The following is a 288,358-nucleotide window of genomic DNA, read 5'->3' as shown; positions in this document are numbered from 1 at the left end:
TATATGTAATATAATATTACATGTATATATAATATATGTAAATATATATATATATTGTGTGTGTGTGTGTGTGTGTGTGTGTGTATACATAGGAGACTTGCTGGATTGGATGGTAAAATGCAATAGCCTGGTAGTGAAGATACCTGCATTCTATTCAAGAACTGATGCTAATAAATTGAGTCATAGTGACCCAATTATAGTCTTTCGAAGTTTCAGTTTCCTTATCTGTACAATTATCTTTAAAGATTTTAAAGAGCCTTACTATGATAATGTTATCAATGAATGTTATTTTGAATCATTCTTGTTTACAGGTTCCTTTCCTTTCTTGGAAAAAACTTACCTTTCCAGACATATGAGCATATACTTTTTTTAAAAAGATATTCAGAGAAGAAGCTATCATAGCCTCCTCTGATTGTTTGTAAACAACTCTAATAGCACAATATGGTTGAGTTCACTTTGTCCTGCTCCCTCTTATAAATGTCTAGTTGTAATTCACTATCTCCTTCAAGTCTTAGGTCAAATTTTACTTGTATTTCTAAGCCTCCTTTGACAGATAGGAACTCCGGTAACACTGAACCCTAATTCTCTCTTACCTAACATGATGCTCATTGTCTATATCACAATTTTAATAACTTGTTCATTTAGTTTTTCTAAGATTCAGTTTGACAAGCATTTTGAAGCTTTAGATATTTTTCAGGACACTGAACGTGTCATTCTTTTCTGTCAATATTTTCTAGTCATTTCATGTATTAAAGTTGATTATTCCCCAACAAGATTATTACTTTCTTAAGAGCAAGAGTCTGGTTTGTATGATTCTGGTGGACCTAATGCCAATACCCTGTTAGTCCATGTTCAGTGTTGGGGTAAAAATGAGTCATTTGAAAAATGTCATTGAACAGTTAACAAAAGGAGGCATCCTTTGCTGGAGCACAATGATGATATGCAAAATGGATAGAGTAGCCCATAGCTTCTCTAGATTCAGCCCCCCCCCCCCCATATCAATTTGAAAATCTGTGTGGTACAATACAGTATATGGTGGCATGATGTGTGTGGTCTTTAGAAATTCACTGGGTAGCAGGGGGCCCAAACTCCACATGGATGGTAATTTTTATGCTTATAGGTGACCAGGAATCTTTATTAATGGAGGCATGAGTCAATCAAGTTCTAGTGATAGCTTTATTTCTTTTGGGAAAAACCTTATCTTTGTTGTGGGAAGACAGGGGAAGCCTGATCCTATCACTCCTTCTAGATACCTACATAATCAATATTTATTACATTGAATTGAAAATGCCATTTATCTAGTGGGCTCTGATGTGTAGATCATGCCCCTTACAAAGAGAAAAGTAATAAATTTTATTTATCTTGTTAGACTTAGAAATATCAGCTAGTGATAATATTGATTTAGCAGTATGTGGGTTTGGAGGTGCTGAGTTTCACAGAATATTAGCTGTTCTCCCTTGTCTGGTCCCTATCTTTATGTGGAAGGAACTACTCTTTCCCAACTTCTTTCAACCATCTTCCAGTGGGAGTTTTGTTGCTCAGTCCTCCAAGACCAAACCTTTCTGGAGGCTATGATGGCATTTTAAATATCTGTCATAAAATGACAGCAACATGATGTCACTTGGGTTTTTCTGTCTAGGACAGCAGTGGAGTTCACACCTTTAGTCTTTACTGTGATCTCTGTATGAAGCCCTATGAGTACAGGGAGAAAAGAAACATAAAATATTTCTGCTCAAAGTCATGCTCAAATATGGAAATATGCCCAAAGAGCAGTAAAACTGTTCATACCCTTTGATTCAGCAATTCCAATTCTAGGTCCATATTCAGAAGAAATTATAAAATATGGGGAAAGTCTTACATGTTCCAAAATATTCATAGCAGCTCTTTTTGTAGTGGTGAAGAATTGGAAACTGAGGGGGATGCCCATTAATTGAGGAATGGCTAAACAAGTTATGATATATGAATACTACAGAATACTATTGTTCTATAAGAAACCATAAATGGTCAGACTCTAGAGAATCATGGAATGACTTACAGGATCTGATGCTGAGCTAAGGGAGTAGAACCAAGAAAACAATGTATACATCAACAACAATATTATGAGATGAACAACCTTGATGGAAGCAGCAACTCTTTGGCAGTCCAGAGAGCTAGGACAACTGTATTTGACTGGATACAGACTATATTATCTCCAACCAGAGGAAGAAAAAGAAAACAAAAACAAAACACAAAACCCCCCAATCCTTTCAAATTTGATGAACACTCTGTAAAAATTATCTCTTATGTATCTCTCTCCCTTAATCCTAAATCCTCATGCCCAAAATTACTAATTTGTAAGCATATTTAACAAAAATATGTATGTAAAATGCTAACCTGACTGTTCCCTGCTGAGGGGAGGGGGTGGGAAGGGAAGGTAGAGGGAAATTTTGTCACTTGGAAATACGCATGTACATATGGATGAAAATAAATAAATACATTTAAAAAAATAAAGTCATGCTCAACTAGGTGGTGAATTAGATTGAGCAACTGAAGTAAGACTCACCTTTTCTGAGTTCAAATCCATCTTCAGACACTTACTAGCTGTGTGATCCTGTGCAAGTCACTTAACCCTGTTTGTCTCATTTCCTATCTGTAAAATGAGTTACCTTCCCTGGTAACAGTTTCTTTTCTTGAAGATGATCCTATATCCCTCAGCTTTTGTACCAACAAAGATATATTATCTTCTCAAGTCTATATGGCATACAAACGACCATCTTCTCCACAGTTGCAATAAAGAATTTTGCCTTTCTGATGGTGGCATTCATATGGAAAGCTGATGTAGCTGCCATTCCCCCATCCTATTGCTTTTCCAGATGGAATACTTTTGTCCATGAATTTATAGAATTTCTGTGCATTTCTTCAGTTAATTCTTTCCTTGAAGGACAGTTCCCCTGTTAGATTTCTCTGGATCATATAAAATATGTCTTTTTGGTAACTGGGGCTGGATATGTACAATACAGAATATCTTGTGGACTCCCTTTCAATTGTTCAAATAATTTCAAATATTCTATCAATTTCTTAATGGTTCCATGACTATTTTAATTACTCTAACACTCTTTAAGGCTATTCCTAAGTCAAACCACTTCTCTAGATTCTTTACTTGAATCATTGTGGTTATATATCCATTGTCAGGGAAATTATGCTACCAAGCTGGATAAAAGTATATTTACTTGCAAGAGGAACTGGGATGACAATTCCCTTTTCTACTGAATGGTATAGTCAGCCTAAATTAAAATCTTCAAGTAATTAGACCAAGGTCATACTATATTTCTTATATGCATTTTTTCAGATGTGAGCTTCCTGTCCTCTTAGACTTGATAGGTGTTCAAATATAAGGTATAGTTCATCAAACAATTCATCGTGTCCCTTTGAGAAGGCCTGGAATTCTATTACATACTCAGCTCAGACCTCTGTAGAGTCTTCCTCAAGAAAGTAAAGACTTTCCTGAAAAGGTTCTTATTATTAACTTCTCTTTGCTATTTGAAATTAGATATTCTCTCTGGGATCTGTTCACAAGTGATTCTTCCCTGTGCAACCCACAGGGATTCAGGACATATACAAATGAGTTCTCTCTTTCCACTGTAGTGGACATAGTTTTGAACATTTTCATAGGTGACGTGCATCTCTGATGTAGGAGAATTAGGCCTCCATCTAGGTCAAGTTTAAGATAGGAATTATGGAATTAATTGATGAGGTGTTTAATTCTGAAGGCAATAATCTTGCCTGTTTCCTGTTTAGGTGAGAATCATAGTACATATCCAAGTTCATGTGTCGATTATTACCTAATGCCATCCTCTGCCTCTATATTCAGTATTGTTGCAATTTCTTTGTTGTACCAATTTCTTAATTGTACTTCTCTACTACCAAGGGTGTATTGTGAACCTTTTTGCATATAGCAAACCCCATCTGGATTTTGTCAGGAGAGCTGATAGTCATATGGGATGGAGTAAGTTTTGGAGGCCTCATGGTAGGTAGGAGTGAGATTTTGGATTTTAGAGTTTTCAAAGGTCAGATTATTGCCAATTATTTGACTTTTAATATCTCTTTCCATCTGCAATGCCTTGTGGTAGAATAAATAAAGCATAGTCTGTGCTTTCCTTAAAACTGAATAGGAATGACATATTTACACAATTTAAATATGAATTCAATAGGATAAGTGAGTGCATGCTGGTAAGAGAGAGTTCTAAAAGATCTTGCATAGAGAAGTGGCTTTTAATCCAGTGATTCTTTAATTTTAACCCATAGTGGCCTTTAGACTTAATGGAGGCCCTCAATTCAGGAATCCCTAGCAAAAATCCTCTTCTGGAAACTTTCAAGGAAAGGAAATTGAATTTGACTAAGAAGAATGGTCTGACCAAACCAGACTAAACCAAACATAAAAATGTACCCCAAATCCCACCATGCACCATAAATGAGTAGTGAAATAAAGCAACAGTTTAGCAAATGATTTGCTTCCTCCCTTCCTAAAATCTGAAATTGATAGATTCAGCTTATATACCTAAAAATATCTCCTTGGTCTCTTCTAAATATAAGCAGAAACTTAGCCTGTTAGGAGAACTGATCTGAAACAAGTTGACTGGTTTAAATTTTCACCTCTTATTATTAATTCATCAACAAATATCTCTCCTGCTGGCTACTCCTCCTCTGATTTTTGTAATTTAGGAGCTTAGTACCTTGAGTTTGGGCACACAAATTTAAACTTCATCTTCCTGGAGTATGAGTGGTCATATTGTATATAAATGTGTGTGTGTGTATGTGTGTGTGTGTGTGCGTGTGTGTGTGTGTGTGTGTGTGTATAAAATAGAGAATCAGGTCCAAAGTCAAGAAGATTTGAATTCAAATCTATCCTCAGACACTTACTCAGTGAGTTCCCTGGGCAAGGTATTAACCCTAATTTGCCTCAGTCTCTTATCTTTAAAATGGATGGAGGAGAATGATGGAGAAGGAAATGACAATCTGGTATCTTTGCCAAGAATGTCCATGGGGGTCACACAGAGTCGGACATGACTGAACATCAACAACAATTTATATATAAAGTAGATGCCTTTCTTTAATATCTTTCATTTTTATGATGTTTTTAAGTTTTGAAAGCACTTTTACATTCTTTAATCTTGATTCATCCTCACAAGACCAAGGAGAAGGATGGACAAGACAGGTGACCCTATTAACAGGTGGGAAAATTCACACTAAGAAAAGTTAAATGAGCTTTGATATAAGTGAATCAGTTAATCAATTATTTAACCAATAAACATATGTTGGCCAAATATCTGCTGTGTATTAAACTCAGTAGATTCAAAGACAAAATTTGTATTTATAAAAATCCCACAGCTACTAATCACCATAACTAACACTGGAGTTCAGGTCTTCAGTAATCTTTTTACTCAGTATTGTTAGCCCTTAAGAGTCTATCCTCTTAATATTACCAGTAAGGAAAACTTAGGCCATATCTCATACCACCCATGTCTGCATGAAGACTGAAAATGTTTTGCTTGATTCTCAGTCTATAAGCATGAAGCCAAATATCTGGATATTTGGAAATAGTTGGATAACTGACAAACTGTTAAATGGGGGGGGGTATGATAGAAGGGTTTCCCCTTCATTTTCATCAGATGTTTTTGTGACCACAATCACCCATCACTGAAGAACAGGTCTGGTACTCTGGTTATCATGGCACTGTGCTAAACCCTGGACAGAAAGCCCTTTAGGACCTTAGCAACCCATTCCACAGAGGGGATGTGGAGAAGCCATATGATCCCATGAAAAGTATACTGGACTTAGAATCAGAAAACATAGATTCAAATCTTGTCTTTGACACTTCCCACCTGCATGACTCCGGGCAAGGCATTTCTTCTTTCTTGGTCTCAGTTTTCACATTTATAAAATAAAAGACTGAGAAATAGTTAAGCAGAAGAGTTAAGGACCTGGAATGAGGAAAACTTGGTTTCAAATCCTGCTTCTAACAGAGTTATGTACCTGAAACAAGTCATTTAAAGTTTCTGTGAGGTTTACTTATCTGTAAACTGATAGGATTGGATTAGATGACTTTTAAGATCTCTTCTAGATTTAAGTCTATGATCCTACGACTTTTTTAAGACTAGCTAATCCCTAAGACCTCTTCCAGCTATGAACTTGTGATCCTTTAATTATATAATCCAGTAAAAGGACAGAGTGATACCACACAGAAGCAAGCCCAACCCCTAACAAGTTGCCAGTTCACAATACAGGTTTACATTAAGTCTGGACAATAGTTCAAGTATTTCTCTTGGGGGAGGAGATCAAAGGGTTGTGTCATTTGCAGAGTTGTGCTAGTAAATATTTAACTAGCTTTCTGGGGGGGAGAGGACTTGAAAAAGGATACCTACAACAGACCTTTGAGTGACATTTTCTCCCTTACTTTCTTCAATCTAGACAATTAGCAAAACACTAAATCAAACCATGATTTGTAGTTTCTTTTGGATTTCTGACATGTAAATGCTACACTGAAGATTTAACAATCAGTTCTACCTGTAGCAGAAAAAAACTGACTCCAGTACAAGGTGCAGTTCTGAAAGGGTAGTTAGGAGAAGAATGCTGTTAACCTTGCAGTGAACAATAGAACCACAATAAAAAGGCTTATATGGCATTTTAAGGTTTCTAAGCTCTTCTCTGACAATAGCCCTATGATATAGATATTATAATTATTCCCATTTTATTGAGTGAGATTCCACTGCTCAATCATCTAGTTGATGGCTGATTGATGGAAAAAATGTCAAGCTCTCACACTGTATCCAGAGCCATCTCCAGTCATCGTGAGCTATATTTTGCCATTGGACCCAGATGACTCCAGAGGAGAAAATAAGACTGGTTATTTTGCATAGCTCTCCCTCATTTAAATTCAATTCACTTTTGAGTCATGGAATCATCTTCCTGATGTCATGATCTTCTTCAAGAACGAAGGACAAACAACAGTTGCATGATGAATGTCAGAGTCAGATTCCAACTTAGATCTCCTAATTCTGTATCTATTACACCTTTCATCTCACCATATTGCAGTAGAATGTTAGATTTGGAAGGGAACTTAGAGGTTATCTCATCCAATTCCTACTAATGCATGAAATCATCTAAGTTAGAACTTCTTAACTTGTTTTATTTCAAAGTCCTTTGGGCAGTCTGGTCAAGTCTATGAATGCCTTCTCAGAATCATTTTTCTAAATGCATATAATAAATTACATGAAATTACAAAGGAAACCATACAGTTGTCAAGATTTTTTTTTCAGGGGTGGCTAAGGTGGTATAGTGGATAAAACACCAGCCTTGGAGTCAGGAGTACCTGGGTTCAAATCCAGTCTCAGACACTTAATAATTACCTAGCTGTGTGACCTTGGGCAAGCCACTTAACCCCATTTGCCTTGCAAAAACCTAAAAAAAATATTTTTTTCATAAAAAAAGATTAATAACCCCATTCCCCCCAGGTTAAGAACATCTCATTCTAGACCAGACGCTTGCTTTTTGAAATGAGAAAACTGAGTAGAGTGCACAACCAATTAGAGGCAGAGTCAAGATTCAAACCCAGATGATATATGTAGCAGTGATAACAATTGTGGACCAGAGTTGAAGAGGGCTCAAACCTTAGTGATTGATTCCCGCCTTCTTTTCCTAGGGTGCAAAGGATTGGTCAGTACTTTCTCTTGGATATTGATTAATGATCAAGTATGTTGAGAAATTGGCCCCTGTGTGCTTGCTGTGATATTAGGACAGTTAGTGGGTGGAAGCTAAAACAGGCTTTGGGGATGTGAAAGGATGCTTTAGGAACCTGTTGGCCCCAATGGGTGGAGCTCAGGAAATCTATAATTCAGAATGTCAAATAATCTCACCTAAACTTTACCAGGAGAAACAGGCCAAGTGAAGTATAGGAATAATCTCTGGTAACAGAAGAGGAAATACAAACAGTAGAAGATACCTTTGGTGTGGGAGACACTAAGGCTGAGAAAGGCCAGTAGTGAAAATGAATTGAGAAGGAACTGAGTGAGAAGAAAGGGGAGGGGAATAGTGGCTGGACATGAAATGGTTAACAATTTGGGCTCAGAAAAGGAGGGAGAAAATAGCTTCAAAACATGAAGCTCACTAGAGGAAGTAGAAATCTGCTACAGTTGAATGAGGGACAATTTTTACAGGAATAAGAAACTGAATGAACCTTATAAAATTCACTGGCATTGCATAGAAGGGAAGGATGCCTCTGGATTTTCTATTGCTTATCACCCTGGGAGTGGAGGGATCATGGTGGGGAAGGGACAAGGAAGGGCAGAAGGAAAGATGATATACACCAATAGACACCAGAGATGTGGCTCCTATTTGTTGAATAGATCTTAAAGCTTTTCATATTGTTTGACTACCCACTTTGGATATGAAAAAAAGACAAACCATTTTCCTGATAATGTTTTATTTATTTATTTATTTGTTTGTTTATCTAGCTAGAAAACTGATGGAGAAGTCATGTGCTTGGAGTAAGTGCAAGGAGAGTGGATAACACAATTTTGTAGAAATTGAGGGAGGGTGTAAATCAGTTTATGTTGTGAAGGAGAAGGGCAGGTTATGATTAAGTATGGCTCCATAAGCAGTTTAACAATGCCTTTGGACTACAAAATCCCTAGAAGTTCATGAGTTGCTCAGTCACAGATCCATGAGAGTCCGAGGGGACCCTTAAGGTGAATCTGGAATTAGACTGTGAAGGAAGGGATAATTAACATAATGCACAGAAGCTGATGCTACCAGCAGATGCTGCCAGCCTGTGTATTCAGTCAGTGATATTGAATACATACTTGTCCTAGTCAGAGTGATTCCAGCATCTGGGGGTAGTGATGACAAGGCCCGACAGATGCTATGTCTGACTGCAATAGTTCTGAACCCCCAGTTGTCTCCAAATGGGGAAAGGAACATTTGGTAAGTGGGGAAAGCAGGAGGAACACAGTTGTAGCTAGATCCAATGTTACATCAGGTCTTCAGATTCTCCATGCAATTTCCTTCTGCTATACTATATTCTGTAAAGTTGATGCAGGATTGTTATCAATACCAATCCCATTATCAGTGCCATCTATGAGAACCACCATCCTAGAAGGATCTTCCTTTCCAAACCAGCAATTCTGGAGTCATTTTAGTAAGAGGCTGATGGGTACTATTGGTTTGAATCTTGCTCAGTAAGACAGACACTAACCTCCACAAGTTTGTTAACAATGGTAATATTTAATATGAACTTGCTAGGACATAAAACTTCAGAAAAGATTCTAATTCAGTACAAATATATTTCTCAAAATACAATTTACAAATTGAGAATACAATAGACATACAAGCATTCTTGCAAATAGAATGGAATTAAAATAAAAATTAAGTGCCCTTATTTTTCTGAACACGACACAAAGTTGCACAGGTGGGAGACAGAGAGAGAGAGAGAGAGAGAGAGAGAGAGAGAGAGAGAGAGAGAGAGAGAGAGAGAGAGAGAGAGAGAGTCAAACTATCCTTTGTCATGAGACCAAAAAAAGGGCTAGGAAGCTGTTGATGCGGCTGTAAAGACAAGAGATTAAGAAAGAAAGAGATCAGAAATCAGAAATCTTATTTGCATTTTCCCATTCTTTCTGATTGCAAAAGTTTCCTTTTTCTCTCTTTGTAAAAGGCAAATTTATACCTCCAATTGATGGTCAATGTCATATTTGAGAGTCATTAGGGATTATTGCCCTTTTAAAGGAATTAGATGGTATTGAATTGAAGAACAATCTTTCTTAAGAACAGAATTATCAATTCAGTTAAATAAACAAATTTTGCCCACTTTTCTAGTTCATTGGTGAAAGTTACCTTGATGGAGTAATGGTAGTGGGAGATTCTATTCTTATGCTTCTATTCCAAATAGCTATAAGGTTATCATGAAGTAATAGGAACCTCTCTAAAGAAAGGTCATTTATCCTCTATTTGAACACTTTCAGTGGTAGGAAGCTAACATTTTGAAAAATGATATAAATTATATTGAGCCTGAAATTCCTCCTGCTATTAAAAAAAAAAACCATTAAAAAACCCAATACCTTCTTGAACTGTTCTCAGCAGAAATGGACAAAAGCTGCTATCTACTTACTAAACCAGACTGTTAATCTCAGTTTAGTTTTCAAGGAAGCATGGAAGATATAGACCTCAACACTTGTTTTGCCTAGTGGCTGGGCAAGATGGAACTAGATTTGTACCAATGTCTATTGAAAGACAGGCAATGAATTTGTGGGAGAAAAGAAAGGAGAACAAATGTTCTTGTCATATTTGTACTTTATTGGCACTCTAATGGAAAAGGCCATCTTTAAGGAAATGATAGCTTTCTTGCCTTATGTCATATTATTCTTCCATGTATACTTTGCTTTAGTCAAACAGGACTCCTTAACCCAGATGCCTCCTACACTTTCCTTCCTCCTTACATTTACTCACATTGTTTCCTATTGCTTGAATACTCCCTTTAAACAAAATCAAAAAGTTAGCTGAACACAAATTATTTACTGTCTTAAACTTTTAGGTGTTAATTGGAGGAACAACTGTTTGCAGACCAAGACTGGGGAGAGTTTAATTCTCAATAAGCCATGAAATCTAGTTTTTTTATTACTTTCTCTATTCAAGTCCTCTCTGTTTCCTTGGAATCAAAGACTTCCCCTGACTCCCTGATCCTGGGTTCAGATGTATTATAGTTTGCTCTTTCTAGTCCCAGGGAAGTCTTCAGGAGAGGATGAGAGGGTGAGAAACAAAAAAAAGTTTGGGGAAATCCACTGTGCCAGTTAGTCTACTTTATAAATCATCTTTGGAAAAGTTTGGGAAGGAGAAGTAGAAGGTTAACAGGAACCCACGGGATGGAGAGAAGTCAAGAAGGTCCACAGTGAATAGTCTTGATTCAGAAAAGATTTAGCATTAGAAGAACTGGATATTATGTGGGTAGATAGCCAGTAGCAGGTATTAGAAAAGAGCTGAAAGAGCTGAAGACAGTGTTTGCACTACCCAGGCTATATAGGAGAAGAAACAGCAACTTGACATTATTTTCATGTTAGTTATTGTGAATCCTAGGATTTTCAGGTTGATATATAGAGGATACAATTGTCTTCAATTTTGTGGACCTCTTTTAAGTGGTATTTAAAATTTTTTTTTATTTTTCCAAATGTAGAAAATACCAATAAACATTTCCAAATACAAAGAGAAAAGGGAGATTATATATATGAAACCTAGAATCATTGTAACATGCAGTTTAGATATATGTATATAATAAATCATATTCTAATAAATAATTATATATATTAACATATTTTATACTGTAATAATATATAATCATGATAATATAATGGATAACAAATGTAAATATGGATGAATAACTAACAATAAAAATGTTTATATATAATAAATTCTACAAGTTAATTTTGAGCTTTTCTATTGCTTGTTTTATTCTCTTCTGTATATTTTAAAAAAATGCTTCAATGGGGGCTGCTAGGTGAGCAGTGGCTAAAGCACCGGCCCTGGAGTCAGGAGTACCTGGGTTCAAATCCAGTCTCACACTTAATAATTACCTAGCTGTGTGGCCTTGGGCAAGCTACTTAACCCCATTGCCTAGCAAAACAAACAAACAAAAAAACACCCCCAAAATTAAATGCTTCAATGATTTAAAAATGCTTTAATTCCAAGATCTTTTTAAGAAAAATGAAGATATAATTTTCTAGACTTGTTAAGTAATGTAGAGAGACAAAATAGGGAGGGTTGGAAAGACTTTTGGAGGGTCTGGAAAGAACATTTTGTCTCTAAAATTGGAAGACCCACGTTCAAATTATGCCTCTGTTGCTTGTTCCCTGTGTGATGTTGGGGAAGAAACTTTTATTCATTGGGTATTAGTTTCCTCATCTATAAAAAGAGGTATCTGAACCAGATGATTTCTAAGGTCCCTTCTAGATTTAAATTTATGAACCTATGTGGATTCATCTAATTTGTGATGGGGTTTGGGGTAGCTAGAGAATTTGAATGAATTCAAGGGAAACAAAAGTGCATTCATGACTGTCATTGTGTGGAGAATATTTAAGGCCCAGGAGGTTTGACTGCACCTGTAGCATTTACTTTCCTCAGATGTGTGTGTGTGTGTGTGTGTGTGTGTGAATGTCAGAATAAATATATGGATGCTTCTAGCATATGGGTGTGGATGGGAGTTGTGGTTTTTTTCCCTAATTCCTTCTCCATTTCAACACTCTCCTCCCATAGCATGATCAAGGAGACACAATAAGAAGCCTGGTAAGATTCTGTCTTGCATTTAAAAGTTAAGCTTCTGAGTGACTTGTAGTTTATGAAAAGGAAGAGATCATGAGCCGGTGGGGTAAGGATGGCAACAAGGGGATCTATCAGAGATGAGTCTGTAGACTCAAGAATCTTAAGTTGACCTCTTCCTGTTGAAATCTCCCCTTTGATGATGGTGATGATGATGATGATGATGATAACTCATATTTCTATAGTCCTTCCAGTTTCCAAAAGACTCTCTACATAATAACACTGAACAGTTTTAAATCTCAAAGAGCCAAACCTCTATTTCTTTCAAAGGCTCCATAATTCTTTTATTTTCTCCCCCTCCCCATTTATCTTTCTCTTTCTCCTTTCACTCTATCTCTTCTCAAAAGTCTTGTTTTGCTTCTGACCACCACCTCTCCCAATTTGTCCTCACTTTATCAACACTGCCTTCTCTTGTCTCCCTCCCCTCCTACTTCCTTATAAAGAAAGATGTCTATACCCAACTGAGTATATACGTTATTCCCTCTTTGAGTCAATTCTGATGAGAATAATGTTCAAGCACTGCCTACCACTTCCATATCTCTTACACTGTAAAGGCTCTTCTTTCTGAGCCTCTTTTATATGAGATAATTTACCCCCATTCCACCACTCCCTTCTCTCTTTCTCACTGCTTAATTTTACATTTTTGAAATTATTCCATCATTGTCAATACCCATATCCTCTCTCTCTCTCTCTCTCTCTCTCTCTCTCTATATATATATATATATATATATATATATATATATATATATATATATATATATTACTTCTAACTTGAGGCCATAGAGACCAGACTCAAAATATTATTGGCATTATTAAGTAGGCATGGGCATGACCTCTTTCTGATTGTGATTTCCTGTTCTCCTTTTGCTCCTGTTGCCCTTCTCCCTGAATTCAGGAATCTATCAGATTGTTTGATAGATAACTATCCCTTAGGTCTAGGGTTCTTAATCATTTGTGTATCATGGATCCCTTTAGCAGACTACTAAGACCTGTGGATAACTCCTCAAAAGGATTTTTTAAATAATTGGAGGAAATTATATATACATACATGCTAATATATATGTATATGAACACACACACACACACACAAATATATTTCTCCATCCAAGTTCAAAGATTCTCTGAACTCTATCCATAGAATCCCAGATCCTGGATCCCAGGCTAAGAACCTCTGCCTTAAAGAGGAGGTTGAGCTTCCTTGGTTACAAGTGGATGTAGTCCTAATAAACAGAATTTATAACTTGCTCAATCCTTCTTTCAAGGAATAATTTATAACTACTCAGGCTTTTACACTTCTCTAAAGATTACAAATTGCTTTACTCACAACAATGGAATAAGGTAGGTAGTATCAGATTCACCATCATTATTTTACAGATGAAAACCATGAGGCCAAGAGATATTATTTCCCAGCCAACTAGGTGGCACAGTGAATAGAGTACAATCAGGAAGACCTGATTTCAAATCCTGTCTCAGATATTTACTATCTGTGTGATCTTCAACAAGTCTTTTAATCTCCATATGCCTGTTTTCTCATTTAAAAAAATAGAAATGATAATCAAATCCAACCCCATAGTTTGTTGTGAGAATAAAATGAGATAATATTTGCAAAGAGCTTTGCAAACCTTAAAGTACTATATGAATGCTAACTATTATTATTATTATTATTATATTATTATTCCCTAAGGTCACATAGCTAACAAATATTACAGCAGGGACTTGGAATTCTGTTCTTGAACTCTAAGTCCACTGTTTGAACCCACAGGCTTGCTATAGTATATTATCTGGACTGTAAATTTGAACTAATTAGATAGGATCAGTAAACTATAGATTATTTAAAAATCGAATGCAGGCTTCATGTAATTAGTTTTGTTTTTACTAGGAATTAAAGGTCAGAGAAGAGCATTTCAGCTAAAGAAATGTTCGAATCATTTAAAAAAATCTTATCTTTGAGTTCAAATGAAACTTTTTAATAATAATAACTGATCTGATTTAGCTGCTGAGCAAAACTTTCTTTTGGTTTGGGGTAGAAATAGGAAGGAACTAGTTTTTAAAAAGTAGAATTAGAAGTCAAACAGTAGGTATGGAGTGATAACATATTCAGCCATCACTGCTCTTGTGTTCTCAGTCCTTCCAACAAGCTTGGAACTTAATCTCAGATTTTTTTATGATGTGGGTTAAAAATGTTAGATTTTTGGTTCCACAATCTTACTCATAATATTCAACCCTATTGTTAAGCCATAGAGCTTCTTGGACTCTATGTGCAGAAAATTGTCACTTATCTGCCATGATAGATATAAGCTTCTTGAGAATAGAGTTGGCTCCATTCTTTGTATTTGGATCCTGCTGACACATAGCTATTACTTAAATGCTTGTGGATTCTTTGTAAGACATGGCCTTGAATTCAGTTCAATTCTGGAGATGTAAAGATAACTTTGACTAGAGTAGAAGGAGGGGAAGGACTGGTTGGGCTTTTCCCAGGGTGTGACACTCCCATGGAGCATATTACCTTCTTCCTTAGAATAGCTCCATCCCTGCACCTCTTGTCATTCATGGTGTTTCATCTCCTTTCCTATCTTTCTATTTGGTACCCTTAAAGTGTGGAAAGTTCTCCCTCCTCACCTCAGCCTCGTAGAGTACCTCTCAGACACCATCTTGTGCATGAAGCCTTTTCTGATCCCTTCCCCTAAATGCAAATGTCTACCCTTTCTGAGTTTTATTGAACTCCTTTGATTTTATTCCCTATATTTATTCTGCATATACTTCTATATGTGCTTGTTTATCTCCCATTAGGATATTAGCACTTTGAGTATAGGATTTATTTCATTCTTTGAATTTTTATTCTTAGTTCCTGGAATAGTAATATTTGTTTAATAAATGCTTGTTCATTGACTATATATATATATATATATATATATATATATATATATATATATGTATATATTAGCATTCCCATGGAAGAACAGATAAGAAAACTCAGGATTAGAAAATTTTTGTATCTTTCCTGGGGGAACACAGTAAATGGCAGAGTTGAAACTTGAACTTCAGCCTTTTGACTCCAAATTCAGTTTTCTGCCTACTAATTATGCTTCATATCGTAGCCTAAATCTTACCTCCTCTCTGAAGTTTTTGGTTGATCCTTAAGTTGGAAATGATTTCTCTGACATCCAAGCCCATGGTACTTTTTATATCCTTCATGAGAATTTATCACTTTTAAATTCATAGAATATTGTTGTATCTTTCTTATTGCCCCCTATGAAATGATAAACTTCTTGAAGTTAGACACTATATCAATTTTGCTTTTGAATCTCCTGCAATTTTCTTGTGAGCAGAGTAGATACTTAGACATTTGTTGAATATTAAATAAAATACACCAGGGATTCAGCCATACCAGCTTCTTATTGCTACCAGGGCAGCATCTTTGGCAGGAACTCAGAGGGCAGGGTGCCATGTCCTGAGTCACTAGGCCACTCCCTGTACCCACCTATTGTACATCGATGCCAGGGAGATTTCAGAGCCAAGCTATGACCCAACCTGATCCTGTTTGACTTGTGTGCTCTGCCAGGATTCCTGTAAGAGGTGGCATGGCCTTAGGCCACCTCTGCCCTTTTGACCAACCGTAGTGAAATTGGAAGCCAAATGTGGCCTCACAAGCACACGTGTATGGCTCCCATTGAAGTCAGCTGGGTCTTAAAGGGGGGGAATTTTATTGCCAGCTCAGTCCTGGCAAGTAGCTCTGGGCAGCTCCAGTTACAAAATGATGTGTGGCTTAGTTATTCCCAGTGAGTCATTTTTTTAGTGTACAGAGAAAGGAAGGAGATGTAGAAGAGAGGCAGCAGCTGGTGTTTCTAGAGAGCTGTGTCTCAGTGTGCTCATGGTCAAGCTTTAGTTCAAAACCAAAAAAGGACTGCATTTCCAAAATCTGGATCCTGGCACATTTCACACCAACAACTCAAGAGACATGAGAGATCCCAAGAGAACCAACTGGATACATGCTCTGCTAAATGTTAGTGATCTCTGACAGGATTCAGTTCTTGCTAGGGCAGCCTCCACCCTAAAGTTGTTATTCTTCACATGGTTGTAACTTTTTAAAAAAATAATTTAATCACTTCAAAGGCAAAAAAAAAAACCACACGTGAAGGCTATCTGCTTGATGGAAAGTATTCTGACACTCTGGTGAGTCTGTTATCTTATCCTTGTAATTTATTAAGAGTTTACCAGCATTGTAGTATATGCTAAGAAAACAAAGAAAAGTAGAAGAATGCAGTCCCTTCTGTTAAGGAGCTCAAAGTCTACCATGTGGGCATGTCCTCCAATGATGCAGCCCATCCACATCTCATCCTGTACCACTCTTCATGGCCCCCCATGGAGCCTCTATATGTATTAGGCTTCCTCTAGCAGTAAAGATATTGGGTGAGAAACAACTTCTCTGGTCCTTAATTGATTCATTTCTTAATTCTATGATGATAGTATGTTGTTATTATTGTTATTATTTTCCCCTTTGTGTCTGGAAGTCTTTGATTAAGACACCATGGAATTATTCTCAGTTTAAGTATTCTTAGTCTTGTGGTAGGATTGCAGTCTTTAGCTTCCCTCCTCTCTCTCATTCTAGATCATCTTTTAGCACTTTCAGCCAGTAATAACTCAGTCCATGAAAGAAGACTAAAATGAATTGAAGTCTTTCCTTGTTTTGCCCTCTGCATGGCCCTCTCTGGAATTGCTCAGAGTCCCTAGAAAAGCCATCTCCTTGCAGGTGGTCTAGTCAGGGAGCAATGCATCTTGGAGTTATCTGTCTCAATAGCCTCTCTGTGAAGACCTGTGGAGGGGCAAGGGGAAAACCAGTTTGTCTTTCTCCCTTTCAGATTTTAGTATACTAGGAGTAAAGGAATGCTGTTGATCATTAGGATAGAAGAAGGCATAAGTGGTACCTTACTCAATGCTACAGTATTTTTGGCAAAGTATCAAGGAAAATTAGCTATGAGGGATGGACCTGGTGTATCATTGATCACAATGGTCACATATGGTGAGAATATAAGCAAAGACTCCGGGGGAGCCTGGGAAGAAAGTCAGAGTGGTGATGTCTATGGGATTAGTTTCCTTTTGCTTTCATGTGATACATGATCAATAAGTAATAAATATTGATCAAGGTCTGGAGCTTAGGCTGTTCCAAAGACCAACTAGGAATGCCTTACACCTGAGGGAAGAAATGATGATTATAACTTAAGGCTGCTTATCTTAATTGTTTCAACTAATGCCTCTTCAATATTCTGAGGCATAACTGTACTGTGTTGTCTGTCAGATAGAGCTATACCATCCATCTTCTCTTTAATGAGAGCAGAGTTTGTTTGAAAAGTAGGAAGAAAAGTCAAGATTTTAACAATCTTTTATCAAGTCTACTGTATCTACTGTATTGCTGCTCAATATTCTAAATCCTGGAAATACATATAGAAGTCAAAGGAATCACAGTTTCTAGCCTCAAGAAACTTACATTATAATGGGAAAAAATAATACATATAAGGAAGTGGAAAGAGGTAGCAATGAGAAAAGTCCTTCTCTACTTACTCTCTTTTTTTAAGATTTTATTTATTTCAAGTTTTACAATTTTTCCTCTAATCTTACTTTCCTCCCCCCCACCCCCCACAGAAGTCAATTTGTCAGTCCTTACATTCTTTCCATGGTATACATTGATCCAAATTGAATGTGATGAGGAAGAAATCATATCCTTAAGGAAGAAGCATAAAGTCTTAGATAGCAAGATCAGACAATAAGATATCAGATCTTTTTTTCTAAATTAAAGGGAATAGTCCTTGGTCTTTGTTCAAACTCCACAGTTCTTTCTCTGTATACAGATGGTATTCTCCATTGCAGATAGCCCAAAATTGTCCCTGATTATTGCACTAATGGAATGAGAGAGTCCTTCAACGTTGATCATTACCCCCATGTTGCTGTTAGGGTGTACAGTGTTTTTCTGGTTCTGCTCATCTCACTCAGCATCAGTTCTTGCAATTCCCTCCAGGCTTCCCTGAATTCCCGTCCTTCCTGGTTTCTAATAGAACAATAGTGTTCCATAACATACATATACCACAATTTGCTAAGTCATTCCCTAATTGAAGGACATTTGCTTGATTTCCAATTCTTTGCCACCACAAACAGGGCTGCTATGAATATTTTTGTACAAATGATGTTTTTACCCTTTTCCATCATCTCTTCAGGTTATAGGCCCAGTAGTGATATTGCTGGATCAAAGGGTATGCACACTTTTGTTGCCCTTTGGGCATAGTTCCAGACTGCTCTCCAGAAAAGTTGGATGAGTTCACAGCTCCACCAACAATGTATTAGTGTCTCAGATTTCCCCTAACCCTTCCAACAATGATCATTGTCCTTTCTGGTCATATTGGCCAATCTGACATACTTACCCTCTTCTTACAGTGGAGAAAAAATCCATTGAGTCAAGCTTGAGAGAGAAGAATGAACAATTGACATATTGCCTGGGCCCTTCCTCAAAATAAGACCATTGGGAAGAACTGACCAATCAGAGGAAGGGACCACTCTGGTGGGGGATGGGGCAGGAATTCAGATGAGAAGGCTGCAGAAGTGAGGAAATCTCCCAGAATGAGAAAGCTCTGGACTCAAGTGGAGGGAACCTGGACTCAGTTTGAGGGAACCTGGCTTTTAAAGGACTTAGGCTTTTCTTCCTTGTTTCAGTCCATGCTCACTCCAATGGAAAACTTGGGAGAATCACTTAATGCTTTAGTTTGGTTTATATCTAAGTTTTCTCCAAAGGAGATTACAACAACTAATCTAGAAGGGTACTCAATATATAAAGATGGTCAGGTATAGATCAGCTATTTATTATCTCCACCACAAAAAAATGCTTAACATATAAAAAGACTCATGAGCTCACATTCACAAATACTTAGCAACACAATACACATAATTCATTATATATTGCTTCTGGAAAGTAATTGTTAACCTATTTTTTTATTTTATAAATATTTTATTTATTATCCAGTTACATACAATAGTAGTTTCTACCAATCATTTTTTTTTTTGCAAGGTTTTGAGTTTTACAATTTTTCTGCCTCCTTCCCTTCCTTCCCTGGCAACAGAAGGTAATCTGATATAGGTCTTACATTGCATCCAGGGTAAGTATAGATCGAAATTGAATGATCAACCTAATTTTTTTTAATAGCTTCACTCTCCTTATAATTTTGCAGAGAAAAACACTCTTGTCTAGTGACTGCTCTCCTTGTATTGTCACCTTTCCTACATGGTAAGCTCCTTAGGGCAAAAACTGCTTTTGCTTTCATTTTTGTAAACACCAACACAATTCTGGCACACAGAGTTTAATAAATGAGATATGTGTAAAAGGTTTAATTAAATGAGATAACAGTGCCTGGCACAGAGTGATGCTTGATAAATGATTGTTCCTTCCCTTTTTCATTCATTTGTTCATTCATTCATTCATTCATTCCTGGGATGCTGATACCTTGGAAAGTAACTCTTTGTGGGAAGCTGAATAGGAATTTCATTTCACCTTCACCTCAGTTCTGTGAGCAACTCCCTACAGAGCAAATCTTTTTTCAAGCTAGGGTATGGATATGCCTCATCCTTCTACCAGGGATTATGTCCTCCCGAGAAGTGTTATTGTAGCTGTAGAGAAAAAATCAGGAACACTTGAACCCCTGGGGTAGCCACCAGCCTTGAAAAGTTCATCTCTTAAGATGTTCCATCACTGGTGTTCAGAGAAAGACAGAGCAGAAAGGACCGCTCTGTCACTTAGACTAGTACATTCTCTCACTGTTTCTGTCATAGTTCTGTAAGGGAGGGGGAGAAGCAATCCTCTCCTTCCCTGCCCTAGGAAGTCCAAGGAAGAGTTGTTAGAATTCCAAGGTCTATATTCAGAAGAAAGGAAAAAGGCAGAGTAAAAGTTGAGCCTCCTTTAAAGTCTACCCACTGGTAAGTCATATTTGATTTTATCTTAGGAATAATATGAGGCAGCTGAAGATTCTTGAATAAGAAAATAATACACTTTATTTACTCTTGTGTAATAAATTTATGATTGTTCTCTGAAAACGAAATAGGAACCTTGGAGGTAGGGGGAGAGTGGAATAAGGAAAATGTGGAATTTAAAGAAGAAAATGAAAACTAAAAGTACTATAGAAATGTGAATGTTATTGCCTGTTTGGGAAGAGAAGATGGTATGTTAGAAGAGACTTGAGATGACATTGTGTAGTTGAAGAGGCCTGACTTGTGATGTCCCACCCACACCTTCAGCAATGTGTTGAACATATCTGGTTAGGAATTGCTAGTTTTGCCCAAGAAAGATTCTCTTTAATTATCTTGAGGTTCTTGTTTAAAAAGGAATTCTCATTAAAAATGTATTTTAATTAATCCATTTTAAACCAACTAAATAGTGTCTTCCAGGACCCTTAAACCATTCTGGTGCTGCTGGGAGAAAGGAGGAAGAAGGGGAAGGGAGAAAGGGCAAAGGAAAATGCTTTGTAGAATACCCCAACCCATAGCCATGGGGAGATTACAATTTCTACCTTAGTGGAAAGTAGGAGTATGTTTGGGACTGGGCAATCATTCTTTTCCTCTCTAATCTTCAAAAGAGTTATTGAACTAGAATTTTATTTGTCTTACACAGCAGACATTTTCATAGAAGTAGGGTTATGATGATCTTTATTGGTTCAGGATAAAAACCACTTTCCCTGGTTAGTGCATGGGGAAAGTTGATATGCCCAGATGAGTAGGGTAATAGTTTAATCTCAGTTGGTTTAGCTCTTCTCCCACCAAGCACTTATTGTATATAAAAAAAATCAATCATAGAAAGTGAGCAAAGGTTTATCAAAGCAAACAATAAAACAGAAAACAGGAAGTCATATAGATTAGTGTAGGTGATAGAATACACAAAAGTGAAGGGTGTGACGAGAATATAATGAAATTGCAATTTGAACAAAGAGAATAATTTTATCTCCAAGCTTTGCTCTTAGCCCTCTCTGGGGTACAAGCACTAATAATCAGGGGACACATTGACATGCTGCTTTTCTCCTAAAGCCTAAGCCACCTGGGGCTCCCATTAGCTACTCAAAATCCTTACCCTCTCTTTCTTCCCCCTCTCCCTTTTTTCTTCTTTTCTCTCCTCTCAGAAGTCTTTCTGCCAATCCAAAGTCCTCTTTTCCCATATGTATGTGGCATACAGCATAATAGGGCTGTCCTTCTGGGAACTGCCAGAGTCTACTGAAGCAGGCCCTATGGGACAACTCCTACATCATGAGTTTTCTATTTTCTTGAGAAGAAAAGACTGAAACATCATGTCCATGGGAAACAGGTTCTACTTCAAAATGTAATGAGGTAGAACAAGCTACTTTGCATTCATAATTGTATTTTCAAGGCATCATTTAATGGAAAGAGAGGTCAAACAATCCAAGTAGCAACTTCCACAAGGTTGAGATCCATCTTTTAGCCATCTAGAGTTACTGGGACCCTTAAACCTGACTAAGAGAGGGAGAGTTTGAGAAAAATAAATGAACCACATTTATGCGGGTAGCAGAGTGCTGCATTTCTAACTAGAATACCTGTAACTGAAACTTGACTTTATTTCTCATTCTCTATGTGGTCTTCAGTAAATACAATAACTTCTCTGGTCCTTCATTTGATTGTTTCTAAAATGAACGAGTTCATTTTCAAGTTTTAGATACTATTAACCTATGATCAGGCTATTTCAACCCTGCTTTGAAGAGTTCTGAGAGAAGGAAATATTTCCATTCCCCTCTCTGTGATTTCTGCAGTTGCCAGATTAAGCAAAGGGAAGTGCCATGGAATAGAAGGAGCTCTTTCTACTTAATCATAAAACTGAAACATAGAAAATAAGTTCTAGTTGGGTCACTTCACTGCCCAAAGCCACCCACTGCTGCTCCAAAGAAAGTTCTTCTGTCTGCCTCTTGAATTCTACAGATGCTGAATTTCTGTCTCCTTGCTTGCAACTAATTACCTTGAACACATTTATCCCCATTGTGGCCCCTATCTGGGTCTCAGAATAAAGTCTCAACAGTACCAAAATTCTCTAACTTCTGAATAAAATCAATTTTCTTCATAGTCCCCAAAAGAACCCTTAGTTTTCTTCTCAGCCATCCTATTAGAATTTCAAGGAGATCCAATTTATATACACCCAGAGAAAGAAAACATGGGTTTGACTAAGAAAACTTCCTCTCTCCAGACTCTCCTCTAATTTATTCTCTAAGATGTGGTAGCAGCAGCAGCAGCAGCAATTCTGCATCAGCCAATCTGATTTCTCCATTTAAGGGAGCAAGGAGACCATCCTTGGTACTTGATTGGTCTAAAGCAGAATTCTCAAACACTCTGCTCAAGGACAAGATTTGATCCAAAACACTTTCAAGGGCAGCCAGGACCAAATTAAAATGCGATTAGGAAACTCATAGCAAAATAAATAAAATACAATAAAATATAGTTAATAGAAAGATGCCAAATAAAAAAGGATTACTAAAAGGAGGGGAAAGAAAGACATCTTCAAAGGAAAATCAGCAGATAGATTAAAGTAATGAGCAAGTTAAAAAAAAGGTCTTAATATAATAAGGAAATACAATGGGGGGTAAGAGAGTGCTAAGAATGCTCCATTTCCTGATGAAGATTCTGCAATGGCTATAAAGGAACCAGAAAAGAACATGGAATACTCATGGGAGCATCAAGAATAGTTTGAGGTCCAAGTTAAAGAATTGAATGAGAGATAATGAGTGAAATTAGAACTCATCTCTGTCATAGAACAGAAACAGGAAAACCTTATCAAAGTAGTAGACATTGTAGGAGAAAAAAGAATGGAAAAAACAGAAATCAAAAATTTCAGTGATACAACATGCAATAGTAATGAGTAGCAAAATAAATTAGAAGTAAAACTCAACAATATGTTGTTGAAGAAAAATATAAATATTCTTAGAGTTAAAAGGAAACAGTAGTATAGAATTAATTATTATCTCAGGTGATTTCAAAATGCAGAAGAGGTCATCATGATTTGAAAGACAAAAGTAAAGGTAACAATTTTGAAACAAGGAAATCACATTGTACTTAAAATCCCCATAGATTAAAAAAATTAAAATTCAATAAATATGCAGTAAATATCATATAGAGGACAACCTAACTGAATTACAAAAAAGACCTAGGTAGTAAGAAAATAATTGTTTTGGACATTAGTGTGTCTCATTAAAACTTATACAAATATAAAAGAAAGATAAATAAAAAATAGATCGCCAAATGAAGTATTAGCATAAGTAGCTTAATGCTCTTTGAATGGGAATCTTAAGGAACAGAATCATTTTTCTGCATTGCAATGCACCTTGAAAAAAAATTGATCATATGGTAGAATATAAAGACTCTTAAATGAAGAAAAGTACAAATAGTAAGCATATCCTTTATGAATGTTATTTATAAAAATAGAGCCAAAATAGCACTCATATAACTAGACTAATATCCTAAATAATGAGTAATTAGGTCAAAGGACAAATAAGAGAAATAATAATATCAGAAAAAACTATAGGAAAACTTAATAAAATGAATAATATGTCCAGACTAACAGGCAAAAGAAATGCTAACCATCTTCTTTAAGTAAGAGAATAGATTCAGGGTGCAGAACAAGAGATACAATTTTAGACAAGGTCATTATCTGAATTTATTTTGCTTATTTGTGAATATTTATTATAAAAAATTTTGGTTTTCCTTTCAATTTTTGGGTGAGATAAGTATAAGAAAGGGAAAAATGCTTGTTAATTGAAAAAGATTATAATGTGATAAAAACAAGTCATGAGGGGGTGGCTAGGTGGTGCAGTGGATAAAGCACAGGCCCTGGAGTCAGGAGCACCTGGGTTCAAATCTGATCTCAGACACTTAATAATTACCTAGCTGTGTGGCCTGGGGCAAGCCACTTAACCCCATTTGCCTTGCAAAAACCTAAAAAATAAAAAGTCATGAGAAAAAGTAACTTTTTAAGAAATTTTATTTATTTAAGGCAATGAGGGTTAAATGTCTAAGGCTGGATTTGAACTCAGATCCTCCTGACTCCAGGGTCACTGCTCTATCCACTGTGCCACCTAGCTGCCCCTAAAGTAACTCTTTGAGAAAGATATATATCCCCGAACATGTATTAAGTGAAATAAAAATCAAACTGTTGATCTGAGTATTCAAGTAATGAAAAATGAATGTTTGTCCTCCATTTTTGGAAAAAGACCATGACACCAGGGAGGTAATGTGGTGACAAGCACATGAATTGGATTTGAGTAAGGGGATGCTGTGTTAAGTCATCAGCCTCACTTTCTCTTCCAGAGCCATCTGGATCCAGAGGCCAGATATGAATCAGGATGACTGGAGATGATCCTGGATATGAGGCAATCAGGGTTAAGTGACTTGCCTAAGGTCACACAGCCATGAAGAGTCATATGTCTGAGGTCAGATTCTAACTCCTGTCGTCCTGACTCTATGTCACTCTTGAAACAGTGCTCTATCCACTGTGCCACCCACCTGCCCTAGAAATGAAAAAAAAATAGGAAATCAATCAATGAATGAGCATGAAACAGAAACAAAAACTGAAATCCTAAAAACAAAATGGAAAACAAAGACTATTAAATAGATTTTTTAAAAAAAGCTAAAAATATATTTAAAAGATCAAAGAAACATATACTTAGCTAATTTTATGAGAGAACAATAAACAACCAAAATTAAAAAGGATAAGGGAGAATCTGCCATTCATGAAAGAGAAGTAAAGAAAATAATTAGAAACTTCTATATCCAATTATATTCCAACAAAACTGAAAACAAATTAAATGGATGAATATTTAGAAAAAATATGAAATACTCAGATTAACAGGATAGGAAAAGACAGTTCCAAATATTTCATTGTGAGAAAGAGAAATTAGAAATTAAATAAACCATAAACACCTTCTCAAATGAAAAAAGAAAGAGAAGACAGCTCAGTCTACATTGCTAAAATATTTTAAGTGTCAACAATGGCATTTTTCTCACACTATCATATCATTTTATCTTTAAATACAATATTCAGTCATTTTAATTTTTGAATCTTCTTTTCATAATTATTCTTTGTGATAAACTTCAATCAGAAGGTTTTTTATCTTTTGCTCTTATTTTGTATGAATGAATAGAAAAACCTTATTTTAAAATCTTTCAATGTATATTTCCACTAGGATAGAATCAATGACCATATTTTTATGTATTATTATGTTAAATATAACTTTTAATAGTGAAAATTCAAATAATGTGATATTTAATGGGATTCATTATTTTCACTAATCCGGATTTAGCTGTAATCTCAGAGTGAAGGCATTAACAACATTTCTTTCAAAAGATAGGATTTTAGCTGAAATTTGAAGGAAGTTAGGAAAGGCAGAAGATGGTGGGGAGGGAGATAGCCAGTGAAAATGAATGGTGTTGAAAGATGTAGTGTATTGTGTGAGGAACAGCAAAGAGACCTGTTTTGGAAACTGAAAAGATAAGAAGAATCAAATTATAAAAGGCTTTAAAAGCCAAATAGAAGATTTTTATATTTGACTCTGGAAATAATAGTGAGCCAATGGAGTTTATTGAAAAATGGGCTGATAAAATCAGATATGTACATTAGCATTGATAGCTGAGTAAACAATGGACTAGATTAGAGACTGAGGCAGGGAGACCAACCAGAAGGCTACTTCAGTAGTCCAAGTTCAAGGAACTGATGAGATCAAAGACAAGGGTAGTGGCAGTGTGTCAGAGGGGCTTTATATAAGAAATATTGCAAAAGCAACACTTCACCAGGACTTGGCAACAAATTGGATATGGAGGATGAGACAGAAGAACATGACTCAAGAATGACTCCTATATTAAGAGTTTAGGCAACTGAGAAAATGGTAGTATACTCAACAGTAATAGGGAAGTTAGGAGGAAGATTTTAGGCAAAACGTAATGTATTCCCTTTTGGACTCATAAAATTTAGATTTCTATAGCATATCTACTTTGAAACATACAATAGGAAGTTGGAACTTTAAACCTGAAAAATGAGGACTGGATAAAAAGATCTAAGAATCATCTACATAGAACTGATAATTGAATTCATAGGAGCTGATGAGAGAAGTGGATGATCAGTAGGGCCAAGGCTGTAGAATGGTTAAGAAGAATGAGGATTGAGGAAAGATCATTAGATTTGGTAAGTTATCAGAGATGACTAATAAATTTGGAGAGAGTTTTTTCAGCTGAAAAATGAAATCAGAAGTCAGACTATAGAGAGTTAAGAAGAGAATGAGAGGAAAGAAAGTAGTGACACTGATTGTAGAAAGCATTCTGATGCAGTTTATGAGAGGAGAGATAGAGGGTCATAAGCAATAGGAATGGAATATTTTTTTGAGTATAGGGGAATATAGACTATTGGTATGCAGCCTGGAAGTAGACAATAAATAGGGAGGGACTGAAAAATTAGTAAGTGAGCAGAGAAGATAGAGAATTCAAATAGCCATTAACATTTTGGATTAAAACAACATATTAGTCAGAAATTGGTATCCCTGCTCTAGATTCCCTGTGGCTGTTGTTTGCCTAGTGATTAGATTTTTTGTTTTTCTTTGTGGGATTTTTTTTTCTGTCAAAATGTAATCTGATCCATTACTGGGGGAGGGAGAAAAGGGGAAGTTAGCGAGATTGGACATCAAACTCAATAGAATAGCTCAGTTATGGTCTTCTCAGTGTAGTCCCTGCCTATCATTCCAGGCATATTCCATACTTCTTTCCCTATTCACATGTTAAGTCTTTTTTGCCAGAATGACCTTTTCTTTTGCTGCTTCCTAGATGGGACATTTCAGCTTCTATTTCTATATGTTTGCAAGACTGTCCTCCTAGTTTAGGGATGCATTCCTTCTTTACCTCTCTCTGCCTCTTAGAATGCCACCTCCTTCAGAAGGCCTATTCCAATCTCTTAGGTGCTTACACCTAATCCCTACTCCACCCACCCCACCAAATCCTTTTGTATTTACTTTATGCATATTTTGTATTGACTCATTTGGATAGAGTGTTTGCTATTTAGTTGCAAAAATGGTTTCATTGCACAGAGTAAACCACTTAAGGTTTCTTGAGTGAGAGGGTCAACAATGTAGTAGTTAGGAGTGCTAGACTTAGAGGCATTCAGGTATTTACTCTATGTTTGACTTTGAGTAAGTCATATAAGATATTATACTCTCTTAAATTCAAAATATTACTGCTATTTGAATCCTCTATCCTATCCTATTGTTGTTCTTCAGGCAAATCTATGACCCTATTGGGGGTTTTCTTGGCAAAGGTACTGGAGTGGTTTGTCATTTCATTCTCCAGTTCATTTTACATGAGGATATTGTAGCAAACAGGATTAAGTGACTTTCCTAGAGTCACACAGTAAGTGTCTGAAGCTGGATTTGAACTCATGAAGATGAGTCTTCTTGATTCCAAGGCTAGCTCTCTATCCACTGTGCGCTCTCTCACTAATCTTCCATCTCTCCCTATATACTGGCTATTTTCTGGCTCCCTACAAGCAGTCATATTTGCTCCAACTCAAAAAATGAATAGGCTAGAGTTTTTAGCCTCTAAGTTTTCTTTAAGTCTATGATTTTATGAATGAATGAATGAATAAATGAACTGAATGTTTAGAGAATTGTGTACAAAACCTACAAATGACGATTTTTCTTCTGCTTCTTTGAGGAATGGAAAGAGACCAATTTAACAAATCTAGCAACTGTAGAAACTAGAGAATACAAAAGGAAACAGAGTCATTGCCCTCAAATTGCTACCATATCATCGGAGGGGAAAAAAGGCTTGCATACATGAATTATTAGCAAGGAAGATGACATTTTATCAAGTGTTTAGAGGCAGGTAAGTATTATGGTGGATAAAGAACTGGATCTGGAATAAGAAAGAACTGAGTTAAAATCCAGCTTCAGAATCTTTATAGTTGTGTGATCCTGGACAACTCACTTAAACATCTTTTGCCTCAGTTTCCTCAACTATAAAATGGAGATAATAACAGCACCTATCTCTCAGTATTGTAAAGATCAAGTGAAATAATATTTATAACTGTTTAGCATAATGCTTGATACATAGTAGGTATTACATAAATCCTTATTCTCTCCTAATCTCCCTGTTATATTGCAGAGTTAACTAGTCAGGGGCATAGGAGTTCAGAAAAGATGGAAAACAGTGATAACTAAAGACTCCTTATGATTTCTCTTCCTTTTTTCCCACCTGAAGTAGAAAGTCCTGGATTTAGATTTCTTCTTTATGATCATTCTTTAAAAGAAAGGAGAAAGGAAAGAAAGAAAGAAAAAGAGAGAGAGGAGGAGGGAGAGGGAAAGGGAGGAGGGAGGGAGGTAGAAGGAAGGAAGAAGAAAGAGTAAAGAAGAAAAGAAAGAAAGAAAGAGAGAAAGGAATTTATTTATGCATTTTGAACTTTTTAAAGCCATAGAGCTTTCCTTATCACCACCACTACCATAGAATCTCCTTTTTCACAGAGAAAAACAGTAAAACCAATGATCAATAATTCTTTCTGAAAAATCAGTCAGCATAAATTTAAGGTTAATCTACCTGTCTATTTAAAATGCTCTTGATTTCATTCTATGAATGCTATTCATTGATATCCATTGACTCTTTTCCAAGTTCTAGGCAGATTGGTCTGCTCCCATCTCACCTTTATATTGAGGCAGATTTTAACTTAATCTATGCAAGAAGTACCAGACAATTAGAACTGTCTGAATATGGAATGGATTGCATAAGAAAGGAATGAGGTGCCTGTCATGTGAGGTGTCTGAGTAGAAACCAGATAATCACTCATTGATGATTTGTTGAGAGGCTTTATACATTGGATAAGAGTTAAACTGAATAACCTCTGAGGTCTTTTTCAACTCTTAGATTCTGATTCTGTGCCCATTCTTGTTAAACACACACCCTAATCTCTGGTGAACTTTATGTCTGAATTGTAAACCCAAAGGACCTGTGCTTCATCCTTTGCTCTTAATCAGCCCATCCTCAGTGATGCAGAAATGATGACAACATTCAACCTCTCCGCTTGTCTTCACTCTGCCAGCTGTCAATTATCCAGATCTGGATGACTACTTTGCAGTTTATTCAGGCTTCATTCTCTTTTTTTCCTTTCTGCTGCCTGGCTGGGCTTTCCTGCTGATGAATGTCTCTTTCGTGCAGGGAGGGAGAGTAGGGGAAAGGTGATGAAATCCAAGCCAGCTGATCTGGTTCCTTGGTAGTAGTTTGGGAGAGAGGTCTGGCAGGGGAGGAGGTTAAAGTTGTTGGCTAGAGTAAGGTTTGGGGTTATCGAGAGATTTCAATAATCCATCCTCTCCCTGTCTCCCACAGATAATCAAGAGAGTTGGCTGGAAGTGCTAATCTTCACAAAACACAGCCAAGGAACTATCACTGTGGCAGAATCCCAGACCTTTCCTGCATCTGCTCAAACCCTTTCTTCTGAAATAGTTCCCTGGGCCAGAAGATCATTTGGCAAACTATGAACATTATGGTTACCCATTGTTATTTCTGTTCATGGCAAACATTACAGAACATTATAGGATTAAGAATTAGAAGGACCTTTAGAGATCAGTCATCTAATCCAATGCCCTCATTTTACAGATGAGGAAACTGAGACCCACAGCGGGGAAGAGACTCCTCCCCCAACTCTAAACACTATGATCCTCTGGATCAAATTCATATATGTGTATACACAGCATAGAAAAGATCTGAACTCATCTCCTGACATCTTACTCTGATCCAAGGCTCCTTTCCACTATCCCATAATACCATGTCACAAATAATAATAGTTGCCATTAAGAGACTGCTTAAAATATTATTGTCATAATTGCCTTGTGAGGTAGATGGGACAGATGTCTTCACTCTCATTTTACAGATGAGGTAGTTGAGCTCCAGAGAAGTTAACTCACTTGTCCATAGTCCGAGAACTGGGACATCAACACAATTCTTCTCACTCTAAATCCAATGTTCTCACTGTATTACACTGCCTCTGAAGTATGCAGTTATCTGGGAGGACATTTCAAGAATAGGAAATGGAAGATACAACATAAGTAGAAGACACAGATCATGCTCTCTAGCTATCTAGCATCTTGCCAGGAAAAAAATGCTTGTTTATATGGAATTATTAGCAAAAGAAGATGGCATACCATCAAGTACTGATTGAATGGGGCAGATAGGGATATAGAAGTTCAGACAAGGGAAAAATCATTGAAACTCAGATATTCTTTTAATGAGTCCTTTTCATGAGTTGGGGGAGGAGGAGCAACTTCTTTAAACATTGATGCAATTTGGCAGCTAGGTAGCACAGTGGATAAAATACTGGCCCTGGAGTCAGGAGTACCTGGGTTCAAATCGGTCTCAGACACTTAATAATTACCTAGCTGTGTGGCCTTGGGCAAGCCACTTAACCCCGTTTGCCTTGCAAAAAAAAAAAAAAACCTAAAAAATATTGATGCAATTTGCTTTTTTGTAGCCTAGATTTTTCCTTGATATTCCTAGCTCAGAGGGATACCTATGTTAGCACTTCCTGACAACTCCACAATGCCTAAGGCTGATTTAATCCTACATCTCATGTTGAGGAAATAAGCTTTGAACCTGATTCCATAAGCATTTATTATGCACCTACTATGGTAAGTGCTAAGAATATCACAAGGAAAATAAGATGGGTTTCAATGCAACCCCCTCCCCCCCACCAAGGTGAGGTGTTTCACTGATTTGAATTCATGGGTGTCATATTCTTTCCTGATAGTAAGTTCTGATAGTGGTAGAAGAAGGCACTGCTGCTTATGGTAAGTTAGTCAATAAGCAATGATTAAATACTTACTATATGCCAGATTGCTAAATTCTGGGGGTACAGGAAAGGTAAAAACACTGTCCCTATTCTTAAGGAGCTCACATTTAAGTGGAGACCACAAATGAGTGATGAGGTGTATACAAAATAATTGTGTACATTTATCTGTAAGCAAGAATATGAGTGTATATATGTGTGTGTGTGTGTGTGTGTGTGTGTGTGTGCATGCCTCTGATGTAGACATACATGCATACATATAGAATAGTTGAAAGGTAGTTTCATAGGGGGAGGTACTAGCAACTGGTAGAGACATTTGAGCTGTCTTTAAGGAAGTTAGGAATTAATAGGTAGAAGAAATAAGGAAGGAAAACTTTCCAGGCCAGGATGGCCAACATAAAGGCATGGAAAAGGGAAATGTGGAATATGCAAGTGACATTAAGGGAGAGAACATGAACACTAGGCACTTCATATGAGAAGGTTAGACCAGGTAGAAAGGGCATGCTGAGAGGGGAAAATCCCAGAAGATGAAACTCCAGAATTAACATTTTTGATCCCCACTCAGTTCTATTGTCATCCCCTTTCATTTAAGTGAGAGTGGGCTGTGCAAAGTCACCATCCTCACTTTCTCTTCTGGAACCATCTGTGTCAAGTGTCAAAATATAAATCAGGATGACTGGAGAAGGCTGTGGATACAGTGGGAGACTTGTCCTTTTTTAGCTAAGGTCATTCCCAAGTCTCAACTTGTCAGAGACAATGACCATTCAATGATTAAGGCTAGGTAAGAAATAAAGTAAAGAATGTCTTTTTTTCAAAAACCAAAAACAAAATCAAGAAACAAAAATCAATCTGCAAGGAGAAGACCCTCAAAATTTCCAACCAAAATGAAATAATTGATTTTTATATTCATTCTGAGTATCATAGGCCAAATAAATCAAATGAGGCTTAGCCTGGGAACTATTGCTGGTCAAGCAATGAGAGTTAGAGTGATTTGGTTTAAGGCATGATCCTTATAAAAGAAATCTTTACCATAAACCCCAAGATATCTTGCTAGGTGTCAACTATCAAAATCCAATTCACTTACAAGTCTGGATATCACCTTCCTCTTCAAAAATGAAGGACAAAAAAGGAATGAATGAAAAACTTTTCATTTATTCCATTCTATCTCATATAAGCTCATATTGTATATGTTAGCATACCTATTATAAGAAAAAACTCGAGGGCAGGGTTGTTTTTTCTTTCCTCTTTTTTTTATATCCCCAGCACTATAACTGGAAAATAGAAAAAGATTTAATATTTATTGGGCCATTGTGTATTCCCTATATCAACCCTATCAATGTAATTAGGATTAGAGCTATATGGAAAACCAAAGAGAGATTTTTCTAACTTCTCTAGTGGGATAATAACATCTAGCATTTATAGCTGCTCAAAGAACACTTACATTTATGATCTTTTAAACTTCACAACAGTGCTTTGCAGCAGGTGCTATTATGATTGATATTTTATAGTTGAGGCAACTGAAGCTGAGAGAGGAGGCCAGGTAAATTTGCCAAGGTTACATAACATGTGAGTATCTAAAGCTAAATTTGAATGCAGACCTTCTATACTCCTTTCACTATCCCATCTAACTGCGTCTTTCTGATTCACTTGGAGATAAAAGTCTTAATGCAATCACTGATTTTTTTTTTAATCTGGAAGGAATCTCAACTATAATATAATACAGATCTCTTATTTTACAGTTTAAGAAACTGAGGACTAGAAAAGTCAAATGACTTGTTCAGAGTCAAACAGGGAGTTAGTAGCAGAGCAAAGATTCTATTACATGTCTTTTAATTCCAAATCTAACACCTATTCACCATGCCACATTGCACAATGAAAAGTATTTTTTCCACAATGCCATTTATTTAGAGCTGGAAGGGAATATAGAAGTCATTGAGTTCAACTGTCTCATTGAACAGATGAAAAACTGAGGAGGAAATGAGGAAGAAACCCACACATTTCTCACTTGTTAGCCAAATTTCCTTTCCCCTCCAACCTCTGTCATATCAAACTGTTCTGGGTTCACCTTGTTTCCCAGAAAAATCCAAAATCTGTTCAACTCAAGCTCTGCACACTTTCTAAAATGGCAGTGGGGGTGGGGGAATATTAGCCAATCAATCAGCAAGCATTTACTAAGCTTTATGTATCATAGTAAGTACCGAGGATACAAAGAATAGCAAAAACTTTGTTCCTGCTTAGTCTAATGGGGAGGGAGACCACACGCAAACAATTACTTACTTGTAATGTCAATAGAAAATAATTTTAGAGAGAAGGCACTAGCAGGAGAAGTATTTGGAAAGCCCTTTTGTAGAAGGGAGCATTTGATTTGAGCTTTGAAGGAATCCATGGGAGCTAGGAATCAGAGTATATTGGAAGAAAAGTCCATATGGGGGAAAATAGCCAGTGCTTCTCTATGAAGAGGAGCATCCAGTGAGTCTGTGAAAATAGATTATATAGTGTGTATGTAGAAGAAAGAAATTAAAGAAGATTGGAAAGTTTAGGAGGGTCAGATTGAATTTTTTTTTAGATTTTTTTTTCAAGGCAATGGGGTTAAGTGGCTTGCCCAAGGCCACACGGCTAGGTAATTATTAAGTGTCTGAGGCTGGATTTGAACTCAGGTACTCCTGACTCCAAGGCCAGTGCTCTATTCACTGTGCCACCTAGCCACCCCTAGGAGGGTCAGATTGGGAACAACTTTACATGATAGAGAATTTTATATTTGATCCTGGACTGAACAGCCAGCCATTGGAGTTTGTTGAGTAGGGGAAGATGATATGGTTAGACCTGCAATTTAGGACATTTCTGGCAGCTGACTGGAGGAAGGATTGAAGTAGGGAGTGACAAGAGTCAGGGAGCCCACTCAAGAGGGGTATTACAATAGTCCAGGCTAGAAGTAATGAGGACCTGTTCAAGGGTGGTGGCTAATATGAGAGAAAAAGGGAAGATGTGAAGATGTTATTTGTCTTTCATTTTCAAAGAAGACCAATGACAGACCAGTGGGTGATATCTTGACTCACTTCTGAGTAGGATTTAAACAAGGCAGAGTTACTAAATGTCATTTGCATCATACTCTCTTCCAGAATCATCGAAATCCCATAGCAAGACAAAAAATGTCAAGATGACTGGCAATGACCTGTGCAGTGAATGGCCTTGTCTTCGATGTCTTTAATGTCTCACCAAACTCTAAGCACTCCACAGCACCTGCTTTAGCTACCTTCATGGCCATTGTAACAAGTTGTTCTCATTCACGAGTTCTACTGGAAGATGTCTTCCCCCTATGTCATCAGCTGGTTTGAGGTCTGTTGTCTACCCTCAACCTGTTGTATAATAGTCTGTCTGTGGAGACAGTTTTACTGGGGTGTGGCTGCTGTGCATGCTTCAGCTTCTTGAAGTCATAGTGGGAGTTAGGTGAAAAGTGGACACCAAAGGTGGGTGAGGAACCCTAAAAAGGGATAAGCAGGTCTTCACAGAAGGGGTTCTAGTCCTCTCTGAACATCACAGGACAGGGTTTGACAAAAGATTAGATATCTGAGGTAAGTTTGAGTAAGGAATTAAAGATGTCACCAAAGTTATAAGACTATGTAACTGGTCAGATAGTAATAACTTCAACAAGAATAGAGAAGTTTAAAAGAAGGAGATGAGGGAGAGATAATGAATTTTTGTACATGTTAAACTTGAAATACCTTCATGTCATCAAATTCTATATGTCCAAGAAGTAAATGGTGAAATGAGACTGAAACTCAGGAAAGAGAAATTTATCTATAAAAATTGACCTAGGAATCTTCAATGAGAGAATAATTGAAATTATAAAAGTTTTTGAGAAATAAAGATAGTATAAAAGAACAAAAGAAGAAGTCCCAAGATAGCATCTTGAGGAATACCCATGGTGAAGATCCAGGAGAGGAGACTAGGAAAAATTGGTCAGATAGGAAAGAGCAGTGTCATGAAAACTTGGAGAAGAAAGAGTGTGCAGGAGCTGGAGGTAACCAACAGAGTCCAAAGCTGCTAAGAAGTCAAGAAGGAAGAGGATCCAGAAAAAAATCATTAACTTTGTTAATTAAGAGTTCACTGATAACTTTGGAAGGGGAAATTTTATGTGAATGATAAAATCAAAAGCCAGATTACAGATGGTTTAGAAGCCAGTGGAAGGAAAGGAAGTGGAAACACTTAATGTAGATGGTTTCCTCAGGGAATTTGACCAGGAAGGGAAAAAGAAATGGAAAATATAGAACAAAGACAGCTGGATGAAGGAAAGACATGGTTTTATTTGTAGAGAGTAGGGAAAGAGATAATAGGTAAGAAGAGCTAGAATATTAAAGACAGAGTGAATATTATCGTGGGGATGATCTGCTGCAGAAGACAGTAGGAATTGAATCAAAAGGACATGTGGGGGGGTTTATTTTTGAAAGGAGTAAGATTTCTTCAGGTGAAGCAGGGTGAAGGAGAAAATAGTGTGTAAAGATGTCTGAGGCATGCAAAAAAAGATAGAAGACCTTGGGAACTCTTGGTGAATAGTCTCACATTGTTCAATAAAGTAAAAACAAAGGTCCTCAGTTGAAGAAGTAGAAGAGGGTGCCATGAGGAGCTTGAGGAGTAATAAAAAGACTCAGGGAAAACTGGGATAGTGAGTAGAACAGTGAATCAATTAGGGAGGTAAATACAGATTGCCCTGCTACAGTGAAAACATTGAGAAGATGTGATATAAATTCAAAGTGGACTCGGTAAACATGATTTTGTGGTTTTCTCCAGCTTCTTTTAGTAGTATGAGGAGTGGGGGGGTGCAGTTATTAGGAGATGATAAAGATGAAGGAAAGTCAATTAAATCTAATAAGATGAAATAATACAGATAAATATAATGTTCAGAAAATCAGTTTCACAAGTAAATGGAGGAGGTGTGGTTAGATAATTCCTCTGAAAAAGATCTCAGGGTCTTAGTGGAATGGAAACTTATTAAGAGTTAAAAGAAGTATGTTTGATACAGCAACCAAAATAACCAATGTGAGCTTGGAATGGCACAACCCAAAGTTCTGGATTTACATAGATCATGTTTAATCTTAGGAATGAAGCTCAAAAAATAGCTATTTAGTTTGTGCCTCCATATGATGGTCCTCATTTGGTCATTGTTTGGGCTCTGATGGCTCAGAGTAAGTGTAAATAGCACATGCTTTTATTTAGACCAGATTGATTTTTTTCTGAACTATGTAAAAGAAGTCATTCTTCGTCTTATTTCTTACCTAACTTTAATCATTGAATGGTCAATAATCATCAATCAATCTGAGACCTGGTAAAGACCTTACCTTAAAAAGGTCAAGGTCTCCCACTACATCCAGGGTCATTTTCAGTTGTCTTGGTCTATATCTTGCCACTGGACCCAGATGGTTCTTGGAGAAGAAAGAAAGACTAGTGACTGCACAACCCTCCCTCACTTAAAATCAATTCTCTTGTAAATCATGAAAGCACCTTTCTTTTGTCATGATTCAACAACAAATCCTTTGGTGGCAACTAGTTAAGGGGAAGAAGAGATAAAAATTTTATTTCTATTTAGATCTCCACCACAAAAGGAAAGGATTCAGCTCCTATGCAAGTATCAAGTATTTAATTGATTATAGGGCAGATTTTATTTAATCAAATACTGTTCCCCATCATCAAAAAGTATACAGGATTCATAATAAATCCATATTAGATCTCTATCTTCCCCAGTTCTCCATATAGTACTAAATGACTTATCCACCGGATGTAAACTACTGTCTTAGGTGGAACCTTCTCAAATATATACAAGGGGATAGTAAGTCTTTCTTTGGTTGTGTCCCCAACCCTATCCCCTGAAGTTGGACACAATCCTTGTCATATAGATGGCCCTTGATGTTTATTGATTGATTATAAATTGAAAGGAAAAAACACTCAGAATTGCCTAAGTAAACCCTTCTGTTAAAGCCCATCTCCCTCAAGAACCTCTAATGTCCCCTAGTATCTTTAAAATTCAGGTAGGGGAGAATAAGTTACCTTTCTTCAAGTACTTGAAGTATGAGAGGGATTAGACTTCCCCTGGACCCCAGAGGGCAGAACCACAAGTTGTGTATAGAAGTTGCAGGAAGACAGATTTTCTGCCAATTATAAAGAAAATATTTCCTAATTATTAGAGCTATTACAAAATGGACTGGTTGCCTCAGGAGGCAGTGGGCTTTCCTTTAACTAGAGACCTTCAGGCAAAAACTAGTTCCCTGCTTATCACCTGAGCAGGTTTCAAACGGAGTTTTGTTCAGAATGACTTCTGATGGAACTGAGTTGAATTTTTAAAAAAAAACAAGCCATTCCCCATTTGACAAATGATCAAAGGATATGCAAAGGTAATTTACAGATGAGGAAATCAAAAATGATCCCTAGCCATATGAAAAATTGCTCTAAATCACTACTTATTAGAGAAATGCAAATAAAAGCATCTCTGAGGTACCACTTCACACCTCTCAAACTGGCCAACATGATCAGCTCATGTGGAGCTGTGAACTCATCCAAACTTTCTGGAGAACAATTTGGAATTAGGTCCAAGGGGCAACAAAAATGTGCATACCTTTTGATCCAGCAATACCACTACTGGGTCTATACCCTGAAGAGATTATGAAAAAGGGTAAAAACATCACTTGTGCAAAAATATTTATAGCAGCCCTGTTTGTAGTAGCAAAGAACTGGAAATAAGTGAATGTCCATCAACTGGGGAATGGCTGAATAAACTGTGGTATATGTATGTTATGGAACACTATTATTTTAATAGAAACCAGGAGGGATGGGAATTCACAGAAGCCTGGAAGGATTTGCATGAACTGATGCTGAATGAGATGACCAGAACCAGAAGAACATAGGGGTGATGATCAGCCTTAATGGACTTGCTCATTCCATCAGTGCAACAATCAGGCACAATTTTGGAATATCTGTGATGGAAAATACCATCTGTATCCAGAGAAATAATTGTGGAGTATGACCAAAGACCAAAGACCTTTAATTAAAAAAATTATCTTATTATGTAATTTTGCTATCTCTTATACTTTATATTTTTTCCTTTTTTCCCTTTTCCCTTTTTTCCCTTAAGGATATGATTTCTCTCTTATCACATTCAACTTAAATCAATGTATACCATGGAAACAATGTAAAGACTAAAAGACTGCCTTCTGTGGGGAGAGGAGGGAGGGAAGTGAGATTAGGGGAAAAATTGTAAAATTCAAAATAAATAAATAAATTTTAAAAAATGGCCTCTGATGGCCCCTCTAGTGCTGAGATTCTAGGACCCTGTAGTAATTGGAACTGAAGAAGAGCTTGTCTAAGGTCAAAATGGGTCATCTCTAGAAAGATCATCTCTTCAAGCCTAGGCCTTGTCTTTGACTCTAGGGTTGTGTTGCCAGAGGAAGAGGGCACTGAAGGGTGAAGGCACTTGAGAAGAACAAGGAATTGGAAGGAATAAAGACAAACCAGATCATTTTGCCTTGGGTCCTCCCTGACTTTGAAAGACTTTTTCCTCACTATGATCATGATCACAGAATGACCATGGAAAGATTTCATTTGCCTTCAGGTAAGAGAACTCTGGTGCTTAGTTCCAAGAATGATTGCATGTGGGATGGTTTATAAGTTAGTCAGAGGTTGCAGGCCTGATGGCAATGGAGAAGGAAGGAATCTTGAAGCCCTGTCCAAGTTCTTATTCTCTAATCACAAAAAACCATTTGTCTCCTCTGTCTTCTGGGTAAAAATAGGACCCTGCTATTTCTCCTAGACCCTGGGCTTCTGCTTAATGCATCAGAGAAAACAGACAAATAAGGACTGAAGCCTTACTGACCATTTGCATGGAGAGTGTTTATATAGACTAGAATATCTCTGTTGATTTGAAGTTTAGATTTTTAAGACTTTGAAGCTCATCAAAATTTAACGTTCTATTTCATGTTGTTCCTTGCAGTCTTGAAATGTCTCTGTCAGCAATTAGGAAGAGAGCATTCCCCTGCAGGCGGTATTTCCCTTGGCCTGAATAGGAGTGCTATGTTGCTGAGGAGACCTCCTCTACATTTGGGAAGGAAAAGGGCAGATGTTAACATTCACCGAGTCATGTCTTTTTGCTCTCCTCATCTGATGGCTCAGTTGGACTGATGGAGCAGCTGCAGCAAATGAATGATCTTCAGAGAAGGGGAAGGCAGGCAGGGATGCTGTGTCAGCCTTTGGGAGACTCTTGCAAACCACCAAAGCCAGATTTCTTTCCTGGGAAGCAAGCTTGGAGGAGTTGTTATCATGAGGTTTGTCATGTGGTGTTATTTCCGACCGGAGACAGGAAGTGTGGACCTAGTCCTTCTGACAGATTTGTCTACACATCTGCTTAGAAAGAGGCACCAAGGAGGGAGATTCTCCATGGGGCATTTTTTTTGAGAAAACAACATCAATGATCTTTTCTTTTTACATTTTTTTGATATCCCTCTTTCACCACAGTCACCATAAAATGGCTTGATAAACATTTCTTGAATTCAATTAAATAAGCACCTATTATGTTGGAGATACAGAGACAAGGACAAAATGACACATGCTTTCAAAGGCTTACATTCTATCATATTCACACTGAAATATCGCATTGCTCAAGTTAATACATCAAGTCAAGTCAATTATTCAACTCCTTCCTCTCATGTTATACTACCTCTTATAATCCCTAATTTCCCTCAAGTCTCAGCTTACTCATTGCCTTCTAAATGAAGACCTCATGATCTCTCCACTCTACCTTCCCCTTTAAAACACTTTGCATCTATTTTTTTTTACATTTTGTATGTGTCTGTACTTGCAAACATATCTCTCCTGCTCCTCAAGGGCAGGGAATAAATGTTTCACTTTTCTCTTTGTATCCCCAACATCTAGCACAGTGTCTATCTGACACAAAGCAAGTGATTTATAAACATTGGTAGGTTAAGCACCACAAAAACATGTATGCTATATAAAAGATGATAAATATTTGCTGATTGACAATTGGAAAATGAGTTAATGAAAGAAATAAGACCTTATGGTAGGTCATTTAAGGACACATAGAATTTGGATATGTGGTAATCCAGAGGGGAAGCTATTTAAGATATAGTAAAGATCTCATGAACAAAGGCATTGAAGTGGAAGTGAGGACCATCTATACGAGACCCAGTAAGGGACCCACTGAGACTAGAAGAAAGTAAAGCATTAGATAGGTAGGGGATATTTAATTGGTCTCATAGAGGGATTTTAAAAGAAAGATTGAGCCTAGAGTTATTTTAGTTCAATCCCATAATTTTACAGATAAGGAAATTAAAGTAAAATGAGATTAAGATAGTAAAATTAGGATTTCTTGCTGAAGGAACCACAAGTCTAAAACCAAACCTAGAGCCCAGCTTCCTTGCTTCCTAGGCTACCAGGATAGCTTTGGGTTTAATTCAGTATGTAATAAGGACCTTATTATGAATCTCTAGGGCAGAGGAATGAAGATATTTTAGAAAAATGAATTTGGTAACATTATATACAGGGGAAGATATCCAATGAGGTGGGGAGAGATGAGGTAGAGAGGCCAATTTTACAGTGATGTGCACTGTTACTAGGTAGGTGACAATGGAAGTGAAGGGGAAGTGAATGTATCCAAGAGATATTTTGAAAAATTGACTTGATTTGGTAATCAGCTACATATAAAAGTTGAAGAAGAAGGATTAATCATAGTTTCATAGACTTACAGAGTTGGGAAGGATGTTAGAAATCTTCTCATTCATTTTACAGATGAGGAGACTGAATCTTGGAAAGGTCAAATGATCTTCCCTAAGGTCCCAAGATTTCTTAAATCATGGCAAGAATACTGATCTGCTTTCTGGTCCAATATTTTCCTCATAAGTTGACATTTTTGAACCCAGGTATGGGGAGGATAAGTGGTACCTGTTACAAAACTGGAAAAGTTGAGAAGAACCACTTTTAGGGAAAAGATGAGATGAGTTAATGCTGTGGAAGTGGGAAAGATTGTTGATATAATCATTTGAATTAGAAATGGTAGGTCACTGGAAGGCAGGTGTTGAGTGCTTTATAATTGTTCTGATTCACTGAATTATCTAAAAGAATCTTCTATATAGAATTTTTATGGGTTATCTAATCTAATTTTCCACCAAATACAAAAATACTTTCTGCAGCATTTCTTGATTAATGGTTACCTTGCCTCTGTTTAAATACTTACAGTGATACAGAACTCAATTCTTCAAATGATCATTCAGTCAACTATCTTTTCTAATTAACGGAGGTCCTACTGCATACCGGTAGAATCCATTCTAAGTACTGGGGATATAATGAGAGGCAAAAACCAGTTCCTAAGCATCTTTAGACCTTTATTTAAGACATTCAGATAAATGGGGAATACTTTACATTCTTCTTTCTTCATTTCACTGGGTATAAGACTTCATATATATTGGAAAATTAAAAAAAAAAGTTTCTCTTGAGGATGAAAACATTAGACAGACAGACAGACAGATAGATCAGAAACATAAAGAAAGTGGGTAAGAAAGAGCAAGAAAGAGAAAGGGGGGTGGGGAGAATAAATTCTCACATTTATCGAGTACTTATTATTTGTTCAGTTCTCCACTAAGTTCTGGGAACTTAAATACAAGACAAAAAAGGTCCCTCCATATTCAAGGAGGTTAGAAGAGGAAAGACAACACATAAAGGGAGCTGGAAAAGGTACTTCTATTGGATTAAGGTGGCTAAGGAAGACATAGAAAAATCCAGAAAGTCAGAAGCAGTACCAGGAGTTAAATGAGCATGGACAGGGCGCCTTATGAAATGGTGGTCCAAGTTAGGAACTGACCAGTTACAGGAGAGAGTCACAAATCAGAGGAATCCTCCAAAATGAAAAGAATGCTGGAACAGTCCAGAAAGTCAGGAGTCAAGCCAGAAATAAAATGAGATTTCTTGGGCATCTCATGAAATAGTAGTTTGGACTAAGGATCCACCTATTGGAGGAGTGGCATCTTAAGAGAGGTATCTCCAGAGTAAGGAAGCTGCTGGAGAGAAAGAATAAAAAAAACCCCAAAAAGTTAGGAGTGGAGCTGGCAGTGAAGTAGTAACAATTTATTAAACCTTCTTAAAGTAATTGGTTCATTTTAATTGTAGGGACAATAAAGTGACCCCAAGGTCCTCTTAGTCCTCTCAGTTCCTCCTCTTTGGCTTTAGTTAGATTATTTTAGGTGAAACATTCTAAGTTCAATCACAGTTGCTCATAGCACCGAGTTAGAAAAATTCTTAATGTGGAGGTAGATGTTAGGCTCTCTTGCTAACCCTACATTTATATCAGTCTCTATCTAGTTATTCCCTGACCTCTTTGTGATTGAGGCAAAATCCAGTTTACTAGAAACATATGGATGAGGAAATAGCAGATGATATTATAGTATATGTGTATAAATAGGCAATCAGGATCAGAAAATGGAGACTTTTTCTTGGCACTTCCCTTAGCTGAATTTTCCCCTTCAAGATAATAAAACAACAGCAATGATGTTGTATAGTCATTTCAGTCATGTCTACCTCACTGTGACCCCTTTTAGGAATTTTCTTGGCAGAGATACTGGAGTGATTTTCCATTTCCTTTTCTAGTTCCTTTTTCAGATGAAGAAACTGAGGTAAACAGGATTAAGTGACTTGCTTAGGATCACACAGCTAGAAAGTATCAGAGGTCAGACTGATCTCTTGTCTTCCTGACTCTAGGTCTGCCACCTAGCTAACAAGGATATAGCTAATATTTATTAGCATTTTAAAGTTTTCAAAACACTACAAATATTATACTATCTTATCCTCACAGTCATAGTAATAGGTAAATGCTATCATTATTATTATTATTATTATTATTATCATCATCATTATTATTTCCCCATTTTGCAGATGAGGAATTTGAAGCAGACAGGTCAAATGACTTGCTTAGGATCACAGTTAATGTCTGAGGCTACATTTGAATTCTCATCTTTTTAACCTCAGGTCCAGTCTGCTATACCCTATCCTTTGAGCTACCTTGTTCAAAAACTTTGTCAAATGCTTACTTGAGATCTCCATAGGCTATATTTCCAACATTCTCTTTATCTGCCAGCCTAGTTGTGACAAAAAGAGAAACAATATTAATCTGGCATGATCTATTCTGAATGAAGCCATGTTGACTCTTGTCGATCAACACCACCTTTTCCAGATGATATTGCAGTCTTCCTTTAATAATATATATTCTAGAATTTTGCCAAAGTTTAAATTTAAGTTTACTGGCCTAAGGTTTACATATACCCCCTCCTCCTTACCTCCTCTTTTTAAAAACATCAGGATATTTTTCCCTCCTTCAGTCAGGCAACACTTACTCCCAAGCTCTCTCATCTTTCAGAGATACTACCAGTGATTCAGCAATCACATCTGCTAGTTCCTTCAGTACTCTGGGTTATAGGACATCTGTTCTATCTATGCCTAGTGACTTGAATCCATCAAAGGCAGCTACATGACTAGGGATAAGCATAGTTTTGTGAAGACTAAGTGCTATTAGGCTAATTTAATCTGCTTATATAACAGAGTGTTAGCACATTGAGGGAGAGCAGATATAATCTGTTTTGACTTTTACAAGGCATTTTAATCCTGTCTGAAATCAAATAGACTCAATGATTAACCACACTAGCATGAACTGTGCCACACAAATATTTGGTGGATATATGACTGGATGGGAAGCAATATTTAAAAGATGGGTGCTCAGTGTCCTCATATAGGTTTACTTGCCAGGTTCCCTCCCTCCAGATTTTCCCTTAACTTTCTTTGCTTGAGCACAGGTTATCTCCCTCTCTCCCTTGCCGGGCCTTAGTACAAGTCCTGCTCTTTTTGCCCTCCCTGAAACATCCAAAGACAGTTTGTGTTTCAGCCATATTTGTCATTATTTTTGGTGGCATTTAATACTTTAAATAGCCCCCCCTCCAATAAACGCTCACCCCTTTCCCAACTTGTATTTATAACCTCGAATGCACTCCCAAGATTCCCAAGTTATTGGGAATCATTTTTGGTTATTAAGTCTCCAAGAAAGAAGAGTGGTCCTTGAATGCTGCCCATTTCATAATATAAGTGTCATGATAGTTTAATATTCAGCAGACATATTGGGGTTAGTCCCTTTTTAAAGAAAGATTTTGTTCAGTGAATTCATTATATTTGAAAGACTTTTCCTCTGAAATAGGAGCCATTTCTCTGGAGTGCTCCCAGAGTGGAAAAGCAGACAATATTAGCAGGATTCATTTGGCCAAGTGAATACCCTCAAAAATGCCAAAGAAGCATAGAATGTTAGAACTTAAATAAGGGGATTTAGAATTTACTCTATCATCTTCATTCTACAGATAAAGAAACTGAGGATTAATGTAATCTTATAACTTACCCAAGGTTACCCAGTTAATGAATGTTAGGGTTGATAGTTGAACCCAGGTTTCTTGACTGATAATCTGAAACACCATTATGTTTCACCATGTTTTTGTGCAAATATAACCTGGGGAAGACAAATGTGTTTTGTTTTTTTTTTATCAAATACCAGAAGTAAATTGATATGTGCATTAATAATAGCTCTCTTTACTGGTGGGATGACTCTTAGATTTGACTAAAATAAAGACATAGATGATATGCTCATCAAATCTGCAGGTGACCCAAAATTGGGCAGGGACAGCTTAACACAGTAGACAACAGAGCCAGGAACCAAAAGAATTTTAACCTGGCTGACTCTAACAATATGCAATAAATGTAGTCTTATACTTTGATATCAAAATACAAAAATAGTGAGCACCTAGGAGGCAAAGTGGATAGAGCACTGGCACTGGAGTCAGGAGAACCTGAGTTTAAATCTGGCCTCAGACACTTAATAACCTTAGTTATATGACTTTGGACAAGTCACTAAATCTCATTGCCTTTCAAAAAATACAAAAATATAGGAAAAACATCAATTTTGGCAAGTTTGGGTGGGACAAGGAATGAATAAATAGTTATTCTTAAAGAAAAAGTATCCAGGACTTTTACTGAACTGTAAGTTTATTTTTTTAAAAGATTTTATTTATTTTGAGTTTTACAATTTTCCCCTAATCTTACTTCCCTCCATCCCACCCTCCACAGAAGGCAATTTGCCAGTCTTTACATTGTTTCCATGGTATACATTGATCCAAATTGAATGTGATGAGAGAGAAATCATATCCTTAATGATAAGGAAGATAAGGAAGATAATGATAAGGAAGAAACATAAAGTAAAAGAGATAGCAAGATCAGACAATAAGATATCAGTTTTTTTCCTAAATTAAAGGGAATAGTCCTTGGTCTTTGTTCAAACTCCACAGTTCTTTCTCTGGATACAGATGGTATTCTCCATTGCAGACAGCCCCAAATTGTCCCTGATTGTTGCACTGATGGAATGAGCAAGTCCATCAAGGTTGATCACCACCCCCATGTTGCTTTTAGGGTGTACAGTGTTTTTCTGGTTCTGCTCATCTCGCTCAGCATCAGTTCATGCATTTCCCTCCAGGCTTCCCTGGATTCCCATCCCTCCTGGTTTCTAATAGAACAATAGTGTTCTATGACATACATATACCACAATTTGCTAAGCCATTCCCCAACTGAAAGACATTTACTTGATTTCCAATTCTTTGCCACCACAAACAGGGCTGCTATGAATATTTTTATACAAGTGATGTTTTTACCCCTTTTCATCATCTCTTCAGGGTACAGACCAAGTAGTAGTAGTAATATTGCTGGTTCAAAGGGTATGCACATTTTTGTTGCCCTTTGGGCATGAACTTTAAGTTTAATATGAATCAACAGTGCACTATGGAAATCAAAGTAGCTAATGTGATCTTGGGTTGCATAAAGATGGGGCATAGCTTCCAGGAAAAGGGAATATTCTGCATCCATCAAATCTCTTCTGCAGTATGGTATTCTGTTCTTGTCATTATAGCTTAAGAAGACCATTAATAAGCTGGAGAATATCCAGAAGAGAGCAACAAACATGGTAAACATTCTTGAACCCATGTCATATAAGGGTTTCTTGGAACTGGGCATGTTTAGTTAGGAAAAAGAAGATTCAAAGAAGACATGAGAGCTGTATTTCAAGTATTTGAAGGGCTGTCATGTGAAGGAGGAACTAGATTTGTTCTGTAGGTAGACATTACTGAACAGTCTTTCTCCTGACATTTCAATATTTCTGTCCTTCATTCTTCTGGATGGACCTTCAGACTTTGCCAAAATATTAGCAGATGCCACTTCTTTCATGATAAAGCCATAGCTCAAAATGAAGAGTATTCATGGTTGATGAAAATTTTCTGTAGAAAATGAAATTAATTATATAAATAGAATCAAAGTCAGCTTATCATCCTCAAAAAAAACAATCTCAAAGGAAGATTCAGAAATCAAAGACCAAGGAGGTAGAGTATGTGAGTTTTGTGTATATATTTTTTTTGTGTTAGTGCATGCACATACATGCTGTGACTAATTTGCATTGTTTCCTCTATTTTTCTGCACACAATTCAATATGTTTATAACTACCTTGTTTAAATGTGACTGTAAGCTCCCTCAAGGCAGAAAATATATTTCTTCTTTAACAAATTAATAGTCCTCCCCCAAAGCCCTTAGCATGATATCATAACTATGAATAATGAATGTTTATAAAATTAAGCTAACTTGAACCTTTATTTGTACTTTGATATTCTTGGTTATGTCAGAAATAACCTGTCTTTCCAACTTGAGGGTAACAGTTAATATGCCTCCATGGTAGAATGAAAAACACAGTGTTGGCCAATATTTATGGATCAACTGATATCAGAAGATTCATGGATTCATGCTCCTTTAGATGACTAATACCAACTAATGCCAAAGAGTTACCATCAAGGAGAAGCCTAAAAATATTTTTTGATGATGAAGAGAGTGGAAGTTGTGCAATGTTCTCTAAGTGAAATACGGAAATGATACCGAATAGAACAAATACAAAAAAGCAAGCGGTCCACCTGGTTTTGATCTCTGAATTTTGCCCTGAGATTTTGTTCTTCCAGATTGATTTACTAATGTTGATTCTATGACTATTCACTCAATCTAATTTTCTCCAGCAAATTTTTGTCAGCAATGGCTAATATTAAATGATAGCATAACACTAGTTGGCAAGTGAAAGACAGATGAAGTTCTTTCAAAGGTCAAATCCTCAGCTACCTCCTCCTATAGGTATTCAAGAACTGGATAAGGTTTTGTGTTTCTGTGACTTAATTGTCACCTCCATTTTTAAACACCTATCTGTTGGATTTGAACTACTTTTTCAATTTGGGTCATTCTTGGATTCTCTGTAGGTAATACAATCTCTAAAGCAAGGGGTCTAACCCAAAATAAACCTATTTGGATGTATGTATATGTATATGCATACAGTTTATGCATATGATATGCACATATATAGATAGATATGCTAATGCACATACATATGTGTTTGTGCATGTTTTGTATATTATGCATGCGTGTGTGTGTACACACTTATTTTCAAGATAAATAAGGTTTTTCTCTTCCCTTATCTGAAAAAAAGTTATCCACATCCAAGTCAGTGAGTATAGATATAGGAAGGCCTAAGGGATGATAATAAGGGCCAGCTAGGGTAAAATGAATGAAAAGGCACTGGACTTGGAATCAGAAAGATCTGAGTTCAAATCCGATCTCAGACACGTAATAGCTATATGACATGGGGTGAGTCACTTCACTCCTATTTGCCTCAGTTTCTCATCTATAAAATGGGGACACAGTGGAGAAGGAAATGACAAACCACCCCAGGATCTTTGCCAAGTCCATGGGGTCACAAAGAGTCAGACACAACTAATAACAAGAGATGATGCACATTTTTCTCACTAGATGTGAAATTAGATAACAAGTAAACAGGTGCCTTGTGGTTGAATACTTCAGCTGAAGTAGAAATGGAATGTTGCAGAGAACACTTTAGGCTATGTTGATTGGGCACTTTCTAGGGAGTCGCCATAAGGCTCTAAAATTCAGAGTTGACTAAATTCATGGAATGGATCTGGTGACTGAACTTCACAGAAAATATCTGTAAAGGACTGGCTAAGACTCCATAAGAGCTCCTTCTCATATGTCTCTAAGATCAAATCATGCACATACCAATAATACAAATGTGCTTGAAATATTTACAAAACACATTCTTTCTATAAAGAAAACATGTATCTTCCTGGAACACATTCACTACTTCCTCTCCTCTGCTACTCAGAATCCTTGTCTTTTTTAAAAGATGCAGCTCGGGGTGGCTAGGTGGTACAGTGGATAGAGCACCGACCCTGGAGTCAGGAGTACCTGAGTTCAAATCTAGCCTCAGACACTTAATAATTACCTAGCTGTGTGGCCTTGAGCAAGCTACTTAACACCATTTGCCTTGAAAAAACCTAAAAAAAAAATGATGCAGCTTGGTGCCATTTCTTCCAAGAAGGCCACTATACTTTCTATTATTTACCCAGTAAAATATTTATTTTTATGTATGTTGCATGAATTCCCTATCCCACCCCAATAGAATGTATTCTCCTTGAGCTCAGGAAGATCTTCAGATTCTTTCAACTTTTTTCATATTATCCCCAGCACAAAGTACAATATGTTGCATACATTAGTGATAAATATTATTGTTGAATTGAATTGAAGCCATTCTCAATTTACAAATCATCTTCTTTACAGATGACCTATTCAGACAAGCAAGGTGGGAGATGGGAGATGGCAAATCAAGAGCCCAGGAACAGTTAGTTGCCTTTTGTCTCTTCATTTAAAACATTTGGTGAATGATTGTCACCAAGTTGAAAGTGCTCAGAATTGTCTACCTTCCTATATTCACAGTTAGAAAAGCAGCAAAGTTGGCTTATTTTTTGGTCCCAGAGGCTAGCAGCTGTTTACCAGTATGTCAGATATAGCTGATAATAACTAACATTTATACAGCAGTTTAAGTGTTTTCAAAGGGCTTTAGGTCTGTGCACCAGACTCTTTCTCACCTTGAGACTCCTTAAGAGATTCACTAGAAAAGGAGAAAGAACTTGACCCTTTTAGGCTGGTGTTAGGCCATTCCATTTCAACATGGTGGCTGAGATATGTGGTTTTGGAAGGAAAGCAAACAGAAGAATCAGGTGAGGCACTTCATGGGAGGGCAGTGCGATTTGGAGGAGTTTAGTTATATGGGTGACTTCCATTGCATATATGTTTTCATTCCCTACTCTTGCATGTGTCTTTGGGGAAAGACTTGTGCTATGCTGTAGGCTACCTGAGGTCTTGGATGAATAATACACCATAGCTGGGCAATGACGACAATCACAAGGTCAATGACAGTTAATTTTTTCTCAGAATTTCACCTTACATGATCCTTGACTGGGGGACCTTGACATTCTCTACTCTTTTTCTCTTCTCTCTCTCCCCTTGGAAATCTAATCCTCAAATATCAGTGCTTGGAAAGCCACTGAAGTTTTTGGCCTTCTGAGTTCAAACTCAGAAATGCATTTTTCCATATAACAGAATTATAGATTTTAGTTAGGTATAGTTGATATAGTACTATATTGCCTTTTGGGGTTTCTTTCAGGAATCACCAGCTCACTTTTAGAAGGATACTAATAAGCTATAATTCATCCAATGAGAGGAAATCAAGAATGTTACAACTGAAGTCATTGGTTTTTATTTAGTTCACTCTAATTTTCTGGGAGTTTATTTGGATAAGGTTTTAGATTTCCAGTGTCATCATCTACTTGCTTTTAGAAAAATGTTATTGGCTAACTAAAAAGTCAGTCAACTTGATTGTTGTGTTGTTATCAGATGATCTAATGATGATCAACATTTCAACTAGCTAATGACAAAAGATAGGGAAAATTTTTAATGTAGTCTCTCCTTACTTTCCACCGTCTAAAGATTGATTTAACTAGTAATCTGAAAATGTAAAGTATCTATCAGTGCTCCAGAAATGCTGGTGCAATAACTGTTGGGGTTCTTTATCAAGCTTTTTTAAAATTAAATTTTATTTTTTAATGAGCAAAAATCCACCTCTTCTCCCTCACAATTTTTCATGAAAAAGGGGGAAAAGGGTATTTTTATATGTCAAATAAAACAAATTCCCTCATTGACCATGTCAAAAAATAAAATAATATAACTCATTCTGCACTCTGAGTCCTTTACCTTTCTATCAGGAAGTGGATGACAGGGGAGGGAAAAGATTGCTATAATTCTTCCTTCTTCACTTATCTTGGCTGCACCTCTTCAAATTCTCTCAAAGGACTGGGGGAGCTCATATGGAAAAGAGGCTTCTGGTTACTGTTTTCTTGAAGTGTAATCCCAGTATCTCAGGCCCAGCTCAGACTGGAGACCTACAAGTACTTTTACTGCTCCCAAAGTGGTGTGATTGCTGCCACTCAGAGTTAAACTCTGCAAATTCCTGGCCAGGATTTGGTCCTGAGCCACAAGCCTGTGGGTTTGCCCCATCTGAAGTTTCAGAAGTCTGTTCCTGGACTCAGCCACTATTGGACAACTAGAATGTTCTACTAGTTCAGAGTGACAGAACCGAAGACTTCTCTTTGGTCTGGGATTCCTTCCTGGATTTTTTTTTTCGGCTTTCAAACTGGCTGGAAGCTAAAACTGAGATATCACACTTTACACTCATTATATTATTAGAGACTCATGAGCAACTTTGGGAAGTCAATGCTAGAAGAATTTCATTCCCATTTCACAGATAAGGAAACTGAAGCTTTGAGAAATTAAATGAGTTTCTGTGATCACATAGCTAGTTTATATCAGAGGCTTTCCACTTTAAATTATTCTCTCTCCCAGAGACTGGAATCCCTTATCCATTCACAGAATTGGCAAACTTCAGGGGAAAATAGGGCATGTATCCCTTCATCATTTTATTTCATCAGAACATTCCAGCTCTTGTCTGGAAAGAGACTAATCTCATTGGAGTGATAGACAACTCAGATTGATGCTTTCTAGGGTAGAGATCTGGTTTCAAACACCAACTTCATCTGAAATAGATCATCATAATAAGAATGCCTATTTTTTTCTGCATATAGTTCATTTGTGTTCAAGAAAAATCAAGAGTTGGGGTTTTTGATCAAATATGAATTTCACAACATCTGGGTCTGATTACACTATCTAAGCAAACTGAATTCTTTTCAAGGGGGAAAAAGTATTTTTAAATTTTCATTAAAATGCCATAAAGATTATTTGAGAATAGGGGTCCCTGTAAGATTCCTTCAAACTTTTTGACCTATGGGATCCATGAAATACTATTGGTCACTCAACACTATAACTTAAATTTTTGAGTTTTTCCTTTTAAAAAACCTTATCTTAGGGGTGGCTAGGTGGTGCAGTGAATAGAGCACCAGCCCTGGTGTCAGGAGTATTTGAGTTCAAATCCAGCCTTGGACACTTAATAATTACCTAGCTGTGTGGCCTTGGGCAAAGCCACTTAACTCCATTTGCCTTGCAAAAAAAAAATACACCTTATCTTAAAAAACTTAAATTATTTGAGTGTTTCTCATGTACCGGACACTACATTGGCTTCAGAAGGGGTGGTAGGCAGGAGTGGGAGACAAGAAAAGACTCAAACCTAACTCTTAAGGAGCTTGCAATTTAATTAGTTTGTATAATAGGCATTTTTGTTCCAGAGTCTATGTAGAGATTTTAAGGGTCCATGAACTTGGAAGGGGAAAAAAATTACACATACACACATACACACACACACATATATATGTACATATGTATATATGTGTATATTTATATCCATATCTCCATAGGCTTTCACAGACTGCCAAAGGATCCATGACACAAAAAAAGATTGTCACCATGGTTTGGAAGTGACATCTCTCTGAGAAATATAGACTCAAGAGGCCAAAGGGAGTTTTGTCAAGTCAGGAGAGTTTTAATTGTTCCCAGTCAGCTGGAAAAAAAAACACACCAACAAGCCTGATATCATATGTCATCCAAGTCTATACCAGGAAAACCCACAGGCAGATCCAATTCTTCATTGGTTGCCTAGAGCTGTTCTGATGCCCTGTTAGATGAGGAACTAAACTCAACCACCACTTCTCTTCTTGGGTATTCCACTGCCCAAAAAGGATCTGGTGGGTTTGTCAGTGGCTTTTAGAATGACTAATTTCATAAATTAAAAAAATTAGTCCTTTTCAAGATCTCCACAGCATAAGAGAACACTTCCATTTTACACTATCGAGTTTGCTTTTATTGTTACCTGGCACTGGTTGTTGTTTTGTTCCCTAAAGGGAATTTAGGCAAAACCTCAGGAAAAAACCTACTAAATTTTAAGGGTTGTGAAACAGTGGAAAGGAACACAATACTAAGAAGGGTGAAAGAACCCAGTTCTTTGGGGAATGGAGTCAATTCCCCTTCTTAACTGCTTTGCAGAAGCATAGTGGATAAATAATCAGTCTTGGAGTCAAGAAGCCCTGGAACACTGAGGTCCTAGCTCTGTGATCCTACACAAGTCACTTATTCTGTCCTTGCCCTGGGTAATACTGTCAGCTAGATGGTAGCTATAGATCTGCATTGGCAATACCAGAAATCTTTATACTCAATATTATAGTCATCTATACAGACTGACTTGAGTCACCTTGTTTCATGTAGTCAATTCAATGTAATAAATTCAATTAACTAGAACTCAGCCCACCAGGATCATCAATTTGCCAGAATTCTGGTCATACTCCACATTTAGGAGATAAAAAGTGAATTAGATCAAAACATGATGCAATCAGAGATTTGGTTTAAAAAAAAGAGGGGCTAGATGGCACGGTGAATAGAGCACCAGCCCTGGAGTCAGGAGTACCTGAGTTCAAATCCAGCCTCAGACACTTAATAATTACCTAGCTGTGTGGCCTTGGGCAAGCCACTTAACCCCATTGTCTTGCCAAAAAAAAAAAAAAGGAACAAAATCTAATAGTATATCTCCCTGGCCATGGGAACTCTTTGACTCTGAGGAATCTTCAGTGTCATTCAGATAAACCAAATTTGAAAGAGTTCTTTTTTTTTAAACAAAGACCTTAGACTATTGGAATTATCCTCATCAGGAAAGTACTAGGATCCAACATACAATCCATCTCCCTCATTCATCTGAAAGTTTCCCAATCATTCTCCTTTCCCTAAATCTAACTCTCTGGTATTTCCTTCCAAAAGGATGTACAAATAGCCTGAAGTGTCTCCAGACATAACTACAGACCAGTCAGTCAACAATCATTTATTAAGGACTTATGTGCCAAATGCTGGGTTATTTAAACAAAAAGGCTATACATAATTGTTGCCCTCAAGGAACTTATATTTTAATGGAGAAGAAAATTATAATTACATACATACAAGGAGTATGTGTGTGTGTGTGTGTGTGTGTGTGTGTGTGTGTGTGTGTGTGTGTATGACAGAGAGAGACCGAGAGACACAGAGACAGAGAGATAAAGTCAGAGAGAGAGAGAGAGAGAGAGAGAGAGAGGCAGAGGCAGAGACAGACAAAGAGACAGAGACAAGAGAGACACAGAGAGAGACAGAGAGGGACAGAGACAGAAAGAGAGACACAGAGATAGAGACAAACAGACAGACAGACAGACACACACACACACACACACACAAACACAAACACCCCACACACACATACACAGAGATGGGGGGGAGGGGGAAGAGAAGACATTAGTTCCAGGAAATGGGAAAGGTTACTTGTAGAAGATAAGATTTGAGCTAAGCCTCTTCTTTAATGCCATTTCCACTGATAGAATCATACCAGTTTCTGAAGTTAAACCAGTTTGATAGTGCCAAGGATTTTGGTGGCAGGAACTTGCTTGTTTTGAATTCAGTAGCTATACCTGAAGGAGGAGATGCCAGGTTGCATGTCCATAGATGTTGCTTCCTTAGATGATAGCAATAGACTGGAAGCAATTTCTTCCACAAGTGAGTGTGGGTGCCCTTCATCTCAAGTGCAAAACCATTTGTCCTACAGAATCTGTCACTGAGGCAGAAGTAGAGAGAAATTAAAGAGAATTTTTAATTGATATTTTATTGTTTCCAATTATATATTATGAGTTTTCAACATTCATCCACATGCATATGTATATTTATAAGTTATATAATTTCTTTCCACCCTCCCATCCCACCCCTCCCCTCAGTGGCAATGAGGTAAATATTGAACATACACATTTATGTTTACCATGTTTACAGATTAGTCATTTTCATATGAAGAATTAGGATTAAGGGGAAAAAGGAAACCATGAGATAGGAAAGAAATTCATAGGAGAAATTTTTAAAAAGTAAATATAGTATTCATTCAGATTCTGTAAGGTTTTTGTTTTTGTATTTTGTTTTTGTTTTGTTTTGTTTTTCTTTCTCTAGATGGGGTTAGCATTGTCCATAGCTGGTCTCCTAGGGCTGTCCTAGCTCTCTGAACTGCTGAGAAGAGCTGCTTCCATCAAGGTTGATCAACTTACAGTGTTATGGTTCATGTGTACAGTGTTCTCTTGATTCTATTCTTTTTGCTCAGCATCAGTTCCTGTAATTCATTCCATGCTTCTCTGGAGTCTGACTATTCATGGTTTCTTATAGAACAATAGTACTATATAACATTCATATGCCAAAACTTGTTTAGTCTTTCCCCAATTGATGGGCATCCCCTCAGTTTCCAATTCTTTACCAAAAAGAGTTGCTATGAATATTTGGAATACGTGGAATTTTTCCCATTTTGTATGATTTTTTCTGGATATAGGCCTAGTATTAATATTGTTATGTCAAAGGGTATGATCACTTTTATTGTTCTTTGGGCATTGTTTCATATTGCTCTCCAGAATGGTTCGATCAGTTCATGTCACCAATTATGTATTGTCCCAATCCTCCCACAACCTTTCCAACATTGTTTTACTTTTTTTGTCATGTTGGCCAATCTGATACATATGAGGTAGAACCTCATATTGTTTTGCATTTTTGAATTTTTCTAATTAGTAATGATTTGAAGCATTTTTTCATATGTTTATATATAGCTTTATTTTCTTCCTTTGAAAACTGTTAATAGCCTTTAACCATTTATCAATTGGGAATGACTTGTAACCATATACATTTTTTTAGGGTTTTTTTTTTTTTAAGGCTGTGGCTTACCCAAGGCCACACAGCTAGGTAACTATTAAGTGTCTGAGGCCGGATTTGAAATCAGGTACTCCTGACTCCAGGGCTGTTGCTCTATCTACTGCGCCACCTAGCCACCCCTAACCTTATACATTTGATACAATTCATAAAGAAAAATTCTTGAAGGGAGAGAGTCTAGGATTCAGAAGTGAAAATTAAGGGTATTCTTGGCTTGGGGGACAGTCAATGCAAAAGCATAGAGATGGGAAAGAGAATGCTTTGTTTTAGGGACAAGCAGATAGAATAATGGAGCTGGATCATATCATGTATAAAGAGGAATAATGAGAGTATATATAGGAAAAAGTAAAAAGATAAGAAGGGACCAGATTATGAAAAACTGCCAGATGACTTGATTTTTAACCGTGGATATGAGAAGGACCCCTTGGAGCTAAAGGAACAGTGAGTGGCATGACACAGTCAGACCTGCACTTTAGAAAAGTAATTTTGATAGATGAATGGAAGATGGATTGGAGTTAGGGAGGGAATTAAGGCAGGAAGACCAGATAAAAGATTACTGCAACAGTCCAAGAGACAGATGATAATAGTCTAAACAAGGGTGGGTGTTATAGGGGTAAAGAGGATAGGATATAGAAGAAAGATGTTGCAAAGACAGAAATGACAAAATTAGGCAACAAATTGTATGTGGCGGGGGGAGTGAGAGTACTGAGTTGAGACTGACATTGTGATTGCAAACTGATGATATGGTCATCTTCTCAACAGTCAGAAAGAAGTTTGGTAGAAGGGAGGGCAGAGGTGCAGGAAGATAAAATCCACTCTCAGCTTCCACACTGTCCTGTTAGCCCAGTATTAGGATATATCATTACTATTCATTGTTTACTGGCAGCCACACCATGAATACCTCCCACCCTTAATAGTTTCTGTCATAATCACAAACTCCCAAGGACAGATTTTTCTGACCATATCTTCTTTATTAATCACAGCATCAGAAGTACTTTCTTAACATCCCTTCATAACTTAAAGAATTTGGGAGTTAAGGGCTAATGTCTACAGTAAAAGAGTGAATTCGTTGAATTTATTGACCTAATTAATTAATTTAGTGAATGAATGAATCCATTAAATAACTACCTATGAAAGCATAAAACATTTATTAGGTGATTGCTCTGTTTTGAATCCTGGGGATATAAATAGAAAAGATAGTTCCTGCTCTCAAGGAGACCCCATTCTCATGAAACTGACAATAAGATATAAGATTTCAGTTGCAAGTCAGGTGGGAAAAGTCCATGATTCACAGGGTTCCCATAAGAGTAGATGCCTCTTCTTTAAAGTCATTTCCACTGATAAAAATCATATCAGTTTCTGGTATTTGAGCCATGTGGCAGTGCCAAGGATTTGGGAAGAGTTTTCTTCTTTTAGTCTTCCATAGCTTTGACTGGAATACATGCAGGAGCAGTTGGGGGACTGTATCATCTCAGGATGATAGCTGAGGATATTGGGCTGGACACACTGCTATTCCAAACTTTCTCGTAATATTACAAATAACTATGAGCTTTCTTCAGCACAGGTGTACTATCATTTTCCCTTTATAGTCTATCACAGAGAAAGAAATAGAGAATCTCTATGAAGAATTTGATATGGTCCTTTTGATCAGAGATTTGGAGCTGGAAGGGACCCAATCAACTATCTAGTACAAGCTTCATTGTATTTACAAGAAAACTGAGACTTGTGTTAATAACCTGTTCAAGATTACACATTCAGGAAGCATTAAAATCAGAATTTGAATGTAAGTCTGACTTCAGAGCCAGTCATCTCACCTTTCCAATGTCATGGTCTTCTTCAGGAATGAAGAACAAAAAAACAACAATGTATTTCCCCTGGACAGTGCTGCTCAAATAAGTTTAATTTGGTATATAGTAATTTTAATATAGAAGTGACTGCAAAGGAGCATAGTCACAAAAAAGTTGGAAAATGTGGATTAAGAAGTGAAAGAGACCAAAGTCTTGTAAGTTATCTCTACAGCATATATCATGGCCACTCTCATCAAGAAGAGTCAAAAGGTCCTGAATATAAGAAGCACATCATTTTTTTTGGCAAGGCAATGGGGTTATGTGACTTGCCCAAGGTCACATAGCTAGGTAATTATTAAATGTCTGAGGGCAGATTTGAACTCAGGTCCTCCTGACTCCAGGGCTGGTGCTTCTCTCTCTCTCTCCACTGTGACACCTAGAGACCCCATCAGTTTTTTAAAAAGATTTTATTTATATTGAGTTTTATAATTTTTCCCCTAATCTTACTTCCCTCCCCGCCCCCACAGAAGGCAATTTGCCAGTCTTCACATTGTTTGAGACTCCATCATTTTTTAAAATTAAGTATATCTTTCTAGAAAGGAAAAAAAATTTAGTACTAATGAGGGAGTCATTTAAGGATTGAATGTCTGGTCAGAGGCCATCAACTAATTAGGTCAAAGGTCAGAATCAATAGCAAACTAGAAGAAAGAATACATGTGAGAAATAGTAGTGAAAGATTAACTTATTTGTCCATGTTTACATCAACTAAGTGTTAGAGGTAAAATTTGAACATAGCTCTTCTTGACTCCAGTTTGCATTATTTATTTATTTTTTTTGGAACTCAAAAAGATCTCAGAAGTCATCCATCTAGTACAACCCCTCTTTTGAATTCTCCATCTAGATTCTGGGTGAGAGAACATGCTCAAGATCATAGAACAAGTTAGGTTATATAGTCTAGCGAAATGTAGACTAGAATTTAGGTAACTGGATTATGAATCTTATGTTCTATGTTTTTTTCCCCACATTTCATGATTGTAAACTGAAAATATTCTAGGACTTTGAGGTTTTTCTTGTCCCACTTTCATAGGTACTTTTCCCCTTGTTTGTATGTGGTTATTCACATGTTGTCTTTCAACCACTGGATTATGAGCCCCTTGAGAGCTGAGACTATTTTTTTGTCTCTATTTCTGGAGAACTGGCATGTATAGTAGATGCTTAATAAATACTTGTAACCATGACTTACCCCCCAAGCCCAAAGTATAGTGGAGTTTTCATATTGTATGCAATTACAAAATCTTCAGTCTGATCCATTCAAACTCTTTATTCTCAATGAGAAATGGATAAAAGTAAAGATACTGACTCTGATCAGGACAACTAAGCAGCACTGTGGATAGCCTGCTAGGCCTGGAGTAAGGAAGACTCATTTTCTTGAGTTCAAATCTGGACTCAGACACTAAGTAGTTGTGACCCTAGGCAAGTTTCAACCCTATTTGCCTCAGTTCTTTGTCTGTAAAATTAGTTGGAGAAGAAAATGATAAATGACCCCAGGATGGCTGAGATGAAAATCCCAAATAGGCTCAGGAAGAGTTGAACTGAACAACAGCAACATTGACTCTTATCATCATTTGTTACATAATAGAGAAGGAAAGTAACTACCCAATAAGGGCCAGAAAATGGTTTAACTCAGAAGAATCATTTTAAGGTAACTAAGTACAATAATAGTTTAGTATTCAAGTTCATTTGTAAGACAAAATTATAGATAAAAACTTAGACTTGAGCAAAGCAATTGATAAAATCATATTATTCTTGTAAAAATGGAGATATTTCAAAACAGTATGGGCCTCATTTCACATTTACAAAATAATTCTAGAATTCTGGGAAGTACATCCAGAATCTAGTCAATATATTGAATAAATACAAAGAAAACAAATATTTGATTGAAAAAAAAACTCATTAAAAGCTCATTAAGTGCAAAGCACTGAGGATACAAATAAAAAGTAAAAAAGTCCCAAGGAACTCACATTCTAATAGGGAAAGGTCACACATAGAGGATATTTTAGCCAAAAGTCAGATGGAAAGACCCAGGAATTCTTAAGATAGTGTGGCAAAACTGATCCTCTTCCTCCTCTTTAGTATCATTTCCACCATTTCCATTTCTGACATTAAAGCATTTGATGTACCAAGGACTTTGGAAGTGAGAACTTTCTTTTCTGGGTAGTTGTGGATGTTGAAGAGAAAGTCACTGCAGTACCTACCAAGGCAGACAAATAGGTGACATGTCCCAAAGGTGTGGAAACAATGGTGATCTGGAAGGCACTATTATTCCCATAGTTCTTGGGTTCAAAATCTTGGGCTGACCTAGATCTGAGAGGAGATAATGGCAATGGATTAACTTTCCATGTACATGCCCCCATTTCCCCCTTAGGGGGACAAACCCTGGCTGTAGATAGGGTAGTAGCAGAGATGGTGTGTCCATCTTAAATTTTGACACCATTAGAGTCATATTTCTGGATTCTAATTTTTCTTCCTTGATGATTTTCTTTATATAAAGAATGCAGAAAATCTAGGTCTACATTTTAGAGGCTGGCTATAGAAAATCTTCTCACCTGAGGCTCTTGCTTTGTACTTTACTGAGAAAATGGAGGATATTTACTATAAGTTGCCTCTTCTCCCCTTCTCTACATTTCATAGCCCCTTGGCATCATTTCCAAATTAGCAGCTTCTTTATTCCAACATTTCTAATATAACTAACATACTTTTCTAACTTTCTAATATAGTTTTGACCCTATCCTTTTCCATCTTCTTAAAAAGATTTCCCTATACCTTTTGATCCAGCCATACCACTACTGAAGAGATCATGAAAAAGGGTAAAAACATCACTTATACAAAACATTCATAGCTGCTCTGTTTGTGGTGGCAAAGAATTGGAAATCAAGGGAATGTCCAACAATTGAGGAATAACTGAACAAATTGTGGTATTTGTACATTATGGAGCACTATTGTTCTATTAGAAACCAGAAGAGATGGGAATTCAGAGAAGCCTGGAGAGATTTGCATGAACTGATGCTGAGCGAGATGAGCAGAACCAGAAGAACACTGCACACTAACAGCAAAATGAGGGTGATGATCAACCTTAATAGACTTGCTCATTCCATCAATACAATAATCAGGGACAATTTTAGAGTATTTGTGATGGAGAATACCATCTGTATGCAGAGAAAGAACTGTGAAGTTTAAACAAAGACCAAATATTATTACTTTCAATTTTTAATAATAGTTGTCTTTTGTACTACATAATTTTGCTATCTCTGCTATTTAATTTCTTCCTCAAGGATATGTTTTTTTTTCCTCTCAACACATTCAATTTTGATCAATGTATAGCATGGAAACAATGTTAAGATTATCAGACTGTCTTGCTGGAGGGGAGGAAAGGGAGGGTGGCAGGAAAAATTGTAAAATTCAAAACCTTACAAAAAATGATAGACAAAACTAAATTACCTGTTTAGTGCCCTACCAATCAAAATTCCAAAAAATTACTTTAATGAGTTAGAAAAAGTTGTAAGTAAATTCATGTGGAGAAATAAAAAGCCAAGAATTTCCAGGGATTCAATGAAAAAAAGTGCAAAAGAAAGGGGCTTAGCCCTACCTGATCTAAAATCATATTATAAAGCATCAGTCATCAAAACTGTCTGGTATTGGCTAAGAAATAGAGTGGTGGACCAGTGGAATAGACTAGGTGCAATAGCAGGAAATGATTATAGTAATCTGCTGTTTGATTAACCCAAAGAGTCCAAGCTATTGGCATAAAAACTCTCTGATAAAAACTGCTGGGAAAATTGGAAGTTAATAGGGAAGAAACTTAGATTAGACCAACACCTCACACCCTATACCAAGATAAGAACCAAATGGATACAGGATTTAAACATAAAAAATAATACTATAAGCAAATTAGAAGATCAAGGACTAGTTTACCTGTCAGATCTATGGAAAAGGAAGCAGTTTATGACTAAGGAAGAGATGGAGAAAATCACTAAAAATAAACCAGATGATTTTGATTACATTAAATTAAAAAGCTTTTTGCACAGACAAAATCACTGTAACCAAGATCAAAAGAAATGTAATAAACTGGGAAATAATCTTTGCAACTAATGTTTCTGACAAAGGACTCATTTCTAAAGTATACAGAGAACTGAGTCATATTTTTAAAAAAGCCATTTGACAAATGGTCAAAGGATATGCAAAGACAATTTACAGATGACATCAAAGCGATCCATAGTCATATGAAAAATTGCTCTAAATCATTACTTATTAGAGAAATGCAAATTAAAGCTTCTCTGAGGTACCACCTCACACCTCTCAGACTGACCAATATGACCAGAAATAATGATCATTGTTGGAAGGGTTGTGGGAAATCTAGGACACTATTACATTGTTGGTGGAGCTGTGAACTCATCCAACCTTTCTGGAGAGTAATTTGGAACTATGTCCAAAGGGCAACAAAATTGTGCATACCCTTTGACCCAGCAATACCACTATTGGGTCTATACCCTGAAGAGATGTTGAAAAAGGGTAAAAACATCACTTGTACAAAAATATTCATAGCAGCCCTGTTTGTGGTGGCAAAGAATTGGAAATCAAGTAAATGTCCTTCAATTGGAGAATGGCTTAGCAAACTGTGGTATAAGTATGTCATGGAACACTAATTCTATTAGAAACCAGGAGGGATGGGAATTCAGGGAAGCCTGGAGGGATTTGTATGAACTGATGCTGAGTGAGATGAGTAGAACCAGAAAAACATTGCATACCCTAACAGCAACATGGGGGTAATGATCAAACTTGATGGACTCACTCATTCCATCAGTGCCACAATCAGGAACAATTTTGGGCTATCTGAAGTAGAGAATACCATCTGTATCCAGAGAAAGAACTGTAATGTTTGACCAAAGACCAAGGACTATTACTTTAAATTTAGGGGAAAAAAAACCCTGATATCTTATTGTCTGATCTTGCTTATACTTTATATTTCTTCCTTAAGGAAATGATTTCTCTCTCATCACACTCAATTTAGATCAATGTGTAACATGGAAACAATGTAAAGACTGACAAATTGCCTTCTGTGGGGGCTGGGGGGAGGAAAGTAAGATTGGGGGAAAATTGTAAAATTCAAAATAAATAAAATCTTTAATTTAGAAAAAGATAGGTAGAACCTACCATTGTATATAATTGGAAAACTAATAAAATATTTATATAAAAAATTGCCTCAAGCATCCTCTCTCTCTCTCTCTCACATCTGTAATCTTTCTTTTTTTTAAATTGGTTCCTTCTCTCTTACCTACATAACCCCAAGTCTCCTATGTTTGCCTGTCTTCCACCATTCTTAAAAAATAATTTCACTAGACCCTGATATCCACCAAAGTTATCAGTCCTTATCTCTTCCAAAAAGATAAAGCATACATTTTTGGATATGAACAATGCAGGAATTTGGGGGAGGGGACTATGAATATTTATTATGAAGCTTTTGTTATCACTTGTTATTGTTCCAATTTGTAGGTGAGGTGAATAGGAAGGAGAGGAAATAAATGCTTGTTAATTGAAAAATAATTAAATTGGTTTTTTTATAAAAATCTCATCCAGAGAAATAACTGATAAAAAGGAGTATGTATAAAATAATTTTACAAATATATGTATATATATTTATGTCTAATGGTAGGGGGAGGGGAGGGGAGGGAAGAAAAAATAAATTTGCAGTTTTTAAAATTCTAAAAGAATTGTGATGTAGGATGCCATCCATATCCAGAGGAGAAGTTACAGAGTCTGAATGCAGATCAAGGTGTTTTCATTTTTTTAAAAACTTGTTTTATTTTTTTCTTTCTTATGAGTTTTTTTCTCTTTGGTTCTGATTCTTTTTTCACAACATGATTACTGTGGAGGTATGTTGAACATGATTTTTACATATCTGGCCTATATCTGAGAGCTCACTGTCATGGGGAGGGAGGGAGGAAGGAAAGAACAGTGGTAAAAATGTCTGGAACTCAAGAGTTTACAGAAGGATGAATGTGAGAGACTATCTTTGCATGTAATTGGAAAAAAATAAAATAAAATAACCTTAAAAACAAAAATAAATAAATTTACATGATAATTATATTTATAAGAATACCAAGTTATACATAATAGATATGCAATTTTGTGTGCAAAATTCTTGTTTTATTTCACAAATTAAAATAAAAAATAAATAAATAAAATCTGGGTATTCCCAATGCCTCCACTTGATTCTTCTCACTTTATCACCCTTTGCAATCTAATTTCTGACCTCATTACTTAACTGAAACTGATCTCCCTCAAATAACCAGTCATCTCATTTGTCAAATCTGATAGCCTTTTCTTATCCTTCTTTATTTCTCTATGGCCATTGACTCTCTTAACCCAGCTCTCTTCTTTGAGTTTTCACAACACTGATATCTCTCCTTTTTCTCTCCCTTTCTTCCTGACTTTGTTCAATTCCCTTAGCTGAATCATTGACCATTTCATACTCTCTACCTGTACCTATGGAAGAAGGATCTATCCTGGGTCCCTTTATACTCTTTCACTTGGTGACCTAATGTGCTCCTATAGTTTAATCATGGCCTCTGTGTAGATACAGCCTAGATCTCTACACCCAGGCCTAATCTATTCTAAGCTCCAGTTTCACACTAAGATCTACCCTTTTTGGACATTTCAAATGGAATGTCCCATAGTGATTTCAAACTCAACACTTTCATAAAAAAAAAAACACCTCATTATCTTTCCCTTCTCTCTTTTAAACTTCCTCATTTTTTGTTAAGGGCTTTACCAGTCATCCAGTTACCCTAACTTCAGTTCCTCAACTTCACTCTCATCCCATTCAATTAATGATCAAATTTCATTGTTTCAACTCCCTTAGCATTTCTCCCAGCTATCCCCTCTCTCTACCATGCCACCCTAGTACAAACCCTGATTATCTTTTGTCTGAACTATTGCAACAGCAATATTGGTTTCCCTGTCCCATCTCATCTTCCACACAGCAATCAAAGTATGGATCTGACCAAATTACTCTCCTACTCAACAAATTTCAGTGGCTCATTTTTTAAAGCAAATATAAATTCCTTTGTTTGAAATTTAAATTTTTCACATCCTAACTCCAACATACCATTCCATCTTATTATACATTATTCCCTTTCAATCACTCTATTGTGCATCTAATTGACCTTTTTACTGTTCTTCATATGTTACATGACAGTTCTCATCACTATCCATTCCATAGGAAAACACTCCTCACCCCTGAGTCTTAAAATTCCTACATTCTTACTGGCACCAAAGTAGGTATCTAGGAAATGCTGATTGATTTTGAATTTATCTGGTTCTTGAGTTACTATGGCCAAAAGACTCATCACTGAGTGATTACTGGTAACAAGTCTTTCCATACTGAGTAAGGTTGGTCCTCAGAAAGCTCATTCTCAGATGTTAGGACTATAGGAGGGGCTTCACACCTTTCCAGTGTGGTAGAACTTTTAAGAGTTGTCCTGTGCTGGAATAATCTTCAATAGTAGAGAATGATGGAGAACAGAGAGAGCAAGAAATAAGAAAGAAAATCATGTTTCTCTTCATGGAATTCCTAGAAAAAGCTATTAAATTATTTCCCTCATTTCTCTCCAAAAGTTGCTTATATTTTTGCCCCTCCTCCATCCTCCTTTAGATTGAAGAGGCAAATCTGAATTTCTTTTAATCAGTTTCACTTCCTTTGCTCTGGGGAGACGTGTCCTCTGATTTCTGGGTAAAGAAATATATACACTTTCCTTCCCATAGCACTTCCTGACACTCCAGCCTCCAAGAAGAATGTGTATCAGGGTTTTGGGTACAGGATGATCAGCTTGACTTGTCCAGTAGTGTTGGGGTAAGTGATTCCTTGGAACAGTGGTTTTTATCATAGTCACCATTAGCAGAATCTGTTATGCCTCAGTTCATGAACAAAAATAATTGTGTGTGTATGTACAACCTTAGTCCTCCCAAAGTTTATGTAATTAACTCTTTAATTCCACAACCATATGAGTATCTTTTACCTGGTAGAGAGTTTTGTCCTCTTTGTGAGAGGGCATTGGGAATTTCATGTATGATATTTGTCAGAAAATATTGCAATCATCCAATGTAAAGGCAACATAGGGTCCAAAAAGGGGTACTTTATTTGGAGGTAGAATATCCAGGTTCCTGATTGTTGCACTGATGGAATGAGCAGGTCCTTCAAGGTCAGTGCAACAATCAGGAGCAATTTGGGGCTGTCTGCAAAGGAGAGTGCTGTCTGTATCCAGATAAGGAGCTCTGGAGTTTGAACAAAGTTCAAGGACTATTCCCTTTAATTTAGGAAAAAACAGACATCTTATTGTCTGATCTTGTTACCTCTTAGACTTCTCCTCTCTTCTTTAAGGACATGATTTCTCTCTCATCACACCCAATTTGGATCAAGGTACAACATGGAAACAAAGTAAAGACTGACAGATTGCTTTCCGTGGGGGGAGGGAAATAAGATTGAGGGGAAAATTGTAAAATTCAAATAATATTTTTGACAAAAATAAATTAAAAAAAAGAATATCCAGGTTCAAGTCCTGGTTCCCCTACCATTTGTCTGATTATAGGACAAGTCATTTAGGATCTCTGAGACAGTTCCTCATCCCCCTAAGGGGAAAAATAGCACCTACCTCAAAGACTTTTTGTGAGAAAGGATGTTTTAGAAACTTAAAGACAATGAATCTAGGGTTGTTATTATTAACTAGGAAACCACCTCTCTCCATCCCCAGTTTCTCTAGTTATTTCTTGTTACTTCTCTCTACATTTTTCTCAGTTCTGAACCTCTTTTTACCATCTCTTGAAAAAAAAAATCAAAGTTAGGCTTCATAGTAGATAGTGCACTGACCTTGCTTGGAGTCTTGTCAGAAAGACCCAGGTTGAAATCCTGCCTCAATCCCTTACTTGCCCTGGGCAATTCATTTCACCTTTTTCCATCCTCAGGTTCCTCATCTAAAATGAAGATATAGCACCACTTCATAGTTGTTGTAAGAGTCAAAGAAGATCGCATGTAAAAAGCTGTTTGACAATCATTATTGTTAAAATGCTAGATATTATTTAAAAAAAAGAAATGGAAATAAACTTTGTAAGCAAAAGGATCTAGGATTCTTCCAGATGTAAATCATTTCACAAGTTTCATTCTTGACCTCTTTTTTTCTCTAACAAGAGAAAGTGATTAGCACAGTCCCTGGTTCATAGTAGGTGATGAATTAGTGCTTATTGCTTGATAAATAAGCTAATGTCAGTCAGGCAAGGAGGTATTTTATGTGCTGATCATCAACTATGTGCATGGCCATATGTAAGGTGGTGTGGAGGAGCAGAAGGATTAGACAATCTCTATCTTCAGGAAGTTTACGATAGCTTCCACTTGTGATCCCTGAGCACATTATATATATTGTATGAAGTCTTATCTAATCCTTACAACAATCTGGCTGGTTCATTTGACTGACTAGGAGACTGAATCCCAGGGAGGTTAAGTCATTTGTCCATGGTTGTGTAAGTGCTAAGCATCAGAAATGGGTGTCAAACATAGATCTTGGGTACTAAAGGTTCATTGCTCTTTTGACTTTGCTATATTGAAAAAGTGAATAATGAAAGATAATTTATTTTAATTGTACAACTTCTGTGAGTAGAAATTATAGAGTATCAAGAAGGATATTAATGAGGACTAGTGGAGTCAGAGAAGCCTTCATGGAGAAGATAGAACTGAGCTGGGCTCTGAAGGTTGGATATGGTTTAGGGGAAATTGAAAGAAAAGTGTTCTAGGTAAGAAACTGAAAGGTTAAGACTATCTCTGGTCTGATAAATCCAATCTGTATGATATTCTACTCTAGGAACTACCTTCAAGACAGGATGATCTCTCCAAGATTGTTCTACAGAACACTATGCATAATGACACAGATGAACCTTAGTGATGAACCTGACAGTGTTTTTCCTGGAACAAGTCCCCTGGCTTACCTGTGTAAACTCAGGCCAGCAGCAATTCTATCATTAAGTGCTTACTATATTAAGCACTGAGATAAATACCAATCTCTGACCTTTTTGGAGCATACTTATAGTACAAAATTAGATACAGATACAATTATAATATATAATTTTTCACTTCTGAGGGATACCAAAGTGCTATATTGAAGTTTTAGGGGAAAATAATTGAAAACTTAGGAAATCAAAGAAGGCTTCTCAGAGGAGGCAACATTATCCTTGAAAGGATTGATAGAAATTGAACAAGTGAGTAGGAGAAAGGAGGTTAGACAGAAGGAGATTAGATGATTCAAAGAGAGAGATGAGGTCTTTATGCCTGCCTGAGTCCCCAAGTGTCTTTAAATTCAGTTTGAGACATGATTACTAAATTTTCGCCTCTGCATCAGGCTTCTATACCTAGTCTTTCTAGGGGAGCAAAAGTTGGAAGGTTAACAGAGAATGTTTCGACATCTAGGGTGACCTTTAAGGAAGTTTTCTAGATTGTATGGAGGTTTTTCATCAATAGTTAAGAAAAGGCCCCTCATCACTTTACATCAGGAGCTTACATATTGCCCCGGTCTTTTGGTTGAATGTGAGGAAAGGTAAAGATTCTTGCCTCAGCAGAAAGTGATTCTGAATCACAAGGATTAAAAGAGAAGAAAATAAGAATTTGCTAGTTGTAGTATTGGGAGGATAGCAAATTATAAAAAAAAAATAAATTGACTCAATTTGACTCCTATCAAATAGTGTGCCAAAGTTTCTAGGGGTGGAACCTCCTCAGTTGATTATGATGTGGGGGTAGATTATTTGTTTAACAAAAAATCAATACACAATCAATGACCTCTGTGCAGGACCCTATGTTTTATGTCAGAAAGACTTCAAAAGGAGTGGCATCCTATAAGCATAGTCCTTCTCCTCATAGAAGTCACTCTATGAAGAGTAAAGGAAACTAACCTCCCTACCCCATAATATTTGTCACTGATTTTTCCACTCATCCCATTTTCATCTTAACTATTCTATGGGCCATGGATCCCCCAAATTAGCTAGTATAATGGAAACAGCGTATTGTGATCTGAAGATAGTCTTTGAGGGGGAATACGATAGTCACAGCACTTCAGACAGTTCCAACCAAGCCAAGTGAGAGAACTAGGTCAGTTAGGCACTGCTGGGACATGAAGAAAACATCCCCCAAGCCCAACCCCCAGATGTCAAGATCTAGGAAAAAAGATCTTGTCATCTCATTTTAGTTCAGAGTCTGGCAAGATTTGGCTATGTAAATCTTTCTATGAGTCTCCCACAGGTGTCCTACCCAAGGTGATCTACCCAAGGTAGAGGCTAGGCTTTGCTTCTTCAAAATGTTGGATGCATTATTATGTCACACAAAGTATCCATTTATTTTCCTTTGTTCTATCTCTGTAGCCACTATATTTCTTCTAAAAGAGAAAGGACATATCTATGTCCTTGACAATCCCTGAATATTATCATGCTTCAGTCTACTTAGACCCACCAAATATCCTTTATGCACTAATTTATACTTTTCATTCTTCTAAGATTGTGATGCTTCTTGAATCAGTCAAATTACATCACAGGGAAAGTGTAGTAAGAGATGAGCTCTTGCAACGAGATGAGCTTTTGCAGGAGCAGGTAATCTGAAGTCATTGAAAGCATTATATACTTTATCAAATATAATCCAGAATCATCTTCTGCTTTTCAATTTCCAGTCTAGCTCCTCTTTGAAACTCTTTCCTTCCAAAACTGTTCTGTGTGTGTGTGTCTCTCTGTCTCTTCCTGTCTCTTCTTTGCTAGATCAATATCCCCATAAGCTCTAGCTGTCTTGTCTTTCCTTTCTACTTTTTGTGTGCTAAACTCATCCACTCCCTTTATAACCGCTGACATCTCTGTACAATTAACTTCCTCAAATCTTGCTCCTGAATTTTGGTCAGACATTACAAACTGCCCATTATACATCTTAACCTGGATGTTCTTTAGACATTTCCAGTTCAATTTATTCGCATTCCATTTTTTCTAAAATTCATCTATCCTCCAAATTTCCTTCTTTCTGTTAAGAGTATCAGCATCCTTCTGGATAGCCATATCCAAAACATTGACATCATTTTTACCCATTCTTTTTCCTCACCATCTCCCTCCTCATGACAAAGTCTTATTGGTTTTGTCTCCACAACAGCTCTCATATTAATAATCTGCTTTTTGATCACACAGCTCTACCCAAGTTCATTTTCTATGACTAAGACTAGGGCTTGGTAAACTACTGTCCAAAGGTCAAATTCAGACCACCTGTTTTTATACTGCCTGGGAGCTAAGAATGTTTGTTGTTGTTGCTGTTGTTGTTTGATTTTAAAAATACAATAAAACTTTACTTAAAAATGTAAAAACCAATAAAACTTTATTTTAAAATGTAAAAACCATTCTTAGTTCAACAGGCCATTTGCCAGCCCCTAAGGTAGAGGACAGAAGTACCTTAATCCCCCATCTTCCAAATTGTCCTTTATCTAATCTAACTTATACAAACTACCAGCTTCATAGACTTATAACATAGACCTCAATACATCCCTCCCCTCCTCAAATATTTCAGTTGTTCCTTCCTCGATGCCTCAGATTAAGGACAAAATCCATAGTCAGAGGTTTTATGAAAAATCATTTATTTATTTGTTTGTTTGTTTGTTTTTCCAACTATATATATAATAGTAGTTTTCAACTATCATTTTTCTGCATAATTTTTCTCCCTCCCTCCCATCCCTCCTCCTTATAGAAAGCAATGTAAAATAGATTATAAATAGAACCATATTAATCATATTGTGAAAGAAGAATCAAATCAAAATGAGAAAACACACATTAGAGAGAAAAATAGTACATAAAATAACCTTTAAAAATTGAAGATAATACTTTGGTCTTCATTTAAACTCCATAGTTCCTTCTCTGGATATGGATGCTGTTTTTCATCACAAGTCTTTTAGAATTGTCTTTGATTATTTTGTACTTCAGCCAGAGGTTTTGGAACAACCCTCTACAAATTGGTTTCCATCTATAATTCCTGTCTAAGTTTATATTGCACCCATTCCATTTACATTAGAGTCAAATTGTCTCATTAGCTACTTCCTATATATATCATTCCATCTCCAGCCTTGAGGCTTCTGCCCTGTTGTTCCTATGTTTGGAGTATATATCTTTACCTCTACCTATTAGGCTCCTTAGCTCTTGTTAAAGTACAGTAGCCCGATCCTTCTATTAATTTTATTTCTCTTTTAAAGTGACTTCTAGTAATTTTGTGTATTTTTTGCCTTTACTATCTATGTGCATATCAATTTCACTCACCAGTAGGGTGCAAGCTCTATGAGGACAAGGACTTAATCTTTTCTTTGTATCTCCATCACTGATTACAACTCCTTGTACAGAGTAGGCATTTAATAAAGGTTACTTTGAGTTGAATAAAACATTTTAGAATAAATTTTGTAGGCAAGGGTATCAATGGTAGAACACACACACACACACACACACACACACACACACACACACACACAGTTCCTCAGGTAGATTTAGAGTCCATCTATATATAAGAATTTCAGTTTTCTTCTCCTTTTGTGAACGATCTTTGGTATAAACCATTAGAAGAGACAAGAATCACTTCCCAGACAGTCTATTTTTATTTCTATAGCTTAGGAGAGTCCCTAATCTTTCCTCTCTCCCTCTGCCCTCCATATCAATGGAAATAAAAATGAGAGTTATAAGATAGTTATTCAACATTTAAGGAACTTATTTGGAACGACCCAAATAGAAGGAAACCGTGTTTGAGCATCAGAAAAGAATTCCTTTTGTATGCTTACTTTTTCTTGGCCCTGATTTCTGCCTTGAATGGGAAAATTTCCTCAAGCTTAGGAACTGATATGTAATTCATATATTCAGGAGATAACACCTAGACCCCTGTGCTCTTTGAGGGCTGAAGTCTTTTGTGGAGCAGACAAAGTCAGGAAATGTGACTCATCATCTGCTGGTCCTACAAATGTACTGGGAGCCCTCAGCAGACAGACTGGAGGCAGGAGAAGCAACTGTGGGTATAGTGGAAAGTACATTGGCCTGAGTAGTAAGTGGCCTAGCTCCCAGGTCCTGTTCTTTGAATCTCAGCTACATAATCTGTTAAATGAGGCAACTCATCAAGACCAGAGGTGTCAAACTTGCTGGTGGGTAGCATGCAAAACTCCCCAGTGCAGTACAAACCAGAATAAAATGTAATTGGTAAATGTTTAACAAAAAAACAACAAATAAAAATAATGTTAATTTGTGATTTTCTAAGTCAGCATGTAGTCTGCAGGAGTATGTTTCAATTTGAGTTTGACACCAACTGTCTAGACTCTAGACAATCTCTATGATCTCTTCTTTGTTCTTATAGTTCTATGCTTCCTATGATTCTGAGTTACATAAAGAAGACTTGATTAATATTCGCGGGAGGAGGAAGGAATATCAAAAAGGAGCAAAGGAAAGAGAAATGCATTTCTCCCCTTTCCCCCGTACTCTCATTGAAAGTTTGTGGTGGCGCCAAGTTTCCATTATGCCCTACTTTATAAAAATTATTTGAACCATTCAACAGAAACTGCTGTGAAAAGTAGAAAGCAATTTGGCAGAAATTAAATTTAGACCAATTCACACTATATGCCAACATAAGCTTTAAGTGGATATATACCTTAGATTTAAAAGGACACATTATAAACAAATTAGGGGAACAAGGAAAAAAACTACCTTTCATATCTATGGCTAGGTAAGTAATTTATGACCAAGTGAGGTATAAAGGGGAATGTAGAAGATAAAATGGATAATTTTTCATACTGCTCATACTTTTTGACAGAGAGAGAGAAAGGATCCATATGTCACAGTAGCTCTTTTTGTAGTGACAAAGAACTGGAAAATAAGGAGATAGTCATCAGTTGTGGAGTGACTGAACACATTATGACATGAACACAATGGAATATATTTGTACTATAGAACTGATGTGAGGGATGGTTTCAGAGAAACTTGGACAAACATAGAACAGATGGAAAGTAAAGTGAGTAGAACCTGAAAAATGATTTATATAACAACTTTGTAAAACTCTGAAAGCCTTAAGAACTCTAGTAAATGCATTAACAATGAAACATATTACCTATTTCCTCTGAGAGAAGTGATAATCTCAAGAGGCAAAAATAAGACATATTTTTGGACATGGCCAGTGTAAGAATTTGTTTTGCTTAACTATGCATATTTGTTACAAGAGTTTTCTTTTTCTTTTTTTGATGGGAGGAGAGAAAAATGCTTATTAATTAAAAAAAATAAAAGACTGTATCAATGCTAGGAGTAAAAAAAAAAAGAAAAAACCTGCGCACAAGGATCTAACAATTTAGTAGAGAGATACTATATGTACACAATAAGCACAATGTAGTTTAGGTTAGGCTAGATGCAGAAGCAGTGTCAAAGAAATAGTGTGTAAGAGATTAAGGGAGGAGGATCACTTTGGAGGTGAAGACCCCAAGAAGGAAAGAAAAGATTTAATGGAGTGGAGCAAGTCCAATCCAGAAATGAAGGAATCACAAATGTAGAGAGAAATCTGATGAAACAGAGTACACAAAGTAGCATAAAATGAGATTATAAAACAAAGGGAGAAGTGACAAGTATTATTAGAAAGATTATTTTGTTAGCTGTGAGAAGGATGGATCAGAGAGTGGTGAAGAGACTAGGAGTTATTAAAAGTATCTAGGTAAGAGGTAATAAGGGCCTGTTGATAATACTAGTGAAAAGGAGGGAATGAATACAAGTAATATTTCAGAGAGAAAGAAAGACTGGGTTACAAATTGGATATGGGGGTTAAAGAAAAGGGAAAAGAACACCTTAATTTATTGAGCCTGATAATAGGGAAAGTGATCCATTGAAATAATGAAAGTGGGAGGTTATGAGGGAGAAATGAATTCAGATTTGAAATTAGTGAGTTTGACAAAACCTTACAAAAAATATTTGGTTAAAAACTACTATTACATGTAGATGGAAAAGCAAATACATAAAATATTTAAATTTTATAAAAGAAACTAGTGAGTTTGAGTTAATAGTGGGACTTAAAGGTAAAAATAGCAAGTTGGAAGTTGCATATAGTGGACTCGGGAACACAAAAGAAGTCATAAAGAGGTATATGAATGTGATAATTGAAACTCTAGGAGAGAAGAGAATGGTGGTAGGGTGGAATACAGAGAGAAAGAGAGGGGGAGAAAGACAGACAGACACACACACACACACAGAGAGAGAGAGAGAGAGAGAGAGAGAGAGAGAGAGAGAGAGAGAGAGAAACAGAGCCAGAGAGGGGAAAGAGAAAGAGATATTGAAATTACCAAGGGAGAGAATCTTTGAAGAGAAAAGTATAGACCTAGGGATGGAGTATGGGGCATGCCCATACTTAGGGAATAAAGGAGAGGGAGGAGTCAGCAAAGGGAAATGGCAAGGGCACAGGGGAGCAGGGAGGCAGGAGAAAGTAATACTAGTAAAGGTTAGGAGGGAAAGTATTAAGGAGTAGAGAAAAAGAGGCTGACAGTATTAAATGATGCAGAAAAATCAAGGAAGATGAAGCAAATTCTAAAAGATAAAGAACTGTCCATATCAATGGCTCAAATTTTTTATGGTTATTGAGAACTCTATTGTATAAAATAAGCTTTATAACTGCACATCATGTGTATTATAAATTACATTTATAGATGTGAGTATACATATAATCACATCCCTTAATGTTCTAAAAATTTATAAAATTAGCACAAAAATTGAATTTTTAAAGGGATAAAAATAAAAAATGAAATATTAGATCCTAGAATCATAGGAAATCATTGGAGTTTATTTAATAGAGGTGGGATATGACCAGATTTTATGAAAATCATTTTAGTAGCTATGTGTAAATTAAATAGAGGAAGGAGAAATTAGATGTTTTAGGAATAATTCAGGCAAGCGATCTTGTTGGTAGTATCTGTGTGACTGGAGAAAAGAGGAAATATTAGGAAAATGTTATGGAGCTGAAAATGACAAAAATTGGTAACAGATTGGAAATGTGAGGTGAGAGAAGCTGAAGAGTTAATAATGACATCCAGGTTGTGAACTATCCCAAAGGATAGTAATGCTTCTTTTTGTATCCCCAGTGCTTAGTTTTGTGTCTGATACATAGTGCTTAATAAATGTTTATTGAATGGTATATTGGTGCCCTTAATAACAATAGGGAAGTTTTAGAGAGGAATGAGTTTGGGGAATGAGGTTGGAGGTTGTAGGAGAAGATAATGTAATTAAATCTTCTGTACACATCAAATCTCATCCATGTCTGCTCAACCCACTCCATCCCACTCAAAATGGAAAAAAGGGGAGAGTGGGCCACAGTCATTACTGTGGAAACCATTTGTCTAGAACAACAGTCCTCAAACTTTTTGATCTCAAGATGACTTAATACTTTAAAAAGACCCCAAAGAACTTGTTTGAATCATAGTTGTCAATTATGTTATATTCAAAATGAAAGTTAATAAATTCTAAAAATATTTGTCGATTCATTTTAAGCAATAGTTTTGGAGATATTAAATTTGATATAATAAACCATTTTATGTTAACATAAGAACCATTTTTATTTTTAAAAAACATATATTCCAAAACAGAAAAAAATAGTGAGAAGAGTGGTATTATTTTGCATATTTTTATAAATCTCTTTAATGTTTGTTTTAATAGAATACAGCTATATTCTCATCTCTGCTTCTGCAGTCAATCTATTGTAATTTATTGTCTTGGTTGAAGTACACGAAGAAAAAACAGTCTCATAACAGATAGGAAGTTGAAAAGGGGAAGAGTATTTTTTAAAAGGCAAATGATGAAAAAAATAAAATAAAGAAGCAAGGGAGGCTATGCCTACCAAAGTTGAATCTTAAGGCCACAACTGTAGGATTTTATTGCAGATTCTTAACTGTGTAAAGGGAAAATAAACATTTTTTTTGTTAAACATTCAAAAAAAAGGCAAATAATGTCTTAGAATTATTATGAAACTACTGTTGACCTCTAGCCCTGAAAGGGTCTTAGGGGTACTAAGTGTCTATACTTTGAAATTTCAATACAGTAACAGAACCCTAAATCAGCCCATCTTTCACTTTAAATATTCCTTGTAATCTTATTATGTTTTCTTATTTGATTTGATCTCAGATGGTTACATATTTTATATGTGGACTAGCTTATGTTAGACCAGTCAGGAATTTGTATGATGAGGAAATTTTAATTTGATAGATCTTTTTTCCTAAAGATAAAATAGATTAATCTAATCCAGCTTCCTTATTTTCCTCCCTGTATTTGTAAAGTTCTAATGAATTCCCATTCTGATTGGCATAGAATGGTTGTTACTCTGCACTGGTGAATTCTTATTGGAATATGAGAGTCATCACTTCAGAGAAACCAAACCTCAAACTGTTGGTTAGAAACTGATGAACTATGCATAGCTTTCACTCTTAGGTGGCTTCCTTTGACCTCCCTTATTTGTTCTTCTGATCCATTAGGACTCTCTCAGCTTCTTTACTATGTGGGCCATTGGTCGATGGATGGAAAGTGAACAGACCCAAAAAGGATGTCTTCCAAAGAGTTCTAAGATCTCTTTTAGCTAATATTCTTTGTTTCACTTTGGATGATATTGGTCCATCTGTCCCCAATTTCTGTAAATCCTGGTGACAAAATGACCTGACAATCATCCTGAAATGGCATTGCTTTAAAAAGCAACAATAACACTTTATATGGTATTTATGAACATGCGTTACTTTTTTTTTTCAAGGCAATGGGGTTAAGTGGCTTGCCCAAGGCCACACAGCTAGGTAATTATTAAGTGTCTTGAGGTCAGATTTGAGCTCAGGTACTCCTGACTCCAGGGCCGTGCTCTATTCACTGAGCCACCTAGCCACCCCCATGAGTTACTTCTTCAATGCCTTTGGAAAGTCTGAACCAAAAGACAAAAGAATGCATTCAGATACCTTAATAAAATATAAGTGAGGAACTCTCTAGCAAACTGGGAAATGATACTGTTCGAGCCCTTTTCACCCCTCCTCCCTCAAGAAGAAAACCTCAACAACTAAAGAACTTGGGTTGGAAGGAAGGGGCTACAGAAGAACAGCTTATCAACATGTGCCTAATTCATGCCTGTGACAGTGAACAAATACCAGGAAAAGTTTTCAGAGAAAATGCAATGTAATTCCACAGGGGACATTACAATAAAAGTAAAATAAAACAGTTCGGCTTGATATTTTTACAAAACCCTTGCTGTTGATTTAGCTAATGATAATGTTGTATTCCAATTTTCCTCTAAAGGGGAGCTTTAAGTGTTCTCAAATTTGGATGGACTGACTTTAAAATAAACAAATAAGTTATATAAGTCCAAATTGTGGCAGATCAGATTAAAAGGTCGAGGCCCATTGGGGCCCAGTTCACATCTTGGTCCTTTGTCTTATGATTCTACTCCCAGGGAGAGGGAGCAAGGAAAGCCTTGGAATTCTACCTCTAAAATCGGGAATTTAGGCTCCTAACACAAAGTGTTGCCACATAAGAATGACACCTGAAGGTATTTGGATATTCGATTACAGCTCAAAAACAAGAGGGATTTCTGAGGAATGAGACTAATTGCCATTATTTTCTATCTTTCTTTTTTTTTCAACTCAAGCTGTTAGGAAAGGCTCAGCCACATGATTATTACCCAAGAGCTGTTACCTTCCACTTTAAAGGAAGGTTGCCCTTTTGGTGTAAAGTGAGGTGATTACTGAGGACTGAGCTTGACAGTTTCTAGAGTCTGCCCAGAATGTAAAGAGCCAGAGCCACCATTTGAGGTGGATGACAGATTAAAGTCTGTAGGGAGTCATAAAGCAGGTAGAGGATAATATCCCAATTCTCAGTATACTCTGGAAAAAGTTCAGTATTAAGTATCACAAATTGTTCCACCATAATTGTTGCAAAAGTATAATTTTGGCCTATTAAAAAATGAATAATCCACCCCCTAAATTGGACTTATTAATTAGTGGTCAGAAACTTAGAATCACAGCCTCAGAATGGGAAGGTAACCCCAGAAACCACCTAAAATCTAGTTCAACCTGTACTCTAATAGTCAAAGGTTGAGTTGATCTTCCCTAAAGAAAGGGAACCCACAAACAGTTTTTACAACTAGTATTTCTGACAAAAGACTCATTTCTAAAATATACAGAGAACTGAGCCAAATTTTCAAAAAACAAGCCATTCCCCAATTGGCAATTGTTCAAAGGATATGAAAAGGCAATTTACAGATGAGGAAATCAAAGCAATCCATAGTCATATGAAAAATTGCTCTAAATCACGACTTATGGGAGAAATGCAAATTAAAGCATCTCTGAGGTACCATCTCACACCTCTCAGACTGGCCATATGACCAGAAAGGAAAATGATCTTTGTTGGAAGGGTTGTGGGAAATCTGGGACGCTAATACATTGTTGGTAGAGCTGTAAACTCATCCAACCTTCCTGGAGAGTAATTTGGAATTAGGCCCAGAGGGCAATAAAAAATGTGCATACCCTTTGATCCAGCAATACCACTGCTGGGTCTATACCCAGAAGAGATGATGAAAAAAGGATAAAAACATCACTTGTACAAAAATATTCATAGCAGCCCTGTTTGTGGTGGCAAAGAATTGGAAATCAACTAAATGTCCTTCAATTGGGGAATGGCTTAGCAAACTGTGGTATATGTATGTCATGGAACACTATTGTTCTATTAGAAACCAGGAGGGATGGGAATTCAGGGAAACCTGGAGGGATTTGCATGAACTGATGCTGAGCGAGATGAGCAGAACCAGAAAAACATTGTATACCCTAACAGCAACATGGGGGTGATGATCAACGATGAACTTGCTCATTCCATCAGTGCAACAGTCAGGCACAATTTTGGGGTATCTATGATGGAGAATACCATCTATATCAGAGAAAGAATTGTGGAGTTTGAACAAAGACCAAAGACGATTACCTTCAATTTTGGGAAAAAAAAAAAAAACACCCATTATCTCATTATGTAATTTTGCTATTTCTTGTACTTTATTTTTCTTCCTTGTGGATATGATTTCTTGGGGCGGCTAGGCGATGCAGTGGACAGAGTACCTGCCCTGGAGTCAGGAGTACCCGAGTTCAAATCCGACCTCAGACCCTTAATAATAATTACCTAGCTGTGTGGTCTTGGGCAAGCTGCTTAACCCCACTTGTCTTGCAAAAACCTAAAAACAAAAAAAGGATATGATTTCTCTTTCATCACATTTAACTTAGATCAATGTATACCATGGAAACAATGTAAAGACTAACAAACTACCTTCTGTGGGGGAAGGGGAGCAAGAATAGGGAGAAAATTGTAAAACTCAAAAATAAATAAAATATTTCTTTAAAAAAGAAGGAAAACTTTACCATTCACAGAATAGGGATAAATAAAGAAAATTTCAAATTTGCTGAACCAAAAAAACAAAAGAGAAAGGGAACCCACTACACCCTTTGAGTTACCCATTCTACCTTGGAATAGCTCTACCTGTAAGTTTTTCCTTACATCAAACAAAAATCTGTGTCTCTCGAACTTTCTAACATTTGTTCTAGTTCTGCCCTCGGGAGACAATCAGAACAAGGCTTTTCCATTTTTCATGTATTAAACTTTGAAGGCACTTGAAGATATTTGAAAACATCTATTGGGTGCTGTTCGAATCCTTCCCTCCCCACCCCCACCTCTATCTTTTCTTCCTCAGGCTAAAAATCTCCAATTTCTTCAACATTCAATTCAATAAGAATTTATTATGTGTCTACTATGTGTATTCATCTCAAGGCTCTTTGCCATTTGGTTGTCTTCCTCTTTTTTACTTTCCAGTTTATCTGTATCCTCCCTAAAATATAGTGCCCAGAAATGAACAGAATATCAGATGACTTGACAATGAGACTATGACTGGTCCCTCTTATCTTGAACACTTTTCCCTCTCTTGAAACCTGAGATTGCATTTTCTGTTTTAGGCTCTGATATCACAGTATTGACTCAGTTTGAATTTTCAAGTTCCCTAAAACCTCCAAATATTTTGATTTAGCTGCCCCCATTTTGTACTTGCAAGATTATCTTCTGGAATTCAAGGATATGGCTTTAGGTTTACTTTTATTGAATTTCATCTTGTTAGACTTGGCCCAGCATTCTAGACCGATAAGGTCATTCAGGATCTTCAAACGAAAGTACATTGCTCCAACCTAATGAAAACATGATTGACAAAAAATAACCTGCTAAGTTCTCTCTTAGCCTGGCTGGAACTAGTGATTGCAAATCATTGGTGAAATCAGTATTTAAGAGCTGGCTTGCAGTGGTGTCCTGGAGCTAGATTAGACCAAATGTTAACTGATTGTTAAATTTTCAGGGTAAGCATTTACACCTTTGAAATCAGTAAAGGCTATAAATTAGGGTTTGAGTTTTATTGATTATCTAGACTCAAGAAAGGGATGGGATAAAATGCAGATTTAACTTAAAAATGTATCCTGCATACAACAGGTTTTTTGGGGAAAGTTAATTGTTTAACATTTATTAGTATATCATTGGATGGCTATAACTCACTAATATAGTTTAGAGAGATGTATTTTAACCTGTTAAGGCCATTAAGATAATTTCATAGTAATTGAAAAATAATAATAGCTAACATTATATAAATGTTAAATAGTGCTTTCTATGCTCCATGGTCTGTGCTAATGTCTTTATAATTATCTCATTTGGTTCTCACAACAATCTTAGGTTCTATTACTGTCCCCACTTTATAGATGAGAAAACTGAGAAAAACAAAAGTTAAGTGACTTGTTCAGGGTCACACAGCTAATAAAGTATAAGGAAGGATTTGAACTCATGTCTTCCTGACTCCAAGACCAGCACTCTATCCACTGTGCCATTTAGATCAATATTTTCTAGAGTTTTTTTCCCAGTCTCTAAGCTTATTCATTGTAGTATTATGGAAAATAAACTATAGTTTTAGAGGAAAAAACAAACAAACATGTTCAGATCCAAGATGTTTTATATACTATCTGAGGTTTTGAGTAAGTTCAATGACCTCTTTAGGTCTATTTCTTCATGTATAATAGAAGGGGTGGGGGTCAACTAAGTGACCTCTGAGGTGCTTCTCAGCTCTAGCTCTGTGATACCTTGACTGGGCTTAGAATTCTTCATAGGAATCTGCAGAAGACTGGCTAAATAATCTTACCTTTTTTGGACTCCATTCTCTTCATGAGTAAAAGGAACAAGATAAACTAGGTCACCTCCCATGTTCCATTCATCTTCAAATTCTATGTACTTAAGAACTGGTACAAGTCAGAGGCAGGGGAAAAGGTATCATAAACCAATCCCCAACATAGACATTTTGTGGTGATGATGATGTCATCTCTGTCTTGGGAATCCCCAAACTAAATTTATCTCATGAAAAATATGTAGTGAGTATGTCTGCTTGCTCAGAGTCTTGCTTTTTCTTGATTACCCCTTTGGACCTAGATACAGTTCAACAAATATCCTAAGGTCCCAGAATTTAGAGTTAGCAATAAGCTTCAGCACGTAGTCTGGACCCTCATCAGATATAGGAATATGAGGCTGACAAAGGTCAGGTGACTTCCTCAAGTTCACACAACCATCTAAGCTGTTAAGACAACTTGGTTTGTTTTGTTTTATATTCTAGAAAATAGCTCATCTAAAAACAATCTGATATCTTTAGTGACCTGCAGACTCAACATTGATCAACAATATGACATGGTATCTCTTGTGGGTAGGCTAAAGCTGTCATCCTAACTTTGGCTATCTAGAAATGAGTTGTGAAGCCGAGAGGGTGAAGTCAGGAACAGTCCTGAGTTCAAATCCAAACTCAGACACTTACTAACTGTGTGATCTTAGGCAAGTCACTTAATCCTGTTTGCCTTAGATTCCTTAAATGTAAAATAAACTGACAAATATTTCAATGTCTTTGACAAGAAAACCCCAAGGACATGACTGAAAATGATCATATTTACCTAGCTTGTGGGCAAAGAATTGTCAGACTCAGGCTTAAGGAGACACACTGAAGTTGTGGCTGAGCATCTGGCCTTCCCTATGGCCTCCCTCATTCCTTCAGGGAGAGGAACATTAGAGCAGTGACAGGTGAATAGTAACCCCACATGAAGGGAAGCAAACACCAGGTCTGCCAGGGTGGAGGAAGCTGCTGCCTTGGGTGTTTTTGATATGATAATAGGAATACCAGGGCCCACATCACCAGTGCAAAGGCTTCTGTTATATATGAAACAAAGAGACCTTTGTACTCTAACTGTATACATGGCAGAGGCCACTGGTCAGCAGCATCTCTAATTCCCACAAGGCTAATAATCCTGTCAGCTTTACAACCTTGAAGTTTCCCCCTTAAAAATTCATCTGTTTGATGAGGTCTGTTCCTTTGCTGGGAATGTGTTTAGGTTTGGCCATAGCATCCCAAAAAGCTAATGCAATCTTAGGCTATACTTATAGGAATAATGTCCAGGATCTGAAGGTGAGAAAGAGGAAAGAAACACACATTTATTAATTACCTACCATGAACTAAGTACTGTGAGAAGCACTTTGCAAATATTATCTCATTTGATCCTTACATCATCTATGGGAGGGAAGTGCAATTGTTGAGGAAAATGAAGTAGAATAAAAAGTGGGGAAGAATGAATTCCAGTGGTTTAAGGCAGGAGAAAATATTAGTGCTAGATATCACAGTGGATTTGGGATAAAAATAATCAGATCTCATATACTTAGTAGCTGTGGGACTCTGGACAAATCATTGTCTCCCTCAGTTTCCTTAACTGTAAAATGTATATAGTAATAGCATCTACTTTCAGGGTTGTTGTGAAGATAAAATAAAATAGCATTTGCAAAGTCCTTTGTACAGTGCTCAACATAGAGTAGGTGATTAAAAAGGTTTGTTTCCGGCATTTCCAACTTTAAATCTTATAATTTCCACATACATCACCCCCCCCCCCACACACACACACACACATATACTTTCTTTTTGGCCCTGTCCTTTGCCAATATCATTCATGGGGAAAATCTTGGGGTAGAAACCTATACAAATTGGAAATTTATTTGTAATGTACAGACATAGAGACAAGCACCTGAGGCACTTGTACTTTCCTATGATCCCACAGCAAGTATGTTTGAGAGATGGGACTTGGACCCAGTCCTTCCTGATTCCAAGGTCAATTCTCTCTGGAATCTAAAACATTTTCTCTATTCATTGCTCTACAGTTTCCTTATGATCACCTAGCTTCCTCATTTATTTGATACTTACATAAGGATTTTAAGAGAAAAAGTTTATATGGCATTCTGTCCTTACACTTCTCGCAACCTGTCTTAACATGCTCTGTTTGTATCAAATCACAGATTAAATAGAAGTCATTTGGTTAAGAAGAACCAAGGCATGGCAAATGATTTCTCTTTTCAATTGTCCTGTAGGGGTAATTTGTTCCCATCCTTGCTCTAAAGGGAGTGGCAATAGCATTTCTCCATTCCAAACATCTAAAATTGAATTTGCAGTGGTTTGAAGAGGCCAGGAAAAATAACCACTTGACATAGTTTGATGCATTTTGAGGCATTCTGGTGGTGACCTGAAATTCTAATTAGCCAACTTCTCCCTTTGGTCTTCATCTCTGCTCCTGACTGAATACAACATTTTTTTTCTATGAAGTCATCTGAAACGGATGGCTAATGTCAATAAACAGAATGGGGGTTATTGAAATCCCATTTCTATTTGCATTACAGTGCTGAATTTATAGGACCCCCAAGGAGAAGTCCAATATATTTATGAACCACTCGAGTCTTGGGGATAGAGAAATAGGGACATGAACTGGCAGGTCTTATGCCAGCAACATCAGCAAGGAAAGACATGTGGCAGCTATAGCTGAATATCGAAAATCGAAAGCCCTTCTACTTAACATATTTCTGTTCCTTAATTTTTTTAGAAAACAGATGTAGAATGAAAGACCAAGTGGAGCAAAATAATCTAAAGGGAAACATGACCTGGTCTGTATAATGTCTGTGTGAGTTGTACTATTTTTTCCTTCTTTTCAGCTGGGGGATTGATTAGGTTACATCAAAGCAAGGTTTGGGGTCTGGTTGGCAGTCCTTTCTAACTAAAGAAGGGAGATTTGAAGGCAGAGAGTTGAGGCATAGTAAATCTCTACATATATAGGGCTGTCAATACTCAGCACTGGTGAGCTAGATTCGGGCTGGGGAGATTAGACCTCAAAAGATTGCATTAATGTGATAGATTAGTTTCAATGAATTATAATCAAAGAAGTATGTTTTCTAACATTAGAAAAACTAGCACTTTGACAGTCTTATGAAGATTAATAAATTAGCATTTTATGTATGAGTGAAGAGTTGGGGAGGATACTTAAGTCCGATCTATCAGGAATATTGCAATAAAAGCAGTTTTCCCAGAATGGACCCTGTTTGATTGCAGAGAAGCTTTTAGGATGCCACAAGTCAGGCAGGTGTTATCTTTGTGTTGATGCTGATTTCAAGTTTCCAACAGTTTTAAGAAGAATCCTCTTTTTTTTTTTTACAGCAAAGACAGGAAATTAGCACATTGATTGAAAGCACACAATTTCTGTATCAACCAAAACAAGAAGTACACTATCTAATACAGTGATAATTAAAAATCTAAAAATACCTTGTACATTGTACTTAATAAACGTAATCTGGAAATAAATGAAAACTCTTGTATTTCCTTCATATCCCCATCTGCAGAGCAGATGGTACTTTCTTGCCTGGTGTTGAGAACATAGGAGACACCCAACAAATAACCTGTTGCAGTGACAGGTCTGTTTTTATAAACATGTACACAGGCACCTACAAATGTTACTATTCATTTTTTAATTTAAATCCATCCAAGAAAGCTTTATGGTTTGTGTCCAACAAATATCATTTTCATTTCACTATAGTTGTCAGTAACAAACTTTCTTCTTCATCCTTGTGTCTGTATGGACATGGAATGTTCATACTAATATAGAACTGAAAGAAATACTGATTATCCACATGGTTGGAACACATTATATTTTTTAAATCTTTCATGGCAGAATGGATTTTAAACCTGGTAAAACAGGATTAGGATAGTTTGAGAATAGGAGAAAGTTAGACAAGGGGTGACTCTGCCCTACTCTATTAGTCATGAGGCAATAAGAATAGGAGGCTTCTATACAAAGCATAAAACCAACTTAGCTTATGTATATGCATATACAGGAGGCAGGGGATGAAAAGGGCACACAATTTGACTCACCAATGCTTAAAAAATCCTTTAATTTCAGACAAGACTTGCATGTGGTACTAGAATCATAACAACAGAGCTGGAACAAACCTTAGAGGTCATTTGTTCTACACCTTGCCTTCAGTGACCCCATCCCTGTTCTAGGGTCAATCCAACCCATCACCCTGTTACTCCCCCCTCAGGACTGAGACACCAGACAAAAAGAGTGTGAAGATGCAAACCTGCAACACTTTCAAAGTGATGTCACAATGTTTTGACCTCTAACACCTATTTTTCCAAACAGTCAAGGGCTATGGGAGTAGGAGGCAATGGGGTTGATGACTAAGGACCAGCTCCTCTGAACAGGGGTGGGGGGTGGAAAAAGAAAAACAGGTCTTTGCATCTCAAGGGTAGAGTGGAGGTGGGGGAATCTTACAATGTCAACTCCTAATTAAGGAGTATGAGGTGGCTTGTGGCAGGGACTTTCTCAAGCAGTGACAGTTGGACTTTCATAAGTGGTTGAGTTGGGCAGGAGGTGGTAGCAATGACTGTCCAGGGTGCCACTTCAAATCAACCTACATTTATCTTCTGAGGTTGTTGACCCTTGATAAAGAAAGTATATTGTGGTTTAGAGAAGAATTTCCCAATTTCTGAGCTAAAGAATGATATTTGACAGAAAATTAACTATTTGTCATTCTCTAAAACTGACAAAAAAGAACTTTTAAAAAAGTATTGATAGATTTTTTTTTAAGACAGATGCCTTCCAACAACCATACGTTAGCCTGAACTCCGCAAGAGCAGGTACTGTCTTTTGCCTTTTTTTTTTTTTGTCCACAGCACTTAGCACAATGCCATAATAGAATTTAATAAATGTTTATTGACTGACTTAGCAGAATTCTAATAGTGAATGCTTAATAATTGCTTAGTGACTGACTAATCCAAACAAACCCTCTTATAAAATGATTTTTTAGAAAAAGCAAATTTATTGAAAGAATGACACCAACTGTTTATTGTATTTAATCAGAATAGTTAGTCCTCCATCATTACTCCTTGTTGATTTACATTGTTGTACAGTTTATATTTTTCTTTTTGCTTTGATTAAAATTTTATTCAAACATAACATACCTACATCCACTTTAAACTTTGTGATTGGAGGGATAGATTAGAATGGGAGGGATCAGTCAAGAAGAACAATTGGGAGGCTAGTAAATAGTCTTGAGGAGTGGTCTTGGGACTCTTTTACTGCCCTAAAAACTATTGAGGACCCCAAAGAGATTTTGTTATGTGAGCTTACATAGATATTTATAATAGTAGACATAAGGTCTTAGGAACTGTAAAAAATAGTTTTGATTTGGTGACCACTGAAAGGGTCTCAGGAACTTCCATGATTTCATTTTGAGAACCAACAGTCTAGGCTATACCATAAGAGCCTAAACCGGGGTGGAAGTTCTGTGTGTGTGGAGAAAAAGATACATACATGAAAGATGCTGTAGAGATAGAAAAGGCAAAATTTGACAATATGGAGTGAATAGAATCTTAAAGTCAAAGAATGTCAAATTTTTAGTAATGCAAATTTGTTGAGGAGAGGGATTTTTTTTTACTTTGTATTTTTATTCCCAGAACTTAGTACATGGTGGGCACTTAACAATTGCATGTTAGTTTGACTAAATAAGTCTAAATAGTGTCTTAGACCATTGAAACAATTCACAGATCCATCAGCAGTGAATTAGCATTCCTGACTTTTCTCAGCCTATTCAACAATTAGTTTTTCCATCTAACTTGATGGTTGTGATATATGTCATATCATATGTGATATGTTAGTTTTAATTTTCATTTCTCTGATTATTAGCAATTGAAAATATTTTTCAGATAGCTAGATTTGTATTTCATTTGAAAACTTATTGCTGGGTATAACATTGCGTAATCTATAATCCTTGCTACCTGGGAAGTTGTGACAAGGGTGTATCACTGAAGTTCAGGAAGACTGAATTGAAGTAAATTTGTCATACAGGTGTCTGCACTATGTCTGGTATCAATCTGTTGAGCCCCCAGGAATGGAGAGCTTCCAGGTTGCTTACAGTGAGGTAAACTAGCCCAGGATGGGAAAAAAAAAGCTCTATATTGAAAGTGGGATCAAGCCCATTAGTGGCTATATTTCCAGCCTAGGAGAGATAGGGAAAGGAAGAAAAAAAAAAAGAAGGGAAAGAGGGGAGGAAGGGTGAAGGGAAAAGAAAAAAGATCTGCTAATCATTGAAACAACTATTAGGAAAGGGATCTTAATTATTGAATTTAAAAACAAAATTGACTTTAAATATTTCTGTGAGTTTTCCACAAATTTTGAAAAGCAGACATTTTTCAGAGCTTTTTTAAAATTCATATTTTTCCTAATTATACATATATATATATGCTAATTTGGGGTGAAACTTTTTAATAAGCAATCAAAATTATCTATTTTGCTTTTAATACTCTCTAGTTTATATTTCTGTACAAGTTTCCCCTTCCATAACTGTGAAATATGTAATCTATTTTCCTATATGTTTTTATTCTATGACTTTGTAATATTTAGATAATGTATTTGAAAAGTATTATAGTAGGGGGTATGTTGAACTAACTTATTTAGTGCAAAGTTCTCCAAATGATTGGCTCAGAACCTAGTGTTTGACATGAACTAAGTGTGAAATTCATTTCTTTAGTTTTTAAAAATTTTTTTGTATGTTTTCAAGGCAATAGGGTTAAGTGACTTGCCCAAGGTCACACAGCTAAGTAATGATTACGTGTCTGAGGTCAAATTTGAACTCAGATCCTCCTGACCCCAGGGCTCCATCCACTCTATCTACTGTGCTACCTAGCCTCCCTCATTTCTTTAGTTTTTTTTTAAACAGAGCACCTCTCTTCCCTCAAGTACTTTTAAAGTACAAGCATCAGTATAAAGCAAATATCGCAGCTGACATTCATGCATGCTTTTATTATTACAAAGCTCCTTGCATATTTCAACTCATTCGCTCCTCTTAACAGCTCTAAAAAGTCAGTGGCACATGTATTATTGCTTTCACAAGGAAACTCAAACTCAGAGTAGTGAAGTGACTTGCCTAAGGTCACACAGCTCATAGGCAGCATCACCTAAAGTAAAACCCAGTTTCTTGATTCTCTTATTCTTTCTACAGTTTGGAACTGAGGCCAAAACTTCCTTGGAAATTCTCAAAAAGCCACCAAGTTGTATAAAATACATTTACATTGGTTCAGACCTGTGATTTCATTGGTGTGGGAGAACTCCCAAGAGTGGAAAACTGCTCCACTGATAGAGCTCAACAACTTACCTGTTTCAGAGAGCTGCCTGAAGAGGTCATTCAAAGGTTTGAGTAACTTGTCTAGTCATACATACTTGTCCAGTCATGGACCAGAGATAAAACTTGAACCCAAGTCTTCTTGACTCCAATGTTAGCCAGTACTCTCTGCCCTACTGCCTCTTATATTCCATTTAGAATGTACTTATATACATATACCATTATACATATAACAGGGTATGGACCTATGTTGCCAACTATTAATCCCTTACTGTGGAAGTCTAAAATAAATCACTATAAACCTTACAGTCAAAGAAAGGGAGTTAAGACTTCCTAATATAGGCAGAGCCATGGAGTCTACAGTACAATCCTTTTCTTGAAAAGCAGTGATTTTTCACCTTCTGATTTCAGGTTTGCTCTTATCTTTCTCCACAGTGCCCTTATCTAATGGTCCCTCTTTGCATTATAGAGATTTGAATTGTGATAGTTGAATTAGGAGTCACCCCAAATCACCCTATCCCACCCCAGATAATCTTTCTCCAAAAATGTGATTTCTCCCTGGGCAATCTCCTCAGAAATTTGGTCTTGGGGAGGCTGAGGCGCACTCCCAGCAGTGGGACTGCATTCCATTAGTTTATGTGTAACTTCCTTTGTTGGGGAGGCCAGCCTCTAGGTTAACTTCTGGAAGTAACTTTGGAAACTAATTCTCCGGCAAAACTCCAAGAAAAAGAGGCACATGTTGAGGAACTGACATAATTTTTTAACACCACAACCAGCATATTTTTGAAAGCAACTGTAGCCAGAACTGCTTGCCAAAACCAATATTGATCTAGTCCCTCATCCAATCAACAAATGCCATTGTTTATAAGATATAATTTTTCTTGGTGAAAGTTCAAAGTTAAACTCCAAGGATTTTCAAAACTATAAAAATGAGAGGCTTTCAGACTTAAAAAAAAAAAAACAGGACTAGCTTTCCACTTCCATGGATAATCACAGTCACAATTTTTTTTTTAAAAAAAGCAGCCAAAACATTTTTTTCAGAGTGGTAGTGATAGGGAAAGAGAGAAATGAGGGAGATAGAGGAAATAAAAAGAGAGAAAAGGGGGGGAGAGACAGAGAGACAAAGAAATAAACAAAGAGAGGGAGGGAGGAGAGAGGGAAAAGGGAATGGAGGAGGGAAGAAAGGAGAAGGGAGAGAGAAAAGGGAGGAAGGGAAGGGAAGAAGGATGAAGTCGAGAGAGACAGAGAGAGAGAGGAAAATTCTGTTGCATAGTACAAAGTTCTCTAAATCTAAATCTTTAGAGAGCTAGTGTCAACCATTGGAGTATAAATTCCTCAGGTAACTAAGGTTGCAAAGATGACTTCCTGCGCTATTCTATTTCAGCATTGTCCACCTGGATATTTCCTTAGATGCAGTTTTTTCTCTGCTTGGGTCCTACCATGGTCTCTATTCCTACAGACCTAGCAGAGTAATCCCAGCTCCAAAATGGAAACTCCTACAGAATGAAGGGAGAGAGAGAGAGAGAGAGAGAGACAGACAGACAGACAGACAGACAGACAGACAGACAGACAGACAGACCAGAGGGCACATTGCAAAATAAGACCTTGTAACCTTCTGGAGATCAAAGAGTCACATTGTCATGAAACAGGCAGGACAGGTTAAGAATGTGTGACTAGGGTAGGGTAATGTCAAGGCTGAGGAGCCCTGGTACAATCTGCTACTTAACAGCAACAAAAATCAACCTTCTTTAGGGCAAGGATCATGTAATCTCTTTCTGTCTATAGCCCCAGTGCCCAGCACACTTTCAAGTGCATACTGTAGACTCTCAATACACTTTTTTTTAAAATGGATATAGCCTTGAAAAGTCAAAAATGAGTATCTTTTATAATATATTTTCCTTTATATATTCAAAGCAAATGCTTTGGATGAACTGATATAGAGTGACCCAAACAGGGGAAATACTTCAATGACATTTGAAAGTGTGTCTGAGCAGTTTAGGATTCTGGGAAAGCAGAGCAATCATTGGAAACAGGGTGGTACAATTTGAGCAAACCCAGCAACCCAGCTTGTCCATGAGTCAAAGAGGCAGAACCACAAATGACAGCAGGTTTCACAAAGAGCAACTACATCTGGAGATCAAAGGGCAGTCTTCACACACACACACACACACACACGAGTGTAAAAAAAGATGGGCCCAACACTGATTTTTTTTCCAGCTACAATCTACACACATCAAGGCTCACAAAGTTATCAGTGTCATTACCTGATACTCACTTAATGAATTAATGGTGTATTTCACGAGTGAGAGCAAAAACAAAGAGGTCACTGGATTCAAGTAAATTTTGAAATGATTGAAGATTCCATTCCAAGATTCCAAATCCAAAATTATTTTCTTGACTGAGTCAGACAGCAAATATCATTTTACAGGGTGTATCTGCTACCTCTTAGAGTGAGTAGGAGACACTGTTGATTTAAAGATGTTCATGCATGCTCAAATTTAACTACTTATAGCCTCTCCCTGCTCCGATCTCCTGGTACCTTCCCATATCACAGCTGTAATGTCTAATGAAAATATCACCTCCTACAGTTCTGGATCATTCTCTAACTGTTCCATATCTTATCTCCCTTATCTCCAAACTGAAAGATAGCTTTGGTGAAGAAAAAACACATGAATCTGGAGTCAGATTGAGTTCTAGTCTTGGCTCTGGTGCTCCCATATCAAAACTCTCTGAACCTGTTCTCTCATCTGTAAAGTGATAATAATCATACCTGTACTACTTATTGTTCCTGAAAGGATTGTTATGAGAATCCTCTGGATCAAATTAGGTGCTTCTTCTGAATAGAAGGTTTTTTAGATTTTCTTTCCCATTGTATGAAAGTTGATTGGGTTGTCAAGTTGACTAAGATTACCACATTTTTACAAAAAGTTAGATCCTGATACTCTATAGTTTTTAACTTCCCCTTAAAATATGACCATTCTTGGATGTTTTGGTTTTTTATTTTATATCCGAGGAGGTTGTTGGTTTAAGAATTCTGCCCAAATTTTGCCTAAATTTTAAAAATTTTAGTTCAGAGTATGAGGAAATTGAAGGCCTAGCAATGGTGCCAGCAATGAATAATTTACATATCCCATTGCATAATACAGAAAGGGTTTTATATTTTAACTGATGTGACTGAAACACATTTGACCTGCTCACTTGCCCTTCCTTCCTTCTTTCCTTCCTTCCTTCCTCTCCTTCCTCTGCAGTCCCTCCCTTCCCCTTGGTCTCTGCTCCAATCTCTCTTTTTTTCCTCCTCTACCTTGGCCTCCTGGATGCCACTTTTAGTTTTCTGTAACTCTTGCTGTCAGATTGTGGGTAAAGTGACTGGGATAAGAGAGCTCTTATGACGCCAATAGCCCATGCCAATCCAAACATTCATGTGATAACAGCCCCACCACAGAATTTTAAACTACTGTTGGGGGAGTTTTCTTTCCAGTTTAGGGATAGAAAAACTATTTTTCCTCCCTTTCTTTTTTTTCACTGAGTTCCATAATTTGTTAAAAAAAAAAAAAGGTCACTTGGGTAGGCCCAAATGTATATGATATATTTATATATCATATATATATATATATATATATATAATATAGAGATATATAAATATATTTAGTAATATTCATGAGTAGGGCAGAAGAACATAATAATGTGGGATGATTCTAGAGAAAAACAGAAAAATAATCACTTCAAAGAACAGGGACCTGAGAATATGTTCACCTTTGCCAGATTTGCTGCTTTAAAAATTTTCGTTTTGATTCATAACACTCCCCATCTTCTCATGAACTTCACTCCTCCTAAAAAGACTATATGGTTTGTATAGATCTGGTAGAAGGTAGGGGTGAGGTATTAAGACCCAGATGGAGAAATCAGCTCATTTGAAAATTTTGCAGTGCAAAGAATAATTTCATTCAGGACCAAATAAAACCTATTCTTTCCATTTGAAAACACTTGCATCGAGATAAAAAACACATATACACACATACGTGTGCATATAATATACATGTGCCTGTATAAATATGTATATATATGAAATTTTACTGATTTATCATCTAAAGATGCAAATCAAAAGATTTATGATTTCATGGGATGCTCTCACTACTGATGCAGATTACACCTTAGTACATTGTCTTCTTATGTTTTCTTTTTGTTTGGGTTTTTTTTTTTGTTTTTAGGGGTTTTTTTGTAAGGCAAACAGGGTTAAGTGGCTTGCCTAAGGCCACACATCTAGGTAATTATTAAATGTCTGAAGTCGGATTTGAGCTCAGGTACTCCTGACTCCAGGGCCGGTGCTCCATCCACTATATCACCTAGCCACCCCACCCCATTGTCTTCTTAGGTTGCTTTAGCTAAAAAAAAAAAAAAAAAAATCTCTCTACCTGGTGGCCAATCTTCTGTTAACAAGATTTTTCTGAAAGCCCTCAGATGACAGAACTTGTCCATCTGGCCCATTTTTTTAGTCCCAGTTAGCAGTACCTTCTAGAATTGTAATCTGTTAATACTGTTTTCAAAAGTTTAATCATTTCTCTGTCATAATAAGGCACCAAAATAGGACTTCAATAAGTGAAAAAAATAAGTAACTATAATAATATAAACTGATTATCCTTATTAATTTAACAACTAGCACTCCCAAATAGGTCTGAATTTTTTAAAATCTAATTAATTTTTAAAATATATATACAGTGATAGATGTATTTATAGCAGTTCTTTTCTGGTAGGTGTGGGAGCTAGAGGTTCAGGGGGTGCCTAGCAGTTAGGGACTGAATGAACAAATTGTGGTATGTGATTGAGATGAAATGCTTTTCTGTTGTGGGCAATGATGAACATGATACTCAGTAAAAATCTAGGTGAGCAGATGCAATGAGAAATGTCCTGTATACAAAGTAACAACAATATTATAAATGATCAACTGTGAATGGCCTACTTTTTTTTAGCAATGCCGTGACCTAAGATCTGAATAAAGAATATTATCCATTCCAAAGACAGAGCTGAAAGTGTCTGAATACAGACTGAAGTAAACCTTTTTAAACTTTATTTTTCCTGAGGTTTCTTTTTTTTGAAGGGTGCATATTTACTTCTACAACATGACTATTGTAGTAATGTTAAATATATATATATATATATATATATATATATATAGAGAGAGAGAGAGAGAGATACATAGACACACACATATGTATCTCTATATATACACACACACACATATATATATGTATCTATATATATATACACACATATATGTATCTATCTTTATATATAGATAGATACATATATTTTTAGATCAGCTGCATGGTGATTTTTTAAGTTACTGATTTTCATCTCAATAAAAGTGTTTTTAAAATTAATTTTATTGGTTTTAAAATCCTGACAAGCTTCTTTCTCCACTAGAGCAGTCCAAGCCTGTCAATTTGTTGACAAGATGGCTTGGTTGCAAATAGATTAGAGGTAGCTTGGATGAAGGCCTTCCCAAGGTTCCTGATGAATTTTGCAACTGTACCACATACTTAGCATTTGACTACATGCTCCATTTTATCATTTTCTCATGGTCTTACTAGTTTTAGTAATGTCTCTGTACACAGATCATAAGCTCTTTGAAAATAGGGGTGGTGTCTTCCACTTCTTCCCTGTTTCTCAAGAACTTTGTTTAAGGCAATGTAGTGGATAAGGTTATGGTCCTGGAGGCAGGAAGACTTGAGTTCAAATTAGCACTCAGACACTTTCTAATTGTGTGAGCAAGTTACTTAACCTTGGTTTGTCTCAGTTTTCTCTTTTGTAAAAATGTAAAATCACCCTCTGTCTCCCATGATGATTGGGAGGATCAAATAAAATAATATTTGTAAAGCACTCAACACAGTGACTGGTACATAGTAAGCTGCTACTGCTGCTTCTCTCTCTCTCTCTCCCTCTCTCTCTCTCCCTCCATATATATGCTTTTCCCCCTTCCCCTTTTCTTTTTCCAGTATTGACACTTCAATGAAATCAGAGAATTTTTAAAAGTGAGAGTTCAGAGAGATCATTACTTGCTTCTGAGTCCTAGCACATTTTTTTCGAGGAGGTGTCCAACAAATATTTATTTTGGAATGAATGTTAAAGATGGGGAAATTGAGGCCCAAGGGATTAAGTAACCATGCTTAACTTTCATATGTCTTATATTTTACAATAAAGCACTGAATCTCTATCTCATTTGATCTTCATAACAATCCATTGAAGTCAATATTGCAAATAATTTTTCATCTGCTTTTTTTAGATGAGTAAATTAAGAGATCAAATAAAGTGAGGCTCACACTGGTTTTCTCACTCTAATTCCAATGCTCCATTACTCTATTCTTTATTAAATACTTGATAAATAAGTTTTGAATAATTTATGTTTGTAAACAGAGATGTTTTTAAAATATGTTTTTGTTCTTGGTGTGGTGGATGGAGAATCAACTCCCAGAGCCAAGAAGGCTTTCATTCAAGTCCCTTCTCTTTTTAGTTTCATGACCTGCCAACTCTCAAACTGAAAAGTTGCAGAGCAGGTGCCCATTTACATTAGCAGAGGGAATTTCCTTATTAGGAGATGACAATAGCAATGAAATTCCATCCCCAAACAAAGAAGAATTACCTTATGCTGTCTTAAATTGAACTATTTCTAAAAATAATTTTAGCTTCCTCAAATTCAGTCAATCAACAGGTAGTTACTGCCTTCTGTTTACCTAGCCCTGCATACAAGAAAAATAAATACTAGATAAATCCTTTTTGTTGGATAATTATTTGAGAATGTTGTAACATCTCTTGACATAATGGAAGATACTTGGGATTCAGGTTAACTTCTTCCCCATGTGACAGGGAGTCAATGCTCTGGGGCCTCCTGGTCCTCCTCATTGAACTTGAGATCCCATACCCACAGCAACTCCAGGCCCCAACTTGTGTCTGAATTTGCACAAATTGGGTGTGGTTCTAAAACAGCTAGTATCTAGCTAAACTTTCTGCATCTCCTGCCCCTCCCCCTTACCACTTAGCCCTAGCCCTCCAAGGATTCACCCCTACCACCAAACTTTATAGGACCTCAACTGTCCCAAGCAGCATTTAGACCAGCATATTTGGGGGCTAAGGTAATACATTAAGAGAACAGTATATGGTGGCCTGGTCAAAAAACTTTCTTAAAAGGGAGTCACCACTTTTAAATTATCCTGAGAGTCTCAGAAGGGATTTTTTTTTTTTAAAAAGAGGACAAATTAGAGCCTGTGTTGTTCAATGTTGAACTCACACTGAAAATATCCCTTCACTTTCCATTAAACTGTGCGTTGTTGTGGCCTTGGAGAGCAGTGTTTCTGTAATTTGGGGTTTTTTTAAACAGCCTTTGCATGGAATATGTGGATATGCGGTTGATACAAATATTTTCATTCCGGTATTTTTATTACTTTAAAGCAAAGAGGACTGCTTTACTTCAGGAGACTTTTCATTCCTAGGAGACTCTAGCAGGGCCTCAACAGTCCAATCATTTCTTCAGGAGGTTTCATAGTGAGTAAGCTGGAACCTCATTATAGGGGCCCAAGCTTGGGTCTTAGAACTCTGAGCCCCAGCTGCCCCTCAGAACTGGGCCAGAGAAGCAGCCTAATGCCTCCTGGCCCAGAGCAATCCTTCCTTTTTGGCAGCATCCATTGCACTCAATGTAAAGCCAGAAGTGGGTGGAAAAATTGCACAGCCAGGGAAACCAGTAAGAACACTAGCCAAGTATTTGATATTTGCACCCAATTCCTTCCACTATGGCATAAAGCGGACTTTGAAAACCAACTCTAAAATCCAGCCCACTCCATGTCCAAGGACCTTTGGATAAAGAAATATCCCTCAGTGTTTCCTAAGTCTGTGTTTCTTATGGTTTTTTAGTATTTATTCTATTTCCCCCCCACCTCTAAGTACTGTAGAAAAGATGAATATGTCTTATATTTTTATTTATATTCATAAAATACAAAGCTAGATTATCTTCCATATTATCTTATTACATATTATGTAGTGCTAGACACACAGAAAGCCTCAGTGACTATCAGTTGTTTGATGGAATTTGGGGAAGCTAAGACTAATACAGCTATGGAGCTGAAAGGATAAGCCAAAGGGACACACCAAGAAGTTATTTCTGTTTTCTAATGAGTAGGATGGATCATTATGTAACAGATTGGTGTAGTAAGAAGACTAGATTGAACATCATAGATCTGGGAAGATTAGAGAAGAATTTAGAGACTATCTCATTCGACCTCTTCATTTTTACAGATGTGGAAATTCAAGTCCAGAGAGATTAAGACCCTTGACTTCTCCAGGGCCATGCAGGTTATATATTTATTATCTCAGGCTTAATTAAAAGAGGCCTAGGAAGGTAAAAGTATCTCTGTACTCTGCTCTGATCAGATCACATCTGGAATATAGTGTTAATTCTGGCTGTCCTTTTTTTAGGAAGGATATTATTAAGCTAGAGAGCATCCAGAAGATGGTACCTTGAGTGTTAATGAAAGGAGGATTTGGAAGTTCTTTGCCCTAGTCTCTCCTGGCACACCACTAGCACTGAGTCACTGCTTGAAGGTTCTACATTGTGGAGAAAAGACGAGAGGAGAACAGAGAAGAGGAAGGGAGGAAAAAAAGAGTAGGAGTAAGAGGGAGATGAGGAGAAGAAAGAGGGGGAGGAGAAAGGTTATGGACAGTTTTCTTTCTGCCAATCCAGAGTCAGGTTTCCTTCTATATTTCCGGCCACACACAAAAAGCCTGAGGCTTGAATGAAAAACCAGTTTTATTTGTATCCTTTACCCTTAGCTCATGCTTGGAAAGCACTTAATAAATGTTCATTGATTGACTGACTGGAATAACTGAGGAGAGAACATTGCAGAGGAAAACTTAGACTATGAGCTCCCTGAGGGCAAGGACAGTCTTTTGCCTTACTTTGTATCTCTGACCCTTAGTCCCATACCTGGGAAATAATAGGAATTTCATAAATGTTAGTCAACTATTTATTAATTGAATTACCCAAAGTGGAACTGAGAAATAATAGACTCCCTGTCACTGAAAATCTTTCAGAAAAAAAAAAAAAATCTTAATTTACCATCTGTCTGCTGTGTGTAAAGTATTTTGCTAAGGGTCTTTGAGACTCTATAATTCTGTTAAATAATTGAGGAGTCAAATCCATGTCCCCTGATTCATGACATAACACCCTTTACATTCTAACACACTCCCTTCAAGTCTCAAGATTTTGTTTTAGGCCCATCTCTGTCACTAACAAAGTCTGAGACTATAAATAAGTCCATTCCCCTCTTCTGGGCTTAAGTTGATTTCAAGAGAGGGCTGTGTTATATGTCTAATGTCCCTTCTGGTTCTAACCTTCTCTGACAAGGTGATCTCAGATATGTACCTGAGTATGGTAAATTCCTGTGACACAGTCTCAATTCTGGGGACTGGGTAGCAATTCTAAATAAGTTCCTGGCTGATGCAAATAGAGAATCTGAGCAGATAAAACTTTTACTTCTTGTAAAAGATAACTCTAGAATGTGTCCTCCAGTGGAATTGTCTCCCCCCTCAAAATAAATGCAAAGTGGGTTGTGTCATAAAGCATAAGTCTACTGACTTATCTCCCCAGCTCTAGGAAACTGACAGCAAATTTCTTTGAAATGAGACTTTTTGACTCTTATTCTGCTCCTTTTTGCCTAGTCATATAGTACTGGTTTGCTAATATCTCCTTTGCTATTTATGACTAAGAGAGTTTGGATATTATTTTCAGGGTACAAAAATGTGGTCCTGAATGGAAGAGTCTGAAAGTCCTATTGAAGTTATATGTGCAATAATTTCCAGGTGCAGAACCCCAAGTATAGCAATTTATGGTCCCTATGATTCTGAGAATAACTCAACATTTTTACAGGTGCAGTTGGTGTTGGACTAACTAGTAAGTACATCAAGTATATGTTCAGAGGTCTCTTCTCTTTGGGGCACTGAATTTATTAGAAAGAGGAAGACAAATTGGTTTCTACCCACAGAAACCCTACTGTCTAGTACAATTTGTGAACCATTTTTATATGCACTCAGCATCCCTGCTCACCTTGTCTATTCTTCCAAGGTTTAACTTCTACACCCTATCCCCACTCTCAAGTCTTGATCTGGTGTAGTACTCGTGGGTTAAGGATATAGTTCTCTTGGTGAGCATCCTTAGCAACCACCATCAAGACCTAACCTGTTGGCCCTGAATAACTACTTCTGTTAAGTTCTTGAGATTATTGTTATTAGAGTTCATATGGAAGTACATTGTTATATCCTTTTAGGAATGTATGAGTTGGATTAGATGACTATTCCAACTCTCAAATTCTAGGATTCTAGACTTCTTTGTTATATAATTTCTATTTCTTGAGGTGATGTGAAAGTGGTTTAGTACTGGGATATCCTACTCATTTTAGCAGCTTGCACAATGATTTGTATGTGTGACTTTGGATGAGTTAATATCTCTTGCCTCAGGATTTTTTTTTTGAGGTCACACCACAGGAAAGTGGCTATTTATTAGAATCCTTCCAATCTAGGCTTTTTTTCCTTCTTTTCCATTATATTCTGCCTCTTTGGAAAGGCACAAGAAGGGGTGGGGTTGAGGGAGAAGGCTCGGAGCTCAACCCTCAGAACACCTCAGTCTTCTATGGCTCAGCCTCTGCTTCTTGGGTAAGGTCATGGATCAGGATGGGGACTGTTTTCTCCTGGCTTCAAGAGGCTTTGTGACATCTATGACTAGAGGCCTTCAGAAACATCAGATCCCCAATTCAGATTCACTGGGTTTTTTTCCCCTTCAGGGCAGGTCAGGGGATCTAATTCCCTGGGCATAGTGCAGCAATCAAGGGCAAATCCAGGGGAGGGAGCAAAGGAATAACTTTAAAATGAAAACCTCTTTCAATGACTCCAGAGCTGAAAGGCTAAGACAACTCCCCCCACCAGACACATAAATATAAGGGGAATGGGCAGTGGCACAACTGTAAGCCTGTGAGTTCAGAGAGGGAATGTAAAGCTTCAACAACAGATTTTTTGCGGGGGAGGTAAGGTTATAAATTTCCCTGCTGAAATCAAGGGAAAATTTTTGGCTTTGCTAGGATTCCATATTGAATCATTGCCACAGAAACAAAAATTTAGAGATGGAGGGGACCTTCAAAGCTATTTGGTGTCATTGGTGACTTTTCTAATTTTCAGATGCTCATACATATCTGGAAGAGTTGGGATTTGAACCATACATGTTGTAGTAACTCTCCCTGGAGGGGTGATCCAAAGGAGAGGTCACCTGCTTTGTGAATGAGAACACAGGGGTAACCAAGGAGGGAATTAATGGGAGATGCAGTGCTGGGGCTTTAGCATGAGTACAGTAACTCTCTCTGGGTTGAATGTGGATGGTTTGGTCTGGAGTTTAATCCTGGGACAGAGGAGAAGAGAGATTTGTATGTTAGTATATCTGTCTTTCTGTGGGTCTGTGTCTCCATGTACAATTGTCTCTTCTTCTGTCCAGTGTCTTTTTCAGTATGTGTCTGTCACTCTAGCAATGTTGTCTCTCTGAGACTTAGAATGCGTCCATCTATCCCTATGTGTTCATGTCTATATCTATTGATACATGTGCCCCCAGAGGCCAGCCTTGGTGATCTAAGCTGAGAAGTAAGAGGTTTCTGGGTAGTGGAGGGCTCCTGGAGAAGGTATCCAGCAGACTCTGCTACTTGCACTTGTGGATGTAGTATCCGGTAATATAGCCGAAGATGAAGATGACCCAGAAAAGAATAATTCCTCTTATCATGGCAATGCCCAGCTTCCCAGTGCATAGTTTGGTACAGATGCACTCACAGCCGGAACTCTCCGAGGCTGACACATTCATGCTGACCTCGTCATGGCTGTTGTTCCATCTGCTGTACTGGACGGCGCTCTCCTGGGATTCCAGTCTTCTAATATAGGAGTGGGAAAGCTGGGCTCTGGTGGGGTGGGGTGGGGGGGCAGGTCAGGGGCTGGGCGTCTGCAGCTCTGGGGGCTCCGGTGTGGATCTGGGATTCAGGGGCGCTGTCCTCTGCCCCCTCTCACCTGCAGCTGTCACCTGGGGCTCCCCACCTGGCCCCCAGACCCCCAGCTCCTTGAGTTGATGTGGGGCCTTTTCTTGCCTCAGGATTCTTATATCTACAAGTGAAAGGATTGCACTAGACCAAAGATTCTCAGCCTGAGTGTGAATTTTTAAAAGGCAGATATTTTGATAATTATATTTCATTGTAATTAGTTTTCTTTGTAAATATTTGTGTTTTATTTTATGCATTTAAAGAACATTATTCTGAAAAGGAGACCACAGGCTTTATTCCATAGCCAGGGGTCCAGGACAAAAAATGAAGAACCCAAGTACTAGATGTTTTCTAAGGTCCCTTTTTACCTTTAGCTTATGTGGTTTTGTTTTTAAAAGCAATGCTTCATGTGTATTTTGGGGCAGTTGCTTGAGAGTCAAAGACTGAAATAAGTATCAAGTCCCATTTTTTAGTACATACTGGGGAAAAGTTCTATCTTCATGTAGGCACTGTGTGTTAACATAAAGGTAAAGTAGTGGAGTACCTTTGAAGGATAGGTCAGGATTCTTGACCATTTCTCTCCAAAGTAGTCTTTGATTCCATCTTGGGAGCGGGGGGAGTCAAAGAAGAGACTTCTATTTATTGAGTACTTACTATGGAAAGCACAGACAAGGGCATAGAAGAATTAAAAAGAATTTGGATTTGGATTCAAGGAACCTAGCTTTGAATCTTACTGATTTTCAGTATAGTCTTGGGAAGTCCTCTCTAGATCTGAAGAACTTTACCTGCAAAATGGGGATTATAACTGCCTAATGTTATTCAGTTGTGTCCCCATTTGAGATTTTCTTTTCAAAGAGACTGGAGTAGTTTGCCATCTCCTCCTGTACCTCATTTTATAAATGCAAACAAGGTCCTAAGCTTTCAAGGATTTAAGGTCAAATTTGAACTCATGAAGATGAGTCTTTCTGACTCCAGGTCTGGCACTCTGACCACTGTGCCACCTAGTTGCCCCTAATTGCCAGTAGATTTTTTAAAAGCCCATTGTGTTTTAAATGGAGCTGCTTGATTATGCCTTTAAATCTAAATCATTTTGACTTTCTTTGAATGGCCAATAATAGGTCTTTGTGGCTCATTGATTTGACCTTTGCCTTGCCTCTGGAATCTGCTGACTTTGGAATAGAGAGCCAGGCTGCGGACTGAAGACTTGGTGCAGCTTTGCCTCACTCAAAAACAATTCACTTAAAAGTCAAGATATCATCCTTGTGGTGCCATTGATTCTCATTGAGAATGGAGAATTAGCAACTGCCTGTAGGACCTTATTATTTCACTGACTATTATTAGAATCAAATGAGATAATGTATGTAATGTACTTTGTAAGTCTCAAAGCACTAAATAATTGCCAACCAATATTATTCACAAGCAAAAAAAGATTTAAAGTTACTACCCTACTAACTCCTTACCCTTCCTTTGTATTCCTTCCTTACTCCTAGTTCTCTGAAAAATCACTCTGGTGACCTTTCCCACACTATATGTGGTAGGCCTTAGAAACATCTTCAGTATATTTCAGTTAATGTGCCCTTCTGCCCAGTGAAAGGGCAAAGCTCTCAGTCATTGGATATAAGCCATAAAATGATAGTCTTATAATTAAAAGACATTTTAAATGTTATTTGGTCAGCTTCTTACTCCATGTAGAAATCACTTCTTTAACATTCCTGACAGTTGATTAGCTACTCTCTGCTTAAAAACTTCTGTGATCTGAAGTAAATTACTTCACAAAGCAGTGTATTCCCTGCTAAGTCAGTTCTAATTGCTAGGAGGTCCTTCCCTATGTTGGGTCAAAATCTGCTTTCCAGTTATTTTCACTCATTTGTGCTAGGTGTACATCTGGAGCAAGATGAATTAATTTTAATCCCATCTTTATATATCACTCATCTGTAAAATGAGAGGGTTGATTAGATAGTCTCTAAAGCAATGCTTCTTAAATTTTTGTAGATAATGGAATTCTTTGACAATTTGGTGAAGCCAATATATATATATATATATATATATATATATATATATATACATATATATATATATATATATATATATATATATCCCTTCTCAGAATGTTTTGCAATACATAAAATAAAATACATAGGAATATAATAGGAAATTCATACGGAAATACAATTCTTGAAGTACTTAAATAAAAATGCAAAGAACCCAGGTTAAGACCTTCTTACCTAGGGTTTCTTCAAGTTCTAAGTCCTATATTATGTTCCTAAATATACATCAAATGGGTTCTTAAGTGAATTTCATTGCCCAGAAAAACTCTCAGAAATTTTCCATTGGAGTTGTCTCTGTCATAGCATTGTACACTCTTGTACAAAGAAAACATTGTTTTTATATGTCACTGACTTCCTTTCAAAGTTTTTTTTGCTTCTTTTATACCTCCTTTCTCTCACAAATGACTATCCCAGTACTCTGCATGTACATGCTAAAAATTCAGTGATGCTTGCCTATTTACATACATCGTGTAACAAAAAATGAATCCCGATTATAATATTAAAGGAAGGGGAGGAGGATAAGCATTTATTAATGACAGACACTATTCTGCACACTTTACAGTTATTATTTTATTTGATCCTCACAACACTGGAAAGTAAATGCTGTGATTATCCCTGTTTTACATTTAAGGAAACTGAAGCAGGCAGAAATTAAATGATTTGCCTAGGGTCACATAGCTAGGAAGTGAATTTGAGTTTAGGTCTTGCTGATTCTGGGCTGAGCAATATCCAGTGTGCTAGAGGAAGTGGATACTATGGGGTAAGAGGAGGAATGGCTGATGATCCTTAATCCAAAGTCCAAATGGGAAAGAGGTAGCAGCACTGAATCAATCTATGGTCTAAATAAGAAATAGTTGACAATAATGCTGAAAATACCTTCCTCATCTATCTTTTTCATGAAGATATAGGACTGCTATGACTATCTGACTCTGTAATTGTGGACTCAATAAAGTTGAGAAATATTTCTTGAGTCCCCATTGATTGCATGCTCTATAGGACTAAAAAGCAACCAGGTGAAACAATAAAGTATTTAATTGGAAAGGATCAGCAAAAGATATAACAGGAAGAAATCAACCAAACTCCATACACAAATTAGAAAACTCTCACAGATCCAAAGTCCACTGGGAGGAGAAAAATCCAGAAAGTTAACACTCCAAGGTGAGAAAAAGGTTTCAGCTTCAGTGGCATCTGCCATGTATCAAAACTGGAAAACCTCCCATGTCTGAGTTCTGTCTCTTGGCAACAAGCTGTGCCTTACTATTTCTTGGCTTTGCCTCCTGCAGTTCCTTGGCATGTTTTGGGACTCTCTTGCTGCTGCCACTCTTGTCCACCTCCATAGCCTGTAATCTGCTCAAGCTCCATCCTCTGCTTCCCAAGTTGCTGGCAGCTGCTTCTCAGATGTGAGACTGCTATCATGTTTCTTAGCTGTCATCCACTGAATCTATCCTGCTGCTGTTTTTCATTCCTGCTGCTGCCATCACTAATACTGCTTCAGGAAACTGTCATTGTTTTCAGAGAGAGATTGCCTGGACGGTATGCCTCAGAACTGGTCAACATATTTTCAGCTCTCTCCTTAATCAAACTAACAATTCCCTTTCTCTGTCCCTTTTTTTTTTTTGATTCCTGTCTGGTCCCTTGTAGCTAGGGCTAAAATGTGTTGATTGCCTTTAGATAGTTCTTCAGAAACACTGGAAGGGAAATGACCAAAGCCAGCAGCCTTTGCAAATATTCTGTTCATAAAAGTAAAACCTATTTTCCTCTTCTGTTTGGCATTCCTCTACATTCTCTTTCAGTTCACTTCTTTTTCCTCTTGGTGACATTTTTTTTCTTCTTTTCCCTTCAATACCCAGTCCCCATAGATTCAAGATGCAGAATACATGTTGTAGGCACAGCCAATGTGGGAATGTTTTGCTTAACTATACATATTTGTTACAGGGTCTTTGTTTTTTTCCTTTTTTCCCCCAAGGGGATGGTGAAAGATAAGGATGGATAGAGGTAAGTTGGAGGACAATTGAAAAAAGAAAAGAGAAGCATTAAGGTGTCTTCTAATTTTTTAAAATATTTTTATTTTAAATGGTATTTTGTATTGTCCAATCATGTTAAGAACATTTTCAACATTCATTTTTTTAAAATAAAATTTTGATTACCAAATTACCTTCCTCTCTCCTCTCCCTCCTCCCTAAGATAGTAAGCAATTTGATGTACAATCTTATAAAACACCTTTCCATATTAGTCATGTTGTAAAAGAACCAGAAAAAAAAGGAAAAAACTGAAAAAAAGAGAAAATAATATGCTTCAACTTGTATTCAGTCTTTTATCAGTTCTTTCTCTGCATGTGGGTAGCATCTTTCATCATGTGTTTTTTGGAATTGTCTTGGATCATTGAATTACTAAGAAGAGCTAAATAAATCATGGTTTATCATCACTATGTACAATCACTTGCTCACTTCACTTTGCTTCAGTTCCTATAAGTCTTTCTAAGTTTGTCTGAAATCTGCCTATTCATCATTTCTTATGACAAAGTCATATTCCATTGCAAGCATATACAACTTGTTTAAGCATTCCCCAATTGATGAGTATCCCCTCAATTTCCAGTTTTTTGTCACTCCAAAAAGAGCTTTTTTGTTATCTCTTTGGGATACAGACCAGATAGTCATGTTGCTGGATCAAAGGGTATGCACAATTTGATTGCCTTTTGGGCATAGTTCCAAATTGTTCTTCAGAATGGTCGAATCATTTCACAACTCAACCAACAATGCATTAGTGTCCCAATTTTCTCACATCTTCTCTAACATTTGTCATTTTCCTTTTCTGTCATCTTAGTCATTTTGATAGGTGTGGAGTGTTATGAAGTATCTTTCTAAATCAAAAGAGAAAATGAGGACACAAGAGCAGAAGAATGGCCAGAAAGAAGCATAGAAAAACAAGGCAGTTTTTAAAATCTACCAGTTGAACTATTTATGTACTTAAAAAGAAAAGCAAGTTGTACATTATAGAAATCTTCAGTATCAGGTACAATTCTTTTCTGTTCTAAAAGAAATGGGAATAACCATCTTGTTTAGTATTAAGTTCAGAATTTTCAAAATTTATGGATGTAAAGGAGTTAGACTAGACCCTTTCCAAGCTACTTTGCAGGAACTTGTTAATACTCCATGATGAGGAGGAAGAGAATTCCAGACATAAGAGATAGTGAAAATATTCAGAGTTTGGAGAGGGATTGTCTTGTGCCAGGAATACAACAGAATTTATGGAAGAGAGGAAGGTATAAGATGACTGGAAAGGTAGGAGGGAGCCAGTATATGATGAATTTTGAGTACCAAACAGATTTTTATATTGGATCCTGGTGGGTAACCAGGGGACCAGTGGAGGTTACTGGAAGGAGGTAGAGAGAGTGACTTGGTCATATCTGAATTTTGGGTAGATCAGTTTGACAGCTAAGTGAAAATGGATGATTATGAGAAAATACTTGAGTCAGGGGGACCAACCAGCAGGTATGATGTGATGAGGGCCTACATCATGGTATTGTTGTGGACATATTAGAGGAGAGAAGGGTGTGTCTGTGTATTTTTTATACACACATATATGATGTTGTGAAGGTAAAAATCAACAAGATTTGACAACAGATTAGATGGGGAGGTGGTGATGAAAGAGTAAGAAGGTCAAGGATGACATCTACATTGTGAACCTGGATGACTGGGAGTATGGTAGTGCACTCAACTCTAAAAGGAAAATTAGGAATAGGGGAGCGCTTGAGGGGGAAATGTAATAAGCTCAGTTTGGGACATATTAAGTTAAAGATGTCTTGAGTTGGGGCAGCTAGGTGGCGCAGTGGATAGAGCACCGGCCCTGGAATCAGGAGTACCTGAGTTCAAATCTGACCTCAGACACTTAATAATTATCTGTGTGACCTTGGGCAAGCCACTTAACCCCATTGCCTTGGGGGGAAAAACCTTAAAAAAAAGATGTCTTGAGTTTAATTAATAATTATCTAGCTGTATGACCTTGGGCAAGCCACTTAACCCCATTGCCTTGGAAAAAAAAAAACCTTAAAAAAGATGTCTTGAGTTTAAGATATCTGATTCAAGATGTCCAATAGGCAGTTGGAGATGAAAGCCTAGAGGTTAGGGCTGAATAGAGATAATAATTTAATCCATAGGGAGTTGATAAATCACTAATTAAAATAATACAGAGGAAGAAGAGAAAATGACTTGGAGGATAACTATAATGGGTGTGACTTGGAATCAGCAATGAGACTGTGAAAGAGTCATCCTAGGAAGAGAACCAGGAGAGAGCAATGTTGTGAAAACCTAGTGAGAAGAGACTATAATGGAGAAGAATTTGATAATGTCAAAGGCTGCAGAAAATCAGAAGGGAAGTAGATTAAGCAAAGGTCATATGATCTGACCAGTAAGAGATCTTTGATTATTTTGGGTAATTGGTAATCTGGTAATTGAATAAAGGGTTCAGAAGAGAGTAAAGAACTTAAGAAGAAAGTAAGAAGAAAGAAATGAAAGTATCAATTTCAGACAACATCCTCAAGGAAGTAAGCCACAAAGGGGAGTGAGATGTGGGGAAGGGTTTTTTTGAGGATGGAAAGACATGAACATGTTTGTAGAGAAGGCAAGACTGAAGATTAGTGAGACAATAAAGAAGAGAGGGGGGGAAATCTGTTGGAGAAAGTGACATAGAATGGAGGTTATACAAGTAGAGGGATTAGCCTTGGCAAAAACAAAGGTTTAATAGTTTAATTTTTTGTTTGTTTATTTAGATTCCATAACAATGGGAACTATTCTATATAAATAGGTTTTTATCCTTTCTTTAAGTTCTTTATATATTACTCATTTTCTGCCATTTCTTAACCAATGTGCAGACTAACTTTGTACCTTTTTAAGGTAAGTCTACCCTTAGTTAGCAAGGAGTTAGCAAGAACTTTGTACCCTAGAATGTAAAAAAGTAGATGATACAGTTGAACTAGTGCCACGCTGACCAGAATGGACTTTTTTTTCCAGTTTTGTACAATTCTAAAATGTTTCTCTTTTGATTGGATTTGGCTCAGTTTCAGACTTTCTTGGCTGGTAGTCTTCATGTATAGTACCATATGTCCATTCTCTTTCCATGGAGGAAAAGTATTTTCCCAGAATTTGCTGCAGGTGACTTGACATTCATAAACAGTGAGCAGCATTTTCTTTAGTAATTGAAAATATAAGTGTGCCTGACACATGTCACATTTAAACACATTTGTGTTCCTCACTCCAAATTCTCCTGGCGAGCCTATCATTTCTTCTGCTTGCTTTTACATTCTTCAATTCCCTGATCTCCCAAATGAATTTGCCTTAACCTCTCTCATTCTCTTACTTTCTGGATTGCTACTTGTTTTCTGTCTCCAACAGTTCATATCAATGATTTTCATATTCCCACCATATACCTAAAATAATGCTTTGATTAGCAGACAGGCCAGTTATTTTCTAAGGTACTTGAATTTGGTCAGGGTTTCCCCTGGGTTTCTTATTTGTTTGTTTGAATTATGTTTCCTATAGATAATACATCTTGAAACGCACTTTAGCAATTTCTCCTATTTTTCCATTGGCACTCTGACATCTTTCAGGTATAGTCATGAAAGTAATTCAGTCACATGTGTTTATTTTTTCTGGTTTCTTTGCTTTTCTGAGACAATCTGGTTGTAATTTCAGCAAGAGAATGTTGGTTTGTCTCCCTTTGCTATCACTTCTAGCTTGGCCAGCCTCTCCAATTCTCCTTTTCAGTTTGTCTCTTACTATGAGTGTTGACCACACACATGAGGAGTCTAGCTTATAAATCCATTTCAGCATTATTCAGACCTCATGTATGTGCTACAATCAACATTTTAAAAATTTACTCCATTCAAACTATCATATTTGTTCTTCCCTTTTTCTATTTTTAATTTATTGTTATTACAATATCATTTTAATATCTAGTTCCTTATTTTCATATAGTTTTTCCAAACCCAAACCCTCACCCACACAATTTTTTTAAACAATGTTTTAAGGGGAAAAAAGCAGAGATTTTTAATGTGTAATTAAAAATCCAAATTCTTGGCTTACTTATAAATTTTTATTGTGATATTTAAAAGCCAGATCAATTTTAACATATATTTTAGCTTCTTCATATTCCTGCACTTTAAAAAAGTAGCAAATAAAAAGTCTGAGCAGCCATTATGTAATTCATAATCTAAATTGTAACAAAAATATTTACAATAAATCTGAGAAAAATACAAGAAATTATATTATCAAGCAATACATTTTGAATTTTACTTCAAAATGTTTCTTTGCTTTCTTTTGGGGGGGCATCGTTCTGTATTTGGTGCTACTGAAGTTTGAAAAACTGTACAGTAGAGGGGAAAGAGCATTGTAATGTAAAGTCAGGAGAGGTACATTACTACAAGATTAAATAAGACATAGCACTTACTCTCAGGGAGTTCTCAATCTAGTGCTCAAACCCAATCCCTTAGAATAATGTGATCACATGAATTGGTTTTGAGTGAGGGGGGCTGAGATAAGTCATCAGTCTTTTTTCTCCAGGGTTATCTGAGTCTAGTGGCCAGCAATGGATCAGGACTACTGGAGATAACCCTGGATGTGAGGGAGTCAGGATTAAGTGTCTTGCCCAAGGTCACACAGCTAGGAAGAGTCAAGTGTCTGAGCCTAGGTTCAAATTCCTGTCCTCCTGACTCCAAGGCCAGTACTCTATCCACTGAGCTACCTGGCTGCCTAAACCATTGTCACATAGCTAATAAGTGGCAGAGTAAAGATTCATACCCAAATATTCAACCCTATTAGATCAAATAGCCTTTTTTACTACACCAGGCTATACTACTGAGTAATCATGACCACAGTCAAGTAAAATAGGTGTAAATTTGTGGTCTCCAAATGAAATCAGAAGAAATTTAAAGGGAAATGGGTAGTAGACTGAAAGAAAATCAAGCAGTAATCCCTAACATAAGTTTAATAAAAAAAATTGTTCTTCCTTTCTGTTTTCAATTAGAATTTCTTGGGAATCTGCTTGTCAGTGTGGGAGATTTTTTAAAAAGATACTTGCTGCATTTGGACTCTTTGCCTGTTAGAGCCCAGATGACTGGAAAACAGAAAGAAGGATTAGCATAGGGTCTTACTAAAAAGCTAAGAAGCACAAAAATTATCTGATTTGGGCTTGGCAAACTGATCTCTTATGGTTTGCAGACTGCCTACTCCTCAATTGCTCAGAATGTCACAGCAAAGAGAGACAGGTTCCTATTCTTTGAATCTTCTCCTGACCACCGTTGAATCCTTCTTGGTCCTGTGTCTCATTTCATCAGAATCCCAATTTTGCTAAAGATTTGAAGACTAGCTTGGTGACTTGAGCACATAATTTAACCTCTCTTGGCCTCAGTTTCTTCATCTGAAAAAGGAGAAGGTTGGACTTCTGATTTTATGACAAATTTGTACTAGAATATTAATAATAATTTAATTCAGGAATTAAATAGTTAATTAATTTAATTAAATAATTCAGAAAGTAAATAATTCAGTAAGCATTTATAAAGTGCTACTTCCTGCAAAGTACTGACCTAAGGATTCAAATAATTCAATAGATCTGGGACCTATTTCCCTGATGTGATGTGACAATTTTCTCCAGTGATACAAATCACAGCTCTGTTGTTGCTGCCCATCCTATTTAACTCTTGTTGAAGTCTTCCTAAAAGAACCTAATAGGGGTTTACCCAATGTGCTAGAGGCCTTCCTTGTTTTATCTTCTTTTTAAAATTATAAATTTCTTTGATGACATCCTGTGTATCACTTCTCCTTAATAATTCATTTTTTTTTTGTAAAATGTGACTGGCTGCTTAAGCCCATCATGCATTTTCCCCTTGGCCTTGGGATGATCCTCAACTGCACTTCTTCAGGGATTATAATGTGACATAGCTCAGGAAGAATACTGGTATTAAAAATATGAGCTTTTGTTTCAGGGAGATGCTTGGGGTCATTCAAAAAACTTTTCCATTTCCTAAGGGTAATCCAGTTTGCCTTCCCCTTCCCATTCAACCTGGGTCCAACTAACAGATTATTCACGCTATCTGTTCAAAATATATGTGTATATTTTACATAGATTTTGATATACTAATGAACAAGCTTTATAGTTTATTCTTCCAGTAGCATGTTCTTCCCTTGGTTTCTCCTGTATGAATCACTGATATAAATTATTTTCAGTGATTGAAGCCCCTGAGAGCAGGGACTAGTTCTCTTTTTGTCTCTATCACCTGTGAGGACAAATGAAACAGAGATAAAGGATATAGAGACAAAAAACAACATGGTCTATGAATGAATCTTGCCCACAAATAATCCTTGCATTTTATTAGCAGCTTCCTTCAACACAAAGGAGTAAAGAATGGTGAGAATTTAAGTCACTAAGATTGGCAGATATAGTCCATATTTGGGGGCAAGGTGATAAAATAGAAAGAGGGTCAGAGATTTTGAGTCAGAAAGGATGTTTTAGATCATTTGACCACTTCATTGTAATAGTCCATGAAACCAATGCTCTTATTCCAGATTTGCCCAGGGTCATATAAGTAAGGAAGTAGCAGAACAGGACTTAAACTCAGGTCCTCTGATTTTTTTTAAGTCAAAATTTAATTTGAACTTGGAATCAGGAAGCTTAGCACTGAACCTTGGGTTAGATACCTTCCTCCATAAGATATTTGCCCCAATGCAGTTTACAATCCTACTGAATTCTAATCCTTCTGGCCTCTCAGACCAACATTTATGATTTTTTAATATGGCAGTCAATTTATCATATAATCATACATTTAAAAAGTATTTGTTACTAAATGGTACTGAAAAAATAGGGAAACTGATTACATCCAGGCACTGAAAAGGGGTAGCTAGATGGCAAAATAGATAGAAGGCTATATCTGGAGTCAGGAAAATGAGTTCAAATCCATCCTCAGATACTTCCTCAGTTTCTCTCAAATGTAAAATGGGGATAATAATAGTTTCTGCTTCTCAAAGTTGTCATGAGGATCAAATGAGATAACTTTTGTAAAGTTCATAGTGAATGGCACATAATAGGTGTGTAAGTGTAAATTTGAGCTATTAATTTTGATATGATTTGAGTATCATTCTGAATAATGTAGAAAAAATCTAATTTAAAAAGAGCAATGAGTTGGACTTAATTTCAAGGGAATAGAAAAAGAGCTTCAATAACGATGTCACAAAGAACCAACAGATATTACATAAAATTAGTTGATAAATAATTACATCTCTGTACTATCTCTTTCATCTACCTCCTTCTCTGTATTCCAATTACCACTACCCTGATATAGGTCTTCATAACCATTGATCTCTAGACTATTAAAGCAGTTTCCTAATAGGTCTTCCTATTTGCTCTTGCTCTCTCTCTCTCTCTCTCTCTCTCTCTCTCTCTCTCTCTCTCTCTCCTCCAATTTGTCCTTTACTTTGTTTCCTATATAGTAATTCCTTACATATCAAATCAGTCATGTTATATTTTGCTTAAACTCTTCAGTAGTTTGCTTTTGCCTTGCTTTTAAGCCTTTCCACAATCTGGTCCTATCCTGCCTTTCAAATCTTATCTCATACTACTCTCTTCCACATACTCCATGCTGTAACCCTACTGAATTCTTCATTGTCCCCCCACCCCGCAATACACCTTCCCCTTTTCTGCCTTGTACTTTTCTTTTTTTTTAGATTTTTTTCAAGGCAATGGGGTTAAGTGGCTAGCCCAAGGCCACACAGCTAGGTAATTTTTAAGTGTCTGAGACCAGATTTGAACCCAGGTACTCCTGACTCCAGGGCTGGTGCTTTATCCTCTGTGCCACCTAGCCGCCCCTCTTGTACTTTTCTTTATGCAATTTATTATTCCCAGAATGTCTTCCCTAATGAGCTTCCAAGTCCTCAGACCTTACATAGTACATTCTTGGCACCTCTCATAAGCTTATTTATTATAGTTAGTTGTGTCATATGGCCCTAGAACTGCTCCCTTTTTCCAGTGCAGATATCTTGATCTCTTTGGCATACTGAGAGAAGATTGAAAGAAAAAGAATATTGAGAGAATGGAGTTTTTTCACTTGAAGTTCCCAAAGCAAAGAAAGTATTAATCCAGTTTAGAAAAAAAGTCATACAAATCTCCAAGCCTATAGAGTTAGGAGTGCAGGGAGCATGTCTTAACTAAATCTTGTATCTCCCCAGCATTTTCCACAGTGCACTGTACCAGGAAATATTTATTGATATTGTATTGATTTTAACTAGTTAAAACTAGGTGTGAAGGGAATGTTCCTTACAATTCAATTAGAGCATGTGTTCTGATCTTTGAATTGTACAGTAAGGTAGCAAGAAGCAAAAGACAAAGAGGTAAATTTCCTTCCATAGATTTACTAAAATGGCACCTTTCTCATAAAGAAAGTAGAGGAGTAAGGAAATTTTACTCTTCTAAACTATGGAGAGAGGAAAGCTTCACAACCAAAGGATTAAACAGGATCACAGAAGATAAAATGAACAGTTTTGATTATATAAAAATGTTCTGGACAAATAAAACTAATTAGCTAAAATTAGAAGGGAAACAGTTAACCATGGGAAAAAGGTCTTTGCAACAAGATTCTCTGATAAAGGTCTCATTTCCAAGACATAATTGTGATGGTGAGGAACTAGAAATTAAAGAAGTGCCCATCAATTGAATAATAGCTGATGGGCAGCTAGGTGGTGCAGTGAGTAGATAGAGCACCAGCCCTGGAGTCAGGAGAACTTGAGTTCAAATGCAACCTCAGACACTTAATAATTGCCTAGCTGTGTGACCTTGGGCAAGTCATTTAATCCTGTTGCCTTAATAAATAAAATTTTAAAAAAGACTAGCTGAACAAATTATGGTATATTAATGTAATAAAATTATATGCTGTAAGAAATAACAAAAGAGATGGTTTCAGAGAAACCTGGGAAGATTTGTATGAACTGATTGAAATAAGCAAAATTAGGAGAATTTTAGGAGAATTAGGAGAATACACAGTGACAACAATATTAGAAACCCAAACAACTTTGAAAGAGACTTAAGAACTCTATCAATGAAATGACTAGCCATCTAGGATCAATGATGAACAATGCTACCCTTCCACCTGACAAAGTGAGGACAAATAATGGATTTAAGATGAAGAATAAAATATTGTTTTGGATATGGTGAAGATAGAAATGTTTTTAATTGGCTGTGTATATTTGTTACATGTATATGTATATTTTTCTTTTTCCAATAGAGAAAGAAGCAGAAGTAGAAAATATTTTGGTTCATTGAAAAAAATTAGATTTAAAAGTTTTTCAAATTCTATTCCTCCCTTCTTCCCTCTCATCCCCCTTCCCTGAGATGATATACAATCAGATATAGGTTTTACATGTGCAATTATTCCATATTAGCCATTTTGTACAAGAAGACATAAAAAATGAATGAAAGGAAGTGAAAAATAAAATGCTTCAGTCTTTTTTCAATCAATATGAGTTCTTTCTCTGGAGATGGATAGTAGGCTTTACCATTAATCCCTTGGTATTCCTTTCAATCATTGTATTGCTTAAAATAGCACTGCTCTTCATCAAATACTATTCCTACAACATTCTCCTGGTCAACATTCTCCTGCTTCTTTTTACTTCACTATGCATTAGTTCATGTAAATCTTTCCAGGTATTTCTGAAATTGTCATGCTTATCATAGCTTATAGCACAATAGTATTCATTACAATCATATTCCATAGCTTGTTTAGCCATTCCTTAATTGATGGGCATCCCTTTGATTTCTAATTCTTAGCCACCAGAAAGAGCTGCTATAAATATTTTTATACAAATAGTTCCTTCCCCCCTCCCCCCCTTTTTTGGATGTCTTTGGGATATAGACCTAGCAGTGTATTGTTGGTTAAAAGGATACACAATTGTATAACCTTTTGGGCATAGTTCCAAATTGCTCTTTAGAATGATTGGATCAGTTCACAACTCCAACAATAGTGCATTAGTGTCCCAGCTTTTCCATATCCACTCCAACATCCAATATTTTCTTTTTTTTTTGTCATATTAGCCACTCTGATAGGTGGGTAGTCATAACTCAGTTGTTTTAAAAATTAATTTTTAAAAAAGTACAAAGCACCTTTCAATGAACCCAAAATATGGTATTAGATACTCTCTAGAAGGACATGGGCAGGCTGACAGATACTCAGAATCCTGCTATTTTCTATCTGTGAAGTCCCTAAACAACCAAAAATTGTGATGCTGAAACTACTCAAGTATTAGGTGACCCCATCTCATGGTATTACATTACAGTCCATAATTTGAGAGCTAATTACTGAGGTGTGCTAGTAACCCTTCCAGGAGATGTTGGATACCATTCTTCAATTGCTTTGTTTGCAATTTTTCATTGCCTTCAAGTGTCATGAACCAAGTTTTGTGTCATCATTCCAAATACCATTCAACTTATGATAAATTACCACAACAAACTTTTTGGTTTCATCTCCATCCTGCTTCATCAACAGAATTCTAGGCTAAGCTAATACAAGTGCTGAGCATGTAGCTTTTTACTTTTCCAAGTACAAATTTGCTATATAATGTTTAATCATTTTTTCAGAATTATAAATTAGATTCTTAAGTAGTGTCATCATCATCATCATTATCATCATCATCATTATTTTAGTCTGAATTCAAAGTAAACATGGTGAAAGCAAAGTATGTATGAGCCATACCGGAGAAGAAAGCACCAAAGGCCAGAAAGGGATCATGTTAATATATGAGAGCCAAGGATCCTGTTCAAAACAACTTTGAAAGGGTTTATGTGAATCGCTTCTTTCCCAGAAAACAAAAGGAATAAATACGTCTACCATTTAGTGTCTCTCTCCATTTGAATTTAAGACACCATAATACTTAGGTGGCACAAAGTATTATTAAGAATAACAGGATGTCTCTTACTAAGGCAGGAAACTATTAAAAAAAAAAACCCTGTCAAACCTCATTGCACAAAAAGATCATAATTAGAAACTAGTAATGGTGGATTCCAGTTTGGAGTTGGGGGGGGGTGAAGGGGAGGCCATGGGGAGTGAATAAACAGAGCTGGTGACTACATGAGCTTCCTGTTTTTGAATTGAGGAGAAGCCAAGAATCAAATATTTCAAAAATATTTTTAAATGTAACATTTATGAAATATAACAAGTACCAACCTAGAGCTTCAGTGATCACAACCCAATGCTGGGATGGTGTGTTATAAAATACTGGCTGTTTAATGGGGTCTTGTGTTGCTATTTCTTTATGACTCCTGCCCTTACCCTAGAAAAAAGAGGGAGAGAGAGAGAGAGAGAGAGAGAGAGAGAGAGAGAGAGAGAGAGAGAACAATGATCTTACCCTCAAAATCCAAACATTTATTAGTTCAATTCAACAAGACTTAATCAATGAATCAACGAACATGTGCAGAATATCATTCTTGTTTAATTAACCAAGGCACTAGCCTAGTCCTTACCTTTTAGTAAAGAGGGAAAAAGACACATTTACAAATATCATTAACAAGTAGAATGTGAAAACAGATGAAAGTGATACAAAGTTTTATGAGAGTTTGAAGGAAGAGAGAGAGAGAGAGAGAGAGAGAGAGAGAGAGAGAGCAAGCAATTCTTGATTGATCAATAAGGAAAGCTGATAGAAGAGGGAGAATTTCATCTGCACTTGAAGGATGAGTGGAAATTCAACACATAGAAATGGTGGAGAGGGTGGCATTTCAGGAATAGAATGTGACTTGAACGAAGGTATGGAGCTAGGGATCCATAGGGAGCATTAAGGAAATCGAATATAGTCTAGCTCAGCTGGAGTGCAGGGAAAGGAGTATGTGACTATTCTGAAAAGGTGGTTAGGTTGGAACCAAATTATGGAGAGACTGGAATGCCAAATTAAAGAATTTGGAGTTTACTCTTTGTGATAGGTAGCTTAATAGATTGAAAGAATACAGACAATGGGTTTTTGTTCTCTGGAGAGAGAAGACATACAAAAATGAATAAAAATTGTATTTAAAGAAGAGTGTGCAAAACTGCTACCTCTTAAACTCAAGTGCTGAGCCTCTCTGAATTAGGAGAAAGATAACCATTTGTTACTGTTACACAGTAAACAATTGGAAAAAGTGAAGTATATGTTTTCTTCAGTTTGTTTTTTAAAATAAAGATGATTCAAAAATATGTATATTAACTGTATTCAGTGGTTGATAGTTATCACAGTTAAAGAGATTTTTTTAGGAGAAAGGTTTTGTCCTGTTTCTTTCCCTCTGAACTTTTCTTAGTCATTAATATTAAAGTATCAAGTGTGATGAAAAAAGTGGACAGCTGAAAAGGGACTTGAATTCTTTCTGAGTCAGTGTAATATAGGATTCTATGTCTGACAATGAATATTTAAGAGTTAGGAAGGAAAAATATTTCTTTGCCATAATTATATTTTCTTTTTTATGTTACTGGCTGGTCAAATTTTGTATAAATTATCAACACAGAACAGTCTTCTCTCCATTATCATGCCTTGATTTTGGATGAAGGCAGAGGAATGGGGGTAGAAGAATTCAGAAGTGAATGGTCTGCTTCAACAGCAGCAGAAGCATGAGGTGATATTAGAGATATACATATATGTTGGGGAAGAGGAGGTTTGGGGGTAGAGAGAGAGGTTTTGTTAATTAGCAAAATTATGACTACAAAGGAGGAAAGATTGTAGACTCAAGTAGAAAAGTGTTTCTGAAAGAACTACAGTATTCCAGATGCCAAGTTAAGATTGAATGAAGCAGTGAGGTGTAGTGGAAAGACCTTGTACTTGGAGCCAAGGTACCTGAGTCTAGATTCTGCTGCTGACACTTAGTAGCTATGTGTTACTGGACAAATCACATCATCTGAGTCTTAGATTTTTTTAATCTATCAAATGGTAGTAATATTTGCCCTATCTACATTGCAGAGGTGCTTTAAGGAAATTACTTTATAAATTATATATATATATATATATATACATATATATTTACAAATAAATATATATAAACTCTATTTAATGTGAGTAATGACATACAGTTGGTGGACAGCCTATTGAGCTATTACAACAGTATGTATATTTTGGACAGACATCAAAAATAAATGATGAGCTAGAGTCAGAATTGAATAGGAGAAAAAGAACTGGATTGCATTAGGAAAACTGAAGCACTCTGAGGAAGAATAAGCTATCCCCTTTACAAAGGTACATCTCTTAAATACCAATATTCTTCTGGTGATCCTATATAGTTGAAACTCATGGAATATCATTATCTTAGAAGAATCAAAGTTACTAGAGACTCTAAAGTCAGTTGATGGAAAACAATGTATAGAGGTGTATAAGTAAGCTGCAGTTATTACCAAGGATTATTTGTAAGTGAGAAGTAGAATAAACGAGCTATTCAGAAGGCTATATTATCAACAACAAAAAAGATATGCACAAAGAGGAAAATATAATAGATGGAGAGCTTGAATGCTGCCCAGGTACATGTCAAATGTTGAAAAAGTTAGAGAAAAGCCTGCAACATTTCAGACTGAGTTCCTGATGATAGGAATCTAATAAAAATGGTAGTATAGTGTTTAATAGATGTTAAATGATTAAGAAATACATGAATACTGCAATAAATAAATGAATGAGTGGTCTGTGACCTAAACCAGTGGAGGAAGTGCCAACAATGTTGAGATTAGAAATCCAGAGAAGTTTTTGAAGTATTATAATTAACATATTATGTGGCAGGGGTGCCCATGGTTATTGCTAAGCCTCTGCCAGGTTTCCACAACCAGGCTGGCAAAGTTGAAAGTTACAAGTAAAATGTTCCTCAGTTGAGCATGGTGGAATTGAAGTGGGAAATGGAATAAGTGATTTTGGATCACAGCTTCTACTATACTGGCAGATATACAATAAAATTGACATTTTATATTACAAAAAGACCTTAAGTTTGAGTCTACAATGACCCTAAGAAGAGTTGTAGTTTGTGAGTTATTGTGAAGTGTTATAATTTTCTGCATTCTTATTTTTCCTTGTAGAGGAAAACGTACATAAACAAATGCAAAGTTTTTGTTATGGTCCAATTGTTCATTGTTAAATCAATCTTTTGTAATAAATTTGCTTCTTTACAACAAGCATTATAGCAGAACTCATTCTACTTGTCTTCTTCATTAGAAGCCTTTTTTCCTAGTAAGGATTATTTCTGTCTTTGTATGTATATTCCCAGGTTTAGTTCATTAACTGATACTTGGTAAATGCTGGATACTTGTTGACTGATTGACAAGACCAAATGAGGTGAGAATAAATGGGTATTCTGCACCAGTGAAGGAAGTGCCCACATTGGTGAGATTACAGATCTATGGAAATTTTGGAGCATCATTCTTAATATTATTGTCACCATTACCATCACCATGGTTATTAATAACAACTTTCTGCTTTTTGCTTAAAGTAGCTAAAGAAATGAGGATCAGGAATCTCTTCCTAAATAAAAATATTAAAATGAAATTATTATACTACCTTGAATTGCTTGGCATGAAATCATCTCTGAACAAGGCCAGAGTAGTCTCCTCTAAGAGAGGCAAGATAATGTAGTGTAAGGATATTTGGAATAAGTAAACCTGGATTTGAACCTCAGCTCTATCAATTACTAGTTTTATTGATCTTAGGTCATCCACTTAACCTTTCTAAGTCTCAGTTTTCCTATATGTATGAGGAATTATCCGAATACTTGTATAAACCACCTCACGGGGTTATTATGATGATTAACATGAATTTGTGGAGTAAGCAACGCATATCTTCAATATCCTCCTAACTCTTTTTCTATATCTCTTTCCTTTTCACCCAACATTACTTTCATGCTACCTGCTGGCAACTTAGAGCTTCATCTTAGAGCACACCATCTTGGATCATCTTTTCCTAAAGTGCTCTATGATGTTTTCCTCTCTTTATCCTAATCAAATTGTCATTCTTTTCATTCTCAGCTCTCAGCTGGCAAAGGAAAGCATGCTTATTGATCTAATCAAAGGAGTGAAATGTATACCATCAATGAGCCACCAATATCTATATACAACCTTCCTAGTAGGGCATTCAAGGTTCTTCACAATCTGGCTTCTACCTATCTTTCTAGGTTCATTTCACATCACTCTCCTTCATGTATCATACATTGAGATTAGACAGAAATCCTAAATACTCCTTGATTTTGCTTACTCTTACCCATTCCCATGAATTTACACAAGCCATTTTCCATACCTAGATGGCATTCCTTCCAACTCTGCCTGCTGAAATCTCTTCTTTCAAAGGTCAGCAGAAATCCCTACCAAATGAAAGTGATATTTTCCTCCTCAGATTTTCAGCTCCTGTATATCAAATTATACAAGTCCTCCTGAGTTTCCCTGAAACCTTTTCTGTGAATTTTTTAATGGTGCAATAATATTCCATTACATTTATATAATACAATGAGCTTAACCTTTCCCCTAATGATAAACCCATTTTATTTCCAATTCTTTCCTACTAAAAATAGTGCTAAGATATAGCTAAATAGATAGATGATAGATAGCTAGATAAATTTTTATATGGGACATTTTGGAGTAGAGATATTTGCTGAGCAATATAATCCTAGAATTTAGGCTTTTATCAGAGAAGGAAAACTACTTTGGCAAAATTACCTCTTGTATTTAGAGGTGCTTTTCAAGGAACCCCAAAAACAAGAATTCTGGAATCTGGTCTTCTATTCAAAGAAGGGAAATGTCCTTAGCAGCATGTGGCTTAGAAAGAAAAGAAAATTACTTACATGACTGATGTTAGAAAGAGCTATAGAAAGGGATAAATAAAAAGCCCACTATAATAGGGAGGTACAAGCACCTGGACTTTTCACGCCACTATTGTATTATCAGACAGCATAGGTCCTGTAGAAAGGAGATTGTCTTTCTAGAAGTTCCAAAGTTTATTTCCCTTCAAGGGGAGTACAAACACTTAGAGGGTCTTTATGAGGTTAAACAGAGACTCACTGGAATGTCAGGGTATTTCCTTTTAGCAACCCCAGAGAATGTTTCTCTTCCAGGGACAATCCAAGTCACAGAATGGCACTGAAAAAAAATTGTAGGAGACTAGGGAAGGAGAAAATTGCTGGAATGTTGGGGGTTCCCTTGCTGGAAACCCTAAGTTAAAGTCCCTTCTAAGGGGAATTTAAAATACTGAATAATTCCAAATAATGAAGACTTCAAAGTTTGAGGAAAAAAAAATGGAACCTACTGGAAAGGGAAGAGAATGATACTGATTGCTTGTGGGCTACTGTGAGTCCTTTGTGTGCTTTCTGAATTATTTTTATCTTTGCAAGAATTTTTTTGCAAATTCTACATTCTTTGTGGCAAAGTAAATGCCCTTTGAGAAGCAGCTTGCACAGTACTGTCCTTGGATTAAGGAAAATTTGGATTCAAATCTTGCTTCTTACATGTTCTGTGTGACCCTGGACATGTTATTGAATCTATTAGTCCTATAGGTAACTCTTAAGATTCTAAGATATAAATAAGATACTAATCTGAATTAGCAGAATGAGTTTCCTTGTCCCAGCATCCCTTATTTCATGAAATCACAATTTCAGTCCCTATATTCCATATCTACATTTGATGTTTAAATGAAAATTGGAGACTCTTTACTCACATCTGTGTAGAGACATAAGTAGAAACTATATTTTGAGATTTCTCAGAATAAACTCAGAATAAAATAAGGGCCAAAGTGTTCTTATAGGCCAGCTCCCCAAGATTTAACCCTGTCATTACAAACCAGAGCTGGGGGCCTTGAGCTATAAATTACATGGAGTCTAAACCTAGGTCTTCTGGTTTCAAATCTAATGCTTTTTCTACCCAATACCAAGTTGCCCATCTTGCTTCTAAATTTGGTAATTAGTAGCACTGACAACTCAAAATTCTTCCTTTTCAATTCTAGTAACTAATAACTTGTAGGAAGTACCTGGAGAAAGCATGTTCAACCCATCAATCAACAAATATTTTTTAATCACCTATTATTTGCCAAATACTGTTTTAGTGTTGGGATTCAATGGTAGAACCTTATATTCTTCGAGAATAACTTTGCTGACACTCTATGCCTATAATGAAGCTAGTGAGAAAGTCTGTTGAGTGCTTTTTCCTACTTTTTTTTTTAAGGGAATGCTGTGGCTAAGTGAGAAAAAGGAGACAGGCTACAGATAGGACAGTCTGGCTCAAAGTTTCAAGATGAGAGAGGAAAGCACAAGTATAGGCAGGTAGTAAGGAAGTCAGTATTGCTGGAACAAAGGGTGTTGGGAAAGGGGCAGCAGAAATCAAAGGAATAGGGAAGCAGCAATCAAGGAATAGAAAGGGCTTCTTTCCTAAAAAAAAATCAGTAAACTTCAAATCAAGGGATAGCCCACATAGCAAAGTGCCTTTCTTCTTGCAAGATCAGGGTGAAGGATTACTGGCTAGAGGGTGATATTCTCATCTGAAAGTTTGTTGCTTTGTATTCTGAAGCCAAACAGAGTAGCATTTGCTTGTACTATGATTCATTTTTATTATTGAATGTCTACTTCTGCTTTCGCCATCATCATCATGTATCAGTTTTGTTTTTGTTCTCCAGCCAAGTTCTTTTCATATTTTCCAGATCATTCAAAAGTCTATATCCGCTGCCCCAAGCAAGTTTAGGGAACAATTCCGAATTTCTTTTTGAATAAGCAGAGTTATTTGTACTTTATTTTCTTTTCTTGGTTACAGAAGAGAAACAGTGGAAGAAACTACTGGTAACACTTTGTGTTGAGCACACAAATGTCAGTGTTAAGTGACTCTGCAAATAAATAGTTACATTGTGGAGAGCACAAGAGTCTTATTGAGGAAATCCTGTACAGTGATTGTTAGTGGGATTAACACTAGGATTAGCACAATGCCAACCAAGGAGAGTTTGCTAACTCTTCAGATTTATCAGCAGTGTGCTAAAAATTCAAATATGGATACAGAGAAGGCAAAGTGCAAAATTTTTTTTGAATTGGTAAGAGACAATGCAGGGTCAGGATGACTAGAATGATAGGCCAAATTCATCCTCTTGGCCAGAATGAATTTATGTTTATGGGGAAATGGATAAATGTTCCAAATGGCTTTAGTAAGGAGAGCATGCAGCCTGATATACTCTGGCTATACTCCAATTATATCAAAATTCCACTTAGGCTAAAGTTATTGTTTTTAAAGTGAGATTTTTTCATTCTATAATGTAATCCCTCTTCAGATAATATCCTTCTATTGTGTCAGGGAGTGAAGAAAAATTGCACTAAAGTAACATTTTAGTGGGACAGTGTCTATGTTCAAGGAATTAAAGTACTATCAAAATAAAAATAAAACCTCAGTTTACCAGAGATCAGAAGGTCAGCACCCTTAATTACCAGGAATGGTGCTATGGAAAAGTAGTATAGGGGGCATTCTGCTTTCAGAAAAAAAGAAGTAAACGAGAGTAAGACAAAAAGCTATTGGGGATTTATTCTAAAATACAACTTTCAGAGTGTGTATCCCTTGGTTAACTTCCATTTGGCCCAAAGGCCGATCTTTTCTATTTTAATATATACAGATTAGAATTGCTGTTCAAAGTAGTAACCCTGAGATGCCATAAAATCCCTGATCATAAAGATTCACTTTTATCTGCCTCAGAGGCAGTGCCAAATTTACCTTGGCCTTACTAATATGCATCCCTTATATATGAAGGGCTACTGGTAACATGCTGGTAGCTTCAGTAATTAACTCCCAGTTGGGATTTCTCTTTGTTTTTCCCTTCCCTTTCTCCATCTCCATTGCAAGTTGCTCCCTGAAACCAACCCATCACCAACCCCCCCAACTCCACTTCTCATCTTTGACCCAAGGGCAGCTAGGTGGTGCAGTGGATAGAGCACTGGTCTTGAATTCAGGAGGATGACAGGAATACAACGTGCCTGAAAGGAGTCTTCTGAGTCTTCTCACCTCTGGTGAATGAGTTGATAGGGGTAAAGGGCTGGTAGAAGATATAGAAACAGAGTTAACATAAAAGACAGACTTAAATGAATTAAAATAGTTAATCTCTCCCTGTGAAGAAAGAGGCCTGACAGACCTGTTGGAGACTTGCCTTCCTTCTCCATCCCCAAATCCAACCCCAACCCCAACCCCACATTCTTGGGATATAATTAAGAACTTATAGAACCCAAGAGTATTAAATCCAGGAGATCTGGAAAGGACCTTATAGGTCATATAGTCCAATTCCTTCATTTTACAGATAAGGAAATTGAGACAAAGATGTCATCTTTGGTGATCTTGGAGTAAGAGGTAGACTAGAACTCAACCTCAAGTCTTATGGAACCTATGATTCCATAGTCTTTATCTCATTCTACTGTATCATACTCTCAGCATTTCTAACCCTATTAAATTTTCTCTCTAATATCATCAAGCATCTGAATACTATCTATCAATGTAATGAATCTTGAATGTACATATACTGTATGTGCTTTATCTAAGTTCTCTTAACAATTGCTCATATTTAATTACATCCTCATAATAACTAGCATTTAAAAATTAGTTAATGGTTGAAAAACATTTACATATATTATTTCAACTGATTCTCACATAGTTCCATGGCATCCCTGTATCACATTGAATTATGTATCAGCTGAAGGTATCAAAGTTATCCTGTTTTGGTGGAAGGGTATTTTCCCCTCAGAAACTTCTCATATCAGGGCAGCTAGGTGGTGTAGTGGATAGAGCACCAGCCCTGGAGTCAGGAGGACTTGAGTTCAAATCCAATCTCAGACACTTAATAATAATTACCTAGCTGTGTGACCTTGGGCAAATCACTTAAACCTACTCCCTTGCCAAAAAAAGCTTCTCATTTTGAATCAACTCCATGAAATATTGTGGTTAAACTGACAGTCTGTATCTTATGAGTATCTGCTAGCTAGAGATTGCTAGGTGCTGATGGATGTAATGCCACTACTGTATCATAAATTGCTGAAGATAAACTTGCCTCTGAAATCATTAGCTGCTGATGATAGTGCTGCCTGTACCAGTAGATTTCTCACTTCCTTTACAGTACATTCTTCACTTCCCAGGATGACTTGAATTTTCTTCTCATTTCCTAGGCAATGATTGAAGGTTTGACAATTAGTTTTCAAACAACTCTATTAATTAAGTTTGGACCTTGGTGTTTCTAGTACTCATTTTTCTTTTTAGCTAATGAACATAATAAAGTTATTGCTTCTTCTTCACTGTGGCCCCAAATCTACACTCTCCAGAATCTTTTTAATAGCATTCATTTCATATTAAATAGGTAATATCTCCCCACTCCAAGTTTAATAGCTAATGAAGGCCAAGTCCTATTGCTATGCAACAATTCTCCAGTTGAACTAGTTTGCTCAATATTCAACCACAATGCAGTAAACAACAACATACCAGAACTATTATTTGGAAACTCTGGTTTATTGAATAAAAGTTACATTGAAAAATCCTGTTGTCTAAACACAGATAATGATAAAAAAGCATAAAAAAAGAAAAATCTTTAATATATCACTTCCATGCTTGGACATCCACAATAGATATTCTTAGTAAACCCTACAAATATAGAACCAAGGGACCACTTCACAATAGGTCCGGAATAGGTCTGAGGTACATTATGGATCAGAATCTTCTTAAACTTCATAAATCAGAAAAAAAGTTTTTAGTCATTTAATCAAAGAACTCATTAATTCAGAGCAAAATTCATTTGATCAAACAGTGTACAAAAATAATTAACAAAATAGTTCCCCTTGATCCTGAATGTGTATAAGGGATAGCCCCCTCCTATAAGGAAACATACCACCAATGGAAGAAGAGAGACATGCAAAAAATTCAATTCAATAACCATTTTTGGGTTGTAACTGTACCCCCAAGCATTGTGCTAGAAAATGGATATACAAAGACAAAAATAAAACAGTGCCCTTCATGCACATGGACAAATATGTACAAAATATATGCAGAGTAAAAGGAAAGTAATTTGGGGAAACAAGTAGAAAGATCCAAAAAAGCCTTAGAGGAAGTTAGGGCCTACACAAAATGGTGATGGTGAAATAGAACACTAGCCTTGGGGAACAAATTATACAAAGACCCAAAAGGATATGAATGCCATATAGCAAAAGTAGCAAAGAAGTCAGCTTGACTGGAATTCAGTGTTTGAGGAGAAGTAGTGTGAGATCAGTTAGGAAAAAGGAGCCAAAGTCAGAAAATAAAGGAGTCTACATTGCATTCTAGAATCAATAGGGAGCTATATTATATTGAAGCCTCCTGAGCAAGGGAGGGTCAAGGTCAGATAAGTTCCAGAAACATCAGTTTGCTAGCTGTAAAAGGATATATTGGAAAGAAGAGAGAATGGATTCAGGGAGATCAATTAGAAAGCTAATGTAATAGTACAAGGGAAAGGAGAAGAAAATTTAAACTGGAGTCCTATTTATGTGAGTGAAGAAATGGGGTTGATATAGAGATGTGATGCTAGAACTGAGTGGATCCGGTATCTGATTCAACATGTGTTTGAGGAAGCATAAAGAAATGAGAATGACTCTTATGTTGTGAACCTAAGTGACAAGAAAGACAAAGGGGATGGGCTGGAAAATGACCTCCACATATACAAGACCAAGGAAATCATAGCCAGGATAATTTTTACTTATAACTCTACTTGCCCTTTTCACTCTTCTGCAGAGATGCTGATTTCTAATTGTGATGATATTTGAGCTTCTTTCTCCTCTGAACTGGGGTCTTGCTGATCTGATTTCTCTGCTACATAGCTATCTATTTGCTTTCAGATGCCATATTGCCATTCCCCTATATTGGGAGTAATTTACTGTCAAACCTTTTTAAATTATAGTCTTGGGGTATATTTTAGCTTGTTTTTTGATGTGGTCCCCATCCAATTATATTCCACTGCTTAGATAAGACCAGATGCATTCATGTTTGAACTGATTCAGCTTCAGCACCACTCTAATCTACCTCATTAGTAACAGAGGTGGAACCAACCCATGATTTCATTATTATAGGGAACTCCTAGGTGAAGGAATTTCTTCTATCACTACAGGTCAGCACCTTCACTACAACTATGGTTTTAGTTCTCCAGAGCACTGAGAGGTTGTGACTTATGCATCAGTCAGTATGCATCAGAAACAGAACTGAAAGCTAAGGTTGCCCAGTTATAAGGCCGCTCTCTATGCAACACTGACTCCTATTCTGTTAGGGTTGGAAAATTCATTTCAATTTCTTTACATTTCCATTCCCTCAATAAAGGTCCCTGAACATCTCATGCCAAATGTAAGACCAAAAGGAACTGAGAAATTGCTAGCAATTAAAGAGGTTGATGACCTCTCTATAGCTAAAAAGTGCTTTATGTGGTTTCACTTGAGCCCTGGCACAAACTTATTTAGATAGATACTGCAGGTGTCATTATCAGCATTTCTATTTTATAGATTTGTGTTGATGGAATTCCCTCAAACAAATTCAGAGTTCTCTGAAGTACTGATCTATTTATAGATAAGGAAACTGAGAGCTAGGAAATTTCAAAACTGGGATTAAAGTCTGGATTTCTCCCAATTCCATAGGCATTACTTTATAGGTCCATGTTCTAGGAAATCTTGACTAGAAGCAAAGTGAATGGAAAATAAGGGTGGGAAGGCTATTCTGGAACCATCAGGAGACAACAGCTAGGAATAAGATGAATCCTCTGATGGTGTAATGGTTAACACTGACAGGAGTCCCCAACCTCCACAGCTATTAAACTCCTCACCCCCAACTCATCCTTATAAACCTTCATATATACTAGGGCAGATATTCTTCTTTGTTCAGATTCTTTTCTGTGGCCTCCAATTTGCCCACCCTTAATAGGCACTCAATGGTTATTTATTGAATTAAATAGTAGTTTATTTCTGGTTTCCTAGGACAGTTAGAGTAAAGGATCAAACTCAAATGGGAGGGCAGAAGACGTGCCTTTGTTGATGGCACAGAGGAAGTAGGAGAGGAAAAGCAAATTTGTCTATGCTGTTTCCTTTGGAATGTTGAGATATGGAATTAGCCATTGGAACTTTGAGGAAAAGGCTTAGTAACAGAATAATAGCTCCCATATTCATACTCTTGCACTCTTTTATATCTTTTTGGGAAAGGAAGGGGTGTAAAAGACTATCTCACCTCTTCTAAAAGGGATTATGATTTGGAAGGAAATCAATACTGAGAGGGAGCCAAATTTGTCTGTCTTAAAATATAGATGTGGGATTTTTAATATTTTTAGAGTGCCTTTAAATTGGATATGAGTAAGTTTTGGAATGTTACATATATATGTGAAATAAGCCATGAGAAATTCTTGTAAAAGGGTAAGGCGAATTGGCTCCAAATAGGTCAGGTATACAAGGATGACTTCCAGAGGAGAGGTTGAGGTGGACTCTAAAGAATTTGGAGACATGAAAAAGAAAATGGAATGTGAAAATTTCTTGAAGAAAGAGATAGGAAAGAAAAGGAAAAGTACACGAATGATCTAAAATGGTAGATTGTCTGAATAAAGACTAGCTGTGAAATCAAAAAAAAAATAGGGGTGCCAGATGAGTTGGTGATACCTATAACATCATTGTAGCCAGAAGCTAAAAGTGTTGTATCCAATTCTGGGCATTACATCTAAAGGCAGATTCAAAGCACAAATAGGAAAGAATTTTAAGGGATTATAGGGATTAATGGCAGGGAATTTCTGGAAAGAATTGTTTGGTGCTTCTAAGCCTTTACTATCTTCTTTGGGCAATGAGATGACTTGAGTTAATTTAAACCTCAGGGAGCTGACCCAACAATAGAAAATGACAATTTGTGAAATATCTTTCCTATAATAGATTATGTGCCTTGAAACAATATAGAAGAATATAGATGTGTTCCCGAACCATTTCAGTGTGCCAGACTGACAGAGACCAGGAAAAGGGAAAATAATATTACCAGAATAGTTTGGGAGTATGGGAGGGAAAGACAGGACCCAGAAGAGTAACTTTTTTAAAAAATGAAAGAATAATGAGTTTTTTTTAAATTTATGAGTGATAGTAAAGAAGTCTGGGACTGGGCATCTAGCAGATGCTTAGATGTTGATTTTCTGGGCTAGAGAACTACAATCTCAGTTTAGGAAAAACAAAATGAAACAAAAATACTATACTTCTAGAGTACTGAATCAATTTCTGATCACTTTGGACTTTTTTTAAACAGCTTTTAAATCTTATTTCTACCAATATCTCTCATTTTAAAAATTTGTCCTCACCATTAGGACCTTACTTGTCTCAAAAATCAGTCTTCTCCATATCCTAATATTCTTCTGAGACAGAACTGTGAGATTCTTGTGGAAATTCAGGGGCAGTTGATCTCTGCCATGTGGTTGCATCTATGGAATTGGATAAATAGTGCTACAAGTGTGTGAAAATAGACTTGTATTTCCCAAATTTCTGTCAATGTTCATGGATATGTCAAGTCAAATCTAGAGAAAGTCATCTAGCTGAGAAGCAGATAAGATAATAAAAAGTATTGAGCTTGGCTGAATCTTTATTAACTCCAGACTATGACCTGGAAATAGTTTTTTTGGTTTGTTTGTTTGTTTTACTGAAGCAACGCTCTGTCACATGGAGGTGTCTGTGGCTGGAAACAAGGATGACTTTTCTCTTCCCAAGTGGGTAATCAGAGGAAAAATCTAGTTCAAAAAGTATTGAATTCCAGAGCCAGGTAGACTCTAGAGAGATATATGTCCAATCCTAGAGCAACTAAGCAGTGCAGTGGTTAGAACACTTAGCCTGAAGTCAGAAAGTCTCATCTTCCTGGGTTCAAATCTGGCTCTGTGTGACCCCCAGTAAGTCAATTTCATTTGCTGCCTTTTCCTCAACTATTAAAAAAAGCTGGAGAAGGAAATAGCAAACTGGTGTGGAAACTTAGCAAGAAAACACCAAATGGAGTTCTAAAAAGTTAAATATGACTGAATGTCCAATCCTCATATTTTACAAATGAAGAAATCAAGACTCACAGAAGTTAAAGAGACTGGGGCCACCATCATACAATTAGCACTGGGCAAAGGGGAGAAGATTCAGTTCTTTCAGTTTCCAGCCCAGGTTTCATTTAGTTAATTAATATGGTGTTACTGAAAGACTCAATAAAGCTGGCTAGAAGCGGCTAAAAGATGGGGGCAGCTAGGTGGCACAATGAATTGAGCACTGGCCCTGGAATCAGGAAGACCTGAATGCAAATCCAGCCTCAGACACTTAATTACCTAGCTGTGTGACCTTGGGCAAGTCACTTAACCCCAATGCCTTTCAAAAACCAAAGATCCAAACACTGAAATGTGTTTAGATGCAAAATATTTATTGCCCACCTTAACATCAATTACTTTTGAAGTGACCAAAAGACAGTGAACTTGTCTCTAGGTCACAGATTGATTTAATGTCCTATTGGGTCTTTTTTTGAGCAAATGTCATTTTTAAGCACCTACCTAGACTATAATGACTAGACTATAATGGCAAGTCCTTCTACCCTGACCAATTTAGAGGATGAGATAAACACCAAAGTAATGGTCAAGAACACCTCTGCCAAATCATATAGCTTCTCTGTACCCCACTTTCCTCATCTGTTGAATGAATCTAACCAGATTCTTTTCAAATCAACAGACCTTTATTAAGCTCTTCTATGAACTCATTTTATCTCACTCTTACTTTACTATTTGACTTCTTTCTTTTATTTAAGGCAAAACTCAACTTGGCTCTTTACATGGTTCTGAAGGAACCAGTTAAAAGCATTTAAATTATAAACCACAAGGCTCCTAGAGATGTATGGTTTCTGGACACTGAACTGTCATCACAACCACATGTTGCACTGTTTATTCTTCACTTGCAAGGCCATCCCCATCAAAACCACACCCTCAGTTGCCAAAGCCACAGCCCCACCCAGCCTAAGGAAACCAAATGCAGCAGAAGACTGAAGGCTCCCTGGTTCCTAACTAACAAAGTGAGGCTGCACAGATTTCAGCTGGGATAAAAATGTATTGGGGGTGGAGGTGGGGGGGAGGGTAGAACCTACTGGGCTGATAACAGCTTTACAAAATCTTAAGGTTTGATTAAAGATATTGGAAATCTAGAGTCAAAGACATTCAATCATGATCCATACTGCCTGATGTAAGAATTTTGGTAACCTTTATTGGTTCATTACTTGCCATTATTCTTCACCAGTTCTAGTCCTCCTTTAAAGATTAATCACTTAGGATGATGGTATGATGGAAACCATCTGTAAAAAGCCTGTTATATGTTAAGAAAAATTATTAATGTTTAGGATCACTACATTAAACAAGCTATACACAATTCCTGATTCCATGACAAATGAAAATTGGCTAGAGTAGATGCAAAGATTAGCAGAGTTGAAGTCCAAACTAGCTATGAGAAAGAAACTAAATTTGACTCCAGGTACTATTACATATTGTTTCTATCACACCTATGGTATAAGTGATTGAAATTATAGTAACTGGTCACATTTAGAGATTACAAGTTTAAAAACCTTCTTCACATTACCCTTATAAAGTAATTTCAGTTATTATCATTCCTGTTTGACAGATCAGGAAATTGAAATTCCAAGGGATTTTACCTATCTGCAATCATATGGCTAGTTAATTTGTGAAATTTATAAGGTATATTACATACATGATTTCATTTGATCCTCACATGAAACCAGGAAAATAGGTAATGCAAGTGTTATCCCCATTTTAACAAATGAGGAAACTGGGGAGGGGGATGGGAGAATCACCAAAGTCATTCAGCTAGCAAGTTAGAGTACTATTCACACCCATGTTTTTTGGTTCTTATGTCAGTAGTCTTTCCCCTACTTTACATAATTTGTATTTATATCCCATTCTAATTCATTCCTGATATAATTAGGGCAAGTGTCACAGAAAATATCTACAGGATAAGAGGATTTTGATGCAATGAAATTCACCAATAAATAGAGCAGTTCATTTTATTTCCTATTTCTTCTATAATCAAATTAAGTAATTAGCAGGCTAACTTAAAATGTCTTCTCTTCCTTTATCTATCTGACCTTTCCTAACTAGAAAACTGTCCTCTAAAAAAGGTAGGGTAGAGGGAGAACAGCAAAGTATCTGGGGTTGCCTATAAATTATGTGTTTATCTCTTAGGTAATCAAGCTCTTAGATATTTCAGCTTAAGTTTTAAATTGTTGAGACATATTGGCATGTGAACTTATGCTTCCAGAGCACGAATACTGTGTGAGGTTTAAGAAAAAAATCAGTGAAATGAAAGTCTTCTTTCAGTCAATAAAGGCACTAATGGGGATAGCAACAAATAGCTGAGGAAATAGAAAGCTAAATTGAAAGAAACACGAGGTTTAAATTTTCTAATTGTTCTTTCTTCACTCAGCTAGAAAGTATCTGAGGCAATATTTGAACCCGAGTCTTTCTAAGTAAGGGTCCATGATTTTATCCCTTATTGGTAATGTAAAATTAAAAATTGATGAAGGTGAGAAAGAATGCCAGATTCTTTAAAAAGCCAAGAATAAATTCCACACATTGACTCGATGGTATAAGGACAAAACTTATCACATATTATGGCAGCTATTAAAGTAACAAGCAAAGAAGTTAGTAAGGTAAGCAGTAATAAGGAATAGATCTCATAAGGAAATCTAGCAAAACTGAGAGGGGGGGTGGAGAGAGAGAAGAGGAGAGGAGAGAGAGAGAGACAGAGAGAGAGAGAGAGAGAGAGAGAGAGAGAGAGAGAGAGAGAGAGAGAGAGAGAGATGGAGGAGAGACGGGAAGGGAGAGAGAAGCAGACAAGAGACAGAGACAGAGGGGGAGAAAGAGAGGGGGAGAGGGAGTGGAAGGGGGAGGGAGGGGGAGAGGGGGGAGGGGGGAGAGAGAAAGGGCATTTAAGGTATTTGGAAGCAATTGATCCTCTGAGATTAGCAGAAGCAGCAGCAGTTGCAGGAGCCAACAGGGGATAAATTGCATAAGGAGGGAGAGTCACATAAAGAAGAGAAATTTGGGACAGTTGCAAGGCAACTGGGCTGATAACAGTAGCAATCAGCAAGAAATAAGGCCAGATTTATATAGGGGAAGAGGGAAGATGTATGTGCTGAGAAATGGTTTAGGGAGGAATTAGGGAAAAGGGTTGAGGTAATTCCTACTATCTGAATGGGTTTACAATCTCTGTACCCCTCTTTAGTGGGAGAGCTCTTGGGGTGAGTTTGGGAAAGGAACTGAGATATTTACATCTCAGTACCTCTTTTGGTGGGTGAGTTTTTGGTGTATAGTTTCCAGGTGGCCCTCAACAGGAACTATTTATCTAGATCACAGTGGGATGGAAATCAGACTCCTGCAGAATATTCAAGGACAACACTGAAGAAAATAATATTAGCATAACATTTTTCTCAATAATTTTCTCTACTTCAAAATGAACTATTTGGACCCCTATGAACACCTTCCTCTCTTCTATCCATGCAGCCAAATCCTTCACATATTTCAAGGTCTAGCTGAAGTCCCTTCTTCAGTATACAATCTTCTCAAATCACTCCAGAACATAGAAGATGCATCTTCCTTTGAATTTATATCATTTATTCATTAAACAGGCACTATTCTGTAACATCTATTAGTTAATCCATGTAACAAGTAATCATTTATTTCCATCTGGTCTATTCAGGTAGAAAGATTTATGCATCCTTAAGGGCAGAGAACATGATATACTTTTTAATCAGCTATCATACAAGAAGAGAGAGGAAACTTGGACTCCAGTTTTTACTGATGCTAAGTCACTTTGTGACCTTAGACAAGTCAATCAAGTGAACTCTACAGGTCTCATTTCTTCAACTGTAAAAGGAGGGAATTAGATTATATAATGGCAAAGTTCCTTCTGTGATCCCAAATTCTAGGATTGGCATACTAACTCACACATATAGTAAATATAACAAAGGTTTAATGAATCTTTAAAAATTTTTTGTAATAGCCTAGAGATTTGGGTAAGGGGAGGCATTATTCATTATTTCCTCTTTGCTGATGAAGAAACTAAGAAAAAAGAGAAACAAAATGTCTTGCCCTAGGTCACATAGATAATTAATGATAAAAATAGTCTTTCTTCCCCTAGTCTATTCTTCTGACTTTAATATACCATTTAAGGATCAAACTGACTGACATTTATTAGTTAGATTTGCTGTTTAGAGGAAAAATTGTTACATTGACCCTGTCATATCTCCTCCTTTTGAGATTAAATTAACACCCCTACCCAAAAAGATATGGAACCTTATTGATTTGGAAGTTCTTTTCAATAATACAAAATACAACAATATATGTTTGCCCCAATCTGTGTGTGACTCTTATATTTTTCTATATGTTTGCCACAGGAGATTCTACCTAATAATAACATTAACAGAAATAATAATAGTTAACATTTACATAGCACTTTAAAGTTTTCAAAGCACTTTACATCTCATTTGGTCTTTACAACAATCCTGCAAAGTATAAAAGATAATAATTTGAGCATCAGGAAGTAGAGGAGAAAGGAGGAAGGCCAAATTCCTTGGTGAAAGGTAAGAGAACTGAGAAAAGTAAATAGAGGACAAAGGGGAAGAAGAAAGAGAAGCAATTATATTTCTTTTGTTATTAAAAAGATCAAAAACTAAGTTTGTTTTTAACAACTTGTCAAAGAAAGGAACTTTGTCTTCCCTATTGCTAAAAGCCACAAATATGATAAAAATGAACTTAAGATTAGAATTTTCAACTTTTCAAGTTACTGCAACCTTTTATTCTGTTTTCGTGGGTATATGGGCCCCAAGTAGCACAGGGCTCTATTAGAACCAGGCAGATTCTACTAGATTCTAAAATCACATCTTTCCCTCCCTCATTCCCCTCTTTGGAAAAAAAGAGGAGTTTCAAGATAATCTGCTGCAACCCCTTGTACCCTATTTAATAATTTGTGTCAATTCTCCTGTCAAATGATTGTGAATGTTCCATGTTTGTTCTTAATGCTTTTTGGTTAACTGATCTAAAACAGCCAATCTAAAACAATTGTAGAGTTGTGGCACTCCAGGATTTCTCCAATTAGGTCAAGGAATGCTTTACTTATCAGTGAAGGCCATGCAGGATATTTAGGAGGGGTTAGATTCGTCTAAGTAAGAAACTTTCAAGTTTCTTAGGAGCTGGGAATCACTAGCCTATTTTAAAGGAAAAAATTAAACAGCTCCTCAATCAACCTTAAGTGTGAGCAGGTACAGTCACCAAAAAAAAAAAAATTGCTTTCCCCATGGCTATCCAAAACCTTTCTTTGTTTAATTTGTACTTCTTATTTCTCATCTGTCTATATATATCCATGAAGATCCAAAACTTTTTTCCTTCTCTTTCTTAATAGCTATCATCTTTTTTGTCGTGGTGGTTATGTGGGATTTCATTGCTATAGGAAATACAAATATTATTTCTGAAATTTCAATCTTCTGCAAATTTGGTTTATTCTAACAGTTCACAAATATGCACAATAACAATACTAGGTACTAGGAGAGATTTAAAACTTAGGTCCTTGATCTCAATGACATCACAATGTAGCAGGGGGAAAGGTTCAAAATCAGTTAGTTACTATACAAGAGAATATTTAATATGTGTGTGTAACAATTGTCCCAAAGTCTAAGAGCAGAAGAACATCAGCCTTCTTCACAACGGGCAGGGAACTCTTCTCCAACAATAAGGAAAGGGTCCCATACCAATGGGCTTTGGGATAAAGATTACATGAGTCACAGAGACTGTCCCTTACCTCTGGCCTGAAGGTCAGGTGTGTTAAATTTCTCCTATATTTTTAAGGAAATTGGAGGATGTCTAATCTCTGCCACTGCCTCAAGCTCCAACCAGTTGTGTTTCCTTAGTTTTAGAAGGTCCTTAGCAGTTCCATTTAATCATCCAACAAGATTAGTTTTACAAAGGAATTTGTCTTAATGTATTATATCTGTTTAAAAAAATGGTTTACTTTAAAGGTATAGAAAGAACAAATCTACAAATACATTCTTCCCAATATATAGGGCATAATTCCCCCTGATCCATTCCAGTCTCTGGGGAGAGAAGGGGGATTCAGTTCTTGGCTTCACCCAGTTCCTATATAAAAAACTCCCATAAAGTTCCAAGACCAAAGTTCCCTCCACTAGCATCCTCACACCCTGACTTCTCAGGGCTTATTAGGTTGCTAACAATATATGACCAGGAATCCAAATTCCATGGTCCCCATGATTGGAGTTCACAAGTCCAACTGAACTGTCTGTGCCTAAAATCAAAAAGGACAAACAAAATCCTAAACTCATTTCTCAGGTCCTAAAGCTTAGTGTATGGGCACCATGCTTTAGGTGAACAGTACCATCAATCCTGCATGCTAACTGGATAGTGATTGCCCTAGTCTAGCAGTTGTTTCCCTTTCTGTTAGTTTTAAAGAAAATTAATTCTACCTATGTAGCCAATGGAAAGAGGCTGCTTTTCTAGCCAGGTATTAAGGGAATAAAATATCTTCCTCCAATAGCAGATCCCTCTTATCTCTCATGTGGGTATCTCTATCTTAGGTGATTCAAACATGCATAAAGTCTAATTACAAGTGCAATAGGGCAATTAAAATTAAGTAAAATTAAACAATATATATGGCCTATGAAAGAAAAGGTGATCAATGACCAGGAGCTGAGGGAAGTTTTCATGGAAAATATAGTATGAGTTCAGCTGCAAAAGACCTAGTAATGAGTCAAATGGCATTCCACTTTATCAACCTTCACTCAAAAACTAGGGGTGGAATAAAGGGTGAAGAGGGAGAAAAAAAAATAAGAAAAACCCATGAGGCAGAAAAGTATAAGCCATATTCAGAGGACCCCAAGAAATCTTATTTGACTAGATCAGAGGGGACTAATAAATTCTAAATTTCAGAGTTGGGTCATAGCAAGGAATTACCTTTGATACTGGGCAAAGGAGTATGAATATGATGTCAGCCCCTTCACTTCATCTCATCTATTTTCAAATAAACTAACAGGAGAATATAGGAAACCACATTTTTGAACACTACCTGATCTTTCCTTTGGAGCCGTAGAAGAGATTTAAATGTTGCCAAGCCTAAGCTGTAACTAAAATGAGGTTGGCTTTTGTTTTCCCCAGTGATATTTCTGCCCGTGTGCTCCATGGTTTTGAAGCCTGGGAGGCTTGCCCTGGGTTTAGTCCCCAGTGTATGATCAATTCAACATGTCGAGTGCAACCAAGGTTGCCAAATTATGAATTTGTCACAGACATTGTCCAAAGACTAATCCTGAGCTTCTCTTGGGAGTACTTTTGACTGACATGAAGAAAGTAGCAACGTGTATTTGTATGTAAATGTCAGGATCAGAATCATCACCGGAGAAGGAGGAATAATAGGGAATTATTATTGTTGGAGGCATAACGAATGGATATAATGAGACATACATATGGCAGGGAACTTTTTATAATAAAAGAGTTAACAGCTACTTGCTGAAATCAGTATGAACAGAAGAATGCCTAACTTATTTATCAACCCAATTATATTTGACATTCTTGTAATAATAAAAATGCATAAAGAAATAATAACTTTCTTGCTTGATGCCACAATGCCAAGAATTTTATTGAATGTAAAGTTCAATTCAGTTAAATTTGTAAGCACTTTTGTTTTTAACAAGGCATTAAGGGACAGAAGAATCTCACGTGTCATGGGTTAGCTACTATAAGCAGGTTCTATGTGAAGTTATCAAAAGACCCTGCTTCCTTTAGTATAATCCTAATCAGAACGTCATGCTCCTGATTTATTCTTTTTTGCTTATTTTTCCAAAAGTTTCACACCAAGGAGGAATGTATTACTCTCTTCTGTTTAAGGTAAGAATCCAAAATAATCAGTATCTCGAGTTGGGCTGTTTTCACTTCATTTCTTTGGCCTGAGTCATATTCTCCAAGACCAGAGAGCCCGTAGGGAAGATACAGAGGAAATGATGTAATTCTCTTTGGTCTCTTTCATGCTTTTGGACTTTTTTTTTGGCATGAGCTGTAATGGATCTGTTTTCTAATTTCCTTGGGTAGATTACACTAGAACTGTAGGCCCTCTGCTTCTTCCTTCTTCAACCAGGAAAGGTCTCTCTCTCTCTCTCTCTCTCTCACACACACACACACACACACACACATACACCATATACAGGTTTAATGAAATCAAATCATCTTACCAATATTGATAAGTGTCATTCCAATATCTTTACCAAGTAGCTCTAGACTGCATCTTAAGAAATCAAATGGTAGAGAGTGATTTGCCCTAGACCTAGGAAAAAACCCAAGTCTACTGATTCCTTGACTGCTCACCAGGTGACCCCTACCCGTTTTTCAACCTTAAAAAAAACCTGAACCATAATCACTAACAGATCTATTTTCATCCTAAAATGATATACTGGAGTCTCATTTAAGCACATAGCATTGTAGAAAACATAATTTTATAATTAATATGTTTTCAAACTCATGTATATCTTAATATACACAATTTTTGATAAATATGACCACAGAAATAATTCAGTTCAGTGGTTTTCTGATTATTAATTTCAAGTAGGATATAAGACAGTGAAATGGATGCCTACCAAAGTTATTTGTCACTGTCATAAAAATGTCCTGCAAAGGACAAAATGGAAGTTGATTCCCCTAGAAATGATACCACAATGCCAAGAATTTTATTGAATGTAATGTTCAATTGGGTTAAATTTCTAAGCCCTTTTGCTTTTAGTAAGGCATTAAGGGGGCAGAAGAATCTCACGTGTTATGGGTTATCATATAAGAAGCCTAAGTTCTGGAAGGTCTTGCAGATCCTGTTTTTAGCTGATATTGTGGTTGGTTCTTTTCAACTTTAGAAAATTCTGGTACCTCCTCAAGAAAAATCATGGTTGTATTTGATTCAAAAAAAGATTGGTCTAACAACAGACCACACAGAAAAAAATAAATAGATGCAAAATGCCTATTGTTCACCCTGTGAAATTAGAAGTAGATGATCACTAAGTTAATAGATCAGCACAGAATTAGAGAAAGCTCTACAGATAGACAATAAGATGGACTTAGAATTGTATAGGAAGAAAAGAATATAGAAAGAAGAATAGTATTTGAAAGATTATATAGTGCTTTCTTTTTAAAGATTAATTTTAATTTGACATATAAATTGATTTTAATTTTAATGTTGAACTTTAAATACTGCTAGAAGGATCTTTTGCATCTATGCAGTAGAAAAAGAAAAGAGGATTGTACACGAAACTGAACAACTTCATTATTATAGTACTTTCAGTGATCCTAAATCATTTACTGTTACTTAAAACACAAATGTTCTCCTGCTGATATTTTATGATGGCCACTCTTAGAAGACTGAAGTGACTGAAGAATCAAAGTTCAGGTCATACAAAGAAAAACAGAGATGTACAAGTGGGCTACATGATATTTTCAACCTTCACCTATATGTCAGAAGTGGTATAAGGGATATTACTGGATAATAGATGATTCTAAAAAGTCCATTATGTGGTACTAATAAAAACTAATAGATGGAGTGTTGCTTTGGTACTCCCAAAATGTAAAAAGAGTTAAAGGAATGTCTTGAATTCATTGGGAGTTCTTCCTCTAAGGGCTCTATGGGACAATAAGGAAAAGAATGACACAGGATGATGCAGATTGTATGGGTTCAGATCTCCATGATGGAGAGCCTATAACAATGAAATCATAAATCCTATCAAGTCCTGAATTGTTTTGCTTTTTTTCATATTTTTTATATGAAAAACATTCTTCATGTATTGACCTTTTGGGGGAAGAGGGTTTATTCCACTAAAGTAAATTCTGAATTCTGAAAATGTAGGCGCATAAGTGAAGATACTTTAAAAACATTTAGTTTCAACCCCTCAATGTTCAGGTGAGATAAATATTCAAGACCCAAAGAGTTAAAATAATCATAATCACAGAATTCTTTAAGGAAAGAATAGGGAGGGGGAGCAGATCAAGTATACAGAATAAAACACTTGAATTCAAAAGCCTGGTTTCAGATCCCATCTTTAATACTCATTAGTTGTTTGGCCATGGGTAGTTCACTTATTCTCCTTGAACCTCAGTTTCCCCAAATGTAAAATGAAAATTGGTCTCTATAGACTTTTCCAACTATAAATGCTATGATTTTAAAGAGAAATACATATTGGAAGAAGAGAACTCAATAACTTCATTGTATAAAGAATGCTATGTTCTAGTCTTGGTGAACTTAGATCTATTTGAATTAAACTATTTTTGCAATTTGAAATTGATTCTGTATTCCAGTGCAGGATGATAATCACATTGGGGCAACGGTGAGTTTTGTTCCATTTAATGATCCTAAAGTCACAGGCATGTCCATTTTACTATATCTCAGAAAGTATTTCTGGGATCCCAATATGAAAAAATTCCTACATATTGCTCTGTTCTAGCTAGATGACAATCTAAAAAACTTCATAAAATCCACAAATATTAGAAACTTGTGTGCTCCAGCTATCATTCATTTCTCTTATCCAAATATTGAGGCTGGTATTCAGAAAAGATTCCTGGGTAACCACAAAAATAAAAAGAATACATGCAAACAGCAATTACCGTTCCCTGTATGACAGTGAAACTAGTATAGATATAAGTATTTAGTGTTGAAAATGCTTGCAATCTATTATACTTGTTTATCAGTAAGCATGTTTTGTTATCCCCTAAATAAGGAATGTATTACTTTTTTTAAACTGGTAGTTCAATAAAAAGATAAAATCAATTCAAATTAGCAAGAATTATTAAAGCTGTTGGGTGCCAGATATTGTGCTAAGCACAAAGGGTAAAAAACAAAAAAAGAATAATCCCTGCTCTCAAAGAGCTTATAGTCTTAATTAGGGAGACAACATGCAAACAGTTGTATACCAACAAGACATCTAATGGATATTAGGCATCAATTCTATTTGTAAAACTAAGCAGCTAAACTACTAGACAAGACTAGTTAGTTTTCTTGGATGCAGAGGAAATATAATTGAGTCATGAAGACTATGTGAAAAGTGATTGTTGACATTACCTTGAATTAATAGTAAAAGAATTGCATGCCTCCTGCTCCCTGTCTTGTCTGATGCTGGTGACAAGACTCCTTTTAGATCCTAGGATTGCATATGCTAAGGAACAGCATTTACCATTTACCCTTGGATGTCAGAGCAATTTCTCTCATGATTAAGTTTAGGAATTAGGTGGGTCAGTAGCAATACATACAATCTTCCTTATTTTTCAGAAATTTGACTTCCAGTCTCATATGAAACTAAGAGACATAAGCAAAAGAACATTTTAACACTTAACCTTTTTTTTTAAAAAAAAAAAACTCACTACAGATTTTAGTAACAAATATATTTTGTTTGATTTTTTCATACTGATTCATTCTTTTGTTCCTGAACACCTACTGAAAAAGTGTCCCTTGTCTGTGACCTTATGATATACTGATTATTTTTGATGTCACAGACTTAATGGTTGGTTGTAAAGGCATTTTGTGGGGGGAGGGAGGAGGACTCTTTATTTTATCTCTATAAACTATTCATTGTTGAAAACCATATATAACCCAGAAACCTGTGGGTAGATCTGTGGTGTGAAAAGGGAACTTGATGCAAGTAGTCAGAGCAAGAGTTTCCACACTGAGGTGAATGTTTACATGACAACCACTGGAATCCTAGTTTGTATCTTAGTTTTTTCTTTCTCTGAAGATCACATTTAAAGTTTTGATTTCTTGTTCCTAAGTGTGGTGGAAATAACATTCTAGATTTCTTGAAGTGAAGAGTCATGGAAATAATACTTAAAAATTTCTCTAAGCAAACATGATAAAAGAACCATTAAATGAAGAGACTATATTTGGAAATAGAATTACTTGTTTTTGTTGAATTAAAGTCAAATGTCAGTGTTTGGGGATCTCTCTCTCTCTCTCTTTCCTCTGTCTCTCTGTCTCTCTCTTTCTCTGTCTCTCTGTCTCTCTGTCTCTCTCTCTCTCTCTCTCTCTCTCTCTCTCTCTCTCTCTCTCTCTCTCCCCAACTTCCCCTCTTCTCATTGCTTCAGGATCTTTGTAAACTCCTGGGCAGTTCTTCAAATTTCCTGATTTGGCAACTCTTGAACAACTCCCCAAGTCTCCCCATGCCCCCCACTTTTTCTTGAGTAAAACTTCCTGAATTAACATTGAAAGAAACTGTTGCCTCACCATCCCCATAGCTTAAGGTTTTAATTGTAAGTACACCACAGTAGTTCCCACTTTATAAACTACAAGTGACTTTTTCCAAACTTCCCTTTAAAAAGAAAACTGACAATCTCCATGATTGTGAGCTGATTCAGAGCCCACAGTCCTCTCTAAGCTGAGCCTGGCAGTCATTAAGTGTGAAGACCTTTCCAGCTTTTGATAGTCTGTCAGGAATCCAAGAACCAAAGCACCACAAATTTCCAGAACAATTTTTGAAATTTAGGAAAATGAAGGAGGAACAAGAAAATCATTCTGTTTTAAAACTTCATCCATATTATTGCTTGATAATTAATACCCTTCCTCTCCTTGGAAGAGATTAAGTATAAAGATGTAATTATTTAACTATCTATCATCTCTTATCTTACCAGCAGCCATATTCAGGTCACTGCCCTTTGCAGAATTATGCTGTAGGTCAAGTTTGTGTTTAGCATCTTTAGCCTTTGGTTTTTGAAACTTGTTTTGTGATTTTCCTCCTCAGTTTCTTTCCTTTAGTTCAGAAACTCATTGTATTTATGCTCCCTGCCCCCACCCCACCTATTATAAATTGCTCTGAAGGAAGGATGTGTAATTATATATATATATATATATATATATATATATATATATATATATATATATTAGAAGGAATCAGTTTAAGTCAATGCATTTACTTTTCCAAAGTGCACTTTCATTTTAAGCCTCATCCCTAATAATTAAATTTCCTCTCTATGCCATTCACATCTAGTTTAACACAGGCTTATTTCCTATAAGCAGAATTTGGAAAATCAGTGAACAAATTGAGAAGTAATTTTTTCATGCAAGAGTATAATTCTGGAGTCCCTGAAATCATTAGGTGAAGTCAGCATGCTATTTCAACTATGCAGCAGACCAATTTGGTTCTGACTATCCCTGGCTGGACATCATTAGAATTCTTAGGACTAGGATAAAAATCAAAAGTTTGCCTTCCTGAAAAAAAATTCAGGTAGTATATATATACAAGTAGGGGCAGCAAAATATAATGGATAGAACAGTGAATATGGAGCCCTGAAGACTTGGTTCCAAGTTCTGTCTTTGACACAAACTGTATGCATTATTCTGGGCAAGTCATTTAACCTCAGAGTGTTTTAGGTAACTCTTTAAGACTAAAAGTTGCAGTGAAGATTGCTCACCTTCAACCAAACAGGAAGTTTATCATTAGGAATTCTCTCTACTGATGAAATCACAGGTCTGGTCCCTAATCCAATCCTATAATATAGATGAGCACTATGTCTTCATTACTTCCCCTTAGTCTCACTGTTACCATTTTTTAAATTCAGATAAAACTAATTAAATTTGTAGTCAATTTTTTCTGTTGAATGTTTTGAATGTTGAATCCTCTTGGGAAAATAATCAAACCTTAAATCATGCAAGGTGTTTCAGACAAAGAAATGAACAAAGCTACAGAGGTATGGGGACACACCATATGCAAGTCCCTGTCTCCATACAAACTACCTTAGTTTTTCCTTAAAAAGTAGTAAGACTAATCTCAAATCTGGGTTGCTTTAATGGACCAAAGTTTCAGTTTGTTGACATCACTCCCTGATCACCCCAGTTCAGAATAGACATAGTTTCAGGGGCACCCTGATACTTGGCTGATGAATCAAGATAAGCAACTCAAGTAAAGGAGTTTCACTCAAAAGAATCAATTCAAGAGAGACTCAATACCTATTCTTGTTAAATATCCTTCAGTTTTGGTCAAATAAATATTTTTGTTAACTGGTGATGGGTTAAAAATTACCATTTAATTTTTTATGGAGATCCTTTATCCCCAAACCCATTCCAGTTGACTCTGACAAAGAAACTTCCTGGAAACTATAGGCTGAGGCTATGAAGTCCATTTTACCACCCAAATCCCCTCTGAATTTGCCAGCCAAGCAAAGGAGGCAAGGTCATTGTCTTCCACTCTCCTAGCCTACATTCTACCTTACTATGTATATCTGCCAGTAGCAAAAACAACCCTGATTTTTGTGCTGTATTTCAAATTTCAATAATCCCAGAGGTCCCCTACAGATTCATACTTCTAAGGTTCTACTTACAGTCCTGTTTGGAGTGATGTGGGAAAGCAGGTATAAATATAACTGAAACAAACGGAGATTAAGTGATTTGTCTAAGGTCAAACATCAAGTGAGGTCACTCTATGAAAATAACAAAGGCATTTGTAGCTCTATATTCAACCCACTTAATTATCATATTATTTCCCTACCCAGAAAAGCAATTAAATAAAAAAAAGGGTTTGACTATTTTTAAAATGAAAATAACTGGCAAGAAAGTATTCATTTTAAAATATCATGCTAAGAACTTAAATATGACAGACTGAAATGAAGACAAAAAAGACCAAGGTTACAAATGGGGACTATTTTATGGGCTATGGATGCAAAATGGTCTTGCTTAGTTAAGTGGGAAAAACATGCATAGGAGGAATACAAGGAATGTTAGGGTGAAAATGGCTTCCCTGAAATGATGTAGCAATACATATCAGTCCAAATTATGATCCACATTGGTTCAGCCAACTAGACTACTGATAATCTAGAGGGTTAACATAGGCAAATATGTTTATTCATTTTTCCTCTTAGCATGCCATATTATGCTATCTTTTTTGCACATTAAATTATCTTGATAATTAATACCTTTGCTAAAATTGTGAGATGAAATACCTAAAATCATTTACCAGGAGAGTGGCCAGGTCAAGTGACAGGAGAGATGAATCTTAGTTGTATCAGGGTGTCAAAAATATATACATAGAAGTTAAGTAATAATATGCTGAACATTCCTTACATTTAAGAAAAGAGACTCCATTACTAAATGGTGATGAAGTTTAAGGTAAGATTTAGTCCCTCTTTTTTTTTTCCCCAGAGGGAGGTTGTCTAACAATAAACAACTATTTTCTGTTTCCTTCTCTGTAGCAATATAATATAATATAATCATTATCTCCTCAATCCATAATCTTCTGTCTGAAGCTATTTCTTTTCCTAGATGGCATACTATATTGACTACAAGTCATTTAAACGTTCTGTTTTGGGGTTGGGACAGACTGAGACTTTTATTACTTATGTGTCCTTGGACAAATTATTTTCCCTCTCAGCCTCAGTTTTCTCTATTCTCTTATGTAAAACGAAGGGGTTGAGCTAAAATGGTATCTCTTTTTTTTTTTTTTTGCAAGGCAATGGGGTTAAGTGGCTTGCCCAAGGCCACACAGCTAGGTAATTAGTAAGTGTCTGAGGGCGGCTTTGAACTCAGTTACTCCTGACTCCAGGGCCAGTACTCTATCCACTGCGGCCACCTAGACACCCCGCTAAATTGTCTCTTAAAAAGCCCTTCCAGCTCTGAATATGGTGAAACTAAAGTTTGAAACAGTTTTTTTTCCTATCTACTTTAAAAAGGCTATACATTCATAATTAATGGGAAATTTTGAGAGTCCAACAAAGGGGGCAGCAACTTGGCTGTAAGTTCATAAAGTTCATTTCTGGTAGGATACAATCAATCAAATAATGGGCCAGAGGAGGGGAAGGGAATAAGCAGTTATATAGTGGATACAATCTCCCTGGCATGCTAAGAGCTTTTATAAATAGGATCTCATTTGATCCTCACAATTCTAAAAAATAGGTGCTATTATTATAGTTGAGGAAACTGAGGCAGTAAAGTCGAGTAACCTGCCCAGTTAGTGTCCAAAGTCACATTTGAACTCAGGACTTTGTGCATTCACATTCAATGCTTTATCTGCTGTGCCAATAGCTGTTTTAATACTTGTTTATAAAAATACCTACTGTGTGCAGATGCACTGCAATCTACTAGAAGCAAGTGAGATAGTTCTTGCCTTCAAGAAGCATACACCTACCTTGGATCAGAGGAAGGAAGCATGTTCACAGCCAAGTAAATTAAAAATAAATACAAAATAAGCCCAGAGTGCTTTCAAGGAGAAGGTACTAAAATTGGAAAAATCAGAAGTGGTCCAGGACCTAAGCTTAAAAAAGACCTAGGGAATTCCAGGGGAGAAAGGAGAACATTCCAGGCCAATAGAAGGAATGTAGTATCTGGGCAATAGCAAACTTGAGGGCAAAGATTTATAATCTGTCCTTGTATTCGCAGGGTCTAACACAATGTCTTATACCTCTTATGTGCTTTTAAAATGTATGGTGGATTTATGGTATCCATCTATGTATCAGAATTGACTAATCTGAGAGCTCCTGGTATCTAGTCCATGATACTCCCATCTCCTGATGCCATGTCTTTTCAATGGCTAATCCCATGCCTGGAAGATCCATCCTCTTTATTTCTGACTTCATGATACAACTCAAATTCCATCTTTTTTTTTTTAGGTTTTTGCAAGGCAATGAGGTTAAGTGGCTTTCCCAAGGTCATACAGCTAGGTAATTATTAAGTGTCTGAGGCCAAATTGGAACTCAGGTCCTCCTGACTCCAGGGTCGGTGTTCTATCCACTGTACCACCTAGCTGCCCCATAAATTCATTCCCTCTAAAATACCTACAATTCATATTGAATATATCTTATTTGTACATAATTGTTTTCATGTTGTCTGTCTGCCCAATTGAACCTGAGTTTCCTGAAGGCACAAGGGCAGGGAGTTATATTTTTTGCTTTTCTTTTTAACCCCAGAATCTGGCACAATGCCTATCGTATAATAGATATACAATAAACGCTTGTTGACTGGCTAACTCCATTTGGCCATCTGCTGCCTTTATGAACTGCATACCTGAATTGGTGTTTCTAGAACTTCTGCAGGCATTCTAAATAGCAGGGACAAGGAGTAGAGAAAGTCAGAGCTGTACGGAGGATCAGCTATAAAACACAAGAGCAAGTATTCTGTCCCAGTAGCAGAGATGACTGGACCTGTTCTCCTGGCACTGGGAAGAGATAGAGACTCTTAGCAGGAGGCAGGAAGTTGTCTTGTAGGTCTAGGTTATTCCTACATACAAGAAGAACTGATAATAAGCCTTCTTTCCCACAGGGAGGATTAAATCCTTGCTATTTGTGTTTTATAAATTATTTCTCCCTATGATTTCCATCCTGCTCCCTTCAATTGATTTCTTAAGCATCCATGTCAGTTTTACAGTTACTTTCTCAACATTCCTTTAAGTTATTACTTACCTAAAAAAATAAAATGTCTGCCTTTTTCTTGCTCAGGCTTCCTTGACTTAGTTTTTCAGGTCTATATCTCTTCAGTATTTCTGCCTTTTTCTCCTCCTGAACTCTACTGATTTTCTATTTCCTTACCCTTCATCATATGTTTTAAATTTTCATCTTGGACTTTTCAAATGAAGAGTACAATCTGCCAGGGGGTGATTCTCAGGAAGCTCAAAGTTCTCTAAACTAGGGCTTGTCAGAAAACAGATCCATTTTTTGAGGTGATAACAATCATGTTTTGGTTGTTGTTGTTATTGTTATTTTGCAGCAAAATCTGTAGCATGACCATGACATTTTTAATGTATTTTGCTCTACCCTGAGTAATTTTTTTACTTTAAAGTGGTAAGAATTGAATTTTAAAATCTATTTAGACATGGGGTAATGTTGCCATTTCTCTCAAAATCCTTCCCTTCCTTTCTGATCCCACTGCTACCACTATGATTAATCAACCAACAAGCATTTAAGTGCTTATTTTGTGCCAAATACTGTGCTAAAAGACCAAACTAAAATAGCATCTGCCTTCAAGAAGCCTCCATTCTAATGAGTGAGATCTTAAGTTCAAAAGTATGCACAAAATTTATGCCGCCTTTGTACAAAATTTATACAAAATAGAGAGAAGATAATGTTAGAGGTCAAGGCTTTAGCAGTTCATAGGGGGAAAACAGGAGACAATTAGGAAAAATCTCTAAGAGGCATTCCAGCAGGAAGGACCAGCATTGCAAACTTTCTTATTCATTGTCACATCCCTGTTAACTGAGTTTTCTTAGTCACACATATTCTTTTGGCTTCCCTACTTGGGGCTTTAGCTCACCCTTTTTCTTCAGGCCTTTAAAACTGCCTCATATTTCCTCCTCTCAAAACCTTGTCTATCCAAAGAGCACTGAACTTGAAGTCACCAGCCTGAGTTCTAAACTAAGATCTGCCAGCTGTATGACCCTGAGTAGGTCCCTTAAATTCTCTGGGTTTCAATTTCCTCATCTATAAAATGAGGGAGGATATCATTAGATGATGTCAAAGGGCCTTGCTAGGATTCCAAGGCCGGTCTCAAATGCTGCTTCATCCATAAAGCCCTTCCTCATCCCTCTAATCTGTAATGATATCCCCCTATATTGTTCATCTGTGCTTATAATTTCACTATGATATTTATTACACGTTGTCTTTTACCATAATTGTTTGGTTTTTTCCCCCTTTCCTGATTAAATATCTTCAGGATAAGAGAGAGAAGGCCTGGATAGATTTGGGAATATGAACTCCAAAGGAGTCAACATGAAAAAGCAACATGAAATAGCAGTCCAAAAAGCTATGTAATTTTTGAGAGCATTGAAAAGTATAGTGTCTAGGACTAGAGGGATGATTGTCCTGAAGTACTTTTGCCCCGATCAGAAAACATCTAGACTGGATTTGGTCCTCTGTGACACATTTTAGGAAAAGCATTTTAGGAAGAGTGTATATAGACACTGGCATATCAGGATAGATATGGAGTAATTTGGGATGCATGGACTAGAGAAGAAAAGATTTTAGAGAGGACCTGTTAGCTAACTTCATATATTTGAAGGACTGTATTATAGAAGATGTATTTTAGACTTATTTTGCTTGGCTTCCAAAGGAAGCCACATTAGGTGGAAACACAGGGGACAGGTTTGAAATTGCCATAAGGAAATCTTTCAAATTGAGCAATACAGAAACAAAATAGCCTTCTTTGGAATCTAGTAGATTCCTTATCATTAGAGGTTATTAAAATAAGACTTGCATAACTATTTAGTTACTGGTTAGACTAGATGGTCTCTGAGGTTCCTTTCAATTCTACAATTTTATAATTCTGTATTATCCCTCATACCACTCTGATATATGCATAAGGGCATGTATCTTAATACAATATATTTTAACCACTTAAATGTGTGTTGAACTGAATTTTAATACTGAATAAGGGCTCCAGGCTAGATGTTCTTAGTATGCATGGCTTTGGATCTCTAGTACCTAGGACAATCTCTTATACATATGTTGAATTTAATTAATTTAATTAGTTCTATTGCAATTTAACCCAGTCTAGACAATCTAAAATTTATGTTACTAAATTGGCACAAGGCAGGAACTTGAAATGCATTTCTACACAGAATTATCATTTTATTTTATTTTACTTATTTTTAGGTTTTGGTTTTTTTTTTTTGCAAGACAATGGGGTTAAGTGACTTGCCCAAGGCCACACAGCTAGGTAATTATTAAGTGTCTGAGGTCAGGTACTCCTGACTGCAGGTGCTCTATCCACCATGCCACCTAGCTGCCCCTAGAATTATCATTTTAAATGATGGTTAGTTCCCAGGCTAGTAGACAAAATTGTATTTAATCCATGTAACTAAATTATTTAGTACAAACAGAAGTTCCAAGGCTTGAATAATATAAAATGACTAGGCCTCCAATTTATTTGGGTTTTATGGTTTGTTTTAAAGATGACATTGATCCACAAGTTTAAAAATTCATTTTGATCCACACACTTAATCTAAAGCATGCAGCATTAATACATATCTATGAATGAAATATTAAATGAATTTGTTGATATCTTTTAATGAAAAGATTTCCATTTTAATGAAAATATTTCTGAGAGACATATTTAGGTTAAACAGATCATATTTACAGCAAGATTTGTCTTTTTGTATATTTAAAAGGTTTTTTAAAATCCAATCATTTAGGGGGTGGCTAGGTGGCGTAGTGGATAAAGCACCGGCCCTGGAGTCAGGAGTACCTGGTTTCAAATCCGGTCTGAGACACTTAATAATTACCTAGCTGTGTGGCTTTGGGCAAGCCACTTAACCCCATTTGCCTTACAAAAAACCTAAAAAAATCCAATCATTTAAATATCAGAGAATAAAATCCTAAATGAGGGAGAAATTAAGCAAAATGGAAAAGGTAAGCACAATGAAGCAGAAAAACAAGATCACACAAAGATTAACTTCATAAACACAATGTACAGAACAAGATAAAATATATTTTGTTAATTTTGCTTAGGCTATTTTTAGGTATGGGAAATGATTTTAGTCTATTTTATCAGAGATCCTTCATTATAGCTCCATATTTTTCAACAGAGTGACAATAGTTAGTTTAGTATCAGACTTTACCAAGGTGAGATCTCTAGTTCATCTTTTGCAACTCAAAAGATGGTTATGTTCTTTTCTTTGAGATATGACAGACTATTGTGCTGATTGTGTCAAAGAAAACATGTTAGCTTTCTTGTCTCTTCAAATATGTACAGCAGGATGCAGCCTTAGGGAAGGCATTGAGTTTGTATAGAACTGACGCGGACCTGGACAACTGCTCTGACCCCCAGCAGATGGTAATACAGGGACTCTGGTGATCTGGAACTAATAACATGGGCCATATCTTTTTGTTTTGAATCATCAGCCAGGCCTAATATTTCCCCCTGCTTTGCACCAACAGCTGTATATACAGACCAAGCAAGTAAAACCTTTAACTGTCATTTCAGAACACCTTCTATATTGTTAATTCAAGATTTCTCTACCATGAAACTCCAGTAATACTGCTCCAATTATTTCCAGAGAAGTGGAATGAAAGAATATGAGAGACAGAGAAAGACCAAGAGAGAAAGAAGGAGAAAAGAAAGGAGGAAGGGAGGCAGGAAGGAAAAGATGGAGGAAGGGAAGGACAGAAGAAGGGAGAGAAAAGAGAGAGAAGAAAGTAGAAAGGGAGCTGGACCTCATTCAATTACTGATTGAATGCTAGGATGATAAGATAGACCATAGATTTAGAGCTGGAAGAGATCTCAGAGGATATCTCATCTGATCCCCTCATTTTATAGACGAGGGAAATCTAACAAGTACCCGTTGTTCACCTATTCTTTTTTTTATAAAGAAAATCACAAATTTGGGGAGTTAGATAGGAAACATGACAAATTAACATTCTGCTATGGAATGTTAAAGGTTGGCCATATTTTCTGACAAGGCAGAAAGCCAAGTGACTTGCATGCCTTTGGGTAAAGCTGATATTTTTAATGTAGGCAGCATGTAATAGAGGATGGAGAATGATTGGGAATCAGCAAGACCTGGATTCTAGTTCTACCTCTGATATATATACTAATTATTTAGAACATGGTTAAGCCACCTCACCTTTTAGTATAAAAATCAGCCTTCTAAGATTAAAACTTAAGAAGGGTTCCCTACAATGAAGAAATCATAGATCTAGACTCCAAAATAACAACTTTAGTAACATAAATCACTATACAACTATTTTATTAAAAGAACCTCTGTATGATCCCACTATTTATCTTATTCTAAAAATTGTATCTTTTTTGGTGTTTTAGTTGTTGTTTGGGGGGGGGGGGTCTAAATCTATAATTTCTTCATTGTAAGAACTCCTCTGAAGTTTTAATCTTAGATGGTTGGCTTTTATGCTAAGAGGTGAGGTGGTTTAACCATGGTTCAAATAGCCAGAGTCTAGATTTTGACAATTCAAAATCCATCTCCATCCACTATGACCTGTTGCCTACATTAAAAATACTAGCTCTACCCAGAGGCATACATATCACAAGGAACTTTGCTGACTTTTTGCTGTTGTAAGAAAACATGCCCAATCTTCAACATTCCATAACAGCAAATTAATTTCATTACTTACTTATTTACTTAAATTATATCCTGTGGAATTTTTTTTATCTATTGTTCACAATGATAGCATATTTAGATTCTATGTTGGACAGCTAGTAGAAATTTGTTGATTTTCCTATTCTGCTTTATATGTAGGGTATGGAATTTTGTATATTAAAATGTAGTTAAAGATTATATTTTCTTCAAAAATTTTTTTATTCTTTTCTGATATCTTTTATTTTTATATCACCTTTATTTTTTGATATATTCTTCTCCCTATCCTTAACTAGTGAGTCATCCCTGTAATCATGATTTTTTGAAGAGTAGGGAAAAAACCAAAATTAACCCATCTTACAGTATTCAATATTCATAGTCCCTACCTCTATTAAGAAAAAAAGGAAGGTTCATTTTCTCTAATTCTTCTCTGGAGTTTAGCTAAGTTATAATAATTATATAATGTTAATTTTTCTTTTGTTGTTTTCCCTTTTACACTGTTAGAACAATTGCATGCTATTTTCTTGGCTTTCCTTGCTTTACTCTGCATCAGTTCATATTTTAAAATGGGACTATGAGAATACATAAAGGATCTGCAATTTTGGCAGCATGATCCAGAAGCAAGTCATGTACAATTTATCTACCTACAATTTGGATAAACCCTAAAGAATTGCCTGAGACACATAGAATTTAAGTGATTTCTCTGCAATCACACTGCTAATAAGTGTGTGAACACACACACACATACAAACACACATATATACATATACATATATGTATGCATGTGTGTATTTGTATATATACACACACATATCTAAGCAAATATATATATATATATATACATATATATGTATGTATATAAAAAACACCAAAATTTTCTGATAGTCTTATGAGGAGCAGTTCTTTAGGTAGTCTAAAGTTCTCCAATTTGACAAAGAAACCAATCAATAGTAAACCTCATTTAATGCTCACTGGAATCAGAAAAATTCTTGAAGTGACACCCATTGTGCCAAAATCAGAATAATTAGAGTTGAGCCTTTGAATGAGACAGAAGTGATCCCTTTCATTAATGGGGAATTTGTAGTTTTCTGAGTGGTTCTCCCTATGGTAAGGGGAATCCCCTCTGGCTTCATTTCCAGATTTTGATATTTTAAACTCAACAAGCTAAATATCTATATCCATTTAAATACCAATTAGTTATATAATGAAGGGGGTGGTAGCACGAGACTTGAAATCAGGAAACCTGGATTTTAAATCCAATGCTGCCACTTAAATTTCTACCCCCAAACAGCTCTGCACTTAAACTTTTCCCCAAAGTTCATCAAATATGATGTATTTATTAGATTTAAGTAAATAATTTAACAGAATTTCTCATGCTATCCCTGTAGACATAACAAAGAAATGTCTATTCAACAGTTGTAGATTCAAGACTGATTGAGTGACTGCAAACAAAAGAACAGTTAGTTATTACTGAATTGACATCTATTTGTAGGATAATCCCTAGGGAGTGTCCCAGGGATCTATCCTTGGTCCTAAACCATTTAACATTTTTATTAATGACTTATACTTTTGATCCTTACTCCCCCAATGAAGGAAAAAAATGCCTTGAAGAAGCATTGAGTTAAGAAACTCTTATTGGGAGACTGAAAGGCAAAGAGGGAACTTGTCATAGATTAATAAAAAGGATTTCACAATTATATTAATCTTTTGAATTGTTTAATGGACCTCTTACATCATAGCTCTTGGTTTTTATTCTGGTCAGTTATATAATCTCCATTAAATTTGTGAACATGGTAAATATAAACAAGAGTTTTGAAAATTTTCTTCATTAAAATGATTTGCCATGAATTTTACAACCATTTGAACATTAACAACTATTCTTCATCCATGAAGCTGTTCTTGGTGTTTAGTACTCCCCCCCCCAATAAATAACGGACTCTAAGGAGATTGCTCTGCCTCCTTGAATTTTCATTTTTTAAAATATTCTATTTATTCTTAGAAAAAGTTAAATTATTTGCCTTCACAATATATTTTTTACAACTAAGTTGCTTTTCAGGAATTCTAAAATGAATTTAGTCCTTTCTGCCATTACTAATAGAGGATTATTTATGCATACTGACTATCAAGGGTTAATTTACATCAAAGCTACTATGTGATTTAACAGACAAATTGAAGTGAAACATTATGTGGTGATTGACTTATGTAGAACCCAATTTGGAAATTTCTACCCCTTTCCAAAAGGCACACATGTAAAACACAAAGCCTTCACTCAAATGTTTTATTAATGACTAATGGAATTCCACTCCTACATCCTACTACCATTTCACTTGGCCTGCTTAAGCTTTGCCACAGGGAGGCTCTGACCAAAATTTTGAGTCACTATTTCTCATCCATTCACACAATCTTTTAGTAATTTATTCAAAATATAAATTTTAGATTACAAGATAATCAGCCTTAGATTTATTACTTGAAAATTTGATTTTAGCAAATACAGGGAAAAGTAAATTTTGGCAAGTTGTTTGACATATTGTATATGGGTTGACTTAAAGTTGAGTGAATAGTACAATAGAATGGAAAGAAATTCTAGAATGAATAGAAAAAAATAAATGGAAATCAATCAATTCACAAGCATTTATTAAGTACCTACATGAACCAGGCACTGTTCTAAGAACTAGGGGTATATAGAAAAAATGAAAAACAGCTCTTGCTCAAGAGCTTCTATTAGCAGCTGAATGAATTGGGAAAGGCTCTTAAAGAAGATGGAGCTTGAGATGGTATTGAAGGAAACCAGGAATTCTAAGAAGTGAATGGCGAAAAGTATAAGAAAAGGATGGTAGAAGGAATAGTATACGGGCCAACATGGTTGGACTGGGTGGAGAGGAGTAAAATGGAAAAAGATTGGAAAAGGTAGGAAGGGACCAGGTTGTAAAAAGCTTTAAATGACTAACAGAAGAGTTTCTATTTGCTCCTAGGAGTACTATGGAGCCATTGAAGTTTATTGAGAAGGAAGAAGTGGCATGCTCAGATCCAAGCTTTAGGAAAATCATTCTGGCAGTTTTGGGGGGAAAGCCTGGAGTGAGATGATTTGAGGCAGGACATCAATCAGGTTATTGACATTAGTCCAGGGTATAGTCCATACTTTAGATCTTATCCCTGTAGGCCTTTTCACTTAGGGCTGTGTGAGTCGGGAAAAGGGAAATCGATGGTAAAGCTGTTGGGAAGGTAGAAATATGTGTCAACTGAGGTGATTGAGAATGAGGAATGGAGGATAATACTGAGGTTGTGAACCTTAACACTCTGACATAGGCAATTTTGGAAGAAGGGTAGATTTCGGGTGGGTGGGTAAGATGAATTCAATTTTGTACATCTTGGGTTGAGATGACTATGGAACTTTGAAATGGTTGATAGTTTATGATATGAGACAGGAACATCAAGTCCATGACTGATATATAAACTTTAAATGGAACTGAAAGAAGGAAGATGGTGCTGAATTTTTTATATTATTAGAAGCAGCATCACTACTGAATGAAACTGATAATTTGTCTAGACCAGGATTCTGAATTCCTCAGATACCAAAGTTAGTATGGATCTTTTTAACTTCTATTCTGGAATTTCATAACTTCAAACTCTGAAAAAGAAAGTATTTCTGAGATCATGCCAATTACTAGGGAGACTTCTCACTTATAAACTAGAAACAGCCACTTCCATTTTTCCTAGGGTACTTGTAACTGAAAGATGGTACACTTAGTAATACTTTCAGGCTCTCATATGAAATACCCTTTAGTCAGTCTTAATAATTAAAAGAGTAAAATCATGATATAGATAATTATCAAGTGTTAACTTGAAGGATGTTTGGAATAGCAAATTCTCAAAAATGAAAATAACTAAATAGTATTATTTAGTTAAGAATACAAGAATATACAAATATCTAGGTTAATTTGAAACTCTAGCCACATTTTGAGGGAGTTATCACTAGAACTAGGAAGAATTCCTGGTCCCAGCAGAACAAAACTGGAAAAGAAGGAGCTTCTTTCTTTCTTCCTTAAAGAAAGTTCCTCCCTCACTTCTAAATCAGCAGTTTCTCCAAAATAATCACTTTTCTTTTGCTGCTCTTCTACCTAAGCCTTACTAACCTCTTAGGTAATACAGATATGTTCTAAGATTCATTGTCTTCTCTAGATAGACAATGAATCTGTCTTCACAATCATTAAGCTTCAATATTCCCTGCCCCTGTAGGGGCTGGTTGAAATAGGTGTTCTTAACCCATGGTGATTTTCGGGAAAGGAGTTATTACTGGTACATAAAATATTAAATTAGAGCTACTAGCTAAAGATTTATTTTTCATGCCACTTCTTCCACCAACCTTTTAGTGAAATATAAAAAGTATATAATTATTTTATTTTCTCCCCTCAACCAACTACTTTTTATTTGAATCTACTGATGGATATTTTAAAGTAATGTGATTTTAAATTATAGTTTGGAGAAAATGACTAATTATTATGAAGTTTCTGGTGACATGTCTGAAAAATTACTGAATTGTTCCAGTTTTAATTTCTATAATACCTTTATCACTTGTAGTGAAATTAATGAAGGAAAATAAGCTGAAGAAGTGTCATATGATAAACTCATTCCCTCGTTTTATATCTTAAAGTTTTTAAGATAAATTTGATCTTGAGGCAAATACCTTGAAGTGGTAGAGTTTCTCTTTATATTTACAATCTTTTTTAAGAGTGTAATTTAAGAAGATAAATTATGCTAATGATGAACCATTTGTTTTGAATTTTTAATTACTGATCAAAAATAAAAGTTTAAGAATTATTTTATGCTAAAAATATGAATTTACAAATCTGATTAAATTGTGGGGTATTTGCTTTTAGGAGACTTGTTCACTTTAGAAATCATAACCACAAGATTCTTTAAAATAATGAGGCTTCCTATAACTTTTATATACAACTTATCCGTAACAAATATATTGTCAAAGCAATTTACCCTGTTACATACTGTATTTCAGAAGTTATCTTACAGGAAGTTTTATTTGCTTTTCAAAAAGTATTTTTCCTTTTCTGAGAGTCTATACTTTACTGTCTATTTTGGAAACTTGGAAAGTACTATGAAGTATAAATATAACTATGCTAGTTAAAAATAAATGTTTACTACTTGTTGGTAAAGGAAAATATTATGTACTTTAGGTAAATCTATATGATGAAAATCAGGTTTACATTTCATAAGAATAGTTCTGAAGAACTTGAGAATTAGAGAAAAAAGCCAAGTTCTTTCCTCTGATGATAGTTTATAACTCTCCCTGAAGTCAACAGCAGTTCTGAGGGAAGTATTTGGGCCAAAGTGTTTGGAAAGCTTGAATAAAAAAATGATGAAGCATGCATAAATGTGAAAATCTTTCCAAAGGACTTAGATTTCAGGTTTATATTTAAGAACTTAAGAAATTTCTTTTTGTCTTCAGGATACTCATACAACACCTAAAAATGATTTGGTCAGCTTTGTAAAGAGTGCTAATCATAGTAACAGATATGTAACTGCCTAAAACTGTAGCTACTGTATATATTACAAATTAGTAATTAAAAAGTCATTCTGATGCCTAAAACAGTGCCTTCCACATAGAAGACACTCAGTGACCATTAAGTGATTTACATTTTGAAACTAGTAGAAAGCTAAAATCTTCCATTTTTCTTAAAGTAGTTGTGCTGACAGGCGGAACATGTATTAATACTATCAGTTTTTCATATGACATGCCCTTTAGTCAGTTTTAATAATTAAGAGTAAAATCACAATATAGATTAGAACAAAAATTTCTCCTCTATATACAGATGCTTAAAACAGCACAGAGAATTATCTAACTACTGTGTTCTCTGAAAGTAAACTGATAAAAATCATTAATGCCTAAGATTAATGGCAATACAGGTCAACCTAATTCTTAAATTTCAATAACTTCAACAAATATTTGTTGTTTCTGTTATGCTCAAGGCATTAGGTTCAAAGGGTATGGGGATGAATGGTACAGAAAGCTTTGAATTAAAAATCAAAAGTAACCAAAATGTCGAATGTTGGACTACATACTACAAAAATGTAAACTTAAAGAAATCATTTTTTAAGTATTCTCTACATTGCAGAATATTCTGTGCCTTCAGTTTTATGAATTAGGTTTTTTAAAAATCATTTATTGAAATGATAATATTGCATAGTCTTGGTTTTGAGTGGGCTATAAAATGACTCTCCCAGTTCCTAGCACAGTACACTACACTGAATACTTAAATGAATGTTTGTTGAACTGAACTGAATCAGGATAGGGCTTTATTTTCTTCTAATTTTCTAAATTAGCCAAAGTAATGGAAAATTGCTACAATTGTAAATACTTTCTCCACCAAATGGTCACTGGCATTAACTGCATTTATTCTGAGGACTTTAACCTTTCCACAACTCCTCCTACCACCCAATATGGTCCCACGAATCTTAAGGCTAAACAAATTCAACATCTGTGCCTTGACAGTGCTTGGTACATAATAGGTATTAGAGAACTCTATTCTGAATCTAAATAAATTCCCATTACTCATACAATTCTGGAAAAAATTAAATAAAATTTTAAAAGGAGAGGCACATTTTTTTCTGATTGAGACTGACAGCTTAATTCCATTTGATGATATTCCTTATTTCCTTTAGTCTCTAAACTAATTGTCTATAATCAAAATTTTAAGTACCTTAAGAAGTCCCAGATCCTTGATGGATAATTTGAGGAATTAAATCACTTTTTTTTTTTGGTCCTCCAAAGATTTTTTAATTAACATTGGTTAAATGTATTGATATTACATATATAATAATAAAAAAAAAGTCTGTCCCCCTTCATTCTTTTAGAAGACCAAGACATCAGGGAAGTGATGCCATGAAAAGCAGATGAGTTTGGATCTGAGTGAGGGGGCACTATGCTAAGTCACCAGTCTATCTCCTCCAGAGCCACCTGTTCAATGCTCAGTGGCCATCAGCTAGATGGTGAAGTGGATAGAGCACTGGCCTGGGAATCAGGAGGATGGCAGCTCAAATCCAGTCTCTGACACTTACTGTGTGACCTTAGGCAAGTTACTTAACCCTGATCTTTTAATTCATTCAAGGCTAAATCTCATCCAGTAGGCACTCTTCTGACTTTACTGACTCTCCCAGAAGTAGTTAAGGAAAACCTGATCCTCTTTTAGATACCTCTTCATTTTAATCTCTCTTCTGTTACTTTCTCATCTATGGGTTGGATCATATTATTTCTAAAGTCTCTTTTAATACTACTATACTATAAAACTGGTAGTATATTAAGGGGGAAAAAACAAGAAAGTTTATGGAGAAAAAACTAATCACTTCATTTTTTAAAAATCAACAACATAGGTTGATATGATCATTCTTAGGTGAATACTTATAATGCAAATAGTGCAATGAGACACAAAGACTGGATTATTTATTTGAAAGCATTTAGCCATTTGGTCAACAGGGGTTTATTAAGCACCATGTATAAAACATTCTGATAGATACTAGAGATATAAAAGACTTGTCTTCAGGATACTCATATTCTGATGGAGCAGACAACATACAATTAACTTATAAACAAGATTATACAGGGGTAAATTGAAGGCAATCTCAGAAGGAAGGCATTAGAAATGTGGAATCCCAGGAAAGGCCTCATGCAGAAGGTTGTTGCTGAGATGAGTCTTGAAGGAAGCTGGGAAGTTGGAGATAAATTTGAAGCTAGACAGTAACTTAGGCGTGGAGGAACAACAGCCAATGAAAAAGTATGGAATCGAGTAAGAATGGCATGTGTAAAGAATAACAAGAAGGATGGATTATACAGTATATGGAGGGGAAGAAAGTGAAAGAAGACTAGAAAGGAAGGGAATACTAGAGTTTTAGAAAGGAATACTAGATTAGAAAGCACTTGAAAAACCAAATGGGTGATTTTATATTTGATCCTAGAGGCCATAGAGGCTAGGAAGAATACTTTGGTAAATGAATGAGGATGGCCTGGAATGAGGAGAGACTCCTGGTGGGAGACCAACATGAGGCTACTGCAATATTCCAAGGAGTAAGGATATAGAAGGGTGGTAGTTGCATATGTGAGTGGAGAGACAAGAATGATTGCAAACATAAAAATGATTTAATGACAGAATGGAAATGTGAGGTGGGTGTGAGCCAGGAGCCAAAGATAACATGTGCACTGTAGTACCCTCAATAGGAATGGGGAAATTCAGAGGAGGTAAGGTTTTCTGGGGGGAAGGATGACAAGTTGTTTTGGACTTGTTAACTTTAAGATACCTATGGAATATATAGTTCTGACCTCTGGAGTCAAGTAGAGCAACTCTTATCCTTTTACTATGACAGCTCTTCAAATACTAAGACAACTAGATAGCTACTATCTTTCTTCCCTTTCTCAATGAAAACTAAAGAAGAAAAAACTTGGTGAGGAGGCCAAGGGAAATGTCACTTGAAGTACTAAGTTTGCTTTGCTTAGCCACAGAGGTCAGGACCAGGAGTAATGGATAAAAGCTTGCAAAGAGGTAATTTTAGGTTTCCATCAAGGAAAAACTTTGTAACATTTATCTACAAGTGGAATGTATTGCCTCACAAGGTTGTAGGTTCTCTCCCTCTACAGGTCTTCAAGCAAAACTGGATAACCACTTGACTAAGATGAGTTAAACTAGATGTCTTCTTGTGTCTCTTCCAACTGTCAATTTGTAATTCAATTTGGTTGGCATTTAGTGTATGTGACAAGGGAGTGATATGAGATGGGAAGGAAAATTGAAGTTGCATTGTATAGGGCTTTCAATGTCAGACTAAAAAGTCTAATCTTTTTTTCAGTTGGTGATAGAAAGCCATTTAAGGTATTTCTAGATTAGAAATGTATAGGATGAGAGGGGAAAGAGTCTAAGTAGAGAAATCTTTTAGGGAGTTAGCTGTAAGATGTTGATGTTGTTTGTCCTTCATTCTCCAAGAAGACCATGGGAACTGTCAGATAAGAAGGTACCAGAGCCTAAGCTCAGGAAGTGGAAAAAAAAGAATAAAAATGTTTATTCTAATTAAAAACTATTCTGATATATACATATACTTTTGCTTCTTTCCACTGTTGTGTATTAGCTTTTTGTTTTGTTTTTTGCAAGGCAATGGGGTTAAGTAGCTTGCCTGAGGCCACACAGTTAGGTCTTTATTAAGTGTCTGAGTCTGGATTTGAACTCAGGTACTCTTGACTCCAGGGCTGGTGCTCTATCCACTGTGCCACCTAGCTGCCCCAAAATTATGGAAGGCTTCACAAATTTGCATGTCATTCTTGTGAAAGGTCTATGCTAATCTTCTTTGTATCATTCCAATTTTAGTATATGTGCTGCCAAAGTGAGCACCTAACCTGAGTTCTTAAGAAGCATGGTGGCTATATGTAGAGACCTTTATGGGCTTGGAATTAGGAAATTAGTATTTGAATCCTAGGTTGTATAAGAGTACCCAAGTTCCTTAACCTAAATTCCCATTAGTAAAATAAAGTTAACATTTATATTGTGTACTTCAAAGTTGTTTCAAGAAATGCACTTTGATAATTTTAAATGTCAATCGCTACTGCCAAATTTATAACAATTATGAAATGAGGTCATTTGATGTAGAAAAGAAATTTCTTTGACCACATTATAAGTAGGAAAAGCAAGGAATAATAAATAGCTAGTTGTGAAGGACTGGAAAACAAAACCCCCAAAACGGTATGATTTTTCACAAATTGGGAGGGGGGAAAACAAAGCAAGACAAAAAAATGATAATTCATTAAATCAAAAAGATAGAATGAATGTCACTTGAAGTACTAAGTTTGCTGTGCTTAGCCAGAGGTCAGGACCAGGAGTAATGGATTAAAAATTCAAAAGAAAGGTCAGTCCCAGTGTTCAAAAAGCTTCCATTTTTGGAGGCAATAATGCTTGTCATATGGTAGGCACTATCACAAGTGCTGTGGTGTTCATTCGGGGGGGGGTCATATAGGGGCATACCCTAAGATTTTGGGGGGTGTTTTGTAGATGGGGTTAAGTGGCTTGCCCAAGGGCACACAGCTAGGGAATGATTAAGCGTCTGAGGCTGGATTTGAACCCAAGGTACTCCTGACTCCAAGGCTTTATCCACTGTGCCACCCAAGATTTGATGCCAGTCCAGAAAGGGGGAAGCAGGTGAGAGATGCCTTGGGGGGGTGCTGTGAAGCACGGCTGGGGGTGGGGGTAAGAGGGTCTTTCTCAGAGTGTCGCCCATGTTATCCGAGGGGATCCAAGACTCAAGGCAAAGGTTAGACCGGTCTACGGCGGGTGTGAAAGGAGGCGTGAGGAAGGGGTGAAGGCAGCAGAGGGGGGCTGGGCGCCGTGGGTCCGTGTAGACGGCCTGGTGCCGGATTTTCGGGTCCGCCGGCGTCCTTGGCAGTCCTGGGTCATGGAGAAGCTGGCAGCGCGGTGAGGAGCGCAGGCCGGGCCGGGCTCTGGGGTTCGGAAGGCCGCACGAGGGGCGCCGCCCTCTCCGCTCCTGCCTCGGTGGCTGGCACGGGCGGGGGCAGGGCCGCTCGGAGGCGGCGGGCGAGGGAGCGGGCCCCGGGCCGCTGAGTCAAAGCCGGAGCGGGGCGGCCCCTGCAGGAAAGTACCCCCCGACCCGAAACCGCTCCCCGGGCCCCGAAGGGCGCCGTTCTGCCTCCCTTCCTCCGCTCTCGGGGGTCTCAGGGAAGGTCAAGGTCGGCCTCCACTCAGAACCGGCGCGGCTCTAAGGGCGCCCGGCGGCCGGCCGAGGGGGGGGAGGGAGCGCGAGGGCCCCGGCGCCGCTCAGCCTCGCGAGATCTGCGGCGGCCGCCGCGGCGGCTCTCGCGAGGCTTGGGAAAGTTCCCACGGCCCTGTTGTGTCTGAAGGCGCCGGGGCGGGGGGAGGGGGGAGAGGCGATGTGCTAGACGGGGCCGCCGCGCTCACCGAGGCGGCTTCGGCGGGCGAGCATGCGCAGAAGGCCGCCCGCACATGCTCCCTCGCTCCTCCAGCGCCCGGAGGTTTCGGTGGGAAAAAAAAGGAGTTTTCCGGGTTGGAGGAGCCCACGCCGGCGCCCTTTTCTGGGCTCTGGAGACCGAGCCGCGAACGTTGCCGCATGCGGGCTTCACACCCCGGCTGCGAGGGCATCGGATTTCTCGGCCATCGTTCCCCTCCACCAAGTCCCTCCGAGAGGGTGTCCCCCAAATCTCAGTGCCGTCTTGAGCTATTATTAATAGCTTTAATAATAATAAAATCTTAGGTTTCTAAGCTATTATTAATAGCTTTAATAATAATAAAATCTTAGGTTTCTAAGCTATTATTAATAGCTTTAATTATAAAATCTTAGGTTTTCAAGCTAAGTTTTTTAAATTTTTTATTATTTTTTATTAAGTTTTAATGATAAAATCTTGGTGAGGTTTTTGAGCTATTATTGAAGCTTAATTTCAAATCGCACAAAGACTTTGGGGGTCATTCTGTGCAGCGACAATAGCATTTTTTTAAGGTTAAGTGGCCGCGCAGCTGGGTCATTATTAGGAGTCTGAGGCTGCACTGGAGCTCAGGTCCTCCTAGTGACATTCTTTTTAGTATTTTTTCTTTACGTTTTTTTTTGCACAATGATCCATTCCTAAATTAGGGGATATTGGGGTTTTTTTTTTTTGGTTTTTGCAATGCAATGGGGTTAAGCGGCCGTGCAGCTAGGTCATTATTAAGTGTCTGAGGCTGCATTGGAGCTCAGGTCCTCCTAGTGACATTGTTTTTATTATTTTTTTCTTTAAGTTTTTTGCACAATGATCCATTCCTAAATTAGGGGATATTGGGGGGTTTTTTAGGTTTTTGCAAGGCAATGGGGTTAAGCGGCCGTGCAGCTAGGTCATTATTGTCTGAGGCTGCATTGGAGCTCAGGTCCTCCTAGTGACATTGTTTTTATTATTTTTTTCTTTAAGTTTTTTTTGCACAATGATCCATTCCTAAATTAGGGGATATTGGGTTTTTTTTAGTTTTTTTGCAAGGCAATGGGGTTAAGCGGCTTGGCCGAGGCCGCGCAGCTGGGTCAGCAAGTGCCTGAGGCTCCATCGGAGCTCAGGGCCCCCAGACTGCGCCGTGCCTAGCATTCAGGTTCTAACAGAGGAGACGCTCGGGGCCAAGCTGAGGCCTGGGTCAGGAGGGCACATCCCCCGCCGGGCTCCCCCGGAGCGAGGGGCTTCCTCCCCCGGAGGACGGCCTGGAATTTTCCCCGGGGCCGGGGGGGCTTCTCCGTCGGGCGGCCGGCCTCGGGGATGCCCCGGCTCCCCGCTCATCTCCCGGGGAGGTGTCGCGGCGGCGGCGGCGGCGGGCGCGCATGCTCCGTGGCCGCGGGTGGGTTTCCAGCGTGCGCCGCGGGATCCTGCTCCGGGGGCGGCGCTGCGCCGGGTGGGGGGGGCCTCGCTGTCCTCGGCCGATGGCACGGGGGGGGCCACCGAGAGAGGGGGTGGAGAGACCGGCGGCGGCGGCGGCGGCGGCGGCGGCGGCCGCGGCGGGGATCTCGCGAGGGTTAGAGTTTTGGCGAGAGTTTGTGGAAGATGGCGCCTGTTGTGACAGGGTAAGTCCGGGGACTCGGAGCCGGGGGGCCGGGGAGGGCGAAAGTTGCCGGCGGCCGCGGCCGGGCCGAGGGGCGGCCGGGCCCGGGGGTCCCCGCGCGGCGCGGCGCCCCGGGCGCGCCTCCGTGCGGCCGCGCGCCGCCCCGGGACTGTCGCCCCGGCGCCCGTGTGTGTCGGGGTCCGTGCGCGCGCGCGTGTGCGTGGAAGCGAGCGTGAGCGTGGGCGCCCGCCGGCCCGCACCTGCCCCCGGCCCCGGCCCCCGCGCGGGCCTGCGGGGCGCGGGGGGCGCGGGGCGCCCGGGGCCCCCGCGGCCCCCGCCGGCCGCTTTGTCTCGGCGGTGCCCGCCGCCCGCTCTTTGTCTGGCCGCCTCCGCGCCCCCCGCGCCCCCCGCCCCCCGGCTTTGTCTCCCGGGCCGGGCATCGGCTCTCCCCTCCCCCGCCACCTGAGCCGCTCCCGGGGCGCATTGTCTCGGGCTCCGGGGGCCGGGGGCGCCGGGGGCGCCGGGGGCCCCGCCGCCCTCCCCCACCCCGCTACCTGCCGGGGCCGGAGCCCGGCTTTGTGCTGGCGGGGCTGCGGAGGTCCCCGGCGGAAAGTGACATTGTTACATTTTCTCCTGCACTTACCAGCTCGGTGTTTTGAGGCAAAAAAAGGGAAACACCGCTGATGAGGAATGGACCGTATAGGTTTGTGCAATTATTTTTTTTTTCCTTGCTTAAACTTTAAATAACTTTAAGACCGTGTATATTTGCTGCCAGTCCTGTCAGACCCCAAACTCCGACAGGCTTGTCTTAAAAACTTAAAAAAAAAACCCGATTCATGGTGCATTCATTTCAGATTCATGATAAGATACAATGAATCAAATAATGATAAGTAATTCTTACAAAGTTACTTTAAACACCACTTCCAGTAAGTTATTTATAATACTGGGGATTTAGGTTGTTTCAAAGTTAGTCTCCAACTGATGTCATGCATTTTGCCAGCTGTAGCATAAAGGTAGTTGCAGCTTGATCGATAAGGACCAAGTTAGGAGCATTGACCTGGATTTGATGATCGCTTTATCATATAGTTGGCTGACTTTGGAAGATGAAGTATCATTTCATCATGGAAAGGTTCCCTTTTTTCTAATTTGTGAAAAGCGCATATACATCAATCTGATCATTTTAAGGGATCAAGAACATGGTATGTTTACCGATCTACCACATGGCATTGTTTATTTAAAATGGGCTCTTTATTTGCGATGATTATAGGGACGTTTCTAATTGATGGAGAAATTGCCTTTTCACCAATGTCATATATTTGCATGGAGTTTTATAAGAAATAAACTAGTTTGAATTCTATTAATGAAATGAGCAACCCAGTGAAAGTGTAGATCTTATCTTGTAATCAGAGAGAGATTAGTTCACAATTGATTTTTCTACCTAAAATCCAGAAGTAAAATACTCATATTTGTGGAAATAAATATAAATTTAGGTTATTTTTGGTAATAGCCGACTGGTGTAATGAGGCAGAACTTTAGTGATTCAGTTTTTATATTTCAAAATTCAGTGATATTTTCCCACACGTACTATATCTTGACGCAGAACTTCATTTCCTCTTTAAGAACAAGTCAAAGAACAAGAGTACCTCTGCAGTAAATGGAAAATGCGTTAGGCTTTAGGCAGCAATTTTGGTTGGAAAATTTATAATTAAGCCATATAAGAAATGAGATTTAAAAATTAAAGTTACAAATAAAGTACACTCTTTTAAACAGAGTTAATTTTATAGGTACTAGATAAATTGCCAAGTCCAGTTTTAAGAAAAAAGGTCATAGTGTTACTTAAAGAAGTTTTAGACAGCCATAGGTACTCAGTTTTAAGTTAAGAAGGCTCTTTGCTTTTCTTTCTCCATAACAACATATTGCTGTCACTTTATTTAGTGAAAATAGGTTTGTTTTACACTGGTGGATGAAATAAAGTAGTTTTGTTACATCCAACCGATTTTCAGGCAGCCAAGGAAAATGACTTAATTTGAAAATCTCTGCTTCTATAGCATTTTAGCCTAATGCACATTGCACACAACAGTGCTTAATTAATGTTTGAATTACTATTTTGTTCCTTTCCTAATTATTTTATCAGGGTCAGATAACTTTTTAAAGTTCTTTGGTTTGAGTGCTTTACTATTCTTACTACTGAATTTCATATTCTTTCAACTAGGGGCAGCATTTTCCCATGGACTGATTGAAAGTTGTTCTTGGCATCTGACTTTGTGATTGTGTCCAAGTTACTTTACCCCCTCTGGGTTAGTTTCTCAACTATGGTAAAAAATGAGAATTATAATACTCACCACCTATCTGTAAAGGATGATTGTTGTGTATTACTGTTTACATGCTGTCTTCTCAGTTGAAACATGTTGTTTGAATCATTGAAACCAAATATAGAATATGGTTAAATTTCCCAAGGAATGTTAGATTATAAACTCTTAAGTTTCATGGAAGTCTTAATGGTAATAAAACTATGAATAAGTTTAAGTGGGTTTTTTTTAAGTTTGATATACAAAGCAGATGCTTAAGGTTTGCTACAAAAAAAGGCAAACAAAGGAATTAATGTTGGTATTATTTGGGATTGGGACAGAATGAAAAACTAAAACAAGGTTTGAAATAAAAGAAAGATCTATATTGTGAGTTTTAGAATTATCTTTAAAGATATACTTTCCACCCTAAGATTATCTTGAGAGCATAAACTGTTAAGATGGCTCATTTTTTAGGATCTTATTTCTATTTTGGAAGTATTTCCCAAATCTGAAATCATTCAATAAATTAGTTGCCCATACTTAGTAATTCTTGAGTTACTTGTTTTAAAGAATATTCTTAACAGTAAGCTTGGAGATGATTTCAGATTTAAAGAAAATGAGACCAAGTAAGTGCCTGGCTATATGATATACTGGAACTTTGATAGAATGTAATTCACATGGAGTGGAATTCATTATAATGTTACATTGGTTCTCATGAAAGGGCATTTAGTTACTGAGGTACCAAAAGAACATTGTTATAGGTGGGTGGTTTTACCGACCGATGTTTCTGAAGTATAACTCCTGATATTGATATTATGGCAAAGTTCTAATATTCTTTCTTAGATTATTAGCAGATCTATTAAATTATTGCTTTATATGAAGCTAAGATGATTAAGTCTTATACATTTTCTCTTTTCTTTGACTGATTGGCATCTGGGTGGTGGTTATTAGTGCTAAATGCCCCTATCTCCCTCTCTGGACTCTTCTCTCTCTCTCTCTCTCTCTCTCTCTCTCTCTCTCTCTCTCTCTCTCTCTCTCTCTCTCTCTCTCCCCCCCTCCCCCTCCCTCTCCCCTCCCCTCCCCCCATGCTTAGTTCTTCAACCTTTCCATCTAAGACAACTACTCTGTATTTATGTACATATTTTCTCTCCCATTCAAATGTGAGCTCCTTGTGAACAGGGCATGTTTTTTTTTTCTTCTCCTTATATTCTCAGTATTTAGCCCTGTGCCTGGCCTAGCGCAAGCATCTAAGTAGTTATCCATTTATTTCTTGTTAGGTTGTTCTTAGGATCTGCATTAGAACTTGACACCATTAATGTTTCTTGGGAAAACAACCGTCTTAGACTGGGTGCAAGATTGTTATACTTGATTTCATGGTTGCTTAGTTGTAGTGTGGAGCAGCAACAATGCATTTATGTATTTCTCAATAACTAGCTTTGACTTATTATGCAGTCTGATTTGGTATAGTAACCTCCAGTAGATACTTGGCTACTGCCACTGATAGCCTGCAGTCACCACTATCTGTTGAATCTCATACTTTTACCCCCTTTCATGGTGACCTTTGCTTGAGTAATAATAATAATAATAATAATAATAATAATAATAATAATAATAATAATGAAAATAGTACCCATCCTGTTATTCCCTAACAATTTTCAAAATCCTTTATTCCCAGTAAGACAGGTGACACTATTATTTCTGCTTTACAGATGCTCTGTAAACTTAGGGTACATTCTAGAGATGTGCCCTGCCAAGGCTTGTAAATGCCTTCAGGACTGGCACACGTAATAAAATACTTTTTTATCTCATTAATTGTAGTGTGCTAAAAGATAAATCAGCTAGCATAACTTCCTAATGTATTTAATGTTCTACTATGCAAAGAATAGAGACATTTAGGAGAACTGATCCTGAATTTAGGATCTCAAATTTAGAGCTGGAAGATTATTTCATCAAATCCTTTAATTGAACAGAGTTGACCTTTTAGGTCAAGCCTTTATTTAGCTTCTGTGTATCAGGTGCTGTACCTGATTGTTTGGGACTTAAGATCAAAGAACAGATCTCAAGGAGCTAACAGTCTAATGGTAAAGACAGCATGCAAACAGCTGAACAATCAAGATTAATTGGAGGCTGTTTTAGAGGCAAGGTATTAGCATTAAAGGGAACTTGGAAGGGTTTCTTACAGCAGGTAGAATTTTTAGCTAAATGGTGAAGCTAGGAGTTGGAGTCAGGAAGACCAGAATCCAAATATGCTCTCAAACACTTTGTGCCCTTGGGCAAGTTCATTAACCCCTTTTGCCTCTCTTTCCTTATCTGTAAAATGAACTGGAGAATAAAATGACAAACCACTCCAATACCTTTGCCAAGAAGCATAATAGAAATGACTGAACAAGAAAAAGAAGGGGAGTCAGGGAAGCTATGAGGTGGAGATAAGGAGGGAGATAATTCCAGGTTTGAGGGACAGCCAGTGAAAATGAGTGGAACTGGGAAATGAAGTTGAGAAGATGATAGTGTTTTGTGGGTGGAATAGGAAAGAGACCAGTGTCACTAGATTGTGGAGTATGTGGAAAGGAATGGTGTGCAGGAATACTGGAATGGTAGGAAGGGGTAAGGTTATGAAGTACTTTAAAAGTCAAACTAGATCTTTGTTTGTTTTTAGGTTTTTGCAAGGCAATGGGGTTAAGTGGCTTGCCCAAGGCCACACAGCTGGGTAATTATTAAGTGTCTGAGGCCTGATTTGAACTCAGGCACTCCTGACTTCAGGGTGGGTGCTCTATGTACTGCACCACCTAGCCGCCCCCAAACAAGATTTTTTAATATTTGATCTTGGAGGTGACAAGGAGTCACTGGAGTTTATTGAATAGTAAGGGTGTGTTGTTTGTGTGTGTGTGTGTGTGTGTGTGTGTGTGACATGATTAAACCTGCTTTTTAAGAAGAGCACTTTGATAGGTGAGTAGGTGGGAGTGGGGAAGAGACTTGAGATAAGGGGATCTGAATCAACCAGGAAAGCTACCAGGCAGGGCTTGATAAGTACTTCCACTAGGAAAGCCAGTGTAGATATACAAGAATTGCCATTAAAGTATAATCAGCAAGACTTAACACATTGGTTATGGGGTTAGGGAAATGAAAAGAGGGAAATAAATAATTTTCAAACAGGTAATGCAAATTTGGGATTTGAACCTTGCTCCTATAACTTCAGGACTAGTGTTCCTTCCACTATTACCATATTGGCATCCTTTATTGTTAATATTCATCATTTTAAAGTAAATTTTGGTGTAGGTTGATTTAACATAATGTCTGTATTGAGAAAGTTAACCTGCCAGTTTTTCAGTCTACTATGCTATTAGGACTGCTTGACACAGTAATTCTGTATTTGTATTGCAAGTTACAAAGTGATCTTTATATTTAGTTAAATGTTTAATAATCAGTGCAAGGTACTGGAGATAAAAAACAAGCATGCTCTTGATTTTAAGGATCCTACATTGGGGGATGGGTGTTGGTTTGGACATAGATAAGAAACTGAAGTAATTTTAGGTAGAGCATTAAGAAATTGAAGATTGATTAAGGAGATGGTATTTGAGTTAAATCTTGAATAAAAACAAAGGTTGAGTAAATTTATTCCAAGCTTGGGGAATGGCATGCTCGGAAGTGGGAGGTAGAAGGTGGAGTTGGGGATTGACTAGGGTGGAGGAAAAGACATAGGATGCCCAGCCATTCAGTAAATTTGGAAGAGGAGTAATGTGAAATGTGCCTGGAAAGGCAGGTTGAAAATGTAGATTGACTTAAATGCCTGACTGAACCTCATGACGCAGGTCAAATTGTGCTTTTAAAAAATCATTTTGTCTTCTGTGTGAAGATGGAACCCAGGTAGAAAGAGATTGGAAATGAGATTAGATAGTTGCAGTATTCTAAGGGAGAGATATTGAGAACCTGATAAAGGGTGATGGCTAAATGAATGAAAGGGGGACCGTTTTGAGAGTTGTGAAGGTAGGCTAGACACAACTTGGCAACTGATTTTATGTGGGGCTGAAGTACAGAGAAGAGTCAAAAATGAATCTGACATTATGAATTAAGGTGAATTTGTGATTGTAGTTCATTCACTAGAATTAGGGAAATCTGGGGAGAGATGTCTTTTAATATATTTAAGGGACTGAATCTTTGCTCTAACAATGCTGTATGTTGGTAGAATTTTTCAGTATCTCAAAAGATTTCACTGGTGAGCTGCAACATATTTCATTCCCTCACTTCCAAGCCACATAGTTGATATGGTAAGAACCTTGCTAAAGCTTGGTTATTTCTCTAGTTGTTAGGATTTTCTCCTTGGTATCAGACTAGATGTTAGAAGAGATAACGAAAATACAGATTAGACAATACAAATTGCCCCAGTCTCTCTAATTTTAAGTAAGATTAGAATGAATATGCAAATTTTCCTCTATTGGCAGCCAAGCTTAAGTTAGGTCAAGGATTGAGACTTAATTTGAGAAAAGTGATATTAATTTGATGATAAACAACCATGTAATAGATTTATTTTTTTAAAATAGATTTTTAAAATAACATTTATAAATTTAATTAATTAATTAATTACTTTATAAGACAGGGAAAATGTTCACTGGTTTGTAATAACTATTAACAGTTATAATCTACCACATTTATCAATGACAAAAGATCACATATCCTGCCATAAACTTGTTGTTTAAAAAATATGGTGTCAGTACTATAGATACTTTTTGAATTATAGTAATTAAAAATCTTCTTTTCAGTCTACCTTAATTTGAGAAACTTGAGCTATAAGCTAATGCTTATTTTTTAACTGAAAAAACCCCTAATAATAATTCTCCCACATTGGAAAACTGCAGACCTATTGAAGACATTGTACTGTATAAATAACAATTTCCCTTTTATTTGGTTCTGAAGTTTACATGTGAGGGAAGCTGATTTTCATTGAAATGAAAAATAAGAGCCATTTACTTAGCTAAAAATGGGTGGTAGTTAGAGTAGTCTCAGACTTATGAATGGAAAGTTTAAAAGAAGTATGGGGTAATATGTTTTTCAACTTCTTTTATAATGGAGTGAGTCCAGAATACTTGTAAAAGGAAAGTGATGTTATCTATCTGGTGGCATTTTAACTTAGAAATAATTGAGTATTTTCCCATGAGGAATATAAATATATATGAAATATTCATATATATATATATATATATATATATACACATGCATATATAATATCAGTTTTATACAGATTGTCAGTAAACTGGTATTCTGCATGAGGATAGAGTCTGTTTGTATTCAGCTCTGATTATATGTCTACCAGAGAACTGTGACTTTTGGGGGGCTCAGTTTGTTAAAGGAACACGGAGTATTTTGGTAAATAGAAAGGCAAGCCAGTAAGATAGGAAAAGTGGTGAGCTATGATGATTTATCCTGGAGAATATGCCTAAAGGAAAAATCATAGTTGGTTTTCCAAGAGTGTGAAGATGTATTAATAGAATAGTTAGCAGTTCTTCTGTCTTCAACTCAAGTAGAACAAAGGAGTAGACAATCATTTATTTATGTATAGTCAGAAGGATTTAGGTGATTTTTTTGTGTTCTTACTTCTCTAAGTCGGATTTGCATAAAACCTGAGTTTGGCCACTAATCACTTTAAAGTATATTGTACATATACATACATACACATTTATGTCAGCATGGGATTTTGAATAAAGAGCTAGTCTCTGAGTCAGGTGTCTTGGATTCAGATTCCTTTGCCATCAATGTAGACTTGACTACATAGTCCTGGGGAAATTACTTAAACTCCCAGGGCTGTAGGTAACACTAAGATCTTTTATTTCAGAGAATTTACTTTGGTAATGGGAGATTCTTCACTGGCAATTTCCTTTTTTTTGGTAAGGCAGTAGGGTTAAGTGATTTGCCCAAGGTCACACAGCTAGGTAATTACTAAGTGTCTGAGGTTGGATTTGAACTCAGGTCCTCCTGACTCCAAGACTGGTACTCTATCCACTGTGCCACCTACCTGCCCTCTAACCCATAGCTTCTTAACTTTTTTGTGTGTTAAAACTCTTTTAGCAGTCTTGGTGAAGCCCCTTTGCCTCTTAGAATATTCTTTAAATGCATAAAATAAAATGCATAGGTTTGCAAAGGAAACCAATTATGTTGAAATACAGTTGCATATATATGTGTATATATACACGAACACACATGAGTATATATATATATGTATATTTTATCAGTTATTTCAGTTATGTCTGTTCCTTTGAGTCCCCATTTCTGTTTTTTTGGCAGAGATACAAGAGTGTTTTACTATTTCCTTCTCCAGCTCAAGGTTAACATAGCTAGGAAATGTTTGAGGACAGATTTGAACCTTCTTGACTTAGATTTGGTACCCTATCCACTGCAACATCTAGCTGCCCTTGTTGTCCACACACACACACACACACACACAAAATTGTTTTTAAGTTCATAGACCTAAGGTTTAGAACTCATGAAGATTCTTGCCCAGTCTCTTCCATTTTTTTTCAGGTGAGGCAACTCAGGCCTGGAAAATGATTTGCCTAATAGACACAGCTAAGTATAACTGCCATGATTTTATTTTTTTTTTGTCTTCTGTCCTCAGTACTTTCCAAATGTAATATCAACAAAAGAAACCAGACTGCAACTTTTTTTTTAACCCTAGCACTATAATTCCATGACATTTCATAGAATTTCATTTCACGTTTTTCAGGAGTATTGTCTGCTTTTGCAAATTTTGCTTTAAAGTACCACATTTTCTAATGTATCTTTTATATTCAAAGAATATTAGAGTATGTAGGAATTTCAGAGTATACCTAACACTTTAGCCTACTTTGCTTGAAGAGTCTGATGGCTAGCTAATAACCGCTATGAATAAAGCCTCAGTCTTCTGATATTGGTTGTCTTTTCCATAGAAGACTAGAGGAAGTATACCATATGTTATAAATATTATTGCTTCTGGAACCAGAGACTGAATTCAGATTGTACCTCTATTAATGTCTGTCTAACTTTGAGTAAGTTACTTAGTCTCCTGGGAATCTGCAAAAGGAGGAGACTGGATTAGATGACCTTTGAGAAACCCTTTTCAACTCTGGAACTATGATCTTCTGAAATGCTCCATTTTAAAGCGAGTTTTGCCTAGAGAAAGTGACTGTTTCCCATATCCCTGATAAGCTCTGGGGCAGCAGAGGTCAATATCTATCTTCATCCTAATTTGGCTGCTGCTCCAAAACTGACTGAATACCTTTACTTTTTTATTTCACTGTGCATTCTTATTCTTGTTCTACCTTGCCTATAGACTTTTTGTCTTGAAACTATCTCCTTTGGTTTCTTCATTGCTTGTCTCATTGAATGCTCAGAGAAAAGCAAGTGGAGTGGAAGAACAGGAGATCTTTTACTAATACATGGTGTCTCTAAAATCTGTGCCATTTATAAACATGAATAGTAATTGACTGATTTAAGTTTAAATAAGTCTTTATATGTATGAATATATAAAATGAATATATAAATATGATGATTTTTAAATTGTTCTGTTTTTTTTAGCACCGAAATTTTAGGTTTTACTGTCTATGCCATGTGTTCCTAAACTATTTAAGCCAAAATGAGAGTAGAGATCAAGTCATAGAGGTATTGACAGAGTTCATGAAACACACAAACATCAACCATATACTTCAGGGTAATATTACCAGACTAAAAGACGCTAGGCCTACTACTCTACTACCAAAAATGTCAGTCTAAGTCTTGTGAAACTGTGTTAAACCCGTACTACCATTCAGATTGTTTAAATGATGATGTTTTACAATATCTTATTGATGAATGGTACTTTGGCAGTACAGTTCAAAGACTTCAGAAGGGTATTACTATTACTGCCTTAGTGTAAAACTTACAGCTTTAGGGAGCTGGTAAACCATAGACTTTTAAGAAATAGTTTGTAAAAGGCATATTTTGTATTTATTGACGTTTGAATTTTGTTTTGTTTATCCAGAACAATAGATAATTTTAAAGTGAAATGAAGTGATGGTTTATTCATTTTAGGTCTTTTGTAAGATTGTACCTTAAATAGAGGTCAGGGATTATAGTTGTATTGTAAATTGGATAAATATAAATACATTAAATTGAATACATTTAAATATATTAAGATTTGTTTGTATCAGGTAGTCGAATTTTTCAGGAATGATTCTATTTTTGGTTCTTAAACATTGGGAACTATTCCCAGTTTCTATTTCTTCCTACAATTATGTAAAAGAAATGTATTTTATACTGTCTCTTAGAAGTATGGGTTCATTCTCTTAATCAATATAATATATATTAATGTTTTAAATACTCTTTCAGGGATTTCAAAATTCTACTACAGGTTGACAAATACTTAGTAGAAAACACCAAGTTCAATTTCATGATTTACTTTAAAATTAAATTTGAAAGAAAACTCATTTTCCAAAAATGAATAAAAATTTTAAATAGAAATATTTCTATAAAATTGTGACTTATTTGTGATTGAAATTTCTTCTATTGTGAAATTCCTGTTTACAAAGCATTTTTATGACAATAATTTTGAGCTGTAGATATTTTAAATATTAATAACCTCAAGGTCACACAGGTCATATTTAGGATTGAAATTCAGACCTCTTGACTCTAAAATCTCAATCTCTCTCTCTCTCTCTCTCTCTCTCTCTCTCTCTCTCTCTCTCTCTCTCTCTCTCTCTCTAGGTTTCTGCAAGGCAAACAGGGTTAAGTGGCTTGCCCAAGACCACACAGCTAGGTAATTATTAAGTGTCTGAGACCAGATTTGAACCCAGGTACTCCTGACTCCAGGGCCGGTGCTCTATCCAGTGTGCCACCTAGCCACTCCTCTAAAAATCTCTCTAACACAACCTATTTTTCTCTTCATTATTTAAATATATAAAATCTATATGTCAAAGTCAAATTGGATTTGCACCTATTAGATATCTTGAACTGGATGTGGCTTATACATCTTAAACTCAATAAATCCCAAATTTAATTCATTCTCTTTGTTTTTCTTACTATCTGAGATACCATCCTTTTCCCAGTTGCCCAGGCTTACAACCTTAGTATCATCCTTTACCTCTCATACTCTCTTACTCCTCCCCCCTTCTGGTTCCAATCTGTTGCCAAGGCCTGTTAAACTTACCTCCATGACTTCTCTAGTGTACACTCCCTTCTCTCCTCTGATACTGCTATTCTGACACTAGATTAATTTGGGCATAGAACATGTTGAGTCTGAAATATACTGATGAAATTTGCAAATGCTCCTCTGGGGGACATTGGATATGGATTTGATTAGGTCACTTTATAATTTTGGTTTAGTATTCCTTTAATTCTGAGACAACAAAAAGATTCTCAAAGATACTTGCAAGAGCTGCATTTATATTTTCGGTCAGTATTTTTTCATCCGATATTGTTCCTTGCACATGATTGGGGTTTAATAAGTGAAAAGGGGGATATCAGGGAAATTTAAGATCAGAGAAACTGAAATCAGTTTTGTTTTCATACTCTCCTTCTTACAAAATTGTTACTTGTAATTTTTGGTTATATACATCATTTCTTTTTTTTAATGTTTTAGAGATGAAAATATCACTAGCATTTAAGCTTTCCTTTGGAAATTGCTAGTCACATTTGGTAGAAAGACTGAGCTTCTTTGGAACACCATTTAGGTAGAAAATGTGGAAAAGAAACACCTGACTGGATTTGGAGTCAGAACACCTGAATTTGAAATTGGGCTTTTTTTTTTTTGTTTGTTTTTCCCCTTCACTTCCAAAATGAGGGCATTGGGCCTTTTCTTTTTAAAACCCTTCCAGCTCTAAATGCTGAAGGATTTTTAACAATTAAGAAATTCTGATCTAGTGGTAAAACATAGGTCAAAGAAAGGGAACATAGTATCTAGGTCTGCCTGCCATTAAATTGGTAGATGACTTTTGAGAAGTCACTTAATTGCTTCATAATCCTACTTTCTTAACTTGTTAAAAAAGATTTATTCTGTCTATTTTATAGGATTTTTGGGAGAACAAAAATGGCATAATAAATGTAAAAATGATGTCAAGAAGTCAGAATTTTTAAAGGTATTAAAATATTTTTAAAAAATTAATTAATTTATTTTTTTCACATTTTTATAATATATGATTACATATCATTTACTTTTCATTTTCCTGCCTTATATTTCTTTCCAAGGCCAAAATTTCAATATTCAGTGTGATGGTTCTCATGCTCAGACAGAACCAATGATATGAAGCTACACATGCGCGCGCACACACACACACACACACACACACCCTACCTTTGTCACCAGTTGTCATTTGGTGAGATGGGAGAATGGAGCATCACCTTCCACATTGTAAATCTTTAATAAATGCTTTTTCATTCATTTCTTCTTCCATCAGTTTTTCATGTTTATTGATCCAGGAAAGACCTGGCTTCCAGTGGTAAGTAAGTTCCTTGACTCTAAGTTGTCAAGAAGATACATTGGTAGAGTGGGTACCCTATGTCAAGGAAATCTCAGGTCCAGGCCCATCTTTATATTATAACTCAGATAGCCAAGTTAAGCTGTGTAGCTTAACAACTTGTCAGTATTTAAAGGGCATTGAAGAGTCTTTTGCAGCCAGCATTTAGAATATATTCTCTTTGTGTATTTTTTCTAAGCACTGAATGTGCAGTTGGAATGATACTCAGCTCTGGACATCTTTGGAGTTATTTCTTCTTTCAATGCTCACTAGGTAGCTAGGTGGTGCAGTGGATAGAGCACTTGCCTTGTTGTCAGGAAGATAGGAGTTCAAATCAAGCCTCAAACATATGCTACTTATTTACTAGCTGTCTGACCTTGGACAAGTCACTTAATTATACTAAGTCTCCAGGCATTCTAATTCATATCTGGTCATTGGACCCAGATGTCTCTGGAAGAGAAAGTGAGGGTGGTGACAGCATCCCCTTCACTCAAATCAATTCATGTGCTTGTCATGGCATCACCTCCCTGTTGTCAAACATCGTCAGTGTTCACTAATATACTGATAGGTCCTACCCCTCCCACTTCCCCCTTTTTTTACATCTTTGTTTCAGAGGTTTTTTCCCTTTACTTTCTTACTATGTGGGGAAGTATGTATTTCAAAATAACTATTCTAACATGTTCATGGACGTGAGTTTTCCATTGCATTTAACAAATTTTGAGTCCTTAGTTTGCATAGAATTCTCTGTTATATGCTGTACTAAAATTTCACAGCCCTGGGTCACATATTAGCTGTTTCAAGTAGCCTAAATACTCTGGTAATGAAATCGTATGCATACTGCATTAAATCTAAGTATCAAATGTGTATGCAAATAAGTTTTATACTTAAGAATTGAGCAAAGCATTAGATTTCTTAGCAAATTTATGAAGAGAGCTTAGCTATTTGTACTCTAAGCAATAAAAGAGAAATTTTCTGCCCCAGAATGTATAAGTAATGATTTGCAAGTGGGGCTTCTTATATAATATTTTTATGTAATAGTAAGGATTGAAGAAGGCATCTAAAACAACAGGCTATAGTACCAGTAATAGACCTGATAAGGAGGACTTGGCAAAAAACATGGAGCATAAGGATTATGGTTAGTGTATTAAAAGGAAGAATAATAATTCTTTCAATATTAAGTGTCTTTTTAGAATCACTGTTTGATAGAGGAGTGAAAGTGGAGCAGAATGTATAGGTTGTTTCTAAGTTTTTTAGATTTAGCCTTACCTGTTTGGTTGACAGAAGTGGAAACTAACTTTTATTTATCTGACTGTTGATGTTGGCGATCCATAACTCTATAACAACCCTATAAGGTAGGCAGTATAGATAGTTTTATGCCTGTTTCATAGATGAGAATACTTAGGGTTCGAGAGATTGCGATTTGGGATCCTGAAATTGTGAGTAGTAGAAAGAAAATGAACTGTGATTTGAACATAGGTCTCTTGACTCCCAGGCCAACCCTCAATTTCCACCTATCAGTACTACCTCTCCTAGTAATATCTGTTGTCTCATTAACTCTGAGTCTAATTTATGCCCAGTGTAGCTGTCTATGATAATTTAAAAATATATATTATATAGACCTTCCCTGTGAGAATTACTTTGAATTCATGACCATTTTTTAAACCATAGCACATATATAGTACCAGTGTTATAGTTATCTAAAGTATTTGGAAGAGGAAGAGAACTAGAAATCTTTTATGTAAAATTAACTTTCATGTTCACATGAATTGGCCAGGAAATTAAAGTGTGGAACCAGTTAAATTGGGGTTCACAGTTGTCATTGATAGCCTCACACCTCTTGGGAAATAGAAATATTATTTTCTTCTGACAGATGGCATTGCCAGCATAGGGCTCTAACAACATATAATGAGATTTCATGACCATGTTAGATGATTTTCTAATCACATAGATTTGATATGTTTTTGAAAGATACACCTGGTTAAAGCACAGAAAATGAGTATTTAAAGTGACTTAATTTTAGGTATTTTACAATTTCCAAAAATGTGGATGTAAGACATTATATGTAGTGTTTATACCTAGGGAAATTTGCTCTTCCACATACTACCTTTGGATTGTTGATATTTTGTTTCCCTTAGAAATCACTGAAGGCTATTTCTAATTCAAATACACTCAAGAATTATATCCCTTTAGCATTGTATTCTACCTGCCTTCAGTTAACTCAGTTATTAACTGCTATTCCCACCTTCTGGTTATGAGGTAGATTGAAGAACCCTTCTCACAATCTAGTATTTTTGAAGGAGCTCTGTGAAGTTTCTGTTAGCATGGGTACAGATTGCAGATGCAAGACTGCTTCTTTCAGCTCTGTTCTTCATTTCTAACATTTGTCAAGTTATGGCAGGTGATAGCTTATAAACCCAGAGCTGATGATATTGCCAATCATTATATGATGTTCCCATGTCACTTATTGGAGGGAGAGATACACTTTTCGTTTAGATGACTAACCTTTTGCTTCTGTACTTTTAAAAACTGGAGTGAGATGCTATCTCTGTATTGTTCTTGTTATCAGTTCTAATTTGGCATTTAGTTTGATTTTCAGGAAATGTAAGGAGTGACCATTGAAAACATTGACTACTTTCTAAATATATCTGGAGATATTAAAATTGATTCTAGAAACATTTGTGATATTTTTTGAAGTTCGAAGATGAATGTTTTTCTGTTTTCTACCCTTACTTTCCAGCTAAATATCATGGTAATTGGAGCAATTCTAAGATCATGTTGTATATTGCCTGGATTTGTACTGATAGAAGGGTTTCTTTTTACCAGTGAATTGCTAGAGTAATTTAGATATTTTAAAATACATGTTTTCTCTTATAAGATAATTTTATGACTTTATCAATTTTGTGACTAGTTTATGCTCAGACTCTGTAAAATATGTTTATTATATTAGTAAAAAGAATGTATAACCTTGAAGTCAAAGTAAGCAACAGTGAAAGCAAATAAAAAGCTGCAAACAAATGAAATTCATTCATTTTGATTTTCCTATCTTTGATTATTGGAAAATATTTATTCTTATGTGACAAATAATATTGTTTAGTTTTATAGTTAGAAGGTAGCCTAATCACTTCAGAGGAAGTTAGATTCTGCACCAGGTAGAGTACTGGCCCTAGAGTCCTGAGTTCAAAACAGCTTTGCCCTAGGCAAGTCACAGAGCCTGACTCAGGGTCCCCAGCTGTAAAAAGGGGATAATAATTTCATCTACCTGTCAGGGTTGTTTTAATGATCAGACGAGATCTTATTTGCAAAGCTCTCAGCACAGGTCTGACATATGGTGGGGTTTTAATAAATGCTTGTTCATTTCCCTTCCCTTTTATTTAAAGATGAGGAAAGTCAAGTCCAGAGAGGCTGTGACTTATCCCAACTCACTGTGTGGCCAGTGGGTAGAGGAGCACAGGCTCTTTCAGTTGTGCCACAGTTCTTCAGTTTTTTGGGCTAAAATTTATGATGAAAAACTAAGATTTTTGTAGCTTACTCAAATACTTTGAAGTCTAAATCAATATTTTTATAACTTAGCTTCTTCCCTCCTCCAAAAAACAAACAAAACCAATCGGAAGAGCCACTCAAATTATAACAAATACTATATATCTATTAAATAACTAGTGAAATTTTGATTTTCATGTTGAAGAATAGAGGCAATAAAATAGATAATCCTGGATTGTACCAAATCACTTATATTTGACCTTAAAAATTATTGTATGCTGGGAGAGGGGAGGGGAAGGGAACTGGTATGATTTACCTTACCTGTTATTTGACTCAACCTAATATTAAAATTAGATGGCACTCAGGAAGTATTTATTGTCACTTGAGTGGGTAGCTGAAAGAATCTCACCTGTGACTTTAAAATTTGATAAGTACAATATAAAATAGCTAATCTACAGTTTGCATGTAAACATCAAATACATATCACAAAATTAATTTTATTAATAGAAGATGTATACTTACGCTTGAATCATTGTGGCATCTCAAATATATAAAATTTCTGTCAGTAGCAGTTTATAGAACTGTTTTATGTTTTTGGCCTGAATTTTCTGAATGTCAAAGTTTCAAAGAATTTAACCTATGGAAAAAAAAATGACCACAATTTTCTAGACAGCTGGAGATGAAATAGGTGTCAATAGCTACTAAGGATAATTTGGGAATGAATTGAAGTTATAGAGCCAATAGCAACCCAAGATGCTTGTATGTAAGTACATTCACAAAGATGGTACAACAGAGCAGTGAGGTAAGCCAAGAGCTTGGAAGCTTAAAACTTGCAGCCTCATGGATCATCCCATGCTTGGGCTCAGTAAGATTTATATTGGCATTGAATTTATAGTACTGCTTTTTGGACATGGCAAGCTAGAAAAATATTTTTTTAATATGGTGGTACTTAATAAGAATTTTCAGGGTCTATTAGGAAAAACTTTTCAAAATGCATATTACTGGATCTTATTGTTGAGGGGGTTTTTGTAGTTTGTGTTTATTTTGCAAAGGTAACATTCACTGCATATCCAAGGCACATCTATTAATTCTGATAATGGCCTTTAACAAACATCTACTAAATAATAGTATACTTTAGCACTGCCTTCCATGCAACATTTTCCTGGATAATCCAAAATCTTTCAGAAATTAATCAGTGCAAATGGCATTTTTTTTTTCTGCTGCTCTAGAATTTGCAATTCTTGGATTTAATAGGGAAAGGAAATGAGAGACTTAAGCAGCAGCCTAAGAAGCCCACCCTCTGTTAGTGTCAGCATTTCTGTTAGTGTATTAGACATAAGAAATTTGTGTTGATGGGTATACCTGAGTAATAGTGGGAAATTGCAAGTAGAGAGACAGAGAAGGGAGGAAGAAGCACTGTAATTATAACCATTTCTTAAGCATCTGTTATGTGATAAAAGTGAAACAATACTTGCTTTCAAAGAACTTTGTATCAGAAGAGAAAATACACATGCACACACAAAATGAGGATACATTAAACAAATGCAAAGTATTTTAAGAGAGAGGAGCACAGATTACTGGGGGTTCGGTAAGGCTAATTTACAAGATGGACTAAGTCTTAAAAAACGGAGAAATTCTAAGGTTGAGTGAGGAAGACAGGGTTCAAAACATGGAGATGAGAGATGGCTTGCTACATATTAGGAAAAGTAAAGAGGCTAGTTTTGACTGAAATGAAGTACTCATGAGAGGTAGTAATATGTAGGAAGACTGAAAAGGTAGATTGGAAGTATACCAATTCTAAAGCTGTATTATAAAGCAACTATATTTTATTATCAAAGCTGTCTGGTGCTGGCTAAATAGGGAAGTAGATCAGTGGACTAGATTAGGTACAAATGACTGTAGTATTCTACTGTTTCCTAAGCCCCAAACTTGAACTTCTGGGATAAAGATGGTAGAAAAATGTGGAACTCAAAAGCTTGCAAAAGGATGAATGTTGAAAACTGTCTTTTCATGTAAAATGTAAAAAAAAAAGAAAAGAAAAAGGTAAATTGGGGCTAGATTGTAAAGGACTTGACTTTAAATGTCAAACAGAATTTATTTTTGACTCTCAATGTAACAGGAATGGACTGGAATATATTGAATAGTTGCCCTGTATGTTTAGGTCTTTAGAAGTATCATTTTGGTACCTCCGTAGAGAATGGATTAGAGTCGAGAGAGACTTGAGGCAGGGACACTAATTAAGAGACATTTTGGAGTATTTCAGATGAGAAATAAGAAATGGGAATGATGGTAATGTGAATTGAGAAAAGGGAACATAAATGAAAGATGTGATGATTGTAGAAATGGTAGGATTTAGGAACTTGATTGGATATGTGCCAGGCAGAATAACAAGACATCAAGTTGCTGCTTTTGGAGACTTAGAAGAATGATGGTGAATGAAAAAGGGAACTTGAAATGGGGGGGTATGTTTGGGGGAAAGATGAATTCTATTTTGGACATAGTTTGAGATGTCTATGGGACATCTATTTCACAGTGTCCATTTCACGGCTATATACACCTGAAAGATCAAGAAAGAAATTAGGGCTGATTACGTGGATCTGGGAATCATCTATATAAAGATAATAATTGAATCCATACAAGCTGATGAGCTTACCAAGTGCATGAGTATAAAGAGAGAAGAGAGGATGACTTTGTATAGAATCTTGGGGATACTTTCTTACTTAAGATCATCCTTAGCCACATGTAGTCACTGTTTCTGGTATATGCAGTTTTGTTCTGTTTTCATTTATAAGCTACCGGTGTGCTTAGAACAACCACACGTGAAAGTGAGTTAATATAAAGGTCTTTTAAGCTCTATCCTACCCAGAGTAGAATGGAAATTGAATAATACTTCAGGATTTGGGGAACAAGGTACTGCACATCTGACTCACTCTGGGATTTATAAAAGAAAATATCTATTTTGAGTCTTGTCTTTTCACTACTTGCATGGACAACCTGCTTACTTAAACCTCCTCAATTTCCTTTTCTTTAAAATAGATAATATCTTAACTAACATGGTTGTTGTAGGACTCAATATGTGTAAAGCATTTATGATTGTTAAGCACTATATGTCAACCATTAACTATGAAAAATCAACTATTAATAAAATAACAATAATATACTTTGTACTATTTCCTAATTTTCTAAGGTATATATCTTATTGTGTATATGGAATAGGAATCATAACACTTTTTCTGGAATAATTAGGTGATATCTATTTCTGTATAAGTGAAATTTTCCAGATCTCCATTTAAGAGATTTAGTTTAGGGGTTGTTGGGTTTTCTTTTTTGGGCATAGCACTTATTATATACCTGCTACTGCTAAATGCTGGTATGCAAAGAAAGACAAAAACATGATCTCTGACTTCATGGAACTCATATTCCAATGAAGGAGACAACAACAACTGTGTGTGTGTGTGTGTGTGTGTGTGTGTGTGTGTGAGAGAGAGAGAGAGAGAGAGAGAGAGAGAGAGATCGATCCTCAGGATGAATTTAAGTTTATCTTGAGGCAAGACATCAGGATCCAGGAAAATATGTGGAGTGCATTAAAATTTAAGAAATAATATATTTGTCTGCCTCCTGAAATCAAATAAATTCAGATTGTGTTTGAAATGCTTATGGAACATCCAATTCAAGATTTCCAAGAGGTGATGTAAAACTGGAACTCAGAAGAGAGGTTGTTAGGACTGGACATATAAATCTGGTAGTCATCTGCATAGAGAAAATTAAACTCTTGGGAACTGATGAGGTAATGACTCAACAGAATTTGAAATATAGGTTATCTTAGTGCAGTCTCTAGAAAGCTAGACAAAGATAACATTTTAGCAGAAATTCCATAGGGTTCTGAGATCATGTGATATCATCTATGAGTTACATAATTTAGCCTTCTTTAAAACCATAGAATTTTGGAGTTGAAAGGAAACTTAGAAATGATATAGTTTATCCCCATCATTTTACAAATGAGAAAAATGAAGCCCAGCCAAAGAGATTTAAGAGATTTGTCCAAAGTCACATAAGTATTTGGATGATGTGTTATGATCAGTGACTATTTTATTTTTATTTATTTATTTTTGGAGAGGCAAATAGGATGGAGTGACTTGCCTAGAGTCACAGGTACCTAACAAGTGTCTGAGACTCATTTGAACTCTGGTCCTCCTGACAACAGAGCCTATTCTCTTATCAAGTGTACCACCCAGTTGATTGCCCCTTATCATTGACTATTTACTTGATAAAATGTGGTCACTCTCAGGAGCTTGTTGTGCTCTGTAACCAGAAAGCTGATTGAAACATTCTCCTTTTAAGAGTACATTAAATAATAGGTGCAAGGGATCATTAGAGATCACCATATCCAACCCCTTCATTTTAAAATTGAGGAAACAGAGTTAGAGAGGTAAAGTTATTTGTCTTAAGTTTACACAAGTAGAGTAAGCCATAGAACCAGGATTTCTACCCAGGTCTTCAAACTTCAGATTCATTGGGTGTATTTTTCCTTCTTTTCACAATTGTTAATATATTTTGCTGCGTCAGTCTGATACCTTAGTAATCACTTTAGTGGGACAGGCAGATTCTGTCACTCCTGGATGGATAATATATTTCTTTAACTGCAATTTCTATATCTACTTTTTTTTTAACTTGGTATTTGGGGCGCCTTATTTTTTTTTTTAAATAGAGATCAGGGCGGCTAGGTGGCACAGTGGATAGAGCACTTGCCTTGGAGTCAGGAGTACCTGAGTTCAAATTTGACCTCAGACACTTAATTACCTAGCTGTGTGGCCTTGGGCAAGCCACTTAACCCCATTGCCTTGAAAAATCTAAAAAAACAAAACAAAACAAAAAAAAGAGAGATCAAAATTTTAAATTTCTCTTAACCCCTTTCTTTCTCTCACCAGGCATATCCAGTCTCTTGCCAGATTCTTGGCCTTTCTATCTTCACAACCTTTCCTAAATGCCCTCTCATTTGTGATATAGCCTATAATCATCTCATGCTTATATTAAACAATAGCTTCATGGCTGCTTTACCTGCCTCTTTCAATGTCACCCATTTTTTCTTAGCTTATCCTCCTTCATTGAAGTCCTATGATTTCCTATTACTCCCAGGATCAAATGTAAAGTCATCTGTTTAACGTTTAATCAATCTCTCTCTCCCCTTCTTCCTTTCCTTTACCTTTTTCTACCCCTTCCCTAGCCCTTGCCTTTTCAATATTTGCCTTCTAAGCACTGAGTAAGCACTTGATAAATAACTATGAACTATAATAGCAAGATGATAAATGCTTGTTAATTTATTAACTTAAGACAACTGTGAACTTGAAAGTAAACTTGAGTTACTTCTTCCTGAGGCAAGTTATAGGAGGAAATTGAGGTGGGAAAAACATAAAACAAAGCATAAATTATTTAAGTTATTTGCTAATTTTAGGGTTCATAAGATCATAAGATTTAGAGTTTGAAAGATCTTATGGTTCATTTTGTCCAATTCTTTTACATATCTATGCACACACACACATATACACACTCATGCAAAAATTGAGACCCAGAGAATTTAATAGTAACAAGTAATCTGTAATGTTTTGCAAACATTTACATGTGGTGGTAATAGTAATATTTAAGAGCATTTTAAAGTTTGTAAATCACTTTATATGTAACCAGTTTAAGTCACATGAGCTACTCCAAATCCAGTACATATTTGCTTTAATTTTTTTTAGAACTATGGACAGTTGACCAAATTTAATTTATAATCTAAAAAAGTATTTCTTCTAGACCAAGTATGTAAATATCACTTTGAGCAGAATTATTTAGTATTTCCACGGTTCTGTGTTACTGTACAGCTTGAATTCTTTTGATGAGTGTGGTGCTGGAATATAAAAAAAAGATGATTAAAAGTTATGAGTATATATTTTTAAAACTCATTGTATTTCAAACAAATTGAGCCTTTTTGCTTATAAAATTAGTTAATAGTTTATAATGCAGGTATACATATAATTAAATCAGCTATTTTATCACAGTGGTTTTTTTCCTTTGCATTCTGTTTTCTTTGCTATACCCTTATGTTAAGCCCTTAAGTTAACTTCATGAGTTTTTTTTTTTAATATGTGAAGCTAATATTTAAAGTTAGATCAAACTACTGTTTGCTTTTTATTCATTATTAGGGCATGGGGAAAAAAACAGTTAAGTTGTTGGCACCATTTAAAAATACACACAAAGATAGACATTTTGAATTAGTTCAGAAGAGAATAATTGGTCAGATAATCATATCTTACAAACTGTCCCATCACTGTGAGTAACAATAGCATGCACTTGAAATTATATTTCCTAAATGTAATGATAGCACCTCAAATAACTTCAAATTGGAATAAGATTAAGTTATCCTCTTCAAAAGGTATCATCTTAATTGGTATTAAATCATAACTTTAAAGATTTGCCTTTATCCCAGCAGTTTGATATTTTTTAATATCCCTTTACTATTTTTATTCAGTATTAACAGAATATAAAATAAATAGCATCTCACAATTTTATCCTGCTTTTTTTTGTGGTACTCTTAACTTATAATTTGCTTGGAATTCATTTTTCCTTTCTCATTTTCTCATTCCTCCCTTGAACCTTTGCTCCTTCCTTTTCTTTATTAATTACTATTCTGCTCATTCCTACCTCATTACTTAGATTTTCCCTTCTTCTCAAAATTATTCTGAACTTAATAAACACATCCCAAAAAACAATTGTATATACGAAGTAGAATGTGCAACTTGAATGTTAAGTCTTTATTATATATATAATTTTTTTTTTAGGATTTTGCAAGGCAAATGGGGTTAAGTGGCTTGCCCAAGGCCACACAACTAGGTAATTATTAAGTGTCTGAGACCGGATTTGAACCCAGGTACTCCTGACTCCAGGGACGGTGCTTTATCCACTACGCCACCTAGCTGCCCCTATAATTTTTTTAAAGTAGAAAATAAATCATGTTAACTTTCAAAGCTGCCCTACTTGTCTAGGTTTCCTTGTGAACTGTTTACTGTTCTTTTCAGTTACCTTCTTTTTAATTTTTGACATACTATTATTAATTTTTTCCTCCCTTTATTACCAAATCTTATCCCATGGAAAAACAAAACAAAACAAAATCCTGTAACTAGTAAGCATAGTCAAACAAAACAAATTAATTTAATTTCCAAGTCCAAAAATGTTGGTTTCATTCTGTACTTTGAGTTTGTTACCTCTTTGTTGCAGACAGTAGATATTTGGCTTCATTATACTTACTCTATAAAAAATGGTTAGTCATTGCATTGATCAGAATTCTTAAGTCTTTCAACCTTGGTTTTCTTTACAATATTATTGTATAAATTATTTTCCAGGTTTTGTCTACTTTTCTTTCATCGATTCTAATAAGACTCTGAAAGAGTTCTTTAACTTATTATGTGCAATAATATTCCATTATATTTTGTATACCATAATTTGTTTTGCCATTCTCTAACTGATGAGCACTCCCTTAGTTTCCTTTTTTTGTTACGATAAAAAAGAGTTTCTATACATATTTTTGAATGTATGCATGGTTGATTGCGTTGAAATTCTTACAATAATGAGATTTCACTGATTCAAAGGGTATGCACAGTTTAATAACCTTTGAAGCATACTTCAGAATTGATGCCTAGAATGGCTGGACCAATTCATATCTCCATCAACAATGTATAAGTGTGCCTATTTTCCTGGAACCCTCCAAATATCATATTCCTGTTTTGTGAACTTTGCCAGTCTTATAGTTGAACATCTCAAAATCATCTTATTTTGCATCTCTCTAATTATTAGTGACTTAGATAATTTTTTCCATATTATTATTGATAGACTGGATTTTTTCCTTTGAGAACTAAGTATACCTAACCTTTGGATATGTTTACTGCTTTCCATATTTCATCTATTTGCTGTTCTTTCAATTCATTTAGTACTCTAAAAGCTTATATCAAATTGACAAAGAGTGAGAGATGACAAAAACTAGATGTTAGGAATATGGGGAAAATATAGTTCCCTGCTGATGAAAACTGTAAATGGGTTTGTTTATTTTAGCTATAGTAAGAGATAGAAAGAACATTGCTTATACTCTTTGACCCAGCAATTACTTTTTTAAGTTATGGATATTATTGACAGGAAGAAAAGACCTATCTGTTTAAACAAAATTTCCCTATGTGTAGGACACACCTTAATTTGGGGGTTGGAAATTTGGGGAAAAAAGGTATTACATAAAGTTATTGGACTCAAGTTTTTTTTCATCTTGAAATTCATGGACCATCTGCTCATAACTTTTAGGCATCTTTTGGACAAGTTTGTCCATTCTGTTTCATGATCCTGAAGCACTGATTGTGTCCTCCTTTGAAATCAGTAATTTCTTTTTCAGCAATTCTTCTTGCCTTATGCTGAACCATCTTTGTGGACGCAAGTATGCCAATTGCCTTTTCCTCTTCAATCCATCTCTCTTAAATTCCCTCTATAAATCAAGCCAATGGTGACTTACCTTTCATGGCTTTCTTCTGCTGTAGTGCTTTCAGTAGGGTTTCTTCTTCCCCATATCCAGTCTCGGATTGTTTTCTTAATTGGAAGAGGACCAAACCGACATTCAGCAGCCCGATTTCCATTCACTTTTGCAAACTGGATCTCTTTAAACTTGAATTCATCACTGTATGAAAATCTTTTCTGAGCCATTTCTGGGCAGAACATGGCAAAACATAACCCAATATACTGATATCAAATGTGAAACAACGAGTTCAAAGACAACAAGTGCGAAAAAGCAAGAAATGCAGTTGTATTTTACAACTGTATGATACTCCCAGTTTTTAGACCCCAAATTTTTCAAAAAAGGATACATCTTATACCTGGGGAAATAGGATACTATTTGTAATTTCTAGAAAACTAGAAGTAAGCTATGTCACTTACAATTGAAGAATAGCTAAATAAATTGTATATAATAAGAATAGCAATAAGAAAATTGTGATACAGTTTAAGAATAGTCTTCATCCATAGTTAAAATGCAATTCTGTGAAAACAAACTCATATTAGTTTTACTTGTCAGCAAATGAATGGGTTTTCTAGATTATGTGGATGAAAATTTTATTGCAATTTGATTTTGGATAGGAAATAAATTGAATCATTACCATAACCCAACTTCCTATAGAAGAAACTTTAATATAATTGAGGAATTGTAAGTTGCAGTTCTCTTTGTAAAAATGTACTGTATTATTCTCAAAAATTCTACTGAGACAGTTGCTTTCAGTGTTTCCATATGTACATTCTTGAATTTGTGTCTGTACTTCCTCTTTTGCACAAAATTAGTTTGTGCAAGATTTTTGTGCTGATTTAGGGCATAGTGTGTTCAATTTGGAATTACATGTATTCTAGAACAGATTGAAATGCTCACAGTGGTATAATGGATAAGGACCTTGAGTTAGGAAAATCCTGAATTCAAATCCTGCCTCAGCTACCTGTTAGCTGTGTAACCCTGAGCAATTTACTTAACCAGCCTATCAGCACTTAACCTCAATTTCCTCAACTGTAAAATGTGAATAATAGTAATACCTACCTCATTGGATTTTTGTGAAATTCAAATGAGATAACTTATATAATGTGTTCTGCAAACTTTCATGTCAAGATCAGATCAACAAACTTTAATAACTTAATATGTTCCACTGAAAGTATTAAGAGCTACTGTTACAAATACAAGTTGAAAACAGAGATAGTCCCTGCCCAGAAGGCTCTCACGGTCGGGAGAAGTCAACCAATAAAAGGAAGCTGAAAAGTGGAGAGGAATAAAGGGAAAGAAATGTAGGTACCTGACTGGGAAACCTAGTAGAGTTCAGAGAGTCAAGAGTAAAACCTGGACAGGAATAAAGAAATGACTTGCTAAATGGAGGCTCTGGGAGGAACTAGCCAGAGGGAAAGGCCACAGGGGCAGAAGTTACTTCTAATATAAGAAGTCCAAGAGTAGAGTGAGCTTTCAGGTTTTTGTGGCATGGTAGAGAAAGTCTAAGGAGTCAGGAATGCATCTTAGAGAAGAATAAACATCCATGCTATAAAAACATGAGCTATTTATTATTTTTTGTTATTGTTACCACCAACAGTATTCAATATGCTGTCTTGTGAAAGAGTATTGAAACATGTTTAATTTATTCCTATTGATATATATCTGTATAATGGTGTGTTGTAAATTTAGATATCTAAAAATCTTGCTGTCCAGTTTTATCTAAATAATACTGTATTCCTACTATGCATGTCAGCCATATTAGTAGTTTGATTACTTCACATTAGCTGCTCATTACAGCTAATTCCATGTCATATCATCTCCAGTTGTGACAATCTAGTATACACTAGTATATATTACTATATATATAATGTTTGTTATATTTTTATATCATCTTAAATATAATTGAAGCATTACTTGTTTTTCTGCATCCATTTAAAAAACTAATTCATATTCATGACAGTTTGTATATAATTCAAATCACATATGAATAAATTTTTATAGCAATATTTTAATAATTTAGCTTCAATTTAGAAAGCCCATAATAGTACTTAACTATAAATTTAAATTTTTTTAATTTTGTAAAAATGATTTTGACTTTTACATGTTTAGTCACAATTGTTTATATTCTTCCTTGCAGATTTTTAATTCTCACAGTTAATGTATATATTTTTAAAAGTGAAAGCAATTTAAGAAATAGAAAACAAGGGGTGGCTAGGTGGCCTAGTGGATAAAGCACTGGCCCTGGAGTAAGGAGTACCTGGGTTCAAATCCGGTCTCAGACACTTAATAATTACCTAGCTGTGTGGCCTTGGGCAAGCCACTTAACCCCATTTGCCTTGCAAAAACTTAAAAAAAAAAAAGAAATAGAAAACAAGTCATTTCTATGCATAAGATTTATTATAAAAGGGAAAATTAATTTTTTCATTTTTTTAAAGCATAGAATGGACCTTTAGAAAAAATTTTGGGGTTGGAATCTTTTTTACAGAATTTTACTCCTGAGTTATTCATTCTTTTTATCTTTAGGTAAAGATTCAATTTTCAGGTCATCAACTTTTAATATTTAGTATTTTTCTGAGTTCTTTATAAAATGATTAGTTAAAATTAAAGTCCAGGAAATGAAGTTTACATAAGGGCATGAAGTTTAAGAGTGTAGTTTTAAGGGGCGGCTAGGTGGCGCAGTGGATAGAGCACCGGCGCTGGAGTCAGGAGTACCTGAGTTCAAATCCGGTCTCAGACACTTAATAATTACCTAGCTGTGTGGCCTTGGGCAAGCCACTTAACCCAATTTGCCTTGCAAAAAAACCTTAAAAAAAAGTGTAGTTTTGATCTGTATATAAACCTCTCTCTTAGCTATATGCAGAAAATAGATGTTCCCTAGACACACTTGATCAGCCATCTCAAAATCTATGTGATTATGGTGAATGTGCACGTTTGTCACTCATCCTTTATCTTTAACCAGTACAAATACCAGTAATTTCAAAGTTCTGTTGATGGATATAAGTACTCAAAAATATTTGATCTTTCTGTAATGTTGAAGTTAATAATTACATACACACACACACAAATACATGGCAACAACTTTCATTGCAGAAAACTACTAACATATCCCTTAGGATGACTTAGAGAAATATTCTTGGTTTTGTTCTAGTAAAATTTCTATGCAAGTGAGATTGTGCCTTGGTCTCTTTCCAGTTAGCAAATGCCTTCTATAATGAATGTACTTGACTGAGTACTACTTGAATTATAGTTAAGAATAATTGCCCTTCATGTCTGAACCCTTTCTTACCTCAAGAAATCCCAAACTCTTAAATTGTAAACCATTTGTCACAGCAAAACAACACCCCCAAGAGATTTAGGAGCTAAGTAGGCTGGACATGCTCTCTGAGTGCTTATGTAGTTTTGTGACTCAGGCAACACTTTTAAGTCTCATCTCTAGGCCTGAAGAAGAAGAGTCTTATTTCTAATTTTACTCTCATTTTTTTTTAAGTTCTTTTGCAAGGCAATGGGGTTAAGTGGCTTGCCCAAGGTCACACAGCTAGGTTATTATTAAGTGTCTGAGGCCGGATTTGAACTCAGGTACTCCTGACTCCAGGGCCGGTGCTCTATCCACTGCGCCACCTAGCTGCCCCTACTCTCATTTAAAAAAAAATATTTAAGATGATGGGGTTAAGTGACTTTGCCCAAGTGCTAGGCAATTATTAAGTGTCTGAGGCCGAATTTAAACTCAGCTCCTCCTGACTCCTGGGCCAGTGCTCTATCTACTGCGCTACCTAGCTGCCCCCACATTACTCTCATTTTAAGAAAATTCCATTTCCATGAATTATTCTATATGACTTTTAACTCATTATAATGTGATTTTACCAGAAGTATCTTTCCTAAAAAAAAAAAAAACAGCTCAAGATGTATACCTTAAACTTGACTCTCAAACCAATCAGCATTTAAGATGGGAAATAATAAAGGGAACTTTTATGAAGAGCGGTAAAGGTGAATTTTTAATCAGATGCAAATAAATACTCCTAGAAGTTGAATGAATATTTTCAGGTGTTCTTTTCAGCTTGATTGTGTACTTACAGTTGAAATTTTATTCATGGAGGAAAGTAAAAGTTACAAGCAATCTTTCTTATTAGCCTTTCAGATCTTTTCCTAATGTTTTTCAAGTGGCATCACTTCCATATTGCAGTATATGGAAAAGACTAATACAAAACACAGCAATTTTCTTAAATTTATTTTCTGGTATTTACTTTATAAATGTTCTACAAAATTACATGTTATTTAGCTTTGCCAACAAATTAATAATCAGCCAGATGTGCAGTTAAAATCTGATCACTCAAATACTTGATTTTTACTAATAATTTCATCCTTTTCCTTTGCCAAAGTGTAAGAAGTTGGACTAATTTCAGTTTCATTTCTGCTTTTCTTTGGTACTATTAAAATATTGGCCAGAGGAAGAATAGGAAATCGCAAATGAAATGACTGAATATTCTACAGACTACATTAGTCTTAATTTCTGAAGTCATATTGATTGGAAATTTTTTTCCCTTTTAGAATGTCAGAACCACTTTGCTATAATTAAAATCCAGTGTTAATAGGAATATATCAGAATCATTTTTGTTTCTCCTCTAACATAAAAATTCAAAATTTTCAGCTTAGTCAAATATTTTTTGTCAATTTTTTTGTCAAAATGTTTTTAATTTAACCTCACATACCTTCAACCCCATGTGGAAAATTGCACTAATATCCCTACCTTCTCCTCCTGATATCCATTATTAGGTTAACTGAAGGAAGAGAACAATACTAAAGCTATAGTTGAATATTTAGAGTTTGTAACAAAGGTAATTAAAAAAATATTTAACTGCCTTTTTTATAACCTAGTTATAGAAGAATCTATTAATATAGGTTTAACATTTAAATTATATATATTAGGATATATATTAGGGAAAAAAGTTCTATCAGTAATAAAAAAATAAAATGTTTCCCCATCAGACCTTTTGAGAATGTCATGGAAGGGATTTCTGCTTGGTAACAGGTTGGACTATGACTTCTGAGTTCCTTTCCATTTCTAAGATTCTGGAATTCTAGGCATTTCATGTATGAATGTAACTATTTAATTTTGTCAACTTTTATAATCCCTTCCTAACCTTAGATCCCTATCCTCAGCCATTTTTGGTTTGATCATGATTGTGATTAGATAGACTCTAGATTATTATGTATTTTACAAAAGAAGAAATTGAATCTCAAAAGAGATAAGACTGAAAACCCATAGCTAAGAAAAGCCCATGCTCTTTCTACTTTAATAAATTTAAGTTGACTGCTTAAAAATAAAAGATACTCTGTTAAAGTTTGCCTTACTGAATTTGGATAGAGTAACAACCTGTTTACCTCTACTATAAAATCTCATAATAAGGCTAAAATTTGTGTCTTCCTTTTTTGAGTTGGGAAGTCATTACTACATTAAGTGCATCATTGTTAGTTTTTGGCCCCATATTAATTTGTCTTACAGTAATGAAGCTAAAAATTGAGAAACATAAGAATAGAGCTCCACCAAGTGGAGTTTCCTTAAAAAAAGTCTTTCCTCTCCCAAAAGTGATAACATAGGATAAGTATCTTTATTGCCAGTTTTTATCACTAATTCAGAACCATAAATTGATACTTGACATTTTTTTTCAGTATTTGGTAACATTGAGAATTAAAATATTAATGTGTAAATAAGAGACTTTTAAAAAAATAATTCCTATTACTATTCAGATATTTTCCAATTGACCTTGATTTTTAAAAAATAGCTTGTAGCAGTTGGCATTCTAATAACTTGTGGAGTTTCTCATTCTTAATAGTGGAAGGGTAACTTTAAATCGTAGTGAAGTGCTTCCAAGTAGTTGAGAACAAGAGTACTCTTAGGTAAGTATCCACAGAATATGTGTCTAAATTATCAAGGTCTTAGAGACCTTGCTTGGTCAACCATATCCTGTCTTTTCTTAGAATCAAAGATTCTTAAAGTTGGAAGGGATTATTCTGTCATCTATTTCTTTCCTTCTCTTTTGAAATCATGCTCGGGTCACATTTTTTCTGAAGCCAGGACATCGCCCAGTCTACCTATCAAGCAATCTTTTCTAAAGCCTATTCTTCATAAATTTTAATACTTCTGACAAACTTAGAGGCCAGGTCTATCCATTCAAATGTCAGCTGAATTTTTTGACAGGTTTTAAGCACAGAATTTGAAATCTTCTCATCTAACCCCATCATTTTATAGACCAGGAAATAGTTTCAAAGATGTACATGAGGTAAAATCATTGGCAGAGTTCAGTTTAGAGCCCAGTTCAATTGTTTTTCCCATTAAACTTCTTAGGTATTTACATTTTTTACTTATTAAAAGTCCATTTCCCTCCCCCTCTCCAATTATACTCTCCCACGACCAGGGCAAAGTACTTTTTTGTTGTATCTACATATGTTTGTTTTTAGAATATTCTAAAATGCAATACTCATTTTTAGTAAAAACTACTTGTTCCTTGATGATTGAACTCTACTTTTTGATACAGTATTTTCCATTTGATATGGGAGCTGAGGATTTTGATTTTGACTTTCCTGAGACTCTTCCTTTGTGTTTTTCTCTTAAAAGGTGATTGCTGGATTCTTTCTATCTTCAATTTGCTCAAGAGAAGGTGGCTCATGGGATAGAGCATCTAGCCTGGTTTTAGGAAGACTTAAGTTCAGATTTGGCCTCTAATACTAGCTCTATGAGCTGAACAAATCACTTCATCCCTGTTTTCCTAAGTTAACTCTTCTCTAAACTGGGGAAGATAACAGTTCCCAGGGTTCCCAGGATTGTTGTGAGGATCAAATGAGGTGATATTGTAAAGTACTTAGCACAATGCTGGTCACGTAGATACCACATAAATACCTCTTCTGTTCTACCTTGCCCTTTTATTCTCTTAAATCTGGGCAGGTTTCATTTATAATTCTCTGAGATACTGTGTTAAGATTGTTATGATAGATTTTGGAGACTGTGATGATTTTTAAATTATCTCTTCTTTGACCTGTTTTGTAAGTCAGTTTTTTATTTTTGCTTTTATGAGGCAGTTGGATTAAAGTGACTTTCCCAGGGTCACACAGGTAGTAGGTATCAAGTGTTTGAACCTAAATTTGAACTCAGTTCTTGTCTCCAAGGCTGGTGTTCTCTCCACTGTAACCTAGCTGCCCCCCTTTGTCAGTTTTTTTAAAAATATGAAATATCTTAATATATTTTTAAAGTCATTTGATTTTGTTTTAAGACTTTTTCCTGTCTCATGAAGTCACAGATTTCCCTTTAGTTTCTTCTACTTTTTAGGGAGTTCAGAGCTTTTGTTTCCTTTTTTTAAAAATCCCCGCCTTCGTTTAGTCTGATATTCAAATTATTCTTATGGAAAGTACATATTTTTTCTTTGAACTGATGTTGTAGTCGTTACAAGTTATTCCTTTTGGAGGACTCAAGCTTTGCAATAATTTTTATATTGGTCATTGTTTCCTTTGATTTACTCATCTCTAGCTTTAGTTCATGAATTGGGGCTTTGTGCTAAGACTTCACTTCCTGCTATGCTTTGGTCTTGCCCTGGCTTCCTGTGCTGATTGATCTCCACATCCCTAGGTTCCCCTCCCCCCTTCCCCACACCCCCCCTATAGATATTTTGAGATTCAGAAAACTGAATCTTCAGGTTTCTCTCTAGATCTCAGTAGATGATGCTAGGGACCTCAGAGACCTTAGGACTGGCTTGTTCAGATCTGAGGACTTAACTGATTGGTGCTATCACTTCCAAAGTGGTCCAAAATGTGAGGAGCCCTTTATTCTGGATGCACCTGGACTCAGAGCCTTGCAAGTTACACATATCCCTGACTCCTCTCTGATCAAACTGAAAGGCTACCTAAGTTGGTGCTTGCTTTGCTCGTGGTCCCTTCTCTTGTTGCCCTCTGGTTTCTGGTTGGATTCCTTTTTCAGTTCTGATATGGAAAGAGTCACTTCCTGTAGTTTCTCATTGGGTTTCTTGATCATTATTTGCTCTGGTGAGAACTTCAGGATTTTGCTGAACTGGAGTGGCCTGGGTGATCCACCTCTTCTGTAGTCGTAAATTTCAGTTTAATTGAATTTCCTCTTCCATGCTCCTTTGGGAGTTTTATGTGGGGAAATGGTTTGAGTGGCCAGAGACTAAGGTGTCTTATACTCTCTGGACCAATCCTTTGTCTTTTTGGCCTCTTTATTTGCAGTTGAATTATTCAAGTCTACCCCTTTGTTGAGTTTTTCAGTTACCTTTCTACTTTCTGACCCTGTATGTTTTTCTGCTTTTTTCCTGGAATTTCACTGAGGAATTCTCTGGAAATTCACATACCATCCCTCTTACACAGATACTAGAAGAGAATCTCCCCCCCCCCTCCCGCCAGGGGTTTGCCTTATATTGGAAAACAGTCATAAATAAAAATAAAATATATACCAAGTAAACTGAAGTTGAGGGGTTCCTGGAGCCTATAGATCAGGAAAAGTCTCCTGTAAGAAGTAGTATCTATATTTCACCTTGAAGGGAGCTACTGATTTCTAGGAGACAAAATTTTGAGTTGTCAAGTAGACTTTTTAGTTCATAGAATTTAGAGCTGTAAAATTACCTTAGGAATAATCTCTTTATATTAGACATCCTAAGTTTGTCATTGTAATTTAGATATTGGTTGGGTACTGAGACTTCATGATCACCAATATCTAAAGAATAGTATTTAGACATTATTTCCTTAACTTTAAAAATAATTTAAGGAAGAGATATAAAAGGTCATTAATTATTTTCACAATTTGGGACTGTGAAATTTTAATTAAATCATCAAAAAAGGATGATATTCTACAGTATATAAAATATCTTTTATATAATATATAAAATATAATAATATATATGTATATATATATGTATATATATATGTATATATATATATGAAATACTCTGAAAAAACTTTACCCAATTAGCCATTTTCTGTCTTTGATCTTGGGTATCTAAAAACATATTAAGATAATGTAATTAAATATAGTATTTTACAGAGGATTTTCTTTAAAAAGATATTTTTGTTTTTATCAACTATGGAATTGGTTTATAGCCAGGATATTAACTTGGGAATTCAAAAATCACCTTGTATAGATAGATTTTAGGGGGACTATGGACCTAAAATGATATCTTTATTTTCACTAACCTCTGGGCAGCTAAGTGGTGCAGTGGATAGTGTGCTAGACATGGAATTGGGTAGGCTCATCTTTCTGAGTTCAAATTTACACAACTTATTAGTTGTATGACCCTGGGGCAGTCATTTAACCTTGTTTGCCTCAGTTTCCTCATCTGTAAAACGAACTAGAGAAGAAAAATGTCATACCACTCTAACATCTTTTCCAAGAAAACCTCAAAGGGAGTTACACTCAGACACACCTGAAAAATGACTGAACAAACACTTAAGATTTAGCCCATCAATTATGAATTTTTTAAAAAAAAAAAACCTATATTTTAAGAAAGATTCCATAGTATTACTTTTTTTTTAGGTTTTTTTGCAAGGCAAACAGGGTTAAGTGGCTTGCCCAAGGCCACACAGCTAGGTAATTATTAAGTGTCTGAGACCGGATTTGAACCCAGGTACTCCTGACTCCAGGACCCGTGCTTTACCCACTACGCCACCTAGCCGCCCCAGTATTACTTTCTAAAGAAGTTCATGACACAAAGACTAAAATTATATTCAGGTCATTAACTGATGGTAAATCCGTACACTTGTACATAAAAACATCTCCTGCCTAGTAGCTCAGTTTTGCAGTTTATATTGAATAAAATTAGGAATGTAGTGAATGGATAGCTGTCAATAAAATGTTAAATTTCCCTGTAAGGGTACAGAAAATTTGAAATTTTTCAACCATTTTCCTTTTTTCCTTTTTTAGACATTTTAAGAAAATATAGTATATACCTATTACATTCTCCACATCTGTTTGTTATATGTTTAATGACAGTGTTACCTGGGCTGAAATATACGTGAATGAGACTAGCTCATGAAAATACATTTGAGAAATATTCCTGTGTTGCTTATTAAAAAAAAAAGTATACTGATTTATGAAATTCTACTCATCCTTCAAGGTTCAACTCAAGTGCTGCAGTCTCCTTTTTAAATATTTCTCCCCTCACCTCCTTAATCCATTACCAAAACCTAGAAAGGAACTTTTATTTCATATGTCTTAAATAACATTTTATGCTTAAGGTTATATTTTATTTAACATTATGGTTTTGTATATTTATTTTTATTCATGTATATTTTGAGTGTGTTATTTTTTACTACTCCATGGGGAGGGTGGGAGAAGGATTAATTATCTTTATATCTTCCCCAGTACTCTACCTGTCCTTTGTAACAAGTATTTAATAAATGACTGAAAAATGAATAATGAATACTTTAGATCTCCTGTAATACATCATTCTAAAAGGTTTGCTTGGTACTAGAATTGTTTTCACTGGGAACATGCCTTCATTTTAAAAAATAAAAAAATCAATTTGGATGTAGAGTGGTTTCAGAGATAGCTTTCAAAACAATGTCTTTTTAAAACTAAAATTTATTTTGTAAAAATTGATTTAAAAATAAATCAGAATAACAGTTCATAGTTGATGATGGCAACCTTGCATGAAATTTAAATTTGGTATTAAAATTTTATCGTGGATTGTCTTTTACTGGTTTAGTATCAGGCTCAGAATATTATCTAACATGTATAAAGAAAATTTTTTTATCCTTTTTTTTTGACATATTCCTTATCATTTATAAATAGAAATTACTTAGTACCTTATTTATTATCTTCTACTTGTCTTTTTTTTTCCTGATCATTGAACCTTATTTAAGGTTCAGTTTCATCAAACTCACCTTGATTATTCAGAGCTGATTCTAAAATTTCATTATTTTCTTTATGATAAATGCTTGTCTATGTATATATGTATTTGAATAGCTATTAGTTCATTCAACTATAGTTGAGTAGATTAAGAATAGGAATTACAAGTGAAATCTTTTCTTATCCCCCCCTTCCCAAACCTGATGAAACATGGTTTTTAATAAGGAAAATAAATTATTCTACCAATCCATATCATGAAAAATCAAGAGATTGTAAATTTGAGGAAAGCATTATATACATTTTTCTACTTCTGAGTTAGCATTTCTATAGAATGTTATCAACTGAAATTTTTCAGAAAGTGTACAAGTTTAAATAATTCAATATGGTTTCTGCTTTAAGAGATCTTTATCATTTCCTCCTAAAAAAAGAAAATTCATATCTGTGAGAGAATTTCTGCCTTCAAAAATGCTATACAACTTTGGGTCAAATAATCATTAAAGAGTTTGATCTGTTCCATCTTCTTGTATAGATGGGGCGACTGAAGTAACAATTTAGGTTTAAGTAGCTTTCCAGGGTTCTAAAGTGAGACTACTACATACACACACACACACACACACACACACACACACACACACACACACACACATATTTTTTATATATAAATTACTATCCCTTAGATCACTATGGCAAAATGTTATTCCTTTACACATAATAGTATTTGTTTAAAGGTGATAGTGTTTCATATTAGCAGCACCTTATTTATTTTTCTTGGTCATGGCCATATGTTTAACACAGTTCTCTAGTGTTTTAACATACTAACACTTAAAGTCATTTTTTGTTTTTGTTTTTTTAAAGTTATTGAAATTTTGTATGAGACTGACATTGAAATGGAAGCATTGTAGTTCTTCGGAGCCATTATGATCTCCAAAGGAAAGGAGAATGATACACTGGCTGAGGTGTTTTGAGGTGCATCGAAGTGTGCCGAGCCGTGGCTCACCTTAACATGTTCTTGAAGTACCATGGCGTGGATTAAAAGGTATGGCTTGGAAACATCCCAGTGACCCATTGTTCTTAGGTCATTGACAGAGTAAATCTCAGGCTTTGTTAGCAGTAATTATTGAGTATTCTAAGGTGCTTTATTATGTGGATTGTAGATAATAGTTTTGAGTCTATAGTATTAGCATTTTATATTAAATGTATAACTTGCATGCTGTGCTGTAGACATTCAAGGACTGAATTTAAAAAAGCTTATAGGAATTATTCTATTAAGTTTTATCTAATTTTTACAACAGTTAGTGGGCAATAATTTTTTTTCATCATGATTTTAGGTTGTAATGAACGTTTTGGTACAGAATGCAGAGTAGTTGCTTTTTCCCCCCCAGATTATTTTCTTTGCTTCAGTGCTTAATTTGGTTCATATATAAATCTGACTTTTCCTCTGGAGTCTAGAACCATAGTATATACTTATTTTGTTCTACTTATAAAATTTTCACTCATAAAAATGGGTGATTCACTATTTTAGTTTTTTTATTATTTATTCATAAATGTGTGTCTTATTAATTATAATTCATGTTTTTGTGGTATTTAGTCTTACTTGTCTGTGGTTAACAACGATAGTCATTCTAGGTACATAGAACCCATAATCACTGAAAATGTTCAGGCTTTTATAATGTCCTGTAGGTTTGTTTGAGTGATGAAATCAAAACTGTCCTGACTTTTTGAAATCATGGAAAACCCCAATTTGGTAGTGTATATTTGTTGCCAAAAGCTTTCTTAAAGGTAGTAAGATATGAAACAACTCTGGAAAAATGCTGTATTTATAAAGGTCATGCAGGGTGTAGAATTTATCTTTTAGTAATAAAGAACAGTATATGTTGGAGACAGATAGGAAAATAATTCAATTCAACAATTCCAAAATCTCATTATATGATAGATTTATTGGTTTGATCACCTTACTACAAAATTGTTATTTCAGTAATTAAGCATATTTTTGGAGCTGTTACTAAACCCAAGACAGTCTCATTTGAAGGGACAGTGACTTGGGTTCTAGAATGTTATCTTCTTTTAAAATTAATCCACTTGATAATTGTTGGTCATTAATCCATGTACTTATTATGTATCCTTTCCTCTTTGTTGATCATGCCACCTAAATTCATATTTTATGAAAGAAATAATTAAGAATCTTATTTTTTTCCAAAAAAAAGGTTTAAGTATTAAACCTTTACTTCTTTTCTTCCTGCTTAATATACATAGCTTTTCAAGGAAAACGTAGTATTCTGACAGTATCTTCTTCAGTAAACTTTTTTCCTTCTGACTTTTAAATTTCATCTTTTGGCCATTAATTCCTAGTGGATGATTTCTTACATTGATATATACTAGATCCTTCTTGTGTTTCTGTGCAGGTTGCAAAAATAAATTTTGGTTCTATTATGGTGAATGCTTTAGCTATTCTTTACTAGAAAGATATAGAATATGTTCTCTTTAGATAGATTTAAATTTTATTTGGGCAAAAAAAAAAACCCAAAACCATATCTCTCCATGCTATACATCAGGTCTTCTTTATCCCTCAGTTAGATAAAACTTTAGGAGAATGTTTAGAAGCAACACTATTGAATGAAAGTATCAGTAGAGCTTTGTGAGTGGGAATGACTAAGCTGTGCCAAAAATTTGATGTGTCAGGATAAGATGATCATCTTGTAAACTCATTTTACAGATTAGATTAATCAGTATTGTCATGTTAACAAATTAATAATTATATCCTCACTATATAATAGGAAACCATATTTTGGTCATATGAAGTCATTTTAAATTGTATATTCAGAAGAGGAGAGATCACAATCATATAATACAGAACTTAGGAATACTCCTTAAATTTTTAGAGCCTTAGTTTTTTCATTATCATTTTGAGATAATAATACTTGCAATTTTTACCTCACAGGGTTATTGTTAAGAAATGGCTTGCCAAGAGCATGAGTAAATATGAGTGGCACTATTTTTTAACAACAACAATATAAAAAGAAACCTCATACTAAAATCATCTAATTTATCTTAATCTTTTCATTGACTCATCCATATAAGCAATATTTTAATTCATTGATGAGTAACAGATTAATTTTGATTAATTGATCAATTAATGATTAATAGATTGATTGAATTATGATTAATTCAATAGGCAAATATAAAATTGAATATTTTATGCTGGAAAAAAGTCAACCTAGTGTCATATATCCTAAATATTAATGGTAATAGTATTCTATTTTTAGTGTTATATTGTCTTGGAATATTATTAAAAGAGTCCACAGCACCTAGAAAAGTGAAATATTTTATAATGTGGTAATGGTGATGAAATTTATTTTATGCTGAATATTTTGTAGAAATTTGATCAGGGCCCTTAGATTTCAGAAGCTTTTACCCCTTCCTTTGTCTTGTTAAAATAGTAAAGTATAAGAACATTTGGTAAATTGTGTCAAAAATAAATGGAATTTGTATGTTTAGTCTGCACTAACATAAAAATATGTTTCTAGTGAGTCAGTCAGCCACCATGCACATATATATATGTGTGTGTGCATGTGTGTGTATGTGTATATATATACATATATATACATATGTGTATGTGTGTATATCTATATCTATCTATATCTATCTATCTATATTATATATATATATATATATATATATATATCACTGAATTTTGAGGGAAGCCAGTAAAAACTGAGAATCAGAGAGAGCATTGCTGCCTTGGGGGACAGTCAGTACAAAGACATATAGATGGAAAATGGAGTGCCAGTTTGAGGAAGAGCAAGTAGGTACATATAGATAAATCATAGAGTAACCTACACGATCTATGTTCAGTAGTAACTCATCTTCCTTTCATAAAGAAAAGAATCTTTAAAGTTATCTCTGAAATCAGGTCTCTTATGAAAGTGAGTGTAAAAAGCAGTTTGTCTTAAAATTTAAAATAGAGGTGTTGTAGGCATCACTAATTTAGAAATATGGCAATAAAGTAGCACCAGAAGAAGAGTTATGAGTTACTATCATGTTGATGATTGCTTATGATAACCTTTTTATGGGCACAAATATATATTGTTGTGGAGAGGCTTTGAGGAAAAAAGAAATGTAAGTTTTAGATTTGGAGAGGAGAAAGTTGGTAAAGTTTTCATTTTTTCACATTGTGAATTTCCCCCCATTTCTTTGTCTTTTCCCTAGGTATTATCCTATCATTCAAACTCTTGAATCTTTCTTGACAATCTTATAATAATTCTTTTTTTCTCTTTTGATGAGCATTATATCTTATACCTCTCTTCTGCTCCATCTGATAGATATTAAAATACCTTGTTGTGATTTTAAAGTACTATTTTCTTTGAAGCTATATCTGTTACCATTAAGTGTTGTCCTGAACAGTACAAATATGTAGAATTGTTTTTCAATAAGTTTTATTTTCTTTATTATATATCCTTTCCAAGATAATTGGTAGGTTCATGTTCATTCATTTTATAGTTCTGATCACATAGCTCAAGAGCAAAAAAGTGACTGAAGGAGTGATGTTTCTTTTCAGGATGATATATTTTTACAATTACACGTGTGTGTGTGTGTGTGTGTGTGTGTACACAAATGCATATACATGTGTATATATAGTTGTACACACATGCATACACAAATTAATATTTTCCATTACTGATTATATTCAAGAGAAAATACTGCAGTCTCTAAAAAACAATTTCAAAAGAGAAATTGAAATTTTTGAGCAATGGCAGCATTGTTGGAATATGTATATAATTTAACAGAGTGATAACTGCTACTGCTATCATCTCATAGTCCCTATTAGCTATGAAATGAAACAGGCATCTTTGTGTTTTTTTAATCCTATAATGGGAATGCTTTGTTTCCTGGATTAGCTTTCTTGACTTTTGATAGACTTACTATTTACACTTGGGCTCTAATTGCTGGGCCCCTTATCTAAACCTAGGGATGGGTTGTCAGCTTCCTGACTTAAACTTAAATCTTCCTATAAATCAATCTTTCTAACTGATCTTTTGAGTCCCCTGATTTCATTTGATTTGCTTGATTCTTTTCACCTATTATTACCACATGTCACTTTTCACATGTCTTATGTGGTGCTGAATCTATTCTGATGTTTTGCAGCTAAAATGTTTGAGGCTGATAATCATACCCATTTATTTGGATGTAGAACTTCTGATATGTATGATTAAAGAATCCTAACAACACAAAAAATAACATCTTGTCTTAGTTTCCAGATAAAACTCCATACATGTGCCAAATTGAAGGTAAATGCTTGTTCACAAAGATCATGGACTGGTGGCCATCAAGTAGTCTTTCATTTTACCCAAGGAGTCTATCCTTTGTGGAAAAGTACTGTATTTGAGATCAGTTTATTGTAGAATTTAGCTCATAGGAATTATCATAAAAGAACTTTCTTGATTGTGCAGCTGTGAAAATGACTGGACAGGGTAGTGTAATTAATAGAGTAGAGAAAAATTTTGTTTATCACTTTCTATGCAATGTGCCCATTTGCAAGGACTGTTAAATTCATAAGTTTTGAGAAATCAGATGAAGATTTAGTAAAATAAATGGCAGTTTCCATAGTTCACCTTTGCTGTCACAACCAGAGGCCAATATTAACTCAGTTTCAGGTTACACATGTTGATTTAAGCAGTATCAGAGGACCCATAGTGGCTTCAAACATGTCCAGAAAAGCTCTAAGTCATTTCTAGAGGACTACCTTAGATTTTTGGGTCTTTTATTTAAAGGACCCTTATCTGAACCTGAAGGTTCATTTTTTAGATTAGATCTTGACTAATTCCATCTCCCCAGAGTTTCTCAATTGGGCATAATTTAGGATTATATAATGTTTTGTGTACATTTTTTATGAATTTAAAAAAACATCAAAAAGAGCGTTTTCAAATACATAAAACACACAAAGAAGATTGTGCATGAACCTTCAATCTATAATGCCCACCACTTCCTTTTTTTAGAAATTAAACTGGAAATAATTCTAGGGTTTTTTTCCTTAACTCTTGTTTTACTTGACATAGTAATAATATTTGTAACTGTTGTCTTTTGGCATGTCACTGTAGGAGAAGAGACTATTGATCACATTAATTTGCCAACAGCAATAAATAAAATATTAAATAAAAATAAAAGTAAAAGTAAAATATAAAAAATATTTAAAATATATAACAAAATAATAATAAAAATAAATATATCATCTGGTATGGTTCATTGAGAGAACTAATTTTAAATTTCTTTTGAGATAGTCTGTGGCTATAAAAGGTAGAAAAATACTTTATCACATCATTTTTAGAATTTAAAATTTTGGTCCCTTTAAGAACATTTGTGTTAATAAATTAAATGAAGTTCATGTGATAGGCAAAGTAAGACAATAGTTGTTTTCAACATTTTTTTCAAGAAAAGGAATTATATGCCTGATATTGAGTAACTAAAGCTTGAATACACAATAATAAAAAGAGTGAAACACTGCACAAGGTTAAAAAAAACCTAGTGCTGTAACTTCATTTAACATAGTATTACCCTGCCCTTTCTACTTGTGGATTCCTATCTAGTCTCTCTTCCTCCTTCATATTAGTGACTTAGTCTCACCTACTTCTCTTCTGTTCCTCCTTCCTGCTCTACACGCCTCAGCAATTTTGCCCAATCAAAATGAAGATGGCAAGAAGAGAAAGAGGTTTTGGACCTCAAGGCAAAAGGGCTGGAAGTCAGCTGGAATCAATATTGGCCTTTATTCTTTACTCCTCCCCCCCCCCCCCCATTTTGAGCAGGAACTAGAGCCAGTGTGCCAACATAGGAAAGTTAAGAATGTCCATTCTCAGATGTATCAGTGACACTGGTGGGATGAGGAGCCAAGAAGTGAGAAGAGAAACCAGAGACAAGTGACTATGAATAAGAAGACGAAAGGCCAGAACTCCAAGGGAGAAAAAATTTAAGCAGATAAAATAACTGAGAGATTCATAAAGATGGGGGAAACCTAAGGAAAGCCGGAATACATTGAACATATTTTACTGAGACAAAATGAACATAGATTTCTTAGTGAAAATGAAAATTTTCAGAACCTCACTACCCCAGAGATAATGGAATGATAGCAAGAAATTCTGGAATGATTTAAAAGAGAAAATTAAAGAAGATATTACTTATGAAATTTAATTGGAAATTAGAGCTTTCAGTACATAATTTTAAACAGTAGTAAAGAAATGAGAAGACAATAGAGAATTTCTCAACAGAAGTTAGAGGTCCAAAAATAGAAAATGGCATACTGAAGTAGATGAAAATTTGGCAGAAGTAAAAAACAGCATTAAGAGGGTACATGAATCTATAAAAACTAAACTATGATTTAAGCATGCTAGGTTTCCCCTAGAAGAATATCATAAATTTTTAAAAGCATGAATATCAAACTGAACAAGATGACATAAGAAAATTGTATAATCTATCCCAAACTTTTGAATGCAGTTAACAACTATTTGAACAATCAGATTGACATATTGCCAATCACAAAAAAAGAAAAATCCTTTTCTGAGACTCTTAAGGAATGTAGAGATTAAACTTTGCAATTTTCAGTTACATATTTTGTAAGCATCTAGGAACAAGACCATCAAATATGAAGGAGTAACAATTCAAGTAAACTAGAATACACCTGAAGGTTCATTTTTTTTTTTTAGATTAAATCTCGACTAATGCCATCTCCCCAGAGTTTCTCAATTGGGCATAATTTGGGATTAGATAATGTTTTGTGTACTTTTTTATGGAGTTGTATTCTATAAAACAGAGTTCAGACTAATATATTTGGCAAAGGTAAGCTTGATCATTATTGAAAAAGAAAAATGAACCTTCAAAAGGAGAGCTATTTTTAAAATTTTTGCACAACAATAAAGAGTAGATAGGCCGAATATTCAACTTGCAAACAACTCCAGGGAACAAAAACATAAGAAAAATAAACACAATTATCAAGAGAAGTCTAGAGTTCTTCTCTGTTTATAGACTATTTAAAAAAGATAGTCCAAAAAGAAGATTAAAAGAAAAAAAAAATCAGCTGAAGATTTTAGGGGAACTTAAGTTTGGAGAAGGAAAAGTGGAAAAAGTGGAAAAGCTGAATTAATAGTCCATGAATTAAACCCCCTCCTCTAGAAATGATTCAGGGTCTATGAGGAGGGACAAGGGATGTAAAATAGTATAATGTGAAAATGGAAAGGAGAGGTAAAAGACAGAAAGGCTATTGGGATGTACTCTGAACAAGTTTATAGGGGAATGGTAAAGCAGTATTAGTTTCCTTGGTAAATCTATAAAAAAAAAACACAAGTATTTCTATAGAGCAGTAACAAAAACACAGGAGTCAATAAAAGGAAAAGCTTAGGATCATTGCAAAAGACATTCAAAATCTGGAAGTCAGTCTACCTCTAGATAAAATTACAAAGCATTCTTTAATAAAGAATAACAAGTAACTGGAGAGATATGCAGTACTCATGACTAGGCTGTACCAGTATAATAAAAATTATCATACTTCTTGAGTTATCATTTAGTGTAAAAACTACCAAAGGATTTTCTGTAGAATTAAACAAAATAATAAAATCCATTTTTAAGGAAAATAACAAATAAAAATAAGAATGATATGGGAATGACACTTCCAGATTTCAAGATGTGTTTTAAACACAAAAGGTAGTTTTATACTGGTTTGAAAAATGGAAATTAGATAAATGCAAAAGACAAAATTAGGAAGAATGACTCAGAATGAATTTAGTTTTAACAAACTAGTTTTGTATTAACTCAAGAATATAAATTACTTGGGGGATAATGCCCTATTTCATAAGAAAAGCTACTGAGAAAATTGGTATTATTTTGGTGGAAATTAAGTCTATACCAACATTTTATACCATATATCAAAGGATATACCAAGCTATCAGAATTCTTATCAAAATTATTTAAGGGCAGATCATTAAAAATTAGAAGAAAGAAATCAAGTACCTTTCACAGGGAGGGGAATTCATAAAAAACAAAATAAGTTAGGTTATATGAATTGTACTTTTGTACAATTAAAAACTGCAAAGCAAGCCTAAAAGAAAACACTGAGGGGAATGTTTGCATCAACTATATCTCATAAAGGTATGATTACATTATGTGTGAGTGTTTACTTGCCATATATATATATGTGTGAGTATATACGCATATATGTGTGTATATATATGTATATATATACATATATATATATATATATATATATATATATATATAAACACATATAGCAAAAGTCATTACTTGCTGATTAGAAAATTTAGGCAAGGGGTTTTCAAAAGATTAGCAAAAGATTGAAAAATTTCTCCAAATCACTAATAGTTAAAATAGAAACGAAAAGAACTCTGGAGTGTGTTACCTGTCACCTACAAAAATTGACAAAAGATGATGAAAGTTGGGTCTTGGCTTGAAGAAAGACTGATGCACTAATGTTCTTTTGATGCTGGAAATTGTTTTCACTATAACATAAACCAATTTGGGATTAGGTTAAGAAAGTAATTTGAAATATCCATAACTTCCTAGGAAATCAAAGTTAAAGATATGATATGCATCAAAATATTTGTAGTAGCAACAAAAACAGAAATGGAAACAGTGCTAAATAATTATGTTGACCAAACCTGATCCTAAAGAAGAGATATAAAATTAATTTTACTTCATCGCAGGAGACTGTGATTTCCTATGAATGTGAAATTTGTACTTTTGGACTTGATTGAGAAATTACTTTTGGACTTGATTGAGAAATTAGTTTTGTTGAACTCCTATTTTTAGTTATAATTAATAGCTCTTCTCTGATGGGTAAATATTTACTGAAATGGGGGAAATATTAAAACATATACAGAAATTTATTTTTTAAAAATACTAGGAGTGTGGGAAAATAGTATAAAAATAAAATGGGAGAAGACATTGGAATGAAGAAGGTGGAAAGACTTTTCTTAATAAGGACAAGGAAAATATCACAACACTTCTCATGATGCAATAGAGATGTATATTTATTAAAAGAGACAGGACTTTCTAATGAATTTCATGAGGAAGAATTTGTACATTAGGAAGCTACCTAATCCAGGAAAGGGTTGAACTCAACAAGTGAAGTGGAAATATAGAATCAGAGATGAAATCATGTTAAGAAAAGAAGTAGAACCAGGCTTTATAATTCAGGTAATTCTCACTCCACAAACTGCTTCTATTTAAAATTGTTTCTTTCATTGAAGTACTATTTCTGAAAGTGAGGCACATTGATAAATACATTCACCACCCATGATTCCAAAGGTTCCATGATGTAGTTTACTATCTACCCCTTTATGGAGAAGGGTTAGATTTACACTGCAGTCTCAGTCTCTCTCTATCTGTTGGTGTGTCTGTCTGTGTGTGTGTGTGTGTGTGTGTGTGTGTGTGTGTGTGTGACATACATAAAGTGTATTTAAATTTATTCACTTTGCAAGTAAAGGAAGATACTATAGAAATTGAAAAAGGTGTATTTTATGTTATAACTAAATGTTATAGCAGAGACAGCAATAGGTAGCAGTAGGTAGTAGCAGGTAGATAGCAATAGGTAGAATATTGTTGCCAGATCTTGACATATCTGGCTTCTAAACATCTTTCCTTATGTTCCATTGTTCCACTCATATAGCTAAAACCCTAGTTGGGTCCTTGTCTCACATAGACATCACACATGTACTATACACATACTACATATAGACGCACCACACATACACACCACATACACAAATTGTTTCAATTTTTAGACAATAAGCTCTTTGAGGTGAGAACTGTTTTTGCCTTTCTCTGTTCTCCAGCAAATAACATGATGCCCAATAAATAGTAAGTGCTTACTAAATGATGGTGGTGCTTGTCCTTCATTCTTGAAGAAGACCATGACAACAGGGAGGTGATACCATGACAAGAACATGAATTGGATTTGGGTGAGGGAGTTCTGTGATAGGTCACCAGTCTTACTTTCTCCTCCAGAGTCATCTAGGTCCAGTGGCCAGATATGAGTCAGGATGAATGGAGACAGCCCTGGATATGAGGCAATCAGGGTTAAGTGACTTGCCCAAGGTCACACAGCTAGTACGTGTCAAGTGTCTAAGGCTGGATTCCAGCTCCTGTCCTCCTGACCCCAACGCCAGAGCTGTATCCACTGTACCACCTGACTTTTCTCCATGAAAGAGTGAGTTTTACATTAGAAATGATGGGGGGGAGTAGGGGGGGGAAATCTCAGAAATCTTCAGGATAAATAAGTGTGCTTATCTGAGCTTTATAAAAGCATTGCCTGGAACAAACAACTAAGCTATTCTTACCTTCAATGATATATAGGACTGAAGGACAGATGTTTAAATTTTCAATAAATGGGTGAAAGTTGAGTCTACAAACTGCAAGTTAGGGAGCTTAATTTCATTTTCTAAGAAAGTGCTAGAATGGGTCATTAAAGAAGTGGTTGGCGAACACCTAGAGAGGGAAATGATGATTTCAAAGAATCAAAATTCCTTCTTTCAGAGCAAGTCCTTCCAGACAAGCTACAAAATTTCCTATTTTGTTTCAGGGGTTTTTGAGCCTGGGTCTTCCTATCTTGCTCAGACTAGATATACAGTGACCATTCACAGGCATAATTCCAGGATTAAATGGCAGGTAAAGTTTGACCTACTCCATTTTTTCTGATCTGGGCCACTTTGTCCTCCACGGACAGCCCCAGGGACTTTAACCCTATTGCAGCTCAGAACTCTCAAGCTCAAGTAATCCCTACTATTTCCAGATTTTCTGGTAACTGGATAATATGTATATCACCATGCTTGGTGACATACCTAGATTTTTAGCAAAGCTTTTGAGTATCTCATGCCATTGAGGGGAAGATGAAATATGAATTACATAGTAATGCAATCAGATGGATTCAAAATCCCACAAGGTAAAACTTAAAAGAGGGATTAGTTACTAATGGTTCAGTGTCCATGTGGATGAAGTATCATTCTCTAGCAGAATACAAGAAAGCCTTGACTTGATCCTTTGTTGTTTACTGATTTTACTGATAAAGACAGAGAAGAATCAAACCCACCAAACTGGGTAACTGCAAAATTGGAATACAGAAGGATCTTCACAGCCTGCAGTTTTGAACTGAATCTAAAGATAGACTCCATTTGGGATAAAGTCTTTCAATCAGATAAAGAAAAATCAATTCTACAATTATCATATGGAAGAGGCATGTATAGCCAGCCAGCATTGGGGGGTAGGGGGTGAAGGGGATTGTTAAATCAACTGCAAGATCAATATGTTGTATTATGTGTTAGTCAAAAATACTAATGCAATCTTGAAAGAAGTGCATGGTTTTCAGGGACAGAGCTGTAATAATTCCATCGTACTCTCTGCTCTTTAGACTTCATCTAAATTATTGTGTTTGGTTCTGGGCATCAGGGTTTAAGAACAGCATTGGATTAGTTGGAAAGTGTCCAAAAGTGGTTGAAGGTTCTTAAATTTATGATATGGAAGGATTTGTTGAAGGAACTGGGCATGTTTTGCCTGGAAAACAAAAGACTGTTAACTGTATTTTCAAGTATTAGAAGAGCTGTCCTATGGTAGAAGGATTCATTAGAGCCCCAGAAGGCAGAACCTTCAGGAGCTAGGACAGAAGTTATGAAGAGACAAATTTAGCTTGATATCAGGAAAAACATGAACAATTAAAGCTGTCTCCAAGTGAAATGAACTATTTATAGAGGTGGTAGGCTCCTTTTCCTTGGAGGTTTTCAGGTTGAGACTAGATGACCACTTGTTGTATATATAGTGAGGATTCCTTTAGGCTATAGATTGGGATTAATGGTCACTCATGCCTCAGCTCTCAGATTTTGTGATTCTGATATTATCTTTGATATCTAGATAGATATCTAGTCTTCTCAATTGCACAGAGCCCTCTGGCACTGAAGCCTACCACATAACTTGGCCATTATTCATAGCTCTTCCCTTTCTCCCTTAATAGGTACATGCTTAGGCCATGATATTTAAATAGATCTGTAAACTTTCTGTTTTGGACGTTCTGCCCAATGATTACAGATCACATCTGTTCCTGAGGACTTTTCCTTTCTCCTCACAGCAAAAATGGTATTCTCCTGTTATCTACTTAACCATCTTTTGCCTTTAGTGATGTGACCAGACCATCTTCTTTTCCCATGTTTCCTTGATGATGTCTTTTCTTCCACTCCTTTATATTTTCTTGGTTATGTTCCTGGCCTATACTTCTCCTGCCTCTTTTGATTGACTTCTGTGTGATACTCATTTTTTATTTTTTTATTAATTTATTTTGATAAATAGTATTCTGTTTTTTCAAATTACATGTAAAAATAGTTTTCAACATTCATTTTTTTAAGATTTGAGTTTCAAATTTTTTCTCTCCCATTCCCCCTCTCCAAGCAAATTGACATAACTTGTACAGTTATGTAAATATATTTCTACATTAGTTCTGTTATAAAAGAAGAAGCAGAACAAAAGGGAAAAGTTACAACCCCCCCCCCCCCCAAGTGCAATAACATGCTTCAGTGTGTTTTCAAATTCCAAGTTTCTTTCATTGGATGGAGATAACATTTTTCATCAACTCATTTTTTAATTCTTTGGAGAATGTTGTATTATGATTTTTGCTACCATACAGCAAAACTAGTAGAATATTGTCATTAACAGAATAAAACTTTGTTTCTGGGGGGAGCCTGGCCAATAAAAGAGCTTTACAGGTGGCACAGTGGCCAGAGTGCTGACCCTGTAATCAGGACTTATATTTATAAATTCCAATCTGACTTCAGACAGACAGTTCCTAGCTGTGTGCCACTTTACCTTGTTTGCCTCAGTTTTCTCATCTGTCAAGTGAACTGGAAAAGGAAATGGCAAACCACTTTAGTATCTTTGCCAAAAAAAAAAAAAAACAAATGAAGTTATGAATAATTGGACAGGACCAAAACAAGTGAAAAACAACAATTTTCTGAGGGCATTCCAACCCCTGTCTTTCTATTCTACACTGAATTGGTACTCATCCATCTCTACTATAAAATCCAGTGGATTTATTGGATTTTTATTATATTATTATATATTATAATATATAATTATTATATTATGGATTATTCATCTACTGTATTTGGAGCAATGAATATTTAAATATTTAACAAAGCATAAGCTGTTCCAAAGTCATATCGGGATGATTTTTTCCTTCTTTTACCATAGATTGATCATTATCTGCAGCTAATTTTTCATTCTTACATAATTGTCTTATGGTAGCAAAAAGATCATCAAACAACCCTTTCTGTGTATATGGCAAGGAAAATAGTACTATTTGGTTTATAATAGCAACCACAACTTATAAATTCTAGTTCTAGTTTTTTATTTTATTACTTAGCCTTTTTGATCTACTTCAGTCTTGGTTGTGAAGTGCTACCTGTTTCTGGTTGATGCAATTTAATTTAGTTTACCTATTGTTTTGCAGAAATTTCCAGTTGTGCTGCATATTTGAGGTTATTGCTGTCTTTTCAGAATGTATTCAAAATCTGGAAACTGATTCATGATCTACCATTTCTTTTTTCCCCTTAGGTCTTCCCCCAGCAACATTGTGAATTCATGAGCATCACCTTAGTGTTAATAGATCAAGATGATACGATTTTAGAATAGAAAGGAATCTTGAGATCAGTTTAGTGAAGTAACAAGAACTTTGCATTTGGAGTCACAGGACTTAGGTTCAAATTCTGCTTTTAGTTGACACTTATTCATTATGTGACCTTGCCCAAAGCACTTAACTTCTTGGGCTCTGTTTTTTCATGTGTAAAATATGAGGATTGAACTTCCCATCCCCAAGTTTACAAGTGAGGAAATTGAAGTTCAAATGACATGATTTCCTCTCTCTCCCTCCCCAAATCACCTAGCAAAGTAAAGACACTGAAGCTAGAATCTAGGCTTACTGATTCCCAATCCAAAACTTTTCCCATTATATAACAGTGTCTCTTCTTTAATAAACTCTTGTCATTTGTTTCAATCTTTAAATTAATATTGAGTATGAATTTAAAGTGACTAATAAAATTGCCCGAAGTGCTAAGCCCTAATTCCCATAGTGAGTTGAGGTGGTTTTAGTGGTAGTTTGTAGTTTTATAATTCATAATTCTTTAATAATTCTTTTTATCCTTACAATTAAGAAGGAGCATCATCTATCAAAACTGGTTTTACTTCCTTATTAAATGATTTTCATTCTTGGCCAACATTTTTACCCCTCACTCATAAGTTATTTGATAATTATAAAATTCTTCATTAGCTTTAACTTCTTTTTTGTGTGTACATGGTGAGGAGGGTGAGAATATGAGAGGTTGGGATTAGAAAGTTAGACTAACTATGAAATGAGACAGAAAACTATTGAATTAATACATGTTCATGTATTGAGAAGTCAGACAATGGATAGGCTAGATAAATGTCCATTCTAGAAAACTGACTAGGTTTTGACATTAAGGACATAGAAAGAACAGCAAACTTGACAGTAAGAGAGCAATTATAAAATTTAGTGGACAGGCTAACAGTGGACTCAAAGAAAACATACAGTAAAAATGGAGTCTGAACAGTGGTATTCCCAAGGAACTGACAGGGAAAAGATTTATGTATCCATACCTAAGATATGTAGCCAGTGAAAGAATAATTAAGTTGCAATTTTCCTTGTTTAACAGGGAAATCCACGTGTACAGAAAATAATCATTGAAAGGCTTTTATTTAAAATGATTATTGGGGGCTTTTAGGTGGTGCAGTAGATAAAGCACCGGCCCTGGAGTCAGGAGGACCTGGGTTCAAATCTGGTCTCATACACTTAATAATTACCTAGTTATGTGGCCTTGGACAAGCCACTTAACCCCATTTGCCTTGCAAAAACCTAAAAAAAAATGATTATTGATTGGCTGTACTAAGAATTCTTCATGACATTACTTGAATATTTGATGCACTTAAAGTGACAGTCCGTATGACGTAAGAGTTGAGATCTGGATTCTGCCACTTAGTATAGTTGGTGTGACCTTTAGCAAATTATATAACTATGACAATCATGACTTTCCATATCTGTAAAAAGGGGATGGTAATCCTTAGCCTAGTGACCTCACATCTTAAGGATGAAATAAATGTAGCATTCCTTTATATTTGTAGAGAATTTTTACAGTTTTATGTGGTGATATAGTTTTAAATAAGTCAGTTTAAAAATTAGTTTACACATAGGTTTTCAGGAGTGTGTCTGTGGCACAAAACATCACTATTACATAATTTGTATCCAGGTTTTTGTGTTGTTTGGTCTTTTATAGTAGGTAGAGGCCTTGAACCAACTGTCAAAAAAAGTCACTAGTGACTTAAAAAGCAAAATCACTTCTTCATTCCTTACTCAAGATTCCCACCCCCACCCCCAGAATATAGTAGGTATATAGGAGAGAAAAAAAGTTTGTGGAATTAGAATTAAAATATTAAGGAAAATTATACAAAATAACAGTTGCACTTCTACACTTTTATAAAATTTTATTCTCTGGCTTTTTTTTCATTTTGTTAGTGGATCTCTTATTTAATTTTAGGAGAAAATATTTTAAAAAGAAAACAAAAACAAAGTTTCATAAACTTTAAAAAATCCAACCAACCCTTTCTGGGCCTTGAACTCTATAAGCTTGCCTAACAATGACAAGAAAGTCTCCAATTTGATGTTTCATTAAAAAAAGTTTGAACTTAAGTGCAACTCAACTTTTTTGTACCCTTCTCCCCCAAATGTTGAGCTTATTTTTTAATTTTTAATAAACATAACTGAATAATTCAGACTATCTATCCCAAAGCTTTTTAATTAGCTTTTTTTTTGTATTAGCAATCAGTGTAGACAGGTGAGTTTTATTACCAGTTAAATAAGAATTACTTTGCTTAAATGTTTAACAGTCATTTTAGTCTTTCTCTAGTAAGGATTTTTTCCCTTGTTTGATTTTTTTTTCACCCAGAGTATTTTTAGCCAGAAAGGTGTTTAGATGGTGTTGTTTTGATAACTTTATTCTTGTTTGACCTTGTTACATTTGTGGTTATACTTCCTTAACAGGTTGGTGAACAAAGGTGTAAATGCATATAGTGCAGGGGAAACAGAAGTTAAGAGGAAGTATTTGTTCTTTGTGTATACAGCTTCTTCTGCAGGGTTAAAATGCAGTGTCCTGAGCATTGAATTATACATAAAATTCATTGTGCTCTTTCCATTACCTATAAAGGCCACTCAGTAGGTTACTCCAGACACTAATGGATTGCAGGATATATTACTATCTCAATGCCATTTACAGGTAAGAAGAACTAAAATAGAATGCTATCATGTTTTTGACTACTTTTATGTTTTTGTCGATTAGACTACAGTAATTTCAGCTTTTCCTGGCTATAGTGAGATTGAGTTAATGTAAATCATAGAACTTTAGAAATATGAACTCAATTAGAGTGAAGGCAGTTTAAAATTTATATGATGACATTTGTATTCTGAGTATGTAGCTTTCTATAGAATCGTAGCTTTACACTGTTATTTCTAGATTATAATGATACTTAAGTGTCTTGTTTTTCTCTCCTAGATTATAGAAAAAGAAAGATAATTTTAGGTACCTAACAAATGTTCATTGAATGAATTATTCGGATTTATAAATCAACTGAAATCTATAGGGTAAGACAGAATAAGATGGAAAAATGTATTGGAATATTATGTTAAAATATAAAAATTTTATCTTTTAATTTTTAAAATGTTTGAAATATACTAGGACTGAATGTATTTGTGGAGAAGGCCTTTACATTGTAGAGAAAATTGTTTGTCAAGTATATTATTCTATTAAGTTATGTTATTTTTGTTGTATTTCAAGCAACACTTTTCTGAGGATTGAGAAATTTACTTCTAGTAAATTTTCAAAAGAAATTTTTAAGACTGACTTTGTTTTATGCAGAGAGAATTTACAATAATATTTCTTATGTCAAACTCTCCTATTACATATAAAAATATACACATTTTAAAACTACTAAATGTATGTTTCTGAAACACATTTCATGTTAAAAATCTAAAGTTGGTTTGATTGTAGTTTTGATACAGTTTTCACATAAACTTATCAACAGAAATGATATAATTTTAAAGCAGATTTGCAAATAAGGATAAGAATGTGTGCCATAATAACTCCTCCCTAGGTAAATATAAGCAAAGAACATGAATAATCTATAAAATTTTGTCAATCCTGAATAATTCTGACAGCTGATAAGTTATTTTTTTCTAGATAACATCTAATTTAGGATAACATTTTATAACCCCTTTAATACACAAATAATAACTTTAAATAAATTCATATTTTAATAAAAGATCAATTGATTGAATTTTTTAATGTCTGTAAGATGTAAATATAGAGTAGATAGTATGACAAGCTTCATTAAATCAATATGAGGTACAGATTTTAAAATATTATTATTATTAATTAAGCAAATATATAACCAGAGTTTTGAAAATTTTCCTGTTCTTTGTTCAGTTTACTATTTTTTAAAAACATTAGACCTCACATTTTCAAAGAAATGAAAGTTGCCTGGTTTCTTATAAAATGATTGTCCCTTACTGTGTTTGCATTCAACAATATACTATGTAGATATTATGTGGCTTCTTGCATAATAATTCTTTTTCCCTTTTATCATTCTGTTAGTAACCTCCTCTACATAGAGGAAACATATTTAATTTGGCTGAATTATAGCCAAATTGTTTTTTTTTAATACTGATCTTAACAAACCCCTACATTTTACTGATAAAGAAATTGAGGCCAGAGAAAAGAAAGCACTTGACACAGATAGTTATGTCCAAGTTAAGAGTATCAAAATTGTCAAATCCAGTGACCTTTTCTCAGCCTTTGTTCATTTAACAACTATTAATTTATTTAGCCAAGTACTTAGGAAGTACTTGCTGTGTTGAGTTTTTATGCTAGGTATTAACTAATACATTTTTCCTTTCCTTAACTGAGCCTACAGTTTAGTGTAGAGATAACAATTAAGGTAGAGTTGGGGGAAATGGTATAGAAAAAGACTTAATATACCTTAACCAATGGGAATAGTATGAACAAAGACATAGGACAAGAAATATGCCAGTTTGCCATACAAAAACATAGGATGGTACAGTATTATAGAGGGTTTTGAATAGGAGACAAAATAATTTTAATTTTACTTATAGCCAGTAGTCATTTATGGTTCATCAGTAAAGGAATGACATGACCAGATTTGTGTATATACACAAAAAAATTATTCTAACATTCCAAATCTTCACAATTTGGTTTTCAATTCAGCATTAAACTGAAACTGATCTTTCCAAACTTACCAGTGATCTTTTAATTGCCTTTGTAACCTTTGACACTATTGGTCACTCCTCTTGCTCCTAGATATTCTCTCCTCTCTAGTTTTCTGTGATCATGCTTCCTCTTGGTTATACTCCTACTCATCTCACTGCTTCTTTTCATTTTGCTTTGCTGGATCTTCTTCCAGATATTCATTAACCATAGATATCCCCCAAGACTCTAGAGGAAATCTCATCAAGTATCTATGGGTTCAATAATCATCTCTATGCACATGATTCCCAGCTCTCTATCTAGTCTTAACCTTTTTTTCCTAGAATCATAATATTTTACCTGTCTCTTGAGGATCTCAACTCAAGTGTCCCCCAGTAGTCATCTCACAACTCAACATATTCCAAACAGAATTCATTATTTTCTCCACTTCTCATTTACAACTCTGTTCAAATATTAACTTCTAAAGGAGAACTTTGCAGGTTTATTTTCTCTCTCCCCTCCCCTATCCATCTGAGATTACCTTTCATTTCCTCTGTACATATCTTGCACTACATTTTTTTTTTTCATATTGTCTTCCCCATTAACATGTACATTCTTAGAGTTTGGGATTGTGCCTTTCCCTTCTTTGTATCCTCAGGACTTAGCACAGTGCTTGGCACATTGTAAAAGCTTAATAAGTTTTTGCTGATTAGGGGATTTGTTCAATTATTAAAATAGTCTTAGCAACTGGAAAGAAACTCTAGTAGAATTGTTGGCATCATAATAGGGAGCAGGGATTGTATTTGGGGGACATTTAGGAGATGAAGCTTTTGGATTATCTTTGATGCCATTCTTTTTCTTATCTCTGATATCTAATTAGTTATCAAATTTTGGAAGTTTCAAGCATTGGTGACAGAATAAACGGTAACCCTGTAGAAAAGAAATAATGAAGTCAGAATAGGTTTAGGAAGAAAGAAAAACTGTTCCATTCTGGATCATCTTGAGTATGAAATGTTATTACTATAGGGGGAAGAAATGTCTTGTTAGAATTGTAAACGTTAGAAGAGTTTTTTGCAGGGATGATAGTTGAAGTCATGGCAACTAATGATATTACCAAAGGGACAGTGTAGAGAGAAAAGACAAGTCTCAGAACAACCATTAGAATATGTACTTAGATTGAGGGGTTAGAAATAAGATGAAAAGCCAGTAAAGACGCTGTTGCTGAAGTAAGATACTTGAATTGCATTACTTCCTAAAGTCAAGAGAGATTTTGTTAAAGGAGCTGTTCTGCAAAGTCAAAAGTCAGAGGGAGGTGAAGGATAAGGACTGAGGATTGTCAGGTGACTGACTTTTCTGAAGTAGTTAAGTGGTATTGGTGGAAACCTTTCTTGCAAGTGGTTGGGGAAAGAATAGGAAATGACATTTTCAAAAGTTTAGCAGAGGAAAGAATTAGTTTGGTAGCTGAATTGACTAGATAGGTGAAGGAAAGGCTTCATATTTGTAAGTAGATGGGATGGAACAGAGAGGAAAGATTAAAGCTAAATCCATGAGAGAACAGATGGCTGCTGGATTAGATGGAAGGGAATAGAATTTAAGAATGAAGTTAAAAAGATGACTAGAGACAAGGAGGAGAATGTGAATAAAGATAAGGAGAGGTTTTGTATAGTGGAAGAGAATTGAGAAAGCAGATTAGTTGGTCAAATCTTCTCAGTGTATTAAGAAGTCAGTTCTTTCACTAACAGAATAGTCTGAAAATGACAAAGGTGGAATAGAAAAAAAAATAAATAATAGCAAGAGTCGCAACTGGGATTCTAGTCCATGAATCTGTAATGGAGTAAATTAGCCTATTTGACATAACTTCACCTATTTTCAGCAGCCTGTGAACAAGATTAATCAGATAGAGAAGTACCCAAAGATGTCTATTAGTAGACTGAGAACAGCACAATGACAGTAGCCAAGACATTCCAGAGTAATAGCTAGTGAAACAGTGAGGTGGCAGAGATCATGTATTGAAGATGTGATGAACCAGTAGAATAAAATTGGGCTTATAGGTTTATGAAGCACTTCACATACATTATTTCATTTGTTCCTAATAACAACTCTGTAAAATAAGTAAACACTGCAAGTGATATCTCTATTTTATTTGTTAAGAAATTGAAGTTGAGTTTATTGAGACTGACCATCGCCCAAGGTCATGTAACTGAAAAATGTCAGATGCAAGATTTGAACCCAGCTTTTGCCTAACTCTTAGCTGTCTTACAAGAATCTTGATATTGGAAAAATGAAGAGGGGGTTTAACATGAAACAATAAGTTGTATAGTATTCTTATCTTCTTTCACCTGTATGTACCATTTGACACTGTTAATCATCCATCCTTCTCATAAATTTACCTGTCTTGGCCTTCTGACTCATCTCTCCCTATTGTCATTCTTTCTATTTGTCATTATAATTCTTCTTTATCCCACCCCCTCAATATAAATATTTCCCAAAGTCTTTCCCCTTTTCTTTATTGTATCTACCTTGATGTTCTCCTGTATTACCATGCTTTCACTTATCCTCTCTACATATAACATTCTTTTAAGTCTAAATCTTCAGTATTGATCAAATTTCAGACTTTTTTCAGAACTCCAAATTGCTCTCATTTTCTTTCTCAAACCTGTTCTCTATTAAAGTTCGTGTTGTCACTACCACCCCAGCCATTTAAGCTTTGTGACTTTGAAATCATCTTTGATTCTCTCCCATAAATGCAGTGTCCCTGAATCTTGTGAATTCTTAACCCATAATAATTCTTCCATCTCTGTCCTTACTATTACAGGAAGTGGCACAGTTTAATGAAAAGATTGCTATGTCCAATCTTTTTGACTCTGACACTTCTACCCATTTGCCCAAGATAAGCCTTATAGCCTTTCTGAGTTTCAGTTTCCTATATGTAAATTTGGTAAAATGATACTTCTATCACTTTCCTTTTGTTAACTGTTGAATGACCTAAGAGTTTTTCATTTCAGCTGTCAGGCTCAAGTTAGACCCAGCCCAGAACAGAGATATTGTGTAGAAAGTGTTTTGTATTCTAGATCTTCCCTACTTCTCCCTGATCTTTTTTTTATAGGTAACTTCCTTTATAGGCTTTCTACCCTCTCATCACTGTCTGTTTGTATTTTAGTTAACACAAAGATTAATCTTTCTAATTCATAGTCTGATCAAGGCATTATACTACTCATAAATCCTCAGTGACTTACCATTGCCTACAAAATTAAACCTCAAACTTCTGGTCATATCTTAAGCCTTCCTCAGACCTTATATTAATCTTGCATCAGTCTACCTTTTCAGCCTTAACTTATTGATAGCTGGTCCTTCTCCCACTTGTCTAACCCTTCCTCAGTCTCCTTTTGCTGGATTTTCACTGAAGCAAAGTCCACTAATTGTGGATGTCCCTTTAATCTCTGTCCTAGGCCATCTTTTTTCTCCCTCTGTTGTTTTGCTTGGTGATCTCATCTTCTCCCATGGATTCAATTAACATCTCTTTGCAGATAATTCTCAGATCTATTTGTCAACTGTACCTCTCTTTTGACCTTCAGTCGCTCATTTCCAACTGCCTATTGTACATCTTGAACTGTATGAATTTTAAACTCAGCATGTCCAAAATTGAATTCATCTTCTCAGTCACCCAGAATGGCAACTTAGGAAGCATCCTTGCCTCCTAAATCACACTCTCTTGCCCCTGATTCCTATCTAATTTATTGCCAAGTCCCATCAATTCTACATTTGCAAAATTTCTGGTATTTAGCCCCACCTCTCCTCTTGACACTATCATCACCTTGGTGTAGTCTTGGTCTCCTTACTTTAAGTCTATTCATGCTGTCCATCCTTCATTCATCTTTAAAAGAGTGATCTTTTTAAAACTCAGGTCTTCCAACAATGTCCCTCCCTTAGTCACTAAATTCTAATAACTTCCTGTTGATTCTAGGATCCAATACAAGGTACTTTATTTGACTTTTAAGCTATTCATAACTTGGTCCCTTTCCATCTTTCCTGTCTTTTTGTACTTGCCTTCCTTCTACAAGTTAGTATCATTAGCCTTTTTATTTTCAAACAAGGCACTTCATCTGGGCATTTTTAAAGTCTGTCCTCTACATGGAGAATTCCCTTTCCTCACTCCACCTCCAGGCTTTTTTTTTGAGTTTCAGCTTCCATCTCACTTTCTACAAGAAGCCTTTTTTCCTGTCCTTAATGCTATTGCCTTCCTGTTGGGATTATCTTCTGTTTATTTTGTTAGTACATAATTGTCTGCATGCTATCTCCTTCATTTAGTGTTAGCTCTTTGAGGGGAGGAGCTATTTTTCCCTTTTTTTGTGACCCCCAGCATCTAACAGAGTGCCTAACACAGTGTATGGGCTTAATAAAATGCTTTTTAACTTGATTTAACACTTAGACATTTCAACCAAACTGGATCATTTACATTCTCTTGAAACTTTATTTTGATCTATCCTTCCAGTTTCTTTTAATATATTATCCTTTCATTCTTAGTTAATTGTTTGTAGATTTACCATGAAACTTTGATTAACTTCTTGCCTACCTGTAAGAAATTTCTCAAATATATAATTATCCCAGTCACCAGACTCAAAACTGTCTTCCATCTTTTATTCTCCTCATATTCAGTCATTCATTAGGTTCTATCATTTATGTATTATTTTTCTTTTCTCTTCCTTCCCTCCTTCTGCCCAAAATGGTCAAGTTTTCTTGGAGTTCTGTCATTTATAAATTATTTTCATGTATTCTTAGGAAACATCACAATTTAAGTCCATTTTCCTGAACTATTGAATTATTCTTGTACGTGATTTCTTCTGCCTCCATACTCTTCTGTCTTTTCTTATCACTTCATATTAATCTTCCATCAGTTTTATAATATCAGTTCCCAGTTCAAAACCCCACTTCCTGTTGGATAAATCCCAACCAACTTTTCCAGCTATAATTTTTGACTATTCATCATCACTGACCTTGTGTTTTAGTCAAACTACATTTCTTTAAATTTAACAGAATTCCCATGTGAAGAATTATGTCCCAAACACAAACAAAATAGACTCCAATCTCAAGGATTTTACTTTCTACTAGAGGGGGAAATGCCATAGGAAGACCATAACATGTACTCAAATAAATAGAACAAAGATTGAGGTGGGAGAGGGAACTAATAAATAGTGAATTCAAAGAAGACATGAGGAAGGTAGCATCTAACCTGAACTTCAAAGAAACAGGATTCTGTGATGAATAACTCAAGTAGGAAAAGATGCTAAGATTTGGAAATGACTTGTATAAATGAACATGTGTTTTTCCTGTTTGGGTGACTTTGCTGATGCTGTTCTCTCTGTATATAACACCAACCCCATTCTGATATTTTCAATATTTATATCATGTTGTTTATATAAAAATTATTTTATTCTGGAAGTTGATTTCATTTAGACTGATAGTATTTCCCATTGACTTGATTTTTATTTGTTTTCCCTTGTTAGATATATTTTAATTTAATTTTTGAAATTTTCTGCTGGTACATGTAAAAAAAAAGTTTTAACCTTTATTTTTAAAGCTTTGAGTTCCGATTTTTCTCTCCCTTTGCCCCATCTGACTCCCCTCATTGAAAACGCAAGTTATTTGATATAGATTAAAAATGTGTGCTCATGCAAACCATTTCCTTAATAGTCATGTGAAAATAATCATTGACACCTCCCTCTGCCAACCTCAAGAAAAATAAAAGGGGGGGTATGCTGCAATCTATATTCAGACACCATTAGTTCTGTCCTTGGGGATGAAAAGTATTCTTTATCATAAGTCCTTCAGAGTTCTCTTGGACCACAGCACTGCTGACAAAAGCTATGTCATTCACAGTTAATCATCCTACAATATGCTGTTACTTTGTATACAGTACATTTCCCATTGTTATCTGTCCATGTAAGTCTTCCCAGGTTTTACTGAGAGCATCTTGATCATTTTTTTAAAATTTGTTTTTTGCAAGACAATGGGCTTAAGTATCTTACCCAAGGTCATAAAGCTAGGTAATTATTAAGTGTCTGTGTTCAAATTTGAACTCAGGTCCTCCTAATTTCAGGGTTAGTCATCTATCCACTGCGCCACCTAGCTGCCCCCATCATTTCTTGTAGAAGAATAATATTCCAGCATAATCACATACTATTCCCCAACCAAGGGGCATCCCCCTCAATTTCCAATTCCTTGCCACCAGAAAAATGCTGCTATAAAATATCTTTATGCATATATGTGTGTGCTTTTCCTTCCTGTTTTTCATCTTTTCTAGAATATAAACCTGGCAATGGCATCACAGGTAATTGACATTACTAGGTCAAAGGGTAGGCATGGGTTTAATATCAGTGTTTTGAGAAATGAGATCTTTATCAGAGAAACTTGTTTAAATATTTTCCCCACAGTTACTATTGCTAATTGCATTTCCCTTCATCTTATTTCTGTTGTATCCCCATGCAAGAATATAAGCAGTTCAAAATCATTAAGTACCTTATGATTTGCCTTTCCTGTTTATCTTTTAATGCTTCACTTGAGTCTTATATTTGAAGATCAGATTTGCTCTTGAGCTCTAATCTTTTCATCAGCAAAGTTGGGAAGTCCCCTATTTCATCTTTTTCCCTTAAAGATGCTCAATTTTGTTAGTTATTTGGTTCTTGGTTGTAATCCAAGCTCTTTTGCCTTCCAGAATATCATTTCCAAGCCCTACGATCCCTTAATATGAGAGCTCTGAAATTTGGCTGTGTTATTCCTGGTAGTTTTCATTTTGGAACTCTTTCAGGAGGTGATCAATAAATTCTTTCCATTTCTATTTTACCCTCTAGTTCTAGAATATCTAGAATATTTCCTTGATAATTTCTTGAAAGATGAATTTGGGTCTTTTATTCTTTCAGTTAACCCAATAATTTGAAAATTATTTCTCCTGGATCTATTCTTTAGCTTAGTTGTTTTTCCAGTGAAATTTCACATTTTTTTTTCTGGGTTTTTCATTCTTTTTGCTTTTGTTTCATTGTTTTGTGATTTCTCATAGAGTCATCTGCTTCCTTTTGCCCAATTCTATATTTTAAGAAATTTTTTTTCAGTGAACTTTTGTGTCTTTTCCATTTGGCCAGTTCTGCTGTATTAGCCATTCTTCTCAATTCTCCTCATTGGTTTTTTGGGCCTTTTTTCCCATTTGGCTCAGTTTGATTTTTTTAATTTTAATTTGCTTATAGTATTGTTTTTTATGTCTATGTCCTGTAACCATTTGGATCTTATCTTGGTAAAGGGTGTGAGGTGTTGGTCTAATCTAAGTTTCTTCCATACTAACTTCCAATTATCCCAGCAGTTTTTATCAAAGAGGGAGTTTTTGTCCCAATGGCCAGACTCTTTGGGTTTATCAAACAACAGATTACTATAATCCTCTCCTGCTTTTACAGCTAGTCTATTCCACTGGTCCACCACTCTATTTCTTAGCCAATACCAAACAGTTTTGATGACTGATGCTTTATAATATAATTTTAGATCGGGTAGTGCTAAGCCACCTTCATTTGCAATTTTTTTCATTAAGCTCCTGGCAATTCTTGACTTTTTATTTCTCCATATGAATTTACTTACAATTTTTTCTAAGTCATTAAAGTAATTTTTTGGAATTTTGATTGGTAGGGCACTAAACAGATAGTTTAGTTTTAGTATAATTGTCATTTTTATTATATTAGCTCTACCTATCCATGAGCAGTTGATATTTGCCCATTTATTTAAATCTGATTTAATTTGTATGAGAAGTGTTTTATAATTGTTTTCAAAAAGATTCTGAGTCTGTCTTGGCAAATAGACTCCCAAATATTTTACACTGTCTGAGGTTACTTTGAATGGGATTTCTCTTTCTAGCTCTTCCTGCTGTTTCTTGTTAGACATATATATATATATATATATATATATATATCTCAGTTTGATTTTTAAGATGGTATTTTCTTCATTATTTTTTGTATCTCCTTCACTCAGTTACTGTCTCAGTTTTCATGATTTTCCTGTATCAATGTCATTTCTCTTCCTCTTTCTTTGTCTCCCTTACTTAATTTTCAAAATCCTTTTTGAACTCTTCTATCTCCTGAGACCAATTCATATTTTTTCTTGGAGTCCTTGAATGTAGACTTTCTGACTTTGTTATCATTTGTTTTGATCTTGCTAATCTCCATAATAACTTTCTGCATTCAGATTTCATTTCCCCAATCTATGACTTGATTTAAACTCTTCTGCTAAGATTGGCTCTGTTGACAGAATTGAAGACACATTGTCCTAAGCTTTTGGGGACTTTTGCAGCCATTTTCAGAGATACTTCTAGGAACCTACAAGTTTTCAGTTCTTCCATGCTAGTATGATCAAAGGAGAGGTGTTTACTACTTTGCTGACCTGTGCTCTGGTCTGTGAGTGACCACAACACTTCTTTCAATCCAGGTACTGTGAGGGAGACTCATCTAGGTCTGTGACCCAGATCAGAGTTTGGGCAAAGCATTTGACTCTTGCTTCATTGATAGCGAAAAGACCCCTGTAATCCTCTGACCCCTTTACTGTCTGTGGACTGAGCGCTTCTGAAGCAGCTGCTGCTGATGGTTTCAGTGGCTCCCAGGGATTTTTCCTGGTCTCCTGGGGGGTCTGGTTTGCATTGCTGTGGCCTGCTCTGGACTGTGCCCCACTTTCATCCTGGCACTGTGTCACCTAGCTTCCCCCATCATTTCTTATAGAAGAATAATATTCCATCATAATCACATACCCCAGTTTGTTCAGTCATTCCCCAACCAAGAATCATCTCCCTCAATTTCTAGTTCCTTGTCTCCAGAAAAAAAAAACCTGCTATAAATATCTTTATACATATGTGCTTCTCCTTCCTGTTTTTCATCTTTTTTTGGACTATACAATTGATCATGGAATTACTAGGTCAAAGGGTAAGCATGGGTTTATAACTCTTTGGACATAGTTCCAAATTGCTCCACAGAATTGTTGAATCTATATCCACTCTAATATTTGTCATTTTGTTCCTGTTCTATTAACCATTCCAATAGGTATAAGATAGTACTTCAGAATTGTTCTGATTTGTATTTCTCCCATCAATAATGAGATGTAGGACTTTTTTTTTTTAATATGGCCATAGATAGCAAGTTGTCTTTGGCAGTCTCTTGGCTTAGAGGTCTGGAAACTACCACCACTGACCTGACCCCATTGCCCTCTATTTGTTCCTGGATTGCTTGGGTGGGCACCATGTTCTTCTCTCTGTTGGACCCTGGTCCAACAGATCCTTCTTATGAATCTTCCAGGTTGTCTTTGACTGGAAAATTGTTTCACTCAGTCTTTTTGTGAGTTCATTCACTCTAGAATTTGTTTAGAATCATTATTTAAAGGTATTTGGGGTGGTTTGGGGGAGAGTTCCTTCAAATCCCTGCCCACACTTCACCATTTTGGCTCTGCCCTTTCCCCACAGACTTTCTGCTGAGTTTTTGTTTTTATCTCCCATTGTACCTGATTAAGAAACTAGATATTTCAGTTATATTAGATGCAGGGCTTTGGGACAAATGCCATTGGGTAAATGATCTTGAATAAATGTGTTCAAGGAACAGTTTAGGAATTTGAATTATCTCTATGACAGTCCTGGACTTTACCCATATTTTCCTACTTATTTGAACTCTTAGGTTATTGAAAACCCCTGTCTCCATTAGTAGAATATGTAGGGATATATCCCTCCAGGGAGTTTATAGGATTTTTTTCTGCATTTAGGGTTTTGTTGAATACTTAACATAACCTTAATACAAAGCAATAATATGGTACATTGGTAAAGTGATCTGAATTTGGAGTCAGAGCATGACCTCAGTTCAGTTATTCCATACCCTTCCAATGTCCTCAACTATAAAATGAGTATTTTTGACTAGGTGACCTTTAAGGCTCCTTTTCAACTCTGAAACTATGGTTCTATGACTCTAGGAAAAGATTGTACTTAAGAATGTTTTATTAACAGATATTTAGAATTGTATGTCGTTTTGACTCTGAGTTAGGCATTTGTTTACTACTCTGCATTATTTCAATGTGTTCCAGGATATTTTTAACATATTTTGAAAATGGTTTGTATATCATAGAGAGACTTTCACTATGTCTGAAAATTTAGTTTAAAACTTTTTTTTTTACTGTGAAATGTATTTTATAAGTTGCTTTAAACTATTTTACTTTATCTTTTCTGTAGGAAATTTGGTGAACGGCCTCAACCTAAACGACTCACTAGGTAAGGATTCCATATTCACTTTTTAAATAAAAATATATCCTTAACACAGGAAAACTGATGCATAGCAGGGTAATGTGACTTGCCCAAAGTTACAGGGCTTGTGGATATCCAGTCTTCAACTTTGAACCAAATCCTAGGACTCCTAAGTCCTGTGTTTTTCTCATTATGTGCCCCTGAATATGTGTTCCCATATTAATGATACACTCAAGAGTATTTTATTTAAAAACAAAAAACAAGATACTCTCACCAGCACAAAGGCTGTTTTGACTAAATCTCAGTTAAATTAATGATATCAGATCTTCTTAGGTTGCAATATAATATTGTGTAGCAACTAAGCCATTTCAGTGAGATGATCCACCAATTTAGAGGAATCACATACCCCACCGCTTTGGAGACCCTTCTCATATTGCTGCTACCTAGGCTCCAGCATCCTCAGTGAAATCACTAATTGTAATGCAGTTTAGTTTGGAACTAACTTTTTGTAATATTGCTTATATTGAAGAGTGTATTCCAATCATGCTGGCATTACAATATGTCATTAGGTAGAAAAATATTCTAAAAAATTATATACTTAATAAATTTTAACTTTCTAGTAGCATAATTTGTGCAAATTCAGTGTTTTATTTCCCCAATGCTAAAAGCAAAAAAAACCCCAACCTTTTGATTAATATTCATGCAGAATGAATTTAATTTTTATCTAAATATTTTTCCTTTACTCCCTGCCTTATTCATTTTTTCCCCTACATTTACAAGAGGCTATGTTATTGCTTTTTGTACTCGCTAATTTCTCTGCTTCTTGGCTGCTTCATTTTTTTTGTTTTCAGCAGTAACTTCTTTACTAACAGTAAAAGGAAGAGTACTTGAAGAGTGTTAACCACAGCTAAATTCTTTGACCACTACTTCAGTTGCTTCCATCCAAAAATTGTTAGTTTTTGCAGCAGGATTTGCACGTAATGTGATTGCACTGATTATTATCAGATAAAGAAGTTTAGGTTTTATAATTACAGTGCACAGGTCAGATTCTCTTAACAATTTGTAGGAAAGATTCTTTTTTTAAAATTTTATTTATTTGAGGCAGTGATGTTAAAGTGACTTGCCCAAGGTCACACAGCTAGGTGTCTGAGGTCAGATTTGAACTCAGGTCCTCCTGACTCCAGGGCCGTGCTCTATCCACTATGCCACATAGACGCCCAGATTCTTGTTTTTTATGTTATACTGGGAGTTTTGTGCTATTTAATATTACATGAAATAAGATCATGAATGGAGGCTTAGAATTATTTGCTGTATAGATTTTTTTTTTGCTATAGAAGGATATGTTTTACTGAATTTTAAATTGTGAGTGAAAACTTTAGCCTGATGATACACTGATTTTATTTGGTGAAATCCTTTTTCCTTCTCATTAACAAGATTTTTTCCATGATTAAGAATAAAAACAACAATGCCCAATTGAGTTATTCTTGTGCTGTTAGAACAAACATTCTTCACTTATTAAAAAATTTTTTATGTATTTTTTTTGTCACAGACACCTTGGACAGTTTGGAACAATATTTGAATTTCTTTTCAGAATACTGTTTTTAGATTCTTAAAACAATGTGCATGAAATTAAAAAGGAAACTAGTCATATTGAAATAGTTGTATAAATTTTTTTTTAAATTCACAGATGTCAGATTAAGAACCCTGCTTTTGAGCTCAAAGGGACTTTAGAAATCAAATGATTAATTACATCTGTATTATTTGACATTAGCAAACTCAGGTTCAGAAAGGTTAAATGTTTTGCTTAGCGTCATAGAGACCTTAAGCAACAGAGACAAAATTTGAACCATTCTTCATTCTGCTCCTGGGGTAGAGTAGAAAAGGAAGAGAATAAATAAATTATCCATTCATATTTTCACTTTGGTCCAAAAATGTAGACTATTTGCCTGACAATAATTTCAGTGATGGCAGAGTGTAAATGTGCAAGTGAGTACATCAGGGTAATAATAAGAATATGCAATTGTTGAAAAATAATGCACACAGGTTAGAGAGGATCCTTTGTATGTTGGCCGTTTCCAATTATCTGGCATATTTTTTTAATGGTAATTTATTTCACTTTTTTTTCCAATTACATGCAAAGATAGTTTTCAACATTCATCTTTTCCTAAACTTTTAAATTCACATTTTCTACTTTCCTCCTTTCCCTGTTCCCTCTCTATGAGAATGAGAAATCTGATATAGGTTATACATGTACAATCTCATTTCCATATTAGTCATCTTGTGATAGAAGAATCAGAGCTAAAGGGAAAAAAAGAAAAAACATAAAACAAGTTTTAAAAAGATGAAAATAGTATGTTTTGGTCTACATTCAGACTTCATAGTTTTTTACAAGTCCTTTAGAATTGTTCTTGATCACTGAACTGCTGAGAGGAGCTAAGTCCATCATCACTGTTCATCACACAGTGTTGCTGTTAAGGTGTGTAATGATCTGGTTCTGCTCATTTCACTCAGCATCAGGTCATCCAATCTTTACAGATTTTTCTGAAGTTGGCCTGGTCATGATTTCTTACAGAATAGTACTCCATCATATTCATATACCATAATTTGTTTGACCATTCCCCAATTGATGGGCATCCCCTCATTTTCCAATTCTTTGTCATACAAAAAGAGCTTCTATAAATACTTTTGTACATGTGGGTCTTTTCCCTTTTTATGGTCTCTTTGGGTTACAGACCTAGTGGTACTGCTGGTTCAAAGGATATGCAGTTTTAATGCCCCTTGGGCATAGTTCCAGGTAGTTTTCCAGAATGGTTAGATCAGTCCACAATTTCACCAATAGTGCATAATTGTCCCAGATTTCCCACATCCCCTCCAACACTGATCATTTTCCTTTTATGTCATTTTTAGCCAATCTGGAAGTTGATAGCTCAGAGTTGTTTTAATTTTTATTTCTCTAATCAATAATGATTTAGAGCATTTTTTAGAAGACTGCAGATCACTTTAATCGATAAATGACCATTTTTCAATTGAGGAATGACTCATTCTTATAAATTTGACTCAGTTCTCTATATATTTTAGAAATGAATCTTTTATCAAAAACACTAGCTATGAAAATTGTTTCCCAATTTTCTACATTCCTTCTAATCTTGGTTGCATTGGTTTTGTTTGTACAAAAACTCTTCAATCTAGTGTAATCAAAATTATCTGTTTTGCATTTTATAATATTCTCTATTTCTTGTTTGGTCATAAATTACTTCTGTCTCCATAGAACTGATAGACTGACTATTCCTTGTTCTTTTAACTGGCTCATGGTATCGTTACCCTTTACATCTAAATCCTGTACCCATTTCAACCTTATTTTAGTATAGGGTTTGAGATGTTGGTCTGTTCCTAGTTTCTGCCATATTTTTAAGTTTTCCCCAACAGTTTTTGACAAATACTGAGTTTTTTGTCCCAGTAGATTACTCTAGTTATTTACTACTGTTTCTTGTACCTAATTTATTCCATTGATCCACCATTCTTATTTTTTAGCCAATATCAGATAGTTTTGATGATTGATATTTTATAATTCCCTTCATATTCTTGACCTTTGTTCATTCACATAAATTTTGTTACTATTTTTTCTAGCTCTGTAAGATACTTTTTCTGTAGTTTGATTGGTATGGCATTGAATAAAGTAATTAAATTTAGATAGAAGTGTCTGTTTTATTATCTGTGCCTACCCATGAGCAATTGACATTTTTCCAGTTGTTCAAATCTGACTTTATTTGTGTGAAAAGTGCTTTGTAGTTGTGCTCATATAGTTTCTTGAAGGTCAACTCTCAAGCATTTTATGTTATGTACAGTTACTTTAAATGGAATTTTTCTTTCAGCTCATTGATAGACTTTATAATATATAGAAATTCTGATGATTTATGTAGGTTTCTTTTATATCCTGCTAGTTTGCTAAATTTGTTGATTGTTTCAAGTAGTTTTAAACTGATTTTTCTAGAATTCTCTAAGTATACCATCATATCACCTATTAGGCATATTTTCCTCATTCCTTATTCTGAGCCTGTTATTTAATCAGCAGCTCTTAGTTATATTGATAGTATATCTTAATTGTCAGTAGCTGGGCTGTATTACAGAATACAAGTTGACTGAGTATAAAGATCAATCAGATTTTTTTTTAAACTTCAGATCTTGACAAATAACACTTTTAAAAATAATGTCAGATGCAACTTATATCAGATTGTCACTGCCATGGGAGGGGATAGAAAAATGTGAAACTCAAAAGCTTGCAAATAGATGAATGTTAAAAACTATCTTTACTAAAATTAAATAAACACAAATAAAAAAGAAAATGATGTCATTACTGTTGTATGTGCAAAGCAATTTAAAAAGGTGCTGCTTGCATCATAGCAAAGTTAATCTTCCCTTGTCTTAAGCCTTTCCTTTAGCACTCTCTATCTTATATCGTTCTGTTACAATAGTTTTGGACAGAATTAGTCTCTACTAATACCTTCCCTTCCTCACCACCTGTTCAGTTTTCAGCACTTTCCATTGTGCTTTCATACCTACCATGCTGTCGAAATAGTTTTACAAGGTTAACTAATGACCACTTAATTGCATGAGTGGTAAATCTATTGACCTTCGTTCAATCCCCATCCTCCTTAATTTCTGACATTTAATATTGTTCACCACTACCCATGGTGGGGCAGATAGATGGTACAGTGGATAGAGCACTAGGCTTGGAATCCTGAAGATTTATCTTCATGAATTCAATCTGAACTCAGACACACAGACAGTTGTGTAACCCTGAACAAACCCTGTTTGCCTTATTTCCTCATCTGTAAAATGAACTGGAGAGGGAAATGGAAAAGCACTTAGTATCTTTGCCAAGGAAACCCCAAATGAGGTCACAAAAAGTCAAAATACAACAGAAAAACACCTCCCCCCCCTTCTTCCTTGGTTTCCTTGACAGTGCCCTCATTCTCTCATAAGTACTGTGGCTCTCATCTCCTTCACTGGTTTCATCTCCCTTCTCTCAGTCTCTCAGTATAAATATCTCACAAGACCCTAACTTTTTCCACTTCTCCTTCCAATCTCTTTGGGATCTGCTATTCCTGTTGCCTCAGTTATCACTTCTAAAGTCAGTCTCAATAGATACCCTTATTTCCATTTCTGTTTTTGTTTTTTTTTTAGATATTTCTACCTTATTGTTTCATTGATACTTCTAAGTTAACAGCTCTAAAATTCGTCTTTTCCCAGGAAAATCTACCCTTCCTTGCAGTTTCCTTATTTCTGCTCTAAATAAAGCAACCTGAGTCACTCAATCTCAAAACTCAGTTATCCTTCTCTTCCTCCCGCTCTATATTCAATCAATTACTAAGTCCTATTGATTCCTCCCCTGTATCTCTCATTTCATCTCCTCTCTTCACTCATATTTCTGATACCTGTTTAGACTCTCATTACTTTTTTTACTTTGTTATAATAGTATCCTTCAATCAATAAGCATTTATTAATCACCCACTAATATACCAAACACTGTGCTAGGTATTGAAGATGAAAATACAAAAAATGAGATTCAAGAAACTTAACCTCAAGAAATTTGCTCCCCACAGCTTCCATATTCCATATTCCTGTTATGCAGATCAGACTATGCCACTGTCTTGTTGAAAAGTCTTTAATATTCCCTCTTCCTGGTAGGAATAATGACCAACTCTTTATGACAGTTAAGACTCTTTACAGCCTAATTAAAACCTACTGTAATAGTCTTGTTTCACATTGCTTTCCTTCACACATTCTAAATTATAGCTAATCTGAATGGCTCTCTATTATTCTCTGATCTTGTCCTGTATCCTGTACTTTTTTTCCCCGCATGCATTTGTGTAGAATAGTAGTCTATAGACTTTTGATGGCATACTTTATTAGTTTAAAAAAAAACATTGAGCACTATTCCCCAATATGTAGATATTTATATATCATAAATGTACTTTTGTGCTAATAATTATGTGCATCATACATATTGCACAAAAATAGAAATTAAAAAATAATGAAATAAGCATATCTTCAAGTTAGTAAGGTACCACTAAGATACCACTTGGATATTATTTGAATAGGAATGACATGATCAGACCTGCATTTTTCTAAAATTGCTTTGACAATTTGGCAATGTGGAGGATATATAAGATAGAGGAGACTTAGAGCAGTGAGACTGATTAGCCGACTGTTGGAATAAGCCAGATGAGAAGAGATAAGGGCTTGAACACAGGTGATGGTCAAGCAGAGAGAAAGGAAGATTAGAGAAATATAGAGATTTGACAATTGATTGGGCATGTGGAATGAGAGAAATAACATCAAGGTCATTAATCTGAGTTGTTGGAATGATAGTGTCCAGGAAAGACCTGGAAAGGGTTTGCTCAGGGTTACACAACTGTCTGTGTGTCTGAGTTCAGATTGAATTGATAAATCTTCAGGATTCCAAGCCTAGTGCTCTATCCACTGTACCATCTATCTGCCCCACCATGGGTAGTGGTGAACAATATTAAATGTCAGAAATTAAGGAGGATGAGGATTGAACAAAGGTCAATAGATTTACCACTCATGCAATTAAGTGGTCATTAGTTAACCTTGTAAAACTATTTCGACAGCATGGTAGGTATGAAAGCACAATGGAAAGTGCTGAAAACTGAACAGGTGGTGAGGAAGGGAAGGTATTAGTAGAGACTAATTCTGTCCAAAACTATTGTAACAGAACGATATAAGATAGAGAGTGCTAAAGGAAAGGCTTAAGACAAGGGAAGATTAACTTTGCTATGATGTAAGCAGTACCTTTTTAAAAATTGCTTCGCACATAGAAGAGCATGGGTTTTGGGAGAGGAAAATAGTTCTTCCATACAGGTCATCATAATCCACTCATCCTCTTTATCCTATGAGATATATTTTGTCACACTCAAAAAAAAAAGTATCCAAACCTGGGACACTTGCGTGTCATTTCTGGAGAGCAAAGACCCCATGTCCTCCATGAGGCACTTATGATTGTGTGGGAGGCAGAGTGGTTACAAAAGAGTAGAGTGTTTTCCCAATGGCAGTTGTACAGCTTCTGCTATGGGTTTCTAGTTAGAACCAATGATTAGATTTCCACCTCTCCTGAGTGGAGATCCCTGAATTAGAAAGGGAGAGTAAAGGAGCTTTCACAGTGGAGGGGAAAAGTGGAATCTGGGAGAGATGGCAAATAAAGGTAGATATGGTTTTGTTGGGAAAAGGTTCCAGGGTTGGCTGTCTCAGTAGTGTGGCTTACAACCCATCTTCCTATCTTGATTGGTATAGATCAAACACCGGTTCTGGAAACCATTGGTGTATACTATAGCCTCATGCCCCAAAGATATTCTCATCTTTACAGATTGAAATCCTTATCTTCTTTCTCAGGTATTGCTTCATTAAACCTTCAAAATCCCCTCTCTCCCTCAACTCTCACCTAAAAGTCATCTCCTCCTCTTCAAGTTTTCTTATATTATTTTACCCTGATTTTTCTTTTATTATTATCATATCTTACTGTGATATTTATTTATGTCATACCCATCCCATGAAATTTCCTATTAGACTATAAGCTCCTTAAAGGCAATGTGTATTTTTTTCAATATTTGTTTCCCCAAAACTAATAGAATGCCTTTGGTAATTATATATAACTGTTTTACCTAACCAGGTATTTTTAGAATTAGTTTGGCAAAGGGAAGGTGTCTTAGGAAGATCTTTTTAATAGTTCCTCCTGAGGACCCTGAAGTCATGTTCTCTTCCTTGCTTTCCCAGAAGAGGGAACCCTTAGATTTTGTGTTTGGGGAACCAGTGTTTGGGTTCTGGGACCCAGGAAAGGGATGAATTTGACTGAAGTCAGAATAGTATCTCTACAGGAGTAAATTCATATTTATTGACTGTTAAAGACAAAACCAGGGTTGCCTGAGCAAGATGGTAGAAGGAGCTAAAAATGAAACAGTGGCCAAAGTTGAAAGTAACTAGCAACTATAGCTGTGGGTCCACAAAAATGTGACAACATATGAAGCCATTTAACTGAAATTTATATGTATTTAAACCAGATCACTTTATAGAAAATGATTTTCATTTTTCTCTCAGTAAAATAACAGATATTTTGATGTATTCACAAATATGCTAGTAAGTTCTAAGATTCACCTGGAAACATAAGCCATACTATTTGATTTCAAGAAAAAAATATAATGAAACAGCTTCAGTTCTGTCATAAATTCAGCGTCATAGTGTTACAAATTTCTTGTGGACAATACTTCCCAACAAACATTGTTAAGTGTCAAAAGGGAACCATCAGGGAAACGGCTAATTTATTTCTCCTCACTAACCCAAAGAATAGTAAATAATAAAAAAGCTAAACATTTCCAGAATATGTTATATCTTATGTCTTAGAACCATTTATGAAAGTAATGCTAACTTACTTGTAGATCCCTTGAATAAGACACTTCTATCTCCCATTAAATGTCATTTTACTGTTTGTTCCTTCCTATTAGTTTCTGGGCCTTTCTATAAGAATATTCTACCTTTAGAAGATCTTTCTTGATTCTCCAGCAACTAATGCCTTCCCCTCCATGTACTCTTTAACTAGTATATATATTCCTAATTTGTTTGCATATTTACCCCCTTCCATAAGTTCCTTGTTTTTGTCCTTCTTTGATATTCTCAATGCTTAATAAAGTTGATTGCTATCAAACTAATCCATTGCCCTTTGTCAGCTGGGATGGTATATTTTCTTTCACCTTTAAATGTCAATATGCTAGTTTATCATTTATATAATTGTTTTAAAATGACTGTTTTGGATGACTTTGTTTGGATTGTTTCTCTCCTGTACTTGTGCAATTATCTATTTTTAGTAGCTACATTTGTATTTTTATTTCATGTTTTCCACTATGTTAAGTCTAGAATAATTTAAATAATGTTGGATTGATAGTATTTCTAGTCTTTGTGACCGTGTCTTATCATTTTATTACCTTTAGAAAAAAAATCAAAAACTTACAAATGAAGACAGATGAAACTGCTCATGAATTTGAATATATTTTTATTTGTATTAGGTCTAAGATTATCTTTTATGTGTTGAGTCATTACTCCCATTTTGCAAAACACGATCTGAATTTTGTTTGAAAGCTCTAAAATTCAAATGTTCCCAGGACCTCCTAAGTTTCTTGATTTAGTTTTTAGATTTTTTTCTTCCCCCCCCACCCCCCACCCCGACAAGACAACATACTTCCTGGAGATGCAGCATTCACACACCAGGCATTTAAATGACTAGGGAGAACCTTTGGTGCAGGTGGCATAGAAATCAGTGGTGCCCATAGTGCTTGGGCAGGACTATCTTGCCACACATGGCTTCTTGTGAATATGCTGGGAGAGGACTGTGGTCAGCATAAAGCAGTTCCCAATTGAATGGTTCCAGAAATTTCAATGAAGTTTAAGACTTTTCAGCTGAGTTTTCCTATAGAACAAAAAGTCTAGTATGGCTATAAAAAGGGGGGGGGGAATAGAACTTTTAGTAAACAAACAGACACATGTATATAGATTTATGTATGGGCCATGCAAACAGTATTCTGTATATAATTAGATATTTATATCCATATGTGATTTATATCATGTACAGGTCTCTAGGATACTAAATGTGTTTTAGAACTGGAGGACAAAGGCCTCTAATATAATGTAATTAAATGAGAAAACAAAGAATAATGACTGTGTGCATTTCCTGTCTACCTGAAATAACTAAAAAGAAAGTTTTTAGTATTGTGTTATGTGTCAAGTATGAGTCCATAAAGTAGAATTAAACTGAGCTCAGTGAACTTTCTTAACTCCACTAGTGATAAATCAGACATGATGCCATTTCTAAAGGATACTACATAATCATATAGTTGGATATGTTAAGTGTACATATTTTAGTCATAATCCCTATCTAAAAAAAATTACTATTTAATATTGACCATTCTCTCAACAATTCAAGCTATCACATGGAGTCTTTTTTTTAGGTTGGTTGTTTTTTTTTTTTGCAAGGCAATGGGGTTAAGTGGCTTGCCCAAGGCCACATAGCTAGGTAATTATTAAGTGTCTGAGGCCAGATTTGAACTCAGGTACTCCTGACTCCAGGGCCGGTGCTCTTATCTACTGTGCCACCTAGCTGCCCCTATCACATATAGTCTTGAGAAAGTCAGTTAAAATGGACATTTTTGCTAAACTTTGTGTGAATTTAATATTCAGCAAATTGTCTTTAAAAACAGTTAAAGTCATAGTTTTGTGTTTTGATTCTCCAATGAGATTATAGTTTTCCTGAATACAAAACTGTTGTTTTGTACTCCTTGTATTTACCCATGGTGGGGGAGGGGAACAGAATTACTAATAATTGGACTAATTGAGTCCTTAGCAACTCAAAGTATTCTATAAGGAGCATATGAAAGTCTGTGCACAATATTCATCATATTGTAATACATCCCTAATAAATCTTCCTACTTCTAATCTGTCTTCTCTCCCATCTATTTTAAACACAGACACCAGATTAATCTTCCTAATATAAAGCCTTGACCAAGTTATTTTAGAGGTGATACATCATAATGGATAATGTTAGTATTATAATCAGAAATATCAGTTTAAATCTTGCTTTCAACTTGCTCTCTTTATGACTCTATATGTGTCACTTAACATTTCTTAACTTCAGTTTCTGCATTTGTAAAATGAGGATAATAGATCCTAACTCAGAATTGAAACAAGGAACAAATGAGAGAAAACATGTGAAGTGATTTGCAAACATTAAAACACTGTATAAATGTGATCTATTTTTAAGGGTCTCATTCTTTTGTCTTATATTTGACAAAGTTCAGATAGAAAAAGGATGCTCTCTTGCTGTTTATATTCAGTACTCTGTGAACTGTTGAAGAGGTGAATAAAATTGTTTTTTTTATAATTGAATGCAAATATTAGAATATAAGCTGGCCCATAAACTTACTGCTAACGCCTATGAGGCAGTTCATTAAAATGTAGTATAATAGGAATGACAGGTATTGCGTTCTCTTCCAAAATGATTTTATTTTCTCCCACTAGGTTTCTATAATTTTGGCAACTTTGTATTCCATATATCTTGGGAATTGAATTTCTAAACATTATTCTTAAATTTTCATAAATCGTTATTTCTTTGAAAAACATGTTTTTGATTATGCCATAGTTTTAGTTAATTGACTGAAGACTAAAGACAATTTTGAGAACTGTATAACATGGGAATTTGTTGTTGGTTTATGAAAAATAAGTTTTTCTAGTGTATGATTCTGGCCATTTCTTACACAATCTATATTGATCAGTGAGACTGGAGTACTTTATAACAGATAACTTTTCTGTGATTTTTTAATAGCATTGTCTGGGTCTTAATTGCTATGATTTGTCCCTATTTCTATAAACAAATCCATATAATTCTCCCATTTGCTTGGTACTTCTTTGCCAAAGTAGTCTAAGTTCCATATCAAGTAGAGCTGGAGGACCTTTTGTGTGTGTAATCTTTTCACTGGTCCCTAAAATGAATTAAAGAATTAAAATTCTGCTTGGTCCAGAACTGAAATTGCAAAGAGACAGAGTTCAGCACAGAAAAAGGAAAAACTTTATGATGAAAATATCTGGTAAAAAAAAGTGTAATGTGCCTTCTAATGAAATAGTGGGTTTCCCTTCATTACATATTTTAAAAATCCATATTTTAAGGTCAATGACTTGAATAGCCTGTGTTTGGGGGATTTGTAGAAGAAATTCTGAATCAAGTACAAATTGGACTGGATGACATGAGGTCTTTTCTAAGAGAGAGAGAGTGTGTGTGTGTGTGTGTGTGCTTTGTGTGTTGTATGTCTCAAGACTGGTAGTGCAAATTGGGGAGTTGGGCCTAGAATTTAGAAATCTGGTTAGGTTGCATTTGGAAAGCTGTACTATGCTTCCAACTACTTGAAATTACATATATAGGCCCTGAGACTGACATTCTCTTTGTCACACTATATGATCATAAATCATTAAACTGTACAGTTTTAGAAAAATTGAGATGATCTAAAGGATAATAGTAAGACACTTTGTGGAAATAAACATCTAAAATGTCTCCATATGATTAATGTATATTAATTGTTTTAAAAGGAGTGTGTGTATGTGTGTATATGTGTGTATTTGTAAGAGAGATGGGGGAGGGAGGGAGGGAGAGGAGGTGAGGAAAGGAGATAGACTCAATTTTGGAAATCAGCAACCTCCAAAGTGATACATTACAAGTAGACTTCTAGTCCCTCAAGTCAATCATTCAGTCAGAAACAAGTTCTTATGAAGCACCTGTTCTGTGACCAGGCCCTGCACAAAGTCCTGGGAATACAAAAAAAGGCAAAAGCAAAAAAATAAAAAAAAAAGGCAAAAGCAGCCCCTACTTTCAAAGAGCTTACAGTCTAATAGGGGAGACAGCAAGAAAATAACTATGTTCAAAAAAGATGTATGCAGAATAAATTGGCACTCATCATCAGGCAGAAGGAACTATAGTTATGAAGGATGAGTAATTGGCTTCTCAAACAAGGTGAAATTTTTACCTGAAGATAAGGAGGGAGAGAATTCTAAGCTTGGGAACAAGCCAGTGAAAATGTCTAGAATTGGGAGATTGATCGTGTATAAGTAATAGCCAGATAATAGTGTATTACATAATATTGCCTGGGGTTGGGAGACAGGAATTGTAAGACATGAGCCTAAAAGGGTAGGAGGCCAGTTTTTTAAAGGCTTTAAAAAATCAGAGAGAATTTTGCATTGGATCTTGGAAGTGATAAGGAGTCACAGGAATTTATTGAATAGAGAAATGATGTGATCAGACCTATACTTTAGGAATGTCAATCTGATAGCTGAGTAAAGAAAGAACTGGGATGCAGGGATATCAAGCAGAATATGATTGTCTAAGTATGAAGTAATGAAGTCCGAGACTAGATTAGTATCAGAGGAGAAAAGGGGGTATATATGAGAGATGATAAGAAGGTAAAACCAATTGAATTGAAAACAGATTGGGGAAAAGGAAACTTGAGAGAATGTGAAAAGTAAAGATTGCCGCTTAGGTTACTCATCTGGATGACTAGGAGGATGGTGTTAGCCCTGACTGTAAAAGCAAAGTTAGAAAAGGGGAAGAAATTGAGGGGGGGGACAAGTTCAGTTTAGGACATGATGCATTTAAGATGTCTATGGAACACTTAAGTGTATTTATGGGAAAATGTGATTAGATATATAGGGGTATAGAGAGTTATATGTCAGGAGTTGTTACAGGAGGGAGTACTTAGAGATAAAATCATGGATCTTTGTTCATACTACATAATGCTCTAAAGAATTCTCATTTCTTTTAATTATCAAGTTCTGTTTCATTTTGATTGTACATAGTTTGTATTGTGGGAAAACAATACTCCCCAATTCAGAAAGTCTTAGGGGGAAGCATAATTAGAAGCATGAAACTTCAAAAGCATTTTAATTTGGTTTAAGTTTCAGGAACTTTAACAATATACATAATGAAGATAGATATTCTTGAACTGAGAGTTGTAATATTAAATTGGACTAAAATCAATAAAGCCACAGTGGGTTCCTGAGATTACAGAATAAATAAGTTTTTGAAAAAATAAAATAGTACCAAGTTGAAAAGCATTTTAAAATAATTTTAATATGAACTTAATGAAATATGTGAGCACACAATCAGAACTAATTATAATAAATACTTAGAAATTATAATTTTTCTTTTGATTTCTTTACATGATTTTCTAATCTTTTTTTTGAAGTGTGTCCAGATAAAAATAAACCAAGTAAGCCAACATACTATTCTCTAGTTTTCTTGTTAAAATATGCAAAGATTGAAATTTTCCATATTCATTTAATGAAATTTAATTTGGGTTTTAGAAAGTTGTAAGTATTTGAAGTTTTTGGTATTATTCATATTACTGATATCTATAAAGAAGAATGATCCTTTTGAAACTTTTTCCTCTAATCTTTTTTTCAAATTTGATCCCTAGGGAAGCAATGCGAAACTATCTAAAGGAGCGAGGTGATCAAACTGTACTAATTCTCCATGCAAAAGTTGCACAAAAGTCTTATGGAAATGAAAAAAGGTAGGATATTTTTCTTTGTTGTTTTTTTTGTTAAGTGGAAAATAAGTTTTTTCTATATATCATTTCCTTCAATGATATGTATCTTGCTTTTCTGCTAAAGCCAGGCAGCTAATAATTATTTGCCTTAACTAAATGATTCCATTCTTCACCACATTCAGGAACTATTGAGAGGATCCTCTACTGTGGAATCATACTCAAATAGAAATAAGGTCAACAAAACCATATATAAGGATCCCTGTGGGTCACTTATTGACTTAGAAAACGACATATTAATATAACATTTCCATTGATTTTTATTTTATTTTGTTGAATATTTTTTGTTTTCCTTTTAATATGATTTGGTGACTTGCACTAGCTCCCAGGCTGAGTAATTTGACACACTTTTTAGTTGTTTTGGATATTAGTAAATCTTGGAGATCATAGTTTTAGGCTTTCCAAAAATGCAGCCCGCAGGCAATTTTCTGTGACCCCCTGTGAGTTTACTAAATACTGTAGTAAAACGAAGCCAAGCTACTGCAGAGCTCTCACTAAAATGGCACATCAAAATATATTGTCTATTGTTTCAATAAAAACTTTTGGAAGTACGGTTAGACAGTCCTGGTCTAGCCCATTCCCCTCATTTTACAGATGAGTAAACTGATAATCAGGAATGTTAAGTGACTTTTCCAGTTCATACAGGGATTCTCACCAAGACAAAAATCGTAAGTAAGGGTAGACATGATGATTTGAACCTTGGGGAAAGGGGATGAGGGGACTAGTGAAATACTCCATCCTAGAATTTGAGATAGACAAGAAACTTGGTTATAGTCAGATATACTCCTGAGATTTGAACACAATCAGAAAAAAAGGATGGGAATGTTCTATCCTGTGTACAAAAAAATTATACAGGAGAAATTACCCTAGTAAGGATGCATGAAATCCAAATATAAAGAACTTCAATAAATATCCCGAAAATATTAAGAAAGAAGAGAGATAGTTTAGTAAAGAGCCCAGTATGAATACACAGGAAATTAATCCACCAATTTAGATTTTTTTTAAAAATAGAAGCAAGAACTAATTGTGAATGAAAAATACTGAATCATGTCATGATTCTGTAAGAATGTTTAGGAATTATGATAGATATGGAAGTGAAAGGAATCTTAGATAGCTAGCCTTCTCCTTTTATAGTTAAGGAAAATGAGAATGAGAGGGGTTAAATGATTGACCCCATATCATAAAATAGGACATAGAAAACTGAGAATTGAAACCTTAATTTTTGAACTCTAAAAATAGCACTCATTTTCCACTATACCACAATACCTTTATTTACTAAAACTCAAAATGAATTGAGACTGACAAGGAAAGCTAAATGATAGCAAAAAGTTTCTCTTAAACCAGTGTTTGGGGGAAAGAAAGGAGAATCAGTAAAGGCATAGTATTTAGGATTTAGGTGATAGAGTAGATAAAGCACTGGCCCTGGAGTCAGGAGGATATTGATACTAGCTGTGTGACCCTGGGTGAGTCACTTAACTCCACAGCCTCACCAAAAAAATATGTAATTGTATCTTTAAAAAATTTGCATAAAATAATTTTTCATTCAACAAGTATTTGTTGAGCATTTATTAGGGCAGCTGGGTGGCACCATGGATAGAGCCCTGACCCTGGAATCAGGAGGCCTAAGTTCAAATCAACTTCAGATATTTGACAATTACTAGCTGTGTGACCTTAAACAAATCATTTAACCATAATTGTCTCACTCCTAGCGCCATCTGCAGTTGTCCTGATTCATATCTGGCCACTGGACTCAGATGGTTCTGGAGGAGAAAGTGAGACTGGTGCACTTAGCACAGCATCTCCCTTACTTAAATCCAATTCATGTACATGTCATGGCATCACCTCCCTGATGTCATGGTCTTCTTTGAAAACGAAGAACAAATAACAACAATCACAAAGATAGAGTTCAGGGATAACAAACAACAAAGAATAGGGTAGTTCAACTCTTTAAATTAATTTTTTTGCTACATTTCAAGTTCTGAACTATCTCCCTCCCTACCTCACACTAGAAAAGACCATCATTTAACACACATTTATAAATGTATGTAAAAAATATGTAAAATATACTATACATACTTCTGTTTGTCAATTCTTTCTCTGGAAATGGATAGTATTTTCCATCACAGTCTTTTGAAGTTGATTTGAATATTTATAATACTCAAAAATAGCTTGATTGTTCACAATTATACTTCAGTAATATTACTATTATTGTATACAATGTTCTCTTAGTTCTGGTTTTTACACTTTTCGTTATTTCATGCAAATCTTTCCATGTTTCTAAAAATCAACCAGTTTTATTATTTCTTACAGAACAGTAGTATTCCATCGTAGTCATATATTATAATTTGTGTAGCTTTTCCCCAATTAATTAGCATCCCCTCAGTTTCCAATTCTTTGCCACCACAGAGAGCTTCTCTAAATATTTCAGAATATGTGGTTTTTTTTCCTTTTTTCCCAATCACCTTGGAAAGCAGACTTAAGAGTAGTAATGCTCAGTCAAAAAGCATACACAATTTTATAATTCTTTGGGTGTAATTTCATATTGCACTCCAGAATGGTTGGATAAGTTCACAGCTTCAGCAACAGTGTATTAATGACTCAATTTTTCCACATCCCCTCCAACATTTGTCATTTTGCCCTTTCTAATATTTTAGCCAATCTGAGAGATGTGAGATGTATGTCAAAGTTGTTTAGATTATCATTTAATCAATAATGATTTTGAGAATTTTTTTATATTATTATGGATAGTTCTTTGATTTCTTCATCAAGAAACTGCCTGTTCATATCCTTTGACTTTTTATCAATTGGGTAATGATTCATATTCTTATAAATTTCACAAATTTCTCTATGTATTTGAGACATGAACGCTTTATCCAAAAATCTGTCTATAAAGATTTTCCTCCAATTTTTTGTTTTCCTTTTCATTTTGGTTACCTTGGTTTTATTTGTACAAAAACTTTTAAATTTAATTTAGTCAAAATCATCCATTTTACATCTCACAATAATATCAGTCTCTTGTTAATTCAAAAATTCTTTTCCTCTCCATTAAGTCTAATAGGTAATATGTTCCATGTTTTTCTAATTTTCTTATAAAATCTCTCTTATAGATTATTTATCCATATTGACTTTATCTTGATGAATGGTACAAGATACTGAGCTATACTCAATTTCTGCCAGATTGTTTTCCAGTTTTCCCAAAAAATTTTTACTAGTGTTCTCTTATCCTAAAAGCTGAAATCTTTATATTTGCCAAACATAAGATTACAGTAATCATTTACTGCTATGTCTTGTATGTTCACTCTATTCCACTGGTAATTGCTACCTTATAAAATATAGTTTAAGATGTACTACTAAACCTCCCTTTTTATTTTTTCATTAATTCTTTTAATATTCTTGACCTTTTGTTCTTTCAAATAAATTTTATTATTATTTCTCTAGTAATTTAATTGGGATGTCATTGAATAAGTAGATTAATTTAGTAGAATTGTCATTTTTAATATATTGGTTCTGCAACCTCCCACACCCCTTTGAACAATATTTCTCCAATTATTTAAATCTATTTGTATAAAACAGTGTTTTATAATTATGTTTGTGTATCTCCTGGATTTTTCATGACAAGTATATATTCCCAGGGTATATTATGTAGTCTACTGTATTTTACACATTTTTTTAGGTTTTTTTTGTTTGTTTGTTTGTTTAAGGCACTAGGATTAAGTGACTTCCCCAAGGTCCCACAACTAGGCAATTGTTGTCTAAGGCCAAATTTGAACTCAGGTCATCCCTGACTCCACCGTCAGTGCTCTTTCCACTGTGCCACCTAGCTGCCTCCTACAGTATTTTGAATGGGGTATCTTTCACTGTCTTTCAGGGTTTGATTGGTACTATATTTTATATCCTGCTACTCTGATAAAAATTATTGTTTCTTCTATTTGTAGTTGAATCTCTAAGATTTTCCAAGTATATCACCATATCATCTGCAAAAAGAAATGGTTTTATTATCTCATTACTCATTTTGATTCCTTAAGTTTTTTTCCTTCTCTTAATACTGTTGCTCATACTTGTAATGCAACATTAAATAATATTGATGACAGTGTTCATCCTTGTTTCACTCTTGATCTTATTGAAAAGATTTCTATTTTAGCTCCATTACAAATAATGCTTGTTAATGGTTTTAGGTAGATGCTTCTTACCACTTTAAGGAAAAATCCATTTATACCTATGCTTCTGTTTCATAGAAATGAGTGTTGTATTTTTGTCAAAAGGTTTTTCTGCATCTATTGATATAATCATATGATTTTTTTCTTTTGTTATTGATATAGTCAGTTATGTTAACAGGTTTTTCTTATGTTAAATCAATCCTGCATTCATGATATAAATCATACTTGGTACCCATATATATAATCTTTGGAATATATTGTTGTAGTCTCATGGCTAGTATTTTATTTAAGATTTTTGTATTCATATTCACTAATGAAATTGGTCTATAATTTTCTTTCTCTTTTTTGCTCTTCCTGGTTTAGGTATTAGTCCCATATTGGGTTCATAAAGAAATGTGATAGGACTCCATCTCTGCTTTTGTTCCAAATAATTTACTTAATATTGGAATTATTTGATGTTTGTTATAATTCATTTGTAAATCTACCTGACCCTGGATGCTTTTTTTCTTAGGAACCTCATTTATGACTGTTCAATTACTTTTGGAGTTTGTGTTTGTTTGTTTGTAAGGCAATGGAGTTGAGTGATTTAAGTGTCTGAGTCCGGATTTGAACTCAGGTCCTCCTGACTCCAGGGCTGGTGATGCTCTATCCATTGTGCCATCTAGCTGCCCTTCAATTTCTTTTTCTAAAATAGATTTATTTAGATATTCTGTTGACATTTTTGTTAATCTGTTTTCTCTTAGGCATTTTAAGTTCTTGTAATTATTCTTCCATCCTTAAATTGTTAAATGTATTGGTATATAATTGATCAAAATAACTCGCTCATCTTTTTCCCCCTCTGTTTTATTTTACTTTGTGAGTTTACAGTTCCAGATCTTATAGATCTTAAGGCTCATAATGGAATTCACCATGGATATAGTTATCATCTCTCCATTTAATTCTTAGGTATTTTGGAACAACCCACATCTTTCTTGACATCTGGTGTTGCATCTCCAGCTGCCTTTTAGACATCTCAAATTGGATAGCCCATAGATTTCATAAATTCATCATGTCCAAAACTGAACTCCTTATCACCATCAACCTCCTCCCTCTTCCCATCCCCCAAAGTTGTCTCCTAGTTAAAGTTCCTTATTACTGTTAAGGGCACCATTATCCTCTCTCAGTCACCCAGGCTGACAGCCTAGTTGGTATCCTTAACTCTCTAATATCCTATATCCAATCTTCTACCAGTTTCTACTGATTTTACATTTCTAGCATACCATCTTTTGTGATGCTGCTACCAGCTGGGTGAAGATCTTCATCACCTGATTCCTGAGCTATTGCAATAGCTTTCTGTTTGTTTTCTTGCCTCACATCTCTCTCAAGTACAGTTCACCCTTCATCCAGCTGCCAGATTCTTCTTCCTAAAGCTTATGTCTGATCATAATACAGTTCCCTCTCCCATTACAGTAAATCCCACTAACACCTTGCTATTACTCTTTTACCCAGAATTATGAACGTTTTTAGGTTTTTCATTGGTACATTGGTAAGAGAGAGAGAGAGAGAGAGAGAGAGAGAGAGAGAGAGAGAGAGTGTGTGTGTGTGTGTGTTTGTGTGTGTGTGTGTGTGTGTGTGTATGGATGGAAGAATAAGAGAGTAATAACCATCTTCACCCCCCCAATAATGAGAAAGTTTCTGGGATTCACTAGTCTAAAGAAGAGGATTCAATATTCTTTAATATGGGAGTAACATTTAGTCTTTAGAAGTCCCAAGGGTAGGAGGAAAGAACCTAATTTTCATCTGGAATATCTTCTTCCTTTGTGATTCAGTGTCAGAATTGTTCTGACCATTATGTGTGCCAGACTGAAACTTGCAAAGGTAACTGAAAATGGCCTCCTCCTTCTGGTGTTATGTAGGGTCATACTGACTTTGTTGAAAGACTTCTGGATCAAGGATTAGACATTTTCTCTCATCCCCAGGACCTCTCAAAAGCAGTGGCAGCTGTCTGCAGAGGCTGTTACCCAGAACTCTGATCTCTAAAACCTGAGGAATCAACAGCACCACAAACTAATCTTGAGCAAGTTTACTCAGCACCCACTGCTCCACCACTTCCCATGCCCATGCCCTGGCAGGGCTCTACACAACAACTCTCAAGCTTGTCTTTGGTGTTTTCATCCAGTAGTTCTCTCACAGTGTGTGTCAGGATACCTCCTTGACCATATCCCTCTCCAGTATTTTGTGGCAACAAATAATCAACTAACCTTCTCCTAACCCTCCATCAGTGGAAGAGGCGGATTTAAAGAAAAATGACCCTGTATGTTCCCTTAAGCAGCAGTATAATGCTACAGCAGTGCTCAGGCAGAATTCAGCAAAGAAATTTGTGCAGTTGTCAGCATGTGTGGAGGATTCCACTGGACCTGAAGGAAAGGGTACTGGTATCCATATTAATGTTCCCCCAGATTGGACCAGAAGTTGAGCCTGACAAAAAGTAAATACTAACTAAAAATTATTAACTAATAAAAAGCTAATGAAGTCCATGTAGGAAGAGGTCAAGATAGATTTGAAGTCCTGTCCTTGGTTAATCTGCCATTAAAGGGGAAAGTAAAAGTAAAAAAAAATCCCAATAGATAAGCATAAAAGGATATTTAAAGAATGTTCTGTAAAGTGAATTGTGCAGTATTAGTATCCATTTGAAAGAATATAGCATTTCACTAATAATAACTAGAAATGCAATCAAAGCATCTCTGATAAGAGATTATGAGGAAAATTACCAAAGACCCCAGGAGGAGAAAATTCAGTTAAAATTCCTCATACCTCAACCAGGGAAGGGTAAAACAAATAACAACCACAGTGATGCCATTAATGAATAGCAATTTTATTTTTGTTTTTTGCAAGGCAAATGGGGTTAAGTGGCTTGCCCAAGGTCACACAGCTAGGTAATTATTAAGTGTCTGAGACCGTCTTTGAACCCAGGTACTCCTGACTCCAGGGCCGGTGCTTTATCCACTGCGCCACCTAGCTGCCCCGAATAGCAATTTTAAATTGATCTTAATAGTAATAATGTTTGTCCTTCATTTTCAAAGAAGACCACAGCATCAGGGAGGTAATGCCATGAAAAACACATGAAATGGATTTGAGTGAGGTGGGGCTGTGCTAAGTCACCAGCCCCACTTTCTCCTCTACAGTCATCTGGGTCCAGTGGCCTGATACGAATCAAGACAACTGGAGATGAACCTGTGTGCAAGACAGCCAAGGTTAAGTGACTTGCCCAATGTCACACAGCTTGTAAAGTGTCAAGTGTCTGAAACCGGATTCGAATTCCTATCCTCCTGATTCCAAGACCAGTATTCTATCCACTGCACCTGAGACTGGTCTTAGACATAACACTATGACAATTCATTAAAGAAATCATTCATTTTGACCAAGTTGAATTTATATCATGGATTCAGGGATGGTTCAACATTAGAAAAAACAATCAGGAAAACAATTAGGAAAAAATTCATCATATTAAAATAAAAATGTCCAGAATTATATAGTCATCCCTTATAGATCCATAAAAAAGCCTTTGACAAAGTATAACACTCATTTATGTTAAAAATCCTACACATTATAAACAAGAAAAAGAAAGGCATAAAGAGGACATAAAGCAATCCTTATTTGCTGATGATATGGTTTATATATTCCAGAGCAGCTAGGTGGCAGTGAATAGAGCACGCACCCTGGAATCAAGAGGACTTGAGTTCAAATCCATTCTGAGACACTTAACCTCGTTGCCTTGCAAAACAAAAACAAATAACAAAAAAAGACATTCCTACATAATCAGCAAAAATAACTATTTAAAACATTTAATCTTACAAAATTTAAATCACAAAAATTTTATAGACTACAAAAATAAACCCACAAAATTAACAACTTTTCTGTATAGTAATAACAAAAAAACAGGCAGTAATAGAAATTTCTCACTTGTCTGTACTACCATGAGATTTCCCTGACTACCTTCTACACTGTGCCCCAGGAAACCCATTATTGAGAGAAGTTCATCATCCTTTAATATCTCTTCAGTCTTGGTATTGTACTTCATCATTACCCTTGGCCTGTCTGGAAGATGGTGCCATGAGAGAGATTTAGAGAGATTGTTAACTCAGAAATCTCCTTTCCCATTTAGCTGTACCACCTTAGGACTTCTCTGACTGACTTTTCCACCCTGCTTCCCCCAGCCCCTTCAGCTTCCTTTGGTGTTTTGTCTTCCTCTGTTAGATTATAAACTTCTTGAGGACAAGAGATTTTTTTTTTTGCATCCCCTAAGCTTATAACAGTAAGTACTAACTAAATGTTTCTTGATTGGTAGATAAAAAACTCATTCCAAGTAACTATAAAATGTATAATCCACCAAAGCACATAGGATGCTTTTATAGGTTTTATTACAAAATGTTACTTATAGAGAAATAAAGAACATATACATACAGTTACCAAAAGCCATTCCACAATAGGTACACACATATACTCGTATATCCATATTTATGTATATGTGTGTGCTATATTCATGTATATATGTATTTATGTGTGTGGTATGTGTGTATGTATATATGTATTATGTATATGTGTGTTGTATGAATGTGTGTGTGTGCTTGTGTGTGTAGGAATCATCAAATCTATTTGATGAATAAAAAGTGGAGTAATCAAACATAGTAGAAAAGAGAATCAGAAACAGTGGAACTCAGAGTCTTTAAAAAACAAATTACCAGGCCAGCTAGGTGGTGCAGTGGATTAAGCACCAGCCCTGGAGTCAGCAGTACCTGGGTTCAAATCCACTCTCAAACACTTAATAATTACCTAGCTGTGTGGCCTTGGGCATTTGCCTTGCAAAAAAAAAAAAAACAAAACCTAAAAAACCCCCACAAATTACCAAAAAAAAGAAACCCAAAGCATATGTATTTGTGTATGGTACACACTTAAAATTACAAGCATACCTCAAAAACCATTCTGCAAGAGATAGGCATAAAAGGATTTAAAATGAATTGACACAATTAATAACCATATGAAAGAATATACTAGATCACCAATAATAAAGAGAAATACAAATCAAAACATCTCTGAGGTTTTATCTTACATTCAGCAAATTGGCATGGATGACAGTAGTTCACATTGGAGGTGTCATGAGAAAAGACAAACACCTATTTCACTGTTAATAGACCTGTGAATCAGTACAACCTTTTTGGAAAGCAGTTCAAAATTGTGCAAATATAGTTACCAAAATGTACTTACCCTTTGACCCAGAAATTCCATTGCTAGACTTATTTCCCTAAACTAGCATTTGTAAGAAAATTATCTCCATAAACAGCAAATTATTTTTAACAAAACTTTTTTTGGAGTAACAAAGAATTGAAGGCAAAGTAGATACCCACTGATTGGGAATGACTAAACATATTGTGATAATGGGAATAGTATTGTTCTGTAATAAATGATGAATACAGAGAATCATGGATATAGTTATATGTTCTGTGCAGAATGAAGCAGACATAATAATACTATAAATCAATAGAAAATGATTGTTTTTGAATTACTAAGAACAAGCATGACTCTAAAGAAAGAATATGAAAAGCACTCATAACTTTGCAGAATTGGGAGGTATACACATGTATTATATGGCATAAATATTGGTTTTGTCTCTTTTAAAGATAATATTGTATGGGATGACTTTTTTGGAAGGTAGATGCAGAGAGTTTGAGAGAAGTTCTGGAAATGTAAAAAATGTTATCAATAAAAATTTATTTTAAAACATGGAAATATTTCAGAAAAAAATTAGGTTTCTTGAATTCATATTTAACATTGTTATTTCCAGAATAAAAACTTTAATCATGCTAAGGATTCCTGGTGGGGAAACTCTCAACCCCCTCAGCCTTTTGTGTATGGATTTTTGGTCTGAGAGTTAGTTGAGACCCTGAGAGATTAAATGCTTCATCCAGTCTAACCCGACCATATTTGTCAAAGACAGAGTTTGACAACTCTTCCTGACTAAGTCAGGCTTTCTGTTAAACCATACCCAGCACTGATGGTCTAAAAATGTCCAGGTTACATAATAACAGTGCAGCTCTAACATTAAGAAGAATTAAATCAATCAACAATTTCTTAGGCACATGATCTGTGTAAGGTGAATGACATAATAATGTTTATTTGATTAAAAATTGCCCATTTTAGGACTAGATTTGGTTTTTAAAAAAATCATTTTTATGGTTTCTTTGCTTCATAGTCTTTCAGTTCCTAACTTGCAGTACTAATGGCATTGGTAATTAGAGTGCTAAATTTGGGCTAAGCTCAGTCCAGTTTCTAGCAGAAACTTTTTTTTTCTTAAACTATGGGCAAGTTGTTTAACCTTTCTGGCTTTAATTTCTTCCTCTTTATTTTGTGCTGCTGAATTCATAGGACTGTAGTGAGGCTCGGATAGGGGGTAATGGCTAAAAGTGCTTTTTTATCCTTAATAAAAATATCAATTGTTATTAAGTTAAAAAGAAAATCATTCTCCATCTGAAGTTTTTCAGTGATTTCATATATATATATTAGAGTGTTCTACAAAGGTAGAAAAGTAGAAAGTTCTACAAACTTAGTGTCTAATGCAAAAAGAACCAGATTTCTATTAAGATAATATATGAAAAGTGCTTTGCAAAACATTAAATATTAGCAATTATTCAGGAAAAGTAGATTTAAAGTCTATCATTTTATAACTCTGAAGTTGGGAAAAGTAATTTAACATTCTCATTTAAGGCCTTAGTTTCTCCATCCATGAAATAAAGGCATCACATTCAATGAGTATGATCCTTAAATCTTTGATCCTGAATAGTAAAATTTTGGTAGCATTAAAGGATTGTTTTATAAAATTGCTATAAATTAAATCTAAACTGTGTATTTATTGCCACCTAGTGGAAGAGAGCAATATTGGTTTTAATAGTTGTCTAACAATATATAGAAAGTAATAGGGGAAAATAAAGGCAGAATTGCTTAATATTTCTTTTGAACTTCATAAACTATATGTCCTTGAGTATAAATATATTAAATGCAAAATATCAGTAATATTAATTAAAATTTATCTGGCATTTTGTTACACAAATCTTGGATCAAAACTTTGAGGGACAGTGTAATATAATTGCAAAATAGTATACTAGATTTACTGTTAATATATTTGGGTTCAAATCTCAGTTGTGATCCTTTCAAGCTTTATAGCTAAGCTCTTTTAGCCATGGTTTCCTCAATGAAATAGTATTGTTTGTATTTCTTACCCTATAAGGTTGTTGTGGAAGGGAAGCATTTTTAATTGATTAAATGTTTTATGTGCTATCATTATTGATCTTTCTAGGCCGAGTTTTCTCAGATAGGGTTATATTGGAAAGTTTACCCAAAAAATCTAAAGTGAAAACAGTGGATTTCAAAATTTAAGTTAAGGATTTCTATTGTGAATGTATTATTTATATATGTTCACAGGTATCTTTTTTGGGTAGAGATAAAGGCTAGTTAATATTCTGGTCAGCCCAGAAACAATCATTGGAGACTCTGTAGAAATATTTACCCTGTTTACATTATTTGTTACATAAAGATTTATAGGGGGCAGCGAGGTGGCGCAGTGGATAGAGCACCAGCCCTAAAAAAAAAAGATTTATAGAACAATTTTACATAAAATCTGGTACCTGGTTTGAGTAATTATAGTATTCTTACAAAATTTACCTGGAGCTATTAAACTTTCTACGTTCACATCTTTTGACCAAATCTAGAGAGTTACAACTGCCCTCTCTTTCCCAGATTATTGTACAATTAAGTGAACTTGCCTATTAAAATAATTAGCTGTATTTGTATGATTTCTCTTAGTGTTAGATCTGGTGAGATATTGAAGTGTTACTCTTATTTTGCAGGCATTACTCACAGACCTGTAACACTGCTGATTGATTAAAAAAAACTATCTCTAGATAATGCCTTTGCCCTTAATTTTTTATATGAAAACTGACAAAGCCCATCTTGACATTGAATTTCTTCCATAATATCCTAGGATAACTTGAGAGCTATAAACTAAAACAATCCCTAATGATGGCTTGAATATTTGAAATCACTTTAAAACCATCTCAAACCTTTGAGATTTGTTCAAGTCTTCCCTAATCTAGACTTTTACCACTGAGTAAGTTAATACTGTACTGGGATGGAAAACCTTCCTCCCCTTCTGGTTTGTTGCATTGCTTTTTATAATTAATGTACATTAAAAATATTTTTAGTTTCAAATTTTTAATGGTTATCAAATTAATATTTATACCTATGTCCTGATTGGCTTTCAAGTTGTCTCTGAGGTGGAATTGAATAAGTCGTTGATAAAAATTGCTATTTGATATCTTTTTAGAGACTATAGTACCTAGATCTTTGATGGAGTTCCTGATAAAAATCAAATATATAAATTAATATCTTAATAGATCAGTGATCTTATTGGTCACTCTATCAGTAGATCTCAGATTGTCCTTGCCTTCCCAGATGATGCCCAGAGCATCAACCTAACCTACTTACAGGACTTTCTCCAATTCTTTAATATTTCATTAATGCTAGAGTAGCATTGACCAGAATGGCACACAGTCATATACATGTGAAGATATAAATAGTATTACAATGCTGCATATAATTAAGTGCCAAATGAATAAAAAAAAGAAGTCATTTTTAAAAAAAAATTACTAGAGGTCACTTGAAAGAGGAATTAAGCTAGGGTATGAGCATAGGACAGAGATTCTAGGTTGATGAAAGGATGGAAGATGTACAATCACAAATGTTTTGTCAAATAGTCAGAATCGAACTTATCTTTATATTAGTTAAAAGAATATGATCTATTAAGTCATCATTAGAAAGTAGCAGCAGTTATTTAGAAGAGTTCCTGTTGTGTCCTAGGAACACATCAGATACCATAGAGCAGCTGACAAGCAAATGAAAAATTCTTATTTTGATTTTTACTGGCTTTGATTTTACTGGCTTTTACTTCACTATTTCAAAAAACATATTGGTATGGGTACTTCTTCTGTGGATACAAATTATAACCTTTCTCTGCCATTTTTCTGTACTATTCTTGTTTTTGTTCTCCCATGGATCTCCAGTAGAGGAACTATTTATTGTGTTGAGGCCTTCCTCTAGGTCAGGCCTTCTCAACTTTTTTTGTGTGTGTGTGGACTCCTCAGAATAATATTTTGAAATGAGTAAGATTGCAAAGGAAACTAATTGTATTTAAGTGTGGTCATCAAAATATATTTTTAAGGTTCACAATACTAAGTAAGAACCTATGCCATTGGGGCGGCTAGGTGGTGTAGTGGATAAAGCACCGGCCTTGGAGTCAGGAGTACCTGGGTTCAAATCTGGTCTCAGGCACTTAATAATTACCTAGCTGTGTGGCCTTGGGCAAGCCACTTAACCCCATTTGCCTCGCAAAAACCTAAAAAAAAAAAAAGAACCTATGCCATAAAGATATATTTTCTGCTATCAAGTCAAATATTTGGGGGGGGGGGTTTCTTAGTAGAAATAAGAATAACATCTTCACATATCTCACTCAGTTACTTAACTAATAATGAGGTCATCATGGAGAATCATTTGTGAAAATCTATTCCCTTCCTATATTTTCATGAAATATATCTTTGATATGTATAATGATCAATCTTACAAGGATTTTATAGTATGATGTGTTGGTAGTTGATGTTATCTTAGTTACATTTGTTGGAGTATTAATAGGATCTGAGACTCTGTTCCAACCTCTTACCCCTTTTGTTTATGTGCAATTTCCTGAGTTATCTTTTAAAGCAATCTTTCAGCTTTTATGACTTTTTTTCATAGAATTCTGTGTACTTGATTTGGTCCAACTTACTTTTCAAACGTTACCTTCTTAAATGTCATTTCTACTTCTTCAGATGAGCCTGTAAGGAACTAAAGTCTGAGCATCCAAGTTCTGTTTCTGCTCATTATAGATACAAATCTTTACCAATAATTGTTGTTTTTTTCCCCTCAAGTTACTCATTATGCTCTTCAGATGTTGTAGATTATTTGGTTCTCGCACTTCAAGCTTTTTCTAAACCTATTTTCATTTCCATTGCTTTTTGATATTTTAAATTATTAATTATGCTTTCTTCATCTTTACCATGTTTTACAAATGATTCTAAACTGTTACTAGCCTTGACTGCTTTCTTTACACACCTGGCAATTTTTGCTAGCTAAGACAGTTTTCCGCTTTTTTTTTTTTTGCCCCACTTTCTTGCAGTCAATTGAACTCTATTAGGAAATGGTGACAATCAAGGTCCATGAATTAGAACAATATTATAAGTGCTTGTAGAATTTATTTCTCATTTAAAGATAAACTTTTCTTTCAAATTTGATGTTTTCACTTTGAAGCAAGTAATGAGGAACAAGCATTTATTAATTGCCCCCATGTGATAAGAATTGTGCTATGTTAGCTTTTTTTTACAAATATTATTGCATTTTAGTTATTCAGTTATCTGATTGTTTTTTATAACTGATTCTGATTCTCACAGCAATAATCAGTCCTTTCCTATCTCTTAAAATAGAGCCATTGTAAGTTTTTGGGTGATATTTGGTAGTCTCCATAACCATCAGTCTCTCTCCTAGAATAGATTTTTCTTTTCCTTTTTAAACCTGGAATAGTGGTGGGAGTTGAAAAAAAAGGTTGGGACAAGGAGAGTACTTCTTTACATTAGAGTCATCCAAAAATAGACTGTCCTTTCCCAAGAAGTCAAGGCTTCCACTTCTTTAGAGATCCTCAGATAGGTTCTAGACAACAGTTTTTCAAGTATGTTTATAGAACAAATTCTTTCACGTATAAGTTGATCTAGATGGTTCTTGTGTCCCTTGCATCTCTCAAATTTCACAATTTTATGAAGTGTTCGTAATCCATAGGCATGGATTATGCAAATCTTTGACTTCTAATATATTTCAAATCTAAGCCATATTTTCTAATATTATTCACCACTCTCTCTTGTCTACCTTTGCTTTGAAGTTACTGAATATCAAAGTATATGTTGACTTGGTTTGGAAGATCTTGTGAAATAGTTAACCTACTGCTAATCTATTTGCCAATATTCCTTATGAACACTAAAAATGAGATGATCCGAGCATTGTCTTCTTATTTCCTTTATCTTGATGTTGGATGTTGGAAAAAAACTTTGCATGTACCTGTAGTTATTATAATATTCATAGTAATGTAAAAGCTATGATGCTTAGCACCTTTTCTGTTATTCTGACACTGTCTCTGTAGAAGTAAGAGTGCTATATACAGGTCTGAAAGAAATTAAAATTGTTTCTTTGTTTCATTGGTTACCATAAACAAAAATTCATCATTTAGCGACCAAATTATAAGCAATGTCTGCCATTCTTTTTAAATTTTTTTCAGTTAATAGGCAAATATTTCCCCCCTATTTCTTATAGCAAATATGCATAATTTAAACAAAACAAATTTCCCACGTGTTCATGGCCAAAAATGTCTCATTCTTAACACCCTAAGTATATCACTTCTCTCAGAAGTGGTAGCATTCTTCATCATTGTCCTTTGGTATCATAATGATTATTGTGCTGTTTAGGATTCTTAAAGCTTTTAGTTGTTTTTTCGTTTGTCCTTATTTTTAGTTTTGGTGTTATTATATAAATTGTTCTTGGTTTGCTCAATTCACCCTGAATGAATTCATGTCTTTCTGGGTTTCTCAGAAACCATTCATATGGCATAATATTATATTCAAATAGCATACTTTATTCATCCATTCTGTAATTAATGAGTACCCCATAGTGCCCAGTTTTTTTGTTATTATAAACAGAGCTGCTATAAATGTCTTTGTACATATTAATCCTCTTCCTTTTTAAAAAAAAAATCTCTATCGGGGCAGCTAAGTGGTGCAGTGCATAGAGTACCAACCCTGGAGTCAGGAGGATCTGAGTTCCACTCCAGCCTCAGATGCTTAATAATTGCCTAGCTGTGTGACCTTGGGCAAGTCACATAACCCCATTGCCTTACAAAAACAAAAAAAAATCTCTATCAATAAATATATTAATGGAATCATTGGGTTAAAGATATTCATGGTTTAATTACATTTTGAGCACAGTTCCAATTTGTTCTCAAGAATTACTGGACCTATTCACAGCTCTGCCACCAGTATATTAATGTTTTTCTCCAGCATTTATCATTTTCCTTTTTTATCAACTTTTGATTCTCTTTATTTTTTGTTTGTGAATGTTCATGAGTGTTGTAATTGTTGAATTAAACTTTATGATCACATCATTATGAACTTATGCAGATTATACTTTTTAACATCTTCAATCATCAAATGAATAACTATTACATCAAATAAGTACTGTTATTCAAATACTATATATACTATAACTTCACACTTTAATGTTTTTAATAGCAATTCTCATGTATGACTTAACTCAAACCACATGTTTAACAACTAAATAGAAGATAGGTCTATAGCTGAACTCATCTTTGTGTCTTAACAACACAAAATACTTAAGCCGATTCAAAGAACATTAACTATACATGTAGTGTGATGGTTCTTTACTTGAACTTGTCATAAAATAAACTAGGATAAAATGCCTTTCAATAATTTAAAAACAACTTTTAATTGAAATTGAAGTTAGACTATATAGAGAAAATTAGAATCTTTCATCCTCTATTATCTAATAAATTTATAATTATAATTTAAATCTGAATTTTTTTCTAGACTGTTGAGAAATAGAGACAGCTAGCTGTTAGGCATTAAGTTAACTAACTTAATCAAGTGCCAGGCCTAATGAATTCTTTTAAAATCAAAGGAAAAGTGTAATGACAGTTGCTACTATAATTATAACCAAAGCACTGGGAACAGTCATATTCATTTAAAAACAAGCCTACCTACGATACATAATTCCTATATTAAATAAAATTGTTAAACAGCCAACCATTCCTGATCAGAGTTCTCTAATGAAATCAATTTAGATAGTCAGAGTTATGGTATATTTAAAAAAGTGTTTGGCACTTAGTAAGTACATTATAAATGTTGACTAATTCTCCTTTTGTAATAAAGAAGATTAAAGACAATTATTACTCATTGGAAGCCTTTTTGAACTTCTGTCAAATTACTCTTTCTTCCTTCTTAATGCTAGCAAATGTAATTCTTGTTTTAGGACCACACTCCAAGTATTTTATGAGAACACACCTGCCCAGCTGTTCACCGTTTCTTTAGTTGCCATCTGTACTAGAGAATTCTGGAGTTTAACCATTTTTTGCCTCCTTTTTCCACTGTGTAGTATTGTACCTACTACTGAACAAAAGCCTTGTCCATCCTATGTGAATTTGGCTCTGCCCTGACCTCCCATCCCCAGATCACTTCCTTTGGCATATTCTATTGTTAACTAAACTTCTCTTCAAGCATAACTCTCAGAAGACCTTGTATCACTTTTTCACTGTAATGGGGTGTTGTAGCATGTAGTTGTAGAAAGCTTATCTTTAGCCCTCAAAAATATATGAATACCAGAGCCATTTTATAATACTATATTCTGGGTGCATACCATAGAAATGTTATAAATGTGATCTGTTGTAATAAAATCCTTCTTTGCAACCAAGCCCTCTTAAATGAGAACAAAAATATATCAACTGGTATGTTAGATTTCATAAGTAAAGCTAATGATACTTGCTAAGCTTTACCATATGTATGAGAGAGAGAGAGAGAGAGAGAGAGAGAGTGTGTGTGTGTGTGCAATACAATTGAATTGTCTTAAAGCATCTATAGTCTGTTTGAATGATGCTTAACTTTAATATCCATGTTGAGGACCTCCAGGAGTTTGACCTTAATAATTAGATTAAGCATCTGTTAACCTTCAGGGTTTGTCCTAATTAAGGGACAAACTTAAACATCCAGAGTTTGGCCTCAAGAAAGAACAAAATCAAATTAGCTTAACATGGACTTCTATTAATATTTTTCTGAGTTCATTGATCATGTGGTTGTGCATGGGTGACCTGGCTAAAGAACCAGACCTCCAAGATGGAGTCTTAGATCTGAGTCTTTATACATTCCACTATCAGAAGGCAGAATTTGAAAAGTTACTTCTCCATCAAGGAAAAGAGTAACCTTCAATTTAGGATGGGGCTGGATATCAGGCACACTTACTAGGAGATGTGTCAGGAGTGAGGGCTCCTTCCAAACACAGGATCTTTGTGCCCTTTCAGTTATGCCAAGACTTCCACAAATGTGAACCTTCCACCTTCCACCTCAAGGATATCAGCCCTTTCTGTAACTGTTAATGAGGATTTTTGTTAGAGGTTTTCACTGTATATCACTTTTAGCAAACCCAAGATAATATATAAAAGCATATAAATTTGAGTCTGTGAGGATTCCCCCAGTATGTTTTCATGAGATTCAATTGTAGGAATCTGATTTACTGACAGTTTTAAATTTAAATTTTTCCTGTAGCTCTTTTTTGTGTTTTATCTTCAGGTTTTTTTGTCCTCCTCCTTGTGTTTATCTTATGGGCAGCGGATGGAAGAAAAAAAAAGAACAAATGGAACGTGATGGTTCTTCTGAACAAGAATCTCAACCATGTGCATTTATTGGAATAGGAAATAGTGACCAAGAAATGCAGCAGTTGAACTTGGAAGGAAAGGTATAGTAAAGCCTGTACATATTTTCATATGAGGGATATAATGGTCCCAGTTTTCATTTTTAATTTCGGGGGGGGAATAATTTTTATAGATATCAGAGTTCTAGCTATCCTAGAGAAATTAATGAACTATTTAAGTCAATATTTGAAAGATATATATTAAGCAACTAGTCTACAACTGGCTTAAGTGTTGGTAGCGAAGTGTTGATTTACAGTGATACATTAAGGGTCTCAGCTTGACAAAATTCACTGGTCAAGGAATCTGAGATTTCTAATTAAAAACCATAGGCAAATTAAGGAGTCACAACTTAGCAGTTGTAGAATGCTTAATGGGAAATAGTATAATGTTACTCTTTGCAATAACAGAAAAAACCCTGGATAAAATCTTTGAAAAATTCATTTGTTTCTAAGCTTAACATTTTAGAAAAAATGGATTAGTTTGCTTTCTATGTGGAACAAAACATTACTAGGTATAGAAGAGAAACTTTATTCAAAAACTTTTTTCAAAAAACTTTATTTCAAAACTTTTTTTGGTGGTAATAATTAAATTTCTTTCCTTTTCAAATTATTTCATTAGTTAGTTGACCTTCCTGTCAAACATAGTGTGTTAATATCTAACTTAATTCTTTCTCCTTTTATATTCAGGAAGCATCTCTAACTCTTTTTTCTAATTTTAACAATCTTAAATAAATCTTTTTTTTTAACTCTTTGCTATTCAAGTGTTAATTTCTCCAATTTGACTTTAAATGTCATGAAAATTTTAATTGTTTAACTACTTAAGCTTTGACTTCTTTTTTTGACTGTTCTGTGAACCACTTGAATATATATATTTTTAATTTTTTATTAATGTTTTTATTTAAAACTGAGTTACAAAATCTATTCCTCCTTTCTTCCTTCCCCTTCCCTCTCCCCGAGATGGCAAACAATCAGATATAGGTTTCACATGTGCAATTATATAAAATAGTTCCAGTACATATATCTTTTAAAATTGAACATTTTAAATAAAATTATTTTTATGCAACCAAATATAACTTAAAAATATTAACAGATGTTAAAGAAAGAACCCACTAAGAAACCTTAAAGGACACATAGTGAAAACTGAACACACTGCAAGTTACTATCACTTTTTTGTTTTTCTCAATATTCCTTACAATGTGTCTACCTAACTTTGACTATATAGTTTTAAATTCAAATCCAAGCTACAATGAGTTCTGTTGGCACTGTGCAAATTGTTTATTCCTTCCCAACCAATTCAGTGTCTTCAGTACATTTTTTAACTCCCATTTTTTTTTGCCTGGAGAAATTTAATTTTAACTTTGAGGCATTTTTAGCAAAATGACTACTTTTTTTTTATCTGTCTTTGTAATTCGTAATAATTTTGTAACCCGTTTAATTTACTATAGCCTCTTAAGATATAATTGAGTGATATACTTATAAGCCATATTAGAGATAGAGAGCAAAACAGCCAAGTGACATTAGTGACAGAGATTCAAGAATTCAAGCTACACAGGCACTCAAGGATTGACTTTACATTTAACCACATTATTTCTTTTGGTGCCACCACCTTTCAGAACTGCTCCCTGTTGGTGGTTTTATCAAGGTTGGGGAGTGGGGTGGGAGAGGGCAAGTATAATGAGTGGTTAGTCCATCCACCATCAGATTTAAATATAAGAGTGGTACATGTACAGCCCCAGAGAAGGAAGGGATAGATGTCAAAATTAGTCTTCTTCTAGATTTTTAACTTGTGTCTAGATACTTCTGACCCACCAAAAATATGGTTTTTGTGGAATAATTGTCCAGATAACTTCTCTGCAACCATTATTTGAATAAAAATCATTATAACAGAATATTGAAAAAATATTAATAAAGCAATTTGTTGCTCAACAGTTACATGGGTAACCATATTCACCACTGTTCGTCAATGTAGGTGATAATGAGATGACAGTAGGTTAATGAAGAGAGACTGTGGCTAACAAAGGAAATGTTTTATTTAGGAGAAAAAAAATGAAAGTAAGCAAACAGCTGATTCTGAAAGGTGCAAAAAAAAGACTTGGAGAAAATAATATTTATCATTGCTCCATCCATATACTCATACCTTTGTACTAAAAGGTGTAATTAATCACAGATTTATAGGAAATATCTTTTTAAATTCTAGTATCATATTTTTAACTTACTTGGAAAAATATTCAATGTAAGACATTGTGGGAAGGTGGTTAGGGCACTGCTTAGCAGACCTAGTTTCACTAGTTATTCCGTAAACTATGAATAAAATAGTTATATCAATAAAGTTCTTAGAGATTGTTTAATTTGCCTATAGTTACTTAAGATATATTTGAAAACTGTTCTGAGGAATTAATTTTAATAAATTCTTTTGATAGTGTTAATCACTGATAAAATGTTATCATTACAAAGTGATTCTCTAAATGCAAGTTTTACAGAAACCTAAACTTCACAGCAGAGTCTAATAGTACTTTTTATATGCCACTTTGAAGAGAAAGCAGTTTTCCACAGAAAGTGATATTGTGCATTTTGGGGCTTCATGATGTAAAGAAATGGTTGGTCAACATTGTATTCATCTTTATGTAGCAAAAATCTTCACTCCTGGTACCTCTTTAGAATCACTACCATTTCTTTTATTTATTTATTTATTTGTTTATGTGGACAATATTTGACAAAACTACTACCGTTGAATATTTAGCGTAAAAAGATTAACAGTAGTCTAGTGACTTATCTAAGGACTGTTTGCATCTGAAACCTATCAAGCAAGATGAGACAAACAAGATACCAATAAAAATTGTTGAACACTGAAAAAATTTAGATATCACTCCAAATTCTTTGTAATAGCATTTTATTTGTTTCTTCCTAGTATTAGTAACCATTATAGGCAATGCTTTTTGTCTTAATCACTCATATTTATGTGTTGTGAAAGTTCCTTTGTTTCTTATATAGATGAATTTAGAATAAGCTAATTCATGAATTCCCTAAGTTATGTGTTCTTATTTTCATGCTTTATACTTTATTTTCTACACCCTTTTTGCTAGTATTATCTTAAGTTCTTTACCCAGAAAAAGTTAATTTTATTATTTATAGTTTCATTCCGATCAGTTATTTATCCTGCTTTTTTCCTTTGCAACTTTTTCTTCAGTCTCTTATGATACCCTTTTTGAAAATGAACTAAATATTTTTATAGTCATCTTTTAGGGAAATTGTTACCTGCAATATTTGTTTTAGAACTTCTTTAGCCAATTTAGCAATATTATATGCTGAAGTAAATATATTTCTTACTTTTTCTGGCTTTTACAAAGACAAATTATATTTTTATGGTTATAGTAATTTTTTTCAATTTTTACCCCTGTATGGTAATTTGAGAAACTTGTATTCATTATATCCCAATTCTTTATTGCTTTTAACCAATACTTTCCTACCAGTAAATAATAGTTCCAGTAAAATTTCTTAAGGTCTATATTTATAGATTGAAACAATTAAATTTCAATTCTCCATGTTGAGTGATCCTATGGATGGTTTGATTTTATAAGACAAAAATTTCTTGTTTGTCTCTAGTTCTTATGATCAGATAGATATCCATTGTACTTTTTTCCCTTTTGTGTTTGCTAACCAGTGTTTTACCATGATATCTTAACTTATTCTTAATATATGATGCTAAACTTCACTACTTCCTCCTTTACTGTTTAGATTGTATACAACTATCCTTCCCATCCCAAATTAAGCTATTCCTCTTAGATTGTAACTACCTTAACTTAGATACACTTAGTGTTTGCTCCCTGCATTAGTGTATGTACACTTTAGTACATTAATTTTCATTTTCATAGACCTCGTCTTATGTTGCAGAACAATTCCATAGTTTAGGCTAATTTGACCTACTATGCTGTCACTTTAAAAGTATGGCGGACCCATGGCTCCTGCCACAACAGCTTACAGATGCCATCTTTGAGCGCTTGGAGATCCTTGGATGAAAGGCGCTATGTGAGTGCAAAGTACTATTTTTTTGTTTGTTTGTTTTTATTATTACTATTAGTTTCATCTTAAATTTGCAGTCTGCAGAGCAACCCTCACCAAGCTTTTAATACTTTTGAATTTTAAAAACCTCTTCAAATATAAAAAGAAATTCAAGATGGCAACCAAACCTCCATTTTTAAATCTCTCTGCTAATGAAAAATCTCAGGATAAACCTGCAATATTTTTGTTCTGCTACTAAGGCAGTACATCTAGTCAACAAAGTTAATTAAAACAAACAAAAAAATTTGAGGTTTACCATCCACTTAAATTATTTCTGTTACCAAAACAAAAGAAATTGGACAAAATCACATCAACTTAATCTTAGATTTTTAAAAAAATATACATGATTAAATGGAAGTAAACCAAATTAAAATATACCTATTTAAGAAATATGACATTGTTACATAAAACTTTTTTTCACATTTGAGGATTATACCAAGAAAAAATTAAGAAGATATAACTATTTCCTTCTATCAGATAACCCTTTAATGTTTCTGTTTCCCCATTTAAAAGTTACAGGTAATGAATAATTTGTTTTTCTCCTTAGTTCTTAAAGAAGTTGCAAACCTAAAATTGTAAAAATAAAGTTAAGTGGGGTCTTAAAAAAGCACCAAATAAAATTCAGGACAGTATTTTTTAACCTTTTCTTAAATGGGAGAAATTATGCCTATATTTATAGCTTCTCTTTAGTTGCTAGTTTTCTAGTCATTTAATAACCAGTCATTTACAATAACAGTGTAGTAAGTTGCATGATTTTTCGACCCCTCATGTCAACATGTAAGTGCCTAGATATAGTCCTAGTTCATCAAACATCCCTTCCTCTGGTGATAAAACAGCTACTATACTTTATATAGCACTTTATGGTTTGCAAAGCATTTGATATTTATTATCTCATTTCAACAAGGTTATTTTCCTATTAGCCATGGTCATCCATTGTTTTCAATCAATATAGTCTACATATTTTTTTAAACCCTTTTTACTATATAATTTAGTGACACAATTAGTGAAATGTCCTCAAACTTTTGGATTTGTTATTTGATGTGCAGTTATACAGAAAAAATAAAACAAATGCCCATAAAAATAATATTTTTAGAAAGACCACTGCTAAAACCTGTTTTAAAAAATAGATTCAGATGCCCTTGTTTTTCCTTTTTCTTTTGCAAAAAGACAATCATGAACTTTAAATTTTACATGGGGGTGGCTAGGTGGTGTAGTGGATAAAGCACTGGCCTTGGAGTCAGGAGTACCTGGGTTCAAATCCAGTTTCAGACACTTAACAATTACCTAGCTGTGTGGCCTTGGGCAAGCCACTTAACCCCATTTGCCTTGCAAAAAAAAAAATTTACATGTATGTCTTCTGAATGAACTACGATAATCATTTTTAAAGCCATTCAAAAAGATTTAGCAAAGCAAAGGTAACTTTTTAAAATGTTAAATTGGAGAGAGAAAAATGATATGATATTTCTTAAGATTTATTAGTGAAGAATTTTTGTCTACTTTCTAGGAGACAATTTCAGTTTCAAGCTTACCTTTCTTTTTGGCACTAAAGCCTTATTCAGCCTAGCCATGGGCATTCTAAATTGTTGATTATTTGGATTGTTATGATTTTGGTGCAATTAAATATTTCTTTCCACAGAATTATTGCACAGCCAAAACACTGTATATATCTGATTCAGACAAGCGAAAACATTTCATGTTATCTGTAAAAATGTTCTATGGCAACAGTGACGACATCGGTGTGTTCCTCAGCAAACGGATCAAAGTCATCTCCAAACCCTCTAAAAAGAAGCAATCGTTGAAAAATGCTGACTGTAAGTATTATTGAGTTTGATGATTTAGTTTACTGGTAATTAGACTACATTGAAGAGAACATTAACATTGAAGAGAAAAGAAGGGAGCCTATTCTCACATTCAGGATCTTATTTTCCATTGAATGAGAAAAAAGTGCCCTGTATTTAACTCAAGCAGTTGTTGAATCTGTTTCAATTTTTAAGTTAAAATATAAACGATGACAGTTGCTGTGCTACATAATATTTGTTACCAGTTCTATAAATAACTGGGAGATTTATCATTTTGGAATTGATAACTTTCCTTCCCACCTGTTTTATTATCCAAAAAACTCTAAAATGGTGACATTTTCTGAACATTTTTGCAAAATCTATTTATTCATTAAAATAAGACCTAAATATGTAATATAAATGCTAAGAAGATATAATGATAGAAATTTTTTTCACTCACAGTATGCATAGCTTCAGGAACAAAAGTGGCATTATTTAATCGACTTCGGTCACAAACAGTCAGCACCCGATATTTACATGTAGAAGGAGGGAATTTCCATGCCAGTTCACAACAGTGGGGAGCATTTTATATTCATCTCTGTGAGTATAAACATGTTTTCAATATTTTTCATTGTGAACCTTGTAATTCCTTTTTAAAAATAATAAAAAACAAAAATTAATGAGTATAATCTTCATGAAAATTTAATACATTCTAACATGACAGAATTTGATTTTTTTTTCCACAGTGGATGATGATGAATCAGAAGGAGAAGAATTCACAGTGAGAGATGGCTATATTCATTATGGACAGACGGTCAAACTTGTGTGTTCAGTTACAGGCATGGCACTCCCAAGATTGGTAGAGTTCCACTTTTACTTTAGTAATTTATAAACTGAATAATTTTTTGCAGCAAACAAATGACCAAATTCCGGTTGGGTTGCCACATGGATGCATACTAGTTACTTGCTTTGATAAGAGTACAGTAGTAAAATAATAAATAGATTTATGGACATTTGTAATAGAACATATAGTATTTTTTCATAGATAACTTGTTTTTGTGGTGTTTGTGTGTGTACTTTATTTTATAGTGAGTGAATAACTAAATCTGTTCAGTAGAGGGCACTATAAGTTGTATTTATAAATTCCCTAATGCTTAATTCTGCTTTGTATTCAGTCTATTCACTACAGATAATATTTCCTTTTGGGAGTGGTATTCCAGTTATTCAAAAATATAGAAATTCTAGTTAGGTCGTAAGACTAGACCATCTTAGGAAATATATTGTTTTAAAATAAAATTAGCTTAGCAATGTTTTCTACTAAAATGACTCAATTCAACAAATTCAACTCAGGAGACATTTACCTGTGTTTTTAGAAAAACATTAAATGGTTCCAGAGGAAATTATGAAAGACTTAACAGTTTCCAAGGACAGGACTGTGTAGCCTTTCGTCATAGCATCTATTCCCAGAACCTAGGATTTAATAAACCCTTCTTAAATAAATGAACATGAGATTAACTTCTCTTTATTGTCTATTAAGATTAAAGCATTTTGGCCCTATATCTTTGTCCCCTTCTGTTCCAGTGCTTCATCATGGTATGGAGTCCTTGAAGGCCCAAAAAGTGGAACCGAAGTTATGGGCAAGTCTTACCAGTCTAGGCTAGAAAAAGTTGACTTTAAGATTTATCTGCAAGATAATCTGTTTGCCATTTTAGTATTCATTTACATATGCTAGTAGTTGTCAGGAAATTTTATCTATCTCATTGATACTACTCCCAAAAGGCATAGGTGGTTGCATTGTATAATCATGGAGTAATGAAATCATCAGTTCTTGAAATATTGTAATAAGGATTATTACTATTAGTAGTCCTGGATAAATTATAGCCCAATATGAGAAATCAAGCAGTAATTTGTAAGGCTGTCTATGCGGAAGGAAAATTTTAAATTATAAAAATTATATTTCTTGGGGCGGCTAGGTGGCACAGTGGATAAAACACTGGCCCTGGAGTCAGGAGTACCTGGGTTCAAATCCGGTCTCAGACACTTAATAATTACCTAGCTGTGTGGCCTTGGGCAAGGCACTTAACCCCATTTGCCTTACAAAAACCTAAAAAAAAATTATATTTCTCAACAGCATTTAAAAAAACTCCCTTCTGAATACTTTCAGGTCTGAGGAGACAATAGACGAAAGAGACAGATAGAAATTTAGATATAAATATATATATATATATATATATATATATATATCCATCCTTTTTCTACAGTTATTTATATACTGTTTAAGTGATTTAAAGTGACAATTTAAAAAAGAATAATGCAAAGGGCATATATTATGAATTAAAACATCTGCTTTCTTTTGTAACTACAATTTTTTGTTCCCTGAAATTGTCCGAAAGTTTCATTCTCTGAGACATCTTAGCAAACAGTATGCTAATTTATCACTGTCCTAGAAAAAGAAGCCAGCTTGAGGTGAGGTAAGCACTGTTTGTTTTTTTATTTGATTGTTTCTTTTACTATGTCTCATGGTTTTGCAAGTTGTCTTTATTTGCTATTTCATTACAATATATTGATGAACATAAAACAAATTATTTTATAAAACTTTGCAAAACTGGAGCTAATAGTAAAATTTAAAAAAAAACAAACTAGCAAAAAAAACCAATACAGCAATTACCTGGGTAATTTCCTATCCCCCCCCCCCATCTGAATCATTATTCCAGTTAGGTTTTTTTGTTGTTTTGACACAAAGTGCTAGATGAGACAGGATAAAATCATAAGATGATAGAATTAGAAAAGATCTTAAAGATAATCAACCCCAGCTTCATTGTTTTACAATAAAGAAACTGAGGACCAAAAAGGTTACAGGACTTGTCCACAGGGGCATAACTAATAAATATAAGATCTAGAATTTCCAGCAATTACATTATGTATTAGATTCGGTAAGACCTAAAATAAATAGCAGGAATACTAAAAGGAGAAAACATTAATGTTTGGATTACTAGTTGATGCAGTTCTTGAAACATCATCATTTGAAGATATGTTTAAAATAGCAATTGTCTCAGACTCATTTGAAAGTTATCTTTAAATGTATTAATGTTATTGACAGCTAAATCCATATTGGCTATATGGTATTTAATTGTTGAGGGGGAAAAGTAATCCTAGAGAATATATTGAAAAGAGTGAAAGCTTTTGCTATCACAGTACTGCTGTCAATTTACTGTAATTATGTTGAATGTACCATGATTACCTGACCTGACCTCAGAAGGGTGAATTAGACTTGTCTGTAAGATATTACACACTTGACTACTTGCTCTAACCAATTAAAGATTCTAGTAAATGTTTGCTAAATCTTAAAATCTTACTATCTTCCCTCTGTAATCTGACATATAAAGACATAGGAAAATGTGACTTTTTAACTAAAAATTTTAGCTTTATAGAACTTGATAGCTTAAAATATTTAAAATTATTAGCTCACTTGTCATTGACATATAGGTACCAAATTGGAAATCATTGCTTTTTTGGAGTGCTTTTATTAGCACATCTGCAACCAATTTATAATCTCATAAATCAGTTTACATCTGAATTGATTTTTTTTTGAATTTCACATCCCTTCACATCCCTGCCTCTCCTAAAACTCTAAGATAATGTTGATACCTTCCTTAAATATGATTAACCAAATACACAGATGAAGCTTTTATGGGTTAAAATATCCATGTGAACTGACTTGAAAAGAAGTCCAATATCTTCAAATACTGTCTATATTTTCTTTATCCTTGATCTCAGTATTCATTGTCCTATCTCAACGTCTCACTGACTTTGGAGTATAACTAGGATTTGACTGGTCAGAGGAAATATTTGAAATAAATGTCAGCTATAATCATCTTTGACTCAGAGATATCACCTATTCTCTTAGAGGATCTTGTTATATTTGCCTATATCATTAAGACTTGAAAACTAAACTAAACAGGCTGAGATGACTTAGATTTGCAGAATACCCTGAAAGTTACAGTTGGTCAAAGTGCAGTATCCCTCTCCACTATTTATCTTGAAATGTCACATATTATACCTGTTCAGAATGGCAAGTATTTTACCTTTAATTGTAGAATAAATATTTGGACATGCAAAATGTTACAATATTGAGGAATATCCAATTTACAGTATTGGGGAAATCTAATTGAGGGGAAATCTTAAGACTCATCCAGTTGTGTTAGAGAGCATTTGAATATAAATGGGATTCTGAGATAAAGTAGCTTTATTTTTAAATTACAAATTTAATTTTTTTAGCACCTGCTACTTATTTAGTCAGTTTCCACTTAAATAGATATAGTCAGGCTCAAGTAATAGCATTCTAAAAATTTGCTTTTATAGTAAGCTTAAGTGTAGACTAACTGACTATTCTATGCCAATTAGTGAGTTAATGAAAAAAATTGGATGTCATTACCAATTTTTGTATTTATTAAAGTAGCATGGCTTAAAATTTCATGCCATTGTATTTAATATTATTAATTATCATAATTATGTGAACAGTTGAGTCATTCTCAAAAGGTTGTTGAGACTAGAGGAAGAGATGGTTGACCAAACCTACTTTATGAGATATCAAGGGAAAAGTGGTAAGTACTACTGTTTACTAACTATAAAAGCAAGAAGTGTTTCCATTTTTCTCCCCTAAATAACATTTTTTGAAAATATTATCAGTTCTGTGGGTATAAACTGAACTTGCAGTATATACAGTATATGCTTTCTTTGGTATTAACTAATAGTAAAAAAAAAAATGTAAGTTTTTCTGTGTACGTATGAATTTTCTTTTTTTTTTTAAATAGATAATTCGAAAAGTTGATAAACAGACTGCATTACTAGATGCAGATGATCCAGTGTCACAGCTACATAAATGTGCATTTTATCTTAAAGATACAGAAAGAATGTATTTGTGCCTTTCCCAAGAGAGAATAATCCAATTTCAAGTGAGTTATTTATGGGAAAAATATAAAATATGACATTTTAGAATTTTGAACTAATATGATGAGAGTTCTTACCATAAGAAGTTATATAAGAAACATAAGCTTTTTAAAAAAGTTTGTGCATTTATATCTGAAATTACAGTCGAATTCCGATGATTTTTTTCTCTATGGTCGCACTTAACTTTTTAAAGATGCCATTTCCAGAGCTATTTTAAAATTACAGTTCCTTGGAATTTGTCAGGGAATATTTAATGCTTTTAATATGGAAAATTGGTTGTTCATCAGTTGAGAGGTTTTTAATAACACTTAGGCCAGGAACTGAGAAAATTGCACTGACAATGTGTTGTACAAAAAAAGAGCACTGAACTAAAATTCATAAGGTTTGCATTCTAGGTCTAGATCTACTACAGTACAACCTTGGGCATGTCACTTAAATTCATTTTCTCAGTTTCCTCATCTTTATAGTGTTGCCTACATCATATTATTATTATAAGAATCAAAAGCTAAATTATTTTGGAGATGTGGAGTACTATATGAAAAAGCATTTGATGTTTTTTGCTAATCATAATATTGATAGAGATATTAATTCCTAACCTTGTGTTCCAGAATAACCTCAATCTCTTCCACTTTATTGTGAAATAACATTATGCAGCCAACACCATGGGTGCTCCTTTGGCTGCTCATGAAAAGAAATATCCATCTAACCATATTAAAAATATTATCCTTTTTTTTTCATTAAATAGTTAAGGTGTCATTCATTGTTATGCTTTGAAAAGTATCAATTGAGATAGTTGACACTTAAAAACACAGCTGCCAGAGAGGCTGAGTCAGGTGGCTGTACTGCAATTGGTGATGCCTTAGGAGTGCCAAACTTGGGGGTTGGGAGAATAAAAGAGAAAGATAGTTGTGATTGGTGTTTTTTCCCCTTCAGAATTCTGTATATTCTATTAATGTGACTTTTGTAGTTCTCATTATATCTGATTTTATGTGTGTATATATATATGTATATATATATATATACACACACACACACACACACATATCTCACAGCTGCTTACCATTCTTTTTTACATCAGGCCACTCCATGCCCAAAAGAGCCAAATAAAGAGATGATAAATGATGGAGCTTCGTGGACAATCATTAGTACCGATAAGGCAGAATATACATTCTATGAGGGTATGGGACCTGTCCATGCTCCAGTAACACCTGTGCCTGTTGTAGAAAGTCTTCAGGTGAGCAAGCTTTGAATTACTTCAGCTCTTTGTTTTAATGCACAGCTTATTTCCTTTACTAAATCCAGTTTGGGTATTTGTTTTTAACTTGTTGGTTGGTGTCCTCTTTGTGCTTGCAGAATATTCCTTTTTCATAATGGTTTTCTGATTGTGTTACAGTTGAATGGTGGTGGAGATGTAGCAATGCTAGAACTTACAGGACAGAATTTCACTCCAAATTTACGTGTCTGGTTTGGGGATGTGGAAGCAGAAACTATGTACAGGTGTAGTAGCTCATTATCATTCTTGATTTCTTTGCTTCATTGGGCCTATTTTTGTTAATGAAAAGTGATATTTTCATCAAATGTATTGTGATTGCTTTTTTTATTAATTTTGTGGAGTTTCTAAAAATGTATTATTTTTCCCTTCTGCAGATGTGCAGAAAGCATGCTTTGTGTTGTCCCAGACATTTCTGCATTCCGAGAAGGTTGGAGGTGGGTTCGTCAGCCTGTCCAAGTCCCAGTAACTTTGGTCCGAAATGATGGAATTATCTATTCTACCAGCCTGACCTTTACATACACACCGGAACCAGGGCCACGACCACATTGCAGTGCGGCAGGAGCAATCCTTCGAGCCAATTCAAGCCTAATGGCCACTAATGAATCAAACACAAACAGCGAGGGAAGTTACACAAATGTCAGCACAAATCCAACCAATGTCACATCATCTACAGCAACAGTTGTATCCTAACTACTCTTGTGACCTAGGACTTATCCTGACTCTCCAGTGCTGCAAACAAGAAAACTGAAAAAGCTTTTGTGGCTGCTTAGAAAAACTGTCCATTCTGAGCAATCCTCTTTGAGCCCTGTTACCTACAAGTACTGATTTGGAAAAGCAGAAGCCACAATAAAAAAAAAAAGTCAAAATATAAAAACTTTATTGGGAATCTATTTTTCAGCTGGGTTTTTTTTTTGGTTTTTAGTTTTTTTGTTTTTGTTTTTGTTTTTTAATGGGCAAGAAATAGAAATGTGGCTGGGACAAAGTTTAGAAAACAATGAACATCACATAGTTTTTATGGACCAAGGAACTTGTATAAGCTTTAGTAAAAGGTACATTTTCACCATACCTTTTTTGTATCACAACATATAGTACACTTTTGTTACCAAATAGTTTATTTTTTTTTCCTCTGAGCTTTAGCTCTGAAGTATAATCGGGTTTCATTACCTGACCATACTTTTATAATCTAATTACCATACTCTTCCAGTTTAAAAAAATATATATATTTTTGGTCTGTGGCTGGAACTGTTCCTTTTTTAAACTGAAGTCTTGTGACTTTTTATGAACTGAAATTGTTTTGATTTCAGCAAGTAGAACCTTGTAAAGGCCAGCATATTTTTTTTAAGATTATATGAAGTCTGTGCAAAAGCTTTAAAAAAAATGCCTCTGCCTTGCCTGCAATACATGCAATGTATGTTAACTTAGTCTCTATTTTCCCGTCATTGTCAATAGTTATTTGTGTTTTCTTTTTTTTAAAAAAAAAGTATTTATAGTGGTAATTCAAGAAGTTCTAACATTTACATGAACTTATATGTGACCATCTAGTCATGTTAATTACTGTTCATGTGACAGAAAATGTTGGTTTTTGAAGGGTTTTCTATTTTTTTTCCTTTCAAATCACAAATGCGACCATTAGTTCAGGATCTTTTCAGGTTTTTATTCACTTCTAATCTTGTACATAACTTGTATTATGTGTAAGTTAAACTTTTTATTTTGAATGTGGAATGTTCCCAATGGCTTCATTTGGCAGCGTGTTTTTTGCCTTCTTGGCTGGTGACAAAAGTATCATGCAAAGTATTTGCTACCAGTAGGACTGGTAGGTGGTGACCCTTATTGTATAATGAGAAAAATCTCTACAAAAGCATGTTTTTATTCCCTTTACATCTTTTTTTTAAAGTAGTATAGGCCAAACATTGGTGTAATCCTAAAATAATAAGATGCTTTTGTTAGATGATCAACTGAAATAGCTGGAATACGTTACTTAGAAATGGATAGTTGTAAGATACAATTGTAACCTATCCCTTTTACTTCCATTTTCTCACTCCCTGCTGCTTTACCCTTTTCTCAAATACCAGTCATCTTCAGCTTTATCCTCTCTTCTCCCTTCCAGATGTTATCTATCCCCCAAAAGGTTTCATTTAATTTGGTTGCATTCCATGGGTTTTTGTAGGCTTTGCACTCTAAGCTTACCATTTTGACATCGTCTCCATTCCTATACTCTGACTGCACATTTGTTACATTTCGTAGAGATGACAGCAAAACCATCGAGTATATGAGTACTACAACAGCATGTGCAGTGTTGCAGAATATTGTTTAGCAATGCAGTCATCCTTACTTAGAGTAAAAACTACCTCTGCATTGTGGTGAGCTTTTAACTATCCCATAAAACAAGAGCCACAGTACCTTCAGAGTGCAAACTCATAATTCCCCGCAGTGTTGACCACAGAAATCATTACCATCAGGGTCCCTAGGCTCTTTCAGTAGGTTTCCATTTACCATTTTTTTTAACAGCGGAAGAGGAGACCCTTTTCAGGATGTTTTTCTCTTCCTTAGGCTTTTTGTCTTCCTTATTCCCCATTTTGCTTGTGCTGTGCCTCTGCAAATGTTTTGAACTATGTTAATGATTTTGTCTTCCATTTTCAAAGGAAAAAAATCAATTTGGTTGTTAAATCAGTACCACTGTGTTTTTCTTCAACTATAGACCTGCCTAATTATTCATAGGCTTTTTTATATTACATGTATCCTTTTCTCCTACAATGTTATAAATGCGAGCTCCTCGTACTAGCGAATACTGCCTCAACTCACCGTCTATCTGTTTCAGTGACCAAGGGCGGAACTCATGGTGGCCTTATCTTTCTTTGTTTTAAACTGTTTATTGTCATTCACTTGCAAACTGTTTACTTGTCTTTGCCCTACTTAATTTTTTTTCTCTTATGGCTACAGTCATTACACAGTGTACACAATGTTTTTGTTTGAAGCATGTAAGTATTTTCAGTACTATTATTATAATTGTCCACGAGTTTCCTTCATTTAATAGGTTTGATATTCAATTATGAAATTATATTGGATTTGCTCTAATGCCAGTAACAACAGATAAATGTTAAGAGCAAACTGTGTCTTACCAGTATATGAAACCACAGCTTTTCTCCTTTAAAATAATACTTTTGATTTTTTTTGGATTTTTTCCCCATTAGACAATACAAAACTTTTCATTTTTTGCCTTGTATTTAACTATCCTTTTTTTTTGTTTTAAATGCCTTTTTCCCCCCAGCAGCTTTGTTCATTAGCATATTATACACAGTATTCCTGGAATTTAAAAAAAAATTCAAAAAACTCCTTGGAACAAAAATTTGTTTTTCCCCACCTGTCTTTCCCAGCCTTTGTACTATGTGCTGGGGGGATGCGGAGGGCATGTGGTGGGGAGGAGGGAAAAGTAAAATAAGGAGGATATGGGAATTTTGTCATAGCTTACCTTTTGTTAGAACCTTTTTTCTTTAATATTACCTTTATTTAAAAAAAAAAAAAGAAAATTATTCTGTGGACTTGTGACCTAGCCCTCAGTTTTCTATTCTTATGAAGCATGTATTCCATATCAGTACCCCTTTTAAACATATTTTCAATTATTAATAGAACTTAAATGTTAATTTTTGCTTCCTCCTGATGTTGGTCCTTTTCTTCTTAAGAGTTGGTCCTTTTCATAATAAAGGCTCTGTCATTAGAATGTTAAATGCCTTTAACAAACATAACTGTTATGTTCAATTATCTATTTTTCAGCAGTATGCCTTGTATACTTTTGTGCAGTTTCCGCCAATATACATAGAAATTTGAGCTCATGTTCCAAAGAGGTTTTTATTAGTTCAGTAGTTAACACTGAACTTATCACATAAACTAAGAAAATGAGAACAGTGCTCATAAAGATCTATTCTAAACAGTTTCAAAATTGAACACTAGTATAATTTCATGTCAATGTGCTGCTGCTCACTTCTTGTTCCTTGGCATCTGAAGTCTCTAGTTAAAATGAGTGATTATTTATTTCACTTTCACTGCACAGACTCATTTGAGAACCAACTTGTTATTTAAAAATGAACCTAGTATCATCTGTTTTCAGATAGAAAATGTCTAATATTAGTCTTGACAGAGGAAACCAGCTAACCATTTAAAACCAAATAATGGCAGGAAGAGCTGGGGGTAGGGAGGGAAGAGGTGGTCTTTCATGAAACAAAATATCCAACTATTAACTGAGGTATTTACTTTTTCTTTCAAAAGCAGCTGTTTCTGATGAGTACTGAACAAATGTGTTTAATTTCTGTGCCAGATTCTTTACTTTGTTTTCAAGCACTGTAATGTGGGATTGAGTGGCAGCTTTGTTAGAAAACAGTAATATATTAGGGTTTATATTTAACCCTTTCAGGACTGAATTATTTCTCTCTTTAATTCATTTCAATGTTGTAATAAACATATGCCAGCATTTAGTACTGTTGTGATCCAGATATAAGTTACATGCTCATTTTTAGCTTATTTCTTGTACCTTGCAGCATGCTGTATGCATTCAGTCCTTAAGGGGTTATAATCGACAAACTGTGCACCTGTAAGGTTTATTAGCAATAAGGTAGAAAATTGAGCAAGTTTTTACCATAATTTTATAGAAAAAAAAATGAATCTGCTCAGTTCCATTTTTCTTCCCCTTCCATTCCCTAACCCCCCCCTAAAAAAATAAATCTGCAATATGGGCAGTTTCAAAGAATAAATAAAAGTGAAATGTAAAACATGTAAAATGTCTTTTTGTCAGATGTTGCCTGCATGTTTATATATCTATGTTTTTACATCTTTTTAAAAGGTCAGAATTAAAAACCATGTGATTCATGTGAGTTCACAAACTTACCTTTCCGCTTGAAGTACATCACAGTAATACTGGTATTAATAACTTACTAATTTCCTTGTCTTTGAAAATAGAGAAGTAGACTATTCCATTTAACGTCTCATTGTCCATTTGGAAAATATCCAGTGATTTCAACAAAAGTCTAGAATCACATTGTTTCTCAACTCAAAATAAGTTTCTGCTTGAAGTATGGAATTGTAGTTTGTTTTGAGACACCAAAATGTAAGCTTATGTTGGAGGAAAGATATGTAAAGGTTTATCATTTAAGATTTATTACTTGGTCTGTTTTATTCTTCAGATGAACAGAAGCAGACTCTGGTTTAATATGAAAATATGACACTTGTGAAATTAACAATATTTGTTTAAATTGTGATCAGCATAGATTGAAAAGCTCATTAACATAAGACTAACTTTTCAAAATTCATGTGAGATATCATTAGTTTATTTTCAAAAAATCCTATTTTCATTGTTTGGGCATATTTTTCTAATTTAAATGCTAAATAGATATACTAGCATTAGACATGTTGGAAGTAGTAATTAAACTTTCCACGCCTGCATAGAGGAAAGACTAGTGAATAGCCATATAATTAACTTTTAATTAAATGTGTTTTAAATACTATGGAAAGATAATTTATTTTAAAAGTTCAACAGATCCAAAGAAAAGGTTAAAGAAAAGATTTAGAGTAATTCTGAATTTACAAATACTGATTATCAGATGAATACAAACCAATAGTTTGAGGTTAAAATTTTGGTGATGATAAATTATTTTATGAACTTTGTTTGACCACATTAAAACATCTTAGAAATCTAAAAACTCTGACTTAGGACATAATATTTCAGTGAAAGTAAGAAGAATTAAATGGATGAAATGCCTTGGTTTATTTAGGAATAGATTTGAGCATTATAAGAGATTTTTTTTCCTAAGGGAATCCTCTTACTAACTGGGGGGGGGGGGAGCAAAATTTTTTGAAAGAACTTAAGTTGCTAAAAAAAATGTATTGATAGCAAAACCAGTGCCAATGGCCAATGGCCATATACTTCTGCCTGTGAGATGATGTAGATGAGAAACATCCAAAAAGACCAAATGATATCCTATTGCCATTCTGATGTCTTAGATGAACTTAAAAGAAGTAGAGCTAATGAGTTGGGGTGATAAATAAGGCAAAATAATTTCTTTTGAAAAAAGGGTATTGCCAAATGAAAGAAGGAATAGAGACAGAGCTGAAAGCAGTCATTCCTGTGAAGATAAGGTATAAACTGTACCTAGATGCACTTAGAATAATGGACTGGGAATGAGGAGATCTAGCACTTTCATTTTGACCTAGGTGACTAGGAAATTCACTTAATTTTTCAAAACTCTCAGATCAAAAGAGCAAGAGGTCAAACTAAGTGATTTCAAAGGCCCCTTCCATTTCTAAAATTCATTGATTCTAATTAAGATGGTACTCTTACAGTAAGAATGGTAACTGCCAGACTTTATAGTCGTTCATAGAAAATATCATTTCTAATGACTTTGACGTGCAAATAACAATATAAACATAGAAAATCTATTATTCTCCACTCTACACTCAGAACAAATAAAGACAAAGCCTTCCACATATTGCAGTTGATTGGATATGCAGGATTTCTTGATAGAAGTTTTAAGAGTGAAAGAACTAAGTAGTAGATTTCTCTTGTCTAGTAGCTCTTAAAACATATGATAGTCATTTTATGAAGTTAAGATCATCTAGTCAACCGCAACCTAAATAATGAATTCTTTTTTATTAGATCACCACAAATAATCACTCAGCCCCTGACTAAACACTTCTATTAATGGGAATTGAACCATCCTTATTCCATAGAAGTTCTTCCATATGTTATATCAGAATTTACTTCATTATAAGGTTAAAAACATTCTAGCTCTTGAGGTTTTTTCTGGAACCAAATAGATTAATCTTTTCAAACTGACAATTCAAGTCAATAAATAATTTATCACACACCTTCTATGAGGCTGATATTGCAATGGATCTTGAGGATCCAAAAAGACACTATTTCTTGCCTTCCAGTGCCTTATAGGTTCATTATTTTAAGGGAATGTACACAGTTAAATAAATGCCAGGTGTTTTGAGGTGGGGAGAGCACATAAAGGATCAGTGATGAATTCACAATACTGCTGGCACCTTTGCTAAACCTTGAAAGAACAAAATGATTCTGAAAGGTAAGAGATAAGACAAGTACATTCCAGGTTTGGGATGGCCTGTTCAAAAACTCAGAAATAGAAATGGAATGCCAAGTTGAAGAAACTTTTAGAAAGTCCAATTTAGCTGAAACATGACAAAAAAAGGGAGTTAACTTGAAATATGTTTGGGTAACAGAAAAGCCTGGAAGTAGGGAAACCAATTAGAAGGTATTTCAATGGTCAGAGAAAGAGGATTATATGAGGTCTTAACTTGGGCTAAGTGACTTATGAGTGGAGATGAAGAACAGAAAATACCTAACATGTTCTCTTGAGTCTTTTCCCTAAGTTAAACATCCCAGGTTCTATGAACTGAAGCTCATGGTTCTTACCATCTTACCATCTTCTACCTTTACTTGTACCACCTAATTACTATCTTCTACCTTTACTTTGTCAACGTCTTTTCTAAAATATGGTTCCCAATGCCCCTTTTCTGGGGTAGAATACTGAAGGACTCTTTCCTCCCTATCATTATAGGTAATTGTCAAGTAACTACTCTTCCTCCTCACTCTTATTACATTAGTGGGGCCTTCAAATATGTAGATTTTACATTTACTGCTTTTGACTTCGTGCTCTGGTTCATGCTTTTGGATGCTTCTGCTTTTTTGCCAAGAAATGGAGAGAAAAAGAAGGTATTGGGATATCAGGGATTGGTTGTTATAGACAGAAGGAAAACAAAATTATTTCTAATTAAATGTTTAATATTTAGTTTTAAACCAAATAGAATAGAATCATTTAAAGGGATTCTATATGTTCTCAAACATTTATTAAATACCTTCTAGGAGGCACATAGTCAAAAAGTTGCAATTTATACGTCTGACATTGCATAAATGGTTTTGTCTTGTCTAATCAGTATGTATGGTTCATGCTTACACTATACATGCTATATTATTATTGAAGTTTACAATTGTGTCTTTTTGAGATTAGTCATATCTATAATTAATTGATAAATCGACCAATAATACAACTCTAGAATATTGTTTGTAAGGGAAAAATACAATCTGGTCTATGGTGATGCTTTAAGAATGCATCAGAACTGCCTACAGAACTGCATTCCGATGTTACAACTTCATTTATAAATTGACTCCAGATGAGGTTAATAATTTAATAATAATTATTATTATTATTCAGTAATAATTTAACACACTCTGTGCCACAAATTGATTATTGTACATCTGTCTCTCACCCTCTAAGTCCTTTCAGTAAACTCTCCGTAAAGGATCCATCTAATCTGCTGGAGGCATTCTTCTGATTCTTTTAACATTTTTGAAATCATAGTTCAACATTCACCTTTTCTTCTTTTATCTTTCAGTCTCAAGCCATCTGCCTTGCTTTTGTCTTTGAGGATGTCTTTCAGACCACGCTTGCATAGAAGTTACTGAGAGTTATTATTTTGCAGCCTGCTTAAACCAACCCTACATCTTCTTGTCTCATAGACTCTTCTGCATTTTTCTGAGGCCATGATATATTCCACATTTCAAAGCAAGATGACCCTAAAGGGAAAAAGCTTGTGTTTTAGAGAAGCCAAGTGTTGTAGTGCCAAGAAGCAGCAGCTTAGGGTTGTTGAAGATTCTGTATGGTTTCTCAAATACAATCTTAACTTCTAATCAATTTCTAGACCTGCCTCTTAACTGAGATAATTCTATTGATGAAATAATAGCTAAATAGGCTGCCTATATACTTCTATGTCATCATCTGGGTAGGAAGCATTCTTCACAAAATTTTGCTTGTAGATATTATTACACTAATTTAGTCATGGTTCTGGTGACAGGATCTGCCCCTCAAAAGGTATTATGATTAAATGAATAGAATACTAGACAATCAAGTTGAAGTCATAAAAACCTGAGTTCAAATCCTGCCTCAGAGACTTAACTCTGTGACTCTGGATGGATCATATAACCTATTTGAGCCTCAGTTTCCTTATCTATGAAATAAGGGCTTTGGATTCTTTGACTTCCAATTCCTTTCTAACTCAAATCTGATTCTATAATCAAGAGACCTGTAGCATTCTAGGACTTTGTGTAAGTAGCACAATGAAGTTATTTGCTTCAGAAAATTTAAAGATCTTGGATAGTAACTATTTAAATGATCAAAAATCCCCATCTTTATAAAATCTTTTTAAATGATCCATGCACAAATTTCGGTTTTCCTGTCTCCTATCTCCATCCTTTATTTTTTGGTTTTTGCAAAGCAATGGGGTTAAGTGGCTTGCCCAAAGCCACACATCTAGGTAATTATTAAGTGTCTGAGGTCGGATTTGAACTCAGGTGCTCCTGACTCCAGGGCCAGTGTTAACCACTGCACCACCTAGCTGTCCCTCTTCATCCTTTTTTAAAGACTGTGAATAAATACTCTCCTCCCTTTCTTAGAATTCTTACCTTCTTTCAAAGTTTAACTCAAATATCACTTCCTGTGGATGATCTTTCCTGATCTCCAAATCTCCAATTATTTTATTTTCTATTTCAAATGATATTGTATTCAATTATGTATTCACATTCTTAGTGATCTGATAAAAATGTAATTAAGAGAGGTATGTTGCCAAAACTAGAGTGTTAACAGACCTGTTGTATTCTTCCTCTGATCAGACCATGCTTAGTGTTGGATTCAGGTTTTTGGAAAGGACAATGATAACCTGGTGAGCATCACTAGAGAAAAGCAACCAAGATGAGTGATTTTCAGAGGCTACGCTATGAAGAATGACTGAAGGAATGAGGATTGTTTAGGCAGGAGAACAGACATTTTAATGAATTGTCCTCAAGCAGTCACAAAGAAGGATTTGACTTGTATTGCTTGGCCACGGAGGATAGAATTAGTGGAAGCTGCAGAGTAGCAGATAGAAGTTACAGGTGCTTAGCAATTAGAGTTAACCAGAAATGGAATTGTCTGCTATGGGAGGGAGGGAATTTCCTCCTCACCAGAAGTGGGGTTTACAAATAAGGAGTGGATGATCATCTGTTGGAACTTTCTTTTAAAGGGCATTGATTTGTAGATCTAGGTTAAACTGGATGACCTCTAGGATGGCCTCTGTGACAGTTTGCTGTTTTGTTCTTGTAAGTCCCAGCACCTATGCAATTTCTAAATATGTCCAAACTAGGCTTTACATATGTAGGAATAGTGATCAGATCTGTGATTCCTTTGCTGTAGGGAGCTTCTCATGGGGAATTTAGTATTCGTGTATTATCAGAACAGGTCAGCTTTAGACAGTAGTCTAGAGCACGAGATTAAATGACTTGCCCAGAGACCCGTAGCCAGTACGTATCAGAGACAAGACCTGGGGCTAACTATCCAACTACATGTTAATATATGCTGAATTCAGTCCTTGATAGAAACAGGAGAAAGTAATAGGCAGTATTTCAAAGATTATTTCCAGCCATAGACCACATCTTTCACCCTACACTTAAGGGAGATAAAGATTATGTGCATGCATCTTGGACTAGACTTGGTTCTGGCTTTTGCACATAATTATGATCTTGGAGAAACATTTTTTCCCTTTTATGCCTTCCTTTCCATTAAATGAAGAGGTCTGTTTCAGCTCTTACATTCTGGGCTCTACCAGGATTGTAAGGCAACTGCTTTGTCAGCCATAAAATACTAAGTTAATATTTTGTTATTATTGTCTGATTGGCATATAGCTTTATTGAAGATTTTGTAATAGATTTATATAGCACTTTAAGGTTTGAAAAATGCCTTATATACTCTCTTACTTGTACTTATTTATAAAAAGAAGGTCAGTGCTCATATAGATGTATTTGAAGTCAGACTTTTTGTCTCTGAACTTAGCTCACTCCATTACACAATGCTATGCTGCTTCTCATATTGAATAGCAACAAGAAGTTAGAGGAAGAGAGGAAGAGAACCACTGAACTGTACGTGCAACTAAAAATAACCTAGAAAAATCAATAAATTAATAATCCTCAATTAATCTTCAAATGTAGAATTGTCAATCAAAGAAGAGATGATTGAAATGGAAAATGCAACCAAATAAGCACCCTTATTGAACTGATAAAACTGATATCTATGCTCTTGGGGGAGGAGGGAGTAGAGGGGGCCTAAGAGCAATAACATTAATAATTATCTAATTTTTTGAGACAAATTTTAAAACATTCATAATGAGTGGAAAGGACTTGGTTTTTAAATTATTAAAATTTCTGTATTCAACTGTAAATCAAAAACCTGAAAATATAAAGGAAATGAATGAATATATAGAAAATATAGAGAAGCCAAATGCAATCTCAAGAATAAACTGAATAAACCATAAAATTGACTTCAAAAGCATAATAAAAAACCAGAAACTTAGGTCTAAATGATTTTACAGGCAATTTATTATTTAAGAAATAAAATTTTAATGAAAACTTTATATCCCAATAGATCCTTTGTCCCTCTTTCCCATTCTCAAAAACCACCCCTTATAACAAGGAAGAAAACAAAAAATGTTTAGCAAAACTAAGCAGTTACTTAAAAGAATAATGTTTCATACAAGCTTGTTCATCATCATTTCAATCATTTAACTTTAATTATTGTGTTTTATTTTCATTGTTTTTTGTGAGTGTTGCTGTTGTTTTGCCTGTTTTTCTTTGTTTATAAGAGAAAATACTATTACCAGAGTGGTGACTACTGAGGGTTATTGGGAAGTGACAAAGATTTAAATAGGAAAAGATGTCAATAGAACTTTTTTTCTCAGTAAAAAAAAATTAAGAAAAAAACCTGAAAAAAATCAACCTAATTTTAAAAACTTCATCAGGGAATTTCTAAATTTGTATATAGACCATTCTCTTTATGTTTTTATCAAGATTAAAAAAAATGATTCATATAAATCAGTAGTAATATATTTTGCTCACCTTTATTTTGGAAATAATCTACAAACTTAAACATTTTTCACTTTTTTTTTTTTTTTTTTTGCAAAGCAGATGGGGTTAAGTGGCTTGCCCAAGGCCACACAGCTAGGTAATTAGTAAGTGTCTGAGGCCGGATTGACTCCTGACTCCAGGGCCGGTGCTCTATCCACTGTGCCACCTAGCCACCCCTCCACTGTGCCACCTAGCTGCCCCCATTTTTCACTTTTTTAAAAAAAAATCTTGAACATTTGTCCTTCAGTGCTTTGGAAGACAGACCTGACTAAGACTATTAGTTCAGGCTTGATACTGGGATAAAAATGAGACACTCTGTTATTGCACAGTTAACTAAAGAAGGGTTATTTAGCCCTGTCATAAATTTGATATTCAACAAGATTGTAGAAGCATTTAGCCTCCATTGATGTAACATCTCTATAAGGTACATGTCTGACCAGCTCAGAATATCTATCAAGACTTGGGGTCCCAACCCCATGTAGGTCAATATGACTATTCAAAGGTTTGAGTTTCTGCCTGTGTTGCCTAAGCCATGTTGTGGAGAAAGAGGAACCCTGGTAGGCATTAGTCTTGCCACTAGTACCTTTCCCAGCATGAATTTTGTTAGGTCCAAACACTCTTCCTGTTATCAACTTTTTTTATCTCTATGGCCAGTGCTACACACAGTATAGTTCAAATGTGATCGTTCTGCCACCATAAAACATGCTGGCAGATCTCAACCATTTCTGGCCATTTGTTACCCTCCTACTTTCATTTACAAATGTCTTCAGGATTCTCTAACTTAGCTGGAACTTACTCCAAACTATAAAAACTCATTCAATATTGTGTACCAGAAAGTGGGCTGTGTCTAGAGGGGCAGCTGGATGGTTCCTTAGACAGAACATCAGCCTTGGAGTCTAGACTCTGTAGCTAGACTCTTGCTGTTTCTGTGATCTTTGTCACAGCAGATTAGACACTGGAAACTCAGGAAAACCTGAGCTTCAATTTGCCCTCAGATACTCATTAGCTGTATAACCAGGAGCCAGTCACTTAACCCGTTTGACTCAGTGTCTTCTTCTGTAAAATGGAGATAATAGCACCCACTTATCAGGGTTGTTTTGAGAATCAAATGAAATAATTATTGTAAAGCACTTTTGGTACCTGTCACTTACTACTATTATTGTTACTTACTACTATTATTATTAGAGTACTATACCACCACTATTACTGCTGCTACTACTACTACCACTTACTATACTCCTACTATTACTACTATAATTATCTATTACTGCTACTACTACTACTACTACTACTAGTATTAGTACTACTACCAATGCTATTGCTACTTTCCACTACTAACTACTACTACTACTACTACTACTAGTATCACTACTAGTACTTCTTTTTTTTAATTTTTTTTTAGGTTTTTGCAAGGCAAATGGGGTTAAGTGGCTTGCCCAAGGCCACACAGCTAGGTAATTAATAAGTGTCTGAGACCGGATTTGAACCCAGGTACTCCTGACTCCAAGGCCAGTGCTTTATCCACTATGCCACCTAGCCGCCCCCACTACTAGTACTTCTACTTCAACTACAATTTTTCTGAAATTCAGTTTCCTCCTCTGTAAAATGAAGGATCTCCAAAGTTGCTGTCACTAAGTGATCCAAAAGTCCTAAGTCATTTTTCTCTATATTATCTTGAAATCTTATGAAATGTTTGAATGTTTGCTTATATGTTTGTAATTTATTATCTTCTCATTTTTCAGAATCAGTGTTTTCAGTCAGCAGAATTGTAGCTTCTGTAATCACATGAGATGTCTTCACATGGTGTGGTTAGGTCATATAGTGTTTTAGAGTGAGAGCATTGGAGTTAAGATGCTGCTTCAAACCCTAGCTGCTTAACCTTGGACAAGTTACTTAAACTCTTTGGGCCTCAGTTTCCTTATTTGATAATAATAATAACAAAAATAATATCATCTACTTCAACAGTTGAGGATCAACATGAGGATCAAGCAAGATAATACATGTAAAAGACTTTACAAACTTGCACTATATAAAAGTTAGCCATTATACTCACTGTCATTCACCCCACATATCAAATCTGTTGTCAAATCTTTTTTCTGCCTTCATTTGTCTTGTTTGTCTCCTCTTCATTCAGCCACTATCCTGGTATAGACCTTCATCATTTCCTGTTTGGACTATTTCAATAGCTTCTGGTTCATCTTCTTGCCTCAAGTCTTTCTCTCCCCTTACCATCACCCCTGCCCCCACTCCTGGTTCCACCTAATATATCTTCCATTAAACTGCCAAAATGATTTTCCTAAAGCACAGACCTGACCATAGCATGCCCTCCCATTTCCAGTCAATACACACCCGAGACTTCTATAATTGGTAGCATCAAATACAAAATGTTCCATTTAGCATTCAGAGTCCTTCATAACCTCATCCCTTTCTACCTTTCCAGTCTTCTACTTAGCTTTAACTCTTACTCCCATTTAATCTGTGATCCAGCTATTCCAACTTATGTTTTGATCCCTGTACAGAACACTTCATCTCCTGACTTTGTGCCTTTTCACTTGTATCTCTTTCCTTCCATATCGCAAAGTCTTCCTTTTCATCTCCACCACCTGGTTTACCTGACTGCTTTCAAGATTAGTTCAAATCCTACTTTCTGCAAGAGACCTTTCCTGGTTTTCCCAAGCCTTGACATCTGTGCTAGTGCCTCTAACACCTCTGAAATTATCATTTCTATGTACAAAATTATTTGCATGTCTTCTCCCTTAGAAAGTAAATTCTTGAAAATGCAAATTAAAACACCTCTGAGGTCCTCTTCATACCTATCCAATTGGCTAAAATGACAAAAAGGAAAAAATGATCAATATAGAACAGTATATGGGAAAACTGATACACTAATGCATTGTTGGTGGAGTTATGA

General features: G+C 35.4%; 1 protein-coding gene and 1 non-coding gene across 10 annotated transcripts; one reads left to right on the top strand and one right to left on the bottom strand.

Moving 5' to 3' along the window:
- Window positions 1-64,884: 64,884 nt before the first annotated feature.
- RBPJ (recombination signal binding protein for immunoglobulin kappa J region) lies at window positions 64,885-285,374 on the top strand. Of its 9 annotated transcripts, XM_074229668.1 has the most exons (13): window positions 75,302-85,228; window positions 87,592-87,780; window positions 199,868-200,048; window positions 228,551-228,589; window positions 242,584-242,679; window positions 261,329-261,494; window positions 267,145-267,319; window positions 267,749-267,886; window positions 268,033-268,145; window positions 272,101-272,241; window positions 273,315-273,470; window positions 273,630-273,733; window positions 273,884-285,370. In XM_074229668.1, the coding sequence occupies exons 3-13, from the start codon at window positions 200,032-200,034 to the stop codon at window positions 274,197-274,199; spliced, it is 1,461 nt and encodes a 486-aa protein (XP_074085769.1). In that variant the 5' UTR covers window positions 75,302-85,228; window positions 87,592-87,780; window positions 199,868-200,031; the 3' UTR covers window positions 274,200-285,370. The 9 variants fall into 9 exon arrangements, with proteins under 9 accessions (XP_074085765.1, XP_074085771.1, XP_074085769.1 ...); XM_074229670.1 differs by lacking the exons at window positions 75,302-85,228; window positions 87,592-87,780 and adding an exon at window positions 64,888-65,014; XM_074229667.1 differs by lacking the exon at window positions 75,302-85,228 and having other exon boundaries at window positions 87,060-87,780.
- On the bottom strand, window positions 160,119-160,225 carry LOC141519837 (U6 spliceosomal RNA). The gene has a single exon (XR_012477467.1). It is a non-coding gene; the product is annotated as a U6 spliceosomal RNA (small nuclear RNA).
- Window positions 285,375-288,358: the final 2,984 nt, after the last annotated feature.

This window comes from Macrotis lagotis, chromosome 3, assembly GCF_037893015.1.
Source record: "Macrotis lagotis isolate mMagLag1 chromosome 3, bilby.v1.9.chrom.fasta, whole genome shotgun sequence".
NCBI lineage: Eukaryota > Metazoa > Chordata > Mammalia > Peramelemorphia > Peramelidae > Macrotis > Macrotis lagotis.
Note: the sequence above shows the minus strand (reverse complement) of the source record. Positions and strands in the feature narration are given on the sequence as shown.

Coding starts and splice junctions, on each gene's coding strand:
- RBPJ (XM_074229664.1), top strand. CDS start 64,983: ATGATCAGCTTGACTTGTCCAGTAGTGTTGGG. Junction 267,887..268,032: donor AGCATTTTATATTCATCTCT/GTGAGTATAAAC, acceptor TTTTTTCCACAG/TGGATGATGATGAATCAGAA. Junction 273,471..273,629: donor CTGTTGTAGAAAGTCTTCAG/GTGAGCAAGCTT, acceptor ATTGTGTTACAG/TTGAATGGTGGTGGAGATGT.